The sequence below is a fragment of the Musca domestica genome, unplaced genomic scaffold (genome assembly GCF_030504385.1).
Source record: "Musca domestica strain aabys unplaced genomic scaffold, Musca_domestica.polishedcontigs.V.1.1 8, whole genome shotgun sequence".
NCBI classification, from domain to species: Eukaryota; Metazoa; Arthropoda; class Insecta; order Diptera; family Muscidae; genus Musca; species Musca domestica.
In genome coordinates, this window is record NW_026712409.1 from 2,590,805 (window position 1) to 2,879,162 (window position 288,358).

Genomic DNA, 288,358 nt, shown 5'->3' on the forward strand with positions numbered 1-288,358 from the left:
AAAATTCGAATGTATTTCGAATTTTTTGAACGTTGCAATATTTGTACGAACATTAGATTTACTATAAAGATGGAATATGCCCTAGGTTGTAGAAGCCTTTCAGATATAAATTTAACTCCCATATTTAACCAATCTAAAATCCGTAATATCGGGTACCTTTAGCAATAATACTTCGTGCAATATACATCCTAGAAATATTTCTTGCAAAATATTGTTAAAATCCGATCTGGTTAAGATACAACTCCCATATACATACATCAGATCTAGGGTGATAAAGGGACTGATTGGTCTACTCCTTCTGAATGTATTTCGCACTTTGCAATATTTGCACTAGCATTAGATTTACTATAATGATGGGATATGTAGGTCCTAGAAGTAATTTTGGAAAAAACGGTTCAGATATAGATTAAGCTCCCATACATTTAACTTTTAACCAACCTAATTGAGAACCTACATCAGTACTATTTTGTGCAATTTTCACTCTAGAAATATCTCTGAAAAATTTTATTAAAATCGGATCAAATTTATATATAGCTCTCTAGCTCTCTCTAGCAGCAAATGCGTAAGATATCGAAATAAGATGAATTTTAAGGCATGACGTCGATTTCTGCAAAGAAGTGTATTAAATTCTACCAAATTTGGTGAAAATGTTGCAATAACTCCCATATACATGTTGCAGCCGATTTGAGTTTAAAGCTACCTGAAATCGTAATATTCTCTCGATATCAGTGATATTAGATTCGAGATTAAATGCCTTTGTAAAAATCGATTCAGATTCATTTTTTGAACATTGCCAGGGATCGGGGATGACTTCTCCCGATTTTGATATTTTTTTGATGGGTAACTATCCAATTAGAGCTGCTAACTCTTGTAACAAAACTTTACTCACAAGAGAGGTTTTTTTCTAGCATAGGTCAAAGGCAGACTTTTAAATCAAAAGACCAAAGAAATTTCAGAATCAATTTGGTTCATATTAGGTTGAGTTTTACTAACCGAAGTTACCGTATTTTTTTATTAGACTGACAGTAATTGCTTAGGAGTTATCAAAGCCTAAAACCGTAATAAACAATCGGAAACATCGAATAGGACGGCCTTTGCCATTTTCCCATCTCTAACACTTAGCGCTGGGGAGCAGCCTGTTTCCTGTACCTTGTTCTCAAATTAAATTGGACTTTCACTTTCAAACATTTGTTCCCCATTTAGTTTGAGGCATTTTTGTTTTGTTTATTTTCCCCAAAGAACACGCAAATGAAAGGGGTGCTCGCGTCTGATTGCATGTTTGTATTAATTTAATAATATTTGAACTGACCTTAGAAGATTTTTGGAATTTGCTTTGTGATAAACGAATTGAGACACATGAGATTGAGAAACTGCCAAAGAAAACAGGGTCAAGGTTAGACATTGGAGGAGAGTTAAATTAATTACGATGCAGCTTGTTGCATTATGTTGCAAATCGGAATCTGGGGAGACTACGACATATCCTACAATTGTTTTGAGATGTTTCACGTTTTTATGAACGAAAAAAATTATTAAAAATTCAGAATTCAAGGCAAATTTTTTTAACTAATTTCTTTCTGGCCATACAGGGCTTAATATTGGAAGGAGTCGAAATTTTGAAAAGCGTATGCCAAAATTGGATAAGCGGATGGACCACCTGAGAATCCGTCACGGCGTTTTGTATGAAATATTATTTGAAAATTCGATTATATGGGCGTATTATGAATTCGAATAAAGATTTCGTGATTTTTTCTGAATGTTATATATTTTTTTTGGAAAACTTTCCTAAAGCTCTTAAAAATCACCCTCCAAAACTCCATTCCCTCGTATAGCTTCTGTCAGCCATATTTCCACTAATATTGGTTATATGTACAGAATTATTAAACACATAGCTTCATTTTTCCCAGCTTAATTATACCCTCAGCCATATGACATATGGTATATATCATTTGATACGGCCAAATCGTGCATCATCGATTTTAGTCCCTCAAAAAAATATTTTTCTGCTCCGAAAGAGAAAGAATAATCAGGTTTTCTGCACAGAAAGAGAAACGATAATCCGATTTTGCTCCAACTTTGCAAGATAAATATTTGCGTTAGTGCTAGGTCAGGTGTGAAAATGGACAATATCAGTCCACTTCATCAAATACCTCCACAAAGGGTTAAAATTTGTAATAATTATAACTCTTATAAAATGTGATGCAATAGTCCGATTGGCTTTTTACACATCTCATTATCTCTAATAACACAAGATCTGCTGTGAAGACGGAATATATCGATCCACTCCTTCTGGTACCTTTCCCACAAAAGGGCAAAATTTTGAATATCCATGAAGTTCATATAGCGCGAAACTAACACCCGATTCCATTCAGATTTGGTACATCCCAATATTTCCATCAACACAATATCTGTTACAAAGATAGTAGAGATCGGACCATTCCTTCTGGTACCTCCCCCACATAGGGTTCAGAATTTCGGAAAACTGAACGCTCAACGAAAGCAAAATAAGCAATTTTCTTCAAATTTCACACATACAAACATCTGTTCTGAAGATAATATATATCTGCGAACCCCCCGCAAAAAGCTACCATTTTCAATACTTTTATCTGCCATAACTTGGGAAACAAGTCAGCGATTCTTTACAACTAAATACTTCTCTCAACCAGAAACCTGGTATGAATACGGAATTTATGATTTCGCATAAAATTGGATATGAATGTTTGATTTTCCTATACCGACTGATACTTTTTAACTTGTTTTAGCCTTGTTAACTTCATGTATGAATCCCCACAATATTAAAACAATTTGGACTTGGTTTGATTACAATTCTTTTTTTGTTTCTGTTTCTTTATTTGATACCATTTTCATTTGTTTTGTAAATTGTAATATAATTTTAGTTCTTGTTCTTGTTGTTTTTATTGATTTCGAATTTGTTGTGATGCATATGATTTTAAAAGTAGAAAAATATATAAGTATATACACACGATACATATAAATTTATATATATATATATATATAAGTATGTTATAAAATTTGGGAAACGGAAATTATTATTCTTATTTCAAATGCAAATAACGTTCTGTTGAGAGATAGCACGAACTAGACCATTATGCGATGAAGGGGGTGTGGGGTGCGTGTGAGGGTGCAGGCTGTGGATGGGCGTGCATGATGACGAGATGATCATTGAGTAAAATAGACAACAATAGACATTTTGTTTTCCTTTTTGAATTTGATTAAGGCTGGTTTTCATTCGAGCGGAATGCTTCAAAATACAGTTCTGAATATTCGTTCGAAACTACTTCTACGACAGTAAACAAATTTCGTTTTTCAAAATAATATCTTCAATAATATCAGATCTCATTTCATTTGAATGTTTTTTTTTTAATTTTGTTCGTATTTTATTTTCGTTTAGTTTTGGCACAAAAGGAAATGCAAAAAAAAAACGTTTAATTATCTTTTTTATTTATAAATTAATAAATATATTTTTGCTGTTTTTGCTGCCAATGCTTGAAGAGCTTAATTTCAGTTCAAGTCAAATATCGTTCGAAAATAATTGTACATTATTTTAAATTTAATAATTGTTTTGTTAAAGCAAACATTTCATACATATATATCAATAAATTGTTTATCTTCTTCTTCTATTTTTTTTTAAATACGGTGCATCTTCTACATCGGATTAGTGTAAACTAGTCTAAGAATGTATTTTATATTTGATCAATGTTTTTGAGTTTGGTTTTTCGGTTTTTGTTTTCTATTTAAAGAAGCCATGTTTTGTGATTCAATCAGTAACAGCTTCCGGTTGTCGGTTTTTTGTTTTGTTTTCAGTTTCAATTAATTAAATAAATTATCAGCTATGAAAGGACAAGATCCATTGAAGGCGAGACACATCGCCACCATTTTACAAAATATTACAGGCTGAACCGTGCATTACCTCGGTTATGAACATGGGCGTACCAGCTCCCAGGCCACCGTCTGTTTTCTGATGTTCATTCTGAAAAAGAAAAATAAACAAAATTACGTTGTTGATGTTGAATGAACTGTGGAAAAGAATGGGATATACAATTTAATTTAAAATTTTCTGAATACAACTTGTATGGGTGGTTCCATATGAAAATATAAATTTCGATCACTTCGACTGAAATTGTGGCCAAAACCTTTAAATTTATAAAATCGAGTTGTGGAATTTGCATTCATGAGAACATCGGTGTTAATTAATTCAACTGTGTAGAAAATGTATGCTAAATCCTGCGGAATACTGTGACGACCAAAAATCGTGGCACTCAATTTTGCTCACACCTTGCAGTGTTATTTGTTCTTTAATAATAAATAAATATTCTAAAACTCAACTTTCTCATTTGTCTCGGTTAAAAGAAAACAACAAAATACAAGGGGTTACCGTTATTCTCACACATCACAGCCATTGGTTGTGATGATCACAGCCAATGTTGTTGTGACAAGTTGATCAAAACAAGTTCCCGTTATCTCACGCTAGAACACGTGGTTGGGGCTTGCTATAAAAGGGAGATCAACGAGTGAGAAGAGACAGTCAGTGCCGGACAACGACAGAAGACACATCCATCCCAGGTGAGTGATACATTGTATGAATAATTCTAATAGCCGTCCTAGGGTACTTATCCAGGTCCCTATTCCCTTCCGTGTCCTTGCTTGAGTACTTATCCAGGTCTCTTGCAGTATAATCCTTGCCTAAGTAGAATCCTTGCGTATCCTTGAATAAGTAGAATCTTTACGTATCCTTGCTTGAGTACTTATTAAGGTCTCTTGCTGTAGAATCCCTACGTATCCTTGCTTGAGTACTTATTAAGGTCTCTTGCCGTAGAATCCTTACGTATCCTTGCCTGAGTACTTATTAAGGTCTCTTGCCGTAGAACCCTTACGTATCCTTGCTTGAGTACTTATTAAGGTCTCTTGCCGTAGAATCCTTACGTATCCTTGCTTGAGTACTTATTAAGGTCTCTTGCCGTAGAATCCTTTCGTAGCCTTGCTTGAGTACTTATTAAGGTCTCTTGCCGTAGAATCCTTTCGTAGCCTTGCTTGAGTACTTATTAAGGTCTCTTGCTGTAGAATCCTTACGTATCCTTGCTTGAGTACTTATTAAGGTCTCTTGCTGTAGAATCCCTACGTATCCTTGCTTGAGTACTTATTAAGGTCTCTTGCCGTAGAATCCTTACGTATCCTTGCTTGAGTACTTATTAAGGTCTCTTGCCGTAGAACCCTTACGTATCCTTGCTTGAGTACTTATTAAGGTCTCTTGCCGTAGAATCCTTACGTATCCTTGCTTGAGTACTTATTAAGGTCTCTTGCCGTAGAATCCTTACGTATCCTTGCTTGAGTACTTATTAAGGTCTCTTGCAGTAGAACCCTTACGTATCCTTGCTTGAGTACTTATTAAGGTCTCTTGCCGTAGAATCCTTACGTATCCTTGCTTGAGGACTTATTAAGGTCGCTTGCCGTAGAATCCTTATGTATCCTAGCCTGAGTGCTTATCAAGGTCTCTCGCAGTAGAATTCGTGTGTATTGCCTAGCTTATTTCCCCAATAGACCTACGTAACTGGAAAATCCGAATCCCAGTGAGAGTATCCTGTGTGAGAGTACTTACCCAGGTCTCCAACTCCCAACATCCCAGTCCATTCCCCACCAGGAGTACTTATCTAGGTCTCCATTTCGAAGGACGGCAAAAGTTACCCACCTAATCTCGGACAGACGTCATCCTAGTAGTATTAAGCAATATCTCAGTTTACTTTGTATATACCTCTATTGCGTACGGAATAAACATTATAGAACGTAAAACACTCGTCTTTCTCTTTCTCTCTCGCACACAAACAAATTTTCTGTTACGAACCTTGGCCCCGGCGAGCTTACTCCAGCCTAAGGGGAAACCTGTCGTTACAGTGGCGCCCGAGCAGGGACAGAGAGAGTTAGAGAGTGTATTAAGAATTCTATAAAATGTCGGTAGATTTACGTGTGTCCTGGGCGTACAGCCTTCGTAAGGACGATTTAAATAGGTACCTCGACGAGTTTAACTGCGATACCGATGGAACGGTTGAAGAACAACGAAAGCGATTCGCGATGTACATAGCCCAATACCACCCCCCGGAGATTATGAAAAGACTGTTAGAAATCCAAGCTATACATGAGAGGGACACGAAGGTGGCGACGCCTAGGAAACTGAGCGCAGAAACAGATGGCGAAGAGGCAACTCGGATAGAAGTACCAATGTCCCGGGGCAAGAAAACACCAGACGTGCAAACAATCGCGGAACAAGTACGGAAGTGGGGCATAAGCTTCACCGGTGAAAGTAAACCTTTGGAATTCGTTGAGAGATTGGAAGAAAGGGCGGAGATGTACCAGATCCCTAACGGCAATTTGATCACCGTAATGCCAGAAGTGCTTCATGGTCGGGCATTGATGTGGTTCCGGAACAACAGAAAACCCTGGCGATCCTGGGAGGAATTTCGAAAGGATTTCTTGAAATTCTTCCTCCCTCCGAGGTTTATGGAGAATTTGGAGGACGAAATCCGGCAACGAAAACAGAAGCCGCGTGAACTGTTCAAGGACTACATGCTAGCGATGCAAGACCTAATGAGACACACTAGTTACAACGAGGAGCAGAAAATGGAACGAATTTTTAAGAATGCCTTACCGGAATACTTGTGGTACATCAGACGGAGGGACTTCACCAATCTGGCGGGCCTCTTAGAGATGGCCGAAGACTTAGAGGATATCCCGACCATGCCAACCGTAGCCAGAGATCACCACCACCGAATTGAGTCACGAAGCTCGGAGAGTATGCGTGAGGTACCGATCAACACAGCCACGGCTTGTCGAAGATGCGGCCAGGAGGGCCATTTCGCAGCTGGATGCCGCAATCCACAGAAGCTCTTCTGCTGGGAGTGTGGTCGAAGAGGCATTCGGACGATACAGTGCTGTCGAAAGCGATCGGGAAACGAGCATCGAGTCCGCATGGAGGTAGAGAATGTGGGCTCGCAGACACCCACTCCAACGCAGGAGGAACATCGCTCTACAGTACCGCCTCACGCATAATTGCAGAAATTATAATTCACAGTCGGCGTTGCCTGGCCACCGTTGACACAGGGGCAACCAGGAGCTTCATAAGTGAGGCGTACGCCCAGACGATCGATCCCCAAACCATACAGAGAACACAGGATATAACGATCGGGTTGGCAGACGGGTCACAACGGAGAGTTCAGCATTCGGTGGTTACCGATCTAATCTTTGGACAATGCAGAATGAAAATGGAATTCCTGATTATGCCCCACGCCAGCGAAGATATAATCTTGGGGATGGATTTTCTCCAACGGAGCAGGACTAAAATACTTTGTGCTGGGTTAAGCTGTGTCATACCGTGTATCGAAGAAACAGAGAGAACAATCGAAAAGCATCTACACCTGACAGTAACCACACACCAACCACCGGAATCCGAGAAAGACGACGGCACAAACACGATAAACCCGGGATTGCAAGAACCTACCTTGTCACCCACGGTAAGTGTGCTAAGCCCCACTGATCAAGAAAGGATAAACGCTTTCCTCAACGAAGAACTAAGCAAATTTCAGGAGTTGCACGGATTCTCTACGGTCGCTTCTCACCGAATTGTCATGAACGACGATAGGCCATTCAAGCTGCGGTATGCAGCAAGGAACCCAGCAATGCAGGCCATCGTCCAGGAAAAGGTAAATGAACTCCTTAGTAAGGGATTTATAGAACCTTCACGTAGTCCGTACAACTCACCAATTACATTGGCTCGAAAGAAGAACGGTACTTGGAGACTTTGTATGGATTTTCGCCATTTAAACAGTAAGTCCGATCCCGATGCGTACCCCTTACCGCGGATCTCGTCCATTCTCGACCGACTCAGGGAGGCGAATTTTGTCAGTAGCCTCGACTTAAAGGATGGATATTGGCAGATACCATTGGAAGAGACTAGCAGAAAGTACACGGCATTCACTGTACCCGGGAGAGGGTTATACCAATGGCGGGTGATGCCTTTTGGACTGCATTCCGCCCCCGCTACATTCCAACGTGCCCTCGACACCGTAATAGGCGCTGACATGGAACCACACGCATTTGCCTATTTAGATGACATCATTGTCATAGGTAAAACATTAGAAGAACATTTGGAAAATTTAAGAGAGGTGTTCCGAAGACTACGAAGGGTGAATCTGCGCATAAACCCAGAAAAATGCGACTTTTTCAAGAAAGAGACCAAATACCTCGGCCACGTCGTTAGCGCCCAAGGCATCCACACGGACCCAGATAAGGTTGCGGCCATTCGTGAACTGCCAACCCCCAACTGCCTAAAAGAACTCCGCCGGTTTTTAGGAGTAGTGTCGTGGTACCGCAGATTTGTTCCTGATTTTGCAACCTTAGCATACCCTCTCACCTCCATGTTGAAAAAAGGAAAGCATTGGCGTTGGACCGAGAACCAGCAAACAGTTTTTGAAATACTGAAGCTTCGTCTGACAGAAGCACCGGTACTAGCTTGCCCGGATTTTGCAAAACCTTTTTCACTACAAACAGATGCTAGTGACTACGGGCTAGGAGCCGTATTAACGCAAGTCCTCGAAGGCACGGAGAGAGTCATTGCGTATGCTAGTAGGGTCCTAATTGGAGCAGAAAGAAATTACTCCGCAACTGAGAAGGAATGTCTAGCCATAGTTTGGGGTATTCGGAAGATGCGCCCCTATTTAGAAGGTTATCACTTTAATGTTATAACCGACCATCTATCTTTGAAATGGCTCAACTCCATCGATAACCCTACAGGCAGGTTGGCACGCTGGGCCCTCGAGCTGCAACAATACACTTTTTCGATTCAATACAGGAAGGGCCGCTGTAACGTCGTAGCAGATGCACTGTCACGTCAACCTGTGGAATACCTCCAAAGAGCAAAAATAGAGTACAGCGGATGCCCGTGGATAACGAAGAAGATAGAAGGTATGAGAACAAACCCGGAGAAATTTGCAGATTATGCGCTGGTGAATCAGCAACTCTTCAGGCATATTGCAGGGAACTCACACGACGAAGATTGCGCCCCTTGGAAACTTTGTGTGCCCGAACCCCAGAGACAACGAGTACTACAGGAAAATCATAGCCAAACGTCCGCAGGCCATATGGGAATTCGCAAGACAATCAACCGCATATGCAGCAGATATTACTGGCCGGGAATGACAAGGGACATCACCAGATTTGTTCGGAGTTGTGAATCCTGTCAACGCTATAAACCGTATCAGGTCGCGCCGGCAGGAGAAATGTTGGTGTCGGTTCCCGAGGAGCCATGGGCCACTGTTTGTACGGACTACGTAGGTCCCTTACCACGAACTAGACATGGGAACACGATGCTCCTGGTTTTCTTCGATCGTTTCTCCAAATGGGTGGAACTGATACCACAGAGAAAAGCGACTGCGGAAGGGGTAGTGAAGGCGTTCCGTGAAAGAATCCTTGCTCGCTTTGGAACCCCAAAAATCCTTATATCGGACAACGGCAGTCAATTTACAAGCAGAGTTGTTAGGAAATACTTGGATGAAATCGGAGTGCACCACCAGCTAACCGCACCGTATTGCCCACAAGAAAATCCGACCGAAAGAGCCAACAGAACGGTGAAAACAATGATTGCTCAGGTATGCCAGAATAAGCACAATCGGTGGGACGACTTCTTACCGGAAATATCCCTGGCGATAAATACGGCGACTTCTGAGTCGACCGGATATAGTCCTGCGTATTTAGTACAAGGCCGTGAACCTAGATTGCCAAAAGCACTCTACGACGAAGCTGTCCCTGGTACAGGACACACCCCCAAAACACCTGAGGAGAGAGCGAACGACTTACAAGAAGTTTTTAAAATAGTCCGGAACCAACTCAGTCTGGCGGCTGAGGAACAGCGTCGGCACTATAATCTTCGTCGGCGGCCCTGGAAACCGGTAGTTGGGGAGAAGGTACTAGTAAAGCAGCACCCACAGTCCAAGGCAATTGATCAGTTTGCTGCCAAGCTGGCACCAAAATACGATGGGCCATTCGAAGTGATAGAATTCGTGTCGCCAGTAATAGTTAGAATACGAGGACCCGACAAACGTTCGACCCGTGTTGCCCATCTTAGTGAACTCAAACCGTTCGTGATAAATTAACGTTTTCCCATTTTTCTTTGTCATCTACAGATTAAACCATGAAAACCAAGGCAGCACAGAAGCAGGGTGGTGATTGGCCAATCACCAAAGTTTGCGAGGTCCGCTTGAACCGCTTAACACCCCAGGTCATTCTCCAGATAATGAGAGAATTAAAGGCACAGCCCTACCCGAGGCCAAACGAAGTCTCCCGAGCCCTCGAGATTTTACGCAACCGAGGGATCACCGCCGAGCTCGCTGCACCGGAGGTGGTGTATATTTCCTCGGATGACGATCTGAATACCCCGCCAAGGCCAGGGAGAGAGAGGAGCTCAAGACCAAGCACCCCGTCCCCGGTGGTTTCGCCACAGTCTGAACAAGGAATTCGGCGGGGAACAACACCCCATGACGATTGGAGTTGGTTGCTGGCGAGCCCGGTTCCTGCTAAACCAAATGGGCTCCCTATAACCCCCGGCCGCGGCATGCAGGCTAACTCACCTAGCGGCCCCTCGCTTGGAAGCACAATCGTCGGTAGTCCAGGGAGTGATGTTGCCTACCTCCGGCAAATATTGGAAGGGCTCCCAAAACCCGAATACCCGAGACCGTTGGCTGTTCCGGAAGCAGTGGAAGGCACGGGAGACAAACCGAGGTTGAAGAGTGTGGTGGTCATACCAAAGGCAGCAGAGAAGAGGGTGGAGTTCGTCTGCGCAAGAGCGCTATCTCCGGATACGGACAGAGAACTTCAGCCGCACTTGGAAGCAGCCTTAGCGCTACATAGACCAGGCAACCAATATAAGAGAGTCGTGGAAGTTCGCGGAAAGAGGTTGCGGATATTGGTTGGCCGGAAGGGCAATGTGACGGTCATTCCTCGCGGTCAAGAGGACCCCACCCCAGGGAAGGGGGAAGTGTGACGACCAAAAATCGTGGCACTCAATTTTGCTCACACCTTGCAGTGTTATTTGTTCTTTAATAATAAATAAATATTCTAAAACTCAACTTTCTCATTTGTCTCGGTTAAAAGAAAACAACAAAATACAAGGGGTTATCGTTATTCTCACACATCACAGCCATTGGTTGTGATGATCACAGCCAATGTTGTTGTGACAAGTTGATCAAAACAAGTTCCCGTTATCTCACGCTAGAACACGTGGTTGGGGCTTGCTATAAAAGGGAGATCAACGAGTGAGAAGAGACAGTCAGTGCCGGACAACGACAGAAGACACATCCATCCCAGGTGAGTGATACATTGTATGAATAATTCTAATAGCCGTCCTAGGGTACTTATCCAGGTCCCTATTCCCTTCCGTGTCCTTGCTTGAGTACTTATCCAGGTCTCTTGCAGTATAATCCTTGCCTAAGTAGAATCCTTGCGTATCCTTGAATAAGTAGAATCTTTACGTATCCTTGCTTGAGTACTTATTAAGGTCTCTTGCTGTAGAATCCCTACGTATCCTTGCTTGAGTACTTATTAAGGTCTCTTGCCGTAGAATCCTTACGTATCCTTGCCTGAGTACTTATTAAGGTCTCTTGCCGTAGAACCCTTACGTATCCTTGCTTGAGTACTTATTAAGGTCTCTTGCCGTAGAATCCTTACGTATCCTTGCTTGAGTACTTATTAAGGTCTCTTGCCGTAGAATCCTTTCGTAGCCTTGCTTGAGTACTTATTAAGGTCTCTTGCTGTAGAATCCTTTCGTAGCCTTGCTTGAGCACTTATTAAGGTCTCCTGCCGTAGAATCCTTACGTATCCTTGCTTGAGTACTTATTAAGGTCTCTTGCTGTAGAATCCCTACGTATCCTTGCTTGAGTACTTATTAAGGTCTCTTGCCGTAGAATCCTTACGTATCCTTGCTTGAGTACTTATTAAAGTCTCTTGCCGTAGAACCCTTACGTATCCTTGCTTGAGTACTTATTAAGGTCTCTTGCCGTAGAATCCTTACGTATCCTTGCTTGAGTACTTATTAAGGTCTCTTGCCGTAGAATCCTTACGTATCCTTGCTTGAGTACTTATTAAGGTCTCTTGCAGTAGAACCCTTACGTATCCTTGCTTGAGTACTTATTAAGGTCTCTTGCCGTAGAATCCTTACGTATCCTTGCTTGAGGACTTATTAAGGTCGCTTGCCGTAGAATCCTTATGTATCCTAGCCTGAGTACTTATCAAGGTCTCTCGCAGTAGAATTCGTGTGTATTGCCTAGCTTATTTCCCCAATAGACCTACGTAACTGGAAAATCCGAATCCCAGTGAGAGTATCCTGTGTGAGAGTACTTACCCAGGTCTCCAACTCCCAACATCCCAGTCCATTCCCCACCAGGAGTACTTATCTAGGTCTCCATTTCGAAGGACGGCAAAAGTTACCCACCTAATCTCGGACAGACGTCATCCTAGTAGTATTAAGCAATATCTCAGTTTACTTTGTATATACCTCTATTGCGTACGGAATAAACATTATAGAACGTAAAACACTCGTCTTTCTCTTTCTCTCTCGCACACAAACAAATTTTCTGTTACGAACCTTGGCCCCGGCGAGCTTACTCCAGCCTAAGGGGAAACCTGTCGTTACAATACCAAATATTAAGTGGCTTCGCCATATGGAGACTATTGTAAATAATGAACCAAAATTTCCCCTAGGGAGAAGGTATATCCTCTCGAAACATCTATAATATCAAGGATTTTTTCTAAGAGGATACACCTCTTTCTTGGAAACGCAATTACACATATTTATCCAAATTTTAAAAATCTACATAACTAATCCGAATTTTGTACTGATCTATTAGATATGTATATTTGGAGGAGTATTTTGAAGTATTGCAAACAGAGGGCACCGAATACCCAGAAATTCATTTAAAACAACTAAAAAAGTATCAGTCACTTTTGCCGACAGATGTATACCCTCAGCCTATCTTCGATTACCTAAATGTATTTTGACTTGTGTTATAATTATTCAAACTGTTGACCCTGAATTGGCTAATATTGTCCATTTCGTATAGGATCTAAATAAATGTGATATAAATATTGCGACTTGCGATATAGTCGACCGAAGTGTTCCATTTTCATACTCCATCTAATACAGGTAAGGTAAGGTCGAGCATTTATATCCAATTTTATGCACCATCATAAATTTCATATTCATCTCAGGTTTCTGGTTGAGAGAAATCGCAGACTTTTTTCACAGGTTATGACAGATAAAAGTATTGAAAATTGTGATCCTTTGTGTGTGAGGTACCAGAAGACGTTCGCAGCTATGTATCATCCTCACAACAGATCTGGTGTTAGCAAAAATGTTTGTATGCGTGAAATTTGAAGAGAGTTGGATGCTTATTTCGCTGGCTTTGAGCGTTTTGTTTTTCAAAATCTTGAATCCTATGTGGGGGAGCTACCAGAAGGAATGGTCTGTTCTTGACCATCTGTATAACAAATGAGATATGGAAACGGATGTTAATTTCTCGTTGTAAGAGCTTCACGGATATTAAAAATGTTGACCCTTTGGGGGGGAGGTATCGGAATGAGTGGACCGATACATCCAAACTTCATAGAAGGTCTTGTGTTAGTAAAAATTCTGGGTTAGATGGAAAAACTGCAACCAACTTCAGACTGCTGTCATTTCTAAAAATACAAAAGTGTCGATCACCTCAAGCAAGCGCTTCGCCGGGAATGGACCAAAATACCTCAGAGCAACATTCGGGCAGCGTGTGACGGTTTCATTGGCCGTTTGAGGGTCACAATTCGTGCCAAAGGTGACCAATTCGAATAAATCTAAACTTATTCCAAAATTTGATGCTATTTCCGAGATTTTTTAAAAAAAAGTTAACAACAAAGGTATTTTCACAGAGTTACCATATGTTTACTCTGTCTTGTCCTATCTTTGATACATCCCTGGTAAAGATATACAAGCTCCATCCTCTCCGAATTTGTTTGCCATAATTTATCTTTCAATTGTTTTTTTTTTAATTCACAATTTTCTAATGTATTTTTGTGTATTCTCTGTATGTATTGTATGCATGTACTTACATCATCATATTCACAATCGAAATAATGACTCTGACACTCCATACACCGGCAGCCGTCTGACATTTTACACGTTATGCCGCATTGTTTCGCCAAATCCTTGTAGATTTCCTTCGATGATTTATTACTAATTATTTCCGGTGTCAGTGAACGTTCCAATTGTTGTTGATAATACTGTTGCTGCTGCTGCTGTTGCTGTTGTTCGCTGCTGTCACAATGGAGACTCTGATGAGAGCTCGACTGCGGATTCATGTCCCAATGATGTTCACTTGTACAGGACTCATCGCATTCACCTGAATTGCCATCATTGTCGTACATCTGCTGATGGCTCTGATAATCCTCGTCATAGTGGGAGGCTAAATGGGGAGGGGTGTAAAGAAATGATACAGAACAACGGAAGTTTTGTCATTAGTTTGTATACAAAAGTTATTGAAAATATGAAGGAAATAAAAATATAAACGGAGAAAAAAATAATGAGCGTAGAAGTTTTGTTTTTTTAAACAGGTAAAAGACAAATTTAGTTTTTTCATCTCATGTCGAAATCGTTAGAAAAATGTTGCAAAGGTTTTTGAAATTTCTAAGATCTAAAGGGTGGTTTTTTAAGAGCTATAGGAATTTTTTTCAAATATGAATGCATGAAATCTTTAGGAATTGATGGTACGGCCAATATAATTTACTGTTTCTATTCAACCTTTCGGCCGGTATCTCACAAATAAATGTTTCAATGTTGTCTTCCGCTGCGTAAATGGAAGTGAACTCGTCTGTATAGATATGGGCTTCAACTTAAGCCCAGAAAAATAGTCAAAAGACATTAAGTCGTACGATCTAGGTGGCCATCTCTCTTAAACCATCTCTTTATATAATTTTGGTCTGTTATAGTGACAGTGAAATATGTCCCATTTCTCCCTTCCGAATACATATTTTTTTGCTCTCTCTCTCTCTCACTTTCTTGTGTTTTTCCCTTTATGTACCTAATTTATTCAACTCACCATCGTTACAATAGATTCCATGGTTCATCAGGGGATCATAGAAATCATTACTTTGATTTTGATCTCCGCCAGAGTTAACGTCGCCACCACCACCCGAACACGATGCCGAACCATCGGAATACTGTTGACAAGCCGAACCATCCGAATACTGTTGACAAGTTGAACCGTCCGGACATTGCTGACAATTGCCCGAACAGCTGTTCTCGCCAACCATTTGATCTCTGTCCTGGTCTGAAGACGAGTCCGTCATGTTGTCACCCAATAGTAATTCCTGTGAATCAATTGACTCCTTGCGATCGTCTTCAAGATTGTTGTCCGGATCCTCAGCTGTAGTGATATTTTGATGTAAGTGATCGTTGTTACCCAATGGGTCAATGGTATTGGAATTGGTGGTGGATGCAATGACCGACGATGAGGCCGTTGCTGCTGCTACCGCTTCGTTGTTGTTATTATGGGGTTTGATGTTGTGGTGATTGTTGTTGGTGTAGTTCTCCTGACAATTCGGGTCGGTGCAGGGTAATTCGTTGAGACTCAATTGTTCCAATTCGTTTAAATGACGGTTATGCTCATCATCGTCGTCGTCTTCGTCGTTGTTGATGCTGATGTTGATGCCGGCAATGGCCAATTGTCGTTGCTGAGTAAAAAGAGAAAAAGAAGAGAAGTAGTGAAATAAGAGAGGGGTTTTCTTAATTGTATTGTTGTGAAATAGTTACCTCTTCTAAAACATGTTCATAGGTTGGCGGTGGGGTGGTGGGTATGTTTTCCCCTTGATTCTGATTTATAAAGCCTGAAAATGTTCGTTTGAAAATGAAATATGAAGTTGAAAATAGTTTCGAAGAAATACATCTCTTAAATGTTTTTTTCTTTTTTTTAAAACAATTCACATTTTAATTGGTGTTGTTAAGTGTGAGTGAGAGTAAAAGTGAAATTGATTGTGAGTGTGTGTGTGGGTGTGGGTGGGTAGGTGATGGTGGGTTAGCTGTTTGCAGTTTACAAGTGCCAACTTAGCTGTGTGAACAAATAAATATTCGTTTTATGCAATGATGACATGAAAAATGGAAAATAGAAGAAAAATAGATATTTTCTTGTGTGTGTGAAAAGAAATGTGAAAGAAGAAAGATTTTCCATTGTTCAAATGATTGATGTTTAAGTTTTTGAATTTTCTTTTCTCTATCAACACAAAGTAAGGCCAATGAAAGAGAGTAGTATACATCGAATTGTTGGAGAGCGTAAAAGTTTGCAAGGCACTGGAAATGAAATGTTAAAACGCATCTGTAGACTTATAGACACTAAATGAGAATCTTCAATGTTTGGTCATGTTTTTACAATCTTCTGTTTTTTTTTACAAAATGTTACCCAAGTGAGTGAAAGATACTAACAAGGGACAAAAAATGTAAAGAGGCCTTTTCCAGATTACATGTGACAGAAATCGAAATAAATCCGAATACGAAAGAATAGAGACAAGATGAAAAGAACAAGTTAGGAAAGGATCTGACCCCAGTTTGTTTTTATCGCTCGGTTTTTGTTTAATTTATGATTTTCAAAAATGTTGACAGTTTGCCGGGTAGGTGCCAAAAGGAGTGGAACGATGTATCGTGTATTCACTCTTCATATAAAGTTGGAGAAAATACTATAATGTGCGCATTTTGCGAAAAATGGAGAATTATTAAAAATGTTGACCCTTGTTTAAAGAGTATTAGAAGTAGTACTAGACTGTCGCACCAGATTTTATGAAGTATGAAATTTTGGAGGAAAGGTGCTGGAGAGAATGGACCAATATATCCCATTTTAATTTTAGGTCCAGTGGTGATATAAATATTGGAAAATGCAATCGAAAGAAATCACATCTTGTAAAGGTTATTCCTTATGGGGGAGTTGCCAGAAGAAGTGGTGCGATACTTTATGCGCTTAATTCGAGATTTTGAATCTATTAATCTCTTAAGGGGAAACTACTAACGATATGACCTGCCTTTGGAATAGGTCTATTTTTTGCAAAATAGATTACAATGTCCGAAGTTTGGTCCAAATGTATCTCTGCAGCTGTCTCGAGAGACAAACGGATGTATAGACTGCAGACTGACGGACAAAACCCGATCGACTCCAAATCTCATGAAACGGATATCGTCCAAAGAAATTTGGGGTCTGACCCGTTATTTCGATTATGTATATTTTGTAGTCCGAGGGTATAAAAATTCTTTATCGGCCGCCTCTATCTCTTTACATGAAAAGTCGGAAAGAAAATTAAATTTGGAATTATACCATTTGTGGTAAAAAGTTTTGTTTCAAAGCCAAATTTAATTTTTATTCGGAAAATTGGTTTCACTGCCCTAATGCGGATTTAGATTTCAACCATAATTTGAAAATTTAATTAAAAATTTAAACGAAAACAGTCCTTCCGATTCGAGTATGTCCCTTCCATGATTTTCAGACCAGTACACTATTCTACTATATTTTACATTTGATACTGTACAAGTTATTTGAGTCAATTTACACGGTTATGTTTGAAGATTATGGATTTAAACATAAATGTGTTGACACCCATTGATAGCTGGTACAGTTGTGGCCCCAAGCGTGTTTTGTGGACTGACAATAATGCTTCGGATGATGATGAGGATGACTGAAGTACAAATGAAGTTGGTGCAATGTTGAAAGCATTCATGCCGCGCTGTTTGTAAAGTGACTCAGTTGTTGTTGTTGTTTTTATTTTGGCTTTTAATTCTTGAAATGTTATTGTTGCATGGCTAGACACACACACATTAAAATGGCTCAAAACATCATAAAATATTATTGGTATTTGTTTTGTTGTTGTTATTGTTGTAGTTAAACGAAATTCAATTCATGTCTTACCCATTCTCAGGCTGTTGCCCTTGTTTGGCAACAACAGTTTGCGTTCGCTGGTGTTCAGCGACACCAAACTGTTACAGTCCACGGAGTCTATGGTCGAACTACTGGCACCAATGGCCCCACTGGTCTGATGGTTGAGCAGGGCCTCATTTACCTGCGGATCGGGTTCGTGTTCCTGTGAGGTGCTACGCGAGCTTCCCATGCGAAATTTAAGTTTGAATGGAGCCATCTTTGTCCGTCTGTTGGGGTTGTTGTTGGTCTTGGGTTACTTTTTTCTATTTGTAGTCCAATTGTGTTGATATGTGCGGATGCCTTCAACTTCGCGTAGATTTGAAGTGGGGGGTGTTACTTTTCTTGGAGACTTTTTGAGTAGGGGTCTTTTATGGTTTTTCTTTTTTACATTAAACACTAAAGATAGTTTGCTTTTATTTGGTTTTTAGCTTTGCTTACTTTAGAACTACAAAAAGTAATTACACAGAGGTACAACGACAAAGAGAAGAAAGAAAGACAAAGGATAATTTTTGTGAAAAAAAGGAATAGAGTAAAGAAAAGTTTATAAAAAAATGGTTTCAATTTTTTGTAAGGGCGAAAGGATTTTCAAATAAAGGAAAACAAAATTATTTAATTGAGTGTAATGGAAAATATGTTCTACATGTATATATTTAATGTATAGACAGAGATTTATTAGAGTTATGATCAGGGAGAGATAGGTATGGGGGCAATGTTGTGAAAGGTGTTAAATGTATTTATAGTATTTAAATTAATTTCATCAAATCACATCACATCTATCACAAAACAAATTTACACCATAAATATGTTTACACATACTATATTACTATGTGTGTGAGTGTGTGCGTGTGTATGCAAGTAGTTCTCGATGTGAATGTGTTGAAGTGTGTAGGGATGTGCATCATAATGCCAATGCTGATAATGTTTGTAAATTATCGTATACTTGTTGTCCACCACAACAAAGCTGTGTCAATTATAACCCAACATACTTAAATCCATGTCATAGCCTGTGACCCGTTGAGTAGCATTGTGACCTAAACCATAAAATTACAGTCATAATGGTTAATAACAATTCTAGTAGTATTTATACATTTACTAACATTTTTATTGCAAATTCAGGGTGAGATAAAAAACTGTAACAAAGTCAAGTACCATAATTTTTACATTTTTATAACCTCCACCATAGTATACCAAGTTTGTCATTCCATTTGTAACACCTCGAAATATGCATTTTAGAACCCACGAAGTGATCAGCATAAAATTCTATGTCGATTTGGCGATGTCCGTCCGTCTGTGGAAATTACTCTAGCTTCCGAACGAATTGAAGTAGATTGATAAAATTTTACTCAAATGTATAATATGTCTTCAAGACTTTTGGTATTGAAAATGGGCCATGGAGGTCCCCGTTTTGGTATAGCACCCATAAAAAGGTACCTCCCTACATTCGGTATTTTGATGATTTTAGCGACATTATTCACCGGAATTCTTTCACATTTTGTATTTGAAGTTCGTAATGGATACAACAGCCTAAGACAGATAATTGTCTGTGCAGGTTCACTTCTTCGTATAGCCCCCATACAACGGTACCTCCCGATATACGGTATTTTGATGATTTCAGCTACATTATTCACCGATTTTTTTAAGTTTCGCATTTAAATATTGTAATGTCTTATGGCAAAAGTTACCTAAGCAGGTCCATGTCGACGTATAGACCTTAATGTAACAGCTACATTCGGTATTTTTAAGAATTAAGAATAAAAAAAACAGAATTTTTAACGGATTTTATTGTTTTTTTAGAACTGCCAAATTCGTTCCAAATGGTGGAGGGTATTCAAAGTTCGGCCCGGCCGAACTTACAGCTTTTTTACTTGTTGTTTTTTCCAATTGTTATTGAATGAAAGCAAAAAATGTCGGTAATAGCATCAAATTTTAGAATAAGTTTAGATTTGTTCGAATTGGTCACCTTTGGTACGAATTATGGCCTTCAAACGTCCAATGAAACCCTCACACGCTGCCCGACTGTTGCTCTGCGGTATTTTGGCCCATTCCTGGCGAAGCGCTTGCTTTGAGGTGATCGACACTTTGGTATTTTTAGTGCCAACCTTGCTTTGCAAAATACTCAAGACACAATAGTCCAACGGATTCGTATACGGATATTTTGGTGGCCATTGTGCTCTCGAAATGAAGCGAGGAACCTCATTTTGCAACCATTCTTGGTGCTGAGTCCTGTTGGAATGTCCAAGGTATGCGGCCAAAATGTTTGCGTGCCCAAGGCTAAAATACATCCTCTAGAATATTTTCGCGATAATATTCGGCATTTATTCTGATGCCACGATCGATTAATACGAGCGGAGAGCGACCATCGGCTGTTATTGCGGCCACACAATCACCATGGCCGGCACTTGAGTTCTGGTGGCCAACCGAAGGTGCACATTTTCAGCTGACCTCTTTGGCAAGAAAACACGGAGAAAACCAAATTCGGCAATTCACCACTTTCGGCCAAGCGAAGCAATTCTTTAGCTCTTTTGAGTATATTTTCTTTCTCTTGCGGTATAAGTTCTTCCAATTTTGTGAATTTCAATGGCTCATTTTTCAATATTTTCGAATGGAATATTGCGATATGTTCAGCTCACGAGCCATTTTTCGGCCACTGCGACGCGGGATTCGATCAAGTCGCTTCATTACTTTTCGAACCATTTCTGCTGATGTTTCTGTTTTCTTACGTCCACTTCCTTGACGTCGGGCTACGCTACCAGTATCACGGTAACGGGCGGTGGTACGAGAAAAAAGATTTATTCACATTTAAATACTGGAGTGCACTAACGATAGCTTGTGGTTTTCCAGCCAAATATAAAAAAATCACACTATCACGCTTGAATTCCATCACGAATAACTGTTTTTCTGGAAAATTCTCACCAAAATGCTTTTGTACGCTTGTAAACAATATAATGAGCTGTCACTGGAATAATTTTTACAGCTGTCGGACGAGTGGCTTAAAAATGACAGCAGTCTGAACTTGGTTGCAGGTTTTTCATCTCACCCTGTACGACAATTCTGGAACAGCTCTAATACTTTGCAAATAAATTAAAGTTAAGGTCTTGATTTGAACATTTCTTATCAAATTTTTCATTTATGATATTTGTAAATTAATTGATTTTCTTTGGAATTTAATTAATTAATTTTAATTTTATTCGGAATTTTTTTATTTTTCTTTTCTCTCAATGCTTCATTTTTTATAAACAATCGCCATTGTATTTGAAATAAAATCCTATTTTATACAAAAGAAGTATTTGTCTTTTTCATGATTTAGGTCATTCTGATACTCAAAGTGCTTCCCAAGTTCTGTTTATAATTGGCTACTTTATTTGGTGGCTTGTGTGTCTGGTGGTTGGTTCATTGTTTGGTTGGTTGGCTGGCTGACTGACAAAGAGGGATGCTGTTCTCTGGCTTAGCACTCAATGGTCATGCATGGGAGCTCTTTAAATATTTTATGATAATTTTTTGCCTAGCTGAGAATAATGCAAATATTCATTATTAAAGATAATTCTTACCAAATGATGGAACTGTATTCCAACTAATCTGCAAAGAGACAAATATTAAGGATTGAAGCAATATACATATGTATTAGTAAACAGGGAATTTTCCATCACAAATATATATAAAAAATAATAAATGACAATAATTGCCTAATCCGAGATGGAGAAATGTTGGTTGTCAATAAACAAATTTCGATCAAAAGTAAAAAAATATGCCTTTTGGTTTTCTACAAGAACATTTTTGGTTGTGTGGGCAGTGGTTTTTTTAATATTTTGTAGTACTATGTATAAAAAAACTTCTGGTATTCTGTGGTCTCTCTAAAGGTAATATTCTTAACCTTGTCCCTAAGCTTTAATATAGGCCCCTTTTTATAAGAATAACTCAGAATCTCTATAAAAAATAAATTCTAGCATCCAATCAGATTACTTCGTTTTTTGAAACTCATTTTGATACTCCTTGGAAGATATTGTGGTCTAATAAAATGCTATGACATGGTGGTTACCTTAAGTCTTTTATGGGGGCAAATATAGCCCTTAGAGCCGGAATAGTATATCTTTCATTGGGAAAGCTCTAGGACTTTTTTTTATTGAATATCTACTTGTCATCTGAAGAAAAACCTCCTTGTCCTCAAAAAAGGTTTCCAGGCCTTTTAAAGGAATACTTTTCTTTAGGAGGATCTATTTTTATTCTGGAGGAAGACTCTTGTCTTTTATCGCTGGACTTTTTGATTTTTTGAAGGACACCTTTCAATGTTCTAAAAAAGAAGACTTTCAGGTGTTTTTAAGGATGAATTTGTATGAAGACCACTAAGTCTTTTGTATAAAAAATTTTGACCTCCAAAGGTCCATGTTTTGATTGAAAATCAAACTGGCCTTTTGTAAAAACAATCTGGAGTTTTGCACACGTCTTTCTATTGTAAAACTTGATGTTGTTATAGTCATTGTTATAGTCATTCATAATCAGCATACAATTCTATGTCGATTCAGCGATGTCCGTCCGTATATCCGTCTGTGGAAATCATTCTAGCCCCCATAATATTTCGCATCCCAAATTTTAAATGAGACAAATTCAAATTTTTCGAGTTTGGAGCCCTGTATATTCATTTTCGAAAGACTGTCAGGTTATTTACACAAAATAACTCGTATTTGGAAGATAAACATGTAATTGGAAGATAGACCAGTTTCCGAATTATTTGATATTTTCTAGAGAAATTCGATGAGATGGAAACTCCCTTTGAAATTAGAAGCACCCTGACTTCTAGGATAATTCTGCTTGTTAATATGGTAATCCAGGATAAACGGGTAGATGTTTGATCTCGTTCAATAAAAATATCACGATTTGCAAAGATTCATCCAAATCGGATACCTATTACGATTTCATTTTTTTTTTAATATTTATATTTTGCTGGGTGAAAGGGAACAAAAATAGCTCGCCTTTACCCCATATCTGATTTTGATAGAAATGTTGAAATGCGCCAAATCTTTGTATAATATCGGTGATTATAGCATTTAAGATTTTATAAGAGTTATACTAATACAAATTAAGACCCTTTTTGGGTCAGGTACCACAGGAAGGGAGACGGTAGTGTCACTATTTCAACCTATCCTAGCCCTTTTGAAAATACTGCAATGCAAAAGAGCTCCTTTAAGACAATTTATTTGAAAATTGTGAATAAAATCATCAAAATACCGAGTATCTGGGGGTACCGTTGTATGGTGGCTATACGATATCGCGGACCTAAATAGACAATTCTCTTCCAGGGGGTAAATTTCTCAGAAGGAACTCCTTGGATTTCAGGATTTCAGATAATTCCAAAAAATGTGCCTAAAATCATCTAAATACCGAATATCAGGGGGTACCGTTATATGGGGGCTATACGATATCATGGACCGATATAGCCCATCTTCGATCTTAACCTGTCTGCACACAAAAGACTGATCTGTGCAAAATTTTAGCTTCCTATCTTTATTTGTTTTGACTCTAGCTTGATTATAACAGACGGTCGGACAGGGCTAAATCGTCTTAGAATTTTACGCTGATCAAGAATATATATGCTTTGGATGAGTTACCAACGGAATGAAGAACTTAATATAACCTCCAGGTAGGGTATAAAAATTTGTCCTGGGTACCTCAGGAAAATAATGTAGTACTCTTTCCCGAAAGAATACCCTACCTTCGGTGATTATTTTCTTCCTCCCACCAAGTGATACAACCAACATTTTAAATCCTTAATAAACATCATTATATTGTGAACCTGCCCATTCAAGTATCTAATCAATATCAGTGCCATTGTGGGGCTTCATTATTTGGCTTTTGTTGTCGTTTTTCTTCTGGGTTTTCTTAGAAGAGAAAATTCTAGCATCGAAACCCAATAAAATTTATTCATCATCATCAATTTAACGTGCAAATAAACTCTTAACAATAATGTGCACACACACCCGCACACACACATGCATACATACACATATACTCTTTGTTAACAAGTGGGTTTTCATGTATCCCCGACTCGGAACCATTGACACGACCACGTACGTCTGTCAGTCTGTCGGTCTGGTGTATAATATTAAGTCTTACAACTCAATTCATCATACGCACAAACCAATCAACCTACCTACAGACACATCTATGGAATCGGACGAATGAACACACCAACGACTATGATTACTCTCTGGCCTAGCAACGTCAACATCAACATCAGAATCATCATCGGTGTCCTCATCTTTATTATCATCAATCGTTGAATGGAAATATACCGACCGACAATCGAATGCAGAAAAATGATATGAATATATATTGCGGTATTCATTGGGACCCATGTGAAAGGGTGTGCGTGTGTATGTGTGGGTGCATGCCTGCGTGTGTGTGAGCCAAGTATTGGTAAACATTTTATATGTCACAGTTTTACAGCTTCAAATGACACGAACATGGGATCAGAAGATTATATGCATGCTCCATCTTCAATTTCACAATGCCCCCAAAACGCAAGAGCAAGAGTGGCAGCGGGGCAAACGGGCGGCGAGTAGAGAGTGTTGAATTCAGTTTTCTGTTTCTCTTTCTTGTGTTCATTGCTCTGTTTGTATTGTTTTCATAATAATACGGAAAAATACAAATAAGTAAACAAAGTGGAGAAAAATATGACATCAACTTTGACAAAGATAACGAATATCGCCTAACAGGCAGACAGCCAAACATACAGACACGCGTACATATGTATGTTCGTATCTAGTCAAACAGAACACAAAGAAAGGCACAAAACCCAACAGCCATGACTCACTCGTTCGCTCACTCGCTCGAACAAGAAATTGAAGACTGAATGAAAAGAAAATGAATGAAAAACTCAAATTACAAACATATCAATGTTTTTGTTGTAGTTGTTGTTGTTGCCGATGATGATTTTCCTACCAAGAAAATACTAATCATACGGCGGAGAGGGAGAGAGAGAGTGAGTGATGCGTGTGTGTACGTGAACGGAGAGGTTAGAGGATACCAAAATAACAGTGCTGTTCAGTTAAAGAGCAACATCAAGTGTTGAACAAACACTTTAGTGCATTAGTAGTGGTAGAGTTCTTCTTTTCTTTACCTAATCACGGCAGCAGAGAATAGAGTGGCAATACGTGTAGGTTTGGTAGCAGCGGTATTTTTATTGTTCCCAATTTTGAATATTATACAAGTTTTTCCGACAGATATCCTCAGAATTTGACAATTTATGTATACCTCCATTTGGGGGGACCTAGCATAATGGTTAGATCTTCCTATCCCATCTCAAAACTTTAGCCATTGCATTGTGAGAACATTGAAGAAAACGGGGGAAACTTTTCTCATCTTATGAGAGCTATTATTATTACTAATTGTTCTCCTTTATGGGAGAGTTTTTAAAGGTAGTGGACCGACACATCTCAATGGGAGAGCTTAACGAGAATTTTACATTAATTTCTCATTTTAAAAGAGTTTTTGGGATTCCAAATTTTTATCTTTTGTGGAAAGGTACGAGATGTTCGATCGTGACTTAAGTCTGATATAAAACGCTCGATTCCTTTTATATAAAATATATTTTAGACTTCTTGGGGAGGTTCCAGAAAGAGTCGACCAACCTATTCCATTTTCACACTTATAGACAAAAATATTTCAATTTGCGAGTTTTGAAAAAAATTGAACACTCATTTCACATTTTGAAAGAGTTATTATTGTTTTAAATTTTGAGGACGTGTGGAGGCGGCTCAACACGGAGCTAACATTGCCTATCTTTACTCCTGGCCTATCTGTCAAGACTATGAACTATATGAGATTGACATTTTTTAGAAACAATTTTGTAGACGAGTAAATCGGATAAAGAACCGCTTTAGCAATTTACTAATATGCCCATAACTCACGGTGATCAACTTAATTATATCCCAACTTTAGCCGTGATATTTTTTGATTTCAACGTACATCCTAATTCAAAGCTCTCGAATCATTCTCCATCAAATCCAATTTGATTTTGAACTGTAATCATCTTCTGAATACCTGGCTCATATATGGATCACTATATTTCAAAACAGAACTGATAACTCATCACAAAGTGACGTCACCATGCAGAGGAAACAATTAGAAAAATCGGTTGGCTTATTGTTACATAAGCGCTATGTCAGATCTGAATAACGTTTTATACTCGTTGTCATATTGCAGATTACTCAGGACATTCAATAAACCAAAAACTGGAGGTTAGCATTTTATGGGGGACATTTTAAAACATAGAGAAACATATAAGATTGCGAAATCGAGTTACAGCCATTGAGGAGGGGAAAGCCCCTAGAAACACCCATAATTCGCCAGACCCTCTATATGAGTCTTCGGCATATATATAGACCTCTATTGCAAAAATTTCTTGTAGGGTTAATGTTCATTCAACGAAAATCCATAATTTTCAAACCCTCAGTCATATGGCTACAGAGGTTACATATCATTGGATGCGGCCAAAACGTGCCTCACCGAAAAAACGGTTTTACACCTTAGGTACCTTTGGACCAAATCCTTTTCATAAGACTTGGAATCGATCTAGGGACTTGGAATCACTCCGTCTGTCTGTCTGCCTAGTGCACACTATAACTCGAACTCGAAGGAAGGATCCGGTTGGATCCAAACTTGGTACATCGTAATATTATTGTCATACTTAGATCGAGTTCGGAAGTGGGCAATATCGGTCCACTCCTTCTGGTACGTCGACCCCAAACGATTAAAAGGATCTTCCAATTTTATGTAAACTTTTCCAAACCTAATATTTTCATATTTTCATCCAATCCATCAAGTTCTACGTCAGGTGCGAGAATATCGACCCACTCCCTTAAGTATCTCCCCCCACAAAGGGCCAATATTTTGAACTCTCGTGAAATACCAAATATGCATCCTATTATGCTCGGCAAGTACCTCACCCACAAAGGGTCTAAATTTTGAACTCTCATGAAATTCGAAATATTCGATTATTCTCGGCACATGCCATCATTTCTAACAGCGGGTCAAAATTATTTAAAATTATGACTATCATAAAATACTTAATGAGCATCCGATTATTTTCAAACTTGCTACACCTCAATATTTCAAACGTCACAAGTGATCGATTCTGCGTAATAAGTGATCGATTCTGTTCAAATTGCATACATCCCAATATTTTATTAACACAAGATCAAGGGCGAAGATGGTAGATATCCTATAACTCCTTCTGGTACCTCCCCCACTAAGAGGTCAAATATTTGAATAACTAAAACGCTCATAAAATACGAAATAAGCTTCTGATTCTCTTCACATTTCAGACATTGCAATACTTTTATTTACACAAGATTTGGCATGAAGAGAACAGATATCGGCGTACCCCTTCTTTAAGATTAACAAATATTCGCATAAAATTAGTGGTAGATATCGAATTCGGTAATGAGGATATATAGCAGTATTCAAAATGTGGGCAGAGATTTATATATAATATTCTTCATCCGGGACATAATACAGACTATTGTGTCAAATTCTTAAACTCTACATAAAATAGTTTGGGCCCTATGTTTACTTTAACAGACAGGCATATGAATGTCCTTCCAAATGAAAATAATTTTTTTAATGGAATTGCGATTTTTCCAATAAATATTATTTACATCGTGTTTGAGATTTACAGCATGCTTGAAGATGTTTATTCTCTTTGTTATCGCCTCAAGGAATGCAAATAAAAACACCACCGCATTCCACATCTGATAAAATAGGCAATAGAATTTATTTTGAATTCCAGACAAACACTACTGTCCCCCTATTTTATTCCCCAGGCATCTTTGCCCTGATATTAAATCCGATGGACCTTTGGGAGGCACGAATCTATGCTATTTTATTACTAAAGTCTGTACTCGAAGCCACAACAAAAAAACCAACTACAAGGAGAAATGTTGATTGGAGGAATGCAATAAGGATAGGGAGAATGAATGGTATGACACAGAACACACAACCTCCCTCGCTCTGACACACACATACACCTACACTCCTTTGCAGAAGCCACTGACAAAGGCAGCACACCGAGGCACAAACAAATCGACAAAGAACCAAACAAACCGACACGTACAAACCCCCTTGCGACATACATAAAACCCAAAACCAAAACAATGGTGGAGTCGAAGTGAATGGCATTGCAAGGGCAGCCGTGTCGGGAGGGAGGTGAAGCGAAGTAAAGTGCCAAATGAGAACACGACGAGAGAATAAAAAAGCACTCGCACATAAAAGAAGCTAGAATGGTTGGTTGCTGGTGTGGTTTAGAAGTTGGCCTCAGGATAAACTACTTTTATTGCAAATGAATAGAAAGACAATTTCGCCATCTTTTTGGAGGGGCCATGGAGTGGTCCTCCAGATGATTCCAGATAGGTATACAAAAAGTAATTGTTTCGTTTTTCTTCCTTCAGGACCTAACTAAAGCCAATGTGTTTTTTTGCCCATTCTTCTCTCTTGGCTTGCCACTTACCTGTTTATGGATATTTTTGCTGGGCCATCAAGGACTTGCAGCAAATATTCCTTCCTTATGGAAAATTTAAAAAGAAACACACACACACACTCATTAACTTTAACACAAAAAGGGATATTTTGAACTTTATTTTGGTTTTCAATTTGCACTGCAACTTTATTTGAGTTTTCAGTTGTTTCTTAAATATCTTTTCATTTTTCCTCCTTTTTTTTTCAATTGAATTTGTTATTCATTTTTGCAACATCTTTTGAAATTCTACTGCACACTCACTGTTCGTCTCACTGGTCTGCGTGTATTTGTTATGTATTTTCCAAGAACATCCTCTCCAGTCGTCCGTCAATCAATGTTTTGGATTTGCAAAGGACAAAGCTTTGGTCTCTGCGCATATCTGCTGGCCACTCAGTGCTGAGAGTCCTGGCCAAGGGGAGTTGTGTGTATGTGTGTGCGCGATAAATGTAAACAAATGGAACTTTGGCGAACAGCTGTCAAGGGAAAGCTTCGAAAAGCTTGCAATTCATCGTGATGATAACAAAAAAGCTCGAAGGATTTCGAGTGACAACCAAGTGTTGGAAAGTGTTTGAAATTTTAGTACAAGTTGAAGTACTAAAATCAAAGATAAATGGAGAATACTTTATCTGATTGAAAGATATTTGGTCTACTGTAAAATATGGACATTGGCAGGTGGTTTTTATTATATCCTTTACGATAAAATACGGTTTGTGTATTATTGGGTATATTAAATTTGTCATTCCGTTTTAAATCATAGAACTCATAATTTTATAATCCTGTAGATATAAATATTTTTATAAAATTCGAAACTATGGATGGGCAAGCCGTCCATCGGTTCCGAACCAATAGAGGTTTCGAGTTTTCAATAAGTAAAGGCGATAATATTGTCAATGCAGGCAGCTGTCTGATAGTCTGATAGTTTTCCCTATTTTTTCATATTTTATCTCTATAATACCATAGGCATTCCCTTTGTTGTGCTGTCAACATCGGGAGCCTATGACGTATACTCAGAACTTATATTATATTAATTTATATCTTTGACTGAAATCCATTTAAGAGCATTTCGGGAAGGTCTATAAGTTGCAGTTTGCATTTTTTAACTTACCTCGATGATGTTCGGTAATAGGAGGTATTCTGGTACCCCCACCAAAAAAGGTTAAAATTTCAGAGCAAATCAAGTATTTCATATAATATAAAGAGTGCATTCGATATAGCCTAAACGTATTATTTAGAGTATTCCTAGTTCAAGATAATTTTGGAAAAGAGCTACCTTAACCCACACCTTCAGTGCCTACCCATGAAGAATCATATTTGTAAATTATCAAAACTTTTTTAAGATGAAGTAGAGGGCGACAATTTTCTTGGAAATTTATTTATTTCAAATTGGATGCAAACCCAAAATAAAATGCGAAAATGGGATGCTATTTCTTGGCATCATCCCCTCAGAAGATAAACTTCAAGAAAGGAGAATACGAAAGGCAGTCCAACAAAAATCATAATTTGTTGTCCAAGTATGTTGGGGTGCGACGATGGATCATATCGTTGCCCTCTTTCGGATAAATACCCGGATAAGTGGAAATTTCTACACTGGATTTGGGACAACATCAAAACTCTTTTCACTCGGTTTTACTCTATTTCTGTATTGCTCCGTTTCGAACATTTTGACATATTTTTCGAACAGGAGATCTCGTAAGCATACCCACATTGAACAAAATAGTGGAGAGTAAACTTCGTACTCCTCGAGCACTCTCCCTCTTGAGTATTTTTCACTTGGGAGTAAAATTGAGCAAATCTCAGCATTGATTTAGGTATTTGAATGAATATGTTAAGTTTATACATTTGTTGTACTCCTAAAATTTTTGAAAATTTGCCCAGGTTTGGGTATAGCCCAATATCACCGTACCTTCCGACTATGGGTAATTTAAATATTCTAGCCAAAATTTCCAACCAAATTTGCAATTTGTCTTCACTTCTTCTATTATAGGCCCAATTAATTGTAGGACGTAGTACGTCCTGAAGCAGTTTGTGAAATTCAGATCCATTTTCTACCTAATCTTATTTTAATTCTGCTCTTCCGGTAGAACATATAAAATATTGGTCTACAACATAGTATAATATTCATATTGAGGGACCCTTAGATATTCGTTGTTTTGAAGGCTTCAGAATACATTTTAATCGAACTAGCTATGTTAAGCACCTTGATACTTATTGGATAAAAACTCTCCCTACTTGTATGGGTACATATTTTGACAAAAAAATGCGTACGGGGGAAGGTGTTAGAGGTTCTTAAGTCCTTATCACATTTTTGGAATTAATTTGAGGCCTTAATTTGATATTTTAAAATCCAAATGTTTAATGCAGTTCGGCATTTTGAAATGGTCCCGAGGACCGATAGTCCTCTAATTATTTGTATTTTGAAGGCCATAAGTGTATTAAGGTTTTGACTCAAATATTAGGAATTTAGAGAAACGCGATAATATAATAAGTTCGACCCGGTCTATAATTTCTATTTCTTTCATTCGACATTGCAAAACAAATTGCCAATAATATAATTTTCGGTCTGTTACGATCTGTAATTTATCAAACCCGTGTTCACGCATTTGGTCTCACAGGCTAAGGACTTATAGTTGTCAGTGAATTCGAATGAGTTTTATACACTCAGCCATATGGTTACAGAGGTTACAGGTATAAATCGTTAAAATAACGGTTTTGGAAATAATACGTTTCAGGACATTTGCAGTATATCTAGGGGTGCCCGTCTGCCTTTTTGTCTTGCTGGTTGGTGCGCACTATAACTCGCGAAGAGAGTATCCAATTACGTCCAAACTCTGTAGATCTTAATATTATTATACAAAATAGACCGTGTTCGTAGATAGGCAATATTGGTACCTCAATCACAGTAGGCCAATATTTTCAAACAAAATAATTTACCTAATAGTACGCGAGGGGGTAATTCTTGCTTTGTCAAACTTTGCAAATTGTCACATTTTCATAAGATCCAGGTCAGGTGCGAAAATGGACAATATCGCCCAACTTAATAAAATACCTCCCACACAAAAGGCAAGAATTTTTAATAATTATAACTCTTGAAAAAGGCGAAATGATTGGATAGATCATCTTCAATTTTCCCACATCCAACCAACACAAGATCTTGTATGAAAAACGGACTATTCCTTTTGGTGCCTTCCTCACAACAGGGCAAATTTCTAAATAACCAAAATGCTCAAAAATGCGGAATAAGCATCCGATTCTCTTCGAATTTCAAACATTATAATATTTCTGCTAACACAAAATTTGCTGTGAAGATGACCCCTTCTGGTACCATCCCTACAAAGGGAACAATTCCCTATATTTTTTTTTGATGCAAAGATAACATAATTTGAGCCACTTAATTTCAAATCATTTTTTCTTTTTTCTTTTCTGTAGTGAAGATCTGTGTTGAACTTTCCCCCCTCCACCTTTCATGATTCTCTCAGTAGATTTTCCCACAGTACCTGGTAGTGCATTTGCTGTAGTGTTGGTTATCTTGAACCCAATATCTCTACCGTTACAAAAAAAACTGCAAAATAAATAGTCTTAAAGCAAATACATATGTATGTGGGCTTGACCTTTTTCTCCATAAAAATTATGTTTTCAGCTAATTTAGTTGTTATTGAACTTTTCTCAAAGAAAAAAAAACTTTTTGTTGTTGCTGTCCTTCTTATTTTTCTTGTTGTTGACGGCTGACCAGCCACTGATAAGGCCATGAGTTTTTTCGTTGTTGTTGTTCTTGTTGTTGGTAATAACCCAACATACCAAAAATACAATACAGCTTGAGAATAATATTATGAAAATAGTTTATCGTAAGAATTCCTCAACAATGCTAGAGAAAAACTTTTTTGCACAAACTTTTCTCAAATCTGTCCTTTGTTGACAAATTTGTTTTGATTTTTTTTTGTGAAAATTGTCGACAAAAAAATATTTTCTTTGGTTAAAATCAAAATCACGCGAATTTAAGACCCATTTCTGGACGAAACTCTAAGGTAATGATGAATAATAAATCTGGGAATCTGTAGTGCATATTATTTCAATCTCATTTCAGAATAGAGGCGTCAAAAAGTTGCAAGAATTCAAGAGAAGTGAAGAATTAGTGGAGGAGATGCGGAAGCTCAAATAAGGGGAAAGAAATCATCTAGGTATCAATGCAACAGGAGGCAGCGACAGCTGGGATGGCGATCAATGAATGAAATGTGTAAAATAATTAAAAAATAAATATTTTATACCATTGAAAAAATAAGCTTGATATAATATTACTTTCGTAAGCTTATTCTGCAATTACAAGAATAAGCTTATGAATAAGGGTTCCCTTTCGATTATTCTATAATTGTTAAACAAGCATTTCTCAATACATTCTCAAGATTTACTCAAGCTTAAGGCTTATTTTTGAAAGCTTATTAAAATATTATTCTCAAGTCAATTTGGTATGTTGGGAACAAACACACGGTGATTGTATTGGTATCGCATATAAGTATGTGTATTGTTCTAGTGTTTTTTTGTTGTTGTTGTCGAAGTTATTATATATAAATTAGTTGTTGTATTTGTTGTCTTATTTATTTTATTAAATATCGAAATATCTAAATCGTTCTTTTACGTTTACAATTTGTTCTTGTTCTAGATTAGAGTTGTTTGGTTGTTTGTTTCCTTTCTGAGTTGTCTGTTTGTTTGTTTGACTGTTCGGTTGTATGTGTGTAGTTGATTTGTTTACTTATTTGTTTGTTTGTTTTTGTGGTAGTAACTTTTCGCCTAGTTTGAGTTCGAAAACATTTTGGTTCTAAAAGGATAGATTGGCAGATGGAACGAAGAATGGTTGGTGGTTGGATAGATGAATGTCTTGGAAGACATCAATTAAATCTCGAAATGAAAGCACAGCCCCAAAGACTCTTTAAGACTGGGTCTGCGCTTGAGAAAAGCTGTTATGGAGTTTCGTAAGATTTTGGGGGCGATGTTCAGATCTAATAGTTTGGCATAAGAAAATGTTGGCATTACGTAGTATGCGGGCGGTGGAGATTAGAGTTTGACTCGCTAATAATAATTTCGTTCGTTATTTTTCGTTTGGTTTTTTTGTTGTAGTTGTTGCTGTTTTGATTTCTCTACTTCGCAGAGGTTCTAGTCTTAAAGAGTCCTCTTTCGATGCTTGTTGTTGGGTTGGGTTGTTTTGTTTTGTTTGGTTTTTCCCTCCTTTGGTCGTAAAATTAAGTTTTACAAAATTAATTTTCAAATTAAAATTACAATAATACATATGTTATGTTACATAACTCTAAATATGCATGTATGTATGTCTGTCTGTATGTGTGTTGTCTCATCATTGCCGAAATCAAACAGAAGATTTACACATAAAATCTAGTTTTCTGTTTACAAAAACTTAAAATACAAAATAAAGAAAAAAACAGATGAAATGAAATAATTTGGCTAGAAAATAATGTTCGGTGGCTGTTTGCTGTGCTGTGGCGGCGACACGGGCGACGGCACATCCAAAACCAAAGAATTGCAAAGAATTCTCCACACCTCCAGCAGTGCAGTGGTTAGCTTATCACGATTGCTTGGGATGTTGTGGTGGCGGTGGTGGTGCTGGCTTGAAACACTGCAGCAAGAAGGCGGTGTAGAGGACAAAGGCCACAGCCAAGGCTATCAGGGCGTACATGAATATATTCAATTCAGGCTGGCGGAAGCGATTTTTACGCAGCCATTCTAAGACTTCGTCCTCGGATAAAAGGTCACCTAGAAATGGATGAATGGATAGATGGTAAAATGTGTTTTTTTAGTTGAAAGTAAAAAGTGAAAGCGTTGGGGAGTGGTACCTCTATAAATGCTTGGGAATCTTCTTCGGAAGTAAACCATGGCTGGCAGTTTGGTAACACCCCATTTCTTGGCATAACGAGAATCGGCCATTTTCACAAATGTTATGTCCAAATTATCCGTTTCACTGTCGATATTTTCCAGTTTCTCCAAAGCGGCAATTGACTCTTGCTGATTGTGTTCATCTGAAACGGAAGGAAAGGAATACAGGTTATTTGTGGATGAGGACGATGTTTACTGAGCTGTGGAGGCTAGATAACTAATAATTTCACGATTCTAGTTCAGAAGACTAGTTTTACGCCGTCTATCCGTCTGTGGAAATCACTCTAGCTTCCGAACAAAATGAAGTAGGTTGATAAAATTTTACTCAAATGTATAGTATGTCTGCAGGACTTTTGGTATTGAAAATAGGCCATGTAGGTCCACGTTTAGCCCCAATATAATGGTACCTCCCTATTTTCAGTATTTTGGTCATTTAAGCGACATTATTAACCGAAATTGTTTCAAATTTGGTATTTGATGTTCGTAGTATGATGCTGTAGTATCCACACAGCCTATGACAGAAAATTGTCTGTGTAGGTCCATGTCTTCGTATAGCCTCCATATAACTCACCTTCCGATATTCGATATTTCGACGTTTTTAGCGACATTATTCACCGGAATTCTTTCATACTTGATATTTAAAATTCGTAATGGATACTACAGCCTATGATAGGAAATTGTCCGTGCAGGCCCACGACTTCATATAGCCTCCATAAAACGGCACCTTCCGATATTCGATATTTTGACGATTTTAGCGACATTATTCACTGGAATTCTTTCATACTTGGTATTCGAAGTTCGTAATGGATACAGCAGCCCTTGACAGAAAATTGTCCATGCAGTTCCACGCCTTCGTATAGCCCCCTTATAACGGTACCCCCCTATATTCGGTATTTTAATGATTTTAGCTACATTATTCACAGAATTTTTTTCTACAAGTTCCGCAGTTAAATATTGTTGTGGCTTATAACAAAAGTTGCCTATGCAGGTCCACGTCGTAGTATAGACCCTGATATAACGGAAACATTTGGTATTTTTAAGATTTTACAGATTTTTTTAGGGATTTTTTTTTTTTTTTTTTGAAAATTGCCAAATTCGTTTCAAATGGTGGAGGGTATTAAAAGTTCGGCCCAGACGATCTTACAGCTTTTTTACTTTACTATCATAATCTATATAGTTCTAGCTTTGACCGCTCACAATTTAAAATGGCTTAGCATTTACTACTTTTTAGTACCCGTTAAGTCGGAACTTCCCAAAATCCATATTTATTTTCCTCCTACACATCAACAGTGTCCGACTTGACGAATTTCAAGGATATAAGTGGGTCATTCAAACAGCAGGAATAGCGAATTAAAATTTGATCTAGATTGTAAATACTTACAAAAGAATACGGTAATGAATTCATTCTCCTCCAATAATTTGTCCAACATTTTGCGATTGACCTCTTCAATTTCATTCTTGATCTCGAAGACATCCTGAGATGTCAGCCAAGTAATGATTTTGTCGTGTTGATGCAAATCGCCATCGTATAAAACAGGAACTTGTTTTCTGTCAAATATTAGCATCGAAAAAGTTAATTTCACCCTCGAACCAGGGATGGGAATTACTACTCCTCACCTAAAGTATACCAATGAAGGTATATTAACAACGTCATATGTTTTTGCAGCTTCTGGACTGGCAATCTTAACAAAATCAATGCCAAACATATCGGCTTCACCATCAATTTCTTCCAATTCTTCCAGGATTTCTTCGCATTCGGCACAGTCTTCATCATCTGAAGAAATGGAAATGAAAGAAATGTAATAGCCCGTGATTTTCCCACTCCTATACCAACCACTTACAAAAGAACACCACCAACAATGTGGACTCAGCCATGAGACGTTCCAACATGCGCTCGTTGACCTCTTCAATTTCATCGGCCAATTCACGATTGTCATCATCGATCAACCATTCCAAGACGGATTGTTCGTTTTGCAAATCGCCCTCGAACAGCAATGGATTGCCGTTTCTGTGCAGAGAGAAATTGTGGAGAAATCAGAGAGAGAGAGGGAGATATATAAAAATGAGAGCCTACTTACCTGAAATACACCAAAGCAGGGAATGTTTTAATTGAATAACGCTTGGCCAGTTGGGGATCCTGAATCTTCACCATGTGGATACCAAAGACATCACACTCATCATCGATTAGCTCCAAACCTTCCAAAATCTGATCGCAAATATTGCAATTGATTTTATCTGCAAAATATGTGAGATAGATTTTTAATTTTGTTTCTTTGTTTGTGTTTGTTGTGTGTTAGTGATGTGATTTGCAGGAAGGCGGCAGGCAGGTAACGTAAATAGGCAGTTAATTGCAGAAGTGTTGGAAATTTAGTAGCATCAGATGTTTGTTTTTGTTTTGAAACGCCAAAAATTAAGGTATTCGTTTCCAAACTAAATTATTTGAGTTTTGAATTTAATATCACTTTTTATTTTGTCCTCAATGTGAAACCGATAATTGATTTTCGCTTTTGCGTTATTAGTAGAGTAGAAAATAAGCAGAGTGTGCGGTTCGTTGTGTATTGACTTCGTGAAAGGTGTAGACAATTATTTCCTGGCAGTATCAGTCGATAATTTTTAGTGACTAAATCCGGTCTATACATCACTTAACAGCTTGGCTATAACAATAAGGTCAACATAACACCTAGAAGCTTTCTGAGATATTGCGTAGAATTGATGTTTAATGTAAACTACAAATATGCATATTTCTGGCTCTGAGTATGGATAATGTACCCTTTTATTGGTTATGACCCCCATATAACTACACCTCCTAAATTTTAAAAATTTTTAAGTTTTCAAATATATGTACACCCTTTAAGAATTTCGGATTTTGTTCTACAAACTTTGCAATTTTTAATATTTGAAACAGACTTAGAACGTATTCGCTAGATTGGTTCACTTCTTCTAGGACCTCTCCACAATTTGTACAAATTTTTAATAATTCAAACTCTCATAAAATACTAAATGCATATTATATCTAGTGTGAATATTATAATTATCTGCCCACAAAGGACCCATATTTCTCAATATTTCTACCAAGCATGGATTGTATGATTATGCGACTTATTGGCCCACTTCTTCTGGTACCTCCCCAACAAAGAGTCAACATTTTTAATAATCGAAAATGTTGCCCAATTTCTTCGATGCTCGCAAGATCTAAATCTAATCTAAAGATGTGATATGCAGGTCCATAAGGGTATTTAAAAATAAATGGTCAAATTCGTAGGTTCTAAGTATATGGGAATGCCGTCCGAAATGTTCTAACTTGTTTCCTTTAAAAAAAATTTTTAAGGATACACGCCATAAATTGTAATGTATATTCTGGTTTTTCGGTATTTCGTTGCATTAATTTTATCATTCCGTCTGCAACGACTCAAAGTATTCGACTTAGAGTTTATAAAGTATTTTTATTCTAGAACAGCACGCAGTTTGAAGTCAGTTTTATGAGGTCGCCCTTCTGTTAAAATAAACATCAAGGCCTCAACATTCAAGATAAGATTTTTGGCAATAAAAATGGTCTACCCCTCTGAAACGACCCCTACGTACGTTGATGGTTTCAGTCAAAAAATACGATCGAATCGGATTTTCACTGGTCAGAATTTTTCTTTGCGAAACATTTTCAGTACTGGTCCTCTACTTGGTATAGCCTACCATATAACTTTAACTCCCATTGGTATACCCTCCACCATAATCTAGAGGGTATATTAAGTTTGTCAAAACCTCCCGATATTCGGTATTTTGATGATTTTAGCGACATTTTTCACCGGAATTGTTGATGTTTGAAGTTCGTAATGGATACTACAACCTATGACAGAAAATTGTCTGTGCAGGTCCACGTTTTGGTGAAGCCCCCATATAATAGTACCTCCATATATTCGGTATTTTGATGATTTAAGCGACATTATTCACCAATTTTTTTTTCAAGTTTCGCATTTGAATATTGTAATGGCTTATCACAAAAGTTGCCTATGCAGGTCCACGTTGTCGTATAGACCCTAATATAATAGCTACATTCAGCATTTTTAAGATTTTAATAGATTTTATTGTTTTAATTGCCAAATTCGTCCCAAATGGTGGAGGGTATTCAAAGATCGGCCCGGCCGATCTTACAACTTTTTTACTTGTTTAAGTATTTTAATGATGAATTTCAATAAGGTAACGACGTTCAGTATACTCTCCATGTAGCGCCATTTTTGGTATTGGGCATTTCGAAGGTTACAGGCCCAATTTCCAACCACATATTTTGAAATGCAAAACCCCTATGTAGAGGTAGCGGATGTAGCATAACATTTTCATTGTGAGTCCAGTTCTTGGAATAGCCTCCATATGGCAATTACGCCCAATTTTCAGGATTTTGATATTTTTGACACTGCTACAACTTGGTAGCTTGAGTTCTGCTGACAGAATATAAAAATCCCATTCAAAATTACTGCCACCTTTATACCTTCCACATTAATTCAGAGGATATTTCAAGTTTGTCATTCAATTTGTAGTTTCTCGAACTATCCATTAAAACGCTCAAGTTTATATTCTTTATGAGCATAAAATTCTACGTCAATTTAGTTATGTTCGGACGTCTGTTTGTCTGTCCTCTGTGGAATTCACTTTAGCTTTCTAACGAAATAAGTTTAGTTGATAAAATTTTACTCAGAAGAATTTTAGGTTCGTAGAATTTTTGATTTAAGCTATTTTGGGCGTTTTAATCGTAGTTTAAATCGTAATCTGCTGAAAATTGGCAATTTGTGTTTCCAGAATGTATGAAACATTCTTGCAAAGAACTGTCGATGGAGGTCCCAGGTTTGGCGATATTTATATGATTTGTATTTGAATTTTAACCAGTATTGTTTCTCATTTCGTGTTCGAAGTTCACATTTGGTATTTGAACAGAAAATTACCTGCACAGGTCCACATTCTTATAAATCCCTCATATAACGACATCTTCCGACATTCGGTATTTTGACAAGTTTATTGAAGTTCGCTACAGGCACCACATACTCTATCAGATAAGTGTCTATACACGTCCCGGTATAATCCCCTTATAAGTTATCATCCGATATCCGGAATTTCAATATTTTTGGAAATCGGCCCAATTTTAAAAATAGTATCCCTACAAACTTAGGATCAAATCGGATTCGAAATAGCTATGGGTACCATTGTTTGTTTCATCCGATTTCACATTTAGGCCTCCTCAAAGCCATAATATGCCTCCGGTAACTATTATATTTCGTCAGGGGTACACAGAAATGCACTTAGTAGCCACCTGGTGGGGCGGATCGAGTAATCTGGGAAAAAATTACTTTTCCATGTAAGCCAAGAATCAAGTCCCAGGTCTACATTCTGCATACGTCCCTCTGTTATTTTCAAGCTATCACATATAGCCTAAAAATACATGTGTAAAACTTGTTTTAAATTAGATCAGATGCGGCTACGTTCCCAAATATTTTTAGTCGGCTTAACATGAATGCTTCTTTAAAGCCGTAAATCTAGTCTAATATCACTGATTTATTCAATATTTACATATGTCTCCTAGACATATGTCCATCCAATTTTAGACTTAAGCTGTGCCAAAACTGTAAGAGACATGCCATTAAGATTTGGTATTTAATCTGTAACTACCTCTAACTATTTTTTAACATCGGTTCAGATTCAGGTATATAGCCTTTATATATGTTTTATCTTGCTATCACCCAAGTCCCACTTTATCCATATGTGTTATAGCAAACACATCTATTAAATACCTAGAGGGGTGAAGGGTCATCATTTGACCGACCTACTTTTGTCACCTTTTTGGTAAATAATAACTTTTTCTTTGGCGTAATTGAAATCATTTTTTTTGTCATAAAATGCCTCCGACTTTCCCTTAAAAAAATTAGTTCATTTAAAATGTCTCTCCTTCAAGGACATCAATACACAGAACCCCTTCGCTCTTCTAAAGACATGCAAAATTAACCACCGATTCTTTATTTTGTTAAGACGCCAAAAGAGATTAATATCAAGGACACGAAAAGGTTAGCTTGAGTTTTTTTTTTAAAGAGGTTGGTTTTCGTCTTCCAAATAAGAATTTAAACCAAGCAAATTAAAAAAAAGAGAAAAGAGTTGTTGTTTTTTTGTCAGACAGACAGAAAGACAGATAGTCAGTAATAGAAACGCATTTGTTTGCGGTTTAATGCGTTCAATTATTCTTTTTGTTGTTATTGTAGTTGCAAAGAATACCTTGATTTTTGATACGTTTTTGTTTGCGCGATATGTAATTTTTGAGGAATGTTTTGGATTTTTGGCTATTGGTGTAGGTGCTGTTGTTGTTCTTGTTGTTGTTGTTGCTATGACTGGCATTGCGTAGGTGCAAGGGGGAACAAAAACTTCGGCAGTAAGCAGGTGGTTTTCCATCAGTACGATCGGGTGGTACTAAGTTACGCACAACAAACATTTTTTGTTGTAAAGGTAGGTGGGTGCATGGATGGGCGGTGGGTGGTTGTTTTGGGGGTAGTGTAAAAGTGCATATTTTGTGTAATTTGTAAACGTTATTTAAAAAAAACACAAATGGAATAATATTCAAATGATTTTTATGAAATTGTTCAAAAATTATATTTATTTTTAAATTTTCATTAATGAATTGCTGAAAGTAAGAAAAGTAAGGCGACTACTCACAGAAATACACAGCCAAATATTGTGTCTCCTCAACCATGGTCTCCAACATTTGACGGGTAATCAGCTCAATGCGGTCCTCGGTCTTTTGTGTTATAAGCCATTGCAAAACTTCCTCTTCCTCGCCAAGTTCGCCTGTTTGTGTTTGCCAAGTGAGAGGAGAGAAAAACAATTTCCTGTTTGATTCCTGAGCTCAAAATTCAATTTCAATTTCCATCTTACCTTCAAAAACATTTGGTATGCCACCTTCAAAGTACACCAGGGCCGGGTAATCATGCACGCCATAACCATCGGCCACCGAGAAATCCTTGGTCTTGACAAACGTAATGCCATGCTTGTCACAATCATCATCGATATTCTCCAACTCCTCCAAAACTTTAGTGCACTGTTCACAGCCATCGGTATCTGTGAGGAGAGGGGGGATTTTTCCAAGAAAAATAATAAAATTCTTTTCGCCCAACAAAATTTTGGCAACTTGACAAAAGAACTTTTGCTGGTTAATTAACATTGAAAGCCAAACATGCATTGTTTACAAGAAAAGTAAAGCTAAAAAAAAACACAAAAAAGGAGAACACACAAAAATAAAATGAAACAACAAGGGAGCGGCGATAGCCACGAGAAAATTAAGAACAAAAATAAAGGAGAGTTAAAAGGTCACATTTAACCCCTTTGGGAGGTGTTGTAAATCGATATTTAAATTGTTGAGGAATTTTAAGATACTGAATTTCTGTGAGATTTTTAGGAACAAAAAAATTTTACTTTTTTACAATATGTCCATATTTTGCCTAGATTGGGAGAGAGTCTTGTGGGAGGAACTTATTTGAAATAAGTGATTCTTCCTGACACATTTGTGTTTTATATTTTTTAAATTTGTAGGTGTCCTTGTCAGATATCGGGTATTACCCTCCCAATACTAAAAATACCCAGAAAGTCATTTCGAAAACGTTTCTGAGGTCCAATAAACAAAAAATACCTTTTTCGGGTGACATATAAAAATATTTTGAAAAGTAACCATTTCGGGACCCTTCTAAAGGGCCCGTGTTAGTTTTTTCCTATCTTTGCATTTAAACCAGGGTTATCCAATTACTAGAGAAGCCTTGTATTTTTCACAAATACGAGCGTTGTAAAAGAACCTATCTCTCTTCCGATAAAAAAGTGGTGTCAAGTCATTTTAAAAATTTACAAACATAAAATAGCGTCAAGACTTCATTCCCCATCTTACCAAGTGCCCACGGGCGCTGTTGTAATAAACACTGCTCAAAAATAGCAATTATAGGGATCCAGAATGCTATTTGTCTAACGGTTAGAATACATAAAAGGCTTTTCTGACTGGCTTAAGTCATCGGCGGCGTTTTCGTAGATGAACAATGGAGTTTTAGGTTGACTTAGTTCGATTTTGACCCTTCCTATGTTCTTCTCCGAAGACTGACTTAACCTTTTATGTATTCTCAGCTAAACTCTATGTCCTAATTCTGAACGATGTGGCCCATGTACTTGAGAAGGAAAGAAAAATTAGTGGGTTCTGTCGGTTTTGAATTGTCTTCAGTAGAAAATCTGTAATCGCAATAGAAGAACGTCAGGTTAAGGAAAAGTTCTAGAAATATAAATTTGGACATTGTATCTCCTTTTATTTCAAAGCTATGACTAGCAAGATGACTCTAAAGTTATCCCCCATACTACCAATCTTAGGTGATTTAGCCTTGACTGACTAGAAGTTAAAAGTGATCACAATAAAGATCTGATTCTGTGGAGCTAATTATATTTAGCAGCAAGTTTTGGTAAGGCCTCATTCGAGCAAAAAGTATAATGCAGAAAAATTTTCAATCTAATTATTCAATTATTCTAACAGATCAGCCCGATCTCAACAATCTCCCGATCTCTTTCGTCTGAAATTCCCCTTCCCATTTTTAAAATGTAATTCCTAAAAAAAATTGCTTAAAATCCAGGTATACAGTAGAATATATAGATCCAAAAGTTCTTAGGAAAGTCACCTCAATAAAGCCCACAGAATTTCTCAAAAATCGCCCTAAATATCCTTTTTTAATTAAGAAGGTTCAGAAAAATCTGCAAAAAACCGTTCTAAAGCCCAAGTTTGTGTGAGTTTATAAAGCTCAGGGAATTCTTCAAAATGTCTCCGGAATGTCACTTGAAACTAAAATCCCTATTTTTAGGAGTTTATATAGCTCCGGGAATCTTAAAAAGAAACTCTTAAATATACACTTTTGTAGGAGGTCATATAGCTCGGGGAATGCTTCTAAACATCTCCTTAAAATTCATGTTGGTGAATGTTAATGTAGCTCAGAGAATTCTTCATAAAGTCTCCTACAAATCAATCATTCAAGGGTTTAAATACCTCACACTATTCATCAATTAATCTGCCTAAAACGTTACTTTTGCAGGAGTATATTTGCCTTCTTTCCTCTGGACACCCTCTGACAAATTCAAGTTTACGGGAGCTTATATAGCTTAGGAGATTCATCTCGGAATTCTCCTAAAATCCCTTCTCTATCCTATCATTCATTATTTCAGGATTTTATATGCCTCAGAGAATTATTTTTTAAACCCCTTAAAAAATTCGACGTTTTCAAGATTGTTTCAGCTCTAGGGGTTCCTTTGGAAATAATCCTAAAACAACCCTATTTTTGGAAGTTTGCAGTATTTTTTCAGCTCTGGGGATTCTCTTAAAAATCCTTTTAAGAATCCCTATTTGTGGAAGTTTAGATAAGTTGGTGAATTTTTCTAAAAATTCCCCTCAAAAATCAGCTTTTGTGGGATAGTTCAGGATATTAAAAGTATCTCCCCCAATAGTCAATTTTGTGGGAGTTTGTATAACTCAAAAAGTTCTTCAAAATATCACATTTCTATAGCTCAGAGGTCTCCTCAAAAATCCGTTTAAAAACCAACTTTTGTGGGAGTTTGTGGGGCTCGTGAGATGAACATATCGCAATATTCCATTCGGCAAATATTAAAAATTATCTCGGTGTAAAGCCATTGAAAATCCAAAAAGTGCAAGAACTTACACCGCAGCAGAAAGAAAATAGGCTCGAAAGAGCTAGAGAGTTACAGCTGATGGTCGCTCTACGCTCGTATTAATCGACTGTGGCATCAGAATAAATGCCGAATATTATCGCGAAAATATTCTGTAGGGTGCATTAAAGTCTGGGACACGCAAACATTTTGGCCGCAGATATTGGACATTCCAACAGGACTCAGCACCATCGCACTAAGCATGCGCTACCCAAGAATGGTTACAAAATGAGGTTCCTCGCTTCATTTCCAGCGTACAATGGCCACCAAAATCTCCGGATACCAATCCGTTGGACAATTGTGTCTGGAGTATTTTGGAAAGCAAGGTTGACACTAAAAAATACCAAAGTGTCGAACACCTCAAGCAAGTGCTTCGCCGGGTATGGGCCAAAATACCGCAGAGCAACTTTCGGACAGCGTGTGACGGTTTCATTGGCCGTTTGAAGGCCATAATTTGTGGAAAAGGTGACCAATTCGAACAAATCTAAACTTATTTTGAAATTTGATGCTATTTCCGACATATGTTGTTTACATTCAATAAAATTAAAAAAAAAAATGTAAAAATAATGGTGTTTGACTTTGTTGCAGTTTTTTTGTCTAACCCTGTATATACATTTGATAGAAACCAAGAAGAGAGATCATTTGAAGCCATATTCCTCTTCTTTCCAATAGTACTAGGACCCAGATTTTCTGAAGAATTATTTAAATTTTATCAAGACTTCCTACCTTAAGAAATTAATTAAAAAGTCTTAACTGTTGCTTCCATACAAAAATATGAACATTTTCAGACAAGTCTTCCGTAAACGGGTCATAATTTCCCCAGCTTTCTCTTTGAAGAATAAAAAAATGCCCAAAATGTGAAAACAAAATTTGTACTTGTAACATTTTCTTCTCGAATATTTAAACTTTCTCTCTCTCTCTCAAACGGCAAGTAAATACCTTTGGGAAATTTAAGAACGTCATTGTCAATCCTCGAGCAATTAAATGTTTTGATTTACAAACTCCAAAGGGTTAAACTCGATGCAGATAGATGATGGTCAACGGGTCTACAGATGTGTTGTAGTGAATTTGGCTGGCGGTGGAAGTGGATATTTGGGTCATGTCAACGAGGGGCAGATTTATGTTTATGTTTTCTAAACAACGCGATGCAACGGAGGGGAGGACGATAGAGAGCACTACAAGAATATGTCTTGAAGTGATGTTTGTATAGGTGGGCGCTCAAAAGGACATTGGATGGTATCTTGTTTGTTCGGTTCTGTCTTTTTTTGGTGGATTCACAGCAGAGCATAACTAACGGTTGTTGTTGGATGTTCTACAGATGGGGATGTGTTGTATTCTAAGTATGTCTGTGTGTATGGGGTATATGTATCTCCAGGTTGGTTTACAAAAGGACATTAGATGGCGGAAAATACCAGTTGCAGGTTTCTGTACAAAGTCCAAAGGGGGGAGGGGGTAGATTAAATGCTTGGATTTTCACTTGGCCATATGTGTTTGTGTGTGTGTGGGAGGGGGGCTGATGGGTGTTGACTGTGTGTTAGGGTTCTTTGGCTTTCTTTTACACTAGTTTAACTTGAGGGGATAATACAACAGGCACATGATGTGGGTTGAACTGAACTGAACTGGAATGGTTGCTTGGTTGGTTGGTTGCTGGGCTGACTTGGTTTGGTTTGGCTTTCATTCCACATAACATGAAAACTTCACTTAACAACAACATCATAATCATCCTCCTCCTCGTCGTCGTCGTCATCGTCATCTTTGACAACAACGACAAAGTTCAAGACCATTTTCATGGTGTTTGTTGTTTGGAACTTTTTTTTCTTGTTTTTGTTTTTTTTTTGTACCGTCTTCATGATGTTTAGAGCTGCTTGGGGTGGAGGATGCCGCCGGCTGTGCACCTTCCGCTGCACCTTCTCCTGCCTCTCCACCCTCTGTGGCGTCGCCACCAAATGCGGCTGCTGCTCCCGCACCTGGATCCTGTTGTTGCTGCTCCTTTTCCTTTTTGAGGCGAGCCTTGCGTGCCGCCTTCGAGTTGCAGATGTCGCATTGGGTTTTATTCCCTGTTTGGTTGTTGTTGTTGGTTGACCATTACGGTGATGTCGTGTTGTTGTATTGGTTTTTGTTGGGAAATCGAGTAGTGGTGGTGGTGGTGGCAGAAAGTTTTGTTCGGTTGTTTATGTTGTGGTCGAGTTTTCAGTAAATGACGGTAGAGTTTGGTTTTGTAACAGTTTCGAGTTTTAAGTTTTGATGTTTTGGTGTTTTGTTTTTTTCATTTGAAAAATAAAATAAGAAATTTTTTGCTTTTATAGACTTTCAAAGCTTTAAAAAATAAAGAAAAACAAGAAACGGAAAACAGTTTCGGGGGATCACAGTTGCTACTTGGGTTAGTCACACTAAATTTGTTATGGCACGACAATTATTGAAGATTCGCCAGCAGCTTTTCGTGTTTTATTTACTTCTTCTTCCTCATCTTCTTTTTTTCTTCATCAGCTGATTGGGAAGAAACTTATGTTTCTGTTTTTCTTCCTCTTCTACTACTTCTAAGAAGTTTATGGTTAATAGTATTAATACAAAAGTTTGTTGTTCTTGTTTTATTGTTGTTAAAAAGTATTATTGAATTGTTGTTGTGGTTGTGGATATTAGTTTTCTTGTTTTGTTTTTTTTTTCTTGGTTTTGTTACATCACACAAAGTCAGTTGTAACCCTTTTGCGCAAAAGTATAACGGAAAGAGACTGGAAAACGCCCACTGGAAATCTTTTAATTAGCCAATTAGGAAGGCAATTAGCCCCCAGAAAATTAATTTTAGAAAATATCGTTTTTCCATTTCCTCCATTACCAAAATGATTACAACATGACAACGTCACAAGTAACTGTGGAACGCACAAAGAGACAGCTACTCTTTGCTAATCGATGACAACGAAAATCGTTTGAAGGAAAACTTACAGAAATACACGGCAATCGAACCGGACTCCTCGATCAGGTTAACCAGTCTGTCGCCTTCAAGATCTTCGATAACATCTCCACCCGGGTCCTTTTGCGTAAGCAACCATGAGAGGATCTGTTCTTCTTCATAAAGATCTCCTGCAAACAATAAATTATTCGAAAGGGTTTTATGTGAAAAATATGTTGTGGCGGATGATGGATGTTGGGAGTGGAATTGATTCATGTTTTGTGTCCCACATACCGGCGTATATCACTGGTTCCTTGGACGATGGCTTAAAGAAGACAATGGCTGGCAGGGCAAACACTCCCAATTCCTTGGCCATTTGTTTGTCATCGATTTTAACAAAATCAATGCCGGCCTTATCTGCCTCATCGTCAATGTGTTCCACCTCGGCCAAAACACGGGGACACTGCTTGCAATCATCGCTGTCTAGAAAACAGAAAACAATTTGGTTTTGAAATTTAGCGATAAGAGATATGTGAGAGAGAAATGAGAGCCTACAAAATCTTTATATTTTTTGAAAAATAATTTTTTTTATTAAAAATTAAGAGGAGACGAGACCTCCAATATTATTAAGTGACGATCTTACAATGGGACAACAAACTTCAAAATAACCCTTGAAAGTTTCAGATTCCAAATTAAGCCGTTATAAGAATCTTCTGAAAAAATGTAGAACGATAAATGAAAAGTTCTGTCTGTCAAATTTTAAATAAATTTCTATACCCTGCACCACAAGGTTGTCAGGGTATTATGTCTTTGTGCATTTGTTTGTAACGGGCAAGATGAAACCAGATAGTTCCTTTTGATATCTGCATAGAATCACATTCTTAGTCGATTTATGCATGTCCGTCCGTCCGACCGTCCGATATGGACCAATATTGCCCACTTCCGATCCTGCCATATTACGATGTGCCTATTTTGAACAAACTTGGGTTCTCCCTTCGCACAAAATGATACTTTAATTTTTTTTTCTCAGAAACTTTTTGAAGGTAATTGGAGGTACCAAAGAGAGCGGCCAAAATATATTCCAATTTCATTGTAGGTAAAAATTCTAGGATTTGTTGAGTTCGAAAAAATCGTACATAGATCTCACATATTACGAGTGGCATTTTTATTCAATTTTTTTGCCTCCAGTGTTGTCATTTTCCGTACATAAAACTTACATAAATATTACTATGTTCAATCTTTTAACTATATCAAGTACTTGTATCGCTTTTTTCTCAAAAGATTGAGCCTTTGAGGACTTTGGTACCAAAGGGAGTCGATCGATATAGTCCATCTTTGCTCTAGATCTTGTACTGATAAAAGTTTAAAATTGCAAACTTTGAAGAAAATCACATTTATTAAAGGTTATGATTATTCGAAATTTTGACCCTTTGTGTGAGAGGTACCGGAGGAGGGTCACCATTAGTATGTGGGTTCAGATAAGACGTTGATCTTGGAAATTTTCTACTAAAATAGATGTCCATCACGATAAATTCGAATTTAACTAGCAGAGATATAAATCAACTTTGTTAACATTACAGTTAACAGAGCTCTGTTAAAGTTAACAGAACCATCCAAAAATACGTGTTCCGCAAAAGATATTCTTTAAAAAAAAAAAAAAAAAAACAACAACAAAAAAAACAAGCTTTCCAATGGTGCCCGAACCCTATTGAAATTGGTGATAATCGGATCAGATTTAGATATAACTCCCATATATAACTTCAACCAATTTAGGATTAATTGCGCACCAAATGGGCAATATCAGTCCAAATGACCTGCATTTTGGCACATTCGACTGAATTCAGTCTAGAAGCAAGTACATCAAATTTTGTGAAAATCGGTTTAGATATAGCTATAGCTCCTATCCGATTTCATCCGATTTAGTGTTTTATTTCCTCACATTCGTAATATGCATTCGACAACAATCAGATACATCCCAGAAATACATCTGCCAAATTTTATCAAGATCGGTTCAGATTTGGATATAGTTGTTTGTGCAGCAAATGGCCAATTTAAGTCCAAATGTCCTGAAATTTGGCAAATTCGACCGAATTTAGTCTAAAAGCAAGTACATCAAATTTTGTGAAAATCGGTTCAGATATAGCTATAGCTCCTATATATATGTTTCATCCGATTTGGTGTTAAAATCCCTCAAATGCGTAATATACACTCCACAAGAATAATATTTGGTACCAGATATCAGATACATCCCAGAAATACATCTGCCAAATTTTATCAAGATCGGTTTTGATTTGGATGTAGCTTCATCTTCAATCGATTTTGGGTTATTTGTGTAGCAAATGACCAATATCAGTCCAAATGACCTCAATTTTGACACATTCGAACGAATTTAGTCTAGAAGCGAATACATCAAATTTGTTGAAAATCGATTCAGCTATAGCTCCCATTTATATGTTTCGTCCGATCAAATGCGTAATTAACATTCCATACGAATAATATTTGGTATCAGATATCAGATATAACCTAGAAATACCTCTATCAGATTTTATTAAGATCGGCTCAGATTTAGATATAGCTCCCATATATATCCCTAATCCGATCAGGTTTATTGTGCAAATAATGGCTAATATCAGCTCAAATGGAGTAAATTTCGGGATGTAGGTTTCCATTTTTGTGAAACTCCTTCTTGAAGTGATATTATGTACTCTACAGCAATATTATTCGTATAAAAGATTAAAATGTCTCCGTCAAATTTAGTGAAAATCGATTCAGAATTGGATATGCCTCCTACATATTAGTTCTCTCTGAAACCAAACTATAACTGCTCTAAAGCCAAATATCGATATTAAATATGTGTATTCCTTACTGGTTTTCAAAATGGAAATTTCTCTACTACCACTTGAAAATGGTATTAACTTTTTCCGTGATATGGAATGGTACTAAATTCACCCCGGGGATCTTTGGTTTTGTATAGTGAAAGGGTATGGAAAAATGTACCATTCTACTGACCGAGCCGGAGTCTTCGGAGAGCATTTAGGAATGACCTTCTCTTGTAAGTTGCAGTGTTTTTCTGGCAGAGATCTGTGCGATCATGAAATAATTTGAAACTATGGTGACGATTTGTGTGGATAGTCAAGCGGCTCTTAAAACTATTGATTTTCCACAACCAATTCCGATGCAGTCCTGAGGTGTAGAGCAGGTCTGGGAAATCTGTACTCTACTCTCTGGCTTTGTTAAGTACCTGTTCGCTTTAGTATTGATGGAAATGAGAAAACCGATGTGCCGGTACAAAGAGGCAAGGGGCCAATCTGGCCAGATATCTTCTTACGAAGAACTCAGTCCCTATTAGGTATGAATAAATCAAAAGGCAACTGCAATATCCATTCATGAACATGCAAAGGGGATAATTCTAAAGTGGTCTCTGTGAAGAGGAGAAAGTAAATTAACCGATCGAAAACCTTTTATGCTACTTTCCTTCTCGAGCTGTGGAGGAACATTCGACTCATGATCTGAGTGCCGATTTCTTTGTCATTTATCATCACCCAAAAAGTTGTTTTTTCAAGGAGTAACCCATTTTTTTCAACCCAGTGTTAAGGCTGAAGGTAGATTGTTTACATTACCTCTAGCCTTTTGTTATAAATTCCATAAATTTTCGAAATCAAATTTGTTTTAACTTTAAATAAATAGAAAAAAAGTCCCCCCCTACCCCATTTTCTCTTATCCCCAATACTTACAAAAGATAACGGCCAAATAATCCGAAGCCTTGCGGATTTTCTCAAACATTTTACGATTGACTTGTTCAATGTGATCTGTCATTTCCATGTTGGCAGGGCTAGTTAACCAATCCAAAATCTCCTCCTCATCATCGATGTCGCCGTCATAGTTAATGTATTTGGTCTTGCGGAAGTACGTAATACCAGGGGGATTACGGAAACCATATTTCTTGGCCATTAGCTTGTCGTGGCATTTGACAATTTGAATGCCATACTCTGTGGCCTCGTCATCGATCAGTTCAATGTGACGCAAAACACGCGGAGAATCCGGATCGTCTTCTTTGTCTGAAATGAAAAATGAAACACAAATTGTTATTTTTTTTTTAAATATTTAAAAAATTAAATAGATTATTGCCTATTTCTATTAATAATTCGAAAATTATTGCTATAAACCTAACGATTATTTTTGAGAAAAACAGAGAGAGAAACATATGAAGAGTGTTGGATAGATAAAATCAAGAAGAGGCAGTTACAGTTCTTTTGATTTTTAGTAGAGTTTTTTTTTTTAATTATTTTTTGTTAAAAAAGAGAGTTGTTGTATTCGTATGATGTCTTGTTTAGGCGAACCTTAGTTCAGTTTATTATTTTGTTTTTGATTTTGCACAAAAAAAAAGACTGAAAAATAGCCATCATATAAAACAGTGGTTAAAAGAGTTTGAGGAATTCCAAAGGCTATACTTACAGAAGACTACGGCCAAAAAGTCTTTGGTGTTGATGTATTCGAACAGGGTCTCACGATCGATTAGCTCAATACTCTCGTCGGCCTTTTGCTCCAGGATCCATTTGAAAACCGCACTACTTTTGCTGATATCACCTGGCCGTGGGAAAAAGGGACAAATTATTATCCAATTACTTTCTTCTCCAAATACAAAAAGAAAGGGAGGCCAGCGGAATGCCTCCCCTACTTTTCGTGTCAATTTTGAAGGGTGGTGACATACCTGTTTACTGCAGTGTTTAAAATTCAATCAAAATAGTTTATGACCTTGTTGGTGTTGTTGTTTCTTCTATGGGCCCTATTGTTTAAGTAATTCAGTTTAGTTTGTTAGTTTTTTTTTACTCGCATTTTGTTGATTTTGGCATGTTGCCTGAATTTCTTGGCTGAAATGTTTGTGCGGGGAGGTTGGGCTATAAAATATTTTCAGACCCATTTTCAGCAAATTTGCCTTGAGGTGGAAAAATTCCATAATATTTTCTTTGATTTATGGGAATTTTTCACATGTTTTTAGTTTTAGTAAAATGCTTGTGTCTATAGCTTAGGTTCGCATGTACTTGGGTGTGTTTTTGTGTGTGGGTGTGTATGTGTGTTTTGTTGAAGAATATTATTTTTGAAATAATTTCCATGGAAGTGTGTTTTCGTACAAATTGTTTTAATTAAATTTCTATTTTTAAATGTAGCTCGTTTGTATTTTTTAATTGTGTTATTTTTAATTTCCTTCAAAAGATTTGCATTTATGGTTGAATTGCTGTCTTGGTGAGGTTATTGGACAATGCGAAACTATTAGCAGTGAATATTTTTCATTTGAATTGGAATAATAAAGTGTAGCAGAAGCTTTTTACTTTAAATGTCTTGTTAAGGTTTCTCTCTACTTTCTTAGACCCAGAGAATTGACTGCCTTGAAAATTAATTTCTTCTAAGGAGACACTTCAAATGCAGAACGTATTTTATATTTTTTTTTTAAATTATTATTTCAAAGGCTTGTAACCACTTATTCAGAAATACTAACAAAGGTTAAGCGTAATGAAACTTTGTTTAATTATAACTTCCACACCTCGTCGGATACCCCATAAAGTACATATGTATGCCTACGATCAGCGTAAACTTCCAAGAAAGCTTCGCCCTTGTCCTTTCATCCGTTTGTCTCGATATTATTGTTAAAGATAGAGCTTTGAAATTCTGCACAGGACTTGATATGATACCTATGATGGTTCATGCAAAGATACCTTTAGATTTTCGTGTTCTGTATAGGTTGTTTGTTCTATAATTGTATTTTTATACAATCCACCATTTTATGGAGGGTATATTAGCATATTCATTCCGTTTGTAACTCCTCCAAATATTCATGATTGACCGTACAAAGTTTATATATTCTGGATCAGTGTAAAATTCTGTGTGTGTCTGTCCGTCTGTCTGTTGTAATCAGGCTATCATTCGAGTGAATTGAGATAGAAGGCTAAAATTTTGCATACATACATATTTCCCCAGTATGCAGGTTAAGTCTTCGTCTTCGTATGCTCCCCATATAACGGTGCCTTTCCGATATTCCTTTTTTAATGATTTTTGCGATATTATGTACCGGAATTGTTACAAATTTCGTATTTGAAGTACGTAATGGCTACTACAGCCAACAGTCACGTCTTCGCATAGTCCCCATATAACGGGTTTCTTTTAAGTGATAGTTTTTGGACGTGGAGGGTATTAAAAGTTCAGTCCGGCCGAACTTTCCTGTTTTTTTACTTGTTACTATTAACATGCCTCTGTAATGGACTGTTCCTCTACATTTTATAGCCAAACCATTTCCTCAAAATGCATTTTGTCATGTCCTTACCATTTTATGTCTTTCTAAAAATAAGTTAAAAACTTACAGTCAGGTTTGCCTACAGATGTTTACATTCAGCTAATGTTCGTTTATTTCGTAATTGCGTTGTGACTATTCAAACTGTTAACCCTTTATGAGGAAGGTTCCGAAGGAATGGGCCAACATTGTCCATTTCGTATCTGCTGAAGGTCTTATGTAAATATTGCAACGTGCCAGATTTGGACTAAGTCGACTACTTTCTTCACTTTATATCAGATATGTGATAGTTTTTAGAAAATGTTGAAGTGAAGCGAAATATTTCCCTTCATACTAATGAAAATGTTTGAATAGTCAAAATTAAGGAAAAAAACATTTAATATTTATTTCCAATTTAATGAGAATAATTGATTTGTTTCGAAAGTTTTAAGACATATTATCATTGAAAATCGTGAGCCTTTGTGGGGAGGTATCAGATATCTATAGCGTAAAATTTTAAATTTGAAGGAAAAATTGTAACCCGTTGTGGGGGAGGTACCAGAAGGATTAAGCCGATATACCATATCATCCTCACACCAGACCTTTTGTTAAGGGAAATATTAGAATGTGTCGGGTTTGAAAAGAATCGGATGATCATTTCGAGTTTTACGAGCTCCATGGTTATTTAAAATATTGTCCCTTTGTGGGGAAGGTACCAGAAGGAGTGGTCCGTTATTCATAACACATATTGTGTGGGTTCAAATATTAAAATGTGCAAACTTGTTATAATAATTCAAAATTTTGACGCTTTGTTGTTGAGGCACTTCATGGATTGGATTGATGTTGTTCTGTTTTACACCTGAGCTAGCGATGAAAAAAATATTAAGATTTCCAAAAACTTGTATGATCCTTAATTACTCTTAAAGGTAAAATGTGTGGGGTGAACCCATATTGCCCATCTCCCTGTGTAGAAATATGGCTGAGGGTACAAAAAAGTTAAAGATATATGCCCTAAGCATTTGAACAATAATTGACATATGTCCTTCGTAAAAAGTACCATATACATTAGACCTGCAAATACCATCGTTATACTAAATCTAATGTTAGTATATTGCAGTGTTCAAACTTTGAAGAGAAGTGGGAAATATTTTCTCATGCTATGGGAGTTACAATTATACAAAATGTTGACCTGTTTCCGACATTGCATTGTTTGAAGTTAAACTAAATGTAGAAGAATTATTCTGCATTTTATGAGAGGCAAAGTCAATGGTACAATGAAATAAAGGTAACCTCATTTCAAATTAGCATTCCCAGCTCTGCATTTCTGTAATTTACCTTGTCAAATTTCAATGCATAAAAAACAGTTCCCATCTCTGTCCCATCTCTGTGTATACAATGGTTACATGACTTTACCTTCTTAATTCTACCATGGTAAGGTCATGCAAACAGATGTTTATATATTTTTTTTTTTAAATTATTCTTTTGACAACATCTCATTGTCAAAATATGTATTTAAAAAATCCATTGTAAATACTCAAATCAGAGATGGAAACCTAATTTTTATACAGTGAAATTTGACAAGGTAAATTACAGAAAATGCAGAGATGGGTATGCTTATTTGAAATGACTTAACCTTCTTAACTTTACCATGGAGAGTTATAATTATTAAAAATTTTGACGTTGTGTGAGGAGGTACTAGAATGGGTCGACCAATAAACCATATTGAGATATACAAAATCTCAAAAAATCACTAACCTTATTCGCATGTTATAAGGGTTATAATTAATCAAAACCCGTTGTGGCGCTGGTACCAGAAGGAGTAGTCCCATCTTCTCACCAGATCTTGTGTTTGTGGAAATATTGGATTGAACGAAGTGACGAAGGAATCGAATGCTTACATCGCATTTAAAAAAAATTATGATTGTTCCAAATATTGACCGTTTGTGGGGAAGGTACCTGATGGAGTGGGCCAATTTTCTCACGTGATGTGGCATATAACCTCGTATTAGGATTTGAAATAAATCCATTTAATTAGGTAATTTATTATCATTAAAAAAATTGACGTTTTGAGTCATATGTAGTAGAAGGATTGGACCGATATTGCATATCTCCAAATTCACTTTATGTTTGATAAGAAAAATTTGTCAAACATCCAAGAATAGTGGATCCACAAGCTCATGCATTTTTTACCCTGTTAATATAAGTTTGATTGGGCCAAAAATGTTCTGTTACATTCTGACCGTTACTTTGATGCTCATATCCAAGATATCGCATATAAAGCAAAATATGTACCTCCTACATAATAAAGGGGATTTTACTTAGACCGCTTATATCTCAAGAACGACTGGACTGATTCTGACAATTCTCACAAATTCAGAATGGCTTCTTGTAAAAAAGTGATTTTTTATATTTTTGTCATATTTTTTTAATCGCATGCGATTTTTTCACACTAGACTATAATATTTAATTTTAGGTTTGGTAATATTTTTTCACCTTATAACACTATATTATATTCAAGTGAAAATTATCGATTAGCAGGTGGATCGAATTAGGGTTAGAACTGAAGCCTATTGTGTTTCAATATATATATTTAGGAGAACAAATGGACCATAAATTAAAACTATCCCGATCTTGAAGAGGCTCTACAGATCACAACTAAAAACCAATGGAAACGGAATTTTGCATTAAGTTAGGGTATAGGACAGCTCAGAAGTATATCAGTACGGCATAAACTCTAAATGTAAGGAAAATAGCCCCGGTTAAAAAACAAAGGCAACGTATGTGCAGGACAGTATAGCATTATTTCAAATAATCGACTAAAATGTGTTTGGACCTAAGGAGTTTTCCCACTATATTATGGTGTTGTAGGGTATTACATAGTCGGCCCCGCGCGAATATAGCCTTTGTTTACAATGTACATGATAATTCTTTATATTAAAATATTTACCTTAGGTTCTACACGATTTTAGGGTTAATTATGAGAATAAGGTCACATGAGGCCGTCAAACATAAACGGATTTTAAGCATGTTGACTAAAAATTTCGTTTGGAGCGTTAGTGTTTTTAGTGTTACGTGTTGTAGTCTTTGTTGGAAGTCCTTGTAGCAAAATATTTGATTATTTTTTATTGATTTCATATTTTAATATATTTTAATTTTTTTAGCGGGGTTCAAATCAATTTTAAGTTTTGATTCAAAATACCTGTGAGAAACAATCATTAACACGTTAGCAAAGAAAATTTTAAAGTAATGTGTTTACAGAAAGCTTCGATGTGTACAACACCAGCTTTAAATTGCTTTTTAAAACAACTATATCAATTGTTTATGGTTAAAAAAAATATTTGGCATCTTCTATAGAGAAATGAACTGATATTTGTTTCACAAGAGATTTTTGTTTTTACAAAATATCTTTGATTTTTAAGGCAAACTTAAAACTATATTGGTGTTTTTTTCAGTATCAGCATGGAGCTCTTATTTATTTATATATATTTGCAACATTACAAAATTTTATATTTATTTTACAAAATTGTTTTTATGATAATTGTATTTTTTATTTGCATATTTAAAGATTAGACCATGTAGGGCCTTTTTTTATAGTTTTAATTAAAATTTTAATTCTTATCTCTTACAATTCAAAAGTTTTTATTTTGTTTACAAAATTTCAAATATTTAAATTATTTTCATATATTTAGTACAAAATATTTTTTGTTTGATTTTAATTACATGGAGAGCTCATTTTGGCAATTATAAAAAAAATTACAAAATTATTTTTACTGGCCCCATCTAAGCATTTTTTTATTTGAATTTTACTTAGATGCCAGCCTTACAAAGTTGTTTTTTACAGAACGTTTTAAACATTGGTTTGAAAATTGTTCCGATTGTTAGGAGAAATGTAGTGCCCCTAATAGTTTTTTGTTTTTAACTAAACATAATTTGAAATTATGTCTTTATAAATTAACTTAAAGAAATATTCGATATTTTTAATATCGATAACAAAAATTAAATTAAAAAAAAAAACAATTTAAAAAACAGAGTAGGCCAATGTCACAATAACAAAAGGGAATCTGAAATAGGCTAAAAATTGATTAACAAAAAAGTAGATCTGTTGATGTAGATCTGTTGATGACACTCCTTTTTTTGGTTTCTCTTCTAGTCGTTTCTCTGACATTGGCCTCATTTCCATTTTCATTGACAAACATAACAAAAGTTTACAAAACAAATTAATATTTAAAGTTTAACAAAAAAGCCTAGAAATGAACTACAACAACAACTGAGAGAAAATGTTAACAAAATTAAATTGTGTGAACTCCTAGTTTGTTATTTTATTATTATTATTATTTTTAATTTATTTATTTTAAAGAGATATTTTAATTGAAAAGAAAAACACGAGAGAAAAAAACATTAAAGAGAAAACTCATTTTCTAAAATCCTCTCCCCCATTTCTGCATTTCTCCTGCTCGTGGAAGGAGAAATTCTGTCTCTCATACCAAAATAAAAAGCATTATCTCTGCTTCTCTTCCAATGAGAAAAGCCCAAGGCTCATGATAAAACTCAAGCTTCCTAATCGGATTAGTTAAATGGGATGGACAAATTTTGGAAAATGAGATTCTTGAGTTTGTGTGAGTTTTAAAGTTAAGTTGAAGTTGTTGTTACTTTATTTTTGTTTTAAAGAGTAAATTCTAGTATCAAAAAGAGAAAGGTGAGGAAACAAGAATGAGAGTATAAAATTTCATTTAAAAATAGTTAAGTAAATTTGTTTTGTTTTTTTAAAAAAGTGAGACTGCTGACAGTTTAGAACAAAGCTTTTGATGGCGAAAACATTACGTTAGAACGAAAACTAAAAATTGTGTTTTTAAGGCAGTTATGGACAATGGAGGGAATCTCCCTTTGACTATCCATTGCCTATAGCTGCTTTAAAAACTCGAAAAAATTAAAATAAAATCGTTGGTGCTAATGGTGGTGGTTGATAGTTTTAATGTTTGATTTTGATCGGCTATTTCCAAAAGAACTTAAAAAGGACTATATATTAGTAGTGAGTCGATCGGCGGATTTCTGCACGCTTCAAAGCAGATCAATTGAGAAGTAGGTTCCGGGAAGCAACGGCAGCTGCGGTTATTGCGTTTTGATTTTTTTGGTTTGATTTGATTTTTGTTCTGGTTAAAATATGTTGCAACGAAAAAAACTCTTGCATAAATTTCAAAATATTTTTTTTGGATTTTTTGGATTATTGTTTAAATGTGTGGGGGTGTGTGGGTGAGCGTTTGGAGAAGAGGTGGTTGGTCTATTTCATAGTTTTGTTTTATTTATTTCATTTTTAGTCAGTCGAAATGTTTCCTTCCACCTACAGCGAGATATCCTGAAAAATTAGGTTATACAAATTTTTTAGTCGTTTTTGCAAATAGTTTATGCCTACAAAAGAGAAGAGAGAGAAAAGAAAAAAAAATAGAGGAAAAATACAAAAAAGACTTAACGATTTATGGCTAAGATAAAAAGTTCTGATCTCAAAGGGGTGCAAAGTGATTTAACTTTAAAACCCTTTGTTGGGAATTGTTTTACGGGGATAGGGAGGGGTGTTGGATGGGATAATGTGTGGGGATCTCATGCGAACTACTTTGTTTTTTTTTTTTGCAATTTCAGGGTCACTTGGGGAGATTCTACCAAACAAGATATTTACTAAGTTCAGATTCGAACGTACCGGTTTTGACATTCAATTTGTCATCGTTTTTGGCAAGAGTCTTTTTCGTGGATTTGGCAGAAGCAGTTTTGATGCTGGCAGCAGGGACGGGTTTAGTATCGGCAGGTTTCTTGGCAGATGACTTGCTGCGGCTGTTGGCATAGGAGACTTTGACCAATTTCTCGGGAACTTCATCATCGTCATCATCATCATCGTCGTCGTCGTCATCCTCATCATCATCGTCGTCATCATCTTCATCGCTTTCGGGCACTACCGGCTTCTTGTTGACCTTGGTCTTGGATTTCTTGCTGCCGGCACTGGCCTTGGCCGCCGAGGAGCTCTTGCCGCTGGGGATGGGTGTCGATTCGGGTGTTCCAAATTGAAAGTTGCCTGGATGCTTGTCACTGTCGCCAGACTTGCTATGTCCTATTCTCTGAGCAGTCATTTTAGGAACTTTAGTTGACTTTTCCAATTTAGTTGGACAGCATTGGAATGGTTGGTAGTGGTCGGGCACAAAGTTGTTGCCTCGCTTAGCTGAACGGCCTTCGTGACCCAATCCAACATAGAAACATTCGTCATCTGTGCACAAACAAACAAAAACATTTTGTCAGATTCCAGTTCAAAAAATCATCATTCATTCATTCAACGTCATCAACATTAAGGCAAAGAAAATGTTGTTAAACAAGAAAAAAATTACAAATTAACAAAGGACAGAGAATTCTCAATACAATTCTCTGTTGGTTTCAAATCAAAAAAAAAAAAAACATTTTTTTCTTTTCATATAGACAGTGAAAAAGTTAGTAGCTTTTTTCTTCATCTGGTAATTTTTTGGTTGTTCTTTTCTTTTTTTGGAAAGTTGTCTTTTTTTTAAAAATAATTAACAAAACAAAGAAATTTTTTGCATTTACAAAATTATTAAAAAAGCGTGCTTTTGTTTCAAAAAAAAAAAAAACTTTCGTAATTGTTTTAAATTCTTATCAACGCAATAGAGAAGAATAGTAGATCGTTATGCGCAAGAGAGCTATTCTGAGACAAAAACTTAACTGACAAAATGCTTTTGATGCTGACATTTGCAATTCTGAGATATCTCTTAAATGGTTGGACATTGTGAGGGTGGAGCGAGAGAAAGAGAGAGTAAATGGTTCACAGACAAAATTTGACAAGTTGTTGTTCTTTTTCGTTATAACATTAAGTTAACAATTCGTTTTTGTTTTGTTTTTTTCCAATTTTCTAAAATATTTTACAATATTCTCATTTATTTTCGTTTCATTTACAAAAATTACTCTTATTTTTTTTGCACAGTGTAGCCATTCTTATTCAATATTTAGTTTTTTTTTTATTTTATTTTAACAACTATCAGTTCATTTCAATTATTGTGGGTTTTTTATTTTGCTTTCTATTCATTTGTATATCAATTAGCAAGAAGTTGTTAATAAAAGTTTATTGAACATTAAAAAATAAAAAAGATGTATATTTTTTTTCAAAACAAAACATTGTGTCAGCTATGTTTCTGAATTTGATTTGATTATTGTTTTTTATTATTTTTTTTTGCAAAATTATTAATTAATTATTATTATTTTTATTTTTTGTTGTTGTTAGTCAGAAAATGTGTGTTTTTTAGAGTTCCACAAACATTTGTACAGTTAGTGCTGTTGTTGGTTTTTTTGGTTAAAACATGCATTGTCTCCTTGGGGGTTTCGTTTTTTGCAATAAAAGGGCCAGAGGTCATAGAAATAGCTACGGTTCGGGGAATTTAATGTTGTAGACATATTTTTTCTTGGGAGTGTATAACTTGATTTTAAGCCTGAAAATTGTTGATGAGGAACATCAAAAGGCTCTCTGTGGAATTATTTGGGTGGGTAGAAATTGTTTTTTTTTTGTATTTTTCGAAATTCATTTACAGAGCCGCGGTGTAGGCTTTCGACGTCTTTCTTCCGGGATTTATAAGGGAAGAACTATTATTTTTAGGAAATTGAATGATGTAATTACTTTTTATTTATACAGCCTGTGATAGGTCGATAATGTGTCTCCATAAATTAAGGATTTCTAATCCTTCAAACAAAACCCGTTCCTACACATCAAAAGTTGATCTAGTTATATCTGTTGGTCTGCCTTGCTGGTAATTTTGATAATTCTAAAATAGCGTGTCCGGTTTGGTACAAACATCGAGTAAAGGTAGTCAATATAGGTCCACTCCTTGGAATAAATACGAATTGAAAGCTAGAAAAGCTTTCACTTGAAATTTTTTGGTCTTGGTACTTAAAAGAGACTATTTTTTGCACTAAAGAGTACACCCATTTTTGATACGCTATTATCATTTTTGAATACCGAAATGTTACTATTTTTCTACCACTTCTAACTTTTTTTCACAGAAATGGGTACTATTTTGATGCCACTTTTAATCGTTTTTATCAATACAATTAGAGGCAGTTGTACTTTTTCTGTAAAAAACTGAACAAATCCGAAACGTTCAAATTTATATTCAGGATACTTTTATTGGTACACTCAGTACATTTTTATACTAAAAATGCGCAATCGTAAAATCTGAGCAATCAATATTTCCGAGTAAGGTATACAGTATACAATCAACTTCAGACTGCTATCATTTCTAAGCCACTCAGCAATATTCCATTCGGCAAATATTGAAAAATGAGTCCGGGGTAAAGGCATTGAAATTCCAAAAAGAGAAAGAACTTACACGGCAACGGAAAGAAAATAGACTCAAAAAAGTTAAAAAGTTGTTTCGTTTGGCCGAAAGTGGTGAACTGCCGAATTAGGTTTTCTCGGAAGAGAAAAAATTCGTTGTCCCAAGAGGTCAGCTGAAAATGTGTACCTTCGGTTGGCCACCAGAACTCAAGCGCCGGCCATGGTGATGGTGTGGACCGCCATAACAGCCGGTGGTCGCTCTCCGCTCGTATTAATCAGAATAAATGACGAATATTATCGCGAAAATATTCTGGAGGGTGTATTAAAGCCTTGGGCACACAAACACTTTGGCCGCAGACCATGGACATTCCAAACTAAGCACGGTTACAAAATGAGGTTCCTCGCTTCATTTCCAGCGCACAATGGCCACCAAAATCTCCGGATACCAATCCGTTCGACTATTGTGTCTGGAGCATTTTGGAAAGCAAGGTTGGCACTAAAAAATAGCAAAGTGTCGATCACCTCAAGCAAACGCTTCGCCGGAAATGGGCCAAAATACCACAGAGCAACATTCGGGCAGCGTGTGACGGTTTCATTGGCCGTTTGAAGGCCATAATTCGTGCCAAAGGTGACCAATTCGAACAAAACTAAAGTTATTCTAAAATTTGAGGCTATTTCCGACATTTTATGCTTTCATTCAATAAAATTTAAAAAAAAAATGTAAAAATTATTACGTTTGACGTTGTTGCAGTTTTTTAAATCATCCTCTATCTTATGCCCCGATATATATTCTCGAAGTCATGCCATGCACTCTATAGCAATGTTATTTGCCTCCGTCAAATTTGGTGGAAATCGATTCTGATTTGGATATAAATCCAAGTTATAATTTTTTTATCAAATTATCACTGCTCTAAAGCCATAATACATAAATTCCCTACGAAAAGCTCTACTAAAATTTGCATAGTGGTGTAGGATATCATGTTGTCGGCCTCGCCTGAATTTTGACCTTTCTCTACGGAGTTTTAGATGAAATTGTTTTAGATGAAATTGAAATTGTGGTTATTAAGGTTAATTTTAGGCTTGACTCCTATATTTCAACACTCTGGTAAGAGCTTCCCCATTTTTAAATAATTTCTGGAAAAATACGCCAACTCTTAATTGTGCATAGTGGTGTAGGGTATCATAAAGTCGGCCTGTCCAACTTTATCTTCTTTAACGGGTTTTAGATGAAATTGTTCGAGTTAACATTGGACTACTGTTACTAGAAGGTCCCAGATATAGTATAGCTGTTGCGACACGTCTCGATTTAAGGTACTTTAAAGCTTTTTGACACACTCTTCAAAGCAACTATCGGCAAATGGGATCTAAGAGGGTGGGTCTACGTTTTGTTATATTCGAGCTGTGTCTCCTTATTAAAGGTATTTTAGAGTGTCTTGCCAAATTTCCTAAGCCGATTTTTTGAAACCCTGCAACAGTGGTTATTAATGTTAATTTTATAATAATTTCTGGAAAAATACATCAACTCTTAATCTTTAAATATTTCGGGTTCCCAACTGTTATTCTTTCTTATTTGGTTTTTAATAATATTATGTTACTAATCTTGGATGACGCTTACATTGTCACATTTTTCTTTTATTAATAATTAATTATTTCCATTTTATTTTTGCAGACCTTCAATCAAGTATGTATGAAGATTATCAAGGTAAGTACCTGTTTTTGTTATACACTCGAAAAAATATGCCCAACATAATCTATTTTCCCCTTTGGAATGCATAGAAGTTGTTTTTTGGAGGGTGGTCAAAGTAAAGTTTAGTTTGGACATGGATTGATAGACTCATCCTAGAAGTATAAATTGCGAAAAATAGTGTTTTGGAAAAGGAGGTTGGGAATAATCAACAAAGCTTGACAAAACTTTGCCAACTTTCAATGCTACAGGGTTCATATCTCAATATTTAAAAAAAGTAAAAATATTTAAAAAGGGAAATAACAATAGATTTGAACCATAAAAACCTTGCTTGATGTCTTGTACCTAGATTATTAGAGAAATAGTGTTGCCAGATTTGTTCAAAATCAGTCTTAGAGTAGTTAGCATTAGATAAAAAGAAGGAACGAACGTAGAACTTGAGATTGAGAGCGGTGCGCGCATGCGCACCCAGTTTGAGAGCGGATAGAGTATTTTCATGGGTCGTATTCGACGTAGTTGTGCAGTTTGTCGTCGTCGAATGCTACAAAAAATTTAGAGCCAAGAAACTAATGCCATTATTTTGGGTAGACTATGATTTAAAATTTTTAATGCGCCGAATATTAACATTCTCAATACCTCTACTGCAATTACAAAAAATAAAAAAAAGAAGGAGAAAAGAATGTGTGGAAGTAAACAAAAAATTTTGTACATTTGGTTTTGAAAATTGGAATGCTAAAATTGAATTAATACTTTTGTTTTCGAAGAGAAATGGAAATAGAAGATGTGAGATTATTCTCTTTGAAAGAACATGATCAGGTTTAGCATGAATTCTTTTCTTCCTTTTTTTGGTGGCTTACAATGCAGTGTTCGTTCTCGGTTGTTTTTTTAATAAAATAGTTTTAGACACTTTGTGTGAGAGAAAACAGTTGGATGTTAATCATTTTTTAGGCAGATTGTTTGGTGTGTTTCTTTTTTTATGAATTGTGCGAAAGGGAAGTCAGATAGCTTACTCTTTTGATTGATTAACCACTGCAGTACACGTTTTTCGTTTTTGAGATTACCTAGAGGCGAAGAGAGGAAGGATTTTCAAATTATTTATAGTTTGTAGTGGTTTTAGTTGCTACTCACCATCATACATGATCGGAACGCCGGTCTCATAGTAGACCAAGGCAGGGAAGGCAAAGATGCCGATTTCATGGGCCAACTTAACATCATTGGACTTGACAAATTGGATGCCATGCTTGTCGGTGTCATCATCGATATTTTCCAATTCCTCCAGAATATCGGAGCAAGATTCGCATTTGTCATCATCTGAGAAAGAGAGAATTAAAATATTTTTGAAAATTTAAAAAAAAAAAAAACATAAAAATAAATAAACCATTAAAGAGAGGTCAATAGTAGGGTATATGATACCCTAGACCACAATGAATATTTAGTAGAGCTACCCGTAACAAATGAATGACTATATTGGGAATTTATGTGAAGTAGATCATATCAACCATGATCGTTTTTTGAATGCGTCTTATGTTCTTGGAGCAGATATTATATGAAATCAGAGCGAACTAATGTGTGTGATGGAATATTCAGCTCTGAATCGATTTCCACCAAATTTGACGGGAACATTTGTACTCCTTATACCAAATAACATTGCTATAGGGGGCATGATATGACTTCGAGAAGGGCTGTATCAAAAAATATGTACATTGGAGTAATAAATATGCGGGAACCGAGTTTTCCACAAAAAAAAAAAAAATCTGTTAAATGTTCAAAAACCTTGAAGTCGGATGAAGATATATATGGAAGCTATATCCAAATCTGAACCGATCTTGATCAAATTTGGCAAAGATATTTATGGGCTGTATATAATATCTGGTAGCAAATATAATTGTGGTGGAGTGCTTATTGCAAATGGGAGTGACTAAAACACCAAATCGGGAGCTATATTTATATCAGAAGCGATTTTCACCAAATTTGCTTAACTTGCTGCTAGGCTTAAATCGGTTGTATATGCACCATTTGAACTGATGTTGACTATTTGGTGCACAATAAATGTGAAATCGGTTAAAAATATATATGGGGGCTATATCGAAATCGGAGCCGATTTTGATCAAATTTTACAGAGGTATTTCTGAGCTGTATCTGGACTTAAACACCAAATCGGATATGTGTGCCAAAATTCTGAACGCATTTTCACCAAAATTGAAGTACCTCCTCCTAGGCTGAATTCGGTCGTATATGCCAGAATCCAATTTGGTGCACACTAAATAAGAAATCGGCTTAAGATATACAGGATGAACAAAGTCAAACGTCATAATTTTTACATTTTTCTTAAATTTTATTGAATGAAAGCAAAAAATGTCGGAAATAGTATCAAATTTTAGAACAAGGTAAGATTTGTTCTAATTGGTCACCTTTGGCACGAATTATGGCCTTCAAACGGCCAAGGAAGCCGTCACACGCTGCCCGAATGTTGATCTGCGGTATATTGGCCTATTCCCGGCGAAGCGTTTGCTTGAGGTGATTGACAATTGGGTATTTTTACAAACTGCAGGACAACGAATGTTTTCTCATTGGAGAAGGAGAAAACCGAATTCGGCAGTTCACCTCTTTCGGCGAAGCGAAGCAACTCTTTAGCTCTTTTCAGTCTATTTTCTTTCTGTTGCGGTGTAAGTTCTTGCACTTTTTGGAATTTCAATAGCTTTACCCCGAGCTCATTTTTCAATATTTTTGTCAGATGGAATATTACGATATGAAGATATATATGGAAGCTATATCTAAATTTGGACGAAGGACTAATTGTCATCAATTTTAATAGGGTTCGTCCTTAAGCCAAACAAAGGATTTATGCCAAATTTTTTTCGATTTCGATTGTTTTCAAAAATACATGGACGGGCGGACGGACAATCATAAATCAACTCAGAATGTGATTCTGTGCACATCCTCAAAAGGAACTATGGGCCTATCTAGTTTCCTTCCCCTTGATACAAACAAATGTACCAAGACATAATACCCTGACCACTCTAGTCTACTGGTGGTAGGGTATATAAATCCTTGGATTTTCTTCGAGTGAAGCTTCGAAATATAAATAAACGTGATTTACACTTACAGAAGAAAACAGCCAAATGTTCAACATCATTGATGAGAACCTGCAAAGTTTTGCGATCAACTGATTCAATAACATCGGCAGTGGATTCATGTAGTTCAAGGACCCATTCCAAGATTTCATCCTCCTTCATTAAGTCACCTGAAGAAATGAGAAGAAAATTTATATTTTAGGAGAAATAAAAAACATTTCCCATTTCCTCCCTCCCTTACCAGTGTAAATGGTGCGGAACTTGTGCCTGTAGAAAGCCAAAGCTGGCAAACTGGCCAAATCGTATTCCTTTTGAACATCCTCATCCGAGGTCTTGACAAAGTCGATATCCTTTTCTTCGCATTCATCATCAATGTTTTCCAATTCATTCAAAATCTTTTGGGATTTCTTGTCACCCTCGGCATCTGCAAAGAAAAACACAAAAATATATCAAATCAAGTCCTCCCAAACATCATATCCTCCCAACTTACAGAAGAACACAACCACATGATCATTCTCAGCCAAAATCTTGTCCAACATCTTGACATTCACCTCTTCAATTTTACCGGGAATTTCAAGAGTATCCTCATCAGTGATCCAGGCCAAAACTTCATCTTCATCCTCCAGATCGCCAGTGAAGAGCAGAGGATCACGATTCCTGAAGAATACCAATTGGGGATAGACCTTGATGTTGTGTTTCTTGGCAATGGTGGTATCCTCAGTGGTCACAAAGATAATGCCAGTCTCATCCAATTCATCATCAATCGACTCCAAGGCATTCAGGGTCTTGTCACATTTCTCACCGGGTTCACAGGGACCGGTAAAGAAGACGACAACATATTCATGATCACTAATCAATGCGGTCAAAATTTCATCGGTAACTTCTTCAATGGTGGCAGTTTTCTTTTGCAAAATCAACCATTCCAGGACTTCATCTTCATTCATGAGATCGCCTTCATAGAGGGCGGGAATTTTGTTCTCAAAGTAGATCAGGGCGGGCAAGTGGTCCAAACCATATTCCTTGGCCTCGGCAGCATTGTCGATGCGCACAATGACAATGCCCTCCTTTTCCAACTCATCGTCGATGTTTTCCAATTCATTCAAAATGCGGATATCCTGTTTATCATCCTTGTCATCTAGAGGAGGATAATAAATGAGAAATCAAAAATCATAAGCATGGACCAACTACTCACAGAAGATAACGGCCAAATGATCGGTGCTCTCTACCAATTTGTCTTTCATTTCATCGGTGACTTCAGGGATTTCGGAGTAACGTTTCTGGTGTACCAACCAGCCGAGCAACTCATCTTCCTTCATCAAATCGCCCTCATAGACATGGGGAATACCGCGCTCGAACAAGACAATGCAGGGAATCTCATCGATACCCCATTCCTTGGCCTCGGTGTCATCGTCGATCTTGACAAAGGCAATGTCATTCTGATCGCACTCATCATCGATGTTCTCCAATTCGGCCAAGACCTTTTGGGATTTCTTTTGATCCTTGTCGTCTGGATAAAACAAGAGGTCAATTAGTACTTGAATGCATTGCGAAAAGAAAAACAACGCCTATTGAATGATGAACCTCTCACATCCCTATGCTGCGAACCTAATTCCTGTTTTTTTTTTTTTTTTTCTCAGAAGTCACATCAATTTTGTCCCTCCTGGAATGCCTTCTTCCTTCTTTTTTTTTGTTTAAATTTTGAGTTGCAAGTTATTTGAGTTGATAATCCTTGAGACCTTGTTAGTTTGTCATACAACATTGAAATTATTATTTTTTTCCGGATTATTCCGATATATACAGTTAGCGATATTTAAAGCAAGCCATTTTCCATTTAAAGCCCCTAAACAAAGTCACAGACAGACAGACATCGACCATAGACACGACCCAATTTGAATTGGGAAGAGAAGAAAATACTACCTTCATTTACTTAGCTTAGCGTTCCAGAATTTCTTCGTTTGCATTTAACCTAAAGTAAAGAAACCGGCTTGGCTTTCGGCCAACTAAGCAAAGGGGGGTTTGGACTCCCGACTTACAGAACAGCACTGCAACGAGTGGCATTTTCTCGATGATCAAATCCAGCATTTCATCGGTAATGTCCTCAATTTGATCGGAACTGGTTTGTTCCTCGAGCCATTTCAAGAGTTTCTCCTCGTCCTGGAGATTGCCTTCGTAGATGGTTGGAATGCCTTTTTCAAAGTAAATCAATTTAGGAACTGAATCAATGCCGTACTCGACGGCCTCCTCGATATTATCCATTTTCACGAATGTAATGCCCAGGGCGTCGCATTCGTCGTCGATATTTTCCAATTCTTCCAAAACCTTTTCAGATTTTTCGTCGTTGTTGTCATCTGCGGAGAGATTTTTACAAAGAAATCGCTTTGATTATTAACAAGTTCCAGGGGGTGGATGGGGGGCATCAACTTCAGAGAATAGGTGGAAGAATGATATTTACAGAATAGTACCGCCAGGACGCGGCCTTCCTTGACCATTTTATCCAACATTTCATCGGTGACATCTTCGATTTCGTCGTGTTCCAATTGGGAGACCAGCCAGTGCAGGATCTCCTCTTCGTCCATGAGATCGCCATCGTAAATGTTGGGTATTTGCTTTTCGAAATAAACTATAGCTGGAATCTGCAGTTGATGAACAAAATAGGTTAGGCATACGGTGGGCATCTAAGGGAAGGGGATCAAGGATTTGGCGGATACGGTTATGAAGGGAGACGCCTCTCCAATTTTGTAGAAGCCTTTGGCTGCCATTTGTGTGTAGGATTAGCCGTAACCTTGGTTTCTTTTCTTTGCCTCCAATCTCTACAAAATCTTCGATGCTGCTCTCCTCATACACCTCCCTCCTCCTCCTCCTCCTATTCACCCCTCTAGTTTCTTATTTACCGATTCAATTCCATATTCGTCTGCGGTCTTGGCATCATCAATCTTCACAAATTGGATGCCATGCTTGTCGCAGTCGTCGTCAATTTGTTCTAGCTCCTCCAAAACGGTCATCGAATCATCATTTCCATGATCATCTACAATTAAGATTTAGACAAGATCAGAATCAGCTTCCTTATTAAGAGGGGGAATGATGGTTGGGGGGTGTGGGCTTACAGAACAAAACTACCAGATTATCTATGTTGCTGATCAGGGTGGCCAGAGTCTTGGGCGTGACATCTTCAATAACATCATCCTCGTCGCCAGTGGATTTATTCTGGACCAGCCATTCCAGGACATCTTCTTCGCGCTGTAGTTCACCTAATTAACAAACAAACAAAACTCAAGTGGCTCAGTGTACTTTTTTGGTGGGTTTGGGGGTGCAGGTGTTTCGTGCGTGCAGTGTATGAGCGATGGAGGAGAGTGTGGGTGGATGGCTATAATGAGGTTTACCTTCATAGATTATGGGAGTCTGATGTCGGTAGTACACCAAGGCCGGCAAATTTCCCAAATTATATTCCTCAGCCAGGGCTTCGTCGTGGATCTTCACAAAACCAATGCCCAGCTGATCGGCTTCATCGTCGATGTTCTCCAGTTCCTGCAGGGCTTTGGCACATTTTCGGCATTGAGGTTTATCTACGGGCGTTCGAGTGCGATTTTCGTAAATTTATTTTCCACAATAGATATGTGAAGATGCAGGAGAAGACAAATAAAGAAAAACATATATTTATTCAAGTTAAGATGTTCTTTCACCGGCTTGTCTATGGGGTGGAGGACAATAGATCAGTGGGTAGGGTAACAAAGAGAAACAAAGGGTTTTTTACAAAAAAGATGTCGTTGTCGTCAGGCAGGTTGTTGGTATTTTATACAAAGGGTTTCTATGGGGCCTTGGGAATGTGTCTTATATACATGGCAGAATTATTTAAGTACATACATATATACATACATGCAAACATGCTTATTTTACATTTATACATACATTTTACACTTATACATACATTAAATAGGGATAGAGATTTTTGTTACTTTGGGTATATTTATTTACATAGAATGTGTTGCTGGGATCAGAAGATTCGATTTAAAAAAAAACATCAAGTATTATTTAGAATGTCAATGCCAGTAGGCAGATAAAGTTCGTAAATAGGCCTTGTCGGTCCACGTTTTTGTGTAGCCCCCATATAACCATATAACGGTAAAACAAAAAAAAAAAATCGTATGCAGGTTCACGTCTTCGTATAGCCCCTATATAACGGTATCTCCCTTAATTCGGTATTTTGATGATTTTAGCGAAACCATCCACCCGAATTGTTTCAAAATTCGTGTTTAGAGTTCGTAGCGGCTAGTACAGCCCATGACAAAAAAATTCGTATGCAGTGCCACGTCTTCCTATAAGCCCCTCCCCCAACGGTACTTCCCTTTCTTGGAATTTGGATGATTTTAGCTACACTATTCACCAGAATTGTTTCAAATTTCGAATTTTTAATGGGTACTGCCGCCCATGATAAAAAATTATGTATGCCTTTCCACTTCTTCATATAGCCCCCATATAGAGGGGCTTAAACGATATTTTTCGGAATTTATTGACATTTTTCAGATTCCTTCCAAACGGTGTAAGATATTAAAATTTCGGCCTTGCCGCAGTTAGCTTCTTTTCTACCTGTTCTGATATGATCCTTTTTTAAGTAGCCACCCTTTGACCTGGGCTTGAAATTTTCTCTTCTGGGTGTGACCAATACTAGCTACGCGAAGATAGGTTTTTATACTGAAAACTTTATTTCATTGCAAAATGCGGGTTCAAAGACCCATATCTTTAAATCCAAGAAAGATAATGACAAATATTGTGGCATTTAGGAAAGGTTATGGTGTTAACTAAAATTTGGCATATATTTTATGGGCTCCCGAAATGGATTCTTTTTCGACTTTTGGGGGATTTAAAATGAAAAAAAAAAAATACATTCCGGGTCCAGAAAATCGAAAAATTTTGATTTAACTTCCGAATAGTTTTAAATAAACAGATAATGTGACCACTTGAATAGGTATTTTCATTAGCTTCCACATGGTTCTCCAAGGAAAAATACTTTCCCGTAATCAGGGTACAACAAAAAAACATTCAAAGAAGCCCCGAAATCTTCACATTTGATTACACTCAAGCCAGTTGTGGAAGTGGATCATATGGACCACTTGCATAGGTATTTTCATTAGCTTCCAAGTGATACCTATATCCGGGTCTAACCCGGGTCTCAAACCCGGAATTTACGGTCAATTATCTGGGTCCGTCCTCCAAGAAAAAAAATTCTTTCCCGAAATCAGGGTAAAGGAAAATTCAAAAATCCGGGTCTAACCCGGGTCTCAAATACGGACTTTCGGGTCCATTATCTGGGTTCGTCCTTAAAAAAAGATACCTTTCGGGAATAGTTTTTACTAAGCCCCAAAGTTTTCACATTTGGTTGCACTCAAGTCAGGTGTGAAAGTGAATCATGTGGACCCGTCTCCTCTCTAATGGGTACGATATTAAAAAAAAATAGTATTATTTTTTTTTCAATAACGTACCCATTAGAGAGGAGAAGGAGCGGGTCCACATGAATGTAAAGGCATTGACAAATTTTATATACTTTCAACCCTAGCCTGGAAAGTATAAAAGGCTTTAAACTTCGGTCAGGAAAAAGTTTGAAATATTCCAGTACCACCATTTGGAGCTTATGGCGAATCGTGGATCGATATTGAATTAAATATCAAAGACAATTTGATAGTCCGAACCCATTGAAATATAAAATATCAGGAAATATTTATATACAGAGGCCATTCCTGATAGTGGCCCCGTATCGATAACGGCCTGCGAGGATAATTTGTGTCCTATGAAAAACTCGAATATCTAATTGTAAATAATTGGTTATTAAATGAGTCTGAATCCCTCAAATTTTTTAGTAGGAGGTACAACTGTGTGGGGGTCTATCCCCAAAATTCGGCTGGAAATTGCAGTTGAATCCAGAAATACCGAAAATCTGGAGTCACCTTATATAGCCCATTTGCAATACCAAACAGTTTAGGAGTAGTACGAACATCCATGGTTATGTTCATTCATTTATCTCTGGAATATTTTGATTTTATTTGGAGAAAAAATTTAAAAATGACAAAATTATGTATCCAATTTAAATTATTTCAATATTACTTCAATACTCCGCCAAATTCGAACACTCCTTCAGGCAACTCATCCACAATCTTGAGGAAGAAAATCTTTGAATTGGTACGTTCTTGGCATTTCGAAATATTAAAGTCCAGCTAAGATCTGAGATGAAGAAATATGGTCGATCTTCACCCCAGATCTTAGTTGGACATTAATCTTCCGAAGTGCAATTTTTGCAACCCAATGTATGGAGATTATTTGGTTAAATACATGGTTCTTAAGAGTTATAGGTATCCAAAATCGGGCTAATTTTTTGAAATTCTCACAAATTGTATATGTTCTCTCATGTTCATAATTTAGAATTGAAATATTAAACATGTCCCAAAGAGGTTCTAAGGTTCCAAAAGGTAACAGACATCATGACAATTAAATTGAGAATTTGTACACTTCTGTGATCAATTATATTCAAACCTACAATTCGAAATCTACATTTTGTCCCAAAAGAAGCTTTCACCCCAAAAAGCTTGCTAAGGTGATGGGCAAAAGCTTTCATCACAATATATGTTTCCAACTCATCTCTCAGCCAAATCAGATGGCTTTGCTTGCTTTTTGGTGGTCCATTTAAATATCGAGCGACCATAGATAGGTATCCTACCAAGAGCACCATAAATTTCAATTTGGAAAATGTATTTAAAAAAAATATATGTTTTTGGAAATTTTAAAATGAAATTAAAAAATAACATTTAAGTACTTCATAATGTACTAAATACATACATATCTGTACATTGCCTTCTGGCGGGTTGTTCGCTCCGTCGATCTATCTATGCATGATGGCGTCCTACTGTCGTGCGTGTCTCTCAGATTGTCTTGCCTGCTGGTGTTGTTATTGCTGTTGTCATTGTTGTATTTTCAATGTCCGTCAAGATAAATTTAAATTTAATTAGCAAAGACACAAACCAAGGTGATTTTTTCTCCGGTTCACAAAGGGTTAATAAAGAGAGAGAGAGAGAGATAGAGAGGGAGAGATAGAGAGAGGGAGTAGTAAACCAGAGAAAATTAAAGGTAAACTAAATTATATTAGTTTTCATCAAATTTCACAATTTTCCCTACAAATTTCAAATTTAAAATGAAATCGCTAAATAAAAACCTAATTAAAATTTACGTTGAAAAACTTTGAAACCCTTAACTCTACATTTAAACCGAGAATAAAATATTTAAAAATGAAGCAGTGTCGTGGCTGGGCACAAATGAAAGATCTCGAGGAGTACTTTCCGAATCTGTGGACCTTATAGTCAAAAAGAATTTCAGACTTAGGAATTTTTTGCATTTTCTGAAGAATTATCGCTCAATTTTAGGGAAATTGCAGATAAAAGCATCCACAGAACAGAAACTAAAAATGAAGCGGTGTCGAGGCTGGGCACAAATGAAAGGTCTCGAGGAGTACTTTCCGAATCTGTGGACCTTATAGTCAAAAAGAATTTCAGACTTAGGAATTTTTTGCATTTTCTGAAGAATTATCGCTCAATTTTAGGGAAATTGCAGATAAAAGCGTCCACAGAACAGAAACTAAAAATGAAGCGGTGTCGAGGATAGGCACAAATGAAAGGTCTCGAGGAGTACTTTCCGAATCTGTGCACCTTATAGTCAAAAAGAATTTCAGACTTAGGAATTTTTTGCATTTTCTGAAGAATTATCGCTCAATTTTAGGGAAATTGCAGATAAAGGCGTCCACAGAACAGGAACTAAAAATGAAGCGGTGTCGAGGATAGGCACAAATAAAAGGTCTCGAGGAGTACTTTCCGAATCTGTGGACCTTATAGTCAAAAAGAATTTCAGACTTAGGAATTTTTTGCATTTTCTGAAGAATTATCGCTCAATTTTATGGAAATTGCAGATAAAGGCGTCCACAGAACAGAAACTAAAAATGAAGCGGTGTCGAGGCTGGGCGCAAATGAAAGGTCTCGAGGAGTACTTTCCGAATCTGTGGACCTTATAGTCAAAAAGAATTTCAGACTTAGGAATTTTTTGCATTTTCTGAAGAATTATCGCTCAATTTTATGGAAATTGCAGATAAAAGCATCCACAGAACAGAAACTAAAAATGAAGCGGTGTCGAGGCTGGGCACAAATGAAAGGTCTCGAGGAGTACTTTCCGAATCTTTGGACCTTATAGTCAAAAAGAATTTCAGACTTAGGAATTTTTTGCATTTTCTGAAGAATTATCGCTCAATTTTAGGGAAATTGCAGATAAAAGCGTCCACAGAACAGAAACTAAAAATGAAGCGGTGTCGAGGCTGGGCGCAAATGAAAGGTCTCGAGGAGTACTTTCCGAATCTGTGGACCTTATAGTCAAAAAGAATTTCAGACTTAGGAATTTTTTGCATTTTCTGAAGAATTATCGCTCAATTTTATGGAAATTGCAGATAAAAGCATCCACAGAACAGAAACTAAAAATGAAGCGGTGTCGAGGCTGGGCACAAATGAAAGGTCTCGAGGAGTACTTTCCGAATCTGTGGACCTTATAGTCAAAAAGAATTTCAGACTTAGGAATTTTTTGCATTTTCTGAAGAATTATCGCTCAATTTTATGGAAATTGCAGATAAAGGCGTCCACAGAACAGAAACTAAAAATGAAGCGGTGTCGAGGCTGGGCGCAATTGAAAGGTCTCGAGGAGTACTTTCCGAATCTGTGGACCTTATAGTCAAAAAGAATTTCAGACTTAGGAATTTTTTGCATTTTCTGAAGAATTATCGCTCAATTTTATGGAAATTGCAGATAAAAGCATCCACAGAACAGAAACTAAAAATGAAGCGGTGTCGAGGCTGGGCGCAAATGAAAGGTCTCGAGGAGTACTTTCCGAATCTGTGGACCTTATAGTCAAAAAGAATTTCAGACTTAGGAATTTTTTGCATTTTCTGAAGAATTATCGCTCAATTTTAGGGAAATTGCAGATAAAGGCGTCCACAGAACAGAAACTAAAAATGAAGCGGTGTCGAGGCTGGGCACAAATGAAAGGTCTCGAGGAGTACTTTCCGAATCTTTGGACCTTATAGTCAAAAAGAATTTCAGACTTAGGAATTTTTTGCATTTTCTGAAGAATTATCGCTCAATTTTAGGGAAATTGCAGATAAAAGCGTCCACAGAACAGAAACTAAAAATGAAGCGGTGTCGAGGATAGGCACAAATGAAAGGTCTCGAGGAGTACTTTCCGAATCTGTGGACCTTATAGTCAAAAAGAATTTCAGACTTAGGAATTTTTTGCATTTTCTGAAGAATTATCGCTCAATTTTAGGGAAATTGCAGATAAAGGCGTCCACAGAACAGAAACTAAAAATGAAGCGGTGTCGAGGATAGGCACAAATGAAAGGTCTCGAGGAGTACTTTCCGAATCTGTGGACCTTATAGTCAAAAAGAATTTCAGACTTAGGAATTTTTTGCATTTTCTGAAGAATTATCGCTCAATTTTAGGGAAATTGCAGATAAAAGCGTCCACAGAACAGAAACTAAAAATGGAGCGGTGTCGAGGATAGGCACAAATGAAAGGTCTCGAGGAGTACTTTCCGAATCTGTGGACCTTATAGTCAAAAAGAATTTCAGACTTAGGAATTTTTTTCATTTTCTGAAGAATTATCGCTCAATTTTAGGGAAATTGCAGATAAAGGCGTCCACAGAACAGAAACTAAAAATGAAGCGGTGTCGAGGATAGGCACAAATGAAAGGTCTCGAGGAGTACTTTCCGAATCTGTGGACCTTATAGTCAAAAAGAATTTCAGACTTAGGAATTTTTTGCATTTTCTGAAGAATTATCGCTCAATTTTAGGGAAATTGCAGATAAAGGCGTCCACAGAACAGAAACTAAAAATGAAGCGGTGTCGAGGATAGGCACAAATGAAAGGTCTCGAGGAGTACTTTCCGAATCTGTGGACCTTATAGTCAAAAAGAATTTCAGACTTAGGAATTTTTTGCATTTTCTGAAGAATTATCGCTCAATTTTAGGGAAATTGCAGATAAAAGCGTCCACAGAACAGAAACTAAAAATGAAGCGGTGTCGAGGCTGGGCACAAATTTAGAAATTAATTAAAAATGTGTTGCAATTATTTTTGTATTTTCTGTATTTATAATTTGAATTCAACAATTTTTTGTCAGTGCATGTATATTACCTTCGGTTCAATTTTAACTTCAATCAATGCTCTCACTATTTTTCGAAGTTCGAATTGAATTTGTTAGATTTGATTTTAGCTTTACATTTGCTCTCACTGAGAAAAGCTCTGAAATTCTTTTTGACTATAAGGTCCACAGATTCGGAAAGTACTCCTCGAGACCTTTCATTTGTGCCCAGCCTCGACACCGCTTCATTTTTAGTTTCTGTTCTGTGGATGCTTTTATCTGCAATTTCCATAAAATTGAGCGATAATTCTTCAGAAAATGCAAAAAATTCCTAAGTCTGAAATTCTTTTTGACTATAAGGTCCACAGATTCGGAAAGTACTCCTCGAGACCTTTCTTTTGCGCCCAGCCTCGACACCGCTTCATTTTTAGTTTCTGTTCTGTGGATGCTTTTATCTGCAATTTCCATAAAATTGAGCGATAATTCTTCAGAAAATGCAAAAAATTCCTAAGTCTGAAATTCTTTTTGACTATAAGGTCCACAGATTCGGAAAGTACTCCTCGAGACCTTTCATTTGCGCCCAGCCTCGACACCGCTTCATTTTTAGTTTCTGTTCTGTGGACGCCTTTATCTGCAATTTCCATAAAATTGAGCGATAATTCTTCAGAAAATGCAAAAAATTCCTAAGTCTGAAATTCTTTTTGACTATAAGGTCCACAGATTCGGAAAGTACTCCTCGAGACCTTTCATTTGCGCCCAGCCTCGACACCGCTTCATTTTTAGTTTCTGTTCTGTGGACGCCTTTATCTGCAATTTCCCTAAAATTGAGCGATAATTCTTCAGAAAATGCAAAAAATTCCTAAGTCTGAAATTCTTTTTGACTATAAGGTCCACAGATTCGGAAAGTACTCCTCGAGACCTTTCATTTGCGCCCAGCCTCGACACCGCTTCATTTTTAGTTTCTGTTCTGTGGACGCCTTTATCTGCAATTTCCCTAAAATTGAGCGATAATTCTTCAGAAAATGCAAAAAATTCCTAAGTCTGAAATTCTTTTTGACTATAAGGTGCACAGATTCGGAAAGTACTCCTCGAGACCTTTCATTTGTGCCCAGCCTCGACACCGCTTCATTTTTAGTTTCTGTTCTGTGGATGCTTTTATCTGCAATTTCCCTAAAATTGAGCGATAATTCTTCAGAAAATGCAAAAAATTCCTAAGTCTGAAATTCTTTTTGACTATAAGGTCCACAGATTCGGAAAGTACTCCTCGAGACCTTTCATTTGTGCCCAGCCTCGACACCGCTTCATTTTTAGTTTCTGTTCTGTGGATGCTTTTATCTGCAATTTCCATAAAATTGAGCGATAATTCTTCAGAAAATGCAAAAAATTCCTAAGTCTGAAATTCTTTTTGACTATAAGGTCCACAGATTCGGAAAGTACTCCTCGAGACCTTTCATTTGTGCCCAGCCTCGACACCGCTTCATTTTTAGTTTCTGTTCTGTGGATGCTTTTATCTGCAATTTGCATAAAATTGAGCGATAATTCTTCAGAAAATGCAAAAAATTCCTAAGTCTGAAATTCTTTTTGACTATAAGGTCCACAGACTCGGAAAGTACTCCTCGAGACCTTTCATTTGTGCCTATCCTCGACACCGCTTCATTTTTAGTTTCTGTTCTGTGGACGCCTTTATCTGCAATTTCCCTAAAATTGAGCGATAATTCTTCAGAAAATGCAAAAAATTCCTAAGTCTGAAATTCTTTTTGACTATAAGGTCCACAGATTCGGAAAGTACTCCTCGAGACCTTTCATTTGCGCCCAGCCTCGACACCGCTTCATTTTTAGTTTCTGTTCTGTGGACGCTTTTAACTGCCATTTGCCTAAAATTGAGCGATAATTCTTCAGAAAATGCAAAAAATTCCTAAGTCTGAAATTCTTTTTGACTATAAGGTCCACAGATTCGGAAAGTACTCCTCGAGACCTTTCATTTGTGCCTATCCTCGACACCGCTTCATTTTTAGTTTCTGTTCTGTGGACGCTTTTATCTGCAATTTCCCTAAAATTGAGCGATAATTCTTCAGAAAATGCAAAAAATTCCTAAGTCTGAAATTATTTTTGACTATAAGGTCCACAGATTCGGAAAGTACTCCTCGAGACCTTTCATTTGTGCCCAGCCTCGACACCGCTTCATTTTTAGTTTCTGTTCTGTGGATGCTTTTATCTGCAATTTCCATAAAATTGAGCGATAATTCTTCAGAAAATGCAAAAAATTCCTAAGTCTGAAATTCTTTTTGACTATAAGGTCCACAGATTCGGAAAGTACTCCTCGAGACCTTTCATTTGCGCCCAGCCTCGACACCGCTTCATTTTTAGTTTCTGTTCTGTGGACGCCTTTATCTGCAATTTCCATAAAATTGAGCGATAATTCTTCAGAAAATGCAAAAAATTCCTAAGTCTGAAATTCTTTTTGACTATAAGGTCCACAGATTCGGAAAGTACTCCTCGAGACCTTTCATTTGCGCCCAGCCTCGACACCGCTTCATTTTTAGTTTCTGTTCTGTGGACGCCTTTATCTGCAATTTCCCTAAAATTGAGCGATAATTCTTCAGAAAATGCAAAAAATTCCTAAGTCTGAAATTCTTTTTGACTATAAGGTCCACAGATTCGGAAAGTACTCCTCGAGACCTTTCATTTGTGCCTATCCTCGACACCGCTTCATTTTTAGTTTCTGTTCTGTGGACGCTTTTATCTGCAATTTCCCTAAAATTGAGCGATAATTCTTCAGAAAATGCAAAAAATTCCTAAGTCTGAAATTATTTTTGACTATAAGGTCCACAGATTCGGAAAGTACTCCTCGAGACCTTTCATTTGTGCCCAGCCTCGACACCGCTTCATTTTTAGTTTCTGTTCTGTGGATGCTTTTATCTGCAATTTCCATAAAATTGAGCGATAATTCTTCAGAAAATGCAAAAAATTCCTAAGTCTGAAATTCTTTTTGACTATAAGGTCCACAGATTCGGAAAGTACTCCTCGAGACCTTTCATTTGCGCCCAGCCTCGACACCGCTTCATTTTTAGTTTCTGTTCTGTGGACGCCTTTATCTGCAATTTCCATAAAATTGAGCGATAATTCTTCAGAAAATGCAAAAAATTCCTAAGTCTGAAATTCTTTTTGACTATAAGGTCCACAGATTCGGAAAGTACTCCTCGAGACCTTTCATTTGCGCCCAGCCTCGACACCGCTTCATTTTTAGTTTCTGTTCTGTGGACGCCTTTATCTGCAATTTCCCTAAAATTGAGCGATAATTCTTCAGAAAATGCAAAAAATTCCTAAGTCTGAAATTCTTTTTGACTATAAGGTCCACAGATTCGGAAAGTACTCCTCGAGACCTTTCATTTGTGCCTATCCTCGACACCGCTTCATTTTTAGTTTCTGTTCTGTGGACGCTTTTATCTGCAATTTCCCTAAAATTGAGCGATAATTCTTCAGAAAATGGAAAAAATTCCTAAGTCTGAAATTCTTTTTGACTATAAGGTCCACAGATTCGGAAAGTACTCCTCGAGACCTTTCATTTGTGCCCAGCCTCGACACCGCTTCATTTTTAGTTTCTGTTCTGTGGATGCTTTTATCTGCAATTTCCATAAAATTGAGCGATAATTCTTCAGAAAATGCAAAAAATTCCTAAGTCTGAAATTCTTTTTGACTAAAAGGTCCACAGATTCGGGAAGTACTCCTCGAGACCTTTCATTTGCGCCCAGCCTCGACACCGCTTCATTTTTAGTTTCTGTTCTGTGGACGCCTTTATCTGCAATTTCCCTAAAATTGAGCGATAATTCTTCAGAAAATGCAAAAAATTCCTAAGTCTGAAATTCTTTTTGACTATAAGGTGCACAGATTCGGAAAGTACTCCTCGAGACCTTTCATTTGTGCCCAGCCTCGACACCGCTTCATTTTTAGTTTCTGTTCTGTGGATGCTTTTATCTGCAATTTCCCTAAAATTGAGCGATAATTCTTCAGAAAATGCAAAAAATTCCTAAGTCTGAAATTCTTTTTGACTATAAGGTCCACAGATTCGGAAAGTACTCCTCGAGACCTTTCATTTGTGCCCAGCCTCGACACCGCTTCATTTTTAGTTTCTGTTCTGTGGATGCTTTTATCTGCAATTTCCATAAAATTGAGCGATAATTCTTCAGAAAATGCAAAAAATTCCTAAGTCTGAAATTCTTTTTGACTAAAAGGTCCACAGATTCGGGAAGTACTCCTCGAGACCTTTCATTTGTGCCCAGCCTCGACACCGCTTCATTTTTAGTTTGTGTTCTGTGAACCCTTCAATCTGCAATTTCCCTAAAATTGATCGATAATTCTTCAGAAAATGCAAAAAATTCCTAAGTCTGAAATTCTTTTTGGCTATAAGGTCCACATATTCGGAAAGTACTCCTCGAGACCTTTCATTTTTGCCCAGCCTCGACACCGCTTCATTTTTAGTTTCTGTTCTGTGGATGCTTCTATCTGCAATTTCCATAAAATTGAGCGATAATTCTTCAGAAAATGCAAAAAATTCCTAAGTCTGAAATTCTTTTCGACTATAAGGTCCACAGATTCGGAAAGTACTCCTCGAGACCTTTCATTTGCGCCAAGCCTCGACACCGCTTCATTTTTAGTTTCTGTTCTGTGGATGCTTTTATCTGCAATTTCCATAAAATTGAGCGATAATTCTTCAGAAAATGCAAAAAATTCACAGGTCAAAAATTCATTTTGGCTATAAGGTCCACAGATTCGGAAAGTACTCCTCGAGATCTTTCATTTGTGCCCAGCCACAACACCGCTTCATTTTTAAATATTTTATTCTCGTTTTAAATGTAGAGTTAAGGGTTTCAAAGTTTTTCAACGTAAATTTTAATTAGGTTATTATTTAGCGATTTCATTTTAAATTTGAAATTTGTAGGGAAAATTGTGAAATTTGATGAAAACTAATATAATTTAGTTTACCTTTAATTTTCTCTGGTTTACTACTCCCTCTCTCTATCTCTCCCTCTCTCTATCTCTCCCTCTCTCTCTCTCTCTCTCTCTTTATTAACCCTTTGTGAACCGGAGAAAAAATCACATTGGTTTGTGTCTTTGCTAATTAAATTTAAATTTATCTTGACGGACATGTATTTTCAAGTAGTTTTTGGCAATTTGCCATTATTATAAAATAATTTTATTTTGTTGCAAAAATGTCTTTGTATTGGTGTTTTTTTTTTTTTTGCTTACACACATTTATATATATATGATTGCTTTATGATATCTGCACATGTCTGTGTGTGTGTGTGTGTGTGGTCTGCTGATTGTTGTTTGCTCAAGAAAAACACAATTATCTTCAAAATTTAACAAACAAATGCAGTTAAATAATAAAATGTTTGATTTTTATGCCATAAATATTTCTCAAAGAAGAACAAACAACCAATAGAGCAGGAGCAGGTGACCCCTCCCAAAAGAGGTGCTGCAATCAACCACCCCTCTGTGGCCACGTAAAATTGAAAACTTAGACAATTATGAAATTAGTCATTTTATGATGATTGTCTGTAACAAAAAGCAAAAGCAAAAAGAGCCGAACAAGGGGACACTTGAGAAAAGTAATAAAAATTCAAGTGATGCGACCAATGAAAGTGAGGAAAACTATTCCAACGATGACTCAGCCTTGAGTGCTTTGGCCACTGTCAACCTGCCTTTGGCCTGACTGCCAGGCTAGTCGCTTGGTGCGGTGCGGTGCATATTATTTGCATAAATCTTCATAATTTCATTTTCATTCCTTGGCATGCTGGCTGTTGTCGCCTCGCGTAATGCAGTTCCTCGCATTTGCCAAGTTCTGTCGTTGGCGTTGTGCATCAGTGTCATTATTGAGTTTACTTTGTGTCCATAGTTTATGGCATGTTTTAAGAGATCTTTTTTGTTTCTAGTTTTAGTGCTTTTTGGAGGTTTGCAGTTCGTTTGTCATGGTGTTGGTGTGAATGTCTGGCTGTGTGTGTGAGCTCTCTTTTATGAGGTTAACCTTGTGGCAAAAAAGAAACGAAACACAAACTTTGTAGAACATTGGCCGGCCGGAGTGAATGAGTGGCTGGCAATTGTAAAAATTTTAATGTAAGAATATTTTTCGGTTTTTATGGTCCAAGAAGACCGATTATGTGTTGATGATGGGTGTCAATGTCATTAGCAGTAAAAACACAAAAAAATACTTGGAATTTCCAAGGACAGGGTAAAAATGTCAGAATTTACTTTGTGTATGGGCACACATTTAACAAATTACAATTTTGACATTTACTTTGTTGCCGGTTTTAGTTGGACTCGAACCACAGGAAAACTTGTTGTCCGAACTCATTTGTCAATCATCTTGTCATTGGTGGTTGGAAATAAGCTTTCAACCTGTTAACATTTCTCACATATTTCTGGAAAGGCTAATTATGTTTCATTTTGAGTTCTATAAATGGGGATGGATGATACGTACAGTGGGGGGCCATTGTTTTTTTCTAGGAAAATTTTTTGACAAATATACATTTTATTTAAGAATATATTATCTGGGCTGTTTAAAACATCTTTGGACTACATGTTGTCCAGACTCATCTGTCAATCAACCTGTCATTGGTTGCTGAGAAAAAAGTTTTCAACTCGTGAACATTTCTTACATATTTCTGGAAGGGCTAATTATGTTTCATTTTCAATACCACAGGGAGTATATACCTACAGTGGACAGCCATTGTTTTTTTTAAGAAAATATTAAGAGAATGGTATTCATTGGACTGTTAAAAGTTCCCGAGATTAATGCTTCCACTTGCCTGCAACTAGTTTGTTTGCCAACAATTTATTCTGAAGTCTGAAGTTTTTGCCGACTTTCAAAACGAATTCGGACCTAATTTGGTCCGTTAGTTATATGAAGTGGTTGACGTGAGGTCGGACCGAAGTTTCGGATTAAAGTCTGAAGTTTTAGCTGACTTTTGAATCGAATTCGGACCCACTTCGGTCAGACGCGTCGGAAAAACTTCAGACTTTAAGCGTCGATGGGTACCTACGTTTTTAAGTGGTCCCCCGACCCTATGTATTTGTCGGGATAAATTTTATATCGATTTTGAATTATTATTATTATTATTATTATTATTTTGGATATTGGGTATTTAAAGGGACATCTTTCACTTCAGATTTATGCACTGTGCTTTTCAAAGGCTGCAGCATTATTTTTTGACTCCAATGGCTTCAATTCGACATCGAAGAGTTGGTCCATTATTGACATGAGTCCCATATAGCGGCATCAGACAATTTTGGGAATTTTAAAAATTCTGAAATAACGGTGGTCCTGACTTTTGTAGACTATAAGAGGACGAAGAAGGGGTAGAGACGATTGGACATCTACAATGCTGATTTCCTATGCTGTCAAGCTAGTGACATAGGTTGTACGGTAGGTGGAAGATAGAAATTTCAACATTTTTCTCAGAAGTAGATCTTATTAGAGGTTTGCTAATAGCATATCATGGTTTGGCAAGCCCTTATATACCTACATCTATATTCCTTCTTTGTTTCTCAATTTATATTTTCTATCATCACCAATTCTTCCTAGGATGAAAAATGGAGACCAATGGCTTGCGAGTTATGCAGCTGCAGACTCCAGTCGATTTTAAAGAGAAATTATACTATTTTGAAGTTTTGGTGGGAAGAACAACCCGTAGAAAAAAATTTCAATAGAAGTCCTTTATTCTGCAGTTAATAAAACGATACCTTCGGCTTTTCGTTTTTAGAAAGTCTTTAATGTAACCAAATTGGTTGTTCTTACAGGATATAAATAATTCCCGCAAAAAAGTTTAATAAAGTTCCATTATTTGGCGGCGGAACCTTCTAAAATTCAGTGTTTCCAAGGTGTCGCATGGGACGTAATTTGGGATATCGGGTTTCCATGAAGAATTTGGCCTAGAAACCTCTTCAACATCGGCCAATATCTGGTGTTACCACCCGATTTTAGTTATTTTTAAGGTACTAGCCATAGTTTTCAGACAATTTGTTTTAGATTTCAAATTCTGAGAAGTTAGTGGATGAGGTGTTCTATCCCCTAAAAATGTTCAAAAAATGTCTTTTATTTTGCCAATGTTTAAGGTTACTTCTTAATTTTAAGTTTTGGAAGTTTGGAGATAAATTTCCAATTAAATGGTTTGTAATAAAGCTTTAATGTGTTTCAGAAGCTAACAACACTCTGTGGCCCTATTTAGCGCTACCTTCTGATTTTTGGTACTCCGAAGGCTTCCCCCTACATTCCGACCGCCTTGATTGCAATTTGTCTTTTTTTGGGTTTCAATTAGAACTAATTTCCAAAAATATTTCAAAATCGGTGCGAGTTTTGGGAGCTCAAGCTCCAGAAATCAGACATTTTGAATGTTTCAGCTTCGATTCCTAGACGAATTGGCTGTTTCTGGGCATTGAGGTTTCTTAGTCTTTGAAATACGAAAAATATTCAATACCAGTAAAGTTTTGATATCACCAACGGAACTACATTTTTCAGCCAACTATTTTGAAATCCTGTTAGATCAAATTCTCTTAGAAGCTGCAACTGTATGTCCTGGTATTTTGGTTACAATTTCGATTCCCCAGAAATTTTTTGAGAGAGAAAAAATAATTTTTTTTTAATTTAATTTAATTTTAATTTAAGGTCAGGGTAAGTCCAATGACAAGGACATATTTACCCGCTTCGACGCATTGAACTTATTTTAAGTTAATTTGGTCTCAAAAATATTTGTCATTTCCTTGCGGATTCTTCCCTGAATTTGTCACTTTTTTGTCTTTGTCCATTTTAAAACACATCCTTTGTTCTCAAGGACAAAAATTTCCACTAATTCTTTACGGAATTAAGTGCACTTTCCAGTCTTCGAAACATATCAAGTTCTTAAAATTACATTGTGAACTTTCCTTCTAGCATCCCAATTTCTCCTCCAATAATTTCAAAGCTTAAAAAGTTACCGAAAAAGAAACTAATCTCATAAATATTTAATGTCATTTTGTTTTAAAGTTTAAAACTTAAATCCAATTTGGGTGGGGAAAAAAATCGGCCGGCACATTGTCTCCTGTTCCCTAATGAACAACAATAATTTATGTTTTATTTCTGTGTAAATTTTTTCTCTTTATGGTCGGCCTAAACTCTAAAGTGGGCCAAAGGGATATCGAGGCATGAGTTCGCCAAATGCTATTGAAATCCCAATTAATCACAATATTTCGACATTTGTTTTTGTTTTTGCTATGGTCTCGGCTTCGGTTCCATTGGGTTTCTTTGCTTTGAACTGATGTGGCATTATCCTTACCCCAGTTAAAGTTAAGGGTTTACATTTTGTTGTTTGCTAACAGCCATAAGTACATCAATGACATCTTTGTCAAGCATGTCATGTGTAAAAGGAAGCAGACAAAGAAGACACCGAAGGAAGCAGGAGTTGGCGAGCAATCTAATCTAATCCTTGTGCCAACGAAGGTGTAACACTCGAAACCTATCCAAAGTGATTTGTTTCCGACAAAAGGCGGAACGAAAGAAAAGTTTGTCTTGTGTGCGGGTAGGGGGATGGTTGTCACCGCTTGGGGTCGCAGGAGCAGCAAAGAAATCTGCGTTGAAAGCATTTCAACGAAGGAAACACCTTAAATGTTGACATCCAACAGCTTACAAAATGTCCCTTAACATATTCACAGGGATGTCGACAATGAAGATGGCTGCCCTCTCCACATCTGTGCTAAACGGGGAAGTCAAACAGTTTTTCCAGGGAAAATGGTGCTAATTTTTTGTGTTGTTTGGAAAAGAAAAAACCACCAACCTGCCACTGCTGTTCGTGTCATATTTTCCCAACATAAATAAAATCGGATCATATTTTTACATGTCCTCCCACCTTTGGCCGTTTTGCCTTTTATGTTTCGCCCACCCTGTGCTTAGGCTCTGTCGTTGATGGCATTGAAAATCATTTGGAGATTTTCATTGTAAAATGAAAATTTGGTGTAATAAAATCAGACTAATTAAGGCTGAAACACATGTGCGGAGGCATGACCCATATTGTTTGTTGCCTTGAAACGAAAAAAAATGTAACCTCAAAACTATTCGCACACACACAGAGACAATGAGCTTAATTTTTCCGCTGTTGATGGAGAAAACCACATCAGTCAGATAGACAGACAGACAGACACACGGACAGTCGGTTCGCTCTCCAACCAGCTAGTCGCAGTGATGGGTTTTTCGGTTTTTCTTCTCCATCTCCTTTGGCTGGTCGTTTCGAGTGCCATTGAATACAGATCCATTTAGATATCGTGTGTGGCGTGTGTGCGTGGCTTTGTTCGTTCATATCGTTCTGGATGTATCTTTATGAGTTGTGAGCATTGGCTGAGGATGGCTGGGAGGGAGGGGAGACGTGGGGTCCATTTATGTGTTTTCGTATTGGTTGATTTGCTTGTTGTTTTTGTGGTTTGTTTAAATTTAAAACATTTCAAAATCCCTCGAAAAAAGTGTTGCTTTTAGCCGATGGCGGCTATCTTTCAGAATCGCAATATTGAAATGAAATTTCTGTTGAAAAATCATTTTGGCCACAAGAGACGTCTCTCATTCGTTTTGTTGTTGTTGTGGTGGTGGTGGTGGCGGGTCTTCTTGTTATTGTTTCCCGTATATCTACTATTTGCTATTTTTAACAGCAATTGTAGGTGGCAAAAAGATTTGGTGTCTATAGATAAAAACATTTATTCGTCCACCCGTATATCCAACAGACGGGCCAACCGACCGACGACCCACCATACATCCATCTATCTATCTGTCCAACCCACAATGTTTGTTGGTTTTACTGTTACCGCTCTCGCAGCTAATGTCGTCTATATGGTACACAGGCGGCGAAGCGATTTTCTTCATCTCTGTATTATGGCCATAGTAAGCTGAATGTGTGTGTGTGTGTGCGTGTATTTGCGCTTGCCTCTGTTGCGGACGTACAGTGGGCAATTTGTTTTTCCTATTGTGTGGAACGAAAATGACAACCGCAATGGCAATCGAATTGACGTAGTTCTCTTCTTTGTTTTCGCTTCCCCTCTTCCTGTTGTGTGTGTGTGTGTGTGCGTTACAAATTGTCAGAGAAGACAAAATGCTTTCGATTCCATTGTTGTTTGGTTCGACTGCCTCATTTTTCAACAAATCGAGGAAATTTATTGATTTTCAATGCTTGGCCATAAGAAAGCCCATTTAAATTACAGCAAAATTATTGATCGAAAGTTGAAAAATCACAGCAAACGAAATGAGTTTGTTTTGGCACTTTTGGCAATGTGTAATGAAGGTGCCATACGAGGGTCGATCTTGAGGTGTGGTAAATCTATAGGAGCTGCAGAAAAATAAGGAATCTAACACAATTCAAGACGAAAAGTCGAAAATTCCAAGTTGAAAGGAAACTAAGATTGATGACTCAAAAACCGCCGGAATTTAACATAGACTATATACATTTTTGATATTCCACTTGGACCTGGAGATATAGCATCAGAATCGGATATAACTCCAAAAAATTGTAGATTTTGTATGCACATTTCTATTGATTTATAACAGATACTGCCTTCGAATTTGGAGCGAGGAACGGAATCCGATAAAAAATTTTCAAATTATGTTGAAATCGGTTCAGATTTGAATATTGTTCCAATATATATTTTCGTCCGATTTCATGTATTTGATGCACCAAACACGTCATTTATCTCCAATTTTAATTAAAACTGGAATGTGAGACGGAAATTGTACTACAAATAAAGTAATCAAATTATTTTAAAACCGGTTCAGATTAAGATTTCTATATCTTAAAAGATTTAAACTTTCGTCCGATTTCTAGTTTATACATAAAGGTGCTTATATGCCTACCACAACCTGACTATATTAAAGTTAGAGTTTTGAAAATAGAGCGAGATTTAAATCAGTTCTAGAATAATTTTATTGAAAATAAGGATCTAAGACAATTTAAAACATCCTTACATTTTTTTTTATTTTTTTTTTTGCCCAGAGGCGCACGCAAGGAAGCGTTGCAGTGGGAAACGGCTTACTTCGAATTCGTTGGCATACCAAGTTTCATCGTGAATCTAGCCCCCTGGAATATATGAATAGATTGTCCGATATTGCTGAAAAAGCCAAAATCGCTTAAAAAGTAATCAGACGATGATACGCACCCATGATATACTCTCAGTCTTATGGCCACAGATGGTATATCGAAATAACGGTTTTAGACCCCAGGTCTCTTTGGAAGAAATCTGTTTGAGAACATTTAGAGTCCATCTGTCCTTAGTTCGTTTGTCTGTCTACGTTGTGAACACAATGACAATCGAAAGGGATGTGTGTATATGCTAATCGTGGTTAGAAGTGGAAAATATCTGTCCACTACTTCCATTACTGCCACCACCAAGCGTTAAAACTGTGAATGAATTGTCTTCAAATTTCGCATTTCTGAATATTCCTACTAAATGTTTATCTGGTGTGGAGATATGATATAGCGGATTACTCCGTTTGGAACCTCCCAAGCAAAGAGGACAGCATTTTTAATAACTACGAATGAGAAATGGACATCTGAATCTTTTCAAGCTTGGCAAATTCCAATATTTCTACCAACACAAGATCTGATGTGAAGATGGAAGGTACCATTATATCGGGTCTATATCACAAATTGAGCCCATATGGACCATTTTGAGTGAAAATCTTTTCAGCTCACCGAGGATACGAACTGCATTGCCAGCAAATTCTGTTGAAAAATATGACTAAAATCCTAAAAATTGCTCTAATCGGGAGATACCGTTACTGGGAGGGCTAAGCTAAATGGAGGCCCTATATATCTCATTTTCAACACGAAATATTCTCGGGACCTTATATACATTGAAATACAATTTTAGCAACCTAGTTAATTCCATTTGGAGCTAAAGAGATTTCCACAGAATGAAAGACAGAATGACGGACGGACAGAGAGATTTGGAAACTCGATATAGAATCTTATGCTGATCAAGAAAATATAAAGAATGGGGCAAAAAATTATTAATTCGAGTAGTGATGATCTTAAAATGACCTTCATACTATGTTTGGGGGTGTAAAAATAGCCGTATGTACGAATAGGACTAATTTTTAGGTCAAGGTCAACTGACACTTTAAACCTTTTTCAGGTCCCTTGTTCTACCCTCCACCATAGTATGGAGGGTACACTAAGTTTGTCATTCCGTTTGTAACGCCTCGAATTATACATTTTAGACCGCACAAAGTATATATATTCTTGATCAGCATAAAATTCTATGTCGATTTGGCGATGTACGTCCGTCTGTGGCAATCACCCTAGCTTCCGAACGAAATAAAGTAGATTGATAACATTTTACTCAAATGTATATTATGCCTGTATGTATTTTGGTATTGAAAATAGGCTATGTAGGTCCACGTTTTGGTATAGCCCCCATATAACGATACCTCCCGATATTCGGCATTTTGATGTTTTTAGCGACATTATTTGCCGGAATTGTTACAAATTTCATATTTAAAGTTCGAAATTAATGCTTCAGCCTATAATAGGAGTTTGTCTGTGCAGCTCCACGTCTTTGCATATCCCCCTAATAACGGTACCTCCCGATATTCGGTACTTTGTTGATTTTAGCGACATTATTCACCGGAATTCTTTCAAATTTGGTACTTGATGTTCGTTATGGATGCCACAGCCTATGACAGGAGATTGCCTGTATAGCCCCCATATAACGGTACCTCCCGATATTCTGTATTTTGATGATGTTAGCTAAATTATTAACCGATTTTTTCAAGTTTCGCATTTGAATATTGTTATGGCTTATGACACAAATTGCCTGTGCAGGTCCTTGTCGTATAGACCTTAAAATAACAGATTTTAACAGAATTTTTAACGGAACTTACAGATTTTATACTTGTTTCTCTTTTTAATACATCATTTATAATTTTTGTTTCTTTCCGAGTTTGGATATGGGGTTTCGAAAGAAAATTTGTATTTGTAGATATAACCCTTATTTCCAATTTCTACCCAATTTCTGGGGCGGTTCCATATGGTACCACCTCCGATCATAGATATTTTAAAGAAATCCGCAAGCCAAAATTTTCGGGCTTAAACGTTAAATAAAACTGTCAAAACGTAGTAAGTTCGGTCAGGTCGTACTTTTGCAGATCTACACAAAGTCAAAATGAGAACCTATATCAGCATTTATTTGTAAGGCAGTTAGACCCCCATTAGAAACTTTAATACCAAATTCCAGACAATGCCGTTGACAAAATGAGCCGAAAATCGTCGAAATGCTTAAAATGAGGTACCGTTATATGGGGACTATACGAAAAAATCAGACCCAAACTCATGTGTACCAAATTTAAGCACTCTAAATTACTTTCGAAAGGTAGCGTCAGACGGACATGGCTAATTCTGGTTAGAATTTTAAGCTGATTTTACAAACCGAATGATAAACCTTGTGTACCCTCCATGTTATGGTTAGGGGTATACAAATCTGGTTGATGGCCTAATGGTTGTTCCCAAATAATGTCATCTTCATTTGAATGAAATCGACTTTGGCATATCGGAATTGTATCGTCAGCTAACATAAATGAAGGGGCCCACTTAAACATATTTGACCACATATCTCCCCATCAAAGGTGACACCCTCTGGGGGTATTTGAAAAATGCCATATGAAAAATAGCATTTTTGAACCTGTCTGGCATCTGAATGGAGACATTCTTTACCCATTCAAACTTCATCATAAATTAAGAACAAAAAAAAATTAAAATTTTTATTTTTTTTCCTTTTGCTATAGAAAATATTAGTTTTTCATATACAGGCTTGCTTGCTTGAACTGCCCCTTGGTCTGGAAATATGACAGGGCCAGAAGTGATATATCGTTTTTGGCCATAACTGAAAGTAAACTTTTGCCATGTGTTGCAATTTAGTACATCAACATGCCGTAGTTCCATTGTGTTGTAGATGGATTACGAAACAAATTGAGTTTACATTTCTTTGGTTATTTCATTTTTCATTTCAGTTGGTGTCTTTATGTTGTTGCTTTTGGTGTTGTTGTTGTGTGGAAAAATCGTTCCTCACCTCACTTAGGCTAATGGAAAAATGAGAAAAAAAAGGCAAAACACACACAATTTTAGAGTAGTGCCCAGAAGTGGGGAGAAGGGTGGTGGTAGGTGGCTGGTGTAGGGCTCGGGCGGTTATGTAAATGGCGTGGGCGCCAGTGATAGATTGCAAGAGCTAAGACATCTGTAGCTGTGAATTTGATGTCTATAGGTGAGTGTTAGTGTGTGTGTGTGTGAGTTCGATTATTTCTTTTACAACAGCATGGCTGAACACACCCGTTGTTCAACTTTTGTTTAAATTGTTTTCATTGAATTGGTCCGTCCATCCGTCTGTCTTTCCGCCTGCAAGTGTCTGTCTATCGGCCGGCCATTTCGAATGTAACAAATGTGTGTCTTCATTTTCTAATTTTAATTTCAAAACTAAACAATTTGTTAAAACAACTGTATATTATTATATTAGTCGGTGCATTGAAAGAAGGTGAGGTGGCGGAGGAGGAGAGAGTGAAAACGGGGAGGCAGGGGCGAGGCGATGAGGCCAAGTACTCATCGCACTTGGCCATTTTTTATTTCGTACGAATTTTCTCTAATATTGACGCACCGGCTGCAAAGAAATTCAAATGTCTTGAGGCTATCTATCTCCCGCCTACCCCCACTCTATGTCCTGCTACCCAAAGCTAATGTAGTCTATGCTACGCACACTGACAGATATTCTAACGAAACGAACAAACAAACAATCGACCTGATCTTCTTGACTAATAAACTGGCTACTGGCTCTTCTACGGCCCAGACGCAAGCATTTCCTTGCAGTTGATTTTCAGTTCAGTTCTAAGCGAACTGACTGGGAGCGTTTGTTCGTTCGTTCCTTCATTTGCCCATAAAGTTAATATAGATGAATAGTTTTCTCGTGGTCTGGTGTTATTGCTGCTGTTGTTGTTGTTGCTCAATCTGTAGAGTGGCTGTTGACTGCTTACTACAGACTGACTGCCTGTGAACAGCAAAGTATGCGTTCGGAATAATAAAAACATTGACCATTGCCAGTCAGTCCGCCCATAGAATGTACGAATTCCCTGTCGCCCCCCTCGCCCTCTAGTCCTATTAGAAGATTGGCATTCCTTGCCATGATTATTGTCGGCTAAAAGTGTAGCTGTTGTTGTGGTTGCTTTGTTGGTTGTTGCCACTGCAGACGTATCTAAAAATATCCCCAAATGTTGTTGCTGCTGTCGTTGCCTTCTTTTTTTATTTCAGTTCATTATTTTGTCAGTTTTTTTTTCTGGTTTTCACAAAATCTATGGGCTTCTGGTACATTTATTTGCATGTTTTACTAGATTTTGTACATTTTGTAGGAAATTGAAAGGGGGACAGTACGCAACGACAACATTGGGTCAAAATCTTCGACATCAATGTTGTTGTTCTTGTTGTTGTTTGGCCACATAATTAGCAACAATGTTGTGGGGGAATTTTCAAAAGCGATGTGAAAAGTTAACACAAAATCTCTTTTGAGTTGACAAAACACATCAAGGATATCGAAAATTTCCATATTTGCCATTTATTAATCTCCATTATGATAACAATAAAATTCCCATAAATTTCCATTCAAATCCTTCCGTTTGTACACTTCGCTTTCAAAACGACATTTCCTGTGACAAAGTAATATTCAGCGTTTTACCGACCCCCGCCTAGCCTATATGTAGCTTGGTCCCATCAATATTCAATGAATTTCAATTAATTTCGTGGCATATTTGTTTCCTTTCTCTTAGCTGCCTCTACCTCCTCCTTCGACTCCTGTATTATTATTTTACCAGCAATTTCCTCACGTGCGGTTTAGCCCCCGCCCCACTCTTCATTGCCTTTTCTTCTTCTTCCTTTTTTTGCTTATCTGTTTGCAGCTCACGCATTTGTCATTGGCACTTATAATTTATGCAATCGACATCGACAAACATTTCTCCATGAATGTAAAAGCATTTTAATAGATTCCAGAGACTGGGGGACCACAATTTCCATTTATAGATTAAAATGCCCTGTGTGTGATAATAGATTTCGGGTAGGAATTTCTTAATTGAATGAAAATAAAATGTTACCTTTGGACATGGTGTGGAGGGGGGTGAATTAAATGTTTGGGAAGTGTGGAATTAAAATGTCATGTGTTTAAGGATTTTATGTGTAATCCTTGAAGGTGTGTTGAATGGCGAAAAGTCATAAATGAAAACTACCTCTTAGGATATATTTGGACCTATATTATATTGGAAAGTTTTTCTGTTTTTGGACTTGTAGTGTCAATATTTCGGAGTGTTTTTACTTCTTTGATTCCAGTCGGGGCCATATTAAAATGGTGGAGAATATAAAGGAACAAATTTTTCCATATTTTTCCAAAAAATAATTACATATTTTCTGTCGATATCGAGTTCTTTTTTTTTTCTTGTGTTGGCCCGTTTTATTGAGGGAATTTATAACTGAACTCTATGCGCTTTTGAACGATTCTTCAGTTACTATTTTTAGGTCAGACTTCCAAAGGCCAAGGAGGTATATTCAAAGGTTTAATGTTTTTAAATTTTGCTACCACCCTGTTCAATCTTATGGGTTGTAGACCTCTAGTCTCTTAACAAAACTTGTTCTTGTATCCCCCATTAGTAAAAGAACAATACGTTGAAGAAAAATTATAAAAAATATAATTTTAGTGCCAGATTTTCTTCAAATCTCGTTCATCTCAAAATATCTGTCAAAAATCCAATATATCTGCTCACTTTCTCCTCACAAAAGCGATTTTTTTTGTAAATATCAAGTTAAAAGGTATCAGTCGGTATTGCCGATGGATGTATGCCCTCAGCCAATGTGGCTGAACTTGCATTATGATTATTCGGACTGTTGACTCTTTATGGAGGCGGCTTCGAAAGAGCGGGCCAATATTGTCCATTTGGCATATGACCAAAGTCTTTATATGACATTTGCGATAATTTTTGGAAAGTGTTGAAATGTGCGTGAGGTACCAGATATAGTGGACCGACGTATTCCACTCCATCTAATACTGAAAAAATTGGGTTGTGCAAAATTTAAGAAATATCGAAAATTCATTTTCGATTTTATACGAATAATTGTGAATCAAAATTCAACCTTTTGTGGGGAATGTACGAGAAGGAGTGGACCGATAAATTCCATATTCACATCAGATTTCTGGTTGAGGGAAATATTTAGTTACACCTAGTTTGAAAAAAATCGCTGTCATGTTTCGCAAATTATTAGAGATATAAGTATTGAAAATTGTGAGCCTTTGTGAGGATGGTACAAGAATGGGTGGACCGATATCTATCATCTTTACACCAGATCTTGTGTTAGTAGAAATATTGGAATGTATCGAGTTTGAAAGGAATCGGATGCTCATTTCGCGTTTTAAGAGCCTCATGGTTATTCACAAATTTTTGACACTTTGTGTGTTGGGTACTTGATATAGTAGGTCGGTATTGTAAAATTTTGCAGCTGACCTAGCACTAATAATTTGAAGATTTCCAAAGTTTGTCCGAAATTAGATGATACTTTTTGTTCCATAGGGAAAATTGTCTATTCGGACAATTTTCACCTTTTTTGGGGGGAAGGTACTTAATGGGTGGGCCGATATTGCCCATTTTTTGTCCCTGACCTAGCACTGATGCAAATATTAGGATTTTCAATGTTGGAGGAAAATCGATTTTTTTTTGTTTGAAAATTTTGACCTTTTGTGTGGAAGGTACCAGAAGGAGTAGACCGATATTGCCCATCTCCGAACTCGATCCAAATCGGATACTGCCTTCGTAAATTATCGTGCGCACCAGCCAGACAGACGGTTGGACACCCTTAGATAGACTCCAAATGTCCTAAAACGGATTTGGTCCAAAGAGATTTACGGTCCAAAACTTTTTTTTTTTTTTTTTGATGAGGCACGTTTTGCCCGTATTAAATATATACCATTTGTAGCCATTTGGCTAAGGGCATAAATAAATAGAGAAAATTTTCGGATTAAGATTCCTTATAAATCTTATTTTTAAGGTATATTGTGTCTTCAGCAGAATTATGAATAAAGAAATACAAGGATTATTTTACTTCAAAATGTTAATATGGTTGAAAACTCCTTTAAAACATAATCGTAGCAAGTCAAAATGTTTTACAAATTTATTTGTTATAGAATTATTAGAATACATAAAAGTCTAAACCTTAAGGTGAGGTTACATAAGCAGCTTAGCATCATGGCTAGCCATATTAATGTCAAATAATAAGGGGGAACGACGGCAGAATTTAAGTGCGGCTTAGCATTTCTTTATGTCATGTCGCAAAATATGCCATGCGAAGACTTTAAGCTGCTTATATACCCACACCTTTATTTCGACTCCAGGAATTACGAATTATTAAAAAAACACATTTTGGGGTTAAAGCCCTACTTTATGTGAGTTTCTGCAAAATTCTCCTTCAAAACATCATTTTAGAAGCATGACATCAGCGACAAAAATATTCTTCATCAAATTTCCCTAAAAGTTACCAAGAAAAAATAATCTCCATATTTAATTTTTACCAAGGAAAATTTTCCAACAATGTTGATAAAGACAACATGAAAATATTTCCTAGTTTTTTGATCACCCTCATTTGCTTTGGTGACTTATTGTGAAAATTGGTTAAGTCTGTGACGTAATTTTTCTAAAATGTTGTTTTAACATTTATGAATACCTGTTTGGGTAAATTTAGACTTTTAGGAGGTAATGTTGACTTCAGTGTCTCAACTTTCAAAATTCTCTCTCTATTTGCTTTTTTTTAAAGGACTTTTGAGTTATCAAGCACTCATTTAACTTAACTTATTTAAATATCAAACACACCTATTATATCTTTGTTTACAAACAATGTTATTCAGGGTCACCCAGAGAAAATTGTATCTTATTTTAAGGCTGTTGATTGATGCCTCTCATTATGAGGAGAATCACCTAAAGATGACAGCCATAAAACTATTTATTTATAGGTATGTCAAGTTGATGTGTTACATTTGGGCAGGATCAAATTTTGGTTATTTTTGTGGTCTTGCAGGGCGATAGAGGGGAAAAGTGGTGCATATGTTGCTGCTTGGCCATTTTTGTAAAGAGTAATCGTAATAACATGCATACCAAAGGACACTCATTTTGTAAGCCATTTTTTTAACTCCTTTGGGACACATTTTGCTATGTTCCAAAGAAAAATGCAATATGGAACGGTTTTCATTTTTGTACATTATTATACTGTAGGTAAGTGTATTAGTGGGTTAGAAAATTAGAAAATAGTTGGTCAACTATCGAGGAAAAGAAGGCATTTTATTGCTGTTGTTGCTGGAATCATTCACAAGAGGAACGAGGGATTTTAATTCAATCAAAAACTTGCAGGGTTTTATTTGAGATCAGTTGGAAATTATTTTGTTGTTGTTTTTGGAATAGGGTCTAAAGGTCACAGTGAACCCAAACTTACCCATAACCCTGGGCGGACAAGTAGAGTGATCAGGACCTGTGTGATCAATTCGAATAAATGAATAGATTTTTGTCAGATTTTTTACACTTTGATTTGTTGTTGGGTGTTTTATTTTCTTAGAAGGAGTTGAGTTGAACGGAGAACGTCACATTTCATTCTCTGTTTCATTTTTTGTTAAACATTTAGAAACAATACATTTTCTGTTCTTCCTTTTTTTCTTCTTCTGTGTGTGCGGTCTTTTCTTTTGTCGATAGATTGATTGCAGAAGAGTTAGTCACAAAACTACAAAACTTGGTTAAATCTCTAGAAATATATATTTTCTTGAGTGCGTATGTGTGTGTTTGTTTATTTGTTTGGCTGATGTGTGGCCTTCTTCGGTTTTGCAAAAAGGCCCGTTCTACTGCTTATCTAAACTGTGTATTTTAGTCACGTTTGCTATTTGCTTTTAACTCTACTAAAACTCTTAAAGAAACTGCAACAGCTTAAAAACGATTTCTTCATTTCCACTTCTTTTTTTTTTTGGTGGAAATTGAAAACCTCATGAAAAATAATTATTCTTTTCTCAAGAACCAAAAAAATAATCTTTACAAATAACACAACAAAAAAGAAATGAAACATAAAATACTCACAGAATAGCACAGCTACAAAGTCGGTGTCTTCGATGATTTTCAGCAAAATCTTGGCATTGACTTCTTCAATGCGGTCGGGCAGATCCATGGCCTCCAAGGAGGTGAGGAAATCGAGTACACCCTCTTCATCCATCAAATCGCCATCGTAGATAATTGGTTCTTTTTCCCTGTAAATTTGGATGCGAATTTGTGTGTGAAAAATTGGGTATTCGATTCAGTATGGTCATAATGAAGGGGTCCAAGTGACACATAGTCTGCTCGGCATCGATTTATTATTACCTGAAATATGTCAGTGCTGGGAAATTCTTGATGCCGTATTGTTTGGCTAAACGTTTGTCGTTGATTTTAACGAAATCCACACCGAATGAATCAGTGTCATCGTCGATTTTTTCGAGTTCGGCTAACACTTTGTCACAAGTAACACAGCTTCGTGCATCTGTAAAGAAACAAAATATGATGATGGGTTAGAAAATATTGGAAAGGAATAAAATGGGTATTTTTGTGAAAAAAAAATATTTAAAAACAAAATAAAATTGGGTGATTTCAAAATATTTTATAAGTTTAAAGAATCAACTATTGATGGCATTTATTATCAGTCTCTCAAGACCCTCAGGAGTGGAGAGAATCGTAGTAGTTTTTGGAGTTAAAAAAAAATTATCACTGATTATACGCATCGAAAATTATTTTTGATGAAATGTTGACTTTAAAGCATCTAAAGCATCAAGTAACGCTGGCTTGGAAACGACACCCTTCGAGTGAAAAAATTAGGCTCCCAAAGATCAAAAATAAACTGGAGATGATGGTTAACAATTAAAATTGGAGTATAGAAATCAAAGACCCTCAGCCACATGGCTACAGAGAGAACATATCATTTGATACCTCCAAAACGTGTCTCAACGAAATATCGGTTTTATATACTAGGTCTCTTTGAACCAAACTCGTTTTAGGATATTTGGAGTCGATCGGGGGTGACCATCCGACCATCTATCTGCCTTTTTATCTGGATGATACGGGCGATAACTCTCAATGGGAGTATCCAATTTGATCCAAACTTGGTCCATCCTAATATTATTATCAAACTAAGATCGAGTTCGAGATGGGCAATATCGGTGAGAAAATTGACAATATTGTCCCTATCAAGTGCCTCTCCCACAAAGGGTGCACATTTTGAACAATTATAACACTTATAAAATGTGTCTTTAAATTTTTCGCATTCAAATATTGCTACATATACAAGATCTGTTATGAAGAAAGGATAGAACGGTCTACTCCTTCTGGCACCTCCTCCATAGGGGGTCAAAATATGGTATTACCATAAAGCTCGTAAAACGCGAAATGAGTATCCGATTTATTTCAAGTTCGGTGCATCTGAATAACAACTTAAGACCAGGTGTAAAATGAAATATATCGGTCCACCCCTTCTGGTACCTCCCCCACAAATGGTCAACATTTCGAATAACCAAAAAGATCGTTAAAACAAATTGAGCATCCAAATCTCTTTAAATTTCACACATCCTAATATTTCTACTAAAACAATATCTGGTGTGAAAATTAAATCTATAGGACCATTATTTCTGGTACTTCCTCAAAAACGGGTCAGAACTGGAATTACCAAAACTCTCATAAAATGAGAGTTTAATTTTAATCTTCACTCATTCCAATATTTTTACCAACACAAGATCAGGTATGAATGGAATGACCCACTTTTTCTGATACCTTCCCTACAAGAGGTCAATATTTTTGATAAACATCCGATTCTTTTCAAATTTTACGTATCGCACATATCTATTACCATAAGATCTGGTGTGAAAATATATCGACCCACTACTTCTGGTACATCCCCGCGCGGGTCTACATTTTTGAATAACAAAAACCTCATGAAACACTCATCAGTCTCTCTTCAAATTTCGCACTTCCCGATATTGTTACTAATACAAGATCTGGTGTGGGATGATAGATATCGGCCCATCTTTCTGGTACCTCCTCCACAAAGAGTCACAATTTTTAGTATTTTTATCTCTCATAATTTGCAAAACAAAGGTCCGATTTTTTTCAAACTTTGCATATCGAACTATTTCTCTCAAGCAGAGCCCTGATATGAATGTGGAGTTAATCGGACCACTCATTCTCGTACCTCTTTAACAAAAGATTAAATTTTTGATTAAAAATTGTTGGAATAAAATTGAAAATAAATTTTCGATTTTCTTTAAATTTTGAAAATCTCTATATTTTTCAGTAAAATTAAACATTTGGGTCCACTATATCTGGCATATTTCAAAAGTATCCAAAAATTATTACATATCTCATATAAAGTGAAGGAAGTATTCGATATAGTCCAAATCTGGCATATTGTAATATTTATATCAGACTTACATCATATGCGAAATGGATAATATTAGCCGATTCCTTCGGAGTCTCTCCCATAAAGATTCAACTTTTTGAATAATCATAACGCAAGCCAAAATATATTTATGTAGTGGAATATTGGCTGAGGGTATAAATCTGTCGACAAAATCGAGTGATAAAAGACGTTTTTACGAACCGAAGTCGGATAGCGTTTTTAGCACGATTTTTCAAAGATCTCTCTGAGCAATCGAAATTCCTTTTTATTTTTGAAGAGACCCCTCAGAGTAATAGAATTTGTTTTTGTAAAAGTATTTGTCAAGACTTTTTGAAGAAGAAGGCGTGGAATTTTTCCAGATTTTTTTTTTAAATTTAAATAAAAAAAAATAATAAAAAATAAAATGACTCTTAAACACGAATTTTCTAGAGCCTCAATTTAAAAAAAAAATATATCCTTGAAAGCAAACAACATTCTTTTCTAAGAATATTTTTTTTTAATTTCACTTCAGAGAAATGAAAATAGTTTAGGTTAAGAACATTTTTTCACAAAACTTCAGAGCAATGCAATTGGATTGTGAGGATATTTTTAAAGGCCTTTCGTGGCTATCCACATGCTTGTTGAGAAAAAAATCATAAACGTGTATGTTGTAGGAATATCTTTAAAAAACCCCCCAGATTGGTGGGAAATAATTTTTTAAATATTTTTAAGCTTTTTTTAAATTTTATACATTCTTCTGAAATCTAGTAAAAGCTTGAGTATATTGAAACTAAGGTTTTCTCTTGAAAACTGTAGGCTGCCATGAAATGCCTAGTGCTTTCAGGAGTATTAAATAGTTTCGAAACTAAAAAAATCCTAATATTCTTAACTCGTTTGTATCTTGTGTTCTATAACAATAAAATATAAAAATATCTATGAATAAATTATTACTGAATACACAAAGCTATTAAATGCTATTTCCTCTCAATTAAAAATAATTGTCTCATCATCTAGGTTTAGTCACAAATACCAGGTAACCGATAGCTACCAAAATATTTCGCCGACTTATAAACGGAAATTGTTTTGCCATGATTCTCGGAAAGGAAGACAATAAAAATACACATTTATGAGCCACCTGACGGTGACCAACGACCACATGCAAAAAACCCCGACAGATATATGAGAAATTAATTGATGAATGACGCCTCTGACAGAATTCCTGGTCGCTTGAATCAGAAACGACCGAATGTGGTTGGTGGCCAACGTTTGTGGCACAGTGGGCGCCTTAACAAGTCCGCCATGGCTAACGTCTGGTGGCACAGCATGAAGACATCAACATCGTCATCTTCATCATCGGCCTCAGAATGAATTGCAAGAACTGCCACAGCAACAATGCCACAGCAACTACGATTCTCTGTTTCAAATTTTCTATGAATGAATTTTCTCAACATTTTTTTGTCTGTTTGTTTCGTTATTATTAATTGCTTGTATTCATTAATATTATTTAATTTCGTTTATTTTTTGCATTTCTTTTCGTTATATATGTGTTTGAGTGATGCTTTATCTTCCGGTTTTCCCTTTTTGCCTCAGTTGGCTGGCTTGTTGTTGTCATCGGCGGCGGCGGCGGCCTTATTACGAAACAGTGAAAACCACTGAGGTGTGAAAGTGAATCAAAAATCAGTGTTTGTCACCCCAGCAAAAGCAACAGTTCGAAATGGTTGGTTAGAACCCCGTACAAAAACAACAAGAGCGACACCAACAACAATACCAACAAAAGCACCCCGCATTGTCAATGATCAAAAACTTGTTGATTTTGTTTGGCTTTGTTTTTGTTTAATTCATAAAAACGGTTTTTGGGTTTCTGGTATGGATGTGGGTATGGATGGATGGATGAAGGATGGAATGGGATGGGTAGCATTCATTGTGAATGATGGCGACCGATATGGATTCGGTGGTGTTGTCATTCAGGCGGCATCAGCTACCACAATTATTTTAATGTATTTTTTTACTTTTAACGGATGTGTGATATTTGGGCTTAGCCGAATGTTTGACACGCTACAGTATTGGGGCGTATGGAAAATTTATAAGTCTGCCTTTATTCTGAAATTTTGTTTATCTGTTTATACCTCTGGCAACAACTCATCTTTCTGAGATGTCAGAAGAAAGTTCCCCAGAAAATTGCAATCTACTTGGTTGAGGGTTTTTTTTTATTCTTAGCCTTATGGCTAGAGAGGGTATATTTCCTTAGGTTTCCAAAATGTGAACCAATGAAATTATAGCTTAGGCGATTTTGGATTAAATCCGAATCAGGACATGCGGAGCCGATAGTAATAGCCTTACTTTAGTCAGGTTGGATTTGATTCTGCTGCCTTTTTGAGGAGAACATCCGATTTGGTTTAAACTCTGCACATCGTAAGATTTTTGACAAACTACGATTGCGTGCCTAGGTGGGGCTTGTCGCTCCACTTTATATTTTTTCGTCATAAAAGTTCTAAATTATTTTTTTTAAATGCGTCTGCCACTTCCTCAGCAGAAGTACATTTTAAAATTTTAGATTCGTTTCAACACTTCGTGTTAGCTCGTATCAGTACTCAAAACTCACAATTCCGTTAGACAAATATTTTTTATTAAAGCTTCATAAATTTTACTAAGTTTTCAGAATTTTAAGATTTTATATATTATTCAGGTTTTTCCTTTTTGGAAGAAATAATAGGAACATTTTTAACTTTTACTCAAAAAAAAAAATCTTCAAAATTTTTTATTTCGAAGTCTACGGGGGAGAATATTTACTAATGGACCCACTTCCAATTTTTCTGTTCATAACTATATCAACGTCTTTAACACTAGACACCAACAGTGGTCTCAAATAAAATTCCAGAATTTCAGCACTATGTCTTCATCCTATACCAAATTTAGTAACATTTAGTACGCATTACTAAAACAATCTATATTTCTCCATTCCAATCATCAACAGTGATTCAAAATTAATATCATTTAGTACCTCTGAAACAATTCTGGTACGCAAAACCACCAGCAGATCTCAACAGCGGATACCAACAGAGACCTCAATACCAAATTTGGTAACATTAGTACTTTTCGAACAATTATAGTAAATATTTTCAAAACCACCTCTATATCTTAACCACAGGATTCCATATTTATGCCTTAACCCAATACAAAATTTAGTACTTTCCTTTCCTAACTTTCGATTATAGTACACATTTCAAAAACCACCTCCATACCTCAATTCCAGATACCAACGGAGACCTCAATACCAACTTTGGGAATTCCAGTTCTATCCTTTCACCCAATACCAAATTTAGTATTATTTAGTACTTTTCGTACAAATATAGGAGGCAATTCCAAACCATCGTCAGATCTCAAACCCAAATACTTCAGTAATTTAAATATCAAATTTCGGGATACGAATTTGGGAGTACAATTGAGTACTTTTCGTACAATTGTAGTACACATTTCCGAAACCACCTTCATATGTCCAGGCTATACATGAAAAGCGACCCTAATACTAAATTTCAAGCACTATCTGATCACCCAATACCATAAATGGTATTTAGTACTTTTCGTGCGATTATAGTACACATTTCCTACCACCTACAAACCGGGACCCCAATACAAAATTTCAAAATTCCAGCTTCATCCGTTCACCCTAGGCTAAAGAGTTCCAATTTTAGTACCATTTAGTACCTTTCTTGCACTTGTAGTACACATTTCCAAAAACCCCTGTTGTATATCAAACTTACTTTCCAACCTTGATTCTCATACCAAATTTCAAGTTTTAAGCTCTATCTCTTCACATAATGCCACATGGTATCATTTTAGAAATTTAGTACCACATAAGAAATTTTCGTGACCTTAAAATTCGAATTTCCAAGAACCCGTTGGTACATCTATCCTGCACTCTATCAGTAACTCTCAGTCGAAATTTCAAGCTGATTCCGTTTGTCCAAACAGAGAATTGAATTTTTATTACATTTTAATACTTTTCGTACGCTTTTTGTACGAATTTCCAAAAACCCAACCTTATAAGATGCCTACGCACCAAAACTGATCTTCGTGCAAAGTAAGTATCCGATCTGGTTTAAACTTCTCACATCGCAATTCAATAAAAAACATTGGCCCAATGTGAAAATCGACAGTATCGACTGATTCAGTTTTCTTGGGTCAGCATTTTGAATAATCTTAGCTTTTATGAAATGCGAAATGATTTCTCGATACATCTCGGATCCCAGATCCAGATCCGTCAGGTATCATTTCCGCAAAATAGAAAGTTTTGAAAATAGAATAAAAACTCTTTAAAACTATTTCTTTTCAAACTTTTTATGCTCCAATATTTCTGTAAGTATTAGAGCTTAACAGAGCTGTGAATATGGAACATAGGGTTCACTTGGTATCTCCAAAAAAAAAAAAAAAAAATAAAGACCGAGAAATTGTAATTACCATTTAAAGCAGATCGACTCCATGTCTAATCCCAACACTGCCCATCATAATATTTATATCAAAATTAAGCCAGGTGCAATATGGGTGAAAACATGGGTTCTCTTTTTTTGGTATTTTCCCTCAATTGAAATAAATTTCTGAATTGACTCCATTTAATTAAAAGAAAATTTCGATCGAAACTCTTTAAAAAAATACCCATTTAACCATGAACTCCAACAAATAGCACTGTAGGGTATAATTAAAATCGAAAGGGAAAATTATGTGAATGACATCCAACCACAACAACAACAACAAATATAACGAACGGCAATGCCAAAAACAATCCATTTGATTAATATGCAAATGCAGTCAAGCAAGCAACCAACCAAGCAACACAGGCAAATTTGTTTTGTGTAGAAATCAACAAATCTCTCCCAACCTATTTGCATTGGTTATGCTTAGCACTTATAATTTGTGTTCACACTCACACACACACATACACATTGGTACACTCACACATTGTGAATGTGTTGTCGTTGTTGTTGTTTTCGACTAAATACCTTCATAAGCGATGCGAAATGAATGAGGAACCGAAATAATGCGAATACTGTAAATAAAACATTCGAATAAACATTTAAGCAGGAGCCTAGCTATTGAAAGAGGAATATACATACATACGTATATATGTATTTATAATGCAATGGGGGTAGGGAAGCTGGTGGGGAGGAGCATTTGTAGATGGTGTTTATAATAAATAAAAACATATTTTCTTTTGTATTGTAAATTGCACATACATATGCATGTAGCTACTTTCGCTTGTTGCCAACAGGCTGGCTTATAGGATGTCCCTATTCCTCACATGGCCTCCCTCCCTATCTCTCTTCCCCGATACATTCCCACATGAATATGTATTTGGTTTATTTTTGTTTTTGTTCTTCTTCTTTTTTTTTATTTTTCCTACATATGAATATTTAACCACAAACATATGAATTATGCAGATCGTTATTTCACATTTATTCACACGCACACCACACTCACACACACTGACACAGCTGCACACATATACATGTGAAAACGAAAATTGTGCCTATGTATGTATTTGGTTGTTGAAAATTCATAGGCACACTTCCAACCACCTGAACGAGAACACACGCCTAGGCTACACCCATACATACACATTAACCAATGCCAACATGTGTGACGCTTCCTGTGGCTTGACGCCACGTTTTGACAATTTAAAAATGCAACATTTATTTATTCGCTGTTGTGTTTTTTTCCTCTTCTTCTGTTGGTTTGTTTGATGTTGAGGCTACAACGTGCGAAAAGCTGGACTATTTGTCGTCATTATAGAATTTAAAACACGTAGTTTTGTTGTATGTCCTGCATCACTGTGTGAGTGTGTGTGTGTTGGATGGACATTAATAATTCATGTTGTCCAAAAAGTTGATAACGTAAGTGAGCATTAGTTGCATGTCAGTCTTTTCATTTAATAAATTTAAGACTGAAAAGAAAAAAAGATGGCCCCAGGATTCTGTGTCCATAATAAATGCTTCAGGCAATGTTGGCAACTTATAGAAATACAGAAGATATAACTGGTGATAATTTAATCCTAGTTTGAAAAATGCTGTGTTTTTAGTAGGTTTTTCTTTTTTTGACGGAAATAGGTTTCGAATTCAAGAAAAGATCAAAGTCTGAAGTCGTCTTTTGGCCCCAACCTAGAGAATTTTAACTTTTTCAAAGTTTTTTATCCTTAAACATTTTTTTAAATATTTTTCAATATGCGAAAGTCAAGTTTCAGACCTTTTGAAGTACTGTTCTGCTGAATTATTTAATGCCAGCTCTTAAAGCTCGAAGAAAATTTTCAGTATGATTCCAACGCAAAAGCACTGTTCGATTAGACGCATTTACAATTCTTATCTGATTTCAATTCGACTTTTTCTTCGAAGCCTTCTAAAAATATGCGTATTTGTGTGTATATGTGTAATTGTACCTCGGGAAATATTTTCAGAGGTATCCAACAGGGTTTCAAGCACTGGGAGCCCATTTGGCTGGTAAACCGACACAATTTTTAACTGAATCTTTAAATGTTTGCCAGATATAGGTATCTGCAATTTTTCACAAATGTTTTCTGGTCACAGATTTCGTCATAATTTCATACGTGGACCTATTGATTAAAAAGTATCAGTCGGTTTTGCCGAGAGATGTATTCCCTCAGACAATGTTTTTACATTTCATATCGGACCCAAATGAATATGATATAAATATTGTGACGTGTTAGGACCATGCAGGGTGAGATAAAAAAAACTGCAACAAAGTCAAACGTCATCATTTCTACGTTTTTTTAAATTTTATTGAATGAAAGCAAAAAATGTCGGAAATAGCAACACATTTTAGAATAAGTTAAGATTTGTTCGTATTGGTCACCTTTGGCACGAGTTGTGGCCTTCAAATGGACAATGAAACCGTCACACGCTGCCCGAATGTTGCTCTGCGGTATTTTGGCCCATTCCCGGGGAAGCGCTTGCTTGAAGTGATCGACACTTTGGAATTTGTTAGTGCCAACCTTGCTTTCCAAAATACTCCAAACACAATAGCCCAACGGATTGATATCCGGAGGTTTTGGTGGCCATTGTGCGCTGGAAATGAGCGAGGGAACTCATTTTGTAACCATTCTTGTGTGCCGCATGCTGAGTGCGATGGTACTGAGTCCTGTTGGAAGGTCCAAGGTCTGAGGCCAAAATGTTTGCGTGCCCTCCAGAATATTTTCGCGATAATATTCGGCATTTATTCTGATCCCACGACCATCGGCTTTTATGGCGGCCCACACCATCACCATGGCCGGCGCTTGAGTTTTGGTGGACAACCGAAGGTTTACATTTTCAGCTGACCTCTTTGGCAAGTAAACACGATCATTTTGTTTGTTTGCCATTTGCTGGACAACGAATGTTTTCTCATCGAAGAAGGAGAAAATTAAATTCGGCAGTTCACCACTTTCGGCCAAGCGAAGCAACTCTTTAGCTCTTTTGAGTCTATTTTCTTTCTGTTGCGGTGTAAGTTCTTGCACTTTTTGGAATTTCAATGGTTTTAACCCGAGCTCATTTTTTAATATATGCCGAATGGAATATTGCGATTTGTTTAGCTCACGAGCCACTTTTCGGCCACTGCGACGCGGATTTCGATCAAGTCGCTTCTTTACTTCTCGAACCATTTCTGCTGATGTTGCTGTTTTCTCCCCTCCGTTTCCTTGACTTCGGGCTACGCTGGTACTAGACACAATAGATTTATTCACATTTAAATGCTGGAGTGCTCCAACGATAGCCACTTGTGGTTTTCCAGCCAAATATAAAGAAATCACACTATCACGCTTGAATTCCATCACGAATAACTTTTTTTCTGGAAAATACTCACCAAAATGCTTTTGTATGCTTGTAAATAATATAATGAGCTGTTACTGGAATAATTTTAACAGCTATCGGACGCGTGACTGAGAAATGACAGCAGTCTGAAGTTGGTTGCAGTTTTTTCACCTCACCCTGTAATGTTATTGTCAAGTTCATAATCGACTCCAATATGGACTAAATTACTGCATTTATTAGATGCCTTTTATATTTATTCGCATATATTTATGTCGCATTAAAAAACACATCTGCATGGATAAATGCATTTCTGAACATTATATGATATATTTCGTCTGTCTGTCGGGCTGGCTCGCATGGTAATTCTTAAGAAGATCCGCGTCTTCGCCAATATAAATCCCGCAGAAATACAATTATTTTTTAACGCATATCGCATATTCCTAAAAACTCATGTCTAGCAGTATTTGTTTTATCTTCCCAATTTTTGTAATTTTTTGGTCTATTTTGTCTTTGGCAGATACTGTTTTCTACAAAACTTTTAGATTGCATCCATCAGTTTCCATTAAAAGAAGAAATTCAACTTCCTCAGAACTAGCTGCTTTTCACTCTACCCCAATCGAACAAAATTTGCCGGGTTCAGGTGGCGTATACGCAACACGTTCGCAATGATGAATGTTATGTATACATCAATCATGATTTAAGCATAGCTCAAATATTCCTCTGCAATGGATAGGGAGTGCAATTTGAAATGCATGAATAAAACCTTTTTACATTTTCACTTCTTCCCCTTACCACGAACATACATTGGCCCATTAAAGTGTACGAACCACCATTAGTTCCAGTGATTTGATTTTAAAACATTTTAGCAGTCACTTGGGAAAAATTCACAATCGTTAAAATTCTCTCAATCATAACATTTCATTTTATGGTAATCTTCGTTTAACTGGCTAGCAAAGGTTTCCTCTCACCAACGCTGCGTTGTGGCCTATACGGATGACTTGCTGGCTGACTGCTTGGCTGCCTGGCTTTTGGCAAAATTATTGGCCAAATGTTTTTGTTTTCGTGGACACTTGTGGTTGGATGGTTGTATCCGATTGCGACCATCACTTTTGTGTGGTATTAAAACTTTAATCCATTATTGATCAATTTAGAGATTTAAACTTAATCTGCCTTAATCTGGGAGCGCAAAGTGTCTTGGAGATTTGTTCGGTTCGGTATGGCAGGCATAGGTTTCCATATGTTTACCTCATGTTTGATGGTATGTGTCTGTCTCTTGTTTCGTGTCTAAGACATGGATTCCCTTCATCCCCGATCTCTCCTACGCCTCCTCCCTCTATTCATTAAATTTTATGTTTATTTAAGACTAGTCGACATTGCCTTGCTTGTTGTAACTGGTGTTTATGTTGTTGCTGGTATTTCTCTCTTTTTTTGGGGGGGGAGGTTGGCATTCCATGCCATACGAATGGCAGCAGAGCAATTTTTATAGGAGTTCCAATCAATTTCTCTTTAAAACAAATCTACAACCCACACGCATACACACTCACACGCACACACAATATTCTTGTCATACATTTGTGGCTTATTCTTGAGTGCGTGTGCTGTTGTTACTTAAGATGTCTGTATGTCGGAATGTTTATTTCTATGTATATATAAGTGTGTAAAAGTGTGTGCTTTAAATTAAGAAATATTTTTTTAAATAGGTTAAGATGAAGCAGGTCCCTTAAGTGTTGTAGTTGTTGGGCTGGGCTGTGTTTTTCATGGTTTTGTTGTTTGTTTTTTTTTTTTTTTCATTTTTCGCCAGTTGTGATTTATTCGCATTAATTAGGGAATAAAAATGTGGCAGGAATGTTTTTAAAACAACTTCTCAATGACCTGAGAGAAAAGATGGTGATTATGGGGCTGATGGTTCTGGCCATGTTGGCTGGTGATGATGATGACGATGATGCTGATGATGAGTAAATCTGTCGACAGTGACGACAATGCCAAGTAAACGAAAATAACATTGTCTGTTTGGTATTTCTTTTCAGTTGAAGAATGTTCTGAAAATGTATTATTTTTTCGGTAATTTTTTAACTGTGCCTGAGTGGGTGGTTGGCAATACGGGGACCATAACAATATCTATTCACGGCTAGTGTCATCATTAATTATGGCTCACAAAACAATCAACATATTTTCATGTGGAGGCTAAGCAGCTTCACACCTAATCTATGTAGGCTTATCGCATCTACTCACACATGTATAGGTATATGTGTATGCAATATGGCGGGACATCATGTGGTATTTTTTAAAATTTTAATTTATTGGCCCCTGTTGAGTTAGTACACCTGAGATATTAATTTTACTGTTTAGCTGTGGGAGGAAAATACGCAGCAGTAAAATTCCTTCAAACTGTGAATCGTTTGGCAGTTGTAATAAATTCTATGGAAATATTTGTTAATTTGTTATAATTAATATTGCCTTTGGGGGCGACAATCAATCTAGAGGCACCTAGGTCCCACACACACGCACATATGTGTATGTGTGTTAACTGGTGTCCGACAAATGTTAAAAAGGAAAGGCTTAATGATTGATCGATGGCGTTGCCTTTCAATCAGTTCGTTTCGGGTTTCCACCAGACATAATTTTGAAAATGAAATACGTAATTGAGATGTTGGCTGAACATTTTTATGATAAGTCATCATTATGTGTGGAGGTCTTTGAATACCCAATATGAGGAATATCTGCAAGTATTACATCGCTCATCGTCATGAGATGTGGTAGCTATACCCATCAGATATATTTAGATTGATGTGTTCTCATTTGTATAGTAAAACATGTATATATATATTATTGTGTGTAAATATATAAAATATGTGTGTGTATGAATAGAGAAGGAAATGAATTGGTTGCTTAAGATACGTAAGTCGTCTCATGCGATAATTGAGCTAAAAATACATTCACATTTTGTATTAATTGAAATGACACTGGGTGAGGCGTTTAATTTTTTAAGAGTTCTTCCAAGTAGCATATACTTGTTTAACTTCATTTTTTGATGTTTCTAGGAAAGGTTTTTTGCAAAGGTAATTCGAAATTTATTCTGAATTATAGAGGGTAATGTTTTCCAAAACGAAACTGATAGCTTTGCGATATTTTCTGATAGCTACCAATATCATGATTTCGTACCGGCCAAGCAAATGGCCACATGGCCTTTTCAGCATTTTGAGATGACAAGCTCTTTAAGTGTCGAACATTTTCGAGTAAATTAGATCCAATATTTTTGGTTCTATGATTTTTGGGGTCTCATTTCCTTAAAAATGCTGGACACTTAAAGAGCTTCATATAAAAAAGCTGACAAAGTGACTATTCTATTCGCCGCTTCTATTGGGTTAATGAAACAAGTGTTTAGTCTCAGATGAATATAGCTTAGAATTCTTGGGAGATCATGATGTTTTTCCCCTTTGGCCACAAAAATCGGTAAATTTAGAGATTTTATGTTCTGTGATTTATTGGTACTAATCTTTGGATTCAAACAGAAGTTGTTTCTTTTCTTAATTCCCATACTTTCCGGTCCTAAAAATGTAGTACAGGGCCCACAGAAATTGGCGAGCATTGTGCGGCCCTGTACTACATTTTTAGGGCTGAAAGTTAGGGAAATATAAAGAGAAATAAAGGTGAGGATACAGAAACAGCTTGGCATCATGGCTAGGCATATTAATGTCAAATTATAAAGGGAATGTCAAATTATATATGCCATGACTTCAAGCTGTTTATGTACTCTCACCTTAACTTCTGTGTGCATCCAAAAATAAAACCAATGAATCACAGAATATTAAGTCTCAAAATGTACCGATTTTTTTGGTGGTTGGTAAATATGCGCGATTATGTTGAATAGCGCTGTGAAAACTTGTCTTTAAACCTTTAAGTGGTCTAAATTTTCTTAATTAAATTCGAGTTGGGGCTCTGGTCTTTTGACGTTATATTGTAAACAGGATTGCTTCGAAAAATGGCTAGTTTCGGTAGTGTCGCAATTATATATCAATTTGGAGATTTAAGCTTAATCTGCCTTAATCTTGGAATGCAAAGTGTCTTGGAGATTTATTCGATTCGTTATGGGAGACATAGGATGCCATATGTTTACCTCATGTTTGATGGGATGTGTCTGTAGCAATGTCTTGTTTCATGGCTGAGATATGGACACCCTGAACCCCTTTTAATTCATTTCAATGCGTTATGTTGATTTTAGTGATTTTAATCCGCCGATTTCCTAAAAATATAAAAATATACTATATAGGATAAGTTCTTGCAAATATAACTTCATATAAAGGAGTATAACCCAATATTAAGGGAAAAAGAGATATCTTCCCAATTGAGCTTACTTAAATATTCTCCCACAACTCAAATAGAACGATTCAAAGTTCACACCTTAGTTTCTCAGGCCGTCCGAACGATCCTTGCAAAGTTATTCAGCAAAGGTCCACTTTTCGTGAGTAGACTTACAGGGTGAGATAAATAACTGCAACAAAGTCAAACGCCATAATTTTTTCATTTATTTTTAAATTTTATTGAATGAAAGCAAAAAATGTCGGAAGTAGCATCAAATTTTAGAATAAGTTTAGATTTTTCCGAATTTGTCACCTTTGGCTCGAATTATGGCCTTCAAACGGCCATATGATACCGTCACACGCTGTCTGAATGTTGATCCGCGGTATTTTGGCCTATTCCCGCCGATCGACACTTTGGTATTTTTTATTGTCAACTTTGTTTTTCAAAATACCCCAGACACAATAGTCCAATGGATTGGTATCCGGAGATTTTGGTGGCCATTGTGCGAAATGAAGCGAGGAACCTCATTTTGTAACCATTCTTGGAAGGCGCGTGCGGAGTCCTGTTGGAATGTCCAAGGTCTGCGACCAAAATGTTTGCGTGCCCAAGGCTTTAATACACCCTCCAGAATATTTTCGCGATAATATTCGGCATTTATTCTGATGCAACGACCGATTAATACGAGCTGAGAGCGACCATCGGGTGTTATGGCGTATCGCCCACACCATCACCATGTCCGGCGCTTGAGTTTTGGTGGCCAAGCGAAGGTGCACATTTTCTGCTGTCCTCCTTGTCAAGTAAACACGATAATTTTGTTGGTTTACAAACTGCTGGACAACGAATGTTTTCTCATCGGAAAAGTAGAAAACCAAATTCGGCAGTTCATCATTTTTACTACTATAACCGATTTTCCCTTTATGACATCGGAAAAAATTTCAAAATTAGTGGATTCTTGCAGGTTCTAGAAAATATCATCTATGTTTGAGGCATTGTGATGACCATATTTTCCAAATGGACTCACCTTTACCAAACCTAAGGCCGAAATGTTTTGCCAGTGGCCAGCCGATTTGTCGCTGGTTCGGTTTTCCGGTGGTAAATTCAAAGATTGTTACATGTATAAATTTTTAAATTCGCATTTAGATTGGAAAGGCATAATGCTTGAAATATATTTGTTAATATGAAACATGTGAAATCTCTAACATTTGGCCCCACCCCTTGTCTTCCTTGGTTTACAATCTCTGCAATGCTTAGTCTAAACCGAAATACCAAAAATTAAGGTTATGTGAGAGAAACCAAAGATGACATGCAGTTTTATCATTCACCATTTATTCCACAACAATGGCCATGTTTATTGACCCTATTTTCATTGTTGAACACACATCCTTGGCTGCATGATTTGGCACCAAGACATATCTCAACCTTCTCCCTAAATTCTACAACTCCATGGTCTCCTGCAACCCCTAAGTGTTATGGATAGGCAAGAATTCAAATGCAATTACTTATCTGCTTCAATTATCTCTCAGAATGCCTTACACCTTACATGCATCACCTAACGCATTGATAATTATTCTAATGCCCCAGAATCAATAAAATGCTAGAACAAAGAAGACGAAGAAGAAGACGATGGCTTTAAGAGAAACATTTGACAGACAGGCAAACAAACAAACAAACGTTGGCTAATGATGGATGATGATATGCAAAAGACAAGAAAAGGAAAAAAAAAAACGAAAACGAAAAAGTGGCAAGAAAATGTAAACTTGACAATTTCTCTTCTTCCTTAGCCTCGTCCTGATGTCGTTCGTTTTCCCTCATCTGTATCTCTTTGAAATTCAACAAAACGTAAAGATAAACCATGTTAAACGAGACATGTGTGCTATCTTTATGCGCTTTACAAGAGCAAAATAATGCTACAGCTTCTGCTGATGCCGAGGTTGATGCTGATGCTGCTCTGCTTCGTAATGCTAATGTTGCCTGAATGAATGCTTCAACAGGCAATTTAATGTCAAGGATGATATAAAGTAAACGTCGTCTTATAAAGTATTGTGATGATACACGTCGGCGGGTGGGAGGTCGAGGGTGGTAGGGGCAATGCTTTTGTTTTCACACGAACGAAAGCGCACAAAGAGCCACCCAAAACCGTATTCTAAAGTATGTGGTTTGAGATATTTTAAGGATTCCGCCGCAATACTCAGCCAGCCAGACATTGATGCCATTCAAATGGAGCCAAGAACAGAAGAGGCTTAGCTTAGCATTTCATTTGAGTTTATGATTCATTGGCCTTGCCACCTTTTGTTGTCACAAGGACCAGAGCGAGAGAGCGACTGAGAGAGGGCCATAGAAGAGATTGGTCTAATAAATAATAAATGATTCTAAAGTGCTGTCATTGAAAAACATAACATTTTCCAAGATTTCATTCATTTGCGAGAGCGGGAGGGGGAGAAGGGGTCAAAATGTGTTGCACAAAGAATAAGAAGAAGAAGCAGAAGATGGCCAACAAGTTTGCCTTTTTGAAATTCCATCATTAATCATTTATGTGTAATTTTAATTAATATAAAGTATAGGTGGTGTTTCGATTGAAGAAACCCATCCAAGCTGAAAAGGTAGTTTTATGACAACCATTCGCCTAGGATGATGAGGGTCAGGGGAAGGGACTTTGCAAAAAAAAAAAATTAATTCATTGAGATTTTTGTTGGAGTGGTCAAGGGGCCACTGGAATAGATTAAATCTTGCAAAAGACAAAATTAAAAATTGAAGGAAAGAAGAAAGTTTGAGGGTAATTCAGGGGATGAAAATTTAAAATTTTATAAAAAAATGGGCGGTGGTCTAATATTTTCTTATGAAAATGTAATAAGAAATTTATAGAATTCCAAAAAATATATTAAGATATGAGAGGTACTCTTGGGAAATATTATGAAACGAGGTTCAATTCATGGTCTATGAAAATAAGAAATGCAAAAAAAAAAACTCTTGGTGAGGGAGGAGTTTTGCACAAAACTAATTCGATTCAAAGAAATAAAAAGCAACAACGTTCGGCCGGATCGAATTTTCAATACCTTCCACCAAATGGAAGGAACTGGAAAAGCTTTAATAATGTCGTCGAAAAATAAATTTGAATGAAAACGGTTAAATGGGGTCTATACGAAGAGGAGAATCAGCATATGCAATTTGTCATAGTCTGTAGTACCCATTACGACGAAATACGAAATTTAAAACAATTCCGTTGAATATTGTCGCTAATTTCACCAAAATACCAAAAAATGGAGGTGAAGTTATATGTGGGGTATACGAAGACATGCACCTGCATAGACAATTTTCTATCATAGGCTGAAGTAATTATTACGAACTTCAAATACGAAATGTGTAACGATTCCGGTGAATAAAGGCGCTAAAATTATCAAAATGGCGAACATTTGGAAATATCGTTTTATGGTGGCAATACGAAGACGAGAAACTACACAAGTAATTTTTCGTCATAGGCTGTAGTACCCACTAAGATCTTAAAATAGGACATTTGCAACAATTATAGTGTACCATTGTAAGGCGGCAATACCATCCTAGACACAATACAAATTGTTCTGCCAAGTTTTGAAGCTCTATGTCAAATAATGTGGGCTGTATCGTGATTTCCACAGACAGACGGACATCGTTAAATAGACTTAGAATTTTCTGCTGATCATGAATGTATAGAATTTATGGAGTCTACAACGAATATTTAGGGAAACTTGTTTGAAGCTATGGCGGAAAGAGCCAAGAAGAAGTAGGCCAATAAGACCTAATTAGACAAAGAAGAAGTACTTATAATAAATAATAAATGTATAGATCTTAACACCTAGGAAAATCCATTTTTGGCGTATAACTCGTATATGTATACGTGTTAGGGTATGAGTATTCAGGACAGATTTCAGATGAAGAAGTACAGAGTTGAGTGCAAATATATTTAATTTATTAATAATTTATAATAATAATTTAATTTATAAGGATTACTGATTTTTATACCCGCGGTTGTATCATTAGATTTGGCCAAATCGTACCTCATGGAAACAATGTTTTAGACCCTAGGTCTCTTTGGACCAAATCCATTTCAGGACATTAAGAATATGTCTAGGAGTGTCCGTCCTTTTGTGTGTCTATGATAGACATCGAAAGGATTATCCAATTTGGTTCAAACTTGTTATATTATTATCAAACTTAGATTGAGGATGGGCAATATCGGTCCACTCTTTCTGGTACCTCCCCCACAAAAGTTCGAACTGATTGAATATATCGGCCTCAAGTACCTCCCCCAAAAAGGGTCAACATTTTGAATAATTATAATTCTAGTAAAATAATGCTAATCAAAATAAGAGTCGGATTGTCTTCACATTTTGACACATCTCAATACTTTGGTAAACCTCGTTTGGTATCTCATACCCCACAAAGAAGCTAAAATTCTGAACAAAAACTAATCTAAAACGCGAAATGACCATCAGATTCCTTTCAAATTCGGTACGTCCCAATATTCCTATCAACACAAGATCTGGTGTAAGGATGGGGTGTATCGACACATCCCTTCTGGTACTCTCACCACAAAGTGGTCAAAATTTTCAATAACCAAAACGCTCATATAATGCGAAATAAGCATCCGATTCTTTCTAAACTTCACCCCCACAAAGGGTGACAATTTCCAATGCCTTTATCTCCCATAACTTTCGAAATAAGTCAGCGATTCTTGGTATATCTAAGTATTTCTCTCAATCAGAGATCTGACGTGTGTATGGAATTTTCGATCCATTCTTTCTGGTATCTCCCGCATAAAAGGTTAATAAGACTTATATCAAAAACGAAATGGGCAATATTGACCCACTCCCAACTTACTTTTAATTTTTACCATTTGTAGTATCTCCCAGAAAGGGTGGACCGATATTGGCCATCCTTGAACTCGATGCAAGTTTTACGTTATACGAGCTTTGAGCTGTATTGGATATTGCGTAGTCTTCAAGAGTTGACATTTGAGCAAGTATTAATATTGAGATAGGGTTATTTGAAGGAGTGGGCCAAAATCTCCCCCAATTAAGTTTGATGGAAATACATACAATGTTCATAGCTCTAGCCTGGGCAGCAATTGTTCGCAATGAAGTGGCTCTAAATATCCTGAAACGGATGCCACCATTTCAAATATTTTGTCTAAATCGACGAGGGATATTTGACCTTTCAAAGGATATATAGGTTTAGAAAATATTAATATAGCGTCTTATTTCGAGAATGGTAGGTAACACATAGGTCATGTCTGATATGTAAAATAATTAAGGTGAGAGTACATAAACAGCTTTAAGTCTTCGCATGGCATATTTTGTGACATATCATAAAGGGATGCCAGAGCCGAACTCAAATTCTGCCGTCGTTTCCCTTTATAATTTGGCATTAATATGCCTAGGCATGATGCCAAGCTGTCTTTGTACCCTCACCTTTAGTTTTATTCTCCCGCTTATCGAATAGGGTTGTGTTGACAACGCTGGAAAATATTGCGACATTACTTTGAAAAACACGGTACTGTTGCAGAATGTGTGCGAAAAGAACGTACGAATTTTTGGAAGAAGGGCATTTGGGGCATTCGTTAAAAAGCCGATTCATTCAAAACATATCACTACTCGGTCCCGAGGCATAATTGGGCCAGTTTTCTTCGAAAATGAGCAAGGACTGGTCGTTACAGTAAATGGCGATCGTTATCGGGCCATGATGAACTAATTTTTGTTTACAAAAATTGAAGAGAAATAGATAGACGGCATTAGGTTTTCACAGGACGGCCAAACAGCCGAAGCCACAACAGATTTTCAAAAGAAAAAAAAAAGTTTGGTGGCACTTATGATTGGTGGATGAACTTATATTGCAAATAATTACTTTTATACCCACCACCTTGGAAAGGAGGGTATATTAACTTTGTAAATCCGTTTGTAACATCCCTAAATATTCGTCGTAGATCCCACAAAGTATATATATTCATAACCAGCATAAAATTCTAAGTCGATATAACGAAGTCCGTCTGTCTGTTGAAATCACGATACGGGCTCATTTGACGTAGAGCGTCAAAATTTAGCAAAACAATTTGTATTGTGTCTACGATGGTTCGTTTAGTATAGTCCCCACATAAGGGTATCTCCCGATATTCGGTATTTTGATAATTTTTGCCACATTTTTACACGTATTTGTCTAAAAATTGGTATTTGTTGCTAATAATGGGTTCTAGCTCCGTTGGCGGAACATTGTATGTCCGCGTTTTTGTATAGCCCCATATAGCGGTACCTCCTGATATTCGCTATTTTGCAGTATTTTCCCACGAATTTGTCTAAAAATTGGTATTTGTGGATAATAATGGCTTCTAATGTTTCCTTTACCCTAAGGTGGAGGACAATTAAAGTTCAGCCAGGCCGAACATAATGTTTTTTTACTTATTATTTGTTTTTACCATAACTTGTCAAGCATTATTATATCAACCTATCAACTTCGGAACAATTTCTCTTTAGGAGACAACTGGAATCATGACATCAGGAGATTGCTGAACAAAAATGTATATTTTTATAAGGAATTTAAAAAACTTAATATAATGATTTGGAAGCAAACAAAACCAATTACTGTTGCTTTTAAAAGAAAACTGGGACAAATTTCATTACCACCACAAAAAAATTTGATGCCTTTTAAAATAAACCCCTGAGGTTCCTTTAAATATTTATTTCATATATTATGTGCTGTTTATCATGTATTACACCCACTTAAAACCCGGCGATGAGTAATTGTTATTCCAAAACCAAGTTAGCTGGTGCAGACACCCAGATTGTATCTCCCCGTGTTACAAAGCAGACACATTAAACTGAATTAAATGTATTTCATATGAGCTGGGAATCAACGACGTATGATTAATAACAATTCACTTCAAGGCGAGAGAGAGAGGGAGGGAGGGAGAGAAAAAATAACCTGTATATTAACTTTAAAAGATTTTCTTTAACATTTATTAAAACGCAATTCTCTTGGCGCGTGTTTTCAACTTTCTTTTCTTTTTTTGATTTTCAGTGAAAAAAATAAAAGAACTTTAAAATTTAAAATTAAATACCTTTGTATTCTCGAAACAAATCTCTGCATGGCTGTTTTTGATTTTCTCCATTTAATCCCTTTCTAGCAGAAGGAACAAAATAAAAGATTTAAGAATAATTCTTTTTTGTTTGCTTCTCAAATCTCTGAGCTTCCTTTTATTACCGATTTTGTTGTAATCATTGAAAGGGTATTACGTTTTATTGCCAGCTTCTTAAGGCAAATGCATAATTTAAGAAGCTGCTTAGGAGAATTAGATGCCATATATATTCAAGCCTATCTGGATGGCTGCTTTTTTCTCTCTGAGACATCAGTTCAAAGCAACGTTTGATGTGCCGAAAGATTGACCTTCGGGTAACTGACTTTGACATTGACATTTGAGGCAATGCATTTGAGAGCGAACAGATTGCCTCATTAAATACTAATTTCCTTGTTTTTGTAGTCTCTGTGTGTGTTATGTGAGCTTTAAGGACTTTTTGCTTTTTCGTTTGTTTTGTTTTATTTTTTATCCAAGTGCTTGTCTTTAAACAGATTCATTTTAATAAAGCCCTCTACCTTGGCTTTATTTGGGGAGAAGTAATAATTTTTAAAACATAGTACCGTATAGCGTATAAGTAATATTACTGTATATTTTTAATAAATATTAATTATACGCTCCTGTGAGAGATTTTGGTGGTCTGGGAGCATCTACTTAGTGTACATAAAAGGAATTTGGTGTATAATTGATTTAAATAAAAACGAGTAAAGGAAACCGTTGGTGGATGATGAAATTCTTAATTATTCTTTATCTCCAGTCATAAAAAGAGGACTTAGAAAAAGATTTTTCTGTTCTTTATTTATTTATTAATTAGAGAAGAACAGGAAATGTGGATTTGAGTCCAATGAAAAAATTTACAGCAATATTTCTTGTAACCAGAAAAAAACATTTGAAAAATCTATTTGAACAAGATTCAACTAGAGGATCTGAAACTTCAGTATACTTCCATTAATTATTCATGATATGCTTATGTCCTTTTATTATATTTTAAAGAAAATAGTATAAATTGTCTCCCATAAAACTACTTCCAAATTGAATTCCCATGTCGGCCACATATTTGCTGTCTTGTGGATAGGTGGCCTTCTTTATTTAACTTAATTATTAAAATTTATTTCGAGTTAACCGCATTGTTATTTAAGGTAATGACTTCATTCACAACGTAGATAAGGACAAAGAGAAAAAAGGTTGTGGTTGAGAACAAAATACAAAGAAAGACCAAGTGATGATAAGTGATATTAATGGTGAGTTTTTAAATACATATTAAGTATACGTTTTGAAGAGATTCTGCGTCGTAAAAAAGGCAAAAAATATTTGAAAACTTAATACAGAGCTTTTTCTTTAAATAGAATAAATTAAAAAATGAGTATTTCCTTTCGATGTCGAATCGATAAAAAAAATATTCGGAATCCCCTGAGGTATAAATAATATTTATGAACAATTTTGTTCTATAAAAATCTGAAATGAAAACATCTATAATGGCGACAAATTTTGAATTGAAATTTGTATTAGGAAAATAATGTCTCCTTTAAATGTTTCAAAAAAAAAAAAAAAAAAAAAAAAACTCCTGAATCTATAACAACCTACTTGGGACCTGTTTATGTGGAATATTATTTTTATTTAGAAGTTTATGAAATTTTCTACAATTTCGACGTTATATACATTTATATTAGGTTTTCGACATTCACAATTTTTTTTGACAGGTAGAACCTTAAAAAACTGCCAAACGGACCATCTATGCTATCTATTGAGGTGATCGACTCTTTGGTATTTTTTAGTGCCAACCTCGCTTTACAAAATACTCCATACACAATAGTCCAACGGATTGGTATCCGGTGATTTTGGTGGCCATTGGGCGCTAGAAATGAAGCGAGGAACCTCATTTTGTAACCATTCTTGGGTGGCGCGTGCAGAGTGTGATGGTGCTGAGTCCTGTTGGAATGTCCAAGGTCTGCGGCCAAAATGTTTCTGATGCCACGGTCGATTAATACGAGCGGAGAGCGACCATCGGTAGTTATGGCGGCCCACACCATTTCCATAGCCGGCGCTTGAGTTCTGGTGGCCAACCGAAGGTGCACATTTTCAGCTGACCTCTTTGGCAAGTAAACACGATCATTTGGTTTCTTTACAAACTGCTGGACAACGAATTTTTTCTCATCGGAGAAAACCAAATTCGGCAGTTCACCACTTTCGGCCAAGCGAAGCAACTCTTCAGCTCTTTTGAGTCTATTTTCTTTCTGTTGCGGTATAAGTTCTTGCACTTATGGGAACTTCAATGGCTTTACCCCGAGCTCATTTTTCAATATTTGCCGAATGGAATATTGCGATATGTTCAGGTCACGAGCCATTTTTCGGCCACTGCGACGCGGGTTTCGATCAAGTCGCTTCTTTACGTTCACGAACCATTTCTGCTGGTGTTTCTTCCATCCACTTGCCTGACGCCAGGCTACGCTATCAGTATCACGGTAGACGAGACACAAAAGATTAATTAACTTTTAAATGCTGGAGTGCTCTAATGATAGCCAGTTGTGGTTTTCCAGCAAATATAAAGAAATCACACTATCACGCTTGAATTCCATCACGAATAACTTTTTTTTTTTGGAAAATTCTCACCAAAATGCGTTTGTACGCTTGTAATTTATAACAGCTGTCGGACGTGTGGCTTAGAAATGACAGCATTCTGAACTTGGTTGCAGTTTTTCCATCTCACCCTGTATACATATAAACCTTGGTAGCGATGTCATCTTTCACATAAAGTTCGAAAAAATAACAAAGACTCACACATTTCGGAGAACATCAATGACTAACACAATGCAACTCTTTTGTATATAGATAGTAGACTGTTCTGGGATGAAGAGGATAAGCCTCTGAGAAAATTTTAAGATCAGATTTTTGCGTATTTTGACACAAAATACCGAAAAAGCAAATGGTGCCACAACGTTACGGAATTTTTAGTATATTAACCTCCCTATTATTGGTAGAATATATTCTGCTGGTCTCATTTTTATTTTTAACATGATGGGGATGTTTATTTTGCGAAAAATCCCAAAGCGTTTAGGAACCGTATGTTTTCTTTGTATTATATGCTAAAGTCTGATCTTCAAATTTCACAAAGGCTTATCCTCCATGGAAAAGCCTACCATAAAAAGGAGTCGCATACATGCAACGATAATTTCTTTCTCTCATGAAGGAATGCCGTTTTTGCCTTCCAAATACGTTTTACATCACAATTAAAATACCTCTTTTGGTTATATTTAAATCTCATTCAAGATCTAAACTCTTTCCTTAATATATCCATCCATCACACATACTTTAATCTCGATTAAGCAATAGAAACTCCTCTGCTCTATTCAATAAGTATGGGGTAATTTCAATTTTAATGCGGCGTAATTTTCTCCTTAGGTTTGGCGACATTAAAATCAAAATTAAATTGAAATTAATTATTCATTAATTTAATATTCATTATTAATACCAAGTGTCTTTAATATTCCCACTTCGCGTGCCTTTCCTTCGGCCCGAGAAAATGTTTGAATAGCTGCCGTGCTTAGCCCGCCACCAATGAAATGGTGATAAATATTTTTTTATTGGTTTTACAAAATGTGGCTAGCCTTGGCTTAATGAGCATCATTTAACTAGTGGTGGCCGGTAGCTACGTCGATAACCGGAAGCCCAGCAGGAAGGCCGGACAGACGCAGCGGAAGACATAGACCACAGCAGAAATAGGCAGCAGTTAAATAAATTTATTATTTGAATTGGGGCCAGTAAATTCAGAATATTGTTATGAAATTCCGTTTATTTGAATTCTTTGTCGGTAATTATTGAGGCTATTCATCAGCAAATGTTTGGAGGGGGGTAAATGAGGTTTCTGGTTTTTGGCGGGGTTGGGGGAAATGTTCTTAACTTTAAGTCGTTGTTGTTTTAATGTTATTTTACTTTCCTACTTTAATTTACTTTTAATATCCAGCTGCCAGAAGAAATCTCTTCTAATTCTCGAAGAGTGTGTGTGTGTTTGTCAGTGTGTTTGCTAGCCCTAGGGGAATTGTTTCCTTGACATACTAATGAATTCTGATCTGACATAAGGCAGAGATAGCTACGAAGCACGTTTATCATGTTTTGATATACTTTTTTATGTTTTGTTTCGTTTTGCTGCTTGCGCTCCCGAAGAGGCTTTTTGTCAAACTGTCAAATCTCAATGAAATTAAATTCATAACCTGCAGGAATGCTCCGATTTTTTTGTTCTGTTTCGTTTTTGTTTTCTTTTTTGATGGCCCATATCTGCCAGTGTCTGTTTGACAGACTTTCTCTCGGATTAAAGGCAAAAAGTACGAAATCGTGTATTGTGGCGACTAACATTCGCTTATTCATTATTAATTTCTATTCTGTTGTGTTTTGTGCATGCCTCAGAAACGGAAGAGAAAAAAATTAAAGAAGAAGAAAAAAAAAAACACAACAACAAAAACGAGAAGAAGAAAGAGAAACGGATGCACAAGGGAATGTGAAAATAGGACAAACAATAAGTGATGCCGCCGTGGCAGTAGCACAAATTCTACACTTGTTGCTACTGCTGCTGCCGCCGATGCCGTTGTCCCATTTATTTGTCTATTATGCGTTGCCTTTGTGTTTTGTTGTGTTTGTCTGTCTGTCTGTCTGTGTGTGTGTGTTTTGTTGTTAAGCATTCACTTTGAATACTTGCACGTCTTTCATCACACTTCCATTGTAGCCGCCAAAAATGCGAAAAAGAAAAGAAAGCAATGCTGCCTGCCTCGCTATCTGCCTAGCAAACAGGCTTTTTTGCCCCGCAAAGACAGCATCCAACACACACACAGACAGACTGACTTGCAGTGTTAACTATTTGGCGTTTTTTTGATAGATTTTTAAAAATAATGTCTGTAAGGAGCCTGGTACTCTACGCAATGGGAAATATTGCCATAACACATTTTCGATGTCGATTTTTTGAAGTTGTTAATTAAAAGGCTCTAGGTGAACGAACCCCCACATTTTAGTGTAGTCTCTTTCTAAGTGCAACTATTTTTGAGGCTTAAGATATATTTTGAAATAAAATAAGTCGGGGTTAAACATGTTGGGTTCGCTGAGATAATAAACCTGATTTAAAAATTCTGGTTTGATTTTTTATACCCTCAGCTATAGGGGCATATATCATTTTAAACAGCCAAAACGGGCCTCATAGAACCATTTTATATAATATGTGTTTTTGGACTGAATTCATTTCAGGACAAATGGAGCCGATCCGAAGAGAGTATTCCATTTCGTCCAAACTTTTTACATCATACTATTCGAGTTCGGAGATCAAGTTCGGAGATCGATTCTTGTTAATAAATAAATATGCTGAGGGTATATATATGTCGGCAAAAAGAGTGGTACTTTTTAACTTCTTTATTTTTATAACTCCATATTGCTACGGAGGGTTTATGTCATTTAATATGGCCAAAACGTGCCTCATCGAAATAACGGTTTCAGACCCTAGATCTCTTAGCACCAAATCCGTTTCTGGACATTTAAAGTCGATTTATGGATGTCCGTCTGTCTGCTGCTTGACACGCACTATAACTTTCGAAGGGAGTATCTGATTCGGTCTAAACTTGGTACATCGTAATATTATTATCAAACTTGGATCGAGTTCGGAAATGGGTAATATCGCCCAACTCCTTCTGGTAACTCCCGCACAAAAGTTCGATTTTTTTTAAAGAAAATGTTTTACATCATAGTAAGAGAACGGATCATCCGATTTTGCTCCAAATTTGCAAATCCTAATGTTTTCATCAGTCTAGATTTGGTGCCTCCTCCATAAAAGGGGAGGAACAAATAAGGTCCGGTGAGAAGATGACAAATATAGGACCACTCCTTCTGGCACCTCCCCCACAACGGCTCAAAATTCTGAATAGAATCTTAAGTTCGGCACAAGCAAAATTTTCTATCAATACAAGATCGGTAGTGAAGGTGGTAGAGATCGGACCACTCATTTTGATACCAACCCCACTAGGGGTCAAAATTCTGAATAGCCATGAATCTCATAAAACTCGAAATGCGCATGCGATTCCTTTCAAGCTCAGCACAACCAAATACTTCGATCAACACAAGATCGGTAGAGAAGCTGGTAGAGATCGGACTACTCCTGCTGGCACCTCCCCCTCAAAATTTTAAATAACCAAAACGATCATAAAATGCGAATTAGAAATCTTATTCTCTTCAAATTACACATATCCCCATATTTCTAGTAACGCAAGATCCGGTGTAAAGATGGATGGTGGTACCTGCCAAACAGCGGGACAAAACTATGAATAATTATATGTCTTATAAAATGCAAAATAATCACCAGATTCTTTTTAAATTTCTCACATTCTAATATTTTTATTAACACAAGCACTGTTGCGAAGATGGAATATGTCGGACCACTCCTTCTCGTACCTCCCCCCAAAGGATCAAAAATTTTAATAATTATATATAATATAATAATTTAATTTTAAAAATACCAATATTTTTTCTAGAGCGTGGTTTTGTTTAAATATCGGCCCAACCCCTTTGCTACCTTCTCCCAATTTTTCATAATTTGCGAAAAGTACCAGTGTTTCTTCTCTAGCTTGGTATATATAAATATTTCATTTAACCAAGCTCTGATAAGATTACGAAATATATCAGTCCACTTAAAATAGTTTGGCCTAAGAGCCCGAAAATCTATTGGAATTTTAATCCATAAACTAAGTGCCATCAAATGCTCTTGAAATTTTCCACAATCAAGCCGTGGTATAGGACGGTAAAATTATTAAAAAACATGCAGGCAATTCGAAAAACATCCACAATTTGGTCGAAAAGAAAACTGGGGTTTCATAGCAAAATTGATGGTATTATTATATGATAAATTTTAGGTATAAAAATTTCTTTTGTTCAGAGACTCCCAGTGAAATTTGATATAGAATTATTCTTCCTTTGACACTTGCTCCAAAAACTGAAGTTTTAAAGGGGATTTTGGCTCAGAATAAAAATGTGTTAAATTAGCAGAAAAAACGTAACTTTAACTTTTAATACATACATTTCGAATTAAATTTTCGTGAAAACTATAAAATCTAGATACATAGTTTATTCTAAGATTTTTTATGAAATCTTCTGTAGAATATTTCATCTTTCAACACTTTCTGCCTAGAATAAAACTTTATGTTAATTTCATGCATCAACTCCAAAAAGACTGAGAAAAAATTGATCAGAACATTTTTTTCGCGTTTTTTTTGACAATATTGATGAAAACATTATCTTGATATATAAGAAAAATCCAAAATTCTTTTCTTTGATGACTTACAGTGAAATTTGATGAGGAATAATTTTGTCTTTGATGTAATCCTTCTAAAATTATGCTTTGAAGGAGAAATTTGCATAAACTCACTCACTCGCAATATAACGAAATTTTTGAATCAACTAGTTGCTAATAAACCAGTCCTGATTTTCGACATTTATAGTTATTATTTGGTATTCTCTATGGATGAAAATTGGCTGCACGAAATTGTTCAATAGCGGTCCGTCCGTGTTCTGAAAATATTTTCAAACAAAAATCTCTATAGGTAGCCAAATCTCAGAAAATTTCTGTATATTCCAGGCTTTGATATAGTGCCCATACAATATTATTGTACGTTGGCGAAACTTATTGACAAAAAACGGACTTAACTTGGAAGTAAACATCGAAGGACGATAGGATTCGTTTTATGAGATGAGAGCTATAAGATATAAATTCCAAGATTTTGTGTTAATAGGCCCTTGTTTTCGGTCACCATTTCCGATCTTTGAATAATATTTAATAATAATAATAATTTGAATAATAATTAATAATAATATTTAATAATAATAATCTGAATAATATTTGGCTTCATATAAACCCTTCATATATATCCTGGCTTATATAAGCTAGTTAAAGGATTCGCAGTTTACTATTTCCAAATAATGTGCCTCAATTCAATTCTCTCCTTTTTCATCGCTAATTTCAAACATTCTAGAGACTAGAAAATCAGTGGCTTTCCTGTATTTGCTCCCAAATGTGTTCCTTATAAGCAAAAAATTGCCCAATACTCCAGTCTAACTTATTTTCAATTTCTCCCATCCCCCAACTCTTCCCCTAAATTTGGCGATTTTTCCCCTATTCCACAATGTTGACACCATTGTCGAGATATTTGCTCATTTGATTGGTCTTGTTCTTCTTGTTGCCACCGTTGCTGCTGCTGTTCATGGTGTTGTTGTTGCTTTTGTTGTTGAAATTTGTGTCCCATATGCGATGGCAAGAACGACGACAACAACAAGAGCAACAACAACAAAAGAAAATTTAAACAACTGCTCAATGAAGAAGATGAGCAAAAGAAGATTTCTACACTGCTTATCCATTCATTCGTCCCGTCTGTGCGTCTATCAGTCTCTAACGTAAATATTCAAAATAGAACAACAACAACAACAATGTGAGGCCAAAAACACAAAAGAGAAATTCATTTCCACTTGAGAAAACTCTTCGCTTTATATAATCACTGGGATGTGGTGTGGTGATGAACGTGTTCTGAACAAAAGACCATTCGAAAGACACAAGAAAGGAGAACACGAAGAAGAAGAAAACAGACAACTTTTCTTTCATCGAGAAAATCTATGCAGAGCTTAAGGTTGGTCAAATTAATGAGTGAATGGATGAATGGTGGGTGTGTGGTTTGGATGGTTGATTGGGTTGGATGGATACTTACACCAGAAGACCGCTACATAATCCTTGTCATTCAATAGCTTCTCCAATTGCTTGGCAGTGACTTCTTCGATGACGGCCTCGGGTTCAACAGGTGCGGCCGGAGCTGAATTTACGCTCGGTGATGCTTTTTTGTTGTTAGCACAGTTTACATTTTCGGGGAAACTCAGCACAAACAGCGAACAAATGACCAAAGTCAGTAAAGATTTTAAACGCGGAAAATGCATTTTATATTCCTTACGCACGAACGAGCGAACGTAATTTCGATATCTATTTTATTTTTATTTAATCTTCTTCTTCTTCTTCTACTTCTCCTTTATCTTCTCTTCTCTTCGTTTTCAAATTAAATCATAGAATTGTGTAGAACTTAATTTCACTTTAACCAGAAATGAAATTCATCGGCGAAAAGTTTTGAACGCAAAAAAGACGCAACGCAACTCAGTTAGAGGGAGGGAATGAAATAAAAACTAAAAAACTGCAAAAAAGAACAGAAGGGGGAGACCAGGGAATGGTAAAGGACCACAAAGAAAAAGAATAGAAATTAAAATCGGTAACAACAAAAAAACGCTTTAAATTGTTTTCTTTGAGTTTTGTCAACTGGGGGTTCTTGGTTCCGTTTCACTTAGAAATTTCACAGCAAAAATTTCACTTGGTTGGCGTTTAAAAATATTTCTTTTTTTTCTCGTTTTCAATTTTTTTTCCTTCGCTTCGTTATTTATTTTTATTTCTTATTCAAAATTTTGCTTAGATTCTTCTATTCTTTGACACTCTCACACGGCTGTGCATGTGCGTTTGTAGGGGTGTGTGTGTGTGCGAGTATTGGTGGATTTTATTTAAATTGTATGGGTCTATCTAATATATATTTTTAGAATCGTATGGCCAGAAGGCGAAATTTTTTCTTATTTTTTTCGTATGCGATATATATTTAATTTTTTTCCTCTTCTTTATAATACATAACTACATATATGCACAGATATTTTTGTAGAAAAAAAATATATTTTTCCTTTTTAAAAAATATATATAATATTTTCTTCTTTATGGCAATTACATATGTGTATGCATATATGTATTTATGTGTAACGCTTGGGTTCTTCTTCTGTTTTTGGCCAGTTCTGATAATTTTTTTTTCAATAGGAATTTCTTTTTTTTTTTTCTTCAAAAATATTCACAAAATTATTCCGCGGACTAAATCAATTCGTTTTGCTTCTCTTTTTTCACTTTTATTTTGTTCTACTCCGTGCAGAGGTCCGCTCGCAACTGAACAATTTCCTTAGGATTTGATCAAATTTCGGAAAAGCTTTTTGGGACACCACACCAGGCCGTGTGTTGAAAAGTTTTCCACGACGTCGAGAATTTCGAATTTTCTTAATTTTCATTTTTCATCTGGTGTTTCTTGCGATAGATGCGCAGCCACCAATCTTCTCAATTTCGAAAATTGTTCTCTCTCTTTCCCCGGTCTCTCAGCGATCATATGTTGGCTAATGAAAACACCAGCAGGAGGATCATGTAATAATAAAAAAGTGGAAAAAGAAATAAACACAATTGGTGTTTTTTTCATTTTAATCGTTGTTGTTTGTAAACAAAGTGTGAAAATGAAAAATGCATTTCCACCAAAGCCGCCAAATGGCACGATAAACGAAAGGAAATAGTTTAGAGAGAAAATTGTGTTTTATTTGTTTTCTTTAAGTTCATGGTTTTCTTTCTTCTTTGGTTCTTAGTTTATTTTCTGTTTCTATGAACAATTCGTTTTTTGTTTATAATTTGTTTTCTTTTTATTACCTAATTTATAAACTTACAGAGGAGAATGCAGAAGTTCAGTTCATAGAGACTAAATGCATTGATTTATATCATCTACACCTGGAAAAGACTATGGTGCAAAAGTATGGGAATGCAACTCAGAGTTAGTCTTTTATTCACTAATAATATTAAAAGGGCTTTAAAAATACCTTCGAAACTGTTTGAAATTAAAACGGGGATTTCTGGCGGCAATTTTTAAATCCTACACCACATAATGGTAAGGGTATTATGTCTTTGTGCATTTGTTTGTAACATGGAGAAGGAATCGAGATAGACCCATAGTTACTTTTGAAGATCTTCATAGAATCACTTTTTTAGTCGATTTATGCATGCCATTCAGTCTGTCCGTCCGTCCATCCATGTATTTTTGTATTTTGGCAAATCCGACCGAATTTAGTCTAGAAGTAAATACATCAAATTTGGAGAAAATCGGTTAAGATATACTCATAGCTATAGCTCCCATACATTCGATTTGAGATTTTAAGTCTCTCATATGCGTAATATGCACTCCACAAGAATGATATCCCAGATATTTTATGGAGTTCAAAAATACCTCTGTCAATTTTTATCGAAATCGGATCAGATTAGAATATCGCTCCCATATATATTTTTTCCCGATATCAAATTTTTTGTACACCACATGGCTAATATGAGCCATAATGAACTGAATTTTGGCAATTCTGACCAAATTCCTACAAGAAACATGATATAGATATGTCTCGCATATACATGGTGGGATAAAAAAACTGCAACAAAGTCAAACGCCATAATTTTTAATTTTTTTAAAATAGAACAGTGTGGCTTGTTTGTTCGGGAAACCGTAGTATCTTGTTGTTGAAAAATGGTCAGGCATTATCCCTTAATTGTTGTTTTTATTAAAACAACGTTTGTTTATTAGTGGAGAACGATGGTAATGCTTACCAGGAGGTAAGGCAGGGAATACCTAGGTTTCGGAAAGAGCCACCAATCCTCATAAGTTCCCTTGTTTTTTGTCTGGGATATTCTCCCCATAAGTTATTTTAAAAAATAACTTCTATGACAATTTTTTAAAAATTTTATTGAATGAAAGCAAAAAATGTCGCCAATAGCATCAAATTTTAGAAAAAGTTTAGATTTGTTTGAATTGGTCACCGTCACACGCTGCCCGAATGTTGCTCTGCGGTATTTAGGCCCATTCCCGGCGAAGAGATTCATTGAGATGATCGACACCTTGGTTTTTTTAGTGCCAACCTTGCTTTTAAAAATACTCCAGACACAATAGTCCAACAGATTGGTATCCGGAGCTTTTGGCGGCCATTGTGCGCTGGAAATGAAGCGAGAAACCTCATTTTGTAACAATACTTGGGTGGCGAGTGCTGAGTGCGATGGTGCTGTGTCCTGTTGGAATGTCCCAGGTCTGCGGCATTTAATCTGATATCATGGTCGATTAATACGAGCGGAGAGCATTCATCGGTTGTTATGGCGGCCTAACCCATCACCATGGCCGGCGTTTGAGTTCTAGTGGCCAACCGAAGGTGCACATTTTCAGCTGACCTCTTTGGCAAGTAAACACAATCATTTTGTTTGTTTACAAACTGCTGGATAAGAAAGGTTTTCTCATCGGAGAAAACCAAATTCGGCAGTTCACCACTTTTGGCCGAGCGGCAACTCTTTAGCTCTTTTGAGTCTATTTTCTTTCTGTTGCGGTGTAAGTTTTTTAACTTTTTAGAATTTTAATGGCTTTACACCGAGCTCATTTTTCAATATTTGCTGAATGAAATATTGCGATGGCTCACGAGCCATTATTCTGCCACTGCGACGCGAGTATCGATCAGGTATTTTCTTTACTTTTCGAACCATTTCTGCTGCTGTTTTCTTCCGTCCACTTCCTTGAACACTTGTGTTTTTGCAGCCAAATATAAATCTGTCACTGTTATATTCCATCACGAATAAGTTTTTTTCTGGAAAATTCCCACCAAAATGCTTTTGTACGCTTGTAAACAATATAATGAGCTGTCACTGGAATAATTTTTACAGCTGTCGGACGAGTGGCGTAGAAGTGAAAACAGTCTGAAGTTGGTTGCAATTTGTTCACTCCCACTGTATATGCTTACAAGTCTTCCTTTGACAACATCTCCTTGTCAAAATGTGTATCATGAATCCATATCACAAATCAGAGATGGGAACCTGTTTTCTATGCAATTATATTGACAGAAAATGCAGAGCTGGGAATGCTTATTTGAAATAAGGTACCATACTGACAACCTATTCGCAACCTTCATTCCAAATTTCAGAATTTTAGCTCTATCTGTTTGCCCAATACAATGGATTCGTTTTCTGCACTCCGACATCTACCGACATGCAATGTTTCAAGATTCTAGCTTCAGTCTTTTACATTATTTTTCTATGCAGTTCTACATATGTTATTAGGATCAGGAGATTCTTTCGAGTACGAGAAAAAATCAACCTATATATCCCTTTATTGCACTCCTACTAATTTCCGCCCCGATACTCCAAAGTGTGGAAGTTTTGGGGAAGATTTTTTTTAAGATTTATGTTAATAAAAGAACAAATAGTACGATATTTTCCATTGTTTGTACCAGATATAGGTTTGATACAAGAATTATTCGAATTCTAAATTAGTGTTCGCTTTTCGAGCGATTCAGGATTTTTCAAAACACTGACTGATTGCTGGGGGAGGGAGTTTTGGATATACATAAAGGATTTCACCGAGGATTTCCGTATTCGCTCTCGGTCGAATTTTGATAATATATGCATGGACAGTAGAACATTATTATATCGACTACATGTAGCTTGAAAAGGATTTCGTCTAAAACGAATCAGCCGTTATTTTTATCCGACAAAAAATTACATTACCAAAAATTTCTAAAAAAATTGTCGATCATAACTACTTACAAATATACGGACTAATCCATTACGACTACGCCGACATATCTCACGAAATAAGATAATAAGAAAAGTACTTATTCTGTGGTCACTAAAAGTCGAAAAATAATTAGAAGTGTTGACGGCGAGTCTCGGACTCATAATCTTCGAGTTTTGTAGTCGGGCCCATACTCTCTATATCGACGTTAATTATTACTTCTTAATTAGAACAATTGCTTTGTGTTGTAAAATTGTACTCGGATGTTCCGGAAACTATTCCGGGGAAGTAGCCTGTTTTGTAAAAAAATAACTGCGGACAAAAATGTAATGAGATTTTTCTGGGACTTTTAATTGAAATTAAAAAAGTTAATTGTATTTTTTGTAGAAAGGTCTTTATATTTCTATTTTTTTCTTCTTTAAATTACGACATTTCCAATTTAATAATAATAGAACAGTGTTGAAATGCCGTAGTATTTTGTTGTTGCAAAATTATTAGGTTTAATCCCTTAAGTGTTGTTTTTAATTGTAATTCGACAAAGTACATATTCTGAAATTGACTTTGATAAAAAAGAAGCATCTTTCGTTGTTGATGATTTCACATTTGAGTTTGAAAACGTTAATGTAATTAAATTTCAGTTGTAAACCACACAAAATTTTGTTCAACATATCTTTTTTTCTATTTTAATTAATTCGATACAATTTGTCAATTTTTAATTGTTTCATTAGAAAGTCAAATTAAAATGTTCGGTCAAAACCACAAAATAATGACATAAAGTATTTGTTTCTACGAATGGGGAATTTCATTCATTTTTTCGTTTTTATTTTATTTATTTATTTTTTTTTAATTGACAACTTGTTGTCTTAATTGCTTATTTAATCCTTAATTTGCATATTTAATTTCGAATGGACTGTCTGTGTGAGTGAGTGAGTGTGTGAGTGCATTTGTTGTTTTTTAATTTTAACATGGGAATAACAACTTACTGTTCAGATTACGAACAATTGAATGTTGTTAAATGGAAAAATGGCAAAATTTTTTTCTGTTCACTGAAAGCTACTTCTACAATAACACATGCACACATACACTCACTTACGCACACACAAAACACATCTGCAAATTGCCATTCATTTCCGTTCGGTTTTTCCTGTTCGAAATGCAAAAACACAATAAATTATTTTAAATAGAAAAATTGTTTACCTTTATTAAATTTTTACATTCGTAAACAAAAAAAAAAAAAAAAAAAAAAAAAAAGAATGCTCCGAAAAACAAAACTAATCAACTTTCTGACAGAAATTTTATTTTTTCCTATTCATAAATAATTTATGTTTTTATTGTTATTATTATTTGTAGTGAATGTGAAAATATGGCAAGGTGTGTGTGAGTGTGTGGAAAATTACTATAAATATGAAATAGAATAGAATGGAATATAAATTAACTGGAATATTGTTTATATCGGCCGGAGAAAACTAAGCAGATACACAGATCTATTTTTACTGCAAAATAAATTACTAAGTGAATAGGGTGTTTTGTTTTATTTGAGTTGAAAAAAAGGGAAGCAAACTAACATTGAGCATTTAAAGGGATACCACTGTTATGGGTAGTCCACCCAACACAACTGTTATTTTTAGAAATCGAAATCGGCTTTTATTTTATTATTGAACATAAATATTTCTAATGCATAATTCAACAAAATAAATCATTTTATTTTAAAATGTTATATACCAAAATAAATGTTATGTATATGAAATCCAAATCCATTGCACCAGGTACATTTATAACACTTATGAGGTTATGTACTGATATATGACAATTGTTCGTTGCTCGGAGGGCATAAAAAATGAATAAGAGACTTCGGCGAAAAAAAAAAAACAAATTTGGAACACATAAAGATATGATAAATAATGCCAGAGGTGGTAAAAGTATGTATTTTAAGCGAACTCATATTTTGTTATGCCCTCAGCCATATGGCTACTAAGGGGATATATAAAATTTAATGCGGACAAAACATGCCTTATCGAAATAGCGGATTTGGGCCCAAGGTCTCATTTGACCAAATCCATTTCAGGACATTTAGAGTTAAACTGGATCGAAGGGAGTATCTGATTTGGTCCAAACTTGCAACATCGTAATATTATGAGCAAACTTAGATCGAGTTTGGAGATGGACAAAGTCGGTCAACACCTTTTTTGACAACAAATCCCCCACAAAAGGTAGATAATAGACGTTATCCAATTTTGTGCAAACTTTGTAAATACTAATATTTTTATCGTCGCTAAGTCAGGTGCGGATATGGGTAGCATTGGCCCACTCTATCAAGTAATTCCCCCAGAAAGCATCAAAATGCGAAATGAGCATCTGACCATTGAACACCAGATCTAGTATGAAGATGGAACATATTGGACCACCCCTTCTGCTATCTCACCCACAACAGGTCAACATTTTGAATTACTACCACACTCATACAACATTTATGAATCTATACTTATACCCGTTTCTTAGGAGTTCGTCGAAATTACCTATTTAAGGAGATCATTGTTTTACTTCTAGTTCGAATTTGGTCATTTTTTCTGGAGAGAGGAACTTACTCGTGAGTGGTATGTAATAAAAACGGTATCTTTCCCGAAATTTTTGGGAAATTTTTCCAATTCCTTTAAAATTGTGAAGGGCAATAAAAGTTCGGACACGGCCGAACTTAGCTGCTTTTTTACTTGTTGACATTAAAATTTGCTCCACAGGGTTTAGGATATGGGTTCTCCATAGACGAGTTGAAACAGGGAGTCTAAATGCCGGCCCGGTCAACTGATACGTAATAACTTGTTTTCCATAAAATAAAGCAAAATATTGCGAAGTTGTCGATTAGAATACAGGGTGAGACAAAAAAAAAAAACTGCATCAAAGTCAAACGTCATTTTTTTAAGTTTTACTGAATGAAAGCAAAAAATGTCGGAAATAGCATCAAATTTTATAATAAGTTTAGATTTGTTCGAATTGGTCACCTTTGGCACGAATTATGGGCTTCAAACGGCCAATGGAACCGTCACACGCTGCCCGAATGTTGCTCTGCGGTGTTTTGGCCCATTCCCGGCGAAACGCTTGCTTGATGTGATCGACACTTTGGTATTTTTAAGTGCCAACCTAGCTATCCAACCTACTTCAGATACAATAGTCCAACGAATTGGTATCCGGAGATTTTGGTGGCCATTGTGCTCTGGAAATGAAGCGAGAAACCTCATTTTTTAACCATTCTTGGGTGGCGCGTGCTGAGTGCGATAGTGCTGAGTCCTGTTGGAATGTCCAAGGTCTGCGGCCAAAATGATTGCATGCCCAAAGCTTTAATACACCCTCCAAAATATTTTTGCGATAATATTCAGCATTTATTCTGATACAATAGTCGATTAATACGAGCGGAGAGCGACCATCGGCTGTTATTGCGGCCCACACCATCACCAAGGCCGTTTCTTGAGTTCTGGTGGCCAACCGAAGGTGCACATTTTCAACTGACCTTTTTGGCAAGTAAACACAATCATTTCATTTTGTTTGAAAACTGCTGAACGACGAATATTTTCTCAACGGAGAAGGAGAAATCCAAATTTGGAAGTTCACCACTTTCGGCCAAGCGTAGCAACTTTTTAGCTCTTTTGAGTCGATATTCTTTCTGTTGAGGTGTAAGTTCTTGCACTTTTTGGTATTTCAATGGCTTTACCCCGAGCTCATTTTTCAATATTTGCCGAATGGAATATTGCGATATGTTCAGCTCACGAGTCATTTTTCGGCCACTGCGACGTGGGTTTCGGTCAAGTAGCTTCTTTATTTTCGAAGCATTTCTGCTGATGTTGCTGTTTTCTTCCGTCCATTTCCGTGACGTTGGGCTACGCTACCAGTATCACGGTAACGAACGATGCTACGAGACTCAGAAGATTTATTCACATTTAAATGCGGGAGTGCTCTAAGACACCCACTTGTGGTTTTCCAGCCAAAAATAAAGAAATCAAACTATCACGTTTGAATTCTACCACGAATATCTTTTTTTCTGGAAAATTCTCTCCTAAATAATTTTGTACGCTTGTAAACAATATAATGAGCTGTCACTGGAATAATGTTAACAGCTGTCGTATGAGTGGCTTAGAAATGACAGCAATCTGAAGTTGGTTGCAGTTTTTTCATCTCACCCTGTATTTGCATTTTTGACATTGATATTAACCCCTTAGGTTTTCACCATGTAAATTCTTTTTTACACGCTTAAATTCCTCCCCTCCACCTCTGGAAATTTCCAATTCTTCCCTTCTACAATTATTGAATTCCACCACCCCCAGTTGTGGCAATCTCCTTTAAAGTTATTCTTTCATTGATACTTTTAACCACCAACAATGGAATCGGATACAATTTATTGAAAAAAGAATGATAAGAAAATCCTTTTGCAGTATCCTTTTGTCCCAAAATGTGATTTTGAGGGATTTACAAGGATGTGTGGTTGTAGGGCAAATGAAGATGGGTTTCTTCGCACCCCCCTTTGGTGGACCCAACCAGTTGTTATGGTAATACCCGTCTCATCATTTATTTTCTTTAAATAATCATTTAAATAAACCGCAAGGATTCTTTTGTGACACTTGAGGTGTTTTTTCCTGAAAAAAAAAAAAACGGAGACGAAAAAATCCCATTTTAGCAACAAAAGTTATTTTTCCCTTCCAAAACAGCAAAAAAAAAAGGAAATTGAAAGGTATGGCGAAGCTGTGAATATATTTTCTTTCAAGTGAAAAACAATTAGTCTGCATTTGAAAGAATTTTTATTTCCATCATTGTTTTTTGTTTTTCGTCTTGTTTTTTTTCTCTTTACGTTTCTTTGTGAATTGTTTCCTGGGAAAAGTACGACGAAAGTATGTCGACAAAAAGTTAACAAACAGCCAGAAAGTTTCTTCTTTGAAAGTCTTGCACTTCGAATGAATTTTCGTGCTTTGTGAATCATTTATTTACAGCTTACTTCACTTGTTTGGTCGGTCGGTCGGTAGGTTGGTTGATGGCTCCTTCCGTCGTTCGGTCGCTTGGATAGTCGGCCGTTGATGGTGTTGCTGATGAAGTTTTACTTTTTTTTTGAAGAACGTTTACCTCGCCTGCCCAGTAATTGTGCCATAAATCACAGCTGGAAGTAGCTGTACAAATATTGTTGTAGTAGTTGTTGCTGCTGCTGTTGTTGTTGTTGTTGGTTATTCCATTAACAACATTTTGAGTCTTGAGACTATTTTCTTTTTAATTTCATTAAAGGCCACAATCCCCATATTGAGAGTGGGGGGGGGGGGAGAGAGAGAGGTGAATGAGTACCTTTAACAACTATGCCAAAAAGGATTATAGTGCCGGATAAGCCCGCCCATGCAATGGATGAAGAAGGGCGGTGGGTTTGCGTTGTTATTTCATCGTTAATTAACGTTTCCCTTCGGTGTAGGCGAGAAGGTGGAGGGGTACGGTTTCGGTGATGGGATTATTTAAATGATGCTGAGTGCATGTTTTTCTGGGTTATTATTTCTCATTTCATTTCTGGTCTTTATGTTAATGAGCTAAAAACAGATTTACATCCGCAACTGTAAATGGGACAACGGATATTCTGTTTCCGTGAAATGTTCCTGAATTTAGGGGAGGGGGCCGTTGGAGAGGATGCATTCAATTTTCACAACGGAATAGGAAGTTTTATGTTTTTATCATTGCCAGCCTGCAAATGGTTTGAAAAGTCTACTTGTATTTCATTTAAACTGGTAATTAAATTTTTCAAAAATGGAAAATAAAAATAACAAAACCATGAAATGATTACAAAAAAGTTTGTTCTACAAAAAAACAATCAAAAAGATAATTTAACGCGAATTCAGTTAGCACAATTTTTATGAGGGAATTTAGTTTGGCATATTCAAAAAGCAAAAAAAGAGAACTCGCCATGAATTGGATGCTTTTTGTTTGGAAGTTAATTAAACGGCTGTGGGCAGAAGTTGCTATTATGGTCTGGTGTTTTGTTCGGTGAAATGGCGTAATTTAAATTGCTGGTGCAGAACAATAGATTACACTTCTGAAGTTAGTTCTCTAGTAGTCATTCTGGTGACGCAATTTTGGCATGGATGCTTAAAAAATATTTTTATACCCTCCACCTTGGAAAGGAGTCGATGTCCGTCTGTCTGTTGAAATCACGATACAGCCCACATTATTTGACGTAGAGCGCCAAAATTTAGCAGAGCAATTGGTATTGTGTCTAGGATGGTTGGTATTGAACATGAGATATATCGGTCCACGTTCTGGTATAGTCCCCATATAACGGTACCTCCCGATATTCGGTATTTTGATGATTAATGCCACATTTTTTCACGGATTTGTATGAAAAGTGGTATTTGTAGGTCATATCGGGTCCCTGTACGTGTGGCAAAACATTGCATGTATAGGTCCACGTTTTGGTATAGCCCCCATATAAAGGTACCTCCCGATAATCGGTATTTTGATTATTTTTGCCACATTTTTGCCACGAATTTGTCTAAAAATTGGAATTTGTTGGTCATAATGGGTTCCAGCTCCAGTGGCGAAACATTGCATGTATGAGTCCATGATTTGGTATAGCCCCTATATAACGGTACCTCCCAATATTCGGTATTTTAATGGTTTTTGCAACAATTCTTCTAATGTTTCCTTTACCCGAAGGTGGAGGGTATTAAAAGTTTGGTCCGGCCGAACTTAATGTTCTTTTACTTGTTTAAGTATCTACAATTTATTCCAGGAGTTCCTTGAAGGAATATTCCTAGGAATCTACAATTTTTCGTCAGGAGGTCCTTGAAGGAATCACCCATTTTTCTCCTAAAAGATAACTATAAAGAACTCCACGATTAGAATAGACGCAAAGTCCTTGCAAAAAAAATTTTAAAAATCCATAAACACTTAAAAATGAATTATGTGACCGATGTCTCCTTGAAGAGGAAAATATCCATAAAAATTCACCATTTTTGTAATCAGAAGTCCATGAAAAGCGTTTCAGAGAATCCTTGATTTGTTTTGCTGGGGAAACTTCGAAAAAATCCATTTTTATAAATCCACGATTTGTATAACCGGAGACAATTTTTTGTAAAGCCTTGTGTTTCATGTTGGGTAAATACTTAAAAAAAAAAATGAAAGCAAACGTTTTCAGTTCGGCCAATAAATTAAACACGAATCGTCTTACAAACGAACAACGCTTGCAAATCATTCTCAGCAATTGGGCCTGAACAACGTGGGAAAATTTGCCGAAGTATTTAGGTGCGAAGACTTTCAAAATACATCTGGAAAGTTTGCCGAAGGTCGTTTTTATACCCTACACCTACCCTAACCTAAGGTGGTCAAGGTATTATGTCTTTGCGCATTTGTTTGTAATAGGCAAAGGTAACGAGATAGACTCATATTTCCTTTCGATGATCTGCTAGAATCACATTCTGAGTCGATCTATGCATCTCCGTCCGTCTGTCTGTCCATGTACAGGGTCAGATTAAAAAACTGCAACCAACTTCAGACTGCTGTCATTTCTAAGCCACTCGTCCAACAGCTGTTAAAATTATTCCAGTGGCAGCTCATTACATTGTTTACAAGCGTACAAAAGCATTTTGGTGAGAATTTTTCAGAAAAAAATTTATTTGTGATGGACTTAAAGCGTGATAGTGTGATTTCTTTATATTTGGCTGGAAAACCACAAGTGGCTATCGTTAGAGCACTCCAGCATTTAAATGTGAATAAATCTCGTACCATCGCTCGTTACCGTGATACTTGTAGCGTAGTCCGACGTCAATGAATTGGACGGAAGAAAACAGCAACATCAGCAGAAACAGTTCGAAAAGTAAAGAAGCGACTTGATCGCGATCCGCTCCGCAGTGGCCGAACATATCGCAATATCCCATTCGGCAAATATTGAAAAATGAGCTCGGGGTAAAGCCATTGAAATTCCAAAAAATGCAAGAACTTACACTGCAACAGAAAGAAAATAGACTTAAAAGAGCTAAAGAGTTGCTTCGCTTGGCCGAAAGTGGTGAACTGCCGAATTTGATTTTCTACTTTTCCGATGAGGCTTTCTCATTCGTTGTCCAGCAGTTTGTTAACAAACAAAATGGTGGTGTTTACTTGCCAAAGAGATCAGAGCTGAAAATATGCACAATATGTTGGCCATCAGAACTCAAACGCCGGCCATGGTGATGGTGTGGGCCGCCATAACAACCCATGGTTGCTCTCCGTTCGTATTAAATCGACCGTGGCATCAAAATAAATGCCGAATATTATCGCGGAAATATTCTGGAGGGTGTATTAAAGCCTTTGGCACGCAAATATTTTGGCCGCAGACCTTGGACATTCCAACATCGCACTCAGCACGCGGCACCCAAGAATGGTTACAAAATGAGGTTCCTCGCTTCATTTCCAGGGCATAATGGCCACCAAAATCTCCGGATACCAATCCGTTGGACTATTGTGTCTGGAGTATCTTGGAAAGCAAGGTTGGCACTAAAAAATACCAAAGTGTTGATCACCTTAAGTAAGCGCTTCGTCGGGAATGGGCCAAAATGCCGCAGAGCACCATTCGAGCAGCGTGTGATGGTTTCGTTGGCCGTTTGAAGACCATAATTCGTGCAAAAGGTGACCAATTCAAACAAATCTAAACTTATTCTAAAATTTGATGCTATTTCCGACATTTTTTGCTTTAATTCAATAAAAACTAAGAAAAAATGTAAAAATCACTGCTTTTGACTTTGTTGCAATTCTATGTCGATTAAGTGATGTTCGCCCGCTTGTGGAAATCACTCTAGCTTCCGAATTAAATGAAGTAAGTTAATCAAATTTTAATTATATGTATATTATGTCTGCAGATATTGAAAATGGGCCATGTAGGTCCACGTTTTTATATAGCCCCCATATAACGGTACCTCCCGATATTCGGTATTTTGATGATTTTCGCGACATTGTTCACCGGAATTGTTTCAAATTTGGCATTCGAAGTTGGTAATGGATACTACAGCCTAAGACAGAAAATTGTCTCTGCAGGTCAATCTTTCCATAGAGCGTACCTCCCTATATTCGGTATTTTGATGATTTTGATGATGCATGTCCAAGTCGTCGCATAGACCCTAATGTAACGGCTACATGCGATATTTTTAAGATTTTAACAGAATTTTTAACGGATTTTATATTTTTGTTTTGAAAATTGCTAAAGTCGTTCCAAGTGGTGGAGGATATTCAAAGTATGGCCCGGTCGAACTCTTCGCTTGATTTAGTTTTTTGATAAAATTTATTGATATGTAATAGATATGGGATTGTTGTTCTTTTTTGACTAATAGTGCAATTTGATGAATAAGATTTTTGTTTTTGACGTCATCCTTCTTAATCTATTCCTTCGTGGGAATATTTTGAATAAACTAACATGGTTTAACCTTAAAATGTGTATTTTACTTTTTTTTTAATTCCTAGCGTTTTTTAGGCAAGATTTGGAAATCGGATATATTCTCGGAGCAGAATTTTATGACAAATATTTTTTGACCCTCCACCATAGGAGGGTCAAGTTCGAAAATTGTTTATGTTGATCCAAGTTTTCGTATAGACCCCATATAACTGTTCCCTCAGATATTCTAGGTTTTGACGAAGCTTTGGTACTTACCGCTCCTAATGGGTTCTTACTTATTTGGCAAATTATTGCCTATATGGGTTTACGTTCTTTTCAAAAACTATGTATAATATTAAATAAAGAAGCCCAACAAGATGATGACTTTGATGACTGAAAATCGTCATATTACTATCTATAATGCTGCCAAATACTCTAGCTTCAGAATATTCAGAAAATTGTAGTCCGAAAATTAAAAAAAAACTGCAGAAGAGGAGAGAACACCCTTTGTTTAACTTACGTTACGATGTACATTTTCAAAATGTCGACACATGTGTCTTCTATTTTTATTGAGTTCGACTCATAATCGACTGGGTTTTTCCTATAATTACTCTCAGTGTTGCACAGTCCAATCAAAACATATTACCTTGCGGGGGAACGTTAGCATATTCTAAACGTATGAAAATCATCAGAGTATATCTACAATGAATAGCAAATTATCAAATCAATTAAATAATCAACAGATAGTATTTTTTTAATATTCAATTTTAATTAAACAAAATATTATTTTTGTTTATTTCCAGATATTCTGCTGGCCAACTTGGTAAGTTCTTTGTTAAAATTTTTATAGTTTTTGTAAAAACCACTTTAAGTGGATCTTACTTCTGAACAGAGTTAAGAAAACACAAAAAGGTGTTCTTTTATTTGGCAAAAGTTTAAAAATGTTTACAACAATATAATTCTTATAATCTATTGTTTTAAATAAATAAACATACAAAAAAAGTAAAATTCATGGAAATTGCAAGAATGCTAAACAATTCTAAACATATAAGTTTGTCATGTTGCTCTCTCAGTATTGTTCCTGGCGATTGGGTTCAATTGTGACACGAGAGTAGGGACTTCCCGGACCAACTTTGCGACGCATTGTAACTCCACCATGTGGCCTTAGGCCCATTACTATCAGATAGATGCCCACCGAACAGAGGACAATGAGACCCAATATTATAATGCCATAGATCCAACGGGGCCAACGCTCACAACTAAAATCGGAGGCATCGGCCGATGTCAAGGTAATGCCTCGCATGCGAGAAGGTTTGAAACAGCGACCATTCGTCTCGAGTCGTACATTTTTCAGCCACACTAGATTGCAGTCACAGCGTAACGGCACACCGTGCAGATCCAAGGCGGACAGTTGGAAAAATATTGGCGAAAGCGTGGAGTTAAAAGACTGCAGGCCAGTACCACGAAAAATCATGGAATGCAGGCGCGGTGAAGGGGTGGGATTGGCCCCAAAGGTGTGACCATCAATGTGGGACAGACGGCGACTGTTTTGGAAGCTAATCTTTTCCAGCGATTGCAGCGGCACAAAGGCATTTTCATCCAAAGTGTGCAGCACAGGCATATCTTCCATATACAGCTCACGTATTTGTGGCAGACGCTTGGTGTCTTCCTCGTTGAGGGTTAGGAAGAGGTTTTCACTTAAATCAATTTTCTCCAAAGTGGATGGGAGGCTTTGGGGAACTTCGGTCAGGCGATTACGTCTCAAATCCAATTCTTTTAGCACCACCTTCTTGGGCAAGGTGATATTACCCAGGCTGCAGGCTTCGAGTTTGAGGGTTTTCAGATTGATGTTGACACCAAATGTTTGATAGAAATCCAAGTCTTGAATACCCTCCGTCTGATTCAATTGGCGATTCCATGACAAATACAGAGACTCCAAAATCATCAATGGCGAGAAGATTTGAAAGCCCAAACTGTGCAAGTTATTGTGGGACAAATCCAAAATTTGCAAATGACCAAGTTCGTCGAAAGCATTGGTCTCGATCGATTGGATACTGTTCCAGCTAAGATACAACTCCCGCAAATTGAGCATGTTTATAAAGTTCTTGGCCACAATTATCGATATGTTGTTGTGCATGAGATTGAGATGGCGTAGAGTTTCACTGGACAGGGCGGGTACCCGCTGCAAAGCATTCCAGGTTAGATCCAAGCGATCCGTATACAAAGGCAGCATTTCGGAGAAATCTTCGGTTTTCAAACTCTTGAAACTGCAGTCGATGTTCACCACCCGCAGACCCCATGGTGGGGAACTGTCGCTGTTGCACTCACAGGATTTTCGGGTATTTTTGTGCAGTTCGGGATAACAGAAACGATCCACTTCTATGCCCTCGGTAAGGAACTCTCCAGTAACGGCAAATATGTGCAGAGCTAAAAATAGCCCCACTCTGAACTTAGTCACCATTCTTTCGTTGCTTCTTTCGTATTTTTGTATTGCTGTGAATCAATGTGTTCCGTTCTTTAGCTGTCGATTATTCACGCGGATATGATAAAGAAGAGAATAATGATTTTTATTGTTTAGTTCAAGTTCTGTTTTCGCTACTCCACCTGCTGTGAAAATGTAATCTATACTAATGTGCCGTTCTCCGTTGGCTTGCTTCGAAATCCCAAAGTAGTTGAACCATTCCCAAGCAACTGGAGTTCCATTTCCACGGCATTCCAACATTCTTCCATTGACGCTGTTATTGCTGTTATCTTATCGTGGCTGATTAGACTTTTTTCTGGATCGATAAAAGCAACTATGATTCGGTTGAGTCCCCAAAAGCTTTCTGAGTCCAAGGGTTGGGGTGGTGGTGAATGGATGGATGGCGATGGTAGGTGTCGTTGTCGGTGTTTATAGTGCGTTTTGCGTTTTTTTTTTTTTATGGGTCCGTTTTGTTTATATTTTGTGTCTTATCGCACCTGCAGTTACTTGATCTAAAAAAAGAAGAAGGAAAACAATAACAAAACCAACACACCACACCAGCGTTCAAATCGCCCCAATGAAAATGATTAGAAAGCGAAACACCTACACCGTAAAAAATAACGCTCCCCAAAAAAAAAAAAAAAAAAAAAAAAAACAAAGCAAATATGTTTGCATTGAACGATGAAACACATTTCGTTCTTCAACACCCCGACGGGGGAGACTTCAATCTCCCATTGCGTAATGTTGTTGTTGCTTTTTGTGTTTGTTTGAAATAAATCTATGTGGATTCGATATGTCGTCACAAAGAAATTCCCATTTGGATGTGTGTAAATGTTCCATGCTCTGGATAGGGGGAGAGAGGGAAGAGAATATTATTTAAGAATGTCAATAATTTGTTTTAAAAAATTGTTTTAATTTTTATAGAAATTTAAAATCAATTTTGTGAGTTTTAGAAATAACTGTATTTGTTGCAATGCAGATAAAAATTTGTATGGAAATTATGAGTTTTTTTTTGGATAGGCAACATTTATTTAGAAAGAATTTGAAATTCAGTAAATTTAATCAAGAAAATATTGGAAATGTTATTAGTCGGTTTTGCCTCCAGATGCATATCTTCAACCTATGTCCGTTTGTATACCCCCAGTCATATAGGTAGAGAGGGTACATTTCATTTGACACGACCAAAACGTACCTCATCAAAATAACGGTTTTAGACCTTAGGGCTCTTTGGACCAAATCCGTTTCAGAGCATTTGGAGTCGATGTAGCGATGTTCGTCCGTCCGTCTATCTGACTGCTGCGTACTATAACTGTCGAAGGGAGTATCCTATTTGACCCAAACTTGGTACATCGTAATATTGTTATCAAATTTAGATTGGGTTCGGAAATGAGCAATATCGGTCCACTTCTTCTGGTACCTGCCCCAAAAAGGTCGACATTTAAAAAAAAATCTTTTATTGCAGAGAAGGAGAAACGATAATCCGATTTTGCTCCAACTTTGCAAATACTAGGATTTCCATCACTCCTAGGTCAGGTGTGAAAATGGGCAACATCGGCCCACTTCATCAAATCAACATTTTGAATAGTTATAACCCTTAAAAAATGTGATCTGAGAGCCTGATTATCTTCAAATTTCACATATCCTAATATTTGTATTAATCAAAGGTCTGGTGTGAACATGGAATATATCGGTCCACTCCTTCTGGTACCTCCCCCACAAAAGGTCACAATCTTTAATATCTCTAAAGTTCAAAAAAAAAAAAAAAAAAAAAAAAAACATCTGCCGCCATTTAAACTTTGCACATCTCAATAGTTCTATCAACTCAGAATTTGTTATAAAGTTGGTAGAGATCGGATTATTGCTTATGGTACCTCCCCCACAAAGGGTCAAAGTTTCGAATATCAAAACGATCATAGAATCTGAAATAAGCATCCGGTTCTCTTCATATTTCACGCATCCCATTATTTCTAATAACACAACACCCGCTGTGAAGATGGGAATTATCGGTCCACTCCTTCTGGTATCTCCACCACAAAGGGCATCCGATTCCATGCAGACTTGGTACAAGATCTGCTCTGAAGATGGGATATATCAGTCCCCTACCTCTGGTACTTCCCCCACAAAGGGCCAACATTTTGAATATCCATTAAGCTCATAAAACACGAAATTAACATCCGATTCCATGCAGACTTGATACATCTTTAAATTTTCATCAACACAATGTCTGTTGTAAAGATGGTAGAGATCGGACCATTTCTTCTGGTACCTCCCCCACAAAGGGTCACAATTTTGAATATCCATGAAGCCCATAAAGTACGAAATTAACTCCCGATTCCATGCAGACTTGGTACATCTCAATATTTCCATAAACACAAGATTCGTTATAAAGATGGTAGAGGTTGGACCATTTCTTCTGGTACGTCCCCCACATAGGGTTTTGAACGCTCAAGAAAGCCAAATAATTGGATGCTTATTTGGCTCTCTTCAAATTTCACACATCCAAATATTTTTTTTTTTTTTTGCTAACGCAAGATCTGTTGTGAAAATAATATATATCTGCGAACGCCTTTTGATAACTCACCCACAAATCGTCTCAATTTTCAATACTTTTATCTGTCATATCTTGCGAAACAAATCAGCGATTCTTTACAACTGCCTATATCTAAATACATCTAAATATCGGAATTTATGATTTCGCATTAGATTGGATATAAATGTTCGATTTTCTTGTAATTTTGCCCATACCAATATTTTTATCTGCATTATATGAAGTATGGAAATGGAATACTTCCGTCGACTGCCTCTGGTACCTCATGCACATTTTAACATCATCTAATAATTATCACATATTTCATGCAAAGTTAAGGAAGTCCAAACCTGGCACGTCGCAATATTTATTTCACATATATTTAGGACCGACACGAAATGGGCAATTGTGGCCCATTTCTTCGGAACCTACTCCATAGAGGGTCAACAATTTGACTAATCATAACAGAAGTCAAAATATATTGGAACAGTCGAACATTGGCTAAGAGTATACGTCTGTCGGCAAAACCGACTGATACTTTCTAAATTGTTTGATATATCTTCCTCGGCCGTTTTTCGGATCGACGACAGTAAATAAAATAAAATTTCGTTTTAGGCAGGAGGCGACAAAAGAAAATCTCGAAATAAACCATATATCTTGTTGTACGATTTAATTGTTTTTAGGAAAATTACGCTCGAAATTTTTGTGCTACAAGTGGAAATTATGTGCTTGCTTTTTTACTTTTAATCAGTCCAATCAAAATCTCACTTTAACTTCAAATTGAAAGCTATGTGTTCTGAGAGGAAAAAGTCTTTTAAAAATATATTTCTGGTTGGGTTCGAGTTTTCGATGGCAATTACTTGATATTCCCTCCCAAATACCCGGACATAATTTTCTTTAATTGCAACCCCCTCATGTGCATATTTCGCCAGTAATTTGTGTTTCAACTTTTGATTTTCTTCTTTCTTTGTGACAAAAAGTTCTCCAAACAAATTGCTCGAATGCCACCTTTTGCCAATAATAACCTTGGCGTCCATGCGTCTCCCATAAAGAACCGAAGAGAGAGGGAGAGAGAGAAAATTAAAATTATATGAGCCATTCACACACACATTTCGCACTCATTATCCAAATGAGTCAATGTGTCACGCTCATATGCTACACATACACACACACATAATTAAATACACATACATATGTGTGCAAATAAAAGTACCAGTACCAGAGCCATATTCCAAGGGATACATAAACCATTTAATGGTATTGTTTATTATTTCCCCCTCTATCCCTCCACCCCCTCAATCTCCATATGGCCAAATAAAAAATAAATTGTACAAAGTTTGGGAATTTAAACAAACAAAATTTATTTAAATCTTAATTTGGGTAAACCTTAGATTGGCGGTTTGATGTGGCATTGCGTGGGAATGAAAGGTTGGTTGGTTGGTTGAATTCGTTTTGGTTACCCGGTGGGGTACATTGTTGACTTTTAATTTTCGCCGGCAAACGGAATAATTGCAAAAAGGAAAAATTCTATATGAGTTGAATATTTATCTTAATATTCTGTCACAGAACAAAAAGTTTATAATTGCTGGGAGAAACGATGAACTTTTTCTACCTTTTTTCGATGTGATAACGCATACCAAAGGGCAAGTTGTGAAGAGGGAGAGGGGGTGGGGGAAATAATTTTGTGAAATATTTTTGTAAATCATTGGAAAAAAATATTAAAGGGAATATCTTCAATTTCGTAATTCTGGGTATGTATAAAACTAACATGTAACAATGAAATGGTTTGAAAAGTTGAATTGCTATTTTTGAATTATGAGGTGGATTTCCTTTTATTGGTGGTCTCGTCTTCGACTCAAAGAAAGAGCAAAACATCTTAAACTATATCCAATATGCTAGTGGGGATGCCACTAAAAATTTAATCCTTTTCTCTTTTTCTTTCCCTTATTTCTATGCCATTTTGTCCTGAAAAAGTGTTGAAATATTATTTCGTGATTTGATTCGTTACGTTATGGCCCTTCCGGGATGTCAAAATACAACCACTTAACTTGGGCAAAAACTGAATAATTGTTGGCATGTGATGGCATAGAGAACATCTCCATTTCGCCGCGAATATATCTGCCTTTTTAAAAAGAATTCCAAATCCAATAATCTGAATAGCCCATTTTTATTGTTCGAATTTAGATCGAACATTTACATACATGTTTGATCTAAATAAGCCAAACCCATACAAATCCATCAGCATAAACTTTTATGCCGTCCTTCTGCCCATTCTTTTGTCATTCAGTCTTTGGAGTTCACTCTAACTACCAAACGGAATGAAGCAGGTTGATAAAGTTTAACTCAAATGTATTTTAGGTTCGTAGAGTTTTTTGAATTAACGGATAAGAAAGCACCTAAGTTTGGCCAGGCCGAACTTTAAATACGCTCCACGATTTTGAAGGCAATTGAAAAATTTCAAAAAAATTCCTTCGAAAATACCTCTCAAAGGAAAACCATTATATGGGGGCTAAACGAAGACGTCGTCATGCATATACAATTTTTGTCATAGAAAATATCGCTAAAATCCTGGACCTATATAGAAAATTCTCTTCCAGAGTGTGGATTTTCAGACAATTCCATCAAAAAATGAGGCAAAATCATTCAAATAGCGAATATCGGGAGTACCGTTGAAGGGGGCTGCACGATATCGTGGACCTATATAGACAATTCTCAAACAACTCCTTGTGTAGAATTTCAAACAATTCTAAAATTGTTATTTCCATTAGTTACAATCCGAACGACGAACTTAATACTATGTATGGTGGAGGGAATAAAAATGGGTTATATAAGTCCAAAATTGTTATGAGTTTCCATATACAGGCTGAGGTAAAAAACTGCAACAAAGTCAAACGCCATAATTTTTAATTTTTTTTAATTTTATTGAATGAAAGAAAGAAATGTCGGAAATAACATTAAATTTTAGAATAAATTTAGATTTGGTCGAATTGGTTACCTTTGGCACGAATTATGGCCTTTAAACGGACAGTGAAACCGTCACACTCTGGCCGAATATTGCTCTGCGGTATTTTGGCCAATTGCTTGAGGTGATCGACACTTTGGTCTTTTTTAGTGCCAACCTTGCTCTCCCAAAATACTCCAGACTAATAGTCCAACGGATTGGTATTCGGAGATTTTGGTGGCCATTGTGCGCTGGAAATGAAGCCAGGAACCTCATTTTGTTAACATTCTTGGGTGGCGCGTGCTGAGTACGATGGTGGTTAGTCCTCTTGGAATTCTTAAGGTCTGTGGCCAAAATGTTTGCGTGCCCAAGACTTTACAGCCTCCAGAATTTTTTCGCGATAATATTTGGCATTTATTCTGATTAGTACGAGCATTTATTCGGTTAATACGAACCATCGGCTATTATGGCGGCCCACAACATCACCATGGCCGGCGTTCGAGTTGTTCTGGTGGCCAACCGAAGGTGCACATTTTCAGCTTACCTCTTTGGCATATAAACACGATAAATTTGTTTGTTTACAAACTGCTGGACAACGAAGGTTTTCTTATCAGAGAAAACCTAATTAGACGGTTAACCACTTTCGGACAAGCGAAGCAACTATTTAGCTCTTTTGAATCTATTTTCTTTCTGTTGCGGTGTAATTTCTTCCACTTCTTGGAATTTCAATGGCTTTATCCCGAGCTCATTTTTCAATATTTACCGAATGGAAGATTGCGATATGTTCAGCTCAGGAGCCATTTTTCGGACACTGCGACGAGGGTTTTGATCAAGTCGCTTCTTTACTTTTCGAACTTTTTCTTCCGTCTACTTCCTTGACGTCGGGCTACGCTACCAGTATCACTTTAACGAGCGATGGTACGAGACACCACAGATTTTTTCACATTAAAATGCTGTAGTGTTTTAACGATGGCCACTTGTGGTTTTCCAGCCAGATATAAAGAAATCACACTATCACGCTTGAGTTCCATCACGAATAACTTTTTTTCTGGAATATTCTCACCAAAATACATTTGTGCGCTTTTAACAATATAATGAGCTGTCACAGGAATAAATTTAACAGCTGTCGGACGAGTGACTTAGAAATGACAGCAGTCAGAAGTTGGTTGCAGTTTTTTATCTCACCCTGTACAGGCCGATTTAAATTATTTCTGGGCTTCTTTTTTGTGGGGATCATTTTAAATCATATCACATTTTATAAGCCATTCTAACCCATGGGGTTGAAGTTATAACCAATTCTCAATGAGTTGTGTCGTGCTATATTCGAAGTACTGTTCTGGTTGTGGAATGCAAAGGACGAACCAAATCATTGAGGTAGAGGAGAATGGAGCTTTAATTATTGATATGAGTACACTGGTCTGGGTCTTTAGTGGGATGTCCGTTGAATTATTATTGGACCTGAGGCCACATGATCATTCGATGTTTTGTTTGATTGACGTTTGTCGTCAGCTATTCGAGCCTGCAATAGAGGAGTGAAAATAAACTAACAATTTTCGAAATGCTGGGTTCAGATTTGAATATTGAAAAGTAAAAACGTCAGAGACAATGCCTTCTGTGGAATGCTAAATTGTTGGACATTGGTTTTTTAAAACTGCGATAGGTTTAACCCGACGCTGAGCATCCACATTAGTTTACTGAACCTATTTGTAATCTCGAAGACAAATTTGTCTTTATCAGGCATGTGATGAAAACCGATTCAATTCGATTTGTGAGATCAGAATTGCGAAGAGATTTGGTCTCAAGAAATTATTGCTTTGTTTCAGAACTGCACGAATGTAGAATTTTTTACTTCGATAACCGATTTTCCCTTTATGATATCGAAAAAAATCAAAACTAGCAGATATTAGCAAATTCTGCAACAGAACATATATTTTTAAAATTCCATTACAATTTCTAAAAAATGATCAGACAAATTTGACTTATAATAAATCGACGTATGCCAAAACGAGTCGAAATGGTTACCATCACATGCCTGAAATTTTCTTCATGCCAAGCAATCACGACCCGAGGTACCAGTGGGCGTTGAAACGGCCAACCTTGTATTTTCTTTTAATAACCCAAGATATCCTGTCATCAATGTTTATCAATAATTGTTTTTTGGATTTTTTTTTTTTTTGATTTTTTTTATTAACCAACGACAACGATAATCCTAATGATGTCCCAAAACGAATGCCGGCTAATCTCTTTGAAACGTGACCGAACTGTGATTCTCGCCCACCTAGTAAATAAAGAAAAACAAAAAAAAAGTAGACGACATAAAACCATAATCCAGTAATAGAAAGAGGGGGTGAGGGAGTACTATGGGAGTTACTTATGCTGCTCTTTGCCGATTTGTTACTCTGCAGTTCAACCTTCCAATGCCTTCGACGCACATCAATGAATCTTGGCCAGAAAAAAAAAAAACGAAGACTAATTGACCAGTCAACTCGTCATCGTCATCAACTCAGCGCCGCAACCGGTTGGTTGGATGGTTGGTTGTGTCGTTGCCAACTTGATTGCAGCATGTTGGCGTCTGCTGGCAGCCACGCAGCTGCTGAGAGATTTCTTTAATGAATCCATTGACACGGCAAACGAATGTCGTCACGGTCAATTTGAATGCAAAGCCATTGTTGGTTAATAACAAAGTCATTGCTGTTGTTGTTGTTGTTGGTGATGGCATTGTTTTTGTTGTCGCCTCTTGAAGTTCATCTAAAACTGATTATTGTCGTAAAATTTGTTTTGTGGCAAATAAATTTCCTTTATCATTCAACTCACCTAACATTGCCTCCTCCTCCTCCTCCTCAACCCCCAACCCCAACCACAGCCAGGCACGTTACTCCTCTGCCCAGCTCGCAGGAGCATAACTTGTAGGTAGGTGCACAGCGTGCCCCAGTAAAGTGTTCTTGAGAGCAACTGACAAAAGCCAAGCCGGCCATCCGAGAGCGCGTGTGTGTGTGTGTGCCCATCAGAAGGGATAATGAATGAACATTGTCGTTGGCGTCGGTGCGTCAGTGCTTCAGTGTGTCTATGTGTGTGGCTAAAGCTTTGAGGCGGCGACAGTGTTTATGGTGAGGATGTTTTACAAAGTCATAACACGAAATTGCCATTTGAACATCATTTATGTTATTGCTGCATGAGTGTGTGAGTATGTGTGTGTGTGTACGTGAGTACGTACGTACGTACTCCATAAACAACTAATACACTCTAAACAGCATCAAACTCGCTCACACACGGACAAACATACGTGAATGCTGCCTGGTGCGTGATAGTATGTTGATAGTAGGTGTACGTGTATGTATGTGAGTGTATCCGTGTGTGGCTTGGTGGGTGGGTTTGGGCTGGCGGGTAGTATCTGCCTTTGGGGTAAGTTTTCAATGCATGTACATGTCAAAAAGTTCCTAACTTACTGCCTGCTACGAAGACCGCTTACGACGATGTATAACGTCGTTACGATTTCAGAACAGTACCCTCCTCCCGTGCCCTACCACCAGCCGTATAATGACACCACTGGCATGTACGGCAAAAGCATACGGGTAGTGTTCACAAGTTCTGCTCGTTTGAAATGCCTGCGGTGTCTTTAATGTCAGTAGAGTTGGAGGCTGGGGGACAAGGGCAGGCACCGGGCCAGGGGCCGGGGGTGTTAAGTGGGTCTTGGGTGTTCAGTTTGGTTGGCATGTAACTGACGTTAGCCGTCGGTTGCATGGGTTTCACGGCAACGACGAGGACACACAACGACCCTACCGCAATAACAACAGCAACAACAACAACAGCAGCAGCACTTAAATGTGAATGATGCTGATGATTATGATGTCATTGTTGTTGTTGCTTTCGTTGTTGTTTTTGTTGTTGCTGCTGCTGTAACTCAAGTGAACTTTACTAAATCCAGAGAGACAATTAAAGGTTATTGTTTTTGCAGTGACTGTGACAGCGGCATTCTCAGCATAAGTTTCAGCTTCACATCCTCGGCTTGCGATGCTCCTGTGTGCGTATGTTTGTTGTGTGAGTGTGTGTGTGAGAGTACGGTGGCCGACCCTCAATGGCGATAAGACGAACAAACAAGCAGGCCATGCCATGCCGAAATAAAACTGAAAGTGAATAATTAATAAATTTCTCTTTTTTTCTTTTTTTTTTTTTTTTGCTCTTTAAAAGCATGAACAGTTGTGATTACAAAACATTTGTTATGAATAAAAACAGGTGTAAGCGAAAATTTTCACTGGCACTTTGTTGCTGCTGTCGTTGTTGTTTTTGTTGTTATCTTTTATATTTTGTTTTCTCATTGCTCCACAATGTATGCTGCTGTTCTACGCTTGTGTTTCAGCGAAAACAGAACACACACAAATGGCAAAGAGGGCGGAAAACACACAAAGGCTGGCTAGCTAGCTAGCGTGAATATGAGCACTATTCAATTATATTCACGGTACGAGGTGGGTATGATAAGTGTTTATGGCTAGTTTCCACATTGTGTTAGTCATAGGTAAGGCTAATTTTTAAAAATTTTAAAAAGGACACTATTGCTGGAGACTTTTAAGCGCGGCCAACAATTTTGAAACTAAACGACACGCTACTCTTTATAAAATATATTCTGTACAATATTGCGGTTATACTAGGAGTTATACAGAAGTCAAATTCCGTGAAGCGCCTTAAAATATGCATAAGAAACCCTTACATATGATTCTAACATTCCGACTATATTAGCCTTTAGTTCTGTGGAATGCCAATGATACGGAGCAACATACAATGTGAGTGGCATTTCAAGTGAAGGTGTTGATATTCGGGCAGGGTAGTTTAAAACCCCAAAACATTTTGTTTTCACAGGCCAATCTTTTTTTGCGGTCCTTTATATAGTCTTAGTCATACAACAATATAAAAAAGCACCACCATTTGGAAAACCTCCACCATTTGGAAAAAACTTGAAAAGTTTCAAAAAAATCCATCGGGAAACAACACTCAAATAGAAAACCTCCACCATTTAAAAGAAACTTGAAAAATTTCAAAAAAAAAAAATCCGTCGAAAAATACCGCTCAAATGAAAACAGTTATAGGGGGGATGGGCTATACGAAGACGTGGCCCTACATAAGTAATTTATGTCATAGGCTGTAGTAACTATTCCGAACTTTATATACGATATTTGAGACAATTCCGGTAATTAACGTCGCAAAAATCATCAAAATACAGAATATCGGGAGGAACCGTTATATAGGTGATATATGCTATCAGGGACCCATATACAGGGTGAAATAAGAAACTGCAACAAAGTCAAACGCCATAATTTTTACATTTTTTTTGTTAAATTTTATTGAATAAAAGCAAAAAATGTCGGAAATAGCATCAAATTTTAGAATAAGTTTAGATTTGTTCGAATTGGTCACCTTTGGCACGAATTATGGCCTTCAAACGGCCAATGAAACAGTCACACTCTGCCCGAATGTTGCTCTACGGTATTATGGCCCATTCGGCGAAGCGCTTGCTTGAGGTGATCGATACTTTGGTATTTTTTTGTGCCAACCTTGCTCTCCCAAAATACTGCAGACATAATAGTCCAACGGATTGGTATCCGGAGATTTTGGTGGCCATTGTGCGCTGTAAATGAAGCGAAGAACCTCATTTTGTAACCATTCTTGGGTGGCGCGTGTTGAGTGCGATGGTGTTGAGTCCTGTTGGAATGTCCTAGTTCTGCGGCCAAAATGTTTGCGTGACCCAGGCTTTAATAGACCCTCCAGATTATTTTCGCGATAATATTCCGCATTTATTCTGATGCCACGGTCGATAATTACGAGAGGAGAGCGACCATCGGCTGTTATGGCGGCTCACACCATCACTATGGCCGGGGCTTGAGTTCCGGTTGTCAACCGAAGGTGCATATCTTTAGCTTACCTCGATCTTTTTTTTTTTTTTTTTACAAACTGCTGGACAACGAATGTTTTCTCATCGGAGAAAACCAAATTCGGTAGTTCACCACTTTCTACCAAGCGAAGCAAATCTTTATCTCTTTTGAGTCTATTTTCTTCCTGTTGCGGTGTAAGTTTTTGCATTTTTTGGAATTTCAATGGCTTTAAACAATAAACAATATAATAAGCTGTCATTGGAATAATTTTAACAGCTGTCGGGTGAGTGGCTTAGAAATGATAGCAGTCCGAAATTGGTTGCAGTTTCTTCAGCTCACCCTGTATATCTCTCATAGAATGCTAAAAATTCTGAATAAATCTCAAATCATCTCAAAATTAACATAAAATTTGGTGTAAAGGTAGGATGTATCGGTCTCCTCCTGGTACCGGCCCCACAAAGTGCTAACGTTTTCCATAACCGAAACTTTCATAAGGTGCGAAATAAACTTTCGATTTATTATAAACTTCATACATTGCAATATTTCTTCTTCTGTTGTGAAGATGGAATTTATCGGACAATTCCTTCTAGTGCCACATCCATATAGCAAAACGCTCATTAAATACGAGATATAACACCAATTTGATTCAAATTTCACATATCCGAATATTGTTACTATGGAATGATGCAAATCGACCCACGCCTTCCGGTACCTACCACACAAAGGGTCAAAATTTTCAAAAATTATTGCTCTGTTCCAAATCCTGCAAGAATTTACTATTGGTAAATTTTTTTTGATATCATAAAGGGAATATCGGTTATAGAGCAGTGTTGACATGTTTGTTCGAGATATCGTAGTATTTTGTTGTTGTAAAATAGTTAGGCTTGTTTTTATAAAAACAATGTTTGTTTATTAGTAAAGAACGATGGTAATGTTTACCAAGGGGTTAGACAGGACATACCTAGGTTTCAGAAAGAGCCACCAACATTTCGAAGACTTTTCAAAAGATTTTAGCTCATTTTTTAATCTTTGCCGAATGGAATATTGCGATATGTTCAGCTCAGGAGCCATTTTTCGACCATTGCGACGCGGGTTTTGATCAAGTCGCTTCTTTACTTTTCGAACCATTTCTGCTGATGTTGCTGTTTTCTTCCGTCCACTGCCTTGACGTCGGGCTACGCTACCAGTAACAGGGTAACGAGCGATGGTACGAGACACAAAAGATTTATTTACATTTAAATGCTGGAGCTGCTCTAACGATAGCCACTTGTGGTTTTCCAGCCAAATAAAAAGAAATCACACTATCAGGCTTGAATTCCATCACGAATAACTTTTTTTCTGGAAAATTCTCACCAAAATGATTTCGAACGCTTGTAAACAATATAATGAGCTGTCACTGGAATAATTTTAACAGCTGTCGGACGAGTGGCTTTAAAATGACAGCAGTCTGAATTTGGTTGTAGTTTTTTTTCTCACCCTGTTTACATGTTTGTTACATGTTACATGTGCAAAGTTTTTACGCCCTATGAAACTACATTAAAATCAAATCGAGTGGAAAATACGACCAAGGTCCCCATAATAACATATATCAAGGGCTATATTCAAATAAAAGCTGTAAATATACAGCCCTGAGGTTATGCCGGTTTCCCGTCAGACTTATTTAAAATTATATGCAACAAGTTGTTTTCATTTGTTTTCTTTTTTCCTCATTTTTAAAATGAATTAAATAGCGCGAAAAGTGAATGAAATTCCTGGATTTTCGCTCAAGAAGAATGCGTGCATTCTACGTGTTTTTCAATCATTGGTTTTGAAGATATATTTTTTTAATTTTTCAAAACAATAAATACATAACACAAAATTGGCAGAAGTCGGGCACACTAAGAAAAAAATTGTAATCAGCTGGTAGCTCTATCTTACCTCTTTTTTGTACCATGCATAGACCTAAGTACGTTACAATATTGATAATTTATATTGCTTTCAGATCTTTCCTTTAAAAGATAATTTGAGGTTTTGTTTGCGAATATCGGAATATTTGTTACAAATATTGCCCACGATTACCAAGAACCACTGATATAAACTCTAAATGCTCGACTCATTTAACCTCCCTCGTATATGAAATTTGCTAGTACACATTTGAATGAATATAATTCAATGTGAAGAAATTTCACGTGCTTAACTCGAAACAATAAAAAAAGGCGAAAGCGAAAGAAAAGGCAACCATTAAGGCAGCCAACCGACCATATCTTCATGCATGCACAGACACACACTACTGGCTTAAGTTGAACTTTGGGTCCATGTGAAAGATGCTATGTGCGAGAGTGTGAGTGTGTGTGAGGATTTTTCTCAGCCGTCTATGACGAACGGTGGATGTGAGAAAAGGCCCCAAAGAAAATAAACTCGAATTATGCTACAATTATATCGATGATGTACGACGGCGACTACGACGACAGCGGCAATGAGGAAGATGACTTCAACGATGAACTTACGGCTAAAGAGAATACATATTTCATCTCTTAAAAAGAGAATAAAAAAGAGCATCTAAGAGAGCGAAAACCAATGTGCGCAAAACTTTCATCAATGCAATGAAAATGAATTTTCTCTACAGGATATGGATTTATTCTCTCCTCATTGCTAATAGTGATTTTTTTTGTACTTGCTGTTGTTGTTATTGGCTTGCTCTTGACTGTGATGCTGTTGTTGCCTGCCAGCCGGACTGCCTGCCTGCCTGCTACTGTAATTTGCTCCCGATTGTACGGCCTGCCTTTGTTGTTTCTGATTCTTGTGCTACTGGCCTAGTGCCATGAATTTGTTTGATTTTTGTGTTCCCTTCGTCTTCTCCTTGTATGAGTGTGTGTGTGTGCGTGAGTTTGGTTGTTGTTTTTGATATCGAAATTGAGCACAACTGGGAGAAAGGACATGCCAGAGTTGAAAAAGAAGAAAAAAAATACAAAGGAAATTGAAACTCTTGAATTTTGAACATTGTACTGCGCTACATGTAGATGAATGGTATACTCTGTTTATTGGGATTGTTAAAGACTTCTTTAGAATTTGTAGATTTAGATAAGTCTTTACGGAAATATTCAATATTGTTACACATTTAGGGACAATGCAATTCCGCCCCAATAAAATATAAGCTTCCTAATTATGGACATTTTGAAGGTCCTAAAAAAGTAATTTTGAGTAATTTGACACATTATTTTATCGCCAAATAATTATAAGAATTAAAGTCCCTAAAATTTGATCGGAGAATTACACAGAAATACGTTTTCTAAAACATAGCACTCCCTGAGAGAAACCGAGCTCTCACCCTGATTGCGATCTTTTTGCAAGTTGATACAAGAAAGTAACTGTCCTATGGCCAGTGCGGGTTGTGAAAAATTCCATTGTGGATCAAAACCCCAAATGGTTTCGGGTTCGTAGGCCAAATTTTTGAAGTCCCTTGTATGACCATAAAGAAGATATTGGGGACCCTATATCTTGAGATATATTTCGTTACATTTAATATGGAGCTTTGAAAAACTATAGAGTGCTATGAAGTACTTCAAGAATCAATAGGTAAAAGTTTAATTATGATGGTCAACACTTTGGGTATAATCCCAGTATAAAAGAAAAAAATCGACTGTGAGTATATTTTACGTTGTAGTCAATTTTTTTACTATATATACCCATATTATATTTTCGGAATAATAATAGGAAAATATTTAACTTTTACGCCAAGAAGTCTTCAAAATCTTTCGTTTTTAAGTTCAACAAGGAGGATATTAGTAGAACTATTGCACAATGGATCCACATTAAATTTTCCGGTTCAAAACTATTTCAATGTCTCCATATATAAACCCTAGAAACTATCAGTGACGAAATTTCAGAATTTCAGTTATATTTTTTCACCAAATACCAAATTTGGTAATATTTAGGACACATATCCATTTTAGACACCAAAAGACAACCAAAATTAGTACCATTTAGTACTTTTTGAACAATTATAGCAAGCATTTCCTAAACCACCAGCGCATCTCAACACTAACAGGGACCTCAATATCAAAATTCAGGATTCCAACTCTATAAATCCACCCACTTTAAACTACAATACTACACATTTCCATAAACCACCTCCTTCTCTCCAGCCTGGACACCAACAATAACCCAACCGTTTAGTACTTTTCGCACAATTATTGTACACATTTGCCAAACTACCTTAATATCTCTATCCCAGTTACCAACAGAGGCCTTCATATCAAATTTTGGGATTCCGGCTTTATCCCCTCACCAAATATCCAAATATTAGTACCACTTATCACTTTTCGAAAAAATATATAGTATACATTTCCAAAAACCACCTATATAACTTAACCAAAAATTCCAAACGTGGTATTTATATCAAATTTCAGGATTTCAGTTCGATTCCTTTACTTAATACTTTACTTTACTTTAGTACTTTTCGTACAATTATAGTACATTTTCCAAAACCACCTACATATCCCAATTCCTCATACCAAGTGAGAGCTCAATATTTAATTTGAGGATTTCAGCCCTATTCCTTCACCAGATACCAAAATTATGGTACACATTTTCTACATATCTCAAATCCACATACCAACAGATACCTCAATATCAAATTTGAAGATTCAAACCATATCTCTTCACCAGATAACAAATTTAGAACTATTTAGTGCTTTCTGTACAATTATGGTACACATTTTCAAAACCACCTACATATCTCAATTGCACATATTAACGGAGATCTCAATTTAAAACTTGAGAATACGAGCCATATACCTTAACCCAACACCCAACTTAGTACTATTTAGTACTTTTCGTACAATTAAAATACACATTTCCCAAGCTATCTCCATGTCACCAGGCTACACATGAACAACGAACCGATTTCAGATTTCAAGCACTATCTTTTGTACCAAATTGTACCAAATATAATTCTATTTAGTACTTTTCGTGAACTTGTAGTACACATTTCCAAAACTAGCTCATTATCACATAGCTGCCACAAACAGGGATCCTAATACAAAATTTCAAAATGTCAGTTTTATCCGTCGTTCTTCCTTAACAAAAGAGTTCCAAATTTAGTACAATTAAGTACAGTTCGCACACTTAGTGCACATTTCCGAAATCACCTTCATATATCCAACGTTAATTCCCATTCCAAAATTTCAAGGTTTAAGCTCTAACAGTTCGCGCGATACAAAATGATACAAAACATAGTACATTTTAGTACTTTGCGTACTTTTCATAGTGCGAGTTTTCAAAAACCCTTTGCTGCATCCTTCATAAACACAATCAATGACCTCCATACAAATTAAGGAAAGTTCTGGCTCCACTGGTTCGTTAAACACAAAGGGTACCATATTTAGTAAATTTTAGTACTTTTTGTACCGTACAAATTTTTAAAAACCCAGCCTTATCTAACACCTTCATATCAAGAGTGACCCTCACCCAAATTCAGACTCTAGCTTCAGTCGTATTGTCTTCCAATTATTTTACTTTTTATATAAATAAAGATTATTTTGAATATTTTTAAATTCTGCAGAAATTAATATCCGTATTTATGGCACTTGCGGGGAATACATTTTTGAGTTTTGGAGATAAATAAAATTTATATTTGGAACTCGATCTGGTGAAAAAGCCTTTAAGCCTAAGTCTAAGCCTAAATTAAAATTAATTAAAAATTAACAAGTAAAAAAGCAGAACTTTGAATACCCTCCACCATTTGGAACGAATTAGAAAATTTTCAAAAAATAAAATCTATTAAAAATTCTGATAAAATCTTTAAAATATCTAATATCGGAAGGTGCCGATATATGGGGGGATATACTATATTGTGGACCTATATTGACAATTACCTTTCAGGGGTTAAAGTGCTCACAAAGAACTCCTTGTGTGGATTTTCAGACAATACCATAGGAAAATATGGCTAAAATCATCAAAATACCGAATATCGGGGGTACCGTTATGTGGGGGATATACGATATCTTTAACCTATATATGTCAGGGGGTAAACTGCTCACAAAGAACCTCTTTCAGACAATTCCGTTGAAAAAAGTGGCTAATATCATCAAAATACCGAATATCGGGGGTACCGTTATATGGGGACTATACGATATAGTGGACCTATATAGATAATTATCTTCCGAGGTATAAAGTACCCACAAGGTACACCTTGTGTGGATTATCAGACAATTCCGTTGAAAAAAAGTAGCTAAAATCATCAAAATACCGAATATCGGGGGGTACCGTTATATGGGGGCTATACGATATCGTGGACCTATATAGATTATTCTCTTCCAAGGCATAAAGTACCTAGAAGGAACTCCTTGTGTGGATTATCACACAATTCCGTTGAAAAATGTGGCTAAAATCATCAAAATACCGAATATCGATATAGCCCATCTTCGAACTTGACCTGCCTGCAGACAAAAGAGGGATCTGTGCAAAATTTTAGCTACCTATTTTAATTCGTTTAGACTGCAGCGTGATTAAAACAGACGGACGGACATGGCTAAATCGTCTTAGAATTTTACGCTGATCAAGAATATATATACTTTGTTGGGTCTAAAATGATTATTTCGATGAGTTACAAACGGAATGCCGAACTTAATATACCCTCCATACTATGTATGGTGGAGGGTATAAAAAAACACGCATTTTGAAGACAGGTTTTTAGCTTCAGAGTTGTGTTGGTCAAATGTAGACAACGTGTCCTACCTTGCTGATATGGTGAATGGGGTTGTTCACGGTTTTTATGCATTAACCTCTGATGCGGAGAGAGGATTAATCCAAACCCAGCTTAAGATTGATTCTGTGCTTAAACAGAGGCTACAAAAATATAGAATGTTTTCATAGAGACCATATCATTAGGAAAACTCCGAACTTGAAAACCTACCCTATTGGGTATCAACACTCTTAAAATAGTACCTCAATTGCTCCTCCTTTTTTTCCAAACTTTCAACCATTTCACAAAATTTACAGTGCATCTAAATCGACTCTTGTCGACCGTAGCCGCCATAAATGAACATCAACACCCAGCATCCTTTTTAGGCCAATAATTTTTACTTATTTCACACATACCCTTGCGCTAACTAACTTCCATGCACGCACACATACAAACAACCCAACTTGCCTTACTTCTACTCTCAAAAATGTGCTTTCATATCTGGTGCTCTCGGATTTGAAATGAGAACAGCAGTGGATGGCTCGCTGGCTGTTGGCTGAGCCGAGAACAAACCAACAACAGATTGAAACGAAAACGAAAATTTGTCATCCACGCACAATATTCGATACGATTCTGGCAGTCAGCAGCCAGCCAGCCAGCCAGCCAAGTTAGTCGTCCTTAGGCCAGAGTAAGCGTAACACGTACCAATTAACGGCACTCGGATAACGGGAAAGATAACGTCGGGACGAACTGCCTGTCTATGTCTAGAGTCAGTCTTAAGGCTAGAGTGTTTGGTGTGACAGTGCGATAAAAACGTCTGTTGGAGTATTAATTTCCATTGATGTTGTTGTTGGCTTTGTTTTTTCATCTTTTCTTCATCTCCTGAAAGAGTGTGTGTGTGTGTGTGTTACAACTTCTCCAATTCCTTGCAACTATTGAAAGTGTTTCGATAACGGCTTGTCATTGTAACGAACGTATGGTTGGACCCAACCTACAACAATAATAGCAGCAGCAACAACAACAAATAAAATAAAACAAACGGGTGGAAATTTTTGAAAGATGTCATCGGAAAGTGAAGGAGATTTATGAGTTTGAAATATATAACGAACGACAAAAAAAAGTACCCGATCACATTTTACCTTGTACGTGTTAAGGGCGATGCTATCGGCAGTTGGCGGTGTGTTGTTATTGTTGTTGTTGTCGTTTTTGCTAATGTCAGTTAGTCAGCATCATCGGAATTGGTGTGGAATATGGATTCCTCAACTCCTTATAAAACATATGGTTTGATTAACGACAGGTTATTATTGGAGAGATGCTGGGCTCAACTTAATTTTAGGAACCTGTGGGTGGAATCGTGCCATCGCCCAGCCCCCACCCAATTCCCACGTGGAAATTCAAAATATTGTGAGAATTTATGCCAGCGTTTAAAAATTCGGTTATTTTAAAAGTGCTTTCACTTATGGCCTAACTGGCTGTGGCAGCGTGACTACGACACGACGATGATGACAGTAGCTACAATGTCGACATCAATTTCGGCCATACAGACGTCATCATATTTGTCTGTCGCTCTGTCTGTGCGAGAAAAAAGATAACCTCATGGCATGTATGTGTGTGTGTGTGTGTGTGAGAGTGTTTGTACAAGTGTATATTTATGTGCAAATATATGAATACTTGTGCAAATGCGGGGGTGGTGTAGAGATGTGTGTGTGTGTGTGTGGCGAATGTTTGCTTGCCTTCACATGTGTTCATATGTATGTGAGTGCACGTGTGTGTGTGTGCGTGCTTGTATGTTTGCCAACATTTCACATTCCGAGTTCAAAGAATGTGATGGCCTTGTGAGCGCATTATCACCCAGTGCTGCTCCATGAATTGAATTTGCCTACAGTTTCGGTTTCGGTTTTTTCGTTTTGTTTTTGTGTTTCCGCGTGTGTGAGTGTGAGTGTGTGTTTGTTTGGGGGCCGGGTGATGCTTTCATAATTCGCAAAATGCCTATGCCTTGGCTCTGAGGTTAGGCCTCTAGGCCTCTAAACAAATCATGGTTGCCGAGAAGGCGTCGTTGGCGTAGAAGGAGGAGAAGGAGGAGGAGTTGAACACCATAACAAGATGTTTGTTTTATTTTTATTTTGGTTTTTTGTTTTGTTTTCATAGACAATTCGTTAAAGGATCATAAAAACGCAAATTTTGCCAATGTTAAATAAGACAAATCATCATCGGCATCGACAACAACAAACATTATCTCTTTGCTTTTTTTTGGTTTCTTCAGCAACTACAGCCAGGGCGCCAAGGGAATCTCTCTGTGTGTGTGTGTGTGTCTTTGGTAGCTCATAATCCCTAGAACGTTTATTATTGTCTCAAATAGGGTGTAACCACCCATCTGCCACGAAATAAAATAGAATCATCAGCTACTCAATAACCCAGCCGAGTAGTTGCCTGTGATACATAAAACCCTTTTGTGCCACACAAAACAAATGTAAATGCGAATGCGAATGCCATAAATTAGTTTTTCCCATGGAATGCGAAACAGCCCAGGCAAACAAACGAGGCTAGGCCAACTTAAATTGGAGCACAACGCGGAATCATACTTTTGTTTCGTTCGACACTGAAGCTGGGCCGACATCGCCATCATCATCATGGCTAATACGATTTTCAAATATCATCAGCATTCTCAGCAGCATCATAGTCAGCACAATCCCAATTATCCGTATCATCAGGTCCATGGGAGCAGTGGGAGCAGCATTAGCGCTGGCATTGCCACCATTGATGGCAGCAGCTCCAGCACCACCAACCACAATCAAAACAATAGCAATCAAAATTCAATATTCGTTTTAAATGCCGAAGCGAAAGTAAGTTTTTCATTCTATCCATAACCTCCTGCCTATTGTTTTGCCATTACCTTTGTTTAACAATCTACGTTTTTGTTACTTTTTTTTTTTTTTTTTTTTTTTTTTTTTTTTTTTTGCGCCTGAATGCAGAACACATAAAACCAAACAACAAATGGGTGAAAGAGTATTCAATTGGTTTTCTGCTACACTCGGAGGAAAATAATAAAAAAACAAAAGTGGAAGTGAAATAAATTTAAATCGAAATGCTAGGCGAAAAAAGCTTAAGTGGAAATATTTTTGGGTTTTTATGATCCACTCGATGGGTGTGCGTGCATGTGTTTGGGGGTAGATCAAGATTGAACTTTAACTTCAATCAGATTACGTTTTATGTATTGGAATTGAATCACCATTCCGTTAGCATCAAATTGTAATAATTTACACATCAATAGCTGCCAAAAGACATAAACTTTTGATTTCATTTAAATAGATTTCTTTTGTAGCTCAATCTAAGTCCTTTCAAAAAATCGATGTTCCGTGTTGCACCATTGTGAGTTTACAAATCTTTTCAAATATATATATAACGTTTTAAGAGGCAATAAGAAAATTGGATTTAGAATGTGAAATATATCAAATCAGGGAGGGGAGAAATATAGTTTCAATATAGTCAAATGCGGGGTTGGATATTCTTACTTTAAAAGAGGTTCCCTTGAAATAATTGCACCATGGATAGATCCTTGGTAAAAACAGCAAAGAAAGTCTTAAAGTCGGGCGGGGCCGACTTTATGATACCCTACACCACTTTGCTAATTTAGTAGAGCTACTCATAACAATTAAAAGTTTTTATGGGAGAATTCAATCATACACGCTATGATTATAATTATAATTTAAAGTTCAAAGGACTTAATATGCCGAAGCATTTGTATCTGTTAAATTCTGACTTGTAATGCCCATTTGGTGCACAATTAAATTGAAATCAGATAAAGATATAGATCTCGATAAAATTTGACAACGATATTTCTGAGCTGTATTTGATATATTTCCCTGAATATCGTTGTTACGGAGTGCATATTACGGCTGTGGGTAACAAATATAACAAATCGGATGAACAGTATATATGGGAGCTATAGCTATATCTGAACCGATCTTCACCAAATTTGATATACTAGCTTCTAGACTCAATTCGGTCGTAAGTGCCAAATTTCATCCCATTTGGGCAAATATATCCAAATCTGAACCGATCTCGATAAAATTTAGCAAATGTTTTTCTGAGCTGTATTTGATATATTACCCCAAATATTGTTGTTACAAAGTGCATATTACGGCTGCGGAGGACACAAATAACAAATCGGATGAACAATATATATGGGAGCTATAGGTATATCTGAACTGATTTCGATCGAATTTGGCATACATATTTTCAAGTTCAATCTGATCGTACATGCAAAATTCCATACTATTCGGACTGATATTACATTATCTGGATAGGGCAATAAATGCGAACTGTACTTTGTTTACAAAAATACATGGACAGACGGATCATCAAAAAGAACTATGGGTCTATCTCGTTTCCTTTTGTCTGTTACAAACAAATGCACAAAGACATACTACCCTGACCACCTTGTCGTGTAGGGTATAATTAAAAAGGTAAAGTCATTTCAAATAAACATACCCATATCTGCATTTTTTTTGTAATTTAACTTGTCATATTTCACAGCATAAAAACTAGGTTCCCCCATCTCTGACTTGAGTTTTTACAATGGATTTATAAACACATACTTTTCCTATGAGATGATGTCAAACGAATAATTTTGAAAAAATTTTAAAAATATGTTTGTATGACTTTACCTTCTTGATTCTACCATGGATAGGCTTTAGAAATCACCTGAACGTTGTTTTCTTACGATGACCTTTAAATGTCAAAATTTGAAATATCTCAAAATTTTGTTGAAACTGAAAAGCATATTTTCAGACAAGGTACCTATATGTAATAGACTATTAATGGTAGTCTGCTCTTATTATTTTTTGTAACACGAAATATAATTACGGGGTAAATCCAGCAAACTAAGAAAATTGAGCTAAACAAGTAAAAACAAGTAAGCAAAGGCTATAGTCGTCCGGGGCCGACTATGTTATACCCTACAACACTACAATATGTTAGAAGCCCGATTATGTCTAAATCCATTTTGGAAAATTTCGCTTTTGAAATTAGGATTTTGACTAGGGACATTTGCCCAATATTTATGCGCTCTGTCGGGCTGTTAGTTGTTGTAGTCCATTTTACAGTTAAATATAATCCAATGGTCATCCAAAATGCTAGAATTCTTCCCTGTCCTTAACTCCCTTCACAGTCGTGTCGATTGGCTTCAATTGTGTGATCGGAAAAACATTTCTGTTTTGGTTAATTTGAACCCCTAAATATTTTGCAATCATATCCAGAAGCAAGAAGCCCCTTCGTACCTCCTTCTGAGCCCAACCCTACCCTTGTGAAAATTTTCGTGAGGATCGGACGATATTTGCAATACTTATATAATATCCTCAAACGGTGTTGTAAGGTGAAAAAATATTTCAAAATATTATAAGTCAAAATTCGAATAAAATAAAAAATGTCACAAAATCTATATTAACATCATTATTGTTACCTTTTTATGTGATTTTTTAGATTTTATTCCTTTATGTCAAGAGGGCATTCTGAATTGACAAAATTTGTCAAAATCGGTCAAGCCATTCTTGAGATATAAACATTCTAACTAACATCCCCTTCCTTTGTATATACACATTGTATATATTTCGCTATATATTACCGATAAATTTACTATCGGCATCTACGTTACGGTCAGAATTGACCTGTATGTCTATTTGTGATTTCGCCGGGATTACAAATATTCGCGGTTTAATGGAAAATTTGACTTTTATTTAACACAAATGTTGTGGCCTATTTCACTCACTAAATATTACGCTTTAAATGGTCTATAATTGCGACCTGTAGAGCAACTGCAAATCCAGTGGTCCATTTCAACCCCTAAATATTATGCGACCATCTCCAAAATAAATAGGGTTCTATTCTGGTTCTAACCCCATATCCATTCTAAGTTTCGTGAAGATCGGGCCATAATTGCGACCTGTAGAGTGATTACAAATTAACATGGACAGACGGACGGACATACATAGCTAGATCGACTCAGCTCGGCGAGATAGGAAGATCCATATATACTTTCCTATGTGGGAAACCAATATTTCGAGGTGTTACATAATTTTTGGTCCAATCAAACTTATAATACCCCCAACACATAGTGTGGTAGGGCATAAAAAAATTTAATTCGGCCGGGCCGAACTTTCAATACCTTCCACCTTAAGGTAAAGGAAACATTTTCTATATAAAAGTATCTGAATTCAAGCGTGTTTTACTTTAAACTTCATATATCAGTAAGACCATCTGCATAATGCAGTTAAATTTATCAAAAAACCATAAAGTGAGAGAGGCCGTTTTATGGAGCTATACCAAAACGGGAACCTCTATAGGCAATATTTTACTTCAAAGATTGCCATCTACCTTCTTCTTAAACACCAAATTTGAAACAATTTCGTGGGTAAATATGAATAGGATTATCAAAATACCGAATATCGGTGGGTATAGTTATATGTGCGCTTTGGGAAAACGTGGAACTAAATATTCAATGTTTTGCCACGGGGCTACCCTATTATGAACCCATTATGAACTGCAAATACCAATTTTTATCAAAATATCGAATATCACGAGGTACCGTTAAATGGAGGCTATACCAAAACATGGACCTATACATACAATATTTCGCCATATGAGCTAGAACCCATTTTGACCCAAAAAATACCAATTTTTAGACAAATTCGTGTGAAAATATGGCAAAAATCATAAAAATACCGAATATTTGGAAGGTACCGTTATATATGGGCTATACGAAAACGTGGACCTATACATACAATGTTCCGCCTGTGAAACATTATGACCTACATATACCAATTTATAGACTTTTACTAACCCAAGGTCTGTTGTTAAGATAGGCAATATGGGTTCACTCATTCTGGTGCCTCCCCCTCGAAATTTTCAAAAACAAAAAAAAAGATTTTTTCTGCACAGAAAGAGAACGATCATTCAATTCTGCTCCAACTTTGCAAATCCTAGAATTTGCGTCAGTTCTAGATCAGGTGCAAAAATGGATAATGTATGTCCACTCCATCAAGCACCTACCCCACAAAGTGTTAAAATTTTGAATAATTATAACTCACACAATTACTTAAAAAACCCAAGATCTGTAGTGGGATTCTCTAAGTCTTTATTTGAGTTACCGACAATAATAGGTAACTTTAAAATCAAAATTTTTGATATGAAAAAAAGTTAAAGTTACAACATTGGTATCTATCGGTAGCTTTTAACGGCTACTTTGATTTCGTCGCTAGCTTCCCGAAAAATTTCGTTAATTACCGAAGTTATATGCATTTTAGGTTCACCGACTTTTGTCGGTAACTCAAAAAATGCATTAGAGAATGCCACTACATACTGGTGTTAAAATATAATATATCGATCCACTCTTTCTGGTACCTCCCTCACGAAGGCTCAAAAATGTGAATATCCAAATATTTTCTCCTGGATCCTCCCCCACAAAGGGTCAAAGTTTTGAATAACAACAAGTTAAAAAGCGGTAAGTTCGGCCGGGCCAAACTTTGAATATCCTTAAAAACTTCTGTTAAAATGTTAAAAATACCGAATATAGCCGTTAAATTGGTGTCTATACGACGTGGACCTACATAGGCATAGTTTGTTATAAGTCATTACCATATTCAAATTCGAAACTTGAAATAAGCGGTGAATAATGTAGCTACAATCATCAAAATATCGTATGTAGGGAGGTACCGTTATATCGGAGCTGTGCGAAGACCTGAACCAGCATAGACAATTTTCTGTCATAGGCTGTAGCATCCATTACGAACTTCAAATACCATATCTCAAACAATTTCGTTGGGTATTGTACCTAAACACGTCAAAATACCGAATATAGGGAGGTACTGGTACATGGGGCCTATACGAAGACCTGGACCTGCATAAACAATTTTCTGTCAAAGACTGTAGTTCCCATTACGAACTCTAAATACGTAATTTGAAACAATTATGGAGAATAATAACGCTAAAATCATCAAAATACCGAATATAGGGAGGTACCGTTATATGGGGGCTATACGAAGACGTAGACCTGCACAGACAATTTTCTTCCTTAGCCTGTAGCATCCATTACGAACTTCTAATGCCAAATTTTAAACATTTCCGGTTAATAATGTCGGGAGGTACCGTTATATGGGGGCTATATGGGAACTTGGACTTACATGGCCCATTTAGGAACTTAACCTGCCTACTGGAAAAATAAACATGTGTGCAAAACTTTAGCCTTCTATCTCAATTCGTTCGAAAAATAGCGTGATTACAACAGACAGACGGACATTGCTAAATCGACTTAAAATTTTACGCTGATCAAGAATATATATACTTTGTTGGGTCTGACATGAGTATTTCGGAATGACAAAGTTAATATACTCTCCATAGTATGGTGGAGGGTATAAAAACGATTATAAAAACCGAAGTAAGCATCCGATTCTCCTTATGAATCACACATACCATTATTTCTACTAACATAAGATCGGTTGTGAAGATGGAATATATCGGTCCACTCCTTCTGGTAGCTCCCCAACGAAAGCTCAAAATTGTGAATATCCATGAAGTTCATAAAACGGGAAACTAACATCCAATTGAATTCAGACTTGGTACATCTCAATATTTCCATAAATACAAGATCTATTTTAAAAATGGCAGAGATCGGACCATTTATTCTGGAATCTCCCCCATATAGGGTTAACATTTTTGGAAAACAAACGCTAAGGAAGAAATCAAAATAAGCATCCAACTCTCTTTAAATTTCACCCATCAAAATATTTTTGTTAAGACAAGATCTGTTGTTAAGATGATATATATCCCACAAAGGATCACAATTTTCAATATTTTATCTGTCATAACTTGCGAAATAAGTCAGCAATTATTTACAACTTCCTATGTCTAAATAGGAAGAAGTCGGTAGAGTCCACCTGTTACGTCGCAATTTTTTACGATATTAATTATAATAGAAGTTAAAATATTTTTAAATAATCGAACATAGGCTGAGGAATACTTATGTCGGCAAACGTGATTCATACTTTTTACCTTGTTTTTCTTTGTTTATTCGGAAAAAAATGCGTAACTCGACTTTAGTTGAATCAATTTTTCAGAGTGGAATATCGATTTTGCGATCATCAGTTATTGGCAGATTTTTTATAATTAAACGTGCCAAGTTCTACATAAGGTCGGCCAAGAAGGCTACTTTTATTGCGATATGATTCTTCTCGAATTTCAAATCATGATTGGTCTGTTCCAGAACTGCCAGAATGTTTTTACTACTATTTTTCTTTTATGATATGGGGGAAAATTGCAAAACTAGTAGATTCTTGCAGATTCTGGAACAGAGCAAATAAGTCTTTCGACGGCAAAGTTGGTTGTCAGATGCGCTTACTGGCCGACACGTGTCAAAGTAATATCCTATAAAGGATAAAAAATCGATTCTATCCTCTGATGCAAAATCTAAACACCAAAGAAGAATCAAAGTCGACTAAGGATTGCGAAGCAAAAATCGAACATTAAATTTGGACGGATTATTTTTCTTTTGAAGACATCTAAATAAGGGTAATCCTCCAAATTCACTCTTTTGATATGCCAAAAAAAAAGAAGGCTTCTTATTACCCATCCCTCCAATTTAGAGTATCTTATCCCACATGAGTATCTTAAAAATCTCCACCATTTTCTTCGAGTGTAAAACATTTAGACTGGTTCTAGCAGTTGAATGCCAATTGAAATGGAAATTGTTAACCTTCACAATTTTTTGTTTTGTTTTGAATTTATTTTTTTTATTTCATGTTCACCATCCTTTTACCCATTTTCTGTTGTTGTTGTTATTTTTCTTGATGTTGTTGTTTTGTCATGTTCTGGCTTTTATGTGTTCGCAACGCTTGCAGGCATTTTTTTTTTGTACAAAAAGTCAATGATAATAATTTCACTTTCCCTTTGAATATCCATTTGCTCTTTCTTGTTGTTGTTGTAGATTTCGCCAAATAGTTGTAGGAAATTCTATTTAGATTTTAACGATAACCCAATGGACTCATCTGCAACGCTAACCCAACAATCAACCGCCGCCACAACGGCCACAGCTGGCAATGGGATCAATAGTAATTTCTCCTCGTTTCCCTCGGCCTCGTCGGTATGGTCCTCGGCCTCGTCCACTATGTGTTCACCTGCTGCCCATGCCATACAGAAGCTGTTCAACTGCAGCAGCGGGGGTGGAGGCGGAGGCGGTGCTGGCTCCACAACGAAACATTATGGAAATTTAAGCTCTGGAATTGATTCAAAGTCATCAGCATTAACATCATCGTCATCATTTAAGACCTCCAAATCGGAATTATTGAAGAAGAAATCAAAGTTCTGGCAATACCTGGAAGGGGAGACACAAACGGCGTCGGCGGCGGCGACGACAACAACGAGCTATGAGGGAATTGATAGCAGCAAAAAGGGTAAAGGCAAAAGGTAATTATTATGGGTTATTTTCCATCCACCTCTCTCTCCCACACTCTCCTTGGGATACGCTAGTAAGAACACACGCAGCCACCTCTGCTCGTCGTGCAGAAAGTCAACTCTCATTTCCCTAAACTATTTAATGGTAATTTGAGGTACAGAATAATTAGCAAAAGCCACCAAAGGAAATTGAGCTGGCTGGGGCACTGGGAATTGGCTGCAATGAAATGATGATATTTGATATTTATTAAACGTTTTGTATTTAACTTTGCCAGGGTAGAGAGCAGAGCGGAGCGGGGAATTATGGCTAATGAATTTGAATGAGTTTTGCAAAACGGAACTTAACCCCGTTTACAATTTAAATCAATTCAATAAATCTGAATGTAATATTTTTAGATTGCTCGCTGTACTTGATCTAAATTCAATTGATGGCATCCAATTATGGCGTCCTTGTGTGGCTGGCTGGCTGGCTGGTTGGCTGTGTAGCCGTCAGTCACATTTGGTTGCCATCAAATATTAAAGGACAGCAACAAAAACTCCAATTCAATTATTTTTTTTTTTTGGCCACATAACTGGTCAAAAATGATTTGTTTGTTGCAGTGCAGGGAAGGGAGGCAGCGTTCGTTTGTCCCTCCGTTCCGTTCGGTTGGTTGGTCTGTTTGTCCGTTACACATCTCGTTTGGCTGCCATTCAAAGTTGATGGATGGGAAACAAATCGATTTGTAATTTGTGATTTGTTCAGCTATTCGATGTGTTTCTAGGATATATCTGTGGATGTATTTGTACGGTTTAGAATACCCTACACCAGGGTGGGGTTGTAGCTGTTTTTGGATACAAAGAGGATATTCGCAACTCCTCAACATAATTTTTTTCAAATATAGAATTTATGAAAATTAAAGTAGACAGGCCCAAGTTGTTGCATAGCTCCATTATAGCGGTGCCTTCCGATTTAAGGTATTTTGAATGTAGAAGTAATAATTTTCCACGGAATCAGACATTTCGAATTCTAAAGGGTCCGCGATATTCTTTTTTATACCCTCCCCCATAGTATGGAGGGTATATTATTTGTAACTCCTCGTCATTCCGTTTGTAACTCCTCGAAATACTCATGTCAGGCCCAACAAATTATCCATGTTCCTGACCAGCGTAAGATTCTAAGTCTTTCCGTCCGTCTATTGTCTCTTTCGAACGAATTGAGACGGAAAGCTACCATTTTGCACATACGTATATTTTGTCAGTAGGCAGGTTATGTTCGTAAATGGGCCATGTCGGTCCACTTCTTCGCATAGCTCTCATATAACAATATCTACCTATATTCGTTATTTTTCACCGGAATTGTTTCAAGTTTCGTTCTTGAAGTTCGTAATAGATACTAAAACCTTAGACATAAAATTGTCTATGCAGGTCCAAACACTTCGTATTGCCCATATATAACGGCACCTCCCTTTACTCGGTGTTTTGTTGGTATTGGCGACATTATTCACCGGATTTTTTTTTAAATTTGGTATTTTAAGTTCGGAATCGGTAATACAGCCTATGGCAGGAAATTACGTATGCAGTAATCCTCCAAAATGGTGGAGGGTATTAAAGGTTATGGAGGTATTTGTCATAGTATAGTTCTCACATAACGATTTTCGTTAGTCGGTATTTATCTACGTTCATTATGATCCAATGACTGTAACGGCCCGGAATAAAAATTGCCCATTTATGCCTCTGGACAAATATCCGCCCAAACAGTGACTCGTTTTGGATACATCGGCTTTCAATGTGTGCGTACGGTTTTCAGTGCCCAAAACGCGACAATTTAGCTTGTTTCTTCCAAAATCCGCACACAATTTTCGGACACATTGTGCAACATTACCATGATTTTCAAAGTAATGTCGCAATATTCCCCAGTGCTGTTTAAGGGTATAGACAACCATAATCGTTCATGGAAAAACGAAAGTAATTATCTTTCAAATCAGGTATGAGCTAAGTGTTACCATTCACGAAATAAGAACTAGTTGAAGAACCAAACGTTAGATTGCGAACCCTACATGTCCCAATTTACACATGATTAGTTGTCCAGAGAGAAAACTAAGTTTGTAGACAGAGGAGGATTCCAAAATTATCAATGGAATTTTCTGAAAATTCACACAAGGAGGTCTCTCTGAGTAATTTAACTTCTTGGGCGGAATTGGAATTGTCTATATAGGTCTTCTATCGCATACCTTTCATACACCCGGTATTCGGACTTTAGCGACAGTATTCACCGGAATTTTGACAAATTTAGTATTTGAAGCTCGTAATCGGTACTTCAAATTTTCTATGCAGATCCACAGTTTGTATAGCCCACACATATAACGGACAGACTTTTTGTTTTTGATTTTTCAAGCGCCTTCCCAATGTTGGAGGGTATAAAAAGTTCTGCCCGCCGACTTTGGCGCTTTTTTAACTGTTCCAACACGATAAAGTTTTTCCAAGAAGAAAAACTGCAACAAAGTCAAACGCCATAATTTTTATTTATTTTTTTTTAAATTTTATTGAATGAAAGCAAAAAATGTCGGAAATTGAATCAAATTTTAGAATGAGTTCAAATTTGTTCGAATTGTGATTTAGTGATTTTTAGTACTTTTAATGCACTTATATTTCTTTGGTACATCTAGCCTACAGCGCATCAGTGAACCTCCTTCCAAATTTCAGAATTCTAGTTCCATGCATTTGCCTAAAAAGAAAAAATAATTTTTACTACCTTTTAGTACTTTTTACGTTTAGTACACTTATAGTTCGAATTTTCAAAAACCCAGTCTAAGTTCATCCCTACACACCAACATTGACCCACATGCAAACCTTCAAGATTCTAGCTTCAGTTTTGTAGCCTGGACGCTAAATTAGACAATCACTCATCCACTGAACTGTTTTCATAATACATGTTTTGAAATGAACACAGTTTTCACTAAAATAACTATAACTCATAAACCAATATAGAGATAGTTTATACATAAAAACCTTGGTATTGACGTCATCTTTCATATGATGATTGCAAAAACAAAATCGGTTCATGCATTTCAGAGAACATCAATGACTAACATAATCAAACTTTTTTATAAATATGCATAGATTTGAGGCAATAAATGTAAGTCCTTCGTCATATTTGCTTTTTCGAGATACAAATAAAGGGATTTGAATTACTTATTAAATATCACGAATTACAAAGGAAATAATTTGAATTACAAATGAAATATCACGAATTACAAATTAAATATTTCGAATTACATGCGAAAATATGCGGATTTCTTTGGTATATGTTGCATACAACGTGTACTCATGGTGTAGGGTACCAAATGATCACTTACGCCTTCTATGGCCACTTTAACTTATTCCTCTCATTTATTTTTTTTTCTTCTTTTTTCTTCAGAATATCTAAAAGCAATTTGCAAGCATGTTTAAGCCAATTGCTTTGCTGGCTCGCCTTATTCAGTGATTCATTCATTCATTCGTCTGATTCAATTTATCCATTTCAATGGAGTTTTACGGCTTTTATTTCCATTCTGTTTCTGTTTTGTATTGCAGTTTTTTTTTCTTTGCTTTTGTGGAACATTCATCGGACAAGGACAAGAAAGAAGTATTTAAACGCAACGCAAAACCAAACAAAGTAAAATAAAAAATAAAATAAAAAACAAGAAAAATCTACATCATTAACCTTGCATAAAGCGAGAACATTAATTATGAGCTCTTTCTTTCTTGTCCAAGCATATTGAATTACGTTAATGGGGTCGCTCTCTGTCTTTGCGGCCAACGCATTTAAATGAATTAAGAATGAACGATTTTGGTATTCTAATATAATTTAATGCATGCAAAAAGTTGTTGGGTTATTAATGCAAATTTAATCGGGCACGAATGGCACGATATTCCAAAGGGTGTGGGGTGTGGTGAATTAAACATTGGAGATATTCAAAGTTTCGTTTCGTTGGAAGTTATTCTTGAAGAGTATCATGAGCTTTGTCATTTATATTTAATAAAGGATATGTAAGGAGCCTAAGGAGCTAACATAAGGGAATAGCCGTTACGTATTTACATAAATACGTACTTAGATTTTGACAAGCAAATTTTTCCAAAACAGATGAAACTATACATGTGTGGGAAAAATCTGTTTCAAAACTGTTTTTTAGTGGAGACATTTTATGATTTTTTCCACCTGACAGGAAATGCATTTTTTAACCAGCGGGACGATTCAAAGAGCACATAGAAAAAACCTATGTACATATATAACAAGTTAAAAAGCAGTAATGCCCTTCCCGATTTGCAAAGAATTTGGAAATTTTCAAAAAATAAAATCCGTTAAAAATTCTGTTAAAATCTTAAAAATACCGAATATAGTCGTTATATTGGGGTCTCTACGACGTGAACCTGCATAGGCTTAGTTTGTCATAAGCCATTATCATATTCAAATTCGAAACTTGAAATAAACGGTGAATAATGTAGCTAAAATCATCAAAATACCGTATATAGGGAGGTACCGTTATATCGGAGCTATACGAAGACCTGTATCGGCATAGAAAATTTTCTGTCACAGGCTGTAGGTATCCATTACGAACTTCAAATACCAAATTTGAAACAATTCCGGTGAAAATGTCGCTAAAAACATCAAAATACCGAATATTCGGAGGTACCGTTATATGGGGGCTATATGAAGACCTCAACCTGCACAGAAAATTCTGTCTTAGTCTAAAGTATCCATTATGAACTTCAAATACCAAATTTAAAACAATTCCGGTGAATAATGTCGCTAAAATCATCAAAATATCGTATGTAGGGAGGTACCGTTATATCGGAGCTGTGCGAAGAACTGGACCAGCATAAACAATTTTCTGTCACAGGCTATAGCATCTATTACGAACGGCAAATACGACATCTCAAAAAATTTCGGTGGGTATTGGTACCGAATACTGATATATGGGGCCGAGGTACGGATTATACGAAGACCTGTACCTGAATAGATAATTTTCTGTCACAGACTGTAGTTTCCATTACGAACTCTAAATACGTATTTTGAAACAATTCCGTTAAATAATGTCGCTAAAATCATCAAAATACCGAATTTTTGGAGGTACTGATATATGGGGCCTATATGAAGACCTGGACCTTCACAGAAAATTTTCTGTCAAAGGCTGTAGTATCCATTACGAACTTCAAATACCAAATTTGAAACAATTGCGGTGAATAATGTTGCTAAAATCATCAAAATATCGAATATTGGGAGGTACCGTTATATGGGGGCTATATGAAGGCGTGGACCTGCACAGACAATAATAATGAATAAATTCGCCAAAATCATCAAAATACCGAATATCCGGAGGTACCGTTATATGGGGCCTATATAAAAAGTGGACTTACCTTTACGAACTTAGCCCCGCCTACTGGCAAAATAAACACCTGTGCAAAATTTTAGCCCTCTATCTCAATTCGTTCGAAAGATAGCGTGATTACAACAGATAGGCGGACAGACAGTGGACATCGCTAAATCAACTTAGAATTTTACGCTGATCAAGAATATATATACCTTGATGGGTCTGACATGAGGAGTTACAAACGGAATGACAAAGTTAATATACCCTCCATAGTATGGTGGAGGGTACAAAATTTTTTAAAACTATTTTTAATACTTTTCAAAAATAATCTCAGCATTGTAGAGATATTGTAGAGTCTACAGAGTACCGCGACTCAAAGATAATGACGTAAAAAGTCGAATTTTCAATTTTTGCTCCAATAAAAATGAATTGTCGATCTCACCTCAAAGTTGACAATAATCAATTTCTATTTCGGAGCCATTCATTAAATAGTGTTACCGACAGCAGAATCACTTACTCCGTCGGTAGTTCGTTCAAATAATTTTGCAAGTGATCGAGATTTGCGTGATGAATTATGAAATTATACAGCCTTCTGACAAGGCTTCAAGGGCAGCTGTAGTATTGAACAATTGAAGCTAATATTATGGTGCTGCACATGACCATGAGTTGTTTTTCAAAATCTTGAACCCTATACGGAGGAGGAGAAATGGTCCGAAACAGATCTTGTGTTGATGGAAATATCGAGAAATATAAGTCTGGATAGATTCGGATGTTAATTTTGCGTGTTAAGGACTTCATGGATATTCAAAATTATGACCCTCTGTGGGGTAGGTACCAAAGGAAGTTTTCCGATATATCCCATCTTCACAGCAGATCTTGTTATCAATATTGGGATGTGTGAAATATGAAGAGAAACAGATGCTTATTTCCGTTGCTATAATTGGTTTGGTTTTTCATAACTTTGACCCTTTATGGGAGAGGTACAAGAAGAAATTGTCCGATCTCCACCGTCTTTATAACAGATCTCGAGTTGATGGAAATATTGAGATGTGCCAAGCCTGAAAGGAATCGGATATTAATTTGGCGTTTTATGAGCTCCATTAATATTCAAAATTTTGACCCTCTGTGTGGACCGATATACTTCATCTTCACACCAGACTTTGGGTTAATAAAAAATATTGTGATGTGTGTAATTTCAAGGTAATCGAACTCTCACATCACATATTATAAGAGTTAGAATTATTCAAGATTTTGACCCTTTGTATGGAGGTACCAGAAGGAGTGGACCGATACTGTCCATTTTCGCACCTGACATAGCATGGAAGCAAATATTAGGATTCGCAAAGTTGGAGCAAAATCGGATTAGGCTTTTTCTTTCTGTGCAGCAAAATATTTTTTTTTTTTTTTTTAATTTGCACCTTTTGTGGGGGAGGCATTACCAGGAGGAGTGGACCGATATATTCCATCTTCACATCCGACCTTGGCTTAATAAAAATATTGTGATGTGTCAAATTTGAAGTCAATCAGACTCTTATATCACATTTTATAAGCGTTAAAATGTTTTCAAAATTTTGACATTTTGTGGGCGAGGTACTTGATGGAGTTGACCGATATTCTCCATTTTCGCATCTGACCTAGCACTGCAAAGGTGGAGCAATATCAGGTAATCCTTTCACTTTCTGTGCACTACAAGATTTTTTTTTAATTCTTGGCATTTTATGGGGAGGTACCAAAAGGAGTGGGTCGATAATGCCCATCTCCGAACTCGATCTAAGGTTGACAATAATATTACGGTGTAGCAAGTTTGGATCAAATCGGATACTCCCTTCGAGAGTTATTGCCAGACAGTCAGACGGACGGTCGGACGGACGTACATCGCTAGATCGACTCCAAATGTCCTGAAACCAAAGAAATGGATGAAGATCTATATGGAAGGTATATAAAAATCTTAACCGATCTCGATAACCGATCGATTTGGCAGAGGTATTCTCGAGCTGTATCTGATGTCTGATATCAAATATCATTGTTGTGGAGTGCATATTAGGCATGTGGGAGACTTTAACACCAAATCGGATGAAACTAATATGTGGATGCTACAGCTATATCTGAACCGATTTTCACCAAAATTTGAAATACTTGCTTTTGGGCTGAATTCTGTCGTAAGTGATCAAATTCAGTCCATTTGGGCTGATATTAGCCAATTGGTGCACGATAAATCTGATATCGGATAAAGATATATATGTATCTTTGGATATGCTATATCCAAATCTTAACCGATCTTGATAAAATTTGAAACAATTATTTTTGGGCTGTATCTGATATCTGTTACCAAATATCATTCGTGGAATTCATATTATGAATGTGAGGGATCGTATCGGATGATATATATGATATAAAATTGGTTGAAGACTTATATGGGAGCAAAATGTAGATTTGAACCGATTCTCAGCAATTTCAATAGGGGTCGTCCTTGACCCAAACAAATATTATTTGGAAAATCTCATCTTAATCGGATTAATCGGAAAATGTGACCTGCATTTTGTTCACAAAAATACATGGACGGACGGACAGACGGACTGACATGCTAAATCGACTCAGATAGTGCTTCTATGAAGATCCTCAAAAGTAACTATAGGTCTATCTCGCTTCCTGCTCCATGTTTCAAACAAATGTACAAAGACATAATACCATTACCACCAATATATGGGCGGTATATGCAATTCTGAACCGATTTGTACCTTTTGAACCAACTAACTTTGTTATAGAGTGCATGATATGACTTCGAGAAGACCAATTTGGCCTGGTTTTTCAGCGTAAGATTGGTTGTTTTGTTTCTTTGAAGATCCACAAAGAAACTTTAGGTCTATCTCGCTTCCTTCTCCATGTTTTAAACAAATGTACAAATACATAAGACCCTTACCACTATGTGTAGCAAACATTTCAAGATCTTAGCTCGATCCGTTTACGTAATTCCAAACAGCACCACATTAAGAACTTTTAGTACACTTGTAGTTCAAACTTCCGGATTTTCTCATTCCCAATTTCGGAACTCTAGCTCTTGGTGTCCAATAGAAAAACAATAACGAAAATATTTTATTTGTTCAAAAGAATTTCCAACTGAAAAAACAATTCGGAATCACGTAGGCCGTACACTCAATACATTAAAAATAGGACGAAGATTGCAATTAAAATGCACCCAGCGGATTATGCCTCATCATCTTTTCAAAGCCTAAGAAATTCATAGAATGTTAAGCCATGGATCTCATGTCGGAAACATCTTCTATAACCCGGCATTCTCTTTATTTATCATATTACGAAATTTACACCAACATCCGTACATTTTTACCCTTTAACAAATAGCTATGAGAAATTCTTGGAAAAATAGCTCCCAATAGCTTCGCTATTAAAATGTTGTTCGTATGTCTCACTCACTGTATCCGCAATTCTTTAATTTTAAAATACAACAATCCCCTTTTAACTTTGACTTCCGAATTTGGTTTCCTTGAAAATTCATTGTTCCCCTTTGCCTGTTTTGTTTTTGTTGTTGTTCATTATTTTAGATAAGCTAATTAGGAAGTTAACATTTCGCTTAATTTTTGTTTTTTTTTTTTGTTTTTGTTGTCTTGGCTGAGAACTTTTTCATATTGTTTGCGCGATGAAGAAGCGTCAGCAGATGAAGCTGCATTATTTAAATTAAAATCCATTACGATAATGTGTTAAGCATTCTAATCGAGAGAAAACTTTGAGCAAATAAAAAAAAAAACGAATGACAACAAGAACAACAATCATATAAATAGATTGGTATGACTTACGATTTCCCAGCTTGAAAAGGCTTTCATGTTTTACGGGCGGGTGGGGGAACAATTGTGGCGAAACAATCATGGCTTTGTTCTTTTGCAGGCTTGTGTAAAGTTCCAAGATTATGAATTTCTCTCAAGTTTGTGACATTGATGCGAACCCTTTTTTTGTCGTCTTGTTAACATCTTTCAATTTTTACGCCCTTCTTCCTCTACTTCCTCCTCTTTTTTGGTTTTTGTTTTCTAAACTGCCGCATTTCAGCCGGAAACACAAATCAAAATATTGGCCTAAATCCAATGCAAACGACGATGATAATCAAAGCAGTCATAATGACTTATCCGAGTTGCTGGAGTACTCGTGTAGCCTCTGTGACAACTGTCGCTGTATGGACTGTCAGGTATGTCTGTCTGTTTGTCTGTCTGTCAATTTGCCTATATGTCTGCATGTCTATTTGTTTGCTTATCTTTTGGTCGTTGGCGGCTTTGCCCCATTTTCAATGGCAATAAATGTTCTATTATCATCCATCATCCCATATTTCCTGTTCCCTGTTGTCCCGCCCGGAATTCTAATGCTCTTGTCTTGTAGATTGGCTACTTTGACTGTGACAATTCGGATGACAGCAACTCGGAGTACTCGTTTCACATGAATGCCTATGACGAGGAGGAGGATGAGGACAATGGCGACAACGATGACATCGGCCGGGGCATGGAATTGAAGGCAACCATAACAGCGTCAAGGACCCGGGCAACATCGACAGCATCAACAACGCCCAGCGATGATTCCGGCGAGGCCGTAGACGAGGATAGCGAAGCAAAGCATGCATTAGCTTGCAATAAAATCGACAATAAAAATGCCATCCAACAATTAGAATTTGAGAGCTCCATTCGTCGCAGTGGCGGAAGTCATGGCCCAACCCGACATGGAATGCCCGAGTGTTGTCATCAATGCTATGGCCTGGAGGTGGAACAGCATTGTCTGGATTTTCATCAACTCTACAACAGCAGTGAATGCTGTGGTAGTGGTGGTGTTGGTGGCGGGGGCGGTGGCGTTGCCATTGCCATCAGCCATAGAAAGCACTAGCAACGGCAAGTGTGATTCATGCATGCATGTTCATGTTCATGCTAATGAATAGAAATTAATTGCTTCGAAACAAAAACCAAAACAAAAACGACATGAAGTCTCATGCAAATTTATTACAAACAAAAGAAAATAAAACAAAAAAAAATTGTGCCAAAGTTTCAACATTTTTTCTAAATTGACTTAAAAACGTTACGAAAAAATTAAAAGAAAAATTCTCAAAATAAAATACGAAAAGATACAAAACTCTTACTCAAATACTTACCAAATCTAACTAGATTCTCTCTGCCCCCGCCATGAATAGATGATGTTTATTCAAATAAACTCAATGGAAGAAGAAAACCCCAAAAAAGAAATGAAAACAAAATCAAATAAAATTATTAAAGTATTCAACAAGTGCTATTACCAAAAAAAAAAAAAAAAAAAAACAAGAATTGAAAAAAAAGGAACACGAGAAACAAAAAAAGAAAACCAGTGAAACACAAGCAAACAAAAATCTAAAATATTTGAAATTTAATTTGATTTTATTGACAATGAAGACATGACAAAAAAAAAAAAACAAAGAAAACAAAATAATAAAAACAATAAAAAACGGAAATGATGATAGAAGCTATCATCGATGGTGTTTGCATTGTTCCAATGGTTTCTTGGGTTGGCGTTATCGCACAAGTGCTACATGATGGGTTGGTGGGTGGTTGGGTTTTTGAACGAGAAATCCTGCACTCGTTCAAAGAAGGTATAGAAGATATTAAAGGCAGTCTTTTTTGTCAAAAGTATGCAAAAACAAGTAAGCTAAGGCGATAGCCGTGCGGGGCCTACCATGTGATAGCCCCCTTATGTCCAAATCCATTTTGGAAAATTTCATTTTTGAAATTATTTCATGGAGCACTGCCCAGATGTCCCTGGTCGAAATTAAAGCAAAATTAGTTGTTGTAGTAATCCAACGGTCATCCAAAATGCTAGACTTCTTCCCTGTCCTTAACTCTCTTCTCATGCAAAATTTCTTGTCGATTGGTTTCAATTGTGTGATCAGGAAAATTTTTCTGGTTTTTGGTTCATTTGAACCCCTAAATATTTTGCGATCATCTCCAAATGCAAGAGGCCCCTCTGTATCTCCAAATTTACACTCGTCTATATGATTTGTTTGTCTACGATATTTGGCTATATTCGTCAACGAAATCAGCATAAACAAGTTAAAAAGCAGTAAGTTCGGCCGGGCCAAACTTTGAATACCCTCCACCAATTGGGGACGAATTTGGAAATTTTCAAAAAATAAAGTCCCTAAAAAATTCTGTTAAAATTTTAAAATTACCGAATATAGCCGTTATATTGGGATCTATACGACATGGAAATACATAGGTCTTGTTTGTTATAAGCCATTACCATATTGAATTTCGAAACTTGAAATAAACGGTGAATAATGTAGCTAAAATCAGCAAATTATCGTATGTAGGGAGGTACCGTTATATAGGAGCTGTGCGAAGACCTGGACCAGCATAGGTAATTTTCTGTCACAAGCTATAGCATCCACGTCAAATACGACATCTCAAAAAATTTCGATGAGTATTGGTACCGAATATAGGGAGGTACTGATATATGGGGCCTATACGAAGACCTGTACCTGCATAGACAATTTTCTGTCACAGACTGTAGTTTCCATTACGAACTCTAAATACGTAATTTGAAACAATTCCGTTAAATAGTGACGCTAAAATCATCAAAATACCGAATATCGGGAGGTACCGTTGTATGGGGGCTATACGAAGACGTGGACCGACACAGACAATTTTTTTGTCATAGGCTGTAGAATCCATTTCGAACTTAAAATACCAAATTTGAAACAATTCCGGTGAATAATGTCGCTCAAGTCATCAAAATACCGAATATCGGGAGGTACCGTTATATGGGGGCTATACGAAGACGTCGACCTGCACAGACAATTTTCTGTCTTAGGCTGTAGTATCCATTTGGAACTTAAAATAACAAATTTGAAACAATTCCGATGAATAATGTCGCTAAAATCATCAAAATACCGAATGTCGGAAGGTACCGTTGTATGGGGGCTATACGAAGACGTCGACCTGCACAGACAATTTTCTGTCTCAAGCTGTAGTATCCATTTCGAACTTCAAATACCAAAGTTGAAACAATTCCGGTGAATAATGTCGCTAAAATCATCAAAATACCGAGTATCGGGAGGTACTTATGTATGGGGGCTATATGAAAACGTGGACCTACATGACCCATTTACAAGCTCAACCTGCCTACTGGAAAAATAAACACGTGTGCAATGGCTCGTAAGCTGGACATATCGCAATATTCCATTAGGCAAATAGTGAAAGGAGAGCTCGGGGTAAAGCCATTGAAATTCCAAAAACTGCAAGAACTTACACCACAACGGAAAGAAAATAGACTCAAAAGTGTTAAAAAGTTGCTACGCTTGCCCGAAAGTGGTGAACTGCCGAATTTGGTTTTCTCCGATTAGAAAACATTCGTTGTCCAGCAGCTTGTACTTGTCAAAGAGGTCAGCTGAAAATGTGCACCTTTGGTTAGCTACCAGAACTCAAGCACCGGTCATGGTGATGTTGTGGGCCGCCATAACAGCCAATGGTCGCTCTCCGCTGGTAATAATCGACCCTGGCATCAGAATAAACGCCGAATTTTATTGCGAAAATATTCTGGAGGGTGTATTAAAGTCTTGGCACGCAAACATTTTGGCCGCATACCTTGGACATTCCAACAGGACTCAGCACCATCGCACTCATCACGCGCCACCCAAGAATGGTTACAAAATGAGGTTCCTCGCTTCATTTTCAGCGCACAATGACCACCAGAATCTCCGGATCTTGTGTCTGGAGTGTTTTGGAAAGTAAGGTTGGCACTAAAAAATACCAAAGTGTCGATCACCTCAAGCAAGCACTTCGCCGGGAATGGGTCAAAATACCGTAGAGCAACATTCGGGCAGCGTGTGACGGTTTCATTGGCCGTTTGAAGGCCATAATTCGTGCCAAAGGTGACCAATTCGACATTTCCGAGATTTTTTGCTTTCATTCAAAAAAAAAAAAAAAAAATAAAAAACAAAAAATTTAAAAATGATGCCATATGTCTTTGTTGCAGTTTTTTTATCTCACCCTGTATACTTCCTCCTAAATTCGAAAACATAGACAAAACCAGAAAGGCCAAATATATTTTTCAATTTGAACAACACAACGAAAATTTATTCTCAAATATTTAGTTCTATTCTCCATCTCTCAATTAGACCTCAATCTAATCTTAGGTATTTCATAGCTTGTCCACTTTGCAGCGGATATATTTCGCCAATGTTGTACATCAAATCAACAACATGGGTTGGACGAAGCATTCGCAATGGCGTCCACGTCAGGGTATTCACATCGCAGTGGATGTCCGGTTGCACTTCAATGGGCATTGATATCTCATTGTACAACGTGCGGCCGTCCACGCTTCGACATAGGGTGCAGGGTAAGCCGATTTGGTCAGCCAGGGCTTTGAAGAGCACCGATCTCTCAAATTGACAGCCAGTTTTAATCTGTCCCAAAGGAATAAAGTTGCAATGCAGCTCCTTGGCCAGCTCTTTGAGATGGCATTCCACCAAATGTTGAGAGCATTCTTCTGGGCCATTTAAATCAAGGGATGGTAAATTGTTTGACAATGCCTGAGCCACGATTTCGCTTATGATTTTTATTTTCGTGGTGAGACCAACAAAATCTAATTCTGACAAAAGCATCCCACATGATAGCCTCGGATTAATTTCACATTCTTGTAATCGCCCAAATAATTGTGTTAAAATTTGGGGCAATTTCGCATCACCCGGAGTTCGGCAGTAACACCACTCATCGGGATTGTTTTGTCCCTGGTACTCCTCCGGAGTCAAGCAATTCATCGGTATTCTTATAACACTCTGTTGCGGGGCTATTTCTCTCTGGAAATTCACCACCAGTATTGGCTGCAATGGGGACACCTCCTCCTTGAGAATGGTCTGGAATATGCGAAAATCGTCAAATGCTTTTTTTGAGACATAGAAATCGTGTGCTTCCGTGGAGTCGGTGAAACCCAGGTAATTGGCAATGCAAAACTTCAAGGTTGGTGTTTTGGAGAGAATACTCTCCTTGGCCGTATTCCAGTTGGGAACACAAAATGCATTTTCTGGTTGCCTCACAAGGCTGTGGTAGGGAAGAAAATTGTGTTTAATAAATACTAAAGTAAAGAATCGACATTGCTTACATTTCCAAAATACCATGATCTATATACTCGCAAAGAAATTCCCGAAACTGACAAGTTTGCATTATAAAATTGCAGGCAGCTGTTTTCACGGTATTCGACAGCGACTTGAGGCCTCTCTTGATGGACGCTCCAATGTGACAGTTCAGTAATATTTGGGGGTCATACCCCTCACTGGCAATTGTGGCCAAACAACGGAATATACTGCTAACCAAAATAGCTGAGGAGAACGAATTCTGGCAATGATTGAAAAATGTTTTCAATTTTAAGAAAAACAAAAGAAAAAAAAAAAGATGCCAAATTTTGAAAAAATTATAAATCACATGTAAAGCGAATTGAATTTACGGTCAAGTTTAAATTTTCTGCAAGGGAATAATTTTTTTTATCAAAATCAGGTTGGGAGCCCAAGTGGAAAATGTCGATCCACTTCTATTTGAATACATTATAGTTCTCCGAAAACAGAAACAGAGGTTTTCCCAAATTTTCCAGATATTGGATACAATATGGCGATATATAAGGAGTGTGACGGCGAAAATCCTTCGTCATTTTTGCCCACACAAAACACTATCTTATATTCCAATTGCCTAGCAAAATTCTTGCGAGCAACCACACTAAAGAGAGGTAAACCGTTATCGCAACAACACACAGCATCACTCATCACTACCATTGGCGGTGATGAGCACATGTGATGTTGTTGTGATAACCAAATTTTTCGTAAACAAGTTCCCGTTACTCCACTGCGAACACGTGGTGGAGCCGGGTATAAAAGGGCAGGCAATGGCAGAATCGGGGCAGTCAGCGACAGACCTTGAAAGTGAAAACATCGACCTCGGTAAGTAAACTAACATCTCATCGAAGCCTGGGCATCCTTGTGTATCCTGAGAATATCCCCACCCATTCTAACGACATCCTTGTGAGTTCATTCATTATCCTTGAATATCCTATAATGCTTGAGTACTTATTAAGGTCTCTTGCAATCGTATCCTAGATCCTTTTAGTGCTTGAGTACTTATTAAGGTCTCTTGCAAACGTATCCTAGATCCTTGTAGTGCTTGAGTACTTATTAAGGTCTCTTGCAATCATATCCTTGAATATCCTGTAGTGCTTGGGTACTTATTAAGGTCTCTTGCAAACGTATCCTAGATCCTTGTAGTGCTTGAGTACTTATTAAGGTCTCTTGCAATCATATCCTTGAATATCCTGTAGTGCTTGAGTACTTATTAAGGTCTCTTGCAATCATATCCTTGAATATCCTGCAGTGCTTGAGTACTTATTAAGGTCTCTTGCAATCATATCCTTGAATATCCTGTAGGGCTTGAGTACTTATTAAGGTCTCTTGCAATCATATCCTTGAATATCCTGTAGTGCTTGAGTACTTATTAAGGTCTCTTGCAATCATATCCTTGAATATCCTGTAGTGCTTGAGTACTTATTAAGGTCTCTTGCAAACGTATCCTAGATCCTTGTAGTGCCTGAGTACTTATTAAGGTCTCTTGCAATCATATCCTTGAATAGCCTGTAGTGCTTGGGTACTTATTAAGGTCTCTTGCAAACTTATCCTATATCCTTGTAGTGGAAGATCTCCTGCAGCCGTATCCTTGAATATCCCGTAGTCTGCTTGAGTACTTACCCAGGTCTCTCGCAGAGAATCCATCCCGAATCCTGAACACCCTGTTCCTGTATCCTTGTCCTGTTCCTTGAGTACTTATCCAGGTCTCGAGTGGAAGAACCCCCAATCCCGGACCGAAGACGAGTAGGATAATTATTTTAATCTATAGTTATATATAGTTCAAATTTCATTTACAATAAAACATAATAATATTAAAACGTAAACCACTGTCTTTCTCTTCCTGTCTCAAAAATAAAATATCTGTACGAACCCCTGGACCCCGACGAGCTATTCTAGCCAAAGGGGAGAAATCCTGTCGTTACATGAGGTATACGGGCACGTCTATGGACAATCTTGTACCTCAAGGATTGTCATCTACCAAATCTTCTTAAATACTAAATTTGAAACAATTTCATGGTTAAATGCGACTGGGATTATAAAAATACCGAGTATCGGTGGGTATCGTTCAATGTTCTGCCACCGGAGCTAGAACCCATTTTGACCTAAAATTACCAATTTTCATCAAAATATCGAATATCGGAAGGTACCGTCAAATGGGGCGATACCAAAACGTGGACCTATGCAAACATTGTTTTGCCATACGAGCTAGAACCCATTATGATCTCCAAATATCAGTTTTTAGACCAATCCGTAGAAAAATGTCCCAAAAATCATCAAAATACCGAGTATCGGAAGGTACCATTATATGGCGGCTATACCAACCAATCATCCTAGACACCATACAAATTGTTCTGCGAAGCTCTACGTCAAATAATATGGGCTGTATCGTGATTTCAACAGACAGACGGACATCGTTAAATTGACTTGGAGTTTTCTGTTGATCAAGAATACATATACACTTTATGGGGTCTACGACGAATATTTAGGGATGTTACAAATGGAATGACCCTTCTTTTAAAGGCGGATAACTACATACACAATTATTTCCAAAGAGGTCGCCAGATATCACTGCTGAGTTTCTTTACTAAACGGAGTGGAACGATATTGTCCATTTTTCCACCTCCCCTTGCAGCAATACAAATATTGGGATTTGCAAAGTTTAGACCTTCCAGGGCGATGGGTACCAGGAGAAATAGACCCATATTGCCCTTCTCCGAACTCGATGCAGATGGAAAGACAGACAGACGAACGGACACCATTAGATCGACTCTATATGTCCAGAAACGGATCTGAACCCGTTATTGCGATGACTTACATCCTCCATATCATATAGCCATATGGCAAATGTTCCTATGTACTTTCAGACTCAATTGATATACCACTCGGCATCTCCACTTACCGTCAGCAGCACGGCTATATTTCTTATCAAATCGGAACTTTCCAACGGACAGAAGGACTGACTTGTGTCCTTCGCCAATATCTCGACGAGTTTCAATAAATTCAAAAGTAAATCAGTCGATAGTTGTATTGAATTCTGTGCAAATATCATTGCCAAAGTTTCCATTACTTGTGTCCGATGAAGTTGATCACTAGTTTCCACAAAAGCGAACTTCAATAATTTCAGTAATAAATTTAATGCCTCCTCTCGCATCTCTATGTTGACATCCACATTGATTAGGATTCCTGCAAAACAATAACTCAATGAAGTAAAGTTCAAAATTTTCCTCACCAACCTAATATCGTTGTAACAGCCCTAGATTGTTCGGTGCTATATCGTTCCAGTTCCAAAATTTGACATGCAGCTCTCCTGTGCGTTATCAAGCGATGCAGGCCCTTCAAAATATGGACAGAAGGCATGCTACGCTCGTCAACTAGACAATCCTTCAGCTTGTACAAGATGCCAGATTCCGCTAAAGCTGTCTCATATTGAGAAAATTTGGCAATTTCGCAAAGGACTTTTAAGGGTTGGCAGGAGTGCTCAAAATAAAAGTCGTCGAGCGCCAGAACCGACATAAACTGCTCAAATAAATTGTGTAGAAAAAATACATCTACCATTGCCTTGTTCCGCATGGCCGATGAAAGGACATCCACGACGTGTTGAGTTTCCGATATCTCTCGATTCGCACAAAACATTTCCGTCAATTCTCTCAAAAGGGAAATCTGAAGCGAGTCGGAAAAAAGTGATCCACTTTCCGAGTTCGCATTGCCCAGGAGAATTGCTAACAAGTTAAGTGTGGTCCTGCGTATGTCCATAAAGTCTGAAGCTAAATGGCAAATAATTCGTTGGATGGGAAACTGCCTTTGAACGAAAAAGTTTTGAATCCCATTAGCATCGAGGACTCTCAAAATTCGCTCCACTAATTTCATTGAATTGAGAATCACATCAGGATTGTTGGAAATGGACAACTGGTGCAACAATTTGTCTAGGCATTCCGTGTCCTGCGATAATGTCTCGCTCATTCTCGGATCATCCGAAAAATTGCAAAGGATAACAAGCAGATATTCCAAACAAAGATCATCCTCTTCGCAACGATATTGGAGCTGGACAGCTTTTACCAGTTTCCAGCTTTGCTCCTGATCCAAATCAACTAACCTATTCATGTTTTCCAAGATATGATTGGCCAGATATAATGAAAACCTCCGAATAATGGCATTGACGGAATCGCGATAAAATCCTTTGCCACTCAGCAAATCCAAGACTTTGTGCCGTTTTAATAGCTCCACATTGTCATCACCTTTCCTCACATATTCCGTGAGATGCTTGAGAACATTTACCAAAATCACTTCCTCTTCGGAATTTAATAGCAGCAGAATGCTTTCGATACGCTCCAAGCGGATCGTTAATTCTGGAAATTCCACAACTTCGTTCATTTTTCGGTCAACAAAATCATTCGGAGACGGGTTTATTAGCTTTTTGCCACGGCTTGACATGACGAGTCTTTCCTTGAATCAACTACAAACAAATTATCAGAAATTTATTTCCATTATTTGATTTTGACAAAAAAAAAAAAAAAAAGACAAACCTGTGAGGATTACAGTTCGCAACACAAAGTAAAATAATTTCAGTAGATTATGAAAGTAGAACTGAATCGACGCTTTGAAAATTAACACCTATATAGAGGGGCTAATATCTCCTCTGCTCTCTTCCAGTACCACCAAGAATCTACTTTTTTTTGCAATTTTCTCCGTTGTCATGAAGCGATTATCGGTTATCGTAGTAACACTTTTGAATTCTTGCAGTTCTGGAACGGAACAATCTTTTTCCATTCTTCTTTTTTATAGCCTCCACCATACTATGGAGGGTATATTAACTTTGTCATGTAAGACCCATCAAGGTATATATATTCTTGATCAGCGTAAAATTCTATGTCGATTTAGCGATGTCCGTCTGTCTGTTGTAATCACGCTGTCTTTCAAACGAATCGAGATAGAAGGCTAAAATTTTGCTGACATATTAATTTTGCCAGTAGGCAGGCTAAGTTCGTAAATGGGCTATGTAGGTCCACGTTTTCATATAGCCCCCATATAACGGTACCTCCCGATATTCGGCATTTTGATGATTTTGGCGACATTATTCACCGGAATTGGTATTTTAAAAATCTGAGACAGAAAATTATCTGTGCAGGTCTACGTCTTCGTATAGCCCCCATATAACGGTACCTCCCGATATTCGGTATTTTGATGATTTTAGCGACATTATTATTAACCGGAAATGTTTCAAATTTGGTATTTGAAGTTCGTAATAGATACTACAGCCTGAGACAGGAAATTATCTGTACAGGTCTACGTCTTCGTATAGCCCCCATATAACGGTACCTCCTGATATTCGGTATTTTGGTGATTTTAGCGACCTTTTCCACCGGAATTGTTTCATATTTGGTATTTGTAGTTCGTAATGAATACTACAGCCTATGACAGGAAGTTTCCTATGCAGGTCTAGGTCTTCGTATAGGCCCCATACAACTGTACGTCCTTATATTCGGTATTTTGACGATTTTAGGTACAATACTCACCGAAATTGTTTGAGATGTCGTGTTTGAAGTTCGTAATGGATGCTACAGGCTTTAACAGAAAAATATCTATGTATAGGTCCAGGTCTTCGTATAGGTTCGATGTAACGGTACCTCCCTATGTACGCTATTTTGATGATACATTATTCACCGTTTATTTCAAGTTTCGAATTTGAATATGGTAATGGCTCATGACAACAATACCTATGTAGGTCCACGTCGTATAGACCCCGATATAACGGCTATATCCGGTATTTTTAAGATTTTAACAGAATTTTTAACGGATTCTATTTTTAAAAGATTCCAAATTCGTTCACATGGTGGAGGGAATTCAAAGTTCGGTCCGGCCGAACTTACTGCTTTTTAACTTGTTAATTTTTCAGATTAAAATTTATTGAAATTACTGAATTTTAGGGATATATAGTTGTCGGAAATATCACAGATAATAATACACAGCTTATTAGCACTCCAGAAGGAGTGGTTCAAAGGTCAACATTTTCAAAGAAAAAAATGTATCACATAGAGTAAGAAAAGACGATTCGATTTTGTGCAAACTTTGCAAATCCTTAGATGGTTGGCAGTTCAAAATGTTAACCCTTTGTGTGGGAGGTACCAGATCTACCATCTTTATAACACATATTGTAGTAATGGAAACATGAGCTTCATGCGTATTCAAAATGATGACCCTTTGTGGCGGGGGGTGTGGTGTTGGTTTTACAGGAGGAGTGGACCGATATATTCCATCTCCACACCAGACCTTGGATGAATAAAACTATTGTGATGTGCGCAATTTGAAGACTATCGGAACCTTACACCACATTTTATAAGAGTTATAATTATTCCAAAATTTGATCGTTTGTGGGTGAAGTACTTGACGGAGTGGACCGTAAATTATTTTCTTTGAAAATGTTGACATTTTGTGGGGGAGGGACGGATATTGCCCATCTCTGAAATCTTTTTCCATGAAATTATTTGTGTGTGTTTTTTTTTTTTGTAATTTGTGAAAAATGCTTCATCTTCAAATGCTTAGTTCCGTTTCCGGTTTCAATGGTTTTTCGAATTTCGTAAAGTGTAGCATTGCCAACATAAGATATTATAACGAAGTGCAAATGGTTCTTGTCAATTTTTGGGTTTCTTACTTCGAAAACAAATGGTTCTTGACTTTGCTAAAATTAGTCCTTTTTTCCCTTTCCACCTCCTGCTTCTACTTTTCCTGCTGGCAACACTTTCCAATATCTAAAGTAAAACAAATGCGCATGTCCTTCCTTGTCGATGTCCTTTTCACTGACATTTACATTTCAGAATGTCTTCCTTTGGCGTAGATTTGTAGCGTTTTCAGTTAAGAAAAAAAACCTAAAAAAATAGTGAAAAGTTAGAAAAGTTATTGCAATTTTCGGTTGTTTTGAGTTATATTTTTCTAGATTTAAGATGCTCACCTACCACACGGCTCTACAGATTCTATGGATATCATTTAGTTTTAATCAATATACCAGTAAGTAGTCCTTCCTTGGCTCCATTCGGGAGCAATGTACTGTTCCACCCCCGCCCTTGTTGCTTTACGTGTAGTGCGTGTGTGTGTCTTGTTTGTTAATTTGTTTTGTGTGTGTATTCTTACTCTGGCGACGACAATGACGATATTGACGATGATGATGATGATGATTGTGCTGGTGGTGGTGTTATTGGCAACAGTGGCAGGACAATCCTTAACCACTGCTATACACCGTACCCAAGCTGCCCAGGAACGTATAAATGACTTGAAGTGCTACAAGTGCGACACCATGGACGATGGCGAACTCTGTGTGGATGTTGTCAATTCGAATGCCACCAACTTCGTGCACAAATGTGAGGGCGATGAGTTCATTTGCATGGTAAGGATTGGATTTTCGTTTTCTGGAGGGTTGGGCTAATCCTTTCTTCCTCTTTTTTTTCAGGTCAAACGTTTCTCCTATACCACCTCCAATGAAAATTCCACCAGCTCCCCCAAGATGTGGTCCCTGGATCGCCGTTGTGCGGTCAACTGTGAACCCGGTTGTATAGTCATAGGTGAGCGTACCAAGTTGTACGCCTGTACATCGTGTTGCGAATCACCCATGTGTAATACCGGCAAAGGTTCCGCTGCGTCCGTTCTCGCCTTTGGTCGCATTGAGACGGGCATTGGAACGTCGTTGAGTCTTCTGACATTGGTCAAATGTTTCCTCCATTACATATCGTAAAGGGTTTACATAGCCAATTGTTGTTGTACTCCAAGAGAATAGAGAAAAACCCAAAATTCCAAAAAAAAGAAGAGGACCAGTGCCAAGTTCATGTCTATTTTTTTCGACACGATTTTATTTTTCGAAAGAGAAAACAAAAACAATACAAAACCGAAAGCAAATCTCTTAGAATTTATTAAAGACTTCCTTTATGTAGTTGTTCAAGAAATTATTTAAATAAAATAGTTGTACAATTTAAATATTTACACAAACAAACACATGCAACAGGCTCTTATGCATTTGGAACGGTTTAATGGCAAGGGCTAGCTGGCCCGTACAAAAGCTTTGTTCGTGTATGTTCCGCAGACATGAAAATCGGGAGAGTAACTATCCTTCTCATGGCATCAATCAACCGGACCTCCTACTTCCGGTGGTGAGTTTTCTGATCGATGGTGAGTTTTAAACACAGAAATATGATTGTGTGTAAGGTGTGGTGAATTGCCCATGGGCCAGCGCTGGTTAAACCTCTATTTATACCCTACACCACAAGGTGGTCAGGGTATTATGTCTTTGTGCATATGTTTGTAACAGGCAAAAGGAAACGAGATAGACCCATAGTTCCTTTTGATGATCTGCATAGAATCACATTCTGAGTCGATTAATGCATGTCCCCCCGTCCGTCTGTCCATGTATTTTTGTAAACAAAGTACAGTTCGCAATTTATTGCCATATCCTGATGAAATTTTGCATAAATCATTTGCTTGGCCCAAGGACGAACCCTATTCAAATTGGAGATAATCGGTAAAAATTTAGATATAGCTCCCATATATATCTTCGTCCGATTTGCTTTTTATTGTGCACCAAACGTCTTATATCAGTTCGAATAGTATGGCATTTTGCACGCACAATCAGATTGGACCTGAAAATAAGTATGCAAATTTGATCGAAATCGGTTCAGATATAGCTATAGCTCCCATACATATTGTTCATCCGATTTGTTATTTTTGTCCTCCGCAGCCGTAATATGCACTCTGTAACAACAATATTTGGGGAAATATATCAAATACAGCTCGGAAATACATTTTCTAAATTTTATCGAGATCGGTTCAGATTTGGATATAGCTCCCATATATAACTTCGTCCGATTTACCATTTATTGTCCACCAAACGTCTAATATTTGCCCAAATGGGATGAAATTTGGCACTTACGACCGAATTGAGTCTAGAAGCTAGTATGTCAAATTTGCTGAAGATCGGTTCAAATATAGCTATAGCTCCCATATATATTGTTCATCCGATTTGTCATATTTGTTACCCACAGCCCTAATACTCAGAGAAATATATCAAATACAGCTCAGAAATATCTTTGCCAAATTTTATCAAGATCGGTTAAGATTCGGATATAGCTCCCATATATATCAAATGGGCAATACAAGTCTGAATTTAAAAGATACAAATGCTTCGGCATATTTAGTCTTTTGAACTTTAAATTATAATTATAAGCATAGCGTGTACGATTGAATTCTCCCATAAAAACTTTTAATTGTTATGCGTAGCTCTACTAAATTAGGAAAGTGGTGTAGTCCATCATAAAGTCGGCAACGCCCGACTTTAAGACTTTCTTTACTGGTTTTTTCTCAAAATTTACAAGCAATGAACATGTCCGCTACAAAAACCACAGCCATACTGTTTCTTACATGGAGGGTTGAAATGATGGATCGCCGCCAGGCAGCATACTGGTAACTATTGCTCCGTTCCAGAATCTGCATAAAGGAGAAATCGGTTATCGTAATAAAAACTTTTACATTCTTGCAGTTCTAGAGATTTCAAAATATTTGACAGGTTATTATAACGTAATTGCGAACAAATGAGGATTAAAAACAGAGCCCCTTATTGGCCAACAGACAGAAATTTTGGCGCGTAGAGGAAAACATTTTAAGCCTCTTTGTATAATCTGGCCTATGGTAGACTATACAACCGAGTGTGGCAAGGGGATGTAAGAGCTATAAAAGAGAATTTCAATCACACCACCAGAGCGCGGCTAACAGGTTGCATCCAGCTTTACTCATTTACCTCACTCACATAAGATGAGTTTCAAACCTATATATGGCAACTTGGAACGGGATCTAGGATAGGTTATAAATATTACGATGCACAAATTGTAGGTCCTGGATCGTGTTTGAAATTTATTTGTTTTCTTTTTATATGACTTCAGAGGGTATATAATTTGATACGACTAAAGCAGATATTTTTAGGTATCTTTGGACGAAATCCGTTTCAGGGCATTAGAGGCGTCTGTCCGTCTGCTTGGCTGGTGTGTACTCTTGAGGGGAGTATCCGATGGGGATTATATTTGGTATATCGTAATATTACTAGCAAACTTAGGTCGCGTTCGGAGATGGGCAATATCGAGTAATGTGGTTTTCACCTCGGCTAAGGTAAGCTCAGCTGTATCCAGGGTCTCCATTCGGATCCACTTAACCATATGAAATATGATGGATAGATTTCTCCCCTAGGTGTAAATCAGATATTTTTTCGATTCAAATACTAAATTACAATCTAACCATATACGATAATCGCATACGATTGATTGATTGAATTTGGAATATAGAATGGCGAATTGCGACTTCATAGGTGGTCGGGAATTCGAAGAGGACTTATTTAGTTAATTATCGGGAGTTCGACGTTTACAATGTCTCCTACGTAAGAGGGTGAACGACTGATTGATGTGAAGTATGGTTAGCGGACTGTTCGAAGGGGATAGGGTGTCCGTGGGTGTTGAAAATTGAGGAAGGTCAGGATTTACCATGTTTGTGTTCGGCTGACGCTGGCGTTCTGGGTGTTTCCGATTTGAAGGTAGACGTGAACTTGTAGATGGTCGCCACATGATTGATGGTGCTGAAGATGTTGACGATTTGGAGGTAACCGGGCAAATATGGTAGTCAGTTTTCGACAGTTTGCATAAAATCAATAATTACGCTGTTTGTGTTCGCAGCGACGTCGGTGGGATGTTGACGATTTAAAGGTAATAGGAAACTCATTGTCGTTGGTTGTCTACGGGTTAAATGATTCAATCACGAATTACGATGTCTGTGGTTGGGTTGTTTGATGTCCAGGTCTTCGGAGATGGATAGGAGGATTCGTGGTAAAATCATTAGGGAATGACAGTTCACTCTAGAGATACTCGGGAGCATCAGTCTAGGTCTTCTAAGATGTTTGTGGCTTCATTGGGGATCTGTAGCTTATTGTGGATATCATCGGGAGTCGACGCCTATGCCTTTGCAGAGAGATCGGTTTCCGATCGAGTTCGGCAGCTCACAGGTGATATGTTTGCGGGCGAATGTCCTGGCCTTTGCGGATGGATCGGAACTCGTTTGGATTCGGCAGCTCACTGTGGGTATGTTCGGGTTTAGCTACTTGGGTCTTCTAGCAGGCACTGCGTTTTCTGACTACCTGGAATTCACAGCTAATGTTTGAGCTATGATAAGGTACAACGAGCCGAAGGTACAACTTGTAGAACGACGAAGCTCTATGTAATTCCTGCGAGCCGAAGCTCTTGTATAACGACGAAGCTCTATGTAATTCCTGCGAACCGAAATTCATCCAAAACAATGGGCCGAGGTCTCTGTGTAAATGAATTATTGGCCCCTTAACATAATGAGAGCCAGTCTAGAAAAAATGTATTTCCGGGTAACGTATTTTTTAGTCGGAGGACACAACATGATTCAGAAAATTACTAACTAACCTTTGGGAAGACCCCGGCAAACCTTGTATGTGAGCGGTATTACCAAGTAAATGAGAATTATTTGCCCTATGCGGTAATGGGCATCTTGCCGAAAGCTGAATTGTCCATTTCGCGCCCAACGAATACTAGGATGGTTGGTTGACACTGATATCATTGCTATCGTCGCATGTTCTTGTGGCCTTGCCGTTGTTGTTGTTACTATTGATACAATGGGTGTGGTTGTATCTTCTGACTAAGGTATTTGATGAAATCTTCACTTTACAATCCACTTCACTCCTTCCGGTACCTTTCCCAGAAAAGGTCAACATTTTCACTAAAAATAATTAACCTCATGGAAAAAGAAAGGGTCATCCGATTTGGTTCCTATTATTTGTCTCAGTCTAGATCAGGTACGAAAATAGAAATGGCCCACACAATCAAGTACCTCGCTTAAAAACGCTCAAAATTTTGAATAACCTTACTTCTTAGGAAATGTAAAATATAAGTGCGATTTTCGTCAAAATACCAAAATTTCTATTAACACATGATCTGGGGTAAAGATGGGATATAGCGGACCACTCCTTCTTGTCCCTCCCACACAAAGAGTCAATATTTCGAATAACCATAATGCTCATAAAAAGAGTTTGTTTAACTTGTCACATCTTAATATTTTTCCCAACACTAGATCTTGTGTTGGTGTGAAGATCGGATATATCGCTCCATGCTTCTGGTACCTCCACCACAAATGGTCAAACTTTTTAATAATTATAACCCTCATAGCATGCGAACCAAATCAGCGATTTTCTTTGAACTTCGTGTATACCAATATATTTTTTTTTTTCAAACCTAGAGATACGGAGTATATTGGCCCTCACCTTCTGATACCTCCACCACAACTGGTCAAACATTTGAAGTAATTCTATCTCTAAATATTCTCGAATCTAAATCTACAATCTAACCTCAGATTGAAATATTTCCAATTTATTTCCAAAATAGAATTGGCTTAACATTTTACATCCATCCACAATGTAGCTACCTATACTCGTGGGTATGTACATATGTGTGTCATGGAATATATATTTTTCAAAATTATTCAACAAATGCGGATGATGACAAAATCGTTATTTCGGTTATTAGTGGCATTGCTGTTGCTGTTGTTGTTGTTGTCGTCGTCATCGTTATTGTAACAGAGATTTTGGCCAACGAGAAATGGAAGTGGGAAAAATCAAATCCCAACCAGAAAATTGATGAAAAACTGTTAATTTTCGAATCAAAGCGAATTTGTAAAACAAACCATGGAATCAACCAACCAACCATGGAATACACACACATACGCTCACACACACACACACGCGCTCACTCACAAAGACAAATGAACAATCTGAACCCCAATGCTAAACCTCTGTAGCCATGTTGTTGCATTTTCTATTTGTTATTTGTGTGTAGGTATGTGTGTGTGTAACTTTTTTTGGAAATAGGGATTTGAATTAATGTGTGTACATATGCTCCGAGGTTTTGAACTTACAAATATTGATGTGTGTGAGTGTGTATGTGTGCATGTTTGGTTTTCGGTACAAAACATGTGTTTATGATATGAAATCGAAAATCAAATCTATATTTGCCAATCAACTCAACCAGTCAATAGCAATGCCAACAACAACAACAACAACTGCACAACAGCCACACCAGCAGCAACAATTGTTGTAGTGGGAATAACCTCACATTGCTCCCTTCTTCCCCACTGACATGTTTCCGTCCTCTCACCTCCTATAACTGCTACTTCTGCTGCTGGTTGGGATACCTTGGTTACCACCACAACAACATCACAAAGTAATTGTTATCCATTACTTGGAAACTGATTGTGTTCGTACACATACACAGACACACACACACACGTACACATGCATGAACACAACACTTGAAACATTGAAGCAAACAATCGCTCGCACTGACAGGTGGTTAAGAGCTGTGTTATTCTTTAGGCGGGGCGGGAGATGGGTAGAGGAGAGACAGGATGGGCAGTAGCAACACTCCATTGGCCACATAATTTGCACAGATCAACAAAGAGGACGAGTAATTTGGGTCAAACTAATGAAGACATACCAAAATCGAATGGTTGTTGCTGCTTTCTTTCCCATCACCTTCTCCCCCCCTATAACCCGTGGGCATAAAGTATTTCATTAATAACCCCCAAACCCGTAATCAACAGTTGTTGTAAATTTACCTAAAAGTGCTTCTAGTTTTGTTAGACGAATAAATTCTTGGGGTCCTCTTGGAAATACTTAACACATATTTGTTGTTGTTGTTGTTGTAGATAAACAAATACACAAACTAAGTGTTTGACTATCGGATACACATCACAAGAGGTCAAAGATAATTGATGGTTTCGTTTACCTTTTTCCATGGAAGCGTCTAATATGGATTTTATTAAATGTCTGAAATTTGGGGAATTGTAGCATTGCGAAGTTAAATCAATGGTAACCCAGGGATGGGAAGATGTGGGGAAAGTAGATAGTTTCACATTTGGGAAATGGGTTGCCAATAGCAGCAAGTATGTGTTATTTATAAGGCAGATTGACAAGTTATTGTTACCTCAAATACGCTGATTAACCGTTGCCTAAATCGATGAAATATTTACTTTGATTTTCATTTGCGAAAAAAGGAAGACGAACATTTTACACACCACCCTTCGTTAGAGGATGCTCAATATTCAAAAGTCATAAATAATGTAATGTGGGCAAAAAAAGCAAGTTAAAATCTTCTTAAAAGGAAGTAAGTTCGGCCGGGCCGAACTTTGAATACCCTCCACCATTTGGAACGAATTTGGAAAATTTCAAAAAATAAAATCCTTAAAAAATTCTGTTAAAAATTTAAAAAAAAAATCGTATATAGCCGTTATATTGGGGTCTATACGACGTGGACCTACATAGGCATTACCATATTCAAATTTGAAACAATTCCGGTGAATAATGTCGCTAAAGTCATCAAAATACCGAATATCGAGAGGTATCGTTATATGGGGGCTATATGAAGACCTAGAACTGCATAGTCAATTTTCTGTCACAGGCTGTAGTTCCCATTACGAACATCAAATACCAAATTTGAAACATGTTCGGTTAATAATTTTCCTAAAATCATCAAAATACCGAATATAGGGTGTACAAGTTCCAATACCGTCGTATGGACTTGTTGTGGTTCAAATTCTACTGAGTAGATTTTGAGCCGGAATTTATTGTTGCACAAAGACGAACAACAATATTGTTTAGCAAACTACAAACAAACACAAAAGTATTCTGGCGATACTTACGTTTGTTGTCTGCACAAAAGAAAAAGCACTTTAATAATTATTATTTCAAAGTTAAAATGACTCTGTCGGTCAACTTTTTTATTTATAAAAATGCACAATTTTGCTTGATCTGGCGATCCACCTTTTTGAACTTCAAGAAGAAGAGTGCCAACCAAAACTCCTTGACGATGTGACCTCATCGATAGTTTTAATTATCGAGATCGATAAGGTCCATATCGATATCATCGTCTATGGGGTTGGGTCTATTCCCAACATGCCGGGCCCCTTGCACTGGTGCAACCGTTAAAGCTGTTGCAATTTTTTCCAGCACGCTCAGGAACCTGTCCATCATCTGTGGCTGCTGCATTGAAGACTTTTCTTCGGGTTTTACTTCGGGCTATTGTGCGGTATGTCGACTTTGTTGTTTATTTGGTTTTTTGTTTGTGTTTTGTCGACTCTGCTTATTGTTTTGATGTTGCTTCCGCTTTTTTTGCCTTGGTTTCCTCTCAGTGACAGTGTGCGCGTGCCGTGTCTGCAGTTGAGCAAGAATTTGTTGTTGCTGTTGGGTTTGCTGCGCTCTTTGATTGGCATACGGGTGATACCTGGCAAACCCTATGCCACTGTCAATTAGACCTGCCACTACAGGACGATGCAGCATCGTATTGTGCCGGGAACCACACATACGACATGTCCCTGGCCAGGAACAAAATCTCGCTACGTGGTTCCGTCCGAGGCAGTTTTTGCAGTATCTGCGGGCCAATACCACACTCTCTCTTTGCTCCACCGTCATCACTTGAAAAGCGGGACAGTTCCTCAGGTGATGAATACCGTAGCAAACCTGACAGACTTCACCTTGGCCCATATTCATTATTATGTAACTGCAAGAAATATATTGAAAGAAAAAATATCCAAGAGAAAAAAGGGTGCCATTAAAGGCATTGTCTGTTAGATATTTAACCATGATTGGGGCACGCATACACATATATTACATTCTACTGACAACCACTGACTGGGAGTACACATAACTTCACAATAGGACGAGATATGATACCTGTTGTAGTTTTTACATCAACTACTCTTACGTGTTGATCGTGCCCTTCATGCACTTTTACCACACGTCCCATTTTCCAGTCATTCGGAGGTAGCAGTTCATCTTTTACTAGTACCAAGTCATTCTCTTGAATATTTCGTTTGGGATATTGCCATTTGTATCTTTTATGAAGTTCCTGGATATATTCTGTTTTCCATCTCTTAGTAAAGGTATGATGTAGGGCTTTTATTTTTTCCCAACGATTTATTAACGATAAATCGTCAATAGGCATTTCCGGAGCGAATAATAATGGTCCACCTCTTAGGAAATGTGCTGGAGTTAAAGCCTCTAAATATTCCGGATCCTCTGACAATGGTGTTAAAGGCCTAGAGTTTAATACACTCTCTATTCTCACTAAAACAGTGGGAAATTCCTCAAAATTGAACTTTCTTTCAGACATTACCTTTTTGAAATGTGTCTTAAAACTTTTAACTCCTGCTTCCCATAATCCGCCCATGTGTGGAGCGCTAGGTGGAATAAACTTCCACTCGAAGCCATTAACAATATACTTCTCTGAAATTTCTTTGGAGAATTTTTTTATAAATTCATGATATTCCCTCGAGAGAGTACGACTGGCACCCACAAAATTGGTTCCATTATCTGACATTAAACATCTAGGCAAACCTCTTCTACCTATGAATCGTGTAAATGTTGCAAGAAACGCTTCTGTGGATAGTGACGAACACGCTTCAAGATGTATGGCTTTTGTCGAAAAACACACAAATATACATGCATACGACTTTTGATACGGTGAATTTCTCAAATTGCCACTTTTAATTTGAAACGGACCTGCAAAGTCTGTTCCAACATAGGTAAAGGGAAGTGAAAAAGAAGTTCTCTCTAAAGGCAATGCAGCCATTATCTGTGATTCAACATTCTGTTTGTATCTTGCACAAATTACACAATTATGCACTACTTTTTTAACGGTTCTTCTTAGTCTAGGGATGTAAAATTGCCGTTGAACCATGGACATCATAAGTCTTACATCGGCATGCATTAATGTTTTGTGGATAAATTCCAAGAATATATTACATAAATGAGACGAACTTGGCATTATTACTGGAAATCGTTCGTCATTAGATACATTTGCATAAGCTAGACGTCCATTAACTCTCATTACCCCATTCTCATCCAAAAATGGATTCAAAGCACGTAACGGACTTTTTCGTGATATAATTTTCGAATTAATTAAATCATTATATTCTTGGGGATAATGAACCCTTTGCGCCATTCGGGCTAGAACCATCTTAGCGTGATTCAACTCATCTTGAGATAGAAGTTTTCCACTTCCTCCATCTGAATATTCATTTTTTCTTCGCTTATTCTTCATACGATACATATATCCTATAATCCACAATGTTCTGTTATAAGAAGAAAATTTTTGAATCATTTCTTTATAATCATCTTTCTCTATAATTGGTGCACAATGTACTTCAATATTTCGCTTTTCTGGCGGATCTTTCGATACCATATTAGATTCTGGCCAATTATTACCAGGACTTAATAACCACATTGGGTCATTCCACCATAGCGAACATTTACTTAACTCTACAGAATTACAACCTCTTGTTCCAAGGTCTGCAGGATTACATTTCGAAGAAACATGTCTCCAAGTTGCATTTTCGATATTTTTGAATATAGTTGCGGTTCTATTTGCAACAAAAGTATTCCATGTGGATGGATGTTTTTGCAACCATGCCAATACAATTGTTGAATCTGTCCACATGTGGACAGAATAATTTTTCACATCTAATTTGGAGACAACATACTTCATTAAAGATGAGAGCAATACGGCACCACAAAGCTCTAATCTTGGCAAGCTTACTCTTTTTAATGGAGCAACTTTACTTTTCGCTATTAACAAGTTTACTGATGACTTTGATTCTGTGTCCATTCGAACGTATACTGCGGCACAATACGCTTTCTCAGAAGCGTCACAAAATCCATGAAATTGTATATTGCCCTCTAGGCAATAATTAATCCATCTTGGTATTTGAATAGAATCAACACTTGAAAATTGATCCAAAAATGTTTTCCATTTAGTATACGTGGATGAACTTACTCTTTCATCCCAATTAACACCTTCTAACCAAAGGTCTTGCAACAAAATTTTTGCCTGTATAATTAAAGACGTTAACCACCCTGCTGGGTCAAATAATTTCGAAATGGTTGACAAGATTTTCCTTTTAGTTATCGGGGTAGTCACCTCTAGTGACTTCATACTATAAGAAAATGAGTCAGTTAAGGCATTCCAACGAATACCTAATGTCTTTGTTGAACTCATATCTTTAATTCTTAAAAATTCTTCATTTAACAAATCTTCTGATCGGACATTAGAAAGAAGGGTCGGATGATTTGCCGTTATCTTCTTTAACGGAAATCCAGCCGAATTCAAAACACAAATTAATTGTTTTTCCGCCTCCAAAGCTGAGGCAAGAGTATGACCTCCAGTCAATACATCATCAACATATATCTCACTTTTAATTATTTTCGATGCAATTGGGCATTTATCTCTTGACTCTTCCGCCAATTGCAACAATGTGCGAATCGCCAAATAAGGTGCACAGTTTATACCAAAGGTAATAGTACACAATTCATAATCTTTAATATCACTCTGACCTTCTTTTCTAAATAAAATTCTCTGGTATTGTCGATCAGAATCATGAACACATATCTGTCGGTACATTTTCTCAATGTCACCGTTAAACACATACTTATACAGGCGCCAATTCAAAATTACAGACACTAAATCATTTTGTAATATTGGCCCTGTATGTAAAACATCGTTTAAAGAATAAGAGCTTTTTGTCTTACTCGATCCATTAAACACCACTCTCACTTTAGTACTAGAACTTTCTGGGCGAAAGACTGCATGATGCGGTAAATAATATGAAAAATATTTCCCACCAGTACATATTTCTCTTGATTCTGTGGGTTTCATATGACGCAATGACAAATATTCATTTAATACTTCATTATATGACTCCTCAAGGTCTATATTCTTGCTTAACTTTACTTCCATATGTTCATATTGTTTCTTTGCTTTGAATCTGGACGAATCTAGGTACATTTTTTGAGGAAATTCTTCTTTGAAAGATAATTTTACAACGAATCTTCCATCTGATCGACGGTATGTCGTGTTGGTGTAAAATTTCTCGCAATATTCGTCTGATTTCGTGGAAATGGGCACTTCACTTATTTCTTCTTGTTCCCAAAACTTTTTCAATAATTGACTAACGTCATCTTCAGAATTATTTTTTATTTCTATAGACGCTAAACAAATTTCATTGGCTGATATTGGCCCATAGATATACCAACCGTATATCGAATTTTGAGCTATCATATTGCCCAATATGTTCTTTTTAACTCCCTCTAGGATTATATATGGGATAACATCGCTACCTATAAGCATATCAATTTGAGCAGAAATCATAAATCCTGGATCTGCTAACTTCAAATCCTTAATACTTCCCAAATCTGAAATTCTAATAGTCTGCGTCGGCAATAAACTTGTCAAATTTTGCACAACTAAAGCTTCTGCTTCAAATTCAGTTTCATTTATTTCTGAACACAGCGTCAGAACACATTTTTTATTTGAATTAGCCACGACTGTTCCACTCAGTCCACTAATCTTGAAACTAGCTTTTTCAGTTAATATGCCAATTCGTTTAATTATTTTTTGAGTAACGAATGTTCGTTTCGAAGCAGAGTCAATGAGGGCTCTAACTGTAAATATTTCCCCAGAATATTTTACTTTTACTAGAGCTGTAGGCAGCATAACGTCATCATGACTTACTGACACATGTGTTTCCACATTAGAAGTTTGAGCTACAGAATTGGACGAACATGGCATTTCTTCTACAATATTCTCTGTGGTAACTAGAGCATTTGTTTGGCGTCCATTTTCAGAACGATAAGTGTTTTGACTTTCTCTTGCTACCAATCTTGGCTGTGTAGATCTCTCTTGAACGTTATTTGGTAAATGCAGTTTAGTGTGGTGTTTCTTTTTGCAAAACATACACCTATGCACACTAACGCATTCCTGAGAAATGTGTCCATATATAAGACAATTGTTACACAATCTTTTTTCTCTTGCAAATTCAATTCTCTGATTTACACTCATACTATTAAATCTTGAACAATTCTTTAAAATGTGATTTCTATTACACATGATACATCTATTCGATTGTGTCGATTGCGCATTTTGATGCGCTTGAAATTCATCATTAAAGGCAGTTGAAGCTGCTATATTTCTTAGACTGTCTATTCTCTCTAGGACTCTATGTCTGTTTTTTAGAAAATCTTCCATTTGTGACCATTTTGGTAGCTCTGAATGTGATTCGAGCGATTGTTCCCAAAGAGTCAGAGTTTCAACCGGAAGCTTAGTTGAACACAAATATGTCAAAATAGGATCCCATTGATCTACTTGTACCTTATGTGCTTTTAATATAGCTAGACAGTCGCTAACAGTTGATTGAATTCTTTTTATATCTCTGCTAGATTCAGTCTTTGCTGCCGAAAGATTGAATAAAATCTTTAATTGATTATCTACCAGTACCCTCACATTTTCGTATCGCACTGATAATGCTTCCCATGCCAACGAAAAATTCTGATCAGATAACGGGTACCGATCAACAATTCTACCAGCCTCACCCTTTGTTTTGTTACGCAAATGATAGAGTTTTTGCGCAGGTGTGAGTCTGGGATGATTTCCATATATGGCCGTAAACATGTCTCTAAAAGTTGGCCATTGTTCATAACTTCCGTAGAAGTCTTGAGTGTCACAAGGTGGCACTTTAATACAAATTTCCGACATGTCAAAGGTTGTACCCGGAGGATACACAGCTGAGCTGTGAAACAGTGACGGATTTGTAACATCGCCTCTAGCGGTATTATTTTGTTTTCTTTTCTTCAAAATCTCTAATAATTTAGCTTTCGTAGTTTGGTATTTGTCCCTGAGGGACTCAAATATTTTTCTGGCTTCTAATTTATAAGCCTTTTCTTCTTCTTCCTCTATTTCTGCTAAATATACACATTCAAATGCACTGCGTGCATTGTGCCAATCTTCATCAATGGATTCTAGTTTGGTTTCTATTAAAGAATCCGAAAATAGTTCCTCGGGAGTATTCTCCAATTGAATGCACATATTCATAAGGCTGTCGGTTTCGTATTCAAATTTAGCACAAATTGTTGAATCCATTTTGTTTTTCTATTTATTTTTTATATATATTTATATGAGGTTTATTTATTGTTATTTATTATATTTTATTTACTTTTTTTTATTATTTTTTTATTATTATTATTTATTATACAAACAAATTATAATTATCACTTTATTTATTTTTAATAAATAAAATGAAATTATTTTCGTAAATGTTTTTGATTTGCCGTATAATATTATTTTTCTCAGCAAAAGTTTAATTTGTTTTTAAACTTATTGAAAAAATGATTTTAATATATTTTTATGATTTGTTTATTTAATTATTATTATTATTTTTTTTTTTAACTTTTATTATCTTATTATTTATTTTTATTTAAAATTATTTATGTGTATTATTATATTATATCGATTCAATAATTTATGCAAAGTTTTATACGTTACGTCAGAAACTTGCGTTACGTCAGCGAGTAATTGCACAACTTTTCTGACCAAGCAGCTGATCGATAGTCGATATGGTAAGCACAACAGACGGATCGATCTGGCACAATAAACATATGTCAAAAGATTGTTTATTACATCGATTCGGTTTTTAGAACCCTAACAGTCTAGTCGCAATTTTATTAGCGCTCTTTTTTTTACCCAAATATTAATATTATCAGCAAGTGTACTAATTTTAGCAGGTATTCTATCAGATGCTACCGAATCTGATGATACCTGCACCACATACTTCATCAGCAATGGACATTGAAAATCCACTGCAACAGAACCTTACACCACCTGTAAAAATTAATTCCAACAACAACAACAATAAGCGTTTACGGCTAGAAGATGGATCCCTTCCGGCGGAGATTGACATCACAGGACTAAACTATGATCCTAACAATCAAAATAGATTTGCAATGTTTGCAGATCTAGAAATTGAAAGCACTCAGCAGCAACGTCCTCCCAATCGCAACATTGATGAGCCAAAAACAGTATCTGACAAGCAGAAATCAAGAAAAACGTTTTGTCCGCCAATTTTTTTATACAACATTAATGTAAAACGATTAGTTGAACAGCTAGAAAACATGGAAACAAAAATAGAATACAAGCTTAAAAATACGGGTATGAATAAATGCAAACTGTATCTTTCAGATCCCGAAGCTCATATAGCATTGATGGAGAAATTGCGCGAAAACCCAGTACAGGCGTATACATTCACCCCGAAGGAATTGAAAAAAGTCTTATTTGTACTAAGAGGTCTGTATCATGACATTGATGTAGATAACATTAAAACCCTGTTCGATGAAATAATTCCCAATGTTGTTTCGAAGGTTACCAAATTTACAACACCTAGGTCTATAAAAGAAAATATTGATACTGGTCTTCTCTTGATCACATTAGAACCAGGCAAATCTTTAAACGATATTTCTCACATTAAATATATACAGAAACAACCAGTTTTTTGGGAGAAGCCAAAAAGAAAGAATCAGGATATACAATGCCGTCGATGCCAAGCCTGGGGGCATTTATCAAAGAACTGTGCCTCAGTCCGCAAATGTGTAAAATGTGACAAAATTCACTTGCCAGGTGAGTGTCAGAGACTAAAATCCGATACTTCTGACCCATATTGTGTAAATTGCAAAGCAACTGGTCATACTGCAAATTGGAAGGGTTGTCCCGCTTACAAAAACTACGTTGCAGCTCGAAGACAACGTATTGAAACAGCAATAAAAACGACAGAAACTGCCAAACAAAATGTCAAACTTGCCCTATCAACCAGCTTTGTCTCACCAAACAAAACTTTTGCAAGTTTTTTACGACCCACGCCTTGCCACAGTACAAAATCATCCATCATTGACGAGTTTTTGAAACTATCCAGTCTATTCTTGCAGCCAGAAGAGCTCAGCTTAGAACAAGAAATTGAAATTTTCCTAGCTGAATACAACAAAATGTCAAAAAGTGAGGCAAAAACTAAGTTTATGAGCCTCTTAAAAAAAATTAAGGAAAAATATGGGCCATAGAACTCTTAATTTCCTAACCTTTAACGTACGTTCATTACTAGATCGTAGCCGACAAATTGAGTTGCAAAAATACCTCATAAATCACAAAATTGACGTTGCGTTTATACAAGAGTGCCATCTTCGCAGAAATAAAAGAATAAAAATAAGCGGTTACAACTTTATTTATGACTACTCACACATAGGAGTAGCCATGTTACTAAAAAGTAACCTCAATTACAGACGAGTTGATATTGAAAATATTAATTTCAATACCGTTTTTGTAGAAATCGAAACAAGAGGTAATATCATACGTAAATATCTGTTGGGATCGCTCTATATCCCATGTAACTACAATTCTCTGCAACTTATAAACGGACTAAATAACTGTCTATCGGCAACATCACAATATGACGGGTTCATTCTTGGCGGAGACCTCAACTCCAAAAATGTATCATGGGGAGATCTCATTGACAATACTAATGGTAAAGCTCTTTATAGTTGGTTGCTTGATAATTCCACTGATATTAGTAGAATTTGTTGCTCAACGCCTTCATACCCAAACGGATCCTCATTCCTTGATCATTTTCTTATTAGTCCCAATTTGATTGACTACAATGCTGCTAATTATAACATCTCATCGCTTTCCACATTTTCGGATCACTTCCCGTTAAAATTGGAATTAGCCTTTAACACGGCCGGTCTTGCATTGAAGTCTCCTCCAGTCTTTACATCTTATAAATGCACAAATTGGGTAACCTATCGTCGGGACTTTGACTCAGCTCTTCGCCAAACGTTGCCACCTAAAAATAGAAATTTAAATAACCAAGAAGTAGACGATTATATAAACAGATTCGAAAATACCTTCCACTCCATACACGATCAGCATTCCGAAAAAGTGGAGTTTAGAGATCATAAAATTGCACTCCCTGAAAACGTAAAGAAGATTCTTAAAATAAAACACCAGTGGCAAAAGGAGTTGAAAAATATCTTTCACACAAATGGAAACAGATTAAGCAGTGAGTACAACCTCCTATCTAAGCAAATACAATTATTAAAGATAATAATAAGGGATATTATAAAAAACGAAGAGGCTAAATTATTTAACAACAAATTAAAAAATATTAAGCCAGGACCCTCAGCTTTCCAGCAAGTTTACCAAATCGTTGGAAAAGCAAAATCTTCCTTCTGCCAAAAACTACACATAAATAATGTAACTATTTCCAACGGTCCTGATATTGCCAATGCTTTTTATAGCCACTATGTGAATACATTCCGTGAAAACGTTCCCGATGAGCCACCGTCAGATATTGAAGAATCTATTTCATCATGTTTAGATCCTATTCCTACTCATATATACACATTTAATGAAGAATTTAACTCGCTGGATAATCCCGACACTTATCACTTCACTTCTACTTCCGTTGTTAAATCTCAAATTGCCTGTATAAAGAAGAAGAAATCAAGTGGGCTAGACGGCATATCAAACTATGTGATTAGAAATTTCCCAGATACAGCAATTAATTTCCTAACAATAATTTTTAATAATTGCTTAAATAACGGATACTTTCCAGAACCGTGGAAGTCGGCGAAGATTATACCAATAAAGAAAAGGCCTAGCAGCATAAATCCTGGCGAATTTCGTCCTATTTCCTTACTTTCAAACATTGGAAAAATCTTCGAGCGCGTGTTACACGAAAAGTTAGAAAACGAATTTATTATTAACCCTATTTCCCCATTTCAGTTTGGATTTAAACCAGCTCACTCTACAAATCACGCCTTACTTAAATTTCACAATGATATAACGAGTCACCTAAGAGAGAAAATATGTACAGTGGCAATCTCTCTAGATATCCAGAAGGCATTTGATTCTGTATACCACAAAGGAATTATTTATAAATTAATTAAACTGAACGTGGATCCGTTTCTGGTCAAGATGTTTTCAAGCTTTTTAAACAACAGAAAATTTACTGTTATTATCAATGATTATATGTCCAATTTTGGCGCAATAGAAAGTGGTGTCCCCCAGGGCAGCGTTCTGTCACCCCAACTGTTCAACTTGTTCCTTCATGATTTTCCTCATGTTTCCGAAAATTCTAAATCTATTTTATACGCGGATGATTGTCTGATATATAGTCATAACAACTCACCAATTACTGCTCTCAATAATGCAGCGTACCATCTTCAAATTATAAAAGCATATTACACGACATGGGGAATTTCCATAAATGCTGCGAAGTCGGAGGCAATTTGCATTAGAAACGCTTCAGGAAAATGCCATAGAACAGTAGTGCCTGAATCCAAACTATTGAATCTCTCGCTTGATGGAACAGAAATCCCTTTTAGGAATACCTTAAAATATTTGGGAATAAACATAAATAACCTTTTTAAATTTAATGATCACGCCAGAGCCGCCCTAAAAAAAGCCAAAATGACAGCTGGTCGTTTATCATACATCATGTGCAATACTTATCTGCCACAGAGTACTAAGTTGCTCCTATATAAAGTCGCCATTCGCCCAATTATGTATTATGGTTTCCCAATGTGGTTTTCGATTTCCCCGACAGTGGCAAATGAAATCGAAATGTTTGAACGAAAAATCCTTAGAAAATGTGTTGGAAAAAACTTCCAGAATCCCTCCAAGCGCTTCTCAAATCAGCACATTTACACCTGCGCAAACATTCTGCCATTCTGCACGTATGCTCTCAACCTCCAAAGGAGATTTGTGGAAAACCTAGCCGTACATAACAATGAACTTTTAAATGAAATATATGCTGCTGAACAAAATATTTTATGGTCCGGCTCAACTTACCTTTCACCAGTAGGAGTTCTAAATGAAAATCTTGACAACAGTTCTGGCCAGTACTATCTACCTGATTTTTTTACCAAGACGAGTCCCGAAACACATAGGGGATAAATGAATGCAAAAAACGATTCTGTGATATTCTCATATACATTTTAGACTTAAGTCACGTAGTACCTGAAAAATTACACATAAATAGATCATTTCACACCTCATGTTTCTTAACGTTATAATTTTACAATTAATATGTTACACAATTAATGTTCTCTTTACACACTGTATGTAATTGTCGATTATCACAATAATTGCTTTCGCAATTTTTTTTTTCATGTAAAATCTCGACATTACATTATATATGATCTCAATTCATATATACCTACCTAAAATTGTCACACTGTTCAAACATATTTATTTATTTTAGTATATAAGTGTTAACTAGTGTTTAAGTAGTTATGCAGATATTTACTCTGCACGCTAAAATATAGACCGCGAGCAAGTCTAAAAATCTCTTCCCATTTGTTTACATTTTGTAAATTTCTGTTTATTCACTTTGCATGTAGCATTAACGAACGTCAGTGTGCAGCAAAACAAAACTATTATAATTTTGCGTTTTTTTGATTATCACCGTTGTTATCGATAAGTACAACATATTGTAACCGAAAAAAAAGAAGACTCAATAAATATTTTACTTACTTACTTACTTACTTTATTACAAATGGCACAAATGACGAATGCGACAAATGTAACACAAAACAAAATGAAATAAATGCCAAAAAAATGGTTGAGAAAATGAAAGTGATTGTGGTGTTTTATAATGGTGTTAGTGTATGTGTTTTTGATAGTGTTAATAAACAATGAATACAAACAAATATCTCTTTTTTTTCTAACTTCACACGAACGATTTCTTTTGGAAATGACAGTGTTGATTTGTTGAATGTATGTGTGTCTACGACAAACAACACAAAAGCCGCCACATTCGAACACAGATGAAAACACAACAACACTTCTTACTACTTTCAAATTAATTTTAAATTAAAATTAGTTCTTTTTTTTGGAAAATATTTTTGGCAAATAAGCCGATTCTTTATTTTTTGGACTCGAAGGACCATGTACAAGTTCCAATACCGTCGTATGGACTTGTTGTGGTTCAAATTCTACTGAGTAGATTTTGAGCCGGAATTTATTGTTGCACAAAGACGAACAACAATATTGTTTAGCAAACTACAAACAAACACAAAAGTATTCTGGCGATACTTACGTTTGTTGTCTGCACAAAAGAAAAAGCACTTTAATAATTATTATTTCAAAGTTAAAATGACTCTGTCGGTCAACTTTTTTATTTATAAAAATGCACAATTTTGCTTGATCTGGCGATCCACCTTTTTGAACTTCAAGAAGAAGAGTGCCAACCAAAACTCCTTGACGATGTGACCTCATCGATAGTTTTAATTATCGAGATCGATAAGGTCCATATCGATATCATCGTCTATGGGGTTGGGTCTATTCCCAACATAGGGAGAAATCGTTATATAGGGGCTATACGAAGATGTGGACCTGCACGGACAATTTTCTGTCTTAGGCTGTAGTATCCATTTCGAACTTCAAATGCCAAATTTGAAACAATTCCGGTGAATAATGTCGCTAAAATCATCAAAATACCGAATATCGGGAGGTACCGTTATATGGGGGCTAAATGAAAAAGTGGACCTACATGGCCCATTTACGAATTTAACCTGCCTACTGGGAAAATAAACATGTGTGTAAAGTTTTAGCCTTCTATCTTAATTCGTTCGAAGGATAGCGTGATTACAACAGACTTAGGCTTAGAATTTGACACTGATCAAGAATATATATACTTCGTTGGGTCTGACATGAGTATTTCAAGGAGTTACAAACGGAATGACAAAGTTAGTATACCCTCCATAGTATGGTGGAGGGTATAAAAATAAAATATATGTGGTAATGTTAAAATGCGAGTGAGGTTCCAGATATAGTGTATCGATATATTTCACTTGGTCCAATACTGATTCACGTATTGGGATGTGCAAAACTTAAAAAAAAAAACCGAACATTTATTTCCAATTTTATGCGAATTAATCAAAATGTTAACCCTTTGTGGGGAAGGACCTACAAGGAGTGGCTGGTAATGTTTACCAGTTTGTTTATTAGTGAAGAACAATGATAATGTTTACTCGGGGTTATGGCAGGGAATACCTAGGTTTCGGAAAGAACCACCAGCCTTCATCAGTGTCATTATTTTTTGGCTGGGATATTCTTCCCAGGAGTTATTTTATGACAAAAAACTTTTTTTTATCCAACCAAAGGGATTGTAGGCTCCATAGAAGAGGAACCAAAGAATTAAAATAAAATTCTTTTCGAAAATCTTCTAAATCTTGGTGGCTCTTTCCGAAATCCAGGTATCCCCTGTCTTACCCCATGGTAAACATTACCATCGTTCTCCACTAATAAACAAACGTTGTTTTTATAGAAACAACAATAATGGGATTAAGTCTAACGATTTTACAACAACAAAATACTATGGTATCCCGAACAAACATGCCAACACTGCTCTATAAACGATATTCCCTTTATGATATCGAAAAAATTTTAAGAATAGTAAATTCTTGCAGGATCTAGAACAGAGCAATAATTTTTGAAAATTGTAACCCTTTGTGTGGTAGGTACCGGAAGGTGTGAGCCGATTTGCATCAATCCGTAGTAACAATATTGGGATATGTGAAATTTGAAGTAAATTGGTGATATATTCCGTATTTAATGAGCGTTTTGCTATCCAAAATTTTAGCACGTTTGTAGGAGAGGTACTAGAAGTAGTTGTACGATAAATTCCATCTTCACAACACAAGAGGAAATATTGAAATGTGTGACGTTTACAAGAAATCGGATGCTTATTTCGCACTCTATGAGATTTTCGGTAATGGAAAATGGCATTACCGAAAATCTCATAGGTTGGCACCAAAGTGTTGATCACCTCAAACAAGCGCTTCGCCGGGAATGGTCCAAAATTTCGCAGAGCAACATTCGGGCAGCGTGTTACGGTTTCATTGGCCGTTTGAAGGCCACAATTCGTGCCAAAGGTGACCAATTTATAAAAGTTCTAAACTTATTCTAAAATGTAATGCTATTTCCGACATTTTTTGCTTTCATTCAATAAAATTTAAAAAAAAAAAACATCTAAAAATTATGGCGTTTGACTTTTTTGCAGTTTCTTATCTCACCCTGTGTTGGTGTCGATTCTCGAACTTACATCCCTCTTTTTTATATTGTTCTTCGTCTTTGTGCAATAAGTTATTTTGTTTCTAAATCTATTCTGTAGATTTAGAATCCCTACAAGTCCATGTGCCTGTATCAGAACTTGTACTATCATTTTGGCATTGACATCGTTTCCACAATGTCCCATTAATATTTGTCAACGAATGCGATAAAGGACTATTGCTTGATGGCGGTTTTTTGTATACCTACAATGAATGTTGCAAATGGTAAGGATTTATTGATCTGGCCTTGTAGCTTATAGCTATCTCTGGAAAATTTCTATCTTTCTTTCTTTTTTAAAAAAATACATTTATATGTAGGATAGATATACGACCTATTCTCTATGATTCTTTTATATAGGCGATATAAAAATCTCTATGAATCTTCTATAAGATTTGTCTTTCTTTCGAAACCAACTCAATATGTTTCCACGAAGGTAATGCCTTAAAATAAAAATTGTCCATATAAACCAAACCTTTCTGCATCTTCTCAATGGAGCAGGACTTCTTCTCTTGAAGACCCAGTTTCAAATCTGATTTCTCTTACCGCCTATTGACAAATGCCTTTCCGTTTTTAATTATCTATAAATTTGCACAGAGTTACAAAACAGCAATTTATCTCATCTGTTCGTCTTGATTATTGCCTCTGATAAAAGTAATTGGAAAATAATTGTATTGAGTTCGAAGAGGGAGGCGGTCTCACATTTTTATTTCATTTGATTTTGTTTGGCTTCATAAAAAGAGAGTCGAGACTTTATAATGGATTGTTCGGCCTGACAGTCTCCTGTGTCTCTATTTATTTTTGTGTTTTTGTGTCTCCATCTATCGTCGGAGTGTCTTTGTTTGGGGCGAAATGCATAATTGCCACTTATGGCTTGTACTCTTCAGTTTTTTTTGGGGTTTCGCATGAACAATGGGGCGTATTGTTCTTTGATGTTACCTGGCAAACAATTTTCTGTGGGCTTATATTGAGTCGCTTCAGTTATGGTACTTTTTTGCAGGACTTTCTTATTTGTGTTTGCCCTCAGATGAACTCCACTGAAATAGGTAAAAAACGGTTCGGAATTAGCTGTCAGCTATACTTTGATCTAATTTTTTGTTTTTGTGCATGATACTTGTAAAAATTTCCCGAAAACGATGGATTTTAACACACGTAGCTGAATTATGGTTAGAAGTAAAATAGGGTGACTTTGGCACAGAAATGGCTTTAGATTTTTTTGTCCATTTTGTTATTTGAACCTTCCCAAAAGCTTATTATTTCAAGTAGTCTAGAGATACATGTAGCAAATTTTATCGAGAGCATTCTCGCAATACAAATTAAGATATAACTCGCAGGGTGAGATAAAAAAAACTGCAACAAAGTCCAACGCCACAATTTTATTTTTTTTTTTAATTTTATTGAATGAAAGCAATAAATTCGGAAATACCATCAAAATTTTAGAATAAGTTTAGATTTGTTGAATTGGTCACCTTTGGCACGAATTATGGCCTTCAAACGGCCAAATGTTGCTCTGCGGTATTTTGGTCCATTCCCGGCGAGGCGCTTGCTTTGGTATTTTTTAGTGCCAACCTTGATTTCCAAAATACTCCACATACAATAGTCCAACAGATTGGTATCCGGAGGTTTTTTTGGCCATTGTGCACTGGAAATGAAGCAAGAAACCTCATTTTGTAACCATTCTTGGATGGCGCGTGCTGAATGTGATGGTCAATTAATACGAACGGAGAGCGACCATCGGCTGTTATGGTGGCCCACACCATCACCATGTCCGGCGCTTGAGTTCTGGTGATCAACCGAAGATGCACATTTTCAGCTGACCTCTTTGGCAAATAAACACGATAATTTTGTTTGTTTACAAACTGCTGAACAACGAATGTTTTCTCATTGGAGAAGTAGAAAAAAAGGTGGGCAGTTCAGTTTCTTCTGAGTCTATTTTCTTTCTGTTGCGGTGTAAGTTCTTGCATTTTTTGGAATTTCAATGGCTTTCCCCGAGCTTAATTTTTAATATTTGCCGAAAGGAATATTGTGACATGTTCAGCTCTCGATCAATTTTTCGTCGACTGCGACGCGGGTCTGCATCAAGTCGCTTCTTTACTTTTCGAACCATTTCTGCTGATGTTGTTGTTTTCTTCCGTCCACTTCCTTGACGTCGGGCTTCGCTACCAGTATCACGGTTTAAATGCACATTTAAATACTGGAGTGCTCTAACGATATCCACTTGTGGTTTTCCAGCCAAACATAAAGAAATCACACTATCACGCGTGGATTCCATCACGAATAACTTTTTTTCTGGAAAATTCTCACTAAAATGCTTTTGTACACTTGTAAACAATATAAAGAGCTGTCACTGGAATAATTTTAACAGCTGTGGGACGAGTGACTTAGACATGATAGCAGTCTGAAGTTGGTTGCAGTGTTTTTATCTCACCCTGTATTCCTCCTACTTAGCCCCATTTAATTTGGCTCCTGGATAAGTAATATTGCGCCTCAACAGCACTCAAAGATATATGAAAAATCTCATACATCTAGAGACTATATACTCTGTTTGCTGGGTTATCATTCTGAACATTTATGCAAGTGTCATTATTTTCAATTGTCCATTAGTGTGAGGTCTTTTGTTTGTTTTTGTACGACACCCTCCCCCGGCAAGGGGCGGAACGGTGGAAGCCCTTTTCGCTTATACATATGTATATGCGAAGCATTGTGTGTGTGCGTGTGTGTGTGTTTTGTGCATGCAGGCGGAGTATGAATGAAGTTTATTACATTTTTATTATCTCTTCCTGACAACACATCATTTGTCATATAAATTGTATGCAATCTGAGATAAGCTTCAGTACAAACACCAACAACCACTCAATCTATTCGCTCGTACACATGCACACTGCTGCAGCACCTCCCAACTCTGGCCATGATGTCGATTGCAGTCTTTATTTGGACTACACAAAAAAAAAAAAAAAAAAAACGGGGGATGGATGTTGGTCTGAGAAATCTGCCTAAATATATGCCAATCTAGCTATTGATTGGCAATATTTTTAATTTCATGCTTCTGTGTTGAGTGTGTGTGTGTGTGCGTGTCTGCGCACACACATAAATAAACACAATATCCTTTTTGTGATATCATCTCTTCAATATCCTTTTATTTTCTTCCATTTGTATAAATCATAAAACAATTTCAAATATTTTAATAAAAATCTTTTGCCATTACAAGCGGTTGGGTTGGAGAGGCAAGGGGCGCCGGGCGTAGAAGTAGATGCGGCTACAAAACAGTACAAAAATATCATCAGCGGTAATTGTAGTAGACCAAATCCAAATAGACTTTGGTGTGCTATGCATTTCCGTTTCTTTCGTTCTTCTATTTGGCTTTGCAACAAAATAAAATCGTCGGGGGCGAACATTTTAATATTTTAAATGCATTCGTCTCGTTGCTCACCACACCCGAGGAATATACATTTTTGACCCCACAAAGTATATGTATACTTGATCAGCATAAAATTCTATGTCGATTTAGCGAAGTCCGTCGGTGAAAATTACTGTAGCTTCCGAACGAAATGAAGGAGGTTGATAACATTTTACTGAAATGTGTTCTATGTCTGCAGTACTTTTGGTATTGAAATGGGCCATGTAGGTTCCCTATACCTCCTTATTTTCGGTATTTTCGTGATTTAAGCGACAAAATTTCACCGGAAATGTTTCAAAGTTGGTATTTGAAGTTCGTAATGAATACTACAGCCTATGGCAGAGAATTGTCTGTGCAGGTCCATGTAATAGTACCTCCCGTGTTTTGATGATTTTAGCTACATTATTCAACGTTTTTTCAAGTTTCGCAATTGAATATTGTAATGGCTTATGACAAAAGTTGCCTACGCAGATCCACGACGTCGCAGAGATCCTAATATAACGGGTATATTCGTTATTATTAAAATTTCAACAGAATTTTTAACGGATTTTATTTTTTTTATTCAAAGTTCGGCCCGTCCGAACTTACAGCTTTTTTACTTGTTATTCCTATCGCTATTGTTGTATTTTCTTTCCCATACTACTTTTATAAGTATTAGTCTTAGCTTCATAATTCTCTTGGTAAAGTTATTAATCGTTCTTCCTCACTCACTCGTATTTATAATTACCATCCCCTTTGTTGTTCACATGCATTGGTTTATTTGTGTACGTTTAATGACGAATGGACGTGGTATTGTAGAACATCCTGAATTGAAGATTTCCAGTGTAGAAGAGGATGCATAAATACGAGTGAGTAGCAGCGAGTCAGTTGGTTTAGTAGTGAATCGGTACTACGAAATAAAGTACAAGAATCTACCAGTTTTGCATTTTTTTGATACTTATGTCTTATGTCGATCCAATTGCATAATTCGTCCATCTGGATGGTACTCTTGATGTTAGTTCCAAAATCGCACCAAACTTTGTACCATTTTTGGAAAGATGCTCTAATTGGCCCCCTCCTATAATCGGTAATTGTTGTCCTTTATCGAACTTTATCGATCTCTCTTTCTGGTACCACAAATCACAAGAAATACCCAACTATTACCCGAAAAAAAAATTATAAAGTCTCCCAATTTTGACCCATATTTCAAAAAATATATACAGGTTGAGATAATTTTTCAATATTTTCCGAATGGAATATTGCGATATGTTCAGATCACGAGCCATTTTTCGGCCACTGCGACTTGGGTTTCGATCAAGTCGCTTCTTTACTTTTCGAACCATTTCTGCTGATGTTGCTGTTTTCTGGCTTCCACTTCCTTGAAGTTGGGCTACGCTACCAGTATCGCGGTAACGAGCGATTTATTCACATTTAAATGCTGGAGTGCTCTAACGATAGCCACTTGTGGTTTTCCAGCCAAATATAAAGAAATCACACTAACACGTTTGGGTTCCATCACGCATAACTTTTTTTCTGGAAAATTCTCACCAAAATGTTTTTGTACGCTTGTAAACAATATGATGAGCTGTCACTGGAATAATTTTACCAGCTGTCCGACGAGTGGCTTAGATATGACAGCAGTCTGAAGTTGGTTGCATTTTTTTTCATCTCACCCTGTATAGTCAGTTCAATTCTGATATGTGCAAATTTCACAATCCTAATTGATTAGCTAACTCCTGCCTTGGGAGGCTTATTAATTTTTTCGCTTGAGTGTAAACAATTTAAATACTTGCTGCAAATGGTTAAGGAATCGCTTTATTCTTAAGCTCATAAAATTTAATGCTTTTCTTCTTGGCTGTTTTCTTGTTGCTTTTTTCTTTTTTTTTTTTTGGTATAAGATAAAATGTGCTTTTGTTGTTTTTATCTTAACATCCGTACTACACGTTACATTAAAATCACAGAGTCTCAAAGTCGCTGTACAGAGACTCCGACTCCAACTCGAATAGGGCGGCATGCAAAGTCTGAATGGGAGTGAAATGCTTAAAAGCCAATAATAAAAAGAAAAGAATAACAAAAAACGTTAAAGTACTTCATAAAAATTCCTCAAAGTGGCATTCAGGCTGGTTGGCAGACAGACAGACAGATGTTCAGACCAAGCGACCCACCAACATACAGACAGACTGAAAACAATCCGTAATATTTGCCTCGACTAAGAACTAAGAGACAAACAGAAGATGAAGGCGTTAACACCATGGAAAGGAAAATTCTATGGACCAGAGTCCACACAAAAGCGGTTTGAGGGCGGAGGGGAGTGAGAGCTTTAACATTTGACTTCGATTCCATCTCATCTCCGTAACGCCCCTACCCCTACTTGGTTGCCTTGTGTGTCGTATGAAAATAACATTTAGGCCAATAATCGTCATTTTTGTTATTCGGAATCAGTTGAAACAGTCGTCTTAACTTAAATAGCTTCGTTATGGAATAACTCGTCTTCTTCTTCTTTGTCTTCAGATTTCTTCACACACAACGCCAAGAGCACAACGGCAACATATTTGCTTTGTTTGCTTCATGGTTTCATGACGAGTTTAAAGGTCTTTTTGCAATTGAGTTTATTATTCACAAAGTGCGAGCATTACAGAACGGAACGGAAGAATAAGAAATAAAAACAGGCAGACTGACAGACAGACAACAATAAAAGCATAAGTTAACGAGAAGTTCAAATTGACATTAGCGTAGAAGAAAACAGATTGCCATTTGGTGAAGGGGGGAAAGGATTAAGTGTTTAGTAGGGAAACTCATTTGATATGCCAACGGAGATAATGACAATGTTGCTCCAAAGAAATGGGCAAAGTTGTAGAAAAGTTTTTTTTTTTCTTTTGATTTTCAAGTCGATATTGAAAGTAATCATCAAGGTCACATTAGCAGGGGGTGGTAAGGAATAAGTACGGCACCAAGAAACATATTCGATGAGACCGCTAATGGTAGGCCTCAAATTAATTTGAAATTAAAAAAAGGATAATCGGTTTGGCTACAGGTATATACCCTCAGCCTGCTATTCATATCCCACAAAAACTATGGTTCATTTTAGCCACAAAAAATTATGAATATTTTTCAAAATCCAAAATTTTTTTCGAGAATGTCCCTGAATTTTTTTTAAAAGAAGAACTAAGCGATTTTTTACCAACAGATTTTTTAATAAAAAAAACTCACGATATTTTGCTAGAAAGTCCTTAAAAAGTGTTCTTTCAACACGACGTCCTTAAAATATGTTCATAAAAATTCACAATTTTTATATCCTCAGCCATATGACTACAGAGGGTATATATAATTTCATATGGACAAAGCGTGGCTTACCGAAATAACGGTTTTAGACCAAAGGTCTCTTTTGGGCAAATTCGTTTCAGGATATTTGGAATCGATCTGGCGAAGTCCGTCCGTCAGCCCGTCTGCCTCGCTGTCTGGCTGGTGCACTGATAACTCTCGAAAGCAGTATCCGATTTGGCCCAAATTTGGTACATTGTAATATTATTATTATTAAATTTAGATCGAGTTCGAAGATGGACAATATCGGTCCACTTCTTCTGGTACCTCACGACAAAAAGTCGAAATTTTCAAAAAAAAAAAAAAAAAAAAAAAAAAAAAAAAAAAAAAAATATATATATATATATATATATATATATATTTTTTTTTTTTTTTTTTGAAAATTTCGATATATATATATATATATATATTTTTTTTTTTTTTTTTTTTTTTACAAATCCTAATATTTACATCAGTGCTAGGACTGGTGCGAAATTGGACAATAAAGGTCTACGCCATGTAGTACCTCGCCGGCAAAGAGTGAAAATTTTGAATAATTATAACTCTTATAAAAGGTTATGTAAGAGTCGAATTGTCTTCAAATATTCATTAACCCATGATCTGGTTTGAAGAAGGAATATATCGGTCCACTCCTTACCACATCTCAATATTTCTATTAACACAAGATCTGTTATAAAGATTGTAGAGATCGAACCATTCCTCTTCCACAAAGAGTTCAAATTTTGAATAACCAAACCTTTTATAAAATCCGAAATAAGTGGCCGGCTCCTTTCATATTTCACACATCCCAGTATTTCTATTAACACAAGATCTGCTATGAAGATGGGATATATCGGCGTACTCCTTCTGGTGCCTTTCACACAGAGAGTCAAATTTTTATACATATCCATGAAGCTCATAAACCCCGAAATTATTATCCAATTCCGATCAGACTTGGCACATCTCAATATTTCTATTAACATAAGATCTGTTATGAAGAAGGTATAGATCGGATCATTCCTTCTGGTACCTCCCCCACAAAGGGTCAAAACGATTACAAAATTCGAAATAAGCATCCGATTCTCTTCATATTTCACACATTCATATTTCCTTACACAAGATCTGCTGTGAAGATGGGATACATCGGCACACTCCTTCTGGTACCTCCCCCATAAAGTGTCAATATTTTAAATATTCACGAAGCTCATAAAACGCGATCCGATTTCATTTAAACTTGGTACATCTCAATATTTCCATCAATACAAGATATGTTATAAAGATGGTAGAGATCGGACCATTTCTTCTGGTATCTCCCAAACAAAGGGTCAAAATTTTGAAAAACAGCACGTCGATAAAACACGAAATATGCATTCAACTCTCTTCAAATATAACACATACAATTATTTTTACTAACACCAGATCTATTGTGAAGGTGATGTATACGCCTCCTGGTACCTCACCCACAAAGGGTAAACATTTTCAATACTTTTATCTGTCATAACTTGCGAAAAATTCAGCGATTCTCTACAACTTGCTGTATCTAAACCTTTCTTTCAATCAGAAACTTGAGATGAATATGGAATTTATGATTTCGCATAAAATTGGATATTTAGGTTCGATTTTCTTGTTCTTCCCATACCAAAATGGAATACTTCGGTCGCACATTTTAATATTTTCTATAAATTTTCACATATGTCATACAAAGTGGATATATGACGATATAGTCCAAACCTGGCACGTCACAATATTTATATCATATTTAATTAGGTCCGATATTGAATGAACTATACTGGCCCATTCCTTTGGAACCTACTCCATTGAGGGTCAACCATATGAAAAATCATAACAGAAGTCGCAAAACCGACTGATACTTTTTAATTTGCTTACTTGGAGGTTACTTAAAAAGTTTTTTTCTTTTTATTTCAGTTTTTGCATTTGCTGCCCTGGAATATCTTTGATTTCGAAAACACATTGCTGTTGTATCACTTGAAGCTAAAGCATAATCAATGGAAGAAAATAGGATTATCAGAATTTGAAATTGGATAATTAGTCATGCGATTATCAAGGTGACCTCTATCAATAGTAAGTAAACAATTTATATAAACTGAATACATTATGCCTTAGATTAATTATGAAGGTCTCGAATCCTGAGGCCAGTATCTGAATCCTTATTGAACCATGTTAGTCAGTGATAACCTGTGCATATATTCATTATGTTGGAGTATAATCATTTCCGATTCTTGATGAAGTATTGACTGAAGTCTCTAGCTAAAGAATTCGTATATACCCTTACGAGAGTAATTATTGAAGCCCCTTACGGCTCTTACGAATCTTGTCGTACCCTCAGGTATGCAGCAGAAAAATCTTTTACCAATTTCCAGGGTCTCAACGTTATTTATAAATTATATGTCTAAATCGTAAAAATACCCTTATATAGAGACTAATACAATAAGTCGAATCAAATTCTTTCGAAATTTTCCATAACCGACTTTCTATCCCTTCTCCACAGCACAGCTATGCTATTTCACCGCAACCAAAACTAAAACAATAAAACAACACTAAATTTGTCTTAATAATACAAATGTGGATAAAGATTTATATGCGAACATTTATTACCAGAGATTTCCGTGTCCGCCTTTTTTATGTCCACTAATCATTTGGCCGGGCCAATTGGACATAATAAAAATCATTGGAATTGGAAGAGCAACAAAAAAAAAAAAAAACGAATGTGCACCTGATAAAACTTATAAATATGCAGGCTGTCCAGTCCGTTTGTCCATGGAAACATAGCATCAACGGCATTGTTGTCATCTACATCTGTCTCTCATCCTCCACCCCCACCATCCGAAACAACACAACGAAAAACTCCAGTCTAACTTTTTGCAACTCGCCCAGCAACTCTTTCCAAAGATTACAATTATTCCTTTTTAAATGGCCATAAAGATAAAGAGACAACAACAATGTGACAATGTTGTTGGTGTTCTGCCATGCGACAGTGGCGGCGGCGGCAAACACACCTTCTGACACTATCTTGGCTGGGCAGCATAAAACGAAATTATTGTCACAGGCCAATGGTTTTGCATAAATCCCGCCAAGCTCTGGAATGAGTTGGTTGGTGGTTACAAGCAAACCAAAGCCATTCGAAGCCACCATTCCTGGATGAGACAACTGCGGAATGACTTGTGGTTGTGGCGTGGAGAGGGGGGATTGGCAGAGCCATTGAATTTGTATTGATTTGAACCACATTTTGTGTTCCTCTGTATTTTTTGCCACCTTTACACGAAACCCAATGTTAAAGTCCTCGAACAAAGCGAACAGCATAATTTTAAATGTTAAGAAGAACAAGCAAACAGTGGAAGACAGATGGAAAGTTCCCACGAGGACAAGGACACGAACAGCCAGGCCCCGGCCACCCAAGCACCCACCGCATCTATAAGTAGACAAAAGTATGCTAAAGTACAACACGTACCTCTACCGGCAACGTTGTTAAGCAGGCCGCATTTAAGAGGACCTAAGGAGTTTGGGGAGGGGGGTGAAGGGAGTGAGTTCAGGTTGCAGAATTTAGAAAGTGGCAGTGGTGGTGGTGGAACAGGATTGATTTTAAGTAGTTCTAGGTTTTTTGCTCCAAATTTGTTTTTCGCTCAGTTCGACATGATATATGTTTGGCCTTGTATGTGGCCCTAGTTCTTAACAGAGTTATTCGTTATGCATGCATGGGAATATGTCTGTATGTGGATATGCATGTATGTATGAAGGTAGGTGGGTGGGTGAGTGTTTGGTTGTATCTGTTTAAGGGTACTTGCAGCCCAAGTTTGTGTGGCAATTTACATTCAATTTAAGTTCAATACCTTTGGCAAATATTTTGTGTTGCACTTAACCGTTTGTATTGCTCACTCGTCGAACACTCCATTGCTGTCTATTGCCCGCCCCCACTACCGCACCATATCTTTTCGTTTTCCCAGCAAATGTTGGACCATTGCTTTACATATGATTGTGGCAGATAGAAAGGGCTTTGATGTGGTGTATTTTGGTGGTGGTGGTGTGGTGGGGTGTGGTGATGGCGATGGGCATAATATCAAACCCGACATTGGATTTTGTTTTTGTTGCCAATTTTTGCTTTTTATTGCAGTTTTTTTTATATAAAAATGAAATAACATTGGCTGCATGTTTAAGTTTGATTGTAGCTGTGGCAAGTGGCTGATGGAGTGGTGTTTTGCAAAGTTGTTGCTGCTGCTGCTTCCGCTGCCACCGTTCAAAGTTGTTTCTCTAATTTTTCAGGTGGTCTATTTCGCACATGCATTTGCCTTGTTTTTCCGTTATATTTTCCACTTGAAAACTTTTTTCCTGCAGCGTCATCTATACGCGCAGACAGAAGGGTTTCTCGAAATGGGCAGAGGAAATATTTTTTGTGTCCTGCCAAAGTGACAGTTTTAGATCGAATGTTTCTATGGCCGAAATCCGTTGCAGAGCACTTTGAATGAATAACTTGATAGAACTTAGATTAGGTTCGAAGATGGGCAATAAAGATCCATATTTTTTGAAAACTTTTCCAAGGGTTAGGTATTTGCACCCCGTTTCCAGGGGATGGACCGGAAATTTCAACCGAAAGTCCGGCTACAATATCGGTGTGCAGATACCTACCTTTGGAGAAATTTTTCAGAAAAAAAAAAAATCGAGAGGTTTTAGTATATTAGACTTAGACCAATCGAAGGAAGCATCTAATATGTGTTATATTTAGGGCGGATGTGAAAACGGAAATTTTTGCCACACTTCTCTCATACCTTTTTTCGATTTTTTTCCAACTTCAGATATCTTGATATATCTACGAATATGAAGCCTTGATCCATCAGCTTCTGCTTCTTAATCGGCATTGAGAGTTTCAGTAACGATGCCTGTCCTTGGGTCCTTAACCTATATTCCTATGGTCAGACGACTAGACGAACGACAAACCAAGTTTAGGTATAAAAGCGTCGGAAATGTGCGACCAAATGACGCTCTCAATGAAAATAACTTGTATTCGGGGAGCCTCTCAGCGCTCTCGATAAAAGGATCCTGTATATCTTGGATTCGGAAAACCTTTCGGCCCTGTCGATGGCTTAATTCGCTAAATATTGTGTTTGGAGACCTTTCAGCCCTCTCCATGACAAAATTCTCTATATCTTAGGTTTGGAAGACCCTTCGACTCTTTCGATGGTAAAACTCTCAATAAATTTCTAAATCCACTAAAATTTGCTTCACAGGTTGGGACACTCCGGAAAATATTACCAGAAGTTAACAAAAAAAAAAAAAAAAAAAAAAAAAAAAAAAAGTATCCGTCGGTTTTGCCGACAGATGTATACCCTTAGCCAATAAGCGGTTATTTAAATATATTTTGACTTATGTTATGATTATTCAAATTGTTGACTCTCTATGGAGTAGGTTCCGAAGGGTGGGCCATTACTGTCCATTTCGTATCAGAACTAAATAAATATAATATAAATATTGCGACGTCCGAGGTTAGGACTATATTGTTTACTTCCTTCACTTTATATGAGAAATGTGATAATTTTTAGAAAATGTTAAAATGTGAGGTAATTGGTGATTTACCAGATATAGTCGATCGAAGTATTCATTTTTCATACTTCATCTCAAAACAGATACAAATATTGGTATGGGCAAAATTACAAGAAAATCGAAAATTTATATCCAAGTTGTAAAGAATCGCTGACTTTTTTCGCAAGTTATGACAGATAAAAGTCTTGAAAATTGTAACCCTTGGTGGGTGAGGTACCAGAAGGGGTTCGGAGATACAACATAATTTTTGGTTTCTTTGAGCGTTTTGTTTTTTTTTGTACCAGAATGAATGGACCGATTTATCCATCTTCACAGCAGATCTTACGTTATTACAAATAATGGGATTTGTGAAATTTAAAAAAAACCGAATACTTTTTCGGATTTAATAATAGTTTTGGTTATTCGAAACTTTGAACCTTTGTGGGGAAGGTACCAAAAGGAATGATCCGATCTCTGATATCTTTATGACAGACTATGTTTTGATGGAGATGTACCAAGTCAGAATGAAATCGGATGTATCCTACTATTATCCTATCCTTTGACCCTTTGTAGGAAAGGTATCAGAACGAGTATACCGATACATCCCATATTCACAGCAGATCTTGTGTTTGTAGAAATAATGAGATGTGTGCAGCATAAAGACAACCGGGTGTTTTTTTTTTCCGATTTTATGCTCGTTTTGGTTATTTAAAACTTTGACCCTCTGCTAGGGAGGTACCAGAAGGAATGGTCTGATTTTTACTATCTACATAGCAGACCTTGGGTTGATGGATATATTAAGATTTGTCAAGTCTGGATGGAATCGGATATTAATTTCGCGTTTTTTGAGCTTCATGGATATTAAAAAATTTGATCCTTTGCGGGTGAGGTACCAGAAGGAGTCTACCAATATATTCCATTTTCACACTACCTTGGGTTAATAAAGATATTGTGAAGTGTGAAATTTGAAAACAATAGGATTTTAACATCACATTTTATAATAGATATAATTATTCAAAAGGTTGACCCTTTGTTGGGGAGGTACTTGATAGAGGTGACCGATATTGTCTATTTTCGCACCTGTCCTAGTACTGATGTAAATATTAGGATTTGCAAAGTTGGAGCAAAATCGAATTGTCCTTTCTCTTTCTATGCAACAAATTATTTTTTGGGGGAGCTACCAGAAGAAATATACCGATATTGCCCACCTCCGAACTGGATCTAAGTTTGATACTAATATTACGATGTACCAGATTTGGATCAAATCGGATAATCCTTTTGAGAGTTGTCATGCACGCCAGCCAGTCAGACATAATTCGCCTTCCCAGACAAGTGACTTGGATTTGGTTAAATATTTTTAAGAGTGATATATTTAAGATTTCGTGGACATTATACTACATACATGTTTAAAGGCCATGACTGAATTTCTTTATTTGAGAACAGCTTTTTAAGGACTTTTTATCAGAAAATCGTGTGATTTTATATTAGAATTTCCAGCTATAACTTTATATAAAAAATCAGGGTATCTCTGTAGCCATATGGCTGAGTGTACAAAACATCCAGGCGTTTGTATATATTTTTTACTCTTTTCCAGAGCCTACAAGAATCTAATAGTTTTGCAATATTCTCGATATAATAAAGAAAGAATGGGCTAACTTTTCGCAGTTAGTCCATTGATAAGTACATTAATATCAAAACTTTACTCATCACCTCACCCTATTATTTATGAAACAATCAATCGATTCAATTCAATTCATGACATTATTTTCCTTTCTCCTTATGTTGTTGTCACAATTTCGAGAATGTTATTGCATTTAGTTGTTTCTGACAAGACAACTACAACAAAAGCAACAACAGTAACAATAACGACAACGTCAAAACGAACGATAAAACTGTGCAATTACTCTATCAATAGAGTCCACAGAGAGAACCATTCAATTTCGTTTGGATCTGCAAATATGTGTGTGTGTGTGGGAGGTTGGTTGCAATGAACCCAGCGAATGGATTTTAAATAAAAATACAACAATGTCTGCATTTTAGAAAAATATTATTTATTTTTCAACATTTTATTTTATTTTCGTTTCATTTTTTTTTTGTTCTTTTGGAATTGGCAGTTTCGTTACTACTATTATTATTAGTTGTAGAAATTTTCCAATAATGGTCGCTAATAACATGTCCTGGGGCCCAGGCCAGAATAGAAACTTGCAGCGTTGAACTGACGTATGGAAGTTTGGCCAGCTGTTAATGTGCGGTTGCGGCCGGTCCTATTAGCGGTGAACTTTATAAACTATTTTACAAAAGCGGATTGTAATTTTCTCCGCAATTGTGGTGTTTTATGTTCGTTTTTTTTTTCGATATAGACAAATTAATATTTATTTATTTTGAGGTATCAATTAATTGAATTGTTTGGTGAATGGGTATTGGTATGTTTTTTGGCTGTAAATATATCCAACAGTTTGTGGAGAAACAAAAATGACGATTTTTACTTTATTCAAATTTTGTTCATAGAAATTATGAGAAGTTTCGAAAAAAGCCCTCATAAGTTCCATGAGATTAGCATGAAAATTTAAACGGGTTTTTCCCTATTAATGTACTAAAAATCCGTCAGAATATGGCCAAATTGGATTTAGTGACTATAAGATGTTCTTTTAATTAATGTTGTGCTACTTGCCAGCAAAGAAAAGAGGTGGGAAAATAAAAATCGTCCATCCCTCAAGAATAAAAAATATCCTTAAAGATTCAATTTAAAGTGGCACCGCCTTAATGATAATTTAAATCTGATTTTTGTCAGAATTTTAACAATATATTCTTCCACAGTCTCGAAGACGTAGTGCGCAGCGGTCGAACTAAAACTTGGAGTCTGCATTGTAATACCACAGGGGAGTTATGTAGGATTCAAACAAAAGAATTTATTTGAAGTAGATCATACCATCTATCAACATTTGGCTTTAGAGCAGTTATCTTTGGCGATCTCGATAAAATTTGGCAAAGGTATTTTCGACCTCTATAAGATATCTGATACCAAATATAATTCTTATGGAGGGCATATTTCGAATGTGAAGGATGATTCGGATGAAATATATATACATGAGAGTTATAGCTATATCTGAACCGATTTTCACAGAATTTGATGTACTTGCTTGTAGACTAAATTCGGTTAGATATACCCAAAAGTCAGGTCATTTGGACTAATATTGGCCATTTGGTGCACAGTTACCCCGAAATCGATTGAAGATATATATTTGGGAGCTATATCGAAATCTGATCTGGGCTGTATGTGAGTCCTTTCTTTTTTTATCTAACATTAGCATGAATAAGGGCGGAAATATATGACAATTGCCATGAAATTTGGCATGGACTCGTCGTTGCGACAGCAGGTTAGGGCTTATCTTTCCAAGTAGCGCTTATCTTTCCAAGTATTTGGTTCACGTTTGGTAAAGTTGGGTATCTCACAGTCGCCTGCACTCGACTTGAACCCTAAATTTTATTTCTTAATCGATTAAACATGAACTAGGAGGAAATAACCCGAAACCACCCACCCCCCAAAAAAAAAAAAAAAAAAAAAAAAAAAACTCCCAAACATTTTTTATACCCTCCACCATACATAGTATGGAGGGTATATTAAGTTCGTCATTCCGTTTGTAACTCATCGAAATAATCATTTTATACCCAACAAAGTGTATATATTCTTGATCAGCGTAAAATTCTAAGACGATCTAGTCATGTCCGTCCGACTGTCCGTCTGTTGTAATCACGCTACAGTCTAAACGAATTAAGATAGAATACTTTTGCCTGGTCAAGTTCGAAGATGGTCTATATCGGTCCACGATATCGTATAGCCTCCATATAACGGTACCCCCCGATATTGGGTATTCTGATGATTTTAGCCACATTTTCTAATGGAATGGTCTGAAAATCCACACAAGAAGTTCCTTGGGGGTACTTTATCCCTTGGAAGAGAATTATCTATATAGGTCCACGATATCGTATAGCCCCCATATAACGGTACCCCCGATATTCGGTACATTGATGATTTCAGCCACATTTTTCAATGGAATTGACTGAAACTCCACACGAGGAGTTCATTGTGAGTACTTTATATCTTGGAAGAGAGTTATATATATAGGTCTACGATATCGTTAGCCCCTATATAACGGTACCCCCGATATTCTGTATTTTGATGATTTTAGCCTTATTTTACTATGGTATTGTCTAAAAATCCACACAAGGAGTTCTTTGTGAGCACTTTAACCCCTGAAAGGTAATTGTCTATATAGGCCCACAATATCCTATATATTCCCCATTTATCGGCACCTTCCGATATTAAATATTTTAAAGATTTTAACAGAATTTTTAATGGATTTTTTTTTTTTTAATTTCCTGATTCGTTCCAAATGGTGGAGGGTATTCAAAGTTCGGCCCGGCCGAACTTACTGCTTTTTTACTTGTTGATTTTACCTCTACTTTTTCAAATTAATTTGGGTTCTAAATGTTTGACATATTTTATTTTTCAAAACATTTCCAGCTTTCATGGAACATTAACACCCGCCCGGTACTTTATTATTTTTTTTTTCTATTTATTTCTTTCTTGATTTAATTGTGATCAATTCAAACATTCAATTTAGTATATTATTACTTGTAATTGAATTGAAATTCTTTGCAAATAATAAAATGAACAGATGTTGGCTATGTAATTATCAATGAATTCCGCTCAGGTATGCTTTGCATAAAGATTGTTTTAAATGTGTTTACTTTTGTTCGAGTTAATTGATTTAATCAAACTCAACCTTCCAATTTACATTTATTTTTGGCAAAGAATTCATTCGCCGCTCTTTGACCCCTGCTGGATGTTTCGCCAATAAGAAAAACTGCCCTGGTCCTTTACAAATTGGCAAAAATTGCAACAGAAACCAAAAAAAAAAAAAGATGAGGATATAAAATTAGTTTAACTAAACTCCCCAGACATGATGACTGACTGTTCCCTCAAATAAAAATAAAACGTTTTCAATTTGCCATGTGTTACCGCATTCAGCTGAACATTTCTGATGCTGCTGTGCCGCTCCTATCTCGCCGAGGATGGCAGATATTTAATAGAATTAATTTCACTCGTTTCAAACGTAAATTTATGCGGAGGAAAGGAACGGCGAAAAAAAAAACACACACACACAGCATCCTTTCATCCATTCATCGCATGGCATGTCACGATTATTTGCCATAGAGTGGAACAGTAACTCATTTCTCTTAACAGTTCACTCGCACACACACACCAACATCACCTACAACCACACTCATACCCATACCCACAATACACATGGTAGGGTTTGAGGTGTGAAAATTTAATAAAATGAATAGTCCTTTAACAACTCGACTCTATTAAATAGACAGTTCCGCGCTGTGCACACAAGTTCCGCAATAGTGTTTTTTGTGAGTGTTCCTCTGATTCCGCATTCACAATTGTTGCAACAACACCACAGATCTGCTGCTGCTGCCGCTGCAACCAGGAACTCAAAGAAAATTACGGTTGCACATAATGAAGAGCGGCTGTGGCAAAGACGAAAGACGACGAAAGGTTAGAAATTAAATTTTCAATGCGGAAATGAAAAACTGACGAAAAGAAGACGGCTGTAGACTTTGTGGGCCCAGAAAAAAATGGGAAATTTCCCTCTTGTTTTTTAGCTTTTCTTTGTTAACGAAGCTGATGCTGATGCTGAGGGGGCTCTACGAATGCAAGTGTTGGTTTTAATTCAAAACAATTGCTTTATCCAATTCAAGACTAAGTCGTATGCCGACAGGTTGTAACATCAATGCGCCAAAAACAAAAACACTCCTCATCCCCGTACACACACACACACACACTCGCTCACTCACATTTACCCATAAGCGTTCGTTTTACAAAAACAACTTTGACATGAAGTGAATGAAAAATGAAAACATGTCAAACGAAACGATTGCTCAAGGACGAGGTGAGAGATGTTGCCGCCAAGGTGCTGTACGTGAGTGGTTGGGTGTGTGTGTGTGTGTGTGTGTGTAAGAGCGTGTATGCGTGTCAATGTGTGTGAATGAGTTTTGGCCCAATATTTTATCGTTCCGTAACAACTGTCGTATGGGTAATTCTTCAAACGGTTGATCTTTAAATAAATTTGCCATGTGATAGGATATTTATTGGAAAATGCTTAGAAACGAGAAAAGGGAAAACGAAATGAAATTCAGTATTTTATTTGATGTGTTGAAATGCAATTAGGTTTGTCATAACAACAAAAGTGGGGAGTAAGAACTTTAAGATTTTGAGGGGGGTTGTAGGAAAAATATTTATTAAGAATTTTATTTCCGTTTTTCATAGGGACTGAAGTTAAACAGCGACAAATGCTCGGCATAAAGTTTTTTCGCAAAACATAATATTTTTTTTTTTACCAAATTTTGGGACTGGCCTCCCGATTCTGTAACTTGAGCTGAATACTGTGGAAGTAATAAATAAAAAATTTGGCCTTATACTGGCTAGAGGGAAAATGGTCTTCTTCAGCTATTAAGGCTGGATGTCGTATAATTTTGAAGTTATACAAACCGATTGTTATTTGACTCCTTTTTTCTAGTGTCTCAGATCTGGCTGACTTTCTGACATGAACATAAGTGGACTAATGTAAAGCCAGGACGGAAATATCAGCGCTATCTGCAATTCTGAGACGAATATGATGGAGTATGTCCTGCAATGGAATGTGAATTTAGAGCACCGACATTGTCAAACAGAGCCGACATTGTTTACAAACTGCTGGACAACGAAAATTTTCTCATCGGAGAAAACCAAATTCTGCAGTTCACCACTTTCGGTCAAGCGAAGGAACTCTTTAGTTCCTTTGGGCCTATTTTGTTTCTGTTGCGGTGTAACTTCTTGCACTTTTTGGAATTTCCATGGCTTTACCCCGAGCTCATTTTTTAATATTTGCCGAATGGAATATTGCGATATGTTCAGCTCACGAGCCATTTTTCGATCACTGCGACGCGGGTTTCGATCAAGTCTCTTATTTACTATTCGAATCATTTCTGCTGATGTTGCCGTTTTCTTCCGACCACTTCCTTAACGTCGGGCTACGCTACCAGTATCACGGTAACGAGCGATGGTACGAAACACAAAAGATTTATTCACATTTAAATGCTGGAGTGGAGCTCTAACGATAGCCATTTGTGGTTTTCCAGCCAAATATAAAGAAATCACACTATCACGCTTGAATTCCATCACGAATAATTTTTTTCTGGAAAATTCTCATCAAAATGCTCACCCTGTACACCCTAAGCCATGTAGCTACAGAGTATGTACATATATCATGCGAACATGTGCCCCATCAAAATAATGTGCCCAATATTTGGAGACGCTTTAATCATATCTGTCTATCTACCTGAATGCGCACTGTAGCTCTGGAAAAAATTATCCGATTAGGTCCAAATTTGGTAGGTGGTAAAATTATTACCAAATACAGATGGGAACGTCCTTTCTGGTAAATCCCTCACAACATTTCAAAATATTGAGATCTAAAATACAAATCTTATATTGAGCGAAGGGAGAACCCCATGCACTTTTTTCTCGAATTCGAGCTACTTTTGCGGAAGTCTGGTAATATTTAGATATGATATAGGTTAGGATGAAGAAGGGACAATATTGGTCCACTGCTTCTTGTACTTTACCCCAAATGTCAAATTTTTTTTCTTCAAATTTTTTAACATACCATTATTTATCTCTATATTGGGGTAAGTGTCAAAATCTACTATATTTGGTAGCCCTCTCGCAAAACTTCAACAAATTCGAAATAAAGTTTTTCGTATATCCCGTATCGAGTATTCGACAAAGTCTGTAGTTTGTCCGTGGTAACATTTATATAAAACTTATGTGAGGACCTATCAGGAAACATATTGGTCCCCCGAAAAATAATAGTACTAGAAATATGTGGAATCAGTTTCCGATTTTCTTTAATCTTCGCATATCCTATTTCGACAGCATTAGTGCCCGCATGAATCATAACTTTCGTAAAATTCGAAATTATTCCTCAATTCTCTTTGGACTTGGAATTTGTAGTTCCAATCTTTTGGTACGTTCCGCCAAATGGATGTACATAAACAAGTCGTAAAATGCTGAGGGACTTTCTAACTCCTTTCAAATGTGGATATTTTGTGGAGAAGGTATTAAAAAGTGTGGATTGATCAAACTAATATCGAACTTCTCAAAGTTTGTTAAAAATATTTTGTGAAAGTCGGATACTAATTTAATTTTTAATGGGATCTATGATTTCCTAAAATTTTGTCTCTTTGTAGGAAAATTACCAGAAAAAGTGGACCAATCTTGACCATTTTCACACCTTGCTGATAAATATACTACGATGAGTCAGGTTTGGGCTACATCGGGAACTTAATGTACTTTATATAAAATTTATTGTTTTTTTGAGAGGTACCAAAATGAGTTGATACATTCTATCTCTTGACGGATTATATTATTGATATTGTTGATATTCACATCTGACCTTAGTGTGGCCCAAATATGACGAATCAAATCGGATATTTCTTTCACTTTCTCTGCGAGAGAAAGCTTTATTGGGGTAGATTTGCGGAACGAACGGCTATCTCGAACTCGATCTAAGTTTGATAGAAAGATGGGATAACACTAAAAACTCTCTTTCAATTTTTATACGGCGGATCCATTTTCTTCAAAACAAAGATCCCTCTGAAAATCAAAATTCAAAACTCCTAAAAATTGTCTGCCAAAAAAATATTGGAAATTTCTCATATTTTTAAAGAATTATTTCAATGTGTTTGAATTCTGCGTTTATGGATGTCGACAAGCAACAATGAAGCCGTCCAATGAAGCTGGTGAGGTGCGGTGCTGGTGCTGGTACTGCTGATGATGATTGTTCGGTGGAGCTATTGCCTGCCTGCCTGCTTTATAAACAAATGTTGCAGAAAAATATGGCGTCAGTCAAAAGTCACCGCAGCAACGGTAATGTAAACGACAGCAAATAAATTGCATTTTGCAAAAATCCAACTGTGAGAGAAACTAAAACCTGAAATGTCAAAGAGGAGAAACAAAAAAGAAGAGAGTGCCACAAAAAAAAAAAAAAACGAAACGAAAGCAAGGAATAATTTCGCATACAAATGCCAGAGAGTAAAAGGCTAGAAAGTATTTTAAGCTTAAACACAATGCAGGAAGAAGAAAGAGGGCAGCCATGCAGGAAAAAAGAAAGGCAAAAATTTGAAACATGCACACCGACATACAGGCACATAAGTAAGTATATACGTATGTGTGTATGCCAACAAACGAAAACGCATCAGGCCAGCGCACAAAACTAAATGCTTTCTTTTGTGTTATTACACGCCTTTAAGCCACGCTTTTTCCTCCTTTGACTTTGCAATGCCAGAACACGAAGGTAAGCTGCGGAATAATATGCCCGAGGTGTTCCATTGTGTGGTGGCTGGACACCATAAGGAGGTGTGTAATGGGAGACACGCATTAGAATCCATTCATTCGCACCTCACAGATGAAGATGATTTTACAACAAAGTGGCAAAGTGTTTGGTTGCCAAAAGATGATGATGATGTGTTGGTCGGCTGCAAAGCTAATGTTTTCTTTTGACTTAGCATTCGTAGTTTGCGTATTTGGCTGATGAGGTGCCGTCACAAAGTCAGGTGAACCACGTTCTAGTCCTGCCAACACTTAGATGAGGTTGTGTGTAGTTTTTTTTTTTTTGTAGTTTGCATGAATGTGAGGTTTTCCTGTCCTTGTGGCACACGGAAATGGCGGTTTGTTTTGAAATACAAATTTCGGTAGTTATGTTTATTTTTATGGCCCAGCTGATGACTGCGACTACAGCGCTGATGATCTGTCTTGATAAGTCATATGAATACCAGAAAATATTCATACATACGCGTATTACCTGAAGGATAAAATGATGAGCTATCGCATTTCCATATTTCTTGACTTAATAGAAATGTAATTTGTTTCCTTCTTGAGAATAGTTGAAATAATTCTTAAAAACGTCTTGTTTTATGAAAAAACAAAAAATAGTGAATCTTTTGGGTCTTTTAAGGTAAATATGAATTATTCACCTTAATACCCTTATTTGAGACGCTCAAAATCTGCTCCATGTAAATAATAACTGTTGGCATGGCTGGTAAATTTCAAATGGAGTATCTCATTTGATTCAATTATTTAACAGTTTCAAAAATTTGAATATACCCCGTATTCACAGCAGATCTTGTGTTAATCTCTAGATCGACTGAAAAATATGCTGATGTTATTACGATGAGGTACGTTTTGGGCGTATCAAATGATATGGCTGAGTGTATAACAAGTAAAAAAGCTGTTAGTTCGGCCGAACTTTTAATAAAAATAAATAAAATCCGTAAAAAATTCTGTTAAAATCTTAAAAATACCGAATGCTATACGACAATGTGGGCCTGCATAGGCAACTTTTGCCATAAGTTATTACAATATTTAAATGCGAAACTTGAAGAAAAACTGTTTATAACGTAGCTAAAATCATCAAAATACCAAATATAGGGGGTACCGTTATATGGGGGCTATACGAAAACGTGGACCTGCACAGACAATTTTCTGGCATGGGATGAAGTATCGATTACGAACTTCACATGCGAAATTTGAAACAATTCCGGTAAATAATGTCGCTAAAATCATCAAAATACCGAATATCGGGGGGTGCGGTATATGTCTATACGAAGACGTGGACCTACATGGCTCATTTTCTGTTTTATGCTGCAGTATCTATTACGAACTTCAAATACCAAATTTGGAACGATTCCGTTAAATAATGTCGCTAAAATCATCCAAATACCGAATATCGGGGGGTACCGTTATATGGGGGCTATACGAAGACGTGGACCTGCACAGATAATTTTCTGTCTTAGGCTGTAGTATCCATTACGAACATCAAGTGCCAAATTCGAAACAATTCCGGTGAATAATGTCGCTAAAAACATCAAAATACCGAATATCGGGAGGTACCGTTATACGGGGCTATATGATAACTTAGACCTATATGGCCCATTTACGAACTTAACCTGCCAAAATAACTGACAAAATATACATGTGTGCAAAGTTTTAGCCTTCTATCTCAATGTGTTCGAAAGATAGCGTGATTACAACAGACAGACAGACGGACATGGCTTTATCGTCTTAGAATTTTACGCTGATCAAGAATATATATTCTTTGTTGGGTCTGACATGAGTATTTCGAGGAGTTACTAACGGAATGACAAAATTAATATACCCTCCATAGTATGGTGGAGGGTATAAAAATATCGAACAGTATGTAGTATTTTGTTGTTGCAAAATGGTCAGGCTTAATCCCTTTATTGTTATTTTTATAAAAACAACGTGGATAACGATGGCAATGTTTATCAGGGGGTAAGGCAGGGAATACCTAGGTTTCGGAAAGAGCCACCAATCCTCATAAGTTCCCTATTTTTTGTCTGGCATATTCTCCCCAGGAGTTATTTGAAAAATAACTCCTATGACAAAAAATACTTTTACCCAAGTGATCGTAAGCTCCATAGAAGAGGAACCAAAGAATAGCATAAAACTAAAATTCTTTCAGAAATTCTTCCTGAGAGATATAGCCATTACCGATGTAGCCAGAAATGCCTTTCGAAGTCCCCAACCGACAAAAAATAAGATTTTCAAGCAAAAATTACCTAAAAATACCTAAAAATCGCCATTTCGGAGAGGGTTCGGGGCCATGGGAACCCCTTGCCACGTCGGTAGCTCCTATCAGAAGGCACCCTGTCGTAGTTCTTAGGTCAGCTTTCTACCAGGATATTCTTCCACTGCAGACCGACTAAGTAGTCTTTCTGCATTTGTTTGTAACATGGAGGAGGAAGCGAGATAGATCCATAGTTATTTCTGAGGATCTTCATAAAATCACTTTCTGAGTCGATGCATACCTGTCCGTCCGTCTGTTCATGTATTGTTGTGAACAAAATGCAGATCGCATTTATTATCCGATTGAGATGAAATTTTCCAAACAACATTTGTTTGGCCCAAGGACGAAACCTATTGAAATTGGTGAGAATCGGTTCAAATTAAGATATAGCTTCCATATATATCTTCAACCGATTTCGTGTTAATTGTGCACTAAATGGTCCAAATGACCTGAATTTTGGCACATCCGACTATAGCTTCCATACATATGTTTCATGCAATTTGGTCCCTCACATTCGTAATATGCACTACACAACAAAGATATTTGTTATTTATCAAATAAGCTCAGTAACACCTCTGCCAAATTTGTCGAGATCGGATTCTGATTTGGATATAGCATCCATATACATCTTCAACCGATTTTACGGTGAAAAATAGGGCCTGCTCCGCTATATATTTATACCCTACACCACAAGGTGGTCAGGGTATTATGTATTTGTGCATTTATTTGTAACAGGCAAAAGGAAACGAGATAGACCCATAGTTCCTTTTGATGATCTCCGTCCGTCTGTCCATGTATTTTTGTAAACAAAGTACAGTTCGCATTTATTGCCCTATCCAGATGAAATTTTGCACAAATTATTTGTTTGGCCCAAGGACGAACCCTATTGAAATTGGAGATAATCGGTCAAAATTTAGATATAGCTCCCATATATATCTTCGTCCGATTTGCCTTTTATTGTGCACCAAACGTCTATTGTTGGGCCAAATGGGATGAAATTTGGCACTTTCGATCGAATTGAGTCTAGAAGCTGGTATGTCAAATTTGGTGAAGATCGGTTCAGATATAGCTATAGCTCCCATATATACTGTTCATCCGATTTGATATATTTGTTACTCAGAGCCGTAATATGCACTCTGTAACAACAATATTTGGGGAAATATATCAAAAACAGCTCAGAAATATCTTTGCCAAATTTTATCGAAATCGGTTCAGATTTGGATATAGCTCCCATATACATTTTTATCCGATTTTAAATTATTTGTGCACCAAATGGGCAATACAAGTCCGAATTTAAAAGATTCAAATGCTGCGGCATATTTAGTCCTTTGAACTCTTAATAATAATTATAATCATAGCGTGTATGATTAAATTCTGCCAAAAAAATTTTAATTGTTATGTGGAGCTCTACTAAATTAGCAAAGTGTTGTAGGGTATCATAAAGTCGGCCCCGTCCGACTTTAAGACTTTCCTTACTGGTTTGGTATTGGCTGATGTTGTAGTTTTACAAACCACATATTTTACTCTTGATCTTTATATCTCTGCAAACCGGCTGAAACTTTCTGAATTGTTTTCACATACTATATGTGTATTACGGTTTGTATTACCTAAGATAATTTTAAGTTTACTAAATATTAATAAGACGATATTAAATTTAACTACCGTTAAAATGCAAAGTTCATCTACAACCTGCATACATCCATACAAGCTTTCACTCTTCAAGGTGAATATTTAGTCAGATGCAATTACAAAAAGTTTCAATCCCCTTATACTCCTACCGTGTAAGAGACCTTTTTGGCTCCTCACGTTTAATACAATTTTGCCAAAGTTGATTGTTAATTTAGACATCACTTAATTACTCTCTCATTCCACCTCTCTCTTCTTGCAGCCTTAACTTAATGATAACTTTAGTTTCGACTGCAGTAGTTTTGTCATCACCAACGCCTTCGTCGCTTAAGCCATGAACAACAATCCGGTCACAAAAGACATCATCAAACATCCGGTGAAGACTTCATCCAGCAGCCAACATCTGAATATCCCCTTCCTCATCGTCAACATCCAGTGAGAGATGAGCGCAGTGAATGACGATGATAAAGTTCACCAATATAATGGTGATTGTGTGTCGGACAAGTCCTCGTCAATGTTCTTCTGTTCTTCTCTTGGCAGTTTGTTCCTTTCATTGTTTGTATGTGTATGAACTTTGAGATTCTCTATGTATAGGGGTGCGTGTGTGTGTTTGCTTTTTTTTGTACAATTCACAAATGTTTGACTGATTTTTATGTAGCTGTGATAAGAAAACAATTTCATTCATATTCATCTTTATTATTGCTGTGATACGTTGAGGCAATAAACATCCACACTGTGAGTGGTTAGAATAGGATAGATATTTTTCATTTATTTCTGTTGACGTATAACTCAAATCTAACATAGCTATCGTATTTGAGTAGAACTTATAATCCAAAATGCATCGAATGATATATCTTATTCCTTGAAAAGATATTTTTCACTAAGTTCTTAGGGAGGATTTTTAGTTCCCAATAGATTGATCGCTGATCTTTTGTCCAGGATATGACGCCAATTATTTGGGTAATTAGTAGCAGGTATTCTCTGTCCTTCAATCTATAAATTCAGCGGCATGATCATCTTCGTAGTCCATGGGGAAAAAGTGGGACTATGGGGGATGTTTTTATCACTCAGTCTCTGTTTTTATCACTCTTTCATCGAAGAAGACGAAGACTTCGATATGATATGCCAATGTCCTCAACGCACAGTGGTCGCTGCCATTGGCCAAAATTCAAAAAATGAAAATCAGATATTTATTATCAAATGTGTACATATGAACTCTTAAGAGGTTAAACTTTTTAGAAAACATAATAATATTGGCTTCATTGCAACGGGACACTTCGAAAATAGCATCAAAAAAGAGAGAATGTAGTTAGGTGCTTTTTTCAGTGGGATCAGTGAAAAAGTGGAGTAAAAATAGATCTGTATTACAATATTAAATACATTTTAAAATGACAAATCTTAGTATAATTATTGAAAAGCAAGGTATTGACTTATTTTTAGTGCAGTAATTTGTGTGTTTAGTAGTTGTGTATAATATAGACGATGTGAGTGTTCTGAGTTGCCTTTGAGATTAATTTTGAAAATAAAATTGGATTTCAGTTAAAGTTTTAATTGTTTTCCCCCCTGAATCCTCCAATGTGATTTTTTTCACGCCATTAGTAATGGTCCTAAGATTTAAGAAGTGCTAATTTAACTTTCAGATTTTGTCAGATTTGTATGTTATGCCCAATATACTGAAGTGACTTCGCTCCAATTTTGTCAGTTCTATGGTGCTAGTGACATAGAATATGTTTTTGTTGTTTGGGATTGATAAGGATATAATTGAGGGGTGTTCAATAATGTTGCCTGCATTGTCTTCTGGGTATAATATTAATGTCCAAAAATTTAAGGCCTTTGCACTGAAAACGGCTAAAGAGTTAACAAATAGATATCCATGGCACTATCTTTCACCCACAGCTAATAAAATTTTAATACAGGGTTGCCCATATTCGACGGACCCATCTGGCAACGCCATAATTTTTGACAGAGATGCCACATCGCTTAATGACATACCGCGTTTGAAGCGTCAGTCCAAGCAGATTTTTACCATGAACCAATACACGACCACGCGAGCGCTCTGAAATAGTTGGAATTTACAAGAAGTCAATTGTGAAAACTCAACGTGCTTTTAAACATTAAAAAATGTGAGAAGTGCGCCTTCTAAGAACACCATTAAGCGTTTATACGAAAAATTTTCGACTGGTAAGGCTCTTTCTAATCCGAAGAGGCAATATAAAAGTCGACCAAGGCGATCGGCCGAGAATATCGCTGCCGTACGAGCCAGTGTTGAGAGGTCCCAAAGAACATCCCAAAAACGCCTTTCACAGCAGTTGGGCATGGCTCGGTCCACTTTACAACGGATTATTCGCATTGATTTGCATTTGTTCCCGTACAAAATTCAATTGACGCAAAGAACCTTGCCTGCGGACAAGCCTCGTCGATAGGAATGGTCCCAAAGGTCCGTTTAATATGGGCAACCCGGGATTTGTTTAAAAAATACTTCTATTCTTGAAGGTACCTTTACAGAGGGACTCTACCTGAAGGCGGACCGTTCCAAATAATTTTCAAAAAGACTATTTTTTAGCTCTTTAGAACGTAAAATGTCAAATAACAGAACAATCTAGTGACAAATATTAGGCAAATAACCCTTATTCGGGAGGTACGTTATAAGGGGACCATGCCAAAACATGCATCGACCATATCCATTTTGTCACATTTTTAATTTTTATCCCATCAATGTACCATAACCAAAGAATCATATTGATATCTGCACTGAAAGTATTTTTGGCCGCTGTTTCCATACGACCTCGACCACTGTGCAACGGTAGCATCCAATGTCGAGTTCCTACGATCTTTCGCATACTGAACCATCTCTATGCCGTCGAGGAAAGGGCGGGGTTAAATTAATGAAAGTAGTGGTTGAAGAATTCCAGAAAAATTAGGTCCCCCTATTGACAACTACTTATTTTACTCTTCGGATCGTCGTATTCTTTTTCTTTATGTATTTCAGGTTCGACAACAACGAAGGCATTTAGTTGGCAACCCAACGTTTCAAAGTTGTGCTATTGGTTCGATAGCCTCAAACATGATTGATATGATTGACTCCATGAAATGCCTTTAGGGATAAGATAATTTCCGAATCCCTTTTTTAAATGGGAACAAGTTACACCTCTAGAGCAGGGTCAACCAAAAAGAGAACCGGCGATAATTCCGTGTATGAGAAAAGAAAGATTGTTAATGAGAATGTGTAAGTGAATTGTTTAGCCTCTCAAAAGGATTGAGCGTATTAAAGTTGTAATAAACTCAGATGCCCGTTAAGATAAAATAAATTTAAGTAGCAAAGACTAGAAGCAACCCAATTTTACTTGAGTTCAAAAGGGTTAATAAAGAGCGAGAAATAAAGAGATGAAGCTAAAATGTTCGAAACTAAGTATGAAACGGGGTCAAGGCGGGCCTCAAATGAAAGATCTCCGAAAGTACTTGGTGAATACCACAATTCTTTTTTTCGTATAAGGAGCACATATTCGGGAAGTACACCTCGGGATCTTTCATTTGAACATCGGCTCGCTCCGCTTCGTCCCTAGTTGGGAACCTATTAAATCCTGCCGTAAATATTTATCCCTTTTACTCTCTTAAACTCTTCTTCTGTCGCTCTCTTCATAAACCCTTTCTTCATTCTTTACAAAATTCAAAAACATTAATCTTTGTCACCTACGGAGCCAGTCTGGTCGAGCCCGCTCTAGAGTTTTCCCCACTGGCGACAGGCCTGTAAATAATATTCGCTCGACTCCTTCTCTGGTTTCAGTAGCATTTTTTCAGGAATCGGAAACTATAAGTGTGGTTAGCGACGGTTCATATACGTAAATCTTGCTTCATCTAATCTTCCACATAGCCACCGTCAGATTTTGTCAGAACCAACCCTTTCGGATGTCCACATGCCTCTGATGACTTTTGCAAAATTTCCTACCTTAAATTGTGTTTCCTCCCTCTTGACTGGAAGACATCGAACACGACGTAATATTCTTCTCTTCGCCCTGACACTCTTGCACTCTAAGTGCTCCAAGATTCTACCTCTATGCCCTTAAATAAACAGAACACTATTGACTTTCTTTCAGGGTTCGGGTGAGCCTTAAACATTGTTCACAATTTACTCGATGCTCTAGCGCCTTTTCCCCTTTTTGCTCACAGACTATCCAACTGACTTCCATTGTCAGTTGTCTGACGCTGTTATTATTTGGGCTAGGATAGCGAAACTGTTCACTTTCTTTTGCTAGCCCAAATTGCTGGAAATTTATTTTATTTCAGGCATTCGACTAGCCGGAATATATGGAATGGGAGAGTTGGGCAGCTATCTAAAATGAAACCCACTAAATTATGGTCCGAATACCAGAAAACGTTTGGCAGATACCTAGAACAGGACGGAACATAGCTGTTAAGCGGAGGGACAGACACGTCCCTACACCTTGGCAGTTCCACACATTGATGATATCCCCATATTCAACGAATGGGTCATTGGAGGCAAGCTCAAGTGGGATATTTATGCTTATTTCTGTTATTTTCTCCTTAAAATGAATGGACATGTAAATCCAGAGTCTGAATCGGAGTGGTGTAAATGTCACTGAAGTTTGACCAACAAAAGGCCATACCTGTCATAAGTCAAAACTTTCGACAACAGACAATTTTTCCCTTGATATTTAATCATTTGAAACATTTATCTTTCAAAGAAAAAATTATATCATCCCATCACTGTCCCCACACAAACATCGCGCACTGTCTGCCGAGTCTTCCAACAATTTGTTGCTATTGCTAACAAAGTTACTTGGAATGTTAATTGGCAGACAAGTAACCACTCACCGTTACTTTGATTTTGCCAAGCATTGGCGGACTGGGTGTGAGGCAACACAGATATGGATATGAAGATGCAAAGCGAGGAATTGCTGCTATCACTTTTAACTTTTATTACACCTCGTTGCCGTTGGAAACGTTTTGTTAGTGAAGATATTATTCTGGCTGGCAACAGGGCTGGATAGCTGAAGCTATAGCTGCAGCCGAAGCTGTGGATGATGATGGTGATGCTGTTGATCTGGTTGATGGTGAGATGAATTCGTGTTAAATTGTAGAGATAAACTTCCATTTTGCTATTTGTCAGTTCTACCATTCGTCCCGCGCTGGGTTCTCTTTCCCCGGCAAGAGTTTTGGCATTGCTGTTGCTTTCATTCGTTGCCCTTGGTAGCGTTGGTGTTGCCATTGCCAAGTTGGTTACCACTGGCTTCTGCAACAAACCTGTGCTCTTTGTGTGGTGCCGGCGTGAGTGTGTGTGCCGTCGTCATCGTCGAAGTCGTCATCGCCAGTCCTCTTCATTACTTTATTTCATAACAAAGTTTCTCAAGTGAACATTTTTCGGCAGCTCAAGAGAATGTAATATTTGATATTGCCACTTGAGTTGGTTATATGACGTAGCAATATGGCTGGGCGATGTGTGTGTGCATGTGTGTGCGAGATTATCATCTCGTTTGTTTGCTTGTTGTTGAATCGTTTCACTTTTTCCCTTCATTTTGAGATTCATTCTTTCATTCATTTCTTCATCATGCCAGGTAAACGCTGCACTATGGGTTTTTTTACGTTTATTTTGGCATAAACTCTAATTTCAAAGCTATTGAATTGAAATTTGGTTTGTATGCATTTTTTATGCTTCCAAGATGACCTACCAATTTTCATATGATTTGGGGCACTATTTCATATAGCTGCTATATAGCCGATCTGGCCGATTTGACCCAACTTTTTTGTTTATGAAGCTATTGAAGTGAAATTTGGTTTGTATTAATTTTTTATGCCCCCAAGATGACCTACGAATTTTCATATGATTTGGGAAACTATTTCATATAGCTGCTATATAGCCGATTTGACCCAACTTTTTTGTTTATGAAGCTATTGAAGTGAAATTTGGTTTGTATTCATTTTTTAAGCCCCCCCAAGATGACTTACGAATTTTCATATGATTTGGGGCACTATTTCTTATGTAGCTGCTATATAGCCGGTCTGGCCTATTTGACCCAACTTCTTTATTTATGAAGCTGTTGAAGTGAAATTTGATTTGTATTCATTTTTATGCCCCCAAGATGACCTACGAATTTTCATATGATTTGGGGCACTATTTCATGTCGCTGCTATATAGCCGATCTGGCCGATCGGCTATGATGATTTGGAGAAACATACTGCTCATTCATTACAATAATTATACTTTTTCTAAGCCATTTTGAATGTTTAGTTTTAAATCGCTCTAGTTTACGGATGCACTTTGGCAAATGCTTTTTTATATAATTAACAAAATCTTTCACTTGTTTTGATATCAAACGCATTTGGTCTTCATTTAAACTGATATTATTGATATTCTGTAACACATATTTCACAAGTGCATCTTCTGAGCGATTGTTGCTTCTCCAAATTTCAATAAGCGCTGCATGGACAAACACATGTTTATCTGCAAAACACGTGTTGGCACAAAATAGAACAAAAAAGGCTAGTTACTCATTAATTAACACACTTTTGTTAATAACTTGGCATTTATACCTTTTTGCAATGCTTTGCCATTCACAAGTTACACTCCACGGAACACAACTACAATTTATAGATTTTATATAAAGCTATACATAAACGAAACAATTCACAGTATTACAAAAACAGACAATTATGACAAAAAGGGCACCTCGTCTTAATTTTACATACCTGCACTAACGTTTTCCATAATTACACATTTTATTTTTTTCAATTTTGTCAAATCAGAAGCACTTAAACTTAGCTGATCTTTACCGCCAGTTGTACCAAAACAAAGTGACTTTCAAACAGCTGACTTTAAAAGCTCGCCAGCAAAAAAGGGTTGCCACCCGTATTGATATTAAACATTTTTTTTTCTGATATGGGTATCTACATTTAGGAAATCAGTTAAATTTCAAAATATGAAACCAAAAAAAAATGACTTTATGCCAAAAAATCATGCTTTTTACCCATAGTGCGCTGGTGAAATGAATTGAGGAATATTGGGATACACAAGGTGAATAGCAGGATCGATGGGTAGACTTCTGTGTTTTATGTGATAATACATATGAGAATATTAGATCATTTTGACATTTCAACACATTTTATTTCTTCTTTTTTATAAAAAAATTAACTTTTTCTCCCCGACAAAAAGAGAAAATTTGAAATACATTTATATCCCCCTCAAGCGTAACACCCTAATGTTCATGTTCACACACTTGTATCTGGTTAAGTGTAAAACAAGGGCAAGTTACCGTGACAACACGCACTCGAACGCAATTCTCATTCGCAAAATTTGAAAAGTCACCGATGCATGAAAATTGTTGTCGATGATATCAAGACGAAGTGATGGAATTGAAAATGATGTTGATGATGCTGACAATGATGATGTCGATGAATCTTTTTCACGTTATTTGGTGACTTAACAGTAGCGCGACAGCTGGTATCTGAGTGGGGAAATATTAAAGGATTATGGTGATTAAATAATGCCAGAAAAGCTTTTGGATCTCCTGACAATAAAAGAATATTGAAAAAATATAGTTAATCAGAAAAATTTTACCAGTCATCACCAGCAATAAATAATATTCAAGATCCGAAGAGGATGAAAACATGTTTCGAAGACAAGAGTGTAAGAAATATATATGAAAAGGTTATCACCACAAACCATAAGGTATGTGTTAAAATGACCTTACAACAGGTATAGGAATCCTGTGGATTGGGGGGCAAAGTCACGATAAAATATGGCCTTCTTAAAAGAGAAGAAAATTAATACCTCAATCATGTAAATTTTGGTTAGTGTAAAAGTGAAAAATCGACCAAAAATCTGTGGTCACAAAATCTACGTTCGATTGCTGAGAGGCGAATTTACGATTTTCACAAAAAAAAAACTAAGTTCGACTGGGCCAATATTTAATAGGAATTTGAAGGAACTTGAAAAATTAAAAAAAAATACGTAGAAAAATTCCTCTCAATTGAAAAACTTTACATGGGGACTATATGTTGACGTGGTCATTCATAAGTAATGTTTTGTCACAGGCTGTAGAATCGATTCCGAATTTCAAATATGAAATTTGAAACAATTCCATCAAATCATCAAAGTAGGCATAGGCAATTTTCTGTCAGAAGCTATAGTTCCCATTACGAACTCTAAATACAAATTGTAAACAATTCGGGTGAATAATGCCCCTGAAATTGTTATATGGGGGCTATACGAAGACGTAGACGTGCATACGCGATTTTCTGTCATAGGTTGTAATAGTTAAAACGAACTTTAAATACAAAAATTGGAAACAATTTTGGTAAAAAAAAATCGTGGATCGATAATGGCCCATTTACGAACTTAACCTGCCTACTGGCAAAATACACATGTCTGCAAAATTTTTTCCTTCTATCTCAATTTGTTTCAAAAATATCGTGATTACAACAGACAGATGGACATCGCTAAATCGACCTAGTATTTTACGCTGATCAAGAATATATATACTTTATTGAGTCTGACATGAATATTTCGAGGAGTTACACGCGGAATGTCGAAGTTAACAAATTATTTCAAATTTTTAAATATTTTAAAGTCTTTTCACTGATGAGTTGAAAGCCGAATTATGCACCTCTTACTTAATGTTATCAAGAAGCTAGGATCCTTTTTAGGGGAGCGCGAACCATTTTTCGATCCTTTTCTTCGAATTCGAATGTGGCCCTAGATTTGCTCGTTTTTACTCGCGAGCGAGAGTGCTCGAAGAGTATGAATTTTCCACAAAGCTTACTCTCCGCTCTTTGGTAATATGTAAATCTCCGAAAAACTCGCTCGAATTTGGACCAAGAATTTGAGCAGTAGCGCTCCTGGGAGTCGGAGAAAACATCAAGCAAATTATGTCGTTCGAATAGGAGGGATCATGTTTTTACGTTTTTGAGTGGGAACAAATTACATTCTGCACACGATAACATCCTCTCTCTTTTTCTCTCTCTCTCTCTCTCTCTTTTTGACCCTTTTAAGTGATGAGTAGACTCCGCAAAAAACTCCCATTCTTCGAACAATCCTGCATGCGGTTGCAAACGAGTGAATCTATTTTATGATTTTATCATGTTTTGTGATAGCCCTTGTAAGGTGTTCGTATATAAAAATTAAGATTGCGAGTCAAAATGCTCGAAATAGAGTAAGAATTTTATCTGAGAGTAAAATCAAGTGGTTAAAACCCTTTTTTTCAAGTAAACAGGCCTAGATGTTGCTGTGAAGTGGGTCAGAGAGACAGTGCACAAGTGCCAAGAAAAAATCAGCAGCTTTATTTCGTTTACAGCTGTGTTTCCGAAAATACACAAATACTTACAAATAAAGCAACGGCATTTTAAAAACTAAAAGAGCCCTCCGCAAGAGTAGAATTACTCGATTTCGAGTGGATTTTACTCTCAGGCTCACGTTCGTTTTTATTCTAGTGGCATAGAAAAATATAATATACTCAGTATCCTTTCTTTACTCGCAGGTGTACCATCTCGAACAAGTAGCTCTCTTTGCGCGAATTAGAGAGAGTCCGGAGCTATGAATATGTCATCCTCTAATTATAACCAATTTTTCTGAAATTTCTGGAATAGACTCTTTGCCTTTAAATAAATCCCAGAACTGTTTGACTACCATCATGTCCAGTAACCGAATGAATATGTAAATGAAAACGAAAACTTTTAAACGTGTATGTGGACGCTGGAATTATATGATGCATCTCCCAATCCAGTAGAGGAGGATATAATCCATGGCGAAAAGATTATATTTTAAGCAGACCTTGAATGTTTAACTTTAGGATAGACTGATTTTTGAAACAAAGGAAACCAACGATAGTCTAGTCGAAGGATCTGATTTTTTAGAGAATTGGTACTGAAACTAGGGTGAGAAGCGAAAATAAATTGATAGCCTAGAAAGTCCTCTTAAAACAAAAGAATCGGACAAACATCTAAAGTAAAGGTATGGAAAGCTACCAAAAATCGAAGTAAAACATGTATAACCCTAACAGCTATTCAATTACGGCATGTTTGACCTTAAGCATTTGCTAGATAAGCTACTCCTCTCAATTTATCCCTATCATTTAAAAATCTTTCAAATTCCATAAAGAACCCGTCATAAATTTCCTAAAGTCGTCCAAGTTGAACTGCACTTTAGCGAATACGTCACTGCTGTAGCATAAATCTGTCAATCATTGTCATTTCTTTCATATTATAGCCATCTTCGTGTTCCGCCAAACCTACATGTGTAGGAGGCAATGTCGACATATTCCTTTTGTGCCCAGCTCACAGAATGATGCTGATGCTGAAATTCCAAAAAAAAAAAACTCTGATGTTGCAATTGCAATTTTGTTCTTGTTTTGAGCAATTCTTGCAAAGATTTTTTATTTTTTCCTTTGCTTCTGGTAGAACTCGGCAGTTATTGAATCTCTCAGTTACACATTTGGATGTATCACTTTTTTTCCCGCCAACCATCCATGCATTGGGCATCCTTTGCATGCTGTCGATATTGTGGGATGTGAGCTTTACTCAGGCCGGGGCTTAATGGCGTAATTTTTATGAATTCATTGGAAATTTTATTAAATTTCAAGACCCAGCTGATGTGATGGTGTTGCTGTAAATGACTGAATGGCTAGATGGCTGGGTGGGCACGAAGTCCATTTTGCAAAATTACATTTACTCCATGAAATAAAATAAAGCGGAAATCCTTGAAATCTGTTTTCCCCCTCAATAATGAAAACAACAGAAAACAGAAAAAACTGAAACTGGAATAATATGACGTAATATTATTACTGTGAAAAAGGTAATTGATGCAGTAATACTCCAGCCATTTAAAATGTATATCCCTGTTTCACAGTGTTTTTCTCTTAATAGCATCAAAAAGGCAATGAAATCCTTTTCGAAACGAATCACATTAATGTTGGGTGTTATTCCGATTTTTTTTGTTTTATTTTCTGCTGCTCGCCGTCGTCCAGTAATAATTACTTTTGGCACAATAAGGCAAAATTGATGCAGGAGACCAGTCGAAAAGAGACGAAAACGTGAGAGACGAAAACGTGTTACAGAGATTCATCATCGATGTGACAGAGGCTTGGTGTGGCATGGTAAAATGTTAAGGATACCCTACATGCGTTTCAAGTTTTGTTAAAAGGCAGAGTTTTGAAATGTGTGCTTTTATATTTCAATGGGTTTTAAGCTAGGAGGAATTGCCAGTGTAAATATTTGGCATAGCTCAAATTTGCTTTTTTCTACTCGCAAGTGAAACAAGCGGCAGGGGTCGAGGGTAACAATTTTACTTTTAGTTTACTCTCAACTCATTTATTTTATGTAGGAGCATTCGTGAGTTAATACTGCCTGATTGGTACGAGTGGAAGTCACAATTCTCGAAATAGAGTAAGAGGTTGCTCCGAGTACTGAGTATGACATAGAGTACTCGGCAAAAATAGAATCGGCCCGATTACGAGAGGTTTTTATTTTCACTTTAAAACGTATGAGGCCTATTTCCCCTCAAGTGCCATAGGCAAAGAGAGTTTATTCATTTTCTTTTTTTTTACTCCCATGAGTACTTCCACTCGAATTCGAGCGAGTATTTCGAAACTATGATATTTGGAGGTTGTATCTTGTCAAGTGTAGAATTACTGGCATGAACGTTATTCTCTTGCACAATTCTTTTCACAACACACGTTTTATTAGGTACAAGCGTAGGTACAGCGAAAAGCACACCGTAACATTTTGGATTTGTTCCAACAGTTCATGTTAGGCCTTTTAGCACTCTAAATAGAATATAGAAAGCGTTTACAAAACCACCACCAAATGTCAACAGAGATCTCAATATCGAACACCGGGACTCCAGCTCTATTGCTTCACGTAATACCAAATGTGGTACCACTTAGCACAGGGTGAGATAAAAAACCTGCAACAAAGTCAAACGACATAATTTTAACATTTTTTTTTAATTTCATTGAATGAAAGCAAAAAATGTCGAAAATAGCATCAAATTTTTGAAGAAGTTTAGATTTGTTCGAATAATTTTGGCCCATTCCCGCCGAAGCACTTGCTTGAGGTGATCCATACTTTGGTATTTTTTAATGCCAACCTTGCTTTCCAAAATACTCCAGAAGGTTTTGGTGGCCAATGAAGCGCTGGAACTGGAGCGAGTAACCTCATTTTGTAACCATTCTGGGGTGGCGCGTCCTGAGTCCTGTTTGAATGTCCAAGGTCTGCGGTCAAAATGTTTGCGTGCCCAAGGCTTTAATACGCCCTCCAGAATATTTTCGCGATAATATTCGGCATTTATTCTGATACCACGGTCGATTAATACGAGCAGAGAGCAACTATCGGCTGTTATGGCGGCCCACAACATCACCATAGCCGGCGCTTGAGCTCTGGTGGCCAACCCAAGGTGCACATTTTCAACTGACCTCTTTGACAAGTAAACACGATCATTTCGATTGTTTACAAACTGCTGGACAACGAAATTTGTTCTCATCGGACAAGGAGAAAACCAAATTCGGCAGTTCACCACTTTCGGCCAAGCGAAGCAACTCTTTAGCTCTTTTGAGTCTATTTTCTTTCTGTTGTGGAGTAAGTTCTTGCACTTTTTGGAATTTCAATGGTTTTACCCCGAGCTCATTTTTCGATATTTGCCGAATTCTTTACATTTCGAACCATTTCTGCTGATGTTGCTGTTTTCTCCTGTCCATTTCCTTGACGTCGGGCTACACTACCAGTATCACGATAATGAGCGATGGTACGAGACACAAAAGATGTATTCATATTTAAATGCTGAAGTGCTCTAATTATAGCCACTTGTGGTTTTCCAGCCAAATATAAAGAAATCACACTATCACGCTTGAATTCCATCACGAATAACTTTTTCTGGAAAATTCTCACCAAAATGCTTTTGTACGCTTGTAAACAATATAATGAGCTTTCACTGGAATAATTTTAACAGCTGACGGACGAGTGGCCTAGAAATGACAGCAGTCTGAAGTTGGTTGCAGTTTTTTCATCTCACTCTGTATTTATATCTTTATCCGATATTAGGTTTATTGTCACCAAGTGGCTAATATTAGCCCAAATTGAGTTAATTTTGTCAATTTCGACTGAATTTATCCTAGAAATAAGTACATCAAATTTGGTGAAAATCAGTTCAGATATAGCTATATCTCTCTTATATATGTTTCATCATGGTTTGGTTTTAAAGTCCCTCACATGCGTAAAAAGCACTCCACAACAATGATATTTGATACTGGGCCTCAGATACCGCTCGAAGATACCTCTGCCAAATTTTATCGAGATTGGATCAGATTTTTATATGTTTCATCCGATTTTACGGTTATTGCTCACTACATATGTAATTTCAGCCCAAATTGAATTTGTTTTTTTTTTCAATTCATCAGAATTTTACCGTTTGGTGAAGCTCGGTCCGGCATATTTATTGCTCGAATACATCTTTTTTAATATATCGAAGTGATATATGTTAATTAGTTCATAGTTGGAATGATCTACTCCACATAAATTCCCAATATAAACTTGTTATGTTACGGAATTTGAATTTTGATGCCTACGCTATCGGAATTTAAGTACACATGGCGTAAGTTATAAAAAGTTCGGCACAGCTTAGCTCAAGTTTTACTCCGCTTGACATACATTAGTTTGACATATAATTAGAACGGACTCCAATTCGTCTAAATATTCAAAATTTACTTTCATTTACGTTAAAAATTCTTAACACGTCTATTTTTTGCGGAATTATTTCTATAAATTTTTGTCTTTTAATTTATATTCAAACCATTGGACGTTTGGAAAGCGACTCATATTCGCTCATCTCTTGTGTTTTTTCCCCTTTTTTATTAGGCTAAAAATCCATTGAAAACAATATTCTGGAAAAAGTGCTACTCTTAATCACTACGACCTAGAATAGGGTATTCAAAACTAGTTTCTTGTTTATACTAAAATGCAAATTTATGGCGAAAATCGAGAGAAAAAAACCGATACAGACACCCATAACGACGAAATGGCCAACTGTAATTTCATTTTTGGTAATAATCTCTAACCCTTTCATCTAAACGACAACGGCGACAGGCAGACAGAGCAACCGACACTGAAAGAGATAAACCATCAAAAGCCGAAAAAAGACACTCAACACCAATGGAAGGGGCGGAGACGGCGGGCGACATCAGTCGAATAAGGGTCAAGGGGCGAAGGGGGGTTGGCATGCTAAATAGCTCCATTTTGCTTAGTAGCGAGATTTCCCAACCATTCAAATTTTTGTTTTTATAATTGGCATTACTGCAAAAACTTCTTTCTCTATGCCGAAAAGGAGTCGGGGTAGTGACACCATGTACTGGCTAAAATTGAAACCAAAAAAAAAAGATCTACAACCCTTTGATTGTTTTGCCTGAAAATTGGCAATACTTATGGTTGTACGCGATTTTAGTTTTCAACATACAACATTTGTCTGTCTGACGTGTCTCATTCGTTTCGAATATGTTGGGTTCATGTAGCCAACCAACCTACCAGTCAGCCAGCCATTTCACCAACGAACATTCTAACTTATGGTCCTTTTTAATGGTTCATGCGTTTAAAACAACCTCTAGGTCTCTCTTAGGGTGTTTGTGTGTGTGTGTGTTACGATTCGATGTTTGTTTTTAAAAGGTCCTGCCGTAGCGTTCCAGCAAGTGTGAGCGGCTGAGTGTGTTGGTTTGTTCATAAAATGACTACATCTAAATTAAGTTGTTATCCAGTGGAAAAATATGCAAATTGTTTTTGGTTCATGTCAGACATAAACTTTTTTATGGCCAAGTGACATGTAAGCGCCTGAAAGCATCGTCATCCTTATTCGACAACAACAACAACCGCAACACAGCAATCATTTAATAGCATGGGTGCATAGCTGCTGCTGCTTTAGGAATTTTTTTTACGAAATAAGTCTTGAAAAATGGATTCGTTTCGCAGGACACAATTGCATAAAGGCTAAAGGTCAGCGTTTCTGCCGCACGAATTTCCGGAAATAAATATTTCGAATTATTTTGAGTTTTAAAAAAGTTCGTTTCCCGAAAGGTTTTGGTCAGTCTGGAAAGTGGTATCGGAAATTTGGTCCATATCGCATTACTTGCATGCTGGTCGACAAGTCCACAAAATATCCACAGACGAGTCATTTGCAGAATTTCCATTTTAAGAAGACGTGATGAGAGGAGAGTGATCTTCCAGTAGGACGAATTTATCTGAAATAAATGATTCGAAATATTTTCAATTTAAATTTAGATGGTTTCTGAAAAGAGTGTGGTCAGTCCGGAAAGTGGTATCGGAAATTTTGTATATACAGCCAGGCTGCAGTGAAGACGCAGATCTAACCGAGTTGGTATGGACCAATCTACGAAATAACTACAAGCGAGTCATTTGCAGAGTTTTAACTTTAAAACGACAGGAGAGGAGAATGCTTAAGAAATCATAGGCCTTGTTCTAGCACCAGCTAGCACCAGCTAGCACCAGCATAGTCTACGAAAGGCCTGACAAGGTCTCGAGAGGGAATTGACTTATTTTCGTCAGAAAAATTACTATACCGATCGCTATATATTTTAGTTAACATTGGCCTCGATGTTGAGGTCTAAACTGAAAATATCAGCTGTTGATCAAATCTGTGCAACATCCGAGAGACATGTCTACGTTCCTTCCACTGCTGGAATATATAATGATAAAGTTTGTGCCCTAAATATCCTCCTTTATACAGTTATTTATTTTCGAATGGACACCACACCACTTAAAATCGCTTTATGGTCCACCCTGTTGCAACGTTGAACATAATAGGCACTCCGGGTGGAATAGCTTCTAAACGAAAGTGAGAGATTAATTTTCCCCTTCACTCAAAAGAGATATTTTGAGTTATAATTTTAAGTATGCCGCTGCGGTTAAAGGTGAGATAGGTCCAGTTGCAAAATTTGGAAACATCCAACTGAGCTCTGAAATAGGGGATAAAATGCTTCTTCAAAATCTGGAGCCATTTCCCTCCAAAAAAAAGTTTGAACCTTTTCCGAGGATTTTAACGGAAGTCCCTTCCGCGGAAAATATTTGTTCTAGCCAAAGTTACTGACTTTTTCATTTCACACCAGACATTGGGTTAATAAAAATACAGGGACATTAGTAATTTGAAGACAATCTGACTCTTATATCTCATTTTGTATGAGTAATAATTATTCAAAAATTTGACCCTTTGCGGGTCAAAATCAGATTATCTTTATATCTGCTTTTTTTTGAAAAATTTCGAACTTTTGTGGGGGTTGTACCAGAAGAAGTGGACCGTTATTGACCGTCTCTGAACTCGATCTCAGTTCGATAATAATATCACGATGTACCAAGTTTGGACCAAATTGAATACTCCCTTTGAGAGTTATCGGACGGAACGGACGGACATCGCTAGATCGCATCCAAATGTCCTTGGTCCAAACAGACCTAGGGTCTAAAACCTTTATTTCGATGAGGTACGTTTTGGCCGTATTAAATGATATATACCCTGTTAGCCATGTGGCTGAGGGTATAAGCAGAACGTATAGACATTTAGACGTTGATAATGTAATTGACGAAATTGAGTATTTAATACTTTCTGACCCCCTCTAATGCCCACAAAAAAAAAATCCAAATTATTGTGCCAAGCTAGTTGGTCCCCCAGCTATGCCCGTTCGTTTTTGCAAAACATGAACAAGCCAACAAACACACACACATTAACAAAAACAATGTAAAAAACAAATCGTTTCAATTCCATGTGAAATGTTTGAATGAAAAGTGCCTTCGAGGACAAAGGGTGGGTGGGTGAGTGGTGGTTTGTGTGGCACCCTCCCCACCACACTCTCCCACCACGTTTCACCGTAACCCCAAAATACCCATCCATGGCCTTAAGGAAAAGTGTGAAATGTTTTTCTTCCATCTTTGAATACTTTCGCATCATCTGCTGGCTGGGTTTTTATTGACAAAATCTGTGTTTATCATCTTTGCAATCTTTGCCGTTTATTTTGCAAATTCAAAAAAATATTCGGGAGGGTATCTCTTCTGTATTTGTTTATTTCGGTAATGGATCAAAATTAGCCAATTGTGTGTATTGTCATGGAATCTTCAAGACACACACAAAAAAAGGAAGCTATCAAAGACAACTTCAAATGTTAGTTTGGCTTAACCCACATTAGCATGGGGGTTCGGGGTCTTGGAGACCTTTTATTTACAAATATTAGTTTCTGAGATATGCTAATTTGAAGATAAATTCCATGGCAGGGAATATATTAAACTGCACGGGAATTAGGTGGGTTTTTTATTTATTCCATAAAATTCCGTTTTTAAATAAAAATTTTATATCCAGAATTTAATTAAACCTTGACATTGAATGTTTGTAAAAGTTCCCTGTAGTAGTTTGAATTAAATATAGAAAATGCTGAACTATACGAGAGGTACCAGATATATTGGACCACATCCTTCCATATTCCACAGATAAAAATATGTGGATATGCAACATTTGAAGAAATCAGACATCTAATCAATTTTAACCATTTCTTTGTGAGGCACGGCAAGGAGTGAGCCATGTTCGCATCAGATCTTTGATTTTGAAAAATATGTAGATATACCAGGTTAGAAAAGAATCGCCGATTAATTTCGGAAGTTAGGAGAGATATCAGTATTGAAAACTCTGAACCTTTGTGGGGGGAGGTAACAGAATTGGTAGGTCGATAACTATCATTTTCACCCCAGATCTTGCGTTAGTAAAAATATTAGGATATATGAAATTTGAAGCGAAAGGAAAGCTTATTACGCATTTTATATATATATATATATATATATATATATATATATATATATATATATATATATATATATATATATATATATATATATATATATATATATATATATATATATATATATATATATATATATATACATATATATATACATATATACCTGGTCTTGAAGGGAATCGGATTCTCATTTCCCGTTTTACGAGTTTTGTGGCTATTCAAAATTTTAACCCGTTGTGGGGAGGTACAAGAAGGAGTGGACCATCTTCGCATTGGACCTTGTGTTATGATGTGTGAACGTTGCAGAACATTGGACTTTAATTACATATTTTATACGAATTATAATTGTTCCAAATTTTGACCCTTTGAGGGGGAGGACTTGATAGAGTTGGCCGATATTGTCCATTTTCGCAACTGACCTATCATTTACAAAAATATTGGACTATTGGTTTGCACGAAATAGCCTGCTGCTTACTCATTCTATGAGGTAATTTATATTTAACATTTTGTAGGGGAGGTACCAGAAGAAGGGAACCGATGTTGCCGATATCTCGATCTAAGTTTGACAATAATATTACGATGTTCCAAGTTTGGACCAAAGCGGACATTCCCCTCAGCCAGACAGACGGACGAACTGACACGCCTAGGTCGACTCTTATTATCCTGAAACGGATTTCGTTCAAAAAGGCCTAAGGTCTGAAACCTTTATTATATATACCCTCTGTAGCCATATGACTATGGGTATAATGACCCAATAATCGAAACCTATATCATCATTGTGGTAGAAACCTCAAAAATACCGAAATTGGAGGCACAGTTATATGGAGCTACACCAATTAGTGGACCTGAATTGAACATTTATGGCACAGATATGTATATAATACCAAATTTCAAAGCTCTGAACTAAATATCGTGATTTCAGCAGACAGACAGGCGGCCCTAATAATTCTATTCTGATCAGGAATATATATACTTTTTGGGGTCTCCGACGAATATTTCGAGGTTCTGTAAACGGAATAAAAAAAATTAATATACCCTCTATTGTATGCAGGGGTAAAAATTAAAAAAAAAATCCGTTAAAATCTTAAAAATGCCGAATGTATCCGTTATATTGACAACTTTTGTCATAAGCCATTACAATATTCAAATACGAAACTTAAAAAACTATTCCGGTGAATATCAAATCATTAAAATACCGAATATAAGGAGATACCGTTATATGAGGGCTATACGAAGATGTGGACCTGCAAGACAATTTTCTGTCAAAGGCTGTAGTACCTATTAGGAACTTCATATACGAAATTTCAAACAATTTCGGTAAACATTTCACCTAAAATCGTCAAATTACCGAATATAGGAAGGTACTGATATATGGGCCTATAGACAATTTTCTGTCATAGACTGTAGTTCCGAACTCTAAATACGAAATTTTAAACATCTCCGTTGAATAACGTCGTTTAAAACGTCAAAATATGGAATATCGGAGAGTACCAGGGCCAGGGGGTAAAGTGCTTAGAAAGAACTCTAGTATGGATTTTTAGATAATTCCATTGAAAAATGTAGCTAAAATCATCAATGTAGAATATAATTGGGGGTCAGGGGTAAGGTCGCTGTTTCGTAAATAGTTTTTTATTCTAAAATTACTGAATATACCCATTATTCGGTAATGAGATTTCATGCCGGGAGAAGCGACAGTTATTCTGATGTCTCGGAAATATTTGCTACCTCAACATCAAATCTCTCTAAAATCAGACCAATTAATTTTTTCTGAGGTTATTAAATCTTGCGAATTGTCGGATGATTTTTACATACAATTTGGTGACATCAAATTTACCCTAAGATTCGTGAAAGGTTGTGCCTGCAAAGTGTCCCTTTGAGTAGATATTTTGACTAGTTGTTATTGTTGTTGTTGTTGCAGTGACGTATGTTGTGTTCTTTAATGACTGTTAATCTGGTTCTGCTTCAGGTTTAGGAATTCTGCTAACCTTATGGGCTGTTGCCATAGATCTTCTGGACTGAGTTGTGTAGGTTTGGCAGGACAGTTGATATGATGCAGCGTATTTGCCTGTATAGCACGCTGGTCAGACTTTCCACATATCTCCATCAATTCCTGCCCAATACAAATTGAGACGGCTGCACTATCCTGAACGTAGTTGGGCCAAAAGTACCCTTGATTGCCTAGACAGCCGACGTTCTTCAGATGCAATGGGTGGGGGGTTGACTCCGAGGATGACATTCATAACTACATCAGCGACTGCATCAGTATGAATGCTATTCAGACCCGTTGATTTTGAGGCTCTCTCTTGTACCGTTGAACCTCTTTCCTAACATGCTTGGGTGGGGGAGTTCGTCAACCATATAATGGTTAGTATGACGCCCTCGATAAAACCCAATTTGTTGATACTGCAACGAAAGCATATGATTATGCTGACGTAAGGGTAGAGCCTTCGTCTTCTCGTGTAAGTGGTCCACAGGAGTCATGACAAGGCACCCATATTTTGACTAGTGAATGTTTACTGACCTCTTCATCTTTTTTACAAGCATCGGTCAGGTACTGTTACAATTTATGGTTTTTATGATAAGTGATTCGTATATGAGACTATCTCTATTTGACTTCATCTGAGATATCTCCAATTTATACTTTCTACAATTGTAGGGGAAACTAACAAAAATTAGACCATATTTAAATGTAACCCAATTCGAGTTGAATTCCAAATTTTTCCAACCATGGCTATGTATTATTTACTATTGCTATTATTTTCTGTTTTTTTTTTCTTCTTCTTCCATATCAAAACGTTTTTCTAAACTTTAAAATAACAAATCTATTTAGAAAAGCATTCGTACACACACACATACACACAAATATGTATTAATTAGCATTTCTGTTAGTGGCAGAATTTCACGTTGTTTTCGGAATATTCATTGTTGTTTTTTTTCTTCCTGCAAGTTAAAATGCACTTAAATGCAAACTGATGTCCTGTCAGCGAATGCAATACCAAAAAAAGGAAGAGAGACCAAACTTTTCTGGCAATCTGATGTGAAATTCATCAGACAAAAGAGGCAAACGCTTCTCTCTGTCTGGCGCCAGATTTTAAAGCTTTTTACGAAATTCGTTTTAAACGGCAGGGAATAAAAATTTGCACAAACCGTGTCGCACACACACACAGATTTACTTCTACACTCTGTTTTTTTTTTTCTACGGGGAAAAGGTTCAATGCACAGAGAAAAATAGTTGAAGCAACTAAAAGGACATTCAAAGTACACCAGCAACAGCAAAAGAGATAGACGGACGAAAAAGAACAAATGGAAACTCTTGTATGTGGACGATAATTGGTTTACCTCTACATAACAAAAAGCTGGACAAAAAACGAAGAAAGGCAAAGTGCTAAACGAAAGAGCAAGGAAACAAAGCAAAAAGAAACTACTAAACTGGACAACTTCTGGTAACTTTTTTTTGCCTTTTTGTCACTCTTCGGTTCTTTTTTCTCGTTCTCTGGGTCCATCTTTTGTGTCTGTTTTGTGGAAGTGTGAAAACTAACAAGGATGCGTTCCTTTTTTTGCTCCAGAACATCGATTGCTTGCTTTCTTCTGCTGGAAGTTCGATGTCAAACTTGCTAATACTTAATTCAACTTCAAATGATGTGATTGAGCCACTTTTCAAATGGCCTGCCGGTCGACCAGTTGTTGTTGATGTTCTTGTACCAGATCTGTCCCACTTACATGGAAATTACGTGTTGGCAGTGCGTGTGAAAATGCAAAAAAGTTGAACATGCTACATGTCTGCTACAAGTTCTATCGTTGGCCACAACAACAATTGCTCGGTCTAATGCACTCTGGGCCCTGGATGGACAGTGTGTTAAGCTATAGATTTGCTATCTTATAATTTACCACACATCGTATAGAATGCCAAAGTCCTGTTCTAGGCTGAAAAAGGCTAAAAGGGAACCTCCTTCTTTATTATGTGGAGCCTCGTTGTTTGAAGACTAAATTTGTGATGTGACGCTGTCCATTAGTTTATGAGGTCATCGCGTTCATGGTGGCGCTGTGCGTTCGCGTAGATCCTCTCGTCCGATTGCAACATGTTTAAGGTGGCAAATTATAGCCTCGTCTCGTGTTTTTCCAAATGACTTCATTTAGTTTGCATTCATTGGCGACATTCCAGTTAAATATAAATTAAGTTGTTATTTTTTAAGAATGAAAAAAAAAAACAACAACAACGGCACGTAAAAATAATAATAAAATAAAAAGCAAATCATGCTAATGCACGTAATCTCCAATGTTGAGGGGGTACCCTACTGTTAATTCTTAAGACAAAAGAAGACCCATTATTATTATTAAAAAAATCCGAGTTAATGATAGGATCCTTGAATTCAAGTTTTAAATACCAGACACAAAGTATCGAGTTCAATGTATATAGTAAAATTTCCGAAAATCTTGTTTTTGCTCTTTTCCAGATTTTCTCCGAACTTTTTCATTCTTACAATTCTGGAATATATCATATACATACACGTATTTATGTATTTTATACTCTCAGTAATCATCTGCAATATTTTTTCTTTTTTATTTTCAGGCACTCTCTAATCGATATTAAAATGGTAAGTCAATTATTTCTTTTATTTTAGTTGCAGATATTGTAGAAACGTATGTAGGTATATATTTTTATCAAATTTGTTCATATACAGGGTGAGACCAAAAATCTGCAATAAAGTCAAGCGCCATAATTTTTATATTTTCTTTTTAAATTTTATTGAATGAAAGCAAAAAATGTCGGAAATAGCATCACCTTTTAGAAGAAGTTTAGATTTGTTTGAATTGGTCACCTTTGGCACGAATTATGGCCTTCAAGCGGCCAATAAAACCGTCACACGCTGCCCGAATGTTGTATTTTGGCCCATTTCCGGCCAAGCTTTTGCTTGAGGTGATCGACTCTTTGGTATTTTTTTAGTGCCAACCTTGCTTTCCAAAATACTCCAGACACAATAGTCCAAAGGATTGGTATTCGGAGATTTTGGTGACCATTGTGCGCTGGAAATAAAGCGAGGAACCTCATTCTGTAACTATTCTTGGGTGGCGCGTGCCGAGTGCGATGGTGCTGAGTCCTATTGGAATGTCCAAGGTCTGCGGGCAAAATGTTTGCGTGCCCAAGGCTTTAATACCCCCTCCAGAATATTTTCGTAATAATATTCGTCATTTATGCTGATTTATTCTGATGATGCCACGGTCGATTAATACGAGCGGAGAGCGACCATCGGCTATTATGTTTGTTTACAAACTGCTTGACAACGAATGTTTTCTCATTGGAGAAGGAGAAAATCAAATTCCGCAGTTCACCACTTTCGGTCGAGCGAAGCAACCCTTTAGCTCTTTAGAGTCTATTTTCTTTCTGTTGCGGTATAAGTTCTTGTTCTTTTTGAAATTTCAATGTCTTAACCCCGAGCTCTTTCTTCAATATTTGCCAAATGGAATATTGCGATATGTTCAGCTCACGAGCTATTTTTCGGCCACTGCGACGCGGGTTTTGATCAAGTCGCTTTTTTACTTTTCGAACCATTTCTGCTGATGTTGCTGATTTCTTACGTCCATTTCCTTGACGTCGGGCTAGCAGTACGGTAACGAGCGATGGTACGAGACACAAAAGATTTATGCACATTAAAATGATGGAGTGCTCTAACGATAGCCACTTGTGGTTTTCCAGCCAAATATAAAGAAATCACACTATCACACTTGAATTCCATCGCGAATAACTTTTTTTCTTGAAAGTGCTCTCAAAAATGCTTTTGTACGCTTGTAAACGATATAATGAGCTGTCACTGGAATAATTTTAACAGCTGTCGGACGAGTGGCTTAGAAATGCCAACAGTCTGAAGTTGGTTGCAGTGTTTTCATCTCATCCTGCATGGCGAAGTTTAGAGATGAGCGTTATTGGCTCTGGTGAATGCATCATTTGATTGAACTTAAACTGCGCACATCGTCGTATTTACGTTAGTCTTAGCATTGTCGCCAACCTGCATGGTTTTTCTTGTTTTTGTACACAATATCCACCTAAAGACCTAAAAATGACAGAAATATTAGGATCTGCAAAGTTGGAGCAAAATCGGATTACCCTTTCTCTTTCTGTGCAGAAAATATATATATATTTTTTTTTTTTTTTGAAAACTTCGGCCTTTTGTAGGGTACACTCCTTCTGGACCGATATTGTCCATCTCCGAACTCTATATAAGTTTGACAAAAATATTACGATGTACCAATTTTGGACGTGCGCACCAGCCAGCCCGACAGACAGACGGACGGACATTGCCAAATCGACTCCAAACGTCCTGAAACGGATTTGGTCCAAAATGACCTGAGGTCTAAAACCGTTATTTCGACTAGCCACGCTTTGACCTATCAAATGATATATTCCTTCTATAGCCATATGGCTGAGGGTATCATGAACTAAATTTTTGAGCACTTTAAGATATTCGAGAATTTTAAAAGTGTATAACAATCTTATTAAACGTTTTAAATCTATATCTGGTATGATTTTGACGTTTACACCCTATGTCACCCTAAAATTGTGGAAAGTGGTCATACAATGTCTAAATATCTAGACAAAATAATAAGAAAACAAGTTAAAAAGCACTAAGTTCGGCCGTGCCGAACTTTTAATACCCTCCACCATTTGCAACGAATTTGGAAATTTTTAAAAAATAAAATCCTTAAAAAATTCTGTTAAAATTTTAAAAATACCGAATATAGCCGCTATATTGGGGTCTATACGACGTGGACATACATAGGCATTGTTTGTCATAAGCGGTGAATAATGTAGCTATAATCACCAAAATATCGTATATAAGGAGGTGTCGTTAAATTGGAGCTGTGCAAAGACCTGGATCAGCATAGACAATTTTTTGTCACAGGCTGTAGCATCCATTACGAACTTCAAATACCACATGTCAAACAATTTCGGTGGGTATTGTACCTAAAATCGTCAAAATACCGAATATGGGGAGGTACTGATATATGGGGCCTATACGAAGACCTGGACCCGCACAGACAATTTTCTGTCACAGACTGTAGTATTCATTACGAACTTCAAACACCAATTTCGAAACAATTCCGGTGACTAATGTCGCTAAAATCATCAAAATACCGAATATAGGGAGGTACAGTTATGTGGGGGCTATACGAAGACGTGGACCTGCACAGACAATTTTCTGTCTTAGGGTGTAGTATCCATTTTGAGCTTCAAGTACCAAATTTGAAACAATTCCCGTGAATAATGTCGTTAAAATCACCAAAATACCGAATATCAGGAGGTACCGTTATATGGGGGCTATACGAAGACATGGACTTGCACAGACAATTTTCTATCTTAGACTGTAGTATTCATTACGAACTTCAAATACCAATTTTCAAACAATGCCGGTGAATAATGTCACTAAAATCATGAAAATACCGAATATAGGGAGGTACTGATATATGGGGGCTATACGAAGACGTGGACCTGCACAGACAATTTTCTGTCTTAGGATGTAGTATCCATTTTGAACTTCAAATACCAAATTTGAAACTATGCCATTGAAAAATGTTCCCAAAATCATCAAAATACCGAATATAGGGAGGTACCGTTATATGTGGGCTATATGAAAACGTGGACCTACATGACCCATTTACGAACTTAACCTGCCTACTGGAAAAATAAACATGTGTGCAAAATTTTAGCCATCTATCTTAATTCATTCGAAAGATAGCGTGATTACAACAGACAGACAGACAGACGGACAGACAGACGGACAGACAGACAGACAGACGGACATCGCTAAATCGACTTAGAATTTTACGCAGATCAAGAATATATATACTTTGTTGGGCCTGACATGAGTATTTCGAGGAGTTACAAACGGAATGACAAAGTTAATATACCCTCCATAGTATGGTGGAGGGTATAAAAATGGAACCTACGTTCCGGATTTTTGTATCAGAACCTCATTGGCATCAACATCTTTCAATCTCTTTTATAAAAATTTAAATAAATTACTTTATCGCATTTCGTTTTTAAAAGCTTTAAACCATTGAATTCCCCGCCAAATTTCCTCTCCCTATTAAAATATTACACAATTTGGATTTGTATTAAATTGACCTCAGTTGCAAGCGTGTCAGATATTTGTACATTGGGTATTACGCAAGTCAATGGAAATTCCGCTATTGCATTTAAAATGTGTTTAGGATTATTGAAATTAATGGGATAGCTGTGGTACCTATCCGAACTATAGAAATGTAACACCCACCGACAAATTGATTTACATAAAACCAACCTAATCGGTTTACGGTGGATATGGGAAAAATCTGTTATTTCAGTTGTTGGTATGTATGAACGTAATGAGTGTCGTTGCAATTACATTGGGCTTACGAAAATTCCTTGAAACCTAAGTTGAGATGTACGTAATAGACATTTTTAAAGAATATACGAAATTATTTTTTGAAAAATAAGGAGATAAAATCGATCGATTGTGCTAACATCTTAGACGCTATTAGATTTGTATACAAAATAAATATAATGATCAATTTCGAAACACTGCAGGTGGGAGTTTTAAAGGCAGTTTAAAAGCAAATTAGGTACTGTATTGCAACTGATACTAAAATACATTAGGTTTTTCCCTTATGTGAAAACCCTCAAATTTCAAAATGTTTGCCATCAAAAAACCCATTTCCAAACCCAGAAAACTACACTTTTTCCATTGGTAATTCGAATAATCTTTTATTTAATTCGTAACATTTCCACTTGTAATTCGAATTATTCCAGTTGTAGTTCGGATTATTCCATTCGTAATTCGAATTATTCCAATTGTAATTCGAATAATTTTATTTGTAGTTCGAATTATTCCATTTGTTATTCAAATTCATTTTTTTTTTTTTGATTTTCATATGGAATTTTTGATTTGATTTTTTTTAACGTTTTGTTTAAAATCTTGAACCCTATGTAGGGGAGGCCCCAGAAGAAATGCCCCGATCTCTACCATCTTTATAACAGACCTTGTGTTGCTTTAAATATACCAAATTTGAATTAAATCAAAACTTAATTTCGCGTTTTATGAGCTTTTTTGTGGGAGAGGCACCAGAAGGAGTCCACCGATATATTCCATTTTTACACCACGCCTTGGGTTAATAAAAGTATTGTGATATTCAAAGACAATCGGACTCTCAAAATCACATTTTATAGCAGTTATAATTATTCTTGATGGAATGGACCGAAATTGTCCATTTTCGCATCTGACAAATGCAACTACAGGTTGAGAAAAAAATGCAGCGGAGTAAAACGCCATAATTTTCACACTTTTTTTAAATTTTTATTGAATGAAAGCAAAAAATGTCAGAGGTACCATCAAATTTTAAAATAAGTTTCGATTTGTTCGAATTGGTCACCTTTGGCACGAATTATGGCCTTCAAACCGTCAATGAAACCATCACACGCTGCCCGACTTTTGCTCTGCGGTATTTTGGCCCATTCCCGGCGAAGCGCTTGCTTGAGGTGATCGACATTTTGGTATTTTATAGTGCCAAACTTGCTTTCTAAGATACTCCAGAAACAATAGTCCAACGGATTGGTATCCGGAGATTTTGGTGGCCATTGTGCGCTGTAAATGAAGCGATGAACCTCATTTTCAAACCATTCTTGTGTGGCGGATGCTGAATCCTGTTGGAATGTCCAAGGTCTGCGGAAAAAATGTTTGCTTGCCGAAGGCTTTAATACCCCCTCCAGAATATTTTTGCAATGATATTCGGCATTTATGCTGATTTATTCTGATGATGCCACAGTCGATTAACACGTGCGGAGCGACCATCGGCTGTTATGGCGGCCTACACCATCACCATGACCGTCGCTTGAGTTCCGGTGGCCAACCGAAGGTGTATATGACCTCTGACCTCTTTGGCAAATAAACACGATCGTTGTGTTTGTTTACAAACTGCTGGACAACGAATGTTTTCTCATCGGAGAAAACCAAATTCGGCAGTTCACCACTTTCGGCCAAGCGAAGCAACTCGTTAGCTCTTTCTATTTTCTTTCTGTTGCAGTATAAGTTTTTGTACTTTTTGGAATTTCAATGACTTTACCGAGCTCATTTTTCAATATTTGCCGAATGGAATATTGCCCATTTTGTGGCCACTGCGTTGCGGGTTTCGATCGAGTGACTTCTTTACTTTTCGAACCATTTAGGCTGATATTGCTAGGGCTACGCTACCAGTATCACGGTAATGAGCGATGCTACGAGACACAAAAGATTTATTCACATTTAAATGCTATAACGATAGCCACCTGTGGTTTTCCAGCCAAATATAAAGAAATCGCACTATCACGCTTGAATTCCATCACGAATAACTATTTTTCTGGAAAGTTTTCACCAAAAAGGCTTTTGTGCGCTTGTAAACAATATAATGAGCTGCCACTGGAATAATTTTAACAGCTGTTGGGCGAGTGGCTTAAAAATGACAGCAGTCCGAATATGGTTGCAGTTTTTTCAACTTTTCACTCTGTATACTCTTTCTTAGCATTAATTCTATGTCGATTTAACAGGTTACGTCAGTCGGTCAGCCTGTTGAAATCATGATGCAGTCCACATTGTTTGATGTAGACCTTCAAAATTTGGTAAAACTATTTGTATTGTTTCTAGGTATTGAAAATGAGATGCATCGGTCACCGTTTTGGTATAGTCGTCATATAACAGTACCTCCCGATATTAGGTATTTTGATGTTTTAATTATTTTTTCTTTACGGATTTGTCCAAAACTTAGCATTTGTAGTTCATAATGGGTTCTAGCTTGGCGAAACATTGTATATGTATGTCCAAGTTTTCGTATAGCCCCCATATAACGGTACCTCTCGATATCCTAGTCACATTTAACTATAGTTAAAATAAAAATTTAAAATAGTTTAAAATTTGATATTTCAGAAGGTTTGGTAGATGAGAATCCTTGATGTATATAATTGTTTATGTATGTTCCAGTTTTGGTATGACCCTCCTCACCCACTTTATGTTTTTTTTTTTATACCCTCTACCATACTATGGAGGGTATATTAACTTTGTCATTCCGTTTGTAACTCCTCGAAATACTCATGTCAGGCCCAACAAAGTATATATATTCTTGATCTGCGTAAAATTCTAAGTCGATTTAGCGATGTCCGTCTGTCTGTTTGTCTGTTGTAATCACGCTATCTTTCGAATGAATTAAGATAGATGGCTAAAATTTTGCACACATGTTTATTTTTCCAGTAGGCAGGTTAAGTTCGTAAATGGGTCATGTAGGTCCACGTTTTCATATAGCCCACATATAACGGTACCTCCCTATATTCGGTATTTTGATGATTTTGGGAACATTTTTCAATGGCATAGTTTCAAATTTGGTATTTGAAGTTCAAAATGGATACTACATCCTAAGACAGAAAATTGTCTGTGCAGGTCCACGTCTTCGTATAGCCCCCATATATCAGTACCTCCCTATATTCGGTATTTTCATGATTTTAGTGACATTATTCACCGGCATTGTTTGAAAATTGGTATTTGAAGTTCGTAATGAATACTACAGTCTAAGATAGAAAATTGTCTGTGCAAGTCCATGTCTTCGTATAGCCCCCATATAACGGTACCTCCTGATATTCGGTATTTTGGTGATTTTAACGACATTATTCACGGGAATTGTTTCAAATTTGGTACTTGAAGCTCAAAATGGATACTACACCCTAAGACAGAAAATTGTCTGTGCAGGTCCACGTCTTCGTATAGCCCCCACATAACTGTACCTCCCTATATTCGGTATTTTGATGATTTTAGCGACATTAGTCACCGGAATTGTTTCGAAATTGGTGTTTGAAGTTCGTAATGAATACTACAGTCTGTGACAGAAAATTGTCTGTGCGGGTCCAGGTCTTCGTATAGGCCCCATATATCAGTACCTCCCCATATTCGGTATTTTGACGATTTTAGGTACAATACCCACCGAAATTGTTTGACATGTGGTATTTGAAGTTCGTAATGGATGCTACAGCCTGTGACAAAAAATTGTCTATGCTGATCCAGGTCTTTGCACAGCTCCAATTTAACGACACCTCCTTATATACGATATTTTGGTGATTATAGCTACATTATTCACCGCTTATGACAAACAATGCCTATGTATGTCCACGTCGTATAGACCCCAATATAGCGGCTATATTCGGTATTTTTAAAATTTTAACAGAATTTTTTAAGGATTTTATTTTTTAAAAATTTCCAAATTCGTTGCAAATGGTGGAGGGTATTAAAAGTTCGGCACGGCCGAACTTAGTGCTTTTTAACTTGTTTTTTTTTTAACTGTAACAGTATTATTCTTGTATAGTTGTATATCTGAGGATATAAGGATATTAAAAATTTACATTTTCCGCCTTTTAGTTCCACTTTTCACTTCTTTGTTCCAATTTCTTTCTGTTCGTTTTAAGATCCTTCCTAATTTTCCCAAATTGCAGCTTTAAATCTCTTATTTTACACCCAATAAATTCTGTTCAATTTCGCAATAGATCTGCATTCAATTTTCAAATGTTAAAAGCTCTCCATTGTCAGGCGATTAGCATAACAGTTACAATCAGTAACTTTTGTTGTAATCCCTGTTATTTGACTACAACACACATTCACAATTCCCCAGTGTAGGGTACTAGTTTTTGAACAGTCTTTGCTGCATTGACTTCAAATTCCAAATATTGTGGCATACATGTCATAATAACTTGTAGCTGTAGCCAACTGCTCCTTCGATCCCCTCATCCACGAAAGGGTTTTCTTTTTTACATTCTGCTGCGAGTTTTGTTCATGCTCCTAGTCCAGAGCACACATACACGTACACCATAACACGGTGTATCGTACAATCACCAGTTGTCCAATTCGTCCGATTGCAATTTGTTTATTCGCTCAAAATGTGCACACGAGACATGGTGCAGGCAGGCAATGTCTGTTTTTGGGTGCCGGTTTTGTTGCCCCCCATTAGTTGTGTTTTCCTTCTGCTCCTTCTGCTTCTTCTTCTTATGTTGCCAACTTCCGGCAATTTATATTTTACGTTCATGCTTGAATGTGTGCGTGTGTGTCCCGCTGCTCATTGTTGTTTATGCCAACACATAATCAAATTAAGCAATTACTCTCTTTATTGTAAGCACCATTTCTTTTTTGTTCGGAGGGGTGAGCAAGGTTGTGTAAGTGTTTAAGTGCACGACTGTATGTGTGTTGTGTAGTTTTTTCGTTTTCTTTTTCTTTTCCACTTAGGAAAATATGTACACATGCACGTATGTTGGTGTTTTCATTTTTATTCAGTTATAATTTTATTGGTGTGTTTTTTCTTTCTTTGTCCTTCTTCTTCTTTGTTCGTTGTCCCTATTGTTGGCAGAATAGTGATTTGGCAATTATTGGTCTTTGCCATTTACAAGCAACATTCGCACACACATTCTATTGAGGGGGACACATTCACACATTTGACTATGAAACAATTTAATAAATTGCATTCTGAAACGGAATTCACACACAAACCAATGCAGATGCATATGTGTGTCCTTTTATGTACCCGATACTAATCTGCTGCACATCTACACACACACATCCATGCAAATGTGTAAGTACATGGATTGACACGCGGATAGTGTGTTGGACCCATTCATTATCGTAATTATAACGTTAATTTTCAAATATTCATATCGTGGCTTTAATCTCCAGTCGGTCGCTGTGGGTAAGGGGTTACAAGGCAACATAGAATTGATTGGTTTTTTGGCGGGTGGTTCGGTCGAACACCAGTACTTACATTCTGTATGCAGAGTATAATGACTTCATTAAATCGCAACGCTTGTTACATTTTTGGCACCAACATGCACACAGACTCACTCACACCCGCACTAATCCTTTTTCCCTTTCACACTAGCCGCTGACTTTTTGGAGTGGTGTCGTCGTGGGGAAATGGCGTGGCGTCAAGTGGTGTTTCTTCGATATTCGATGACAGGCTGGGTAAGGTGTTCTCCTTGCATTCGATTGTAGTTTTTGTGCGTCACGACACCACCACCACCACTACAGCGTTGGTGTTGTACAATTTAATCGACTGTCATTTGGCTGAGAACATTACAATCAACAATTAAGCGTAATCACTTTGCGAAATAACATGTGGGCAGTTTCCGTCTCTCAAAATGTAAATTAAAGAAAACAACTAACATCATTGTCGGATTAGTAATGTTCATTCGCAGGGTTGTAATTAAATTTCCACCGATTGCTGATGGTCACAATGAAGACCATGTAAAGTTTTCGTGTAGGACACAAATAATATTCATATTGGATATGTTCAGGTACGCAATTTTTAGATTAAGGAGAACTTGAGAACTGGGCTAGAACTTTCCAACAGATCCAATATTTATTTATACAATATAGACATGAGGTTTTCCATAGGTTTTTCCATATTCCAGATCAGCATAAACATTGATGTCGGTTTAGTACAGGACTGCAAATATGTTTAGAACTGAACCACAATTTCTGTAAATGAATGAATCGTGAACCAAACCACCAAACCGTGCACCAAATCGGTTGAACCCAACCAAAAACCGTATTTTATTAAAAACCAGAAAAGAAAGGCTTAAAGTCGAGTGGAGCCGACTTTACCCTATACCACTTTAGATATTTAGTAGAGCGGCTCATAACAAATAAACGTTCTTATGGAGAATTTATGAGACTTGAATTGTATGCAACTGCATATGTATGGGAGGTATATCCTTAATTTTTCACTAAATATCCACCAAAATCTATCCAATTTCAAGTGATATTACGTTTTTCAGATAAATGAAGATATATATGGGAGCTATATTCAAATCTGAACCGATCTCAACGAAATTTAGCAGAAGCATTTTTATGCTGCATTTGATACCAGACACCAAATATCGTTGTTGAGAAATGCATTTTAAGGGTGAGAGGGACTTAAACGCAATATCGACCTATAGCTTTATTTGAACCGATTTAATCAAATTTGTCACACTTTCTTCCATTTCTCTTAAATTTCGTCTACAGGGTGAGATAAAACAAGTTAAAAAGCAGTAAGTTCGGCCGGGCCGAACTTTGAATACCCTCCACCATTTGGAACGAATTTGGAGATAAAATCCTTAAAAAATTTGGTAACATTTTAAAAATACCGAATATAGCCGTTATATTGGTGTCTATACGACGTGGACCTACATGGACATTGTTTGTCATAAGTCATTACCATATTCTAATTCGAAACTTGAAATAAACGGTAAATAATGTAGCAAAAATCATCAGAATCATTCAGCCATAGGCTGTAGCATTCGGTACGAACTTCAAATACTCGTCTCCAACAATTTCGGTAGGGTATTGTACCTAAACTCGTAAAAATACCGAATATAGGGAGGTACTGGTAATGTGGGGCTTACACGAAGACCTGGACCTGCATACACAATTTTCTGTCACAGACTGTAGATCCCATTTTTGAACTTCAAATACCAAATTTGAAACAAATCCGATTAATAATGTCGCTAAAATCATAAAAATACCGAATATAGGGAGGTACCGTTAACACGATCATTTTGTTTGTTTACCAACTGCTGGACAACGAATGTTTTCTCATCGGAGAAAACCAAATTCGGCAGTTCACCACTTTCGGCCAAGCGAAGCAACTCTTTTCTCTTTTGAGTCTATTTTCTTTCTGTTGTAGTGTAAATTCTTGCACTTTTTGGAAATTCAACGGCTTTACGCCGAGCTCATTTTTTAATATTTGCCGAATGGCATATTACGATATGTTCAGCTCACGTGCAATTTTTCGGCCATTGGTCGCTTCGATCAAGTCGGTTCTTTACTTTTCTAACCATTTCTGCTGATATTGCTGTTTTCTTCCATCCACTTCCTTGACGTTGGGCTACGCTACCAGTATTACGGTAACGATCGTATGGTACGAAACACAAAAGATTTACTCACATTTAAATGCTGAAGTGCTCTAACGATAGCCACTTGTGGTTTTCCAACCATATATAAAGAAATCACACTATCACACTGCCATCACGAACAACTTTTTTTCTGGAAAATTCTCACTAAAATGCTTTTGTACGCTTGTAAAAAATATAATGAGCTGTCACTGGAATAATTTTAACAGCTGTCGGACGAGTGTCTTAGAAATGACAACATTCTGAAATTGGTTGCAGTTTTTTTTTTTCATCTCACCCTGTATATATTTGCTCTTCAAGTTTTTTCCAAGCAAATATGTGATTTTATGTGCAAATGAAGCTGTGGATGGGAAAATCTTGAAACCATATCTCCAAAATTTGTCATACCAAAGCTCCTGGGTTCTCTCTCCAAAAACTAAATTGGATTTTCAAATTAAAATTTCTTATATTGACCAGGAGCTATAAAATAACATGTATCGTTCGGTATCACTCTCACAGGATATGTTATAACTAAAAACAAAATGAATAGAAACAAATCGCTCAGTATCAGTAAAAGGTATATTTTTTGTATTGTAATATGTAATATTGGCAAGGAAAGTCAATACTTTAAATTCAAAGTTTAGGAGACCATTAAAACAGAATTTTTGGAAAATTATGGAAAGGGGCGATATTGCGCACCCTCTTTAGTTTACCTTCAGATGTAGAATTTCAAAACGCCGTTATATGAACCTCCATTTCTTTCTCCCCTAAAATAATGTCAATAACTTTCATGCGTTATCTTTCCCTCAAGCAATACTTTAATGTACTGTAAATCGATTAACTAAATTGCCAGGACAACTAAATAAATCCTCCTCCTTGTCATATAACTAAATCAAAAATTTGGCAAACATTACAAAATCTCAATTGCTTCGAATTACTCGAAAACATTTCCAAGTGATCGCAAAGCAACTTGAACATCTGTCAAATAGTTTCTGCTCGAATATCATTGATTATATCGGCATTCCTTTATTGCAAACGAATGTCAACACACCCCTGCAAAAGTTTGTAAACTTCTGTTTTTTTTTTTTCTATCTTTTTTTTATCAAGTTCTCCGCATTGGAGCCAAACATATGCCAAATATCTGAAGAGAAGAAAGAAAAACACGATGTATGGTGGCGTCTGCATTGGCCTTTATACCTTTTACTTTTTTTTGGCCAATAATAACAACAGACCGACCAGCGTTACTTTGCAAAATTTCGTTTAAGTAAAATTTATGGTTTTAATAAAAAATTTCTCATCTGCACTCTGGTGCAGTGGTGGTGCTCCGTGTGTCCGCTGGTCACTATTGGCATGCCACTGGCCACTTTTCGTTATCGTCGCTATTGTTGTTCCTGCTGCTGCGGCGGCTGCTACATCCCCAAGATGCTGATAAGGATGAAACCTTTCAACATGTGTGCATACGGCGGCAACAACAAGCCGCACAGACATCAGACATGGCTGCTTGGAAAGGGCGTTTCATGCTTTACACATAATGTCCAGCTTTACAAATGACGTTGGGCGATAGTGATGCTTTAGTAGACCACCACCGAAGCTTAGGCACGTGATGTCCATTTACGCCCACTTCAAAATGTGCGGGGATTTTTTCTGGTACAAGAGAAACATAAACTAATTGTCGGTTAACACGGCTACTTGGCGCTGTGGGAGGGAGTGGGGGGTGGTATGGTGTAGGTGGTGTACATCAAATTGACATTGCCCTGCAATTGTCCGACTGAGGCTGAGAATATTGCACACATGTAGCCTTACAAGTTTTATTGCCTCATCATGATGACGCCGCTGTTGTCCGGTTTCTCGACAAGACATGACGACCGTAACAGAAATGAAATGCATGTATTTTTGCAATGGCAATATTGCTCCGCCGGTCACGGAGAGAGTGGAGTTGTCCGTGTGCTCCATGATGCTGAGCACCCTACTTACATGGAGTCACGTGCAAGCTTTTGTTTATTTACCGTATTAAAAATGCCTTTCATTTTTCTGATTTCTGTTTGCCATTGGTGCATACTTCGACTCATGGGATTCTGCTGGTGTTGGTATTGAAGGATGTTGGTGGTTGTTGGTATCGTTGTTGTTATTATGGCTCCCAGCAATACGTTTCGGTGAGATAATGACATATTGAGGGCAGGCGAAATTATTTGTTTAAGACTAGTTTTAATGGGTAAAGATTAATATTTTTTCGGAACATTTAGGTACCGAGAAATTCTGGATCGATGTTGCTCCTTTTCGAGCTCGATCAAAGTTTAAGATGTGCCAAATTTGGACAAATTCAGATACTCCCTTCGAGAGTCGTCGTGCTTACCGAAACCCTCTTTACAATTGAGGCTTGTTTGAAATTATTAATAAGACCATGAGGTCACTGTTAGGTTCAGTCAATTAGTGCATCTCAAAATGTTCGCTCGAATTCGAGAAAGGCTGAAACTCGCTCAAGGAGGAGTTCTCTTGTGAGTAGACGAAAATAAAAAGAGCATATTCTCTTTTTCTACATAAGAACTCGTTTTGAGCGGGTATTCGGTATTCGCTCAAAAAACGAGCAGATTCTGTTCTTAGGGTTACTCTTTTAGGTTTTTATACCCTCCACCATAGTATGGAAGGTATATTAAGTTTGTCATTCCGTTTGTAACACCTCAAAATATACATTTTAGACCCCACAAAGTATATATTCTTGATCAGCATAAAATTCTATGTCGATTTAACGATGTCCGTCCGTATGTCCTCGGAGGAAATCACTCTAGCTTCCGAACGAATTGAAGAAGATTGATACAATTTTACTCAAACGTATATTGTGTCTGCAGGACTTTTGGTATTGAAAATGGGCCATGTTGGTCCAGGTTTTGGTATAGCCCCCATATAACGGTACCTCCCGATATTCGGTATTTTGATGACTTTTACGGCAATATTCATCGGAATTGTTTTAAATTTGGTATTTGAAGTTTAAAATCAATACTACAGCCCATTACAGAAAATTGTCTGTGCAGTTCAGCCACCACATAACTGTACCTTCCGACATTCGGCACTTTGTTGATTTTAGCGACATTATTCACCGGAATTCTTTCAAATTTGGTATTTGAAGTTCGTAATGGATACTACAGTCTATGACAGAAAATTGCCTGCGCAGGTCCACGTCTTCGTATAGCCCTCATGTAACGGTACCTCCCGGTATTCGGTATTTTGATGATTTTAGCGACATTATTCACCGAAATTGTTTCAAATTTGGTATTTGAAGTTCGTAATAGTTATTAGAGCCTTATACAGAAAATTGTCTGTGCAGATCCACGTCTTCGTATAGCCCCCATATAACGGTACCTCCCCATATTCGGTACTTTGTTGATTTTAGCGACATTAATCACCGGAATTCTTTCAAAATTGGTATTTGAAGCTCGTAATGGATACTACAGCCAAAGGCAGATAACTGTCTGTGCAGGTTCACGTCTTCGTATAGCCCCCATATAACGGTACCTCCCGATATTCGGGATTCTGATGATTTTACCTACATTATTCACCGGAATCATTTCAAATTTGGTATTTGAAGTTCGTAAGGGATACTACAGTCTATTACAGAAAATTGTATGTGCAGGTCCACGTCTTTGTATAGCCCCCATATAACGCCATCAACCGATATTCGCTACTTTGTTGATTTTAGCAACATTAATCGCCGGAATTCTTTCAAAATTGGTATTTGAAGCTCGTAATGGATACTACAGTCAAAGGCAGAAAATTGTCTGTGCAGGTTCACATCTTCGTATAGCCCTCATAAAACAGTACCTTCCGATATTCGGGATTCTGATGATTTAGCTACATTATTCACCGATTTGTTTTCTTTAAATTTCGCATTTGAATGTTGCAATGGCTTCTGACAAAAGTTACCTATGCAGGTCTGTGTCGTCGTATAGACCCTAATGTAACAGCTACATTCGGTATTTTTAAGATTTTATATTCGATCCCCCAGACCACAGCAGCACCAAAAAAAAAACGACTTTATTTCACTTTTAGAGTAAACTTTTACTCCATATCGAACATTTTGACTCCCGCTCTCACTTTTCAAACAAGGTGCCTTGAAGCACTCCCTCAAAAAACAGAAAATCGGAGTTCAAAACTCGTACTCCCGCTCGCAAATACTATTTACTCGCGAGTAAAAATAATTCAAATTGGAGCTCTGAAAGATACTTCAAAATTCTTCTCTAATTCTCTCCAATATCTCTGATATATAGTGCCCCAAAATAAAACTTCACTGGGTAACCACCTGCTGGAAACACAACCAAAAACAAAGATACAACCAAAGTCTATTGGAATATAATTCGTTGAAGAGCATTTGATACGATTCCAATCTACAGCTGAGTGGGGGGAAAATGAAAAGTTTATATAACATGAATACGGCAACTACAACAGCAGCAGTAACACCAACAACAACAACGTGTACATATCATCAAACGGAGAGGCAGTTAACTCTGAACTGATTTTGATATTATTTGCCAATGGGTCTGGTGCACCATGCACGGAAAATGACTCAATGATGACGGTTATAACGTGGATGCCGATGATGTTATGAATGCCGGCACCGGCTTGGCATCTGATGACGATGAGGATGATGATGATGCCAAACCAATGACGAAAGCTGGCATTTGAAGCAAAACGATAGCACCAGCATTCGGACAAATAAAGGAAGTGGGAGAGAGAGAGTCGTACAAAAAAAAAAAAAAAAAAAACACAGAACCAAATCAAGGATATTGAAGTGTGCCATTGTTGACTCTAAGTAGAAGAGTACACAACGGCATTGTTGTCGAACAGCAACTGTGCTCCTAACACATGCAACAAGGACATGGGGTAAGTGTGAATTTTTGCACTTTGTTGTCTTCCGACTGGAATCACCACTGCTGATACTGAAAGAAAACAAAGCCCTGCAACAACAGCACAGAAACAGCAGAAATATCCGGAGCCGGAGATTTAAATATCAAAAGAAACAAAACAATGTCGACACGCAAACACACATCACATTCGCTCAACAAATAGCAATCTCAACAACAGCAGCAGCAACAACAACAACAACAGCCATAACATGAGGGCCACGACAATAACGTTTAAACCTAAGAACTAAACAAATATAAACGCTGGATGAGAAATGTGCTGGTGATGATGACGACGATGCAACAGAGGGTTGCTCTATACGTTTAAACATTTGAAAAGCACGACGTTCAAACAAATAGTGAAATCGAAAACAAATTTTTATTATTGCCACCCAGATATCGAATGGGAATTTTGTTTCCAATGGCTTAACGCGAGGGGATGTATGGGAATTACAGTTAAAAGGTCTATCCTAGCGGAGGTCGTCCAAGTTTTTAAGAATGTTTGTGTTTTGAAAGCAATGTTTTTTATTTTGGGCTTTACTTAATTCGAATTAAATCATATTAAGTTTGCCATGCGGAACTTTTATAACCTAGCATGAAAAAATATTATTTAAATCTTATGAGCCAATCCACGAATTCCCCAAGGTCGGAGGGATCACCTATATGGGGTTTGACTACATTGTGTGGACTAATTTTGAAAATATTTCGTGAGACGAACGCAATGAAAACCTCAAACGCTGATTAGTTGCCAAGTCCGAGGCAAAATGTGATGGAATACTTCAAAATAGGCCTGTAGTAATGATCATTTAACGATAACCGTATTTTGGATTAAAGGTATGAGAATCTAGTTCAAATGTAGGCTTAACCTACTTTATGCAGATTTATTTGAAGTAACAGGGTGAGATGAAAAAACTGTAACCAACTTCAGAATGCTGTCATTTATAAGCTACTCATCCGACAGCTGTTAAAATTGTTCCCGTAACAGCTCATTATATTGTTAACAAGCGTACAAAAGCATTTTTTTGAGAATTTTCCAGAAAATAAGTTATTCGTGATGGAATTAAAGCGTGATAGTGTGATTTCTTTATATTTGGCTGGAAAACCACAAGTGGCTATCGTTAGAGCACTCCAGCATTTAAATGTGAATAAATCTTTTGTGTCTCGTACCATTGCTCGTTACCGTGATACTGGTAGCGTAGCCCAACGTCCAGGAAGTGGACAGAAGAAAAGAGTAACATCAGCAGAAATGGTTGGAAATGTAAAAAAGCGACTTGATCGAAACCCGCGTTGCAGTGGCCGAAAAATGGCTCGTGAGCTGAACATATCACAATATTCCATTCGGCAAATATTGAAAAATGAGTTCGGGATTAAGCCATTGAAATTCAAAAAAGTGCAAGAACTTACACCGCAACAGAAAGAAAATAAATTCAAAAGAGCTAAAGAGTTGCTTCGCTTGGTCGAAAGTGGTGAACTGCCGAATTTGGTTTTCTCCGTCTCCGATGGGAAAACATTCTTTGTCCAGCAGTTCTCCAGCACCGTAAACAAACAAAATGATCGTGTTTACTTGCCAAAGAGGTCAGCTGAAAATGTGCACCTTCGGTTGGCCACCAGAACTCAAGCGACGGCCATGGTGATGGTGTGGTTCGATGGCCGCCATAACAGCCGCTGGTCGCTCTCCGTTCGTATTAATCGACAATGGAATCAGAATAAACGCAGAATATTATTACGAAAATATTCTGGAGGGTGCACTGAAGCCTTGGGCACGCAAACTCAGCACCATCGCACTCAGCACGCGCCACCCAAGAATGGTTATAAAATGAGGTTTCTCGGTTCACTTCCAGCGCGCAATGGCCACCAAAATCTCCGGATACCAATCTGTTGGACTATTGTGTCTGAAGTATTTTGGAAAGCATGGTTGGCACTAAAAAATACCAATGTGTCGATCACCTCAAGCCAGCACTTTGCCGGGAATGGGCCAAAATGCCACAGGCAGCATGTGACGGTTTCATTTTCTAAAATTTGATGGTATTTCCGACATTTTTTGCTTTCATTCAATGAAATTACAAAAAAAGTAAAAATAAAGGCGTTTGAACTTCTTGCAGTTTTTTTAGCTTACCCTGTATATCAAAATATGGCCGATTTCTATTTCTTACAGAGTTGACAAGCCCATATAGAATCCCAAATATCAATATCATATCAAGAATCTCAATATTAGAAAGGGGTTATTTAGGCAGGGATGATTATATAAACCGAAGTCTCCATTTTCTTTATAGAAGTTTCCAAATTTCAAGTATTTTGTTGGAAAGGTTTGCAAAAAAACACTGATTAGCCTCTAATCGGTGAAGACTTCATATTTGCTTTAAAATATCAGATATAGCTCACCTCGGAATTTTGATCGGACTTTAGAAATTGGCAACCTTATACAGAATCTTAGGTTTCTAACTCCTTCTGTTTGGATGCTAGCGTGTTACGACAGACGAATGGAGGATGGACAGAGAAAAACTTACCTTGCCCTCCATTATGTGCTTTTATAGCTGATTCGATTAAATATTTTGGCTGAAACGTTGAAAATTGTAATACCAGGAGGTACAGCTGTTGGGGAAATGCCTCAACGAATATAGCCAATCTTAATTACCAGGTTTGTTATATGCCATTTTATTCTGCATTCGGTCCAAATCTTTGCTGGAAATTCCGATTCCCTCGATATCGGAAATCGGAAAGTTTTTTTTTTTTTTTTTTGATAAATCGGTCCAACTTCAAGAAGAAATTTAGAAAAATTGACAAAAATGATTAGAAATCTCGGGAAAAAAATCTAAAATAAGAGTCCTCGCAAAAATTGGTAGCTGGGTAATTTTTAGAAGATATAAAAACAAAACGGCGATCTTTTAGTCGCATAAATGAATGTGCACACAGAATTTATAAGGTCTCCGACAAATATTTCTGTTTACTGCTAAAGAAATATCAACAACAATATAGTCCCAAATGTAGGCCACTAATCTAAAATGTTAGTTTTATTTCTATCCATAGTTGGGCGAAGTCTTAAAGGAGAATATTTCCCATGTTTTTAATTTTTTTTTCCACCAAAAAAACTTCAATTATTGTGATCCTTAATTATAAAAAATCTTAAAAATCTATACCTACCTCGAATCCTTATATCTCTGCCGCATCACTGATTTGTAATTTCTTGCGTATTTCCCTTTTTAAATTCCTTTTATTTTCACCTCATTTTTAAGTCTTCTCCTTTTCCATATTTGAGGCGCAATGAACACCCCTGGTATTTCAATTGTCCCTGTGTGTCTGTTTGGGCATGCACGCGTGTTTAGTTTGCCAGTCAAAAGATAAGCTCTAAACGTTGTTCTCCGGCATTTTAGGGTAGATTAGTGGCCTGTTATCGCAGTATTATGCACTCTGATAAGTGCTCGTGTACAAGCAAAAAAATAAAACCTCAACTCATGAAATTTCATATTAAAAAGCGGTGAGATTTCAAACTATCTGCTCAGGGATTGTCACCATTTCTCCCCTAAATTTACCTCTTCTGGCATTAGAGTGTTTATTGTGTGCTTTGCCGATTTTGCTTCTCCGTTGCTTAGTTGATTGCTTGGTCGCTTAAATGTTTTTGGGACATGTTGGCTAATCTCACTCCCACACGCACACCGCATCTGCAGACTCTCAGTTCAATATTTGCCCTGTTCATCCTTGTAGTCCTTTTTGGGAAAGTGTTAAACACGTGCATTTTGTTGTTAATGCCAGCCATTGTCACACATCCTTTTGGTGTCGTTCTTGTGTTTTTGGATGTGGCGGCTGGCTGGCTGGCTCTTAAATACAACCGATGTCCTTGTTTAAACCCCATTTTATGGTTTCTTGAAAACGTCCATTCACAAGGAAGGCGTGTGGGGGGAGGGTGTGTGAAACTGGGCACTGTCTGTCAGAGAAGGTGTCATAATTTCCCGCATCCCCGCCCCCTTTCCACAGACAATGGAGAAAGTACAAAATGCTGTCACATCGCCAGAGATTGAATTTTAAATTGTTTGAGTTGCCATCCTTCAATGTCCGGAAATCCCAGGAAATGCGTCTCTTTGTCGTCAAATTTTGGCGATGTCTCTTCCTCGAACTCCGGTTGCTCTGTGTGTGACAGTTTAATTATGGATTTGTTGTTTCTATTTAATAAACTCAAGAACTTTGCAAATATTTACACAACAAAAGCATGTTATTTAACAATGATCTTTGGAATGGATTACGAATTTAATTTACGAAAGCAACAACAGCAACAACAACAACACCTTTCACACTTTTGGGGATTTGTGTGCATTTCCATTAAAATAGACAACAAAACAAAATTTTAATTGAAATTTAAATACATGAAAATGTAGACGATTTTATTATTTATTTACAGTTGAATTGGTAGTGGAAGTGGCATGGAGTGGGAGGTATCGGTGAGGGGGGAGGGGAAAATTTAAACCATAAAATTCCTTCGTTTGAACACTTCCCAAGATATGTTGTTGGCTGAAATTTATTTGGCATTTATTGTTATTGTTGTTTTTAATTAACTATAAAATTTAAACAATATTTGCCTAGCTCTTTGCGGGCTATTATTACTACTGCCAGTGCTGTTGATGACTGAATGTAGTTTGTATTAAAATTAATTTCAACTATTTCGAATTTTAGTATTTGAAAAGTAATTTACTTTGAAAGCAAATAATTTGTTAGTTTATATAACTTCATTAAAACAGCAAATAAACCATTTGTTTTAACTTATATAGGCAACAATTTCTAATGTCATATCGAATTGTTAAAATAATCATAAAAAATTGCATTTAGTAGGGCTGAATTTTGAATAGTCTTTTAGTAATGATTCATATTCATGAATAGTTCATCGATTTTATAGAAAAGTTTCTCAGCGATGACAATTGCTATAAAGAATTCATCAGTGATGACTTTTCATTGATGGCTTTTCCTATAAAAATATCATCTTTAATCGATATTATTATATCTTTAACTGAAAACTGATAATTTTTCCTACAGAAAATATCACCAAAAAAGTTAATTAGTGATGACTATTCCCATATAGGAAATTTGATCAGTGATGAATTTTCCCTATATAGAAAAGTTCATCAGTGATGACTTCTCTTATATAGAAAAGTAGAAAGGTCCATCAGAAATGAGTTTCCCATAAAAAATGTAAATAAATGTCTTCAATTGTGACTTTTCCTAGAAAAAAGTTAATCAAAGTTAAATTTTTTTTCCTAAAGAAAAATTGATCAGAAAATTCATCCTTTAGAAAATGTCATCAGTGATGATTTTTTCTTCAGAAATTATCATAAATTGTAACTTTTCCTATTACAGAGTTCATTAGTTGTGACTTTTCCTAGAGAAATTTCTTTGTTATAAGAAATTTTTCTTTTTACAGAAATTGTCATCAGTGATGACTTTTTCTACAGAAAATGTCATCTTTAATAAATGTTTCTATAGAAAATGTCATAACTTTTTCTATAGAAAACGTTTACTTTTTCTATAAAAAATGTCAGAAAGTGTCATTCAAATGTCATCCGTCATAATTTTCCTTCAGAGAATATCGTTAGTTGTGACTTTTCCTATAAAAAAAAGTTCATCACTGGTGACTATTCTTTTAGAGGAAAGCTCATCAGTGATGACTTTTTCTATAGAAAAGGTCATCAAGGTTCCTGTGGAGGAGAACATATACAAATTTTTATACCCTCAGCAACATAGCTAGGAAGAGTATGTATCATTTGATACGGCCAAAACGTGCCTCATCGAAATAACGGTTTAAGACCCTATGTCTCTTTTGACCAAATCCGTTACAGAACATTTGGAGTCGATATAGCGATGTCTGTCCGTCCGTCTGTTTGTCTGGCTGTTGCGCACGATAACCCCCAAAGGGAGTATCCTGTTTGGCCAAACTTGTAACATATCGTAATATTATTATAAGACTTAGATCAAGTTCGGGGATATGCAATATCTCTCTATTTCTTTTTCAAAAAATTGAAATTTACAACAAAAAATATTTTTCAAAAAGAGATAATCCAATTTTGATCAAACCTTGCAAATTCTAATATTTACATCAGTGCTAGCCCAGGTGTGAAAATGGACAATTTCGGTCCACTCCATTAAGCACCTCCCCCACAAAATATCAACAATTTGAATAATTATAGCGCCTTTAAAATGGGATATAATCCGAATGTAAGTTACATACATCACAATATTTTTATCAACCCAAGGTTTGTGTATTAAGATGGAATATATCGGTCCACTCCTTTTGGTACCTCCCACACAAAAGATCGAAATTTTCAAAAAAAAAAAAAAAAAAATATTTCACTGCACAGAAAAGGAAAGGATAATACGATTTTGCTGCAACTTTCCAAATTCTAATATTTGCATCAGTGCTAGGTCAGATGCGAAAATGGACACTATCGGTCCACTCCTTCTGGTACCTCTCCCACAAATATCGACATTATCAACAAATATATTTTCTGCACAGAAAAAGAAAGAATAATCCAACTTTGTCCCAACTTTGGAAATCCAAATATTTACGTCAGTTCTAAATCAGGTGCTAAAATGGACAATAACAGTCCACTGCATCAAATACCTCCCCCACAAAATGTCGAAATTTTGAATAATTATAACTCTTAGAAAATATGATGTAAGAATCCGATTGTCTTCAAATTACACACATCACAATATTTTTCTTAACCCATGGTCTGGTGTGAAGATGGAATGTGTCGGTCCACTCCTTCTGGTACCTCCCCCACAAAGGGTCAACATTTTGAATATCCATGAAGACCATACATCGCGAAATTAACATCCGCTTCACTTTAGACTTGATACATCTCAATATTTCTATCAACACAAGATCTGTTTTAAAGATGGTAGAGATCGGACCATTCCTTCTGGTATCTGCCCCTCAAACGGCCAAAGTTTTGAATAACCAAAACGATCATAAAATCGTATATAAGTATACGATTCTCTTCAAATTTCACACATGCCATTATTCCTACTAACACAAGATATGAGAAAATGGGATACAACGGTGCACTCCTTCTGGTATTTCACCCACAAAGGGTTCCAAATTTTGAAAAGCAAAACGCTCACACATTCAATCATTTTTGCTAACGCCAAATCTGTTGTGAAGATAATAATATCTGGGAATCCCTTCTGGTACCTCTCCCACAAATGGTCATAATTTGCAATGCTTATATATACCCTTGTCACGAATTATGGTCTTCAAACGGCTAATGAAACCGTCACACGCTGTCCGAATGTTGTTCTTCGATATTTTAGCCTACTCCCGGCAAAACGCTTGCTTGAGGTGATCGACACTTTGGTATTTTTTAGTGCCAACCTTGCTTTCCAAAATACTCCAGACACAATAGTCCAACGGATTGGTATCCGTAGATTTTAGTGGTCATTGTGCGCTGGAAATGAAGCAAGGAACCTCATTTTGTAAACATTCTTGGGTGGCGCGTGCTGAGTCCTGTTGGAATGTTCAAGGTCTGCGACCAAATTGTTTGCGTGCCCAAGGCTTTAATACACCCTCCAGAATATTTTCGCGATAATATTCAGCATTTTTTCGGATGCCAAGGCGGCAAACACCATCACCATGGCCGGCGCTTGAGTTCTGGTGGCTAACCGAAGGTGCACATTTTCAGCTCAACTCTTTGGCAAAGTAAGTAAACAAATGTTTTCTCAACGTAGAAACACAAATTCGGCAGTTCACCACTTTCGGCCAAGTGAAGCAACTCTTTAGCTCTTTTGGGTCTATTTTCTTTTTGGTGCGGTGTAAGTTCTTGTACTTTTTGGAATTTCAATGGCTTTACCTCGAGGTCACTTTTCAATATTTTTCGAATGGAATATTGCGATATGTTCAGCTAACGAGCCATTTTTCGGCCACTGGAGAGCTTGAATTCCATCACAAATATTTTTTTCTGGAAAATTCTTACCAAAATGCTTTTGTGCGCTTCTTAACAATATAATGAGCTGTCACTGGAATAATTTTAACAACTGTCGGACGAGTG

General features: G+C 36.8%; 6 protein-coding genes and 1 long non-coding RNA gene across 27 annotated transcripts; 3 read left to right on the forward strand and 4 right to left on the reverse strand.

Moving 5' to 3' along the window:
- Positions 1–2,808: 2,808 nt before the first annotated feature.
- Positions 2,809–28,934, reverse strand: LOC101898399 (probable serine/threonine-protein kinase tsuA). Of its 6 annotated transcripts, none has more exons than XM_059131058.1 (8): positions 28,753–28,934; positions 28,483–28,536; positions 21,530–21,557; positions 17,973–18,287; positions 15,839–15,912; positions 15,126–15,759; positions 14,140–14,492; positions 2,809–3,988 (listed from the first exon to the last, which is right to left on the reverse strand). In XM_059131058.1, exons 4-8 carry the CDS (start codon positions 18,196–18,198, stop codon positions 3,896–3,898), a joined length of 1,380 nt encoding a protein of 459 aa, XP_058987041.1. In that variant the 5' UTR covers positions 18,199–18,287; positions 21,530–21,557; positions 28,483–28,536; positions 28,753–28,934; the 3' UTR covers positions 2,809–3,895. The 6 variants fall into 6 exon arrangements, with proteins under 6 accessions (XP_058987041.1, XP_058987037.1, XP_058987040.1 ...); XM_059131054.1 differs by having other exon boundaries at positions 17,973–18,426; XM_059131057.1 differs by lacking the exon at positions 28,753–28,934 and having other exon boundaries at positions 28,483–28,722.
- A 1,282-nt stretch (positions 28,935–30,216) lies between these two features.
- Positions 30,217–32,767, forward strand: LOC105262460 (uncharacterized). The gene is made up of 2 exons (XR_891796.3): positions 30,217–32,513; positions 32,573–32,767. It is a non-coding gene; the product is annotated as an uncharacterized LOC105262460 (long non-coding RNA).
- A 292-nt stretch (positions 32,768–33,059) lies between these two features.
- LOC101896609 (uncharacterized) lies at positions 33,060–129,186 on the reverse strand. 13 transcript variants are annotated; one of them, XM_011297545.3, is made up of 29 exons: positions 129,045–129,186; positions 127,831–128,301; positions 97,873–98,029; positions 97,594–97,760; positions 96,965–97,000; positions 69,684–69,866; positions 69,408–69,551; positions 69,195–69,328; positions 68,756–68,936; positions 68,337–68,651; positions 67,496–67,810; positions 66,794–67,438; positions 66,545–66,727; positions 66,336–66,473; positions 64,358–64,540; positions 51,419–51,550; positions 50,698–51,021; positions 47,258–47,446; positions 47,017–47,154; positions 45,918–46,133; positions 41,272–41,454; positions 41,053–41,184; positions 40,618–40,809; positions 36,447–36,603; positions 36,210–36,376; positions 35,986–36,142; positions 35,750–35,916; positions 34,329–34,511; positions 33,060–34,248 (listed from the first exon to the last, which is right to left on the reverse strand). In XM_011297545.3, the coding sequence occupies exons 2-29, from the start codon at positions 128,051–128,053 to the stop codon at positions 34,061–34,063; spliced, it is 5,529 nt and encodes a 1,842-aa protein (XP_011295847.1). In that variant the 5' UTR covers positions 128,054–128,301; positions 129,045–129,186; the 3' UTR covers positions 33,060–34,060. The 13 variants fall into 13 exon arrangements, with proteins under 13 accessions (XP_011295847.1, XP_011295846.1, XP_058987035.1 ...); XM_011297544.3 differs by having other exon boundaries at positions 128,996–129,096; XM_059131052.1 differs by having other exon boundaries at positions 127,831–128,293; positions 128,996–129,056.
- Positions 129,187–142,691: 13,505 nt separating this feature from the next.
- Positions 142,692–144,566, reverse strand: LOC101896428 (leucine-rich repeat neuronal protein 1). The gene is made up of 2 exons (XM_005191399.4): positions 144,446–144,566; positions 142,692–144,362 (listed from the first exon to the last, which is right to left on the reverse strand). Exon 2 carries the CDS (start codon positions 144,300–144,302, stop codon positions 142,911–142,913), a length of 1,392 nt encoding a protein of 463 aa, XP_005191456.1. The 5' UTR covers positions 144,303–144,362; positions 144,446–144,566; the 3' UTR covers positions 142,692–142,910.
- Positions 144,567–162,935: 18,369 nt separating this feature from the next.
- LOC101898226 (probable cyclin-dependent serine/threonine-protein kinase DDB_G0292550) lies at positions 162,936–183,192 on the forward strand. 4 transcript variants are annotated; one of them, XM_020039582.2, is made up of 5 exons: positions 162,936–163,141; positions 164,562–165,141; positions 172,275–172,753; positions 182,131–182,266; positions 182,455–183,192. In XM_020039582.2, the coding sequence occupies exons 2-5, from the start codon at positions 164,929–164,931 to the stop codon at positions 182,947–182,949; spliced, it is 1,323 nt and encodes a 440-aa protein (XP_019895141.1). In that variant the 5' UTR covers positions 162,936–163,141; positions 164,562–164,928; the 3' UTR covers positions 182,950–183,192. The 4 variants fall into 4 exon arrangements, with proteins under 4 accessions (XP_019895141.1, XP_005191468.1, XP_011295845.1 ...); XM_005191411.4 differs by having other exon boundaries at positions 162,936–163,113; XM_011297543.3 differs by having other exon boundaries at positions 162,936–163,113; positions 164,658–165,141.
- Positions 183,193–186,130: 2,938 nt separating this feature from the next.
- LOC101898047 (uncharacterized) lies at positions 186,131–191,651 on the reverse strand. The gene is made up of 4 exons (XM_005191410.3): positions 190,429–191,651; positions 190,095–190,378; positions 187,189–187,421; positions 186,131–187,127 (listed from the first exon to the last, which is right to left on the reverse strand). Exons 1-4 carry the CDS (start codon positions 191,624–191,626, stop codon positions 186,209–186,211), a joined length of 2,634 nt encoding a protein of 877 aa, XP_005191467.2. The 5' UTR covers positions 191,627–191,651; the 3' UTR covers positions 186,131–186,208.
- Positions 191,652–193,995: 2,344 nt separating this feature from the next.
- LOC101896260 (uncharacterized) lies at positions 193,996–195,079 on the forward strand. Its single transcript, XM_005191398.4, has 3 exons — positions 193,996–194,197; positions 194,395–194,573; positions 194,637–195,079. The coding sequence occupies exons 1-3, from the start codon at positions 194,134–194,136 to the stop codon at positions 194,916–194,918; spliced, it is 525 nt and encodes a 174-aa protein (XP_005191455.2). The 5' UTR covers positions 193,996–194,133; the 3' UTR covers positions 194,919–195,079.
- Positions 195,080–288,358: the final 93,279 nt, after the last annotated feature.

Bases quoted from the DNA above. Each gene is read 5' to 3' on its own strand.
- LOC101896260 (XM_005191398.4), top strand. From the start codon at position 194,134: ATGCTCACCTACCACACGGCTCTACAGATTCTATGGATATCATTTAGT. The intron at 194,198-194,394 runs GTAAGTAGTCCT...TATTGGCAACAG, and splicing joins TAGTTTTAATCAATATACCA to TGGCAGGACAATCCTTAACC. The intron at 194,574-194,636 runs GTAAGGATTGGA...CTTTTTTTTCAG, and splicing joins GCGATGAGTTCATTTGCATG to GTCAAACGTTTCTCCTATAC.
- LOC101896428 (XM_005191399.4), bottom strand. From the start codon at position 144,302: ATGGTGACTAAGTTCAGAGTGGGGCTATTTTTAGCTCTGCACATATTT.
- LOC101898047 (XM_005191410.3), bottom strand. From the start codon at position 191,626: ATGTCAAGCCGTGGCAAAAAGCTAATAAACCCGTCTCCGAATGATTTT. The intron at 190,379-190,428 runs GTTGGTGAGGAA...ATTGTTTTGCAG, and splicing joins GGCTGTTACAACGATATTAG to GAATCCTAATCAATGTGGAT. The intron at 187,422-190,094 runs GTAAGTGGAGAT...AATCATTGCCAG, and splicing joins ATATAGCCGTGCTGCTGACG to AATTCGTTCTCCTCAGCTAT.
- LOC101896609 (XM_011297545.3), bottom strand. From the start codon at position 128,053: ATGCATTTTCCGCGTTTAAAATCTTTACTGACTTTGGTCATTTGTTCG. The intron at 69,867-96,964 runs GTAAGTTTGGGT...GAACGCCCGTAG, and splicing joins TTGTCCGCCCAGGGTTATGG to ATAAACCTCAATGCCGAAAA. The intron at 67,811-68,336 runs GTAAGTCGGGAG...TGTTTTATCCAG, and splicing joins ACTCGTTGCAGTGCTGTTCT to ACGACAAGGATCAAAAGAAA.
- LOC101898226 (XM_020039582.2), top strand. From the start codon at position 164,929: ATGGCTAATACGATTTTCAAATATCATCAGCATTCTCAGCAGCATCAT. The intron at 172,754-182,130 runs GTAATTATTATG...GCCGCATTTCAG, and splicing joins AAAAAGGGTAAAGGCAAAAG to CCGGAAACACAAATCAAAAT. The intron at 182,267-182,454 runs GTATGTCTGTCT...CTTGTCTTGTAG, and splicing joins GTCGCTGTATGGACTGTCAG to ATTGGCTACTTTGACTGTGA.
- LOC101898399 (XM_059131058.1), bottom strand. From the start codon at position 18,198: ATGGCTCCATTCAAACTTAAATTTCGCATGGGAAGCTCGCGTAGCACC. The intron at 15,913-17,972 runs GTAAGACATGAA...GAACATTTTCAG, and splicing joins GGGCAACAGCCTGAGAATGG to GCTTTATAAATCAGAATCAA. The intron at 15,760-15,838 runs GTAACTATTTCA...CTTTTTACTCAG, and splicing joins ATGAACATGTTTTAGAAGAG to CAACGACAATTGGCCATTGC.